Source organism: Mytilus galloprovincialis, chromosome 14 (assembly GCF_965363235.1).
Source record: "Mytilus galloprovincialis chromosome 14, xbMytGall1.hap1.1, whole genome shotgun sequence".
In the NCBI taxonomy this organism is placed as follows: Eukaryota; Metazoa; Mollusca; class Bivalvia; order Mytilida; family Mytilidae; genus Mytilus; species Mytilus galloprovincialis.
In genome coordinates, this window is record NC_134851.1 from 40,682,951 (window position 1) to 40,971,308 (window position 288,358).

General features: G+C 31.5%; 1 protein-coding gene and 2 long non-coding RNA genes across 6 annotated transcripts; 1 reads left to right on the top strand and 2 right to left on the bottom strand.

Annotated features, from left to right (window-relative positions):
• Window positions 1–16,789: 16,789 nt before the first annotated feature.
• LOC143058261 (uncharacterized) lies at window positions 16,790–19,555 on the bottom strand. The gene is made up of 3 exons (XR_012972972.1): window positions 19,483–19,555; window positions 18,563–18,647; window positions 16,790–17,177 (listed from the first exon to the last, which is right to left on the bottom strand). It is a non-coding gene; the product is annotated as an uncharacterized LOC143058261 (long non-coding RNA).
• A 3,493-nt stretch (window positions 19,556–23,048) lies between these two features.
• Window positions 23,049–26,552, top strand: LOC143058236 (uncharacterized). Its single transcript, XR_012972958.1, has 3 exons — window positions 23,049–23,139; window positions 24,727–24,811; window positions 26,154–26,552. It is a non-coding gene; the product is annotated as an uncharacterized LOC143058236 (long non-coding RNA).
• Window positions 26,553–85,048: 58,496 nt separating this feature from the next.
• LOC143059226 (cardioacceleratory peptide receptor-like) lies at window positions 85,049–233,931 on the bottom strand. Of its 4 annotated transcripts, none has more exons than XM_076232703.1 (11): window positions 233,707–233,931; window positions 159,126–159,196; window positions 120,853–121,599; window positions 105,367–105,499; window positions 101,439–101,542; window positions 96,958–97,051; window positions 93,295–93,419; window positions 91,342–91,501; window positions 90,173–90,292; window positions 89,342–89,522; window positions 85,049–86,321 (listed from the first exon to the last, which is right to left on the bottom strand). In XM_076232703.1, the coding sequence occupies exons 3-11, from the start codon at window positions 120,961–120,963 to the stop codon at window positions 86,078–86,080; spliced, it is 1,272 nt and encodes a 423-aa protein (XP_076088818.1). In that variant the 5' UTR covers window positions 120,964–121,599; window positions 159,126–159,196; window positions 233,707–233,931; the 3' UTR covers window positions 85,049–86,077. The 4 variants fall into 4 exon arrangements, with proteins under 4 accessions (XP_076088818.1, XP_076088819.1, XP_076088821.1 ...); XM_076232704.1 differs by lacking the exon at window positions 233,707–233,931 and adding an exon at window positions 212,827–212,871; XM_076232706.1 differs by lacking the exon at window positions 159,126–159,196.
• Window positions 233,932–288,358: the final 54,427 nt, after the last annotated feature.

Below are 288,358 nucleotides of genomic sequence, written 5' to 3' on the forward strand. Positions count from 1 at the left end.
TTTCCGACTGCATTATGTTAAAGGCACCTTTTCCTTTAAATATTTAAAAAGAAGAAACTGCATTCCATTCATTGTACATTTTTGTTCCTAGTTAATCAATTATCAAAAAACGCTCAAATATTAATTCGGGCAAAAAAAAGATTTTTTTTTTCTACAAGAAAACTTGACATATACATCACATTTAAGTCCCATGTGCAAATTTGGCACTAAAAATATTTTGACTAAGAATGGACTTTGAAATTATGTTTTATTCATACTAGCTTTTTACTAAAATGAAACATTGTATGCAAAAAAAGTAAAACGTAGCTGTTTTCTTCCTTTGTAATAAACATCAAGCAGGGAAAATTTTTAACTGGTTTTTATCTGACATTTGAAAAGACATATTTCCTTTTTGCTCTTATAGATTCGTTAGAGTGTTGATCAAATTAATCTACATAAACTACCATGATTGAAAAAAAATGTTTTTTTTTAATCTCGTCGCTTACAATATGTTTATATGAAACATTACACTAATTACGAAAAAGAAATAGATGAAATATTGCGAACTATTTTTCTTATATCTATATTAGTGTTTGTCATATACAGGTTAAGGGATTGTTGACTTTTATCTAAACTAACTCATCAGTATGACGATATCATTTAATACAACCGTGAAAAAAATAAACATTTCGTTTTGTAGCTTCCAAATACTGTACTTATTATTATTGTCAACTTGGACAAAAAACTCTTGAGTTGTATATTGATCTTGATCCTAGTGAGAAACATTCCACAATAGACTTTGATTAATCGTGAACTCAGATATATTACGCATAACCAGTTCATCATGTTTATGTACAAACAAACATATAACATTTTCCGGAAATATCTCTGAAATTTGTTTTTGAATTGATATATCAACTATTCCTTGCATTTTTTTTTTTATTAGGTAAAGTTAAGTAACAATTATTGTGTGATTGATAGTAAATTCAATCAACTAGTTATACAAATGCAATGACAAGGATAACAAAAACATCAGTATTTCTACCGTTCATAATTTTTCTTAGCACATGTCATTGTAAATTATTTGAACTGCTGACACTTCTAGATAACATAATTTCAACACGGCTTTAATTTTGGTTTTGTTCGTGTTATAAAGTCTTAATCTTCTTTGCCTTGAGTTTCTGCGATTATATTTGTCATCGTTGCTTATCTTGTCGTGGTTCATATATTTGAACATGATGTTGTGTGTTGTAAAACCTGTTTTTTTACACTACAACTTGCTCAGAGTCTGAAAAGAACATATTTAGTTCTCGACCAGAAAGGCAGAGGACAGATGATACTGGACAGTTAATTACAGTTAAGTTTTGTCGATATAATGTCGAGTCTATTCAAGTAAAATATGTGCTCGACCGGTACGAGCACAAAATATGATCTTTTCATACTCAGACCAGTTTGAAGTGATAGTATGACATTCCCATAGTTTTGTAATATTGGTATTATTCTATGCAAAAAAACTATTAAAACAAACTTGTCAACGTGTTATTAAATGGGATCAAAAGTTAAAGTTGTGTAAAAATACAGTATAGCAATCATGTGTATTATGCTACTTCTGTATTTCTGTATTCATGTTCTTCTCTTTTGCTAATGTGCTTTGTCTGTGTGCCTGTTTGTGTATCTTTCTAGCATGTGACGTGGCTTTGAACTTATACATCCCGTGATTTTGTTATAGTGTAATGGTAAATGTTTGTTTATATAAAAAATTATCTATTTTTTATTGTAGTAATTGAGATTGTAACACAATGTTGACTGCTGTACTCCTTTTTTTTTTTACATTTTTACCTATTGAGTCTGTTTGTTTTGTGCATACATTGTTATACAATATATAGTAATTTTATAATACTGTCAAACAAGTGAGAAGGTTAGCAAGCTATATCACCGGGTTTAATTCACCATTCCTACAAAAGGAATTATCAGTAGATACCAATTTAAAGTAAACATACAATAACTAAAAGTGTTACTTAACATAACAGTTAATACATGTTAAGTCAACAGTAGTTTATCGATGCACAAATCAATAAAGAAATTGTACGTATATCAAAATTACACAAGCTTTGATGTCATATTTCAATATTTTGATATCAAAATGTCAACTGAATACAGTAATTTTAAGTTTAAAAGACACTTACATCTCCCTGTTTGCATCGTTAATTAGACATATATAATTGATACACATGCAGATTATTAAACGACAATACATGTATATCAGATACCACTTAATTGAAAAATATATATCTGTAAAAACTTTGGTCGAAATTGCATTGTTGTAGCAAGCTGTCATATTCTCGATGGAAATTATTATTAATAATTCAAACAAGCATTGATTCTAATACTAATGATATCAACTTGTTTCTCCTTAAACATAAGTTCATATCAATCGACATTCCTTTAGTTTGGAGATGCAAAATTTATTAAATAACTACCAGAGTAGAAGAAGGAAATATGAAAGTAATATCAATTTATGTATTTTTGGATCCCTTTATAGCTTGCTGTTCGGTGAGAGGCCAGACTCAGTGTTGAAAGTTGTACTTTCAAAAGACCTATAATGGTTTACTTTTACAAATTTTTATTTGACTGGATAATGTCTTTTTGGAACTCATTCTATATTCATTAATTTCTTATATCGATGTAAACTTTCTGTTTTTTTCCCTAACTAACTAACACAATATTAAAGGCATTCTTCGCAACCCAAACCGATAGTCTAACTTTATGGAAACAATAGTTTACCGAGATTTAAATTTCATTCGTCTATTTAGAAGAAACAAACCAAGGCAATTACGAATTAGTGCATTCAAGTTCAAGTACATGATTAGTATACTAGATACTTGGGGTATGCCATGACATTTTTATCAAAGGAAAGCTGCAAAACAAGGAAATGCTAATCAAATAAACGTTATATACCACATTAAAATATACTTTAGATTAAATGTTATTTTTTTAAACTTACGTCAGATTCACTGCAATGATTAAAAATGTAATGACACTTTAGATTAAGCTTTAATTAGATTCTAAAATTTCAAAAACACATCAAATTTTAAATCAAATCTTGCACATAATTAAAATAAGATTGCTACATCGACTGACGCATACGTAAATACATTTCTGGAAATATTTGTCGATCTCACAAGAAGGACATGATTTAGATATTAGATGTATTTAAATGTTTTCCATTCTTAAAGAAAACGAACCAGAAATATTTTTTTATGTAAAGTAAAAACGTGTTATACAAAATAAATGGGATTTTTCTTATTGATTAAAGCTATATATTTTGTACAGTATTATTCCTATCGCACTCAACATAACCATGACAACAACAACAACTGAAAACGGCTGGATATAAATTATTGCAGCAGAAATCCAACCTCCATAATTATCAAAAAAGACATCTAGAGGTCAGTCATGCCCTCTCTCACTATGGACATCATTTCAACCAGGAATATCGTCTAGGTTATTACAGTAAAACAAACACGAATGCTTTTTTAACTTTCGAGTTTAAGTTCAAATATAAACAAAAAATATTTAGATATATTTCAACCGAACTGGATATTATTGCTCTGCCCATTAAAATCATTGTAGGGAAAATAAAAAAAAATAATAAATGCATTAAATAAATAATCCATGTGAAACACTATCCGTCTAAACAACGCGTAGCAATACATAGCTGCATAATGTCCTGGTAAATGATTTCAGAAAAAAAAAAACAGTATTTTCAAAGAGCTGAAATACAAACAATTCCTTAATGAAAAAAAAATACTCAGAACTTTGAACTTGCCTTTAACAAACACTTCTCATATTTTGTGTTGATAAACGTGGTTGAACAATTCCTTAATAAAAAACTTTGAACTTGCCTTTAACAAACACTTCTCATTTTGTTTGGATAAACGTGCTCTATCTAATTGAAAGGTTACATTCTCAATTTTCATGTTGGGTCGTAATATGTGAGGAATAACCTTATCTACTATGATATTTATAGATTACCGATATATTACATTTATTAAACCATTTATTTCATTTTATCCTGCAATTGGGTGTTCTACTATACAGATACAGCCCTACAGATATCGCTATGCTGTATCTGTATACTTTACAGATATCGCTTTAAAGCTCTGCACACTGCCGGACTGAGTATTGTATGAACCTGCGTGACCTCAGAATGTGTATTGTAGTCACATTCCAATGACGTATTAATTGCGAATTAACGAATACTTTTATACGTTCTGTTTGTTTTCAAACATTTCTTTAGAGCAATAAGAATCACACCAATTTTCTGATAACATATACACATGAGCAGCAGTCTTTTCTACGATGACAATTATTGATTTCAAAGCTTGAATGTGTATCATTCTGTTACAAAAACAACCATGTCAATTTCAGCATGCATGTTTAGTGAATATCGGGTCTGAAGCGTATGACAACTCGTACACTCCTGTTTTTAATTTGACAATGTTTTGTTATTTTTTTTTACTGTTGAAATAAGTTGTTATGTTAAAATAGATATTCATTCACCTTGAACGATGTATTATTGTTGAACATTCGTAATTCTTTTTTGCGAACCCGCCTTAAGTTGAATGTGTGATTATTGTATCTTTACTTCTACACGGGCCTTTAGGGATTTCAAATAAAAAATAATGCAAAACATGGGTTTTTGTGTCTTTCAAAACACAAATAATATACAGAACTATTTGCAGGATAATGACAATAACTGTTTAGTGTCTTTACATATCAGCTGTATTTGTACTCGGCTCGAAACAAATGTAATAGCTCGCTAAAAGCTCGCATACACCATGTTTCCTAGCCTTGTAAAAAAAGCTGATATTTAAAGACACTAAACAGTTTTTGTTTATATATATTTTGGTAAAGCAACCAACAATCAATCAATCAATATTTTGATGATACAACTTATTCTAAAATTAAGTTATGTTCAAGCCAACTTATTTCTGTTTCGAAACTTTCGAATAATTCTAAATAAACATTAGTTTGTTACGGCTTTGAATATGTACAAAAATAATCACCCAGCTTTCATCATGTTTAATGTCAATCGAGTTTAAAGCGTCAACATGTGATAACGAACAACTCATTGGAAAGAGGATATGGAGATTGGTTGTATGAGATATTCACGCATCGTTGTAAATTTAATAAAATTTGATGCCTCTGTCATACAACTGAGAGGTTTAGCGCTATAAAACCAGGTTTAATACACATTCTACATTTGAAAATGCCTGTACCAAGTCTGGAAAATTACAGTTTTTGTCCATTCGTTTGATGTGTTTTATTATTTGATTTTGGCATTTGATTAAGGACTTTTTGCTTTGAATTTTTTCCCCACCTTTTCTGAATTACTAAAACTAAAAAAATGAATATTCTATAGCTATAGATATAGATATTTCATAAAAAAGCACTAAATGATTTTTTGTTTAGGCATAATATTGCTTATATATAAACTTTGTTCATATGTTTATCTATAAAATAGGCCATTGATTTTCTTACATTGATAGGAAATCGTTTCAAGTAACAATAGAAGTTAACCTGAATAAACAGTTATTCAAAACATTTCGAATGTGTTTCCCAATATCTTTATCTTCTTTAAAGCATACACTCTTTAAAATAAACTGTCAAAAGATCTTGATATTTTGATAGATGTTTGGTCTTCATTAAACTACGTCTTTTAAATGTATATTGCAAAAAAAGTGTGTCCCAAACAAATAGTCTGACACATTTTGTGGGGTTTTATTATACGCTATTTCGACAATACCTACCAAAAGCAGGCGTTTTGACACAGAGGATAAGACCAGACCAGTAGTCATCACTCGTATATCGGGAACAATTTAAGTAACCTTCTTCTGAGATTTACGGAAACCGCATGTTGATAATTTGTTTTTATTCAATGGGTTCGGAAAGGATAAATTTGCCACATAAACAGCAAATTACATGTATCGCTCATGAAAAATGTAAGATATAGCCAAGAACAGTGAAATTTTATTCTTAAAGTAATTTACACCCTTCAAGCGTTTTTGGTAAATTTAACTTTATTGACATTAACCTGAACGACCCCAAAACTGAACTATATCAACGAATTTTAATAGTAATTTAAGTATGTGTTCAAAATAAACCTGAATCGTTCTTTTTTTTTAATTAGAGAGACAAAGTTTACCCATGTCCATACCGCATCAATCAAGTAAGAAGATTCAAAATAACAAGCTTATAATTGAACGCTCATTTTCTCTAAACCAAATTCACCACTGACGCTCCAGTTAAATAGATATGAGGCCAAATCAAGTAGGAAATTCGACAAATCAATGTAACAAAAAAAAAAAAAACCAGAGTGAATCACATGAACACTAACACATGTAAAAAGAGCGAGACTGAGGACGTCGACAGGATGAGCGTTTCCAGCTATACAAGCGACAAGCAAAACGCGGATTAACAGTATACAAAAAAGTAACAATTGGGAATACACTTAACTATTGTTGATCATTTTTTCAATGTAACTTGCCTAATCCGACACTGGAGTATTTAAAACATCCTGCTTTAACTTACACATTTTCTAGTCTCAAAATATTCATTTCCATGCAGAAAAAAACATGAGTATTCTGACACTCTGTTTAATCCCACTTTTGTTTCCGGTCCCCAAGTGTGTCGGATTACACAAGTTACATTGTATATAGGATCTCGTAAACACGTTGCTATTACGTTAAAACAACGACGCATCGTCATAGTCAACCAATTGAATTAAAGAGGATCTGTTTTACTCGTTCTTCTCGTAACAGTTTCGATAGTTTTTGTGTAAGCATTTGTGTATAAGGAGTACACCATTAATAATAAGCGGGTATAGTTAAAACACGCAAGCGCGTTTAATATAAATTTAGGTGTGTAAATGCCATTATATGGCGTAACGAATTTGTACTTGCTAATAAATAAATAGATTAAGATTTGATATTTCTCATAAGTTTTATTTTTAACGTTTTCATATAAGTTCAAAATTGCAAAGATTATTGTTGACTATTAAAAGATAGATTAAACAATACAACTTAGAATAAATTTATGATTGACACAGCTGATGTCTAGTGGGAACTGCAATATCTAGGCAGGTAAAACATGAGCACGAAATCTCTTGTGCATAACTTTTCAATCATCAAATGTTATCAAATGTATATATATATATATATATATATATATATATATATATATATATATATATATATATATATATATATATATATATATATATATATATAATATGTTTTTTTTTATATAGACTAGACCGTTGGTTTTCCTGGCTGTTGTATAAATCTTTAAAACATTAGAGACATTTATTAGAAAACGTGTTTTTTTAAGATTATCTGTCTATTTATTTACTGAAGAATGATCCCTCAATATGCCTTGCTCATCACACATATTTAAAGAAAAGAAAAAAAACTAAATTATATGTTTCAAATCGAGTTTTTTCTTAAATATATCAAAATCAAATGATAATCATGAAAAAGAGTTGTTTATCATGTTAATTTACAAATTATACAACTTTAGTTCGTTGCCATGTTTCATCACAAGGTCGTAGATTTAATAATAGCCATAGTTTAATAAGATAATAATTAACAATTTATCTTTCACATTAATTTAACCACTGTGTCTGCCTCTTTTTGCATCAGTCTACAGAATGAGTATTAAGGAGTTTGCGATTGCTAACAAGACATTTTTATTATTTTCGATATATATATATATATATATATATATATATATATCAAATCGATTTTCTCAGAGTACATCGTGTCAAGGATATTGGTGACTCCTTGATTCGTTAATCTAAAGTTTCATTTGAAGTAAATGCCTACGGCGACCTTAGTTTTGACCACAGAAGAGCTCAACAAGTTTAGTGTAACTTTGATTTGATTAGTAGAATATCGATTACAAAATAAATATACAAACATCAAATCATAAAACGGTAAAAATAATTAATTTGATTTCAAAAATACTGAAATATTTTTTTTCTAAAATTAGTATTATAACTTTTTAACGGCCGAAATGGAAAAAAGTTAATTGTCAAAGAATAAAAAAAATATGGGAAGTGTTGAATAAATTGCTGAAATTCATTATATTCATGAATATGTCTTGAGAACGGGAGACAAATCTTACACATGTATTGCGAGTTAGTTATGTGTGAGTTTAAATCTATCAGGACATGTAATTAAAACAGCTCTTGTGCAATTATGTTGTTTACTTTCGGTTGTTAGAAGGATACAGGGGCATCTACAAAAAATGTACAATTTTGATTTAACTAAGTATTAAATAAAGAAATTTCAATTAGAAAAAGATAGAAAAATCCGAACATGAAAATATACCATTAAACCTGACAACCCTTTGAACAAAGGAACTGGAGAGTTTTAGAATAACTAGTGTTATCATTAAGATGAAAGGGTTGAAATAAATTGAATTGGAAAGATTTTATTTAATAATGAAGTTATAGATAAAGGCAATAGTAGTATACCACTGTTCGAAAGTCATAAAGAGAAACCAAAGCTGGCTTACAAACTAAAACTGAGGTAAACACATCAACTATTAGAGGAAAACAACAACACAAGAGAGTGTTTTTTTTTTTCAAATAAAAACGTCAATATAGTCAAGATATGCTCTGCAAATTCACCCAGGACAAATTAGAAATAACATCTTGATTTCAATTATTCATTAATAGTTGTATATATATATATGACTATCTGTCCCTAAATCCGGTTGTGATTTACTGGAAATGAACTATACATACTAGGACAAATCATTATAATTAATATGCATAGGAATAAGGGAATACTTGAAGTGCAATTATACATATATCAAGAATTATTTGTGCATCAGAAACAAATAGTATAAATGTTTCTCGTATATGTTTTTTTTTTTTATAAATAGATTATACCATTGGTTCTTTTGTTTGAATGGTTTAACACGTCTAGTAATTTTGTTTGGCTTTTATAGCTTGCTGCCGGTGTGAGCCAATGCTGTTAAAAACGTAATTTGACCTTCAATGGTTTACCTTTACAAATTGTGACTTGGATAAAGAGTAAACTTATTGGCAATCATACCACATCTTAAGGATGTTAGCTTGTCATGTTTTGGGATTTTTGTCAGATGTTCGGAATCCTATGTTTTAATCCATTTGAATGGCTTAAAAAAGTTTCCCATTGACCCCCATTTTTCTTTTTATAAATCTTTTACATGTATAATTGTTAGCCATTTGTAAAAGTCTAATAAAATCCTTTTATTTTTAATAGTTTTTGGGCACTTAAACATGTCAATGAAAAAGCTACGAAAAATCAAGAGAGAACAATTTCACGCCAAAATTTAAATGTCTAATATCTCGAAAACAAGCACATTGACATATATTTTGTTTTTGCACTTTTGGCAAATTTAATAATCTCCCATCAATATATACTGGTGTAATGAAAAGCTTGTCATGTTTTAAGATTTTTGACAGATTTTTTTAATCCTCTAGTTTTATCCATTTGAATGCCTTAACAGTAATTGCCCATTGACCCCCATTTTTCTTTTATAAATCTTTATTAATTTTTCATGTATAAAAATAAGCCACCCGTAAAAAGTCTTATAACATCTTTGTTATTTTCTAATAGTTTTTGAGAACTTAACATTTCAATGGCTTATATCTCGAAAACAAGCATATTGACCTATATTTATTTTTAGCGTTTTTGGTTTCTTTGTTAATACCCTATCAATATATACTAGTGTTATGGAAAGCTTGTTATTTTGAAACTGAGAAACTCCTTAAGACATCGTAACTGTTAATCTATTCGTTATTTTAGACAATAAATATGTTCCTACTGGCCTGTGTCGAGGAATGATAGGCCAACATGACGAAAGAACTTAAATTGAATTAAAGAAAGTACAATAGATATGTCATAAAGTTGAAGGCAAGAAATTGAAGTAAGGTTTCACTTCCCGCTCACAAAGTGAACTACAGCCATGTCAAATATGTTATATTTTTTTATTCATCCCCTTATGATCATATACCTCTTTACATGTATTGGTATACGAACATTAATGACCATCGGTCTTTTATGGGCTAATCAGAGATCAGTAAATTCAGTATTGCAAATTGGAACCAACCAACGTCTTGAGTATTATGCGTATTGATAAAATCATAAACGTTCAACTTATGTATATGTTATTACCTATATTTATATATTTAAGAAGATGCGGTATGGGTGCCAATGAGTTGTTAGCTCTTCATTCAAGTCCGAGTTTGTAAAGTCAAAGTCAAATTACGGGTTTTAACACGGAGCCTTGATTCACACAGAACACCAAGCTATAAAGGACCCAAAAACATTGACTAGACGTATAAAACCACGAAACAGAAGAATCAACGGTCTAATCTATATGAAAAGAAACGAGATACGAGAAATATTTATGAACCACAATAACAAACAGTAACAACTTAGCGTCAGGTTTATTACTCAGAACAGTTGCAAATAAATGCAGTTGGTTTAAACGTTTTAATAGGAACCAATGTTCACCCTTACATGAAACAATAGTGTAACATCACAACATAGAAAGACACACTATTAAATATGAAGTGAAATTTTTGTACTATTTAAGAATGTTTGCCAATCTCAAAAAAGTTGGATATTGTTTATAAATAAATTCTGATCATACTCAGTGCATTCATGAGTAGCAAGACATAATAATGCTTTTGCTGTTATCAGTAAACATTTTCAATATATAATTCACTATAACCTTTAAATCGTTTTACTTTATCAATTTTACTCTGTTTTTTTTTAATTTTTTTTATTGTTTTTTAAATGGAATTTACTGTTATATAATGTTTGTATATTCGTTGGACACTGATAGACATAATTCCTATCATATACTTATTTTCTTTTTTTCTTAGTGTCCTTGAACTCCGTTTGTGATTTGATGGGGATTGTCCTTGGAAATAATGTTTTAAATAAGTAAGTAACACATCTCCTTTAATCCCGAAAGGGAGTGTACGTGGATTTCAATGTATCCTCGCAGCTCTCGAGGGGTGCACCGAATACAGGAAGACTCCAGTACATTCAGTTAATCAGCAATAGCTTGTGTCCGAATAAAAATGTTAAATTCAAATGACAACAATAGTTAAGCACAATAACTACACAATGTTGTTCGCACACATTTTGAATGCAAGCCTGTCCTCTTTTTATTAAATATATTGATACCTAACAACATTTCAATAGTTTTTGGTACATCAGGCAGACTCTAACAACATTTTTTTTTTGCTTCATCAACCACAACTTACTATTTTTGCACTTTATTATGTAAATCTATATAACCGCATTATTATTCAGACATATTTTCATATCCGGATGTAATGTATAATATAAATGACCCCAATATTGGAACATAACATGAATACATTATTATTTTTCGAATCAATTTAGATTGTCAGAATTTCCTCTTTTTGTTCAAAATATTGTCTCGCAACAAAATTGTGACACCTCAGGCTGACTCCTATAACAAAATTTTTAACTGCATTAACTAAAAAATTAACATATTTGTGCACTTTTTGAAAAAGATTTATTCAGCCGTATGTAAAATCAGCAGTAGTTTTATGTCAGGGTTGAATGTATAATACAAAAGTCAGCAATATTGGAACACAATAACTTACAAATTTTGTCCGAATAAATTTAGAGTATCAGCTTGTCCTACTTTTGTTCTATATACATGCGTATATTGATACGTTACAATAAATGCAAAATATTTTTAGCATCAATTAAGATTATTAGCAGTTAATCCCTGTATTCATTATATTGAACCGTCACTAAAGTTCATAGTTCATCGTAGTTCATAATGGGGTGTACAACAAAACTATTTGACCGCGTCACTCAACACTGACATGTCTGATATCGTTTGAACTTTAAAATGAAAAGTATAAAAATTTCACTTCTGGGAAAAGTTTACTGTAAGTATATTATGTTAATTGATTTTGTTTGTTGCTTAACTTCAATAGGCAGCTGTTTTGTTCATGTGCACAACGGGCATATTTTTCGGACGTCCCATACTATATTAGTATATCATTTATAATCGATAAAGGCAAATCGGATGAAATTGACGAGATTGTTCATAAAAATTCAACACTTTATGTATACGGACATTTTACAAGTTTCGTTAGATTATCCATTTTTAGATGTGACTCGGACGTTCCCTTGTAACCCTCTCACGATGGTTATATATCTCAAATTGATCGATTCGCTCGTGTATGTAACATTGTTTAAGTTTTTAACCAGAGAAATGTGTGTGTTACTGAAAATTATACAAGGGTTTTCGATATCTCAAACTACATTTTGTAGTCAACACTTTTACTAAATTGTATCATCGGTATAAGGGCATCATTCGTAAATATTGCTCTACATGAAGACTTCTTATACGTTCAGGTATTTCATATCCAATTTTTATGGAAATATTCTTTATAAACCACAAAAATGTCAGTATTCACCTCAGCAGCTAACAACACATTTAAACAGACTTATTAAGAAGGGATATAATTACGAAACTGTTTGTAGGTCATTAAAGGTTGCATATTTTGGGGTTTATATCCACTTATAGAGTCTTTGCATCTGAACTAAACATATTTATTTCAAAACCAGTTTTTGGCATGACACGGGTTATGTTTTTCTCATATATGTTATAATGGTATGATACGAAACCCTAACGGGAAGGATTGTGCCTGATATACATTTGATAAAGACATAATCTTTCAATCAGTTTAATTGCAGTCTGGAGCTGGCATGTCTGTTAACTGCTAGTAGTCTGTTGTTATTTATGTATTATTGTCATTTTGTTTATTTTCTTTAGTTACATCTTCTGACATCAAGATCTAACATTGTTGGGTTGATGTTTAGACGAGTTGTATATACATTATGTACACAGCCATGTATCACCATCATTGATGGCGATCCGATGGATACATCTGTTGTAGGGTTGTCACTGACTCAGACGTACTTATGAATATAATTATTTTCTGTGACTGTATCTTACATTAATTTGTAGGATCCTTTACTATAGATAATTTAGCTGATCTGTAACAATAACATCTTCATGCCTTATATATCATGTACTGTAGTACGCCGCTAGATTAAAACTGACGTGGAAAGGTAACATATGGCCACCGAAAGCTCTTTTTTTTGAGAGCCCAGGTGGTCGTGTGGTCTAGCGGGACGGCTGCAGTGCAGGCGATTTGGTGTCACGATATCACAGTAGCATGGGTTCGAATCCCGGCGAGGGAAAAAGCAAATTTACAGATCTAACATTGTTGGGTTGATGTTTAGACGAGTTGTATATATATATATATCGTGTGGTCTAGCGGGACGGCTACAGAGCAGGCGATTTGGTGTCACGATATCTCAGTGGCATGGGTTCTAATCCCGGCGAGGGAAGAACAAAAAAATTGCGAAAGCAAATTTACAGATCTAACATTGTTGGGTTGATGTTTAAGACGAGTTGTATATATATATGCAGGACTCTGAACCGCGATGGTACTCCGAACCGCGATGGTCACACTGAGATGAGATGGTTTTACGCTGAAGTACGTTTTTGATCACGCCGAAGTGCGATGGTGTTATTGTGACGCTATCTTGTTGATAGCTACGCCGAAGTGCGATTGTGGTAACGCTGAAGTGCGATGGTCTACACAAACCTCATTTGCTAAGCTTTTCTTGTCGATGTATAAGTCAATGTAAAATAGAGAGTGAAATGGGGATTGTGTCAAAGAAACAACAACTCGACTATAGAGTAGAACAAAACAACCGAAGGTAATCAAAGGGTGGGTCTTCAACACAGTGAAAAAAGCCTACAATTGGAGACGGACTTCAGCTGGTCAATAAACTAAAAGTGTACTAGTTCATTGAAAATGAACGTCATACTAAATTCCTAATCATAAAAATGAACTTAAATAAAACACAAAAAACAAGACCTACAAAGGCCAGAGGCTTCTGAATTTACACAGGCTCAAAAAGGCGACGGGTTTAAACATGCTTAGTGAAAAATCAACCCCGTTCCCCTATACCTCTAGTCAATGTAGATTGAACAAAACAAAACAACAATAATACACACAGTAAACCTTAGTTTAAAAGAAGTTAGTGTCCGATGTCAGAATAGGTAACAAAATTAAGTAATTGTATAAGCAAAATTACATTGATAAACTAAATTAAAAAAGGACTACTAGCAGTTACTGACATGATACGGGTCTTATAATATTTTAATACAACGTGAAACGGGGGAGTATTTTTGGGTGGATAGGGGAAATCTACAAAAGGTTCTGTTTAATGTTCGATGGTGAATAACATTCTCTCAATACATTCGGGTCTGCAGACGAACTTTCTTCATTAAAGTGATTATACACGAGGCACTCATGAGAGAAACAACGTATAGGCCTAGATAAAATGATGATGTCCACATGTACGAGCTCTCATTTAGCATATAACTGAATTAAGGACAGCCATAAACAATTATCATGGATATAAATTAAAAAAAAATATATGAAAAAATCTACTTATAATGATACATGAAAGTCTGTAGAAAGGAGGTTTAACTAGCGATCATGCGTCAAATAGACAATCGCACTTCAGCGTAAGACTATCGCACTTCGGCGTAGACCATCGCACTTCAGCGTGACCATCGCACTTCAGCGTCCCCATCGCACCTCCGAGTCCTACATATTAATATATGTTTAAGTGCCAGCTGAAAAAAAAAGTAAAATCACAAAAATACTGAACTCAGAGGAAAATCAATTCGGAAAGTCCATAATCACATGGCAAAATCAAATAACAAAACGCATCAAAAACGAATGGACAAGAACTGTCATATTCCTGAAGGACTTCTCCGGGTGCAGGAATTTCTTGCTACATTGAAGACCTGTTGGTGACCTTCTGCTTTTGTCTGTTCTATGGTCGGGTTGTCTCTTTGACACAATCCCAATTTACATTCTCAATTTTATTTGTTTTAATGTGTATAATATCAATCTATAAATGGTCTAACGAGTAAAGAAATTTGCTGTACCGGGGGAAAATAACAATGCGATTATTGTTGACATAATAAAAGCTCAGTTTAAAAGAAAAATCTTAAACACCGTTATCTGTCATAAGCAGACTTGTCTACAGGTCTGGTCTGGAGCAGACTTATGAACAGGACTGCAGCTGTCCAAAAATGCAGACCTTAGGTGTGGTCTACTAACGACGAAATTAACTTGTTTGTCTGCTTTAAATTTCTAAAGTTAATTGGAAAGCAGTCAACATGTCTGCTTTAAGTTAACTTTTGTACAGGTTAGGACTGCATCCAACACGAAACATATGTGGTCCATTCGTTTAATGTGTCTAAGCTTTAAAATTTGCCTTTTGATTGAAGACTTTCCGTTTAAAATCTTACTCGAAATTCAGTATTTTTTTCGATTTTATGTTTTAATACTAATCAAGTTTTTTATCACATGATCTTGTTATCGTAATGAATCTTAATATTGTATATCCACCTTGGTGGTATGCAACTTTCAATTAATTAATCGATTTGTAAAATGTTTAAAATCTGAAGGTTGTATAGGTCGTTCGTTTGTATCATTAACGTATACCCCATATCTTAATTCAATCCGTCAAAGGTATATTTATTGATCCCAATTACAAAATACACCTTAAAGTTTTAAATTTTGAAAAATATGATTTGATTGAAAGCGTCGAAAAAAGAAGAGTTCCTGACTCAAAAAATTAAAATAACTCCCTCCCCCTTGATGAATTAATTTATTGTAGGTTGCACAACGTTAAGTGGCAAATATTTCATGTATATTCAGGACGATCCTCCCTTTTAAGTTAAAAGGTTTCTCCCTAATATTTCTAAGTTTTCACATTTTAGATCACTGACAGGATGAGAGGGTAAAGCAGACAGGATATTAATTCGAGAAAAAAATCCCTTGCCAATTCTTGCTAAGTAACTTGCTTTTAAAAAAACGAACGCAACAGTGACGGGCATTTAATTAGATGTTCAACCATTAATTAAAATAATCAAATGAATTAAATAAATAAATTATTTAATTAAATGTTCGTACGTGGAACAGGCTATACGACGTTCAAGTCAGTGGAAGCCAATGGAAACATACCAAACAAATCAACCAGACTGTAGTACTTTGTGTGGGTTGCGCAGAGATTGATTGAATGTTGATTGATTTTCGTCCAGTGACAAATATTCATGCATTTTCAGGACAAGGATCAGTAGTGGATTAACAGATTAATATCGTATTTAAAAAAGTTAAAATCAAACTGGCCTTATTATTTGATTTTCTTCAGAAGTGCATACTAAAATAACATCGTCTGCCCCCTCCCCCCAAAAAAAACCCAACAAAAACAAAACACATTCACCTTTCCTATCCTATAACCACAATCAATTATATCAGAAAATGATTATTAAAAATTTGTATTATTTTTAGTGAACAAGTAACGCGTAAGATACTTGGTTGACATCACTCAAACCGAATTTTATCTGTTTCCTAGATAATCAATGTTTTGACACAGTCCCCAAGTTTAAAGTCTAATTTGTCAACCTCAGCGTCGAGAATATTCCTTTTCGTAACATGTATAATAATGCATACATCGAATAAACTTTTCATTTCATGTATAAGGTATGCACAAGTCTAAGCAAGACTTTGAATGCGTTTGTTATCTTACTACTTGAAAAAAAAGTATGACAATATCAAAATGGAAAACTTTATTCAAAAGCATTGACTGCTTAGATGTTGTAGCTCAACTTATATATCTAGGGTATCCGAACTGCGCTGAAAGTGTTATAAACACTAAACAGTCCCGACCCACTGTTCATTTGTACAGTAATTAGGTCATCTTGTGCCAGATTAACGTTGATGGTTTGGGATGCCATATCATAATTCGTGTTAGCAAATAGCCACACCAAAATCACCCCATTCCTCCTTAAAGTAAGGTGAGAGGATAGAGGGGGGCATGACATCATGGACACAGATAATGAGTAAACACCAGCTGTTGGAACTGTAAAAGTACCGGCGCCATCATATTCGGTTGTTGGTGCTGCATTATCAACGATTACGTTGTACGGGACTATATTTCCTACACCAACTGTTGTGCAACCTAAAGGTAATGTCGCTGTAAATGCAGCTGAAATAAGATTTAAAATAAATTTTTAAAAAATGTATAATATACACATACACATACATTAACCTCTATATAGTTCTCAGAATAAAAAGGTCCTACTGAATCTGTATCATACTTTATCCTGCGGTCATTTGTGTATTGTTATTTTAATGTTCACTGTAAAAAAATCCTAATACTTGTATTTTTACTGTATGTGTTCTGTTCGTACAAATGCATATTTTGTATTGGATTCAAGTCAAATCACCCGCTCCTGCCAAACGATTCCAATTGATGTTGAATGATACAAGTCTTAATATTAAATATTAATCTTTTATATCAATATATATTTATATAAAAAAATTATATAAATGCACAGTAATACTTGAAACACAAAATTCCAACCAGGAATTGTCACTGAAATGAAAGACGTTTTATGCCGTTATGAAATCTGGAATACATTACAGCTGTAATTTCTATACACTTATAATTACTTTAAAATGCACAGCGTTGATGTATACTAAACTTCAAACGGATAAAACGGCTTTCAGTTCAGTGACAATGTCTGCAAGAATTTTGTGTTCAAACTTCTAATTTTGCATTCGAAATGAAGATAACAAGAAAAGATCTGTAAATTAAGGAGTTAAAACTCTTTCTTTTATAGTTTATAAGATATCAAAACTACTATTTAGTGTCGTTTTAAGTTATTTAAATTAAAAGATGTTAAGTAACATTTTAAAACCGAAAAAAATATGTAATCATAATATTGGTCAATGCATCATGTGTTATATAGATTGGTAATACTGACATTCAAATTTCAGTTTTAGAATATGGTCTTCGTTTAGATATGCAATGTACGTAAATTTGTCATTCAAAAGTGTAACAAAATACTTGTATTCCCTTGAAAATCGAATACCTATTGAAAAGTTTATAATAAGAAACATGGACAAAAAGAAAAATCACAAAAATACTGAATTCTGAGGAAATTTCAAGACGGAAAGTCCCTTGTCAAATGCTAAAATAAATCAAACGAATGAAGAACAACTGTGATACTCAGATTTATCATATGTGATTATGCGACCGATGCAAGCAAGCACCTGGAATACATGTAAGTTAAATTGGTATAGGGTTGACCAAATCAAAATTAAACAAGTATGGTTTAATAAAAAATGGTCTAAGTAAACTTTGTGCGGAATTTGTTTTTATAATGCTTGGTGGCTGATAAGTATAAAGTTAACCTTTTTGGCAGTCATAAACATAGTTCAATGAAGAACAGTCTGTATGTTAAGTTCATGATTGTGTTCTTTTTAGTAAGATTTATCATTATAAATTTCTCGAAACACTATTCGCTTTCAATACATACATGTTCGTATATTTTGGTAACTTAAAACGTTATTAATATAAAATCTTACCAGAACTTGCACGACACATCAACACAAACAAAATGCCTGTTAAAATAGGTGTCATTATGATTTCCTTGACAGTTGACAAGCGTATCTGCAAGAAAGAAAATTACAATTAAGCGACAGACGGTTTCGGACGCATAGAGTTTTTTTTATACATTTATAATAAAATTATTTTGCACACTATCACGAAATACAAATATCGTTGGTAAGAAAGCACTTGATATTTATTAAGGCGATGCGTTTCTTTTACTTATATTTTATTATATATGTCAAATTCTAACACATCTTATGACTGCTTCTATGATGTTTTTTGCGATCTGTTGACAAAAGATGTATTACTTTCATATTGCTGTTTCATCTCGTTGTCAGCGTAACTGCACACTTTTAATATACTGACATTCCAAACCAATTTTAAAGTTGATAAAGGAAAGAGCAAAAGGATGAAAATATTAACTATTCGCAGCAATAAACAAAATAGCGATTTTCTTAACCCTTAAATCATCTACATAGACTGCAATCTGCAAACTTTGGCAAAGTTTATATAAATCCAATGGTACAAACACCATATGGATTTAACTAGGTGCAGTTTATGAACATTGAAATATACCGCTAATGAGTGTAAAAATAATATCTTATGTCAACACTTTGCTTAAGACAACCAATATATAAAAAAAGATATAATATATATGAAATAAATATCAAAAGAAAATACTTTGAATGAATAATTATAGATAGTAACATGTGACAAAATCGATGAAATTGGTAGGTAATTATCTTTCACTGAAATTAAGTATGATAAAAAAAAAAATTGAAAACAAAATATCGCGATGATACAAAATGTAAAGGAAACACAAAAAAAAATTGTAAAACGATCCTCTTTTCCAAGCTCGTAAATAATGTAGAAAATATCTAATATCAACACTTACCTTTGTTAATAATGTATGAAATGCGCAGTTTTCTCTATAACTCTACAACTCTGAAGTTGAAGAAGGAATGTGGATATATGTTAAAGGGAACACCAGTTTATATACCCTAAATCATTGTCATTATTATTCATTTTTTCTAACACATCAAACGAATAAAAAAGTATCCAAATGTATGCAATATAAAAAGATAATGGAAATTTTATTGTATAGGAAGCGATTTAAGATGTTTATCTGTAAAATTTCTTTACTTCTAAAATAAGTGAAAAGCATTGCTTTACACCAGAAGATGTAATCATGAAACATGGAAATGCAAAAACGGACATTTAAAGTGCCAGATGTAATAACATGAAGTATATGTGTATTTTAAAATAGAGAAGAGTAATAAAGATTGCTATCTTGCTTGGCACTGTTTGTATTTATTACGTAATAAGATGTGTCCATGTAAGGTTTGACAGCGGGTGGTATATACTCAATTATATATATCTGACAATAATTTTCAGCTTTACGGCAATTCAGTGTGCATTGGGAAAAAATGTATTTAGAGGGCTATATAGCATTCCGTCAAAGCGTAAAGAAATAATTTTCTCTCACTCAAAGACTGATGATTTATATACTGAAAGTTGTAAGAAAAAGAGTTTAAGGATGCCTGCTTGTCATGATTTGAAATTTTTGTCAGATTTTCGGGATCCTCTGGTTTTATCCATTTAAATGCTTTAAAAAAAATTCCCCATGAACCCCTATTTTTTCTTTTGACACATTTTTTACATGTATAATTATAAGCCATTTGTTAAAGTCTTATAAAATTTTATTTATTTTTTAATTGTATTTGAGACCTTTAACCAGTGTTAACTGGTCAATGATAAAGCTATCGAAAAGCAAGAGAGAACATTTTCCCCGCCAAAATTCCAGTGGATGATATCTCGAAAACAAGCACATGGACCCCTATATTTCTTTTTGCTTTTTTTATTCCTCAATCTATTCCCTTTCAATACATACTAGTTTTATGAAAAGTTATTTATTTTGAAACTGAGCAGCAAACATCCTTAATGTCTTACATTAATTATAGCGAATGGGTTTTGTCTGCTAATACATGTACGTTAATAAAAAAAAAAAAAACTTTCTTGACATTCCATAAATTGTTAGACTCGCTTTACAGAGACGACAAATAATTCTAACAAATGTTCGTTTCATAAATTAACATGTCATGTCACTTGATAAGATTTCTGCTTCCATTTGACAATTTTACATACTGTAAAAGATCGAGCTGTATGTGTTTTAAAAACAAAAACAGTCTACTCAATTAAATGTGTCAAAGTGACAACAACCCGACAACAGAGAAGAAGACAACCAAAAACCATCAATTGGTCTTCAATGTAATGGGAAACTCCCACACCCGGAAGCGTTCTTCAACTGGCCCCTTAACAAAAATGTATACTAGTTTTTTGATAATGGACGTCATACTTAGCTCTTAAATACACACAAAAAACTAAACTTAAAAAAAAATACAAGACTAACAAATGCCAGAGGTTCCTGACTTGGGACCGTTGCAAAAATGCGGCAGGGTTAAACTAGTTTTTTGATATCGTGATCCTCCCCTAGCAATGGTAGAAAGAACAAACACACAGCAATACGCACAGTAAACCTCAGGTCAACAGAAGTCAGAGAGTCCTATGTATTAAAAGGTAGTATAAGAAACTAAACAAAATGACAATGATACCTTAATTAATAAGGGCTACTAGCAGTTATTGACATACCAGCTCAAGACATATTTGAACAGATTAAAACATTATGTCTTCATCATGTGAATATCAAGTACAAACCTCCCGTCCATGTCAACGCACATTAGTTAAGATTAAACCGCATCAATTCCCCAAACCAACAATTGTGCATACGTATTTGGATGACATTTTCTAGTACAAGCTTATAAGATTAGCAATCTAACTAGTAACCACACGATAAAACTTCGTACTATGTCAACACATTTTCTGACCCTCAAACAAAGAAACTGCCACATAAACTGCCACATAAAAACTTTTTTTTTAATTTATGTATTGATTATCATGTTGTTTCGTTTTAATTATCGTTATTAATGAATAGAATCATATTCAATACAGTGTGGTTGTGGCTATTGATTGACGACCTAAATTATACCATTGACTGGGACAGATTATGTGAACGTTTGTCTGTAACGACCACTGCTCACTACTTACTTATTATTGAATTTAAACTGTGGGGTCACAAAAGGTATTAACGCCTTTAATAATAAAATAACTGGAAAAAATAATCAGGAATAACCTTTATGTTTTGATTTATATTATCGATATAAATCAAAACATCGTGCCATTCCTGATTCGTTTTTCGAATTACTTCATTTAGATGTTGGGAACCTTTGGTGACCCCACAGTTTAAGTGCCTTTAACAAGTACACAGCGAGCAGTGGTCGTTACAGACACACGTTCACATAATCTGTCCCAGTCAATGGAATAATTTCGTCAATCAATGGTCACAACTACACTGTTTTGAATATGATTCTAAGTATTTACTTTCCATGCAGCTGACACTTTGAAACGATAATTCTTCAGTGTTCAGGTTTTCAGAGTAATATTTTTCGTTTCAAGTCACAATGCAACCTACTGTCTAGACATCTTGTATTACACCCTGTTTTTTATTTGGTAGTGTGTTTGTTTGAGAATCATCAAATATGTTGACATAATTCCGGTGCAGCATATCAGACTCAGGTTTTACTTTTAACAGTTCAGAATAATAAGTTATATCGGTAGAAAAACTCTAAATCCTGAAATACCTTTTCCTTAATGTAGATATCACTATGTTAGATAATCTACCATTTTACTTAGTGTAGTTTGTAGTGCTACGTCTTTGTTTGTTATATTAACTTTTTTCAAAACATGTGAGTTTTTGAAGCCATTCGTTTTATATCACTATGTTTCCTGTTTATCATGTTTTATGAGTATGAAATTTGTCTTCAATGTATCTGCCGTTGCTTTTGTTTAGCAAATCACAATAAAAATTCATCAATCAGATGATAGGAAACTTGCTTGATTCTAATATTGCCAAATTTTGCAATTACATTTAAGAAAGAGATTTCATGGCTATTTTTTATAAAACAAATGTTCTTATTACTCTTGAGATTATTCGATGAATTATTTTCTAATAGAAGATATAGGTGCACCTTGTATGAAACTCAATACAATATTTATCTTTAAATAGAGAAAACATTACCATAGAGTCAAACAGTGCAAATTAAGATGACAATAATTATTACCCCTTCTCTATTTTTAAATGTACATTCATGTTATTACATCTGACACTTTAAATGTCCATTTATGCATTTCCATGTTTCATGATTACATCTTCTGGTGTAAAGCAATGCTTTTCACTTGTTTTTGAAGTAAAGAAATATTACAGATAAACATCTTAAATCGCTTCCTATACATTAAAATTTCCATTATCTTTTTATATTGCATACATTTGGATACTCTTTTTATTCGTTTGATGTGTTGAAAATATGAATAATAATGACAATGATTTAGGGTATACAAACTGTTGTTCCTTTTAAAATTTATCCACATTCCTTCTTCAACTTCAGAGTCGAAGAGTTGTAGAGAAAAAGGCGCATTCCATACATTATTGACAAAGGTAAGTGATGAGGTTAAATATTTTCTTCATTATTTACGAGCAAAATGAAATACGTAAAATAGAAAACAAAATCGTTTTACTATTCTGTTTTTGTTTCCTTTTTACATTTTGTATCATTGCGCTATTTTGTTTTCAAAAATTCTTTTATCATACATAAGTTCATTGAAAGATTATACCTACCAATTTCATTGATTTGGTAACATTTTTCTATCTATAATTATTCATTCGAAGTATTTTCTTTTTATATATATTTCATATATATTATATCTTTTTTTTTATATTAGTTGTCTCAAGCAAAGTATCAAAGCTCCTGTATTGACATGAAATATTATTTTTTTCGCTCATAAGCGGTATATTTTATGTTAATAAACCACACTTTGTTTTCAAATCCATATGGTGTTTGTACCCTTTGGGTCATATTGACTTTTCCAGATTTGGCACAGCTCTTTGAAAGGTTTAGTTTTTAATGCTCTTTATCTTCGTCAATGATTTTGTCTTGCACTGATGAGTCTTGTACAGTGATGACACATGCATTGTGTATTATAAGCCTTGTATAGTGATGACGCATGCGTTGTGTATTATAAGTCTTGTATAGTGATGACGCATGCGTTGTGTATCATAAGCCTTTTATCTTCGATGAGTGTTACACATAACCAATTGAAATAAAAAAAAAAGGAAAGGGATGAGTGTTTCCACAATTCAATCACAGTCGATGTAGATGATTATACGATTAAGATAAGTCGCAATTTTGTGTATTGCTGCAAAAAGCTTACATTTCAACTGTTTGCTTTGTCCTTTATCAACTTTAAAATTTGTTTAGAATGCTAATATAGTTAAGGTGGTACCTAACATTACAGGGAGATAACTCTGTAAAGTCAGCTAAACGTTTTAATTACATTGTGTTGTAAAAGGAACATTAAGCTTCTCAATGATCAAACTTGGTGTTTGTCAAACTGCTATATAACCAGTGTATTTTTTCTGACAAAACTGTTGGTTCAAAATTTTTGAAATTTTGAAATTTTTGTTAGAGGGTCAAAGTAAATACTTTGACAAAATTTTATGAAAATTAAACGAGCCAAATTAATTTTGGTGAAAGTGTTGGGTACCACTTTAAGTTATGCAGTTACGCTGGATATATCTGTAATGAAATAATACAGCAATATGAATATAAAACATATTTTTTCAACAGGCAGCAATATTAATTATGGAAGCAGTCCTAAAATGTGTTAGAATTGGACATATCTAATAAAATATAATTAAGTAAAACTCATGGCCTCACTAAATACAGAATTCTTTGTATTTCTTAATATTGTTTTACATGATTTTATTGTAAACAAAACGTGATGCGTCCTAAACCGTTCTGGTGGTAGCTTCACTTAGAAGTTTGAATAGTTGACATTTCATTAACGTTTGTTACGCTGTTTAATATAATCGAGAGTTTGATTTGGTTAGGTCTTGCGGACTTCCCATTTTTGAGTTCGGAATCTTTGTTTATTTTCTTTGACTGAATCATTTAAATGCATGTTTGAACATATTCGTGTACGATGTTTTCCATACGTCATTTATTCATAATTTTCTTTCTTGCAGATACCTTTATCAACTGGCAAGGCAATCACAATGTCACCTATTTTAACAGGCATCTTGTTTGTGTTGATGTGTGGTGCAAGTACTGGTAAGATTTTATGTTAATCACGATTTTAAGTTACCAAAATGTACATATATGTATTTATCGATAGCAAAAAAGTGTTTTAGGAAAGTAATGATGAATAAATCACATTATCATGAACTTAAAAAGCAGAATGTTGTTCAAAGTGCTATACCACTATCCCAGGTTAGGGGAGGGTTAGAATCCCGCCATCATGTTTAACTTCGCCACATTATGTATCTACAACTTCAGGAGCCTGTAATTCAGTGGTTGTCGTATGTTTATATGTTACATATTTGTTTTGTGTTCATTTTTTTTAAATAATAAAGCTGTTAGTTTTCTCATTTAAATTGTTTTGCATTGTCAGTTCGGGGACGTTTATAGCTGACCATGCGGTATGGGCTTTGCTCATTATTGAAGGCCTTAAGGTGACCTATAGTTGTTCATTTCTGTGTCATTTTGTTATCTTGTGGAGAGTTGTCTCATTGGCAATCGTACCACATCTTCTTTTTTATATTCATAGGACTATATCAATCGCTACCGACAAATCAAAGAGACGTAAAAACAACCCTGCACAAAGTTAACTTCGACCATCTTTGATTAAACCATACTTGTAAACTTTTGGCTTGGGCAATCCTATACCAATAATACTTATTCAGTATAACCAATCAATACATATACAGTGAAATCTGACTAAACCGAATCATGTATAAACCGAAAACCTAAATAAACTAAACATGTTCTTAACCACCGTCATATCAAATAGCATGCGATGTTAACTTGATAAAACGGAACATCGGTTGAAACCGAACAAAATTCCCGAAGAGGTTTGGTTTGAACAGGTTCTACTGTATTACTGCATGATTGATTTACTAATTTAATGATTACATAAGTTTGTCAACTTTAAGACGTTACTTTTAAATTACTGAAACCAGACTAATAATAGTAGTTTTTATATCTCATAAACTATAACGACAATAATAATGTTTTATTAATAACAGATTTTAAATGGAATCAAACTTCTTTTATTTAAGTTACAATTTCTGTTCAGAATTTTGTGTTTAAAGTTTTACCATGCATTTATGAAAAGAAACTAAGATTACTAGAATAGATTTTTATTATAAAGATTTGTATCATTGACATCAATTGGAATCGTTTGACAGAAGCAATATGCCTTTTTTTCCGAACAAAACACAGCAGTAAAAAATCAAGAATCCGGATTTGTTGTAAAGTGAAGTTACAATCGAAAGCTGACCACAGGATGAAGTGTCATACAGATTCAGTAGAAACTTTTCTGAAGAACTATATAAGCGTTTATGTATGTATATACTATACATTTTTTTAATATTTATTTTCAATATCATTTCAGCTCATTTTACAGCGACATTACCTACAAATACCGTACAAGTGGGTGTAGGAAATGTAGTCCGATACAGTGTAGTCGTTGATAATCCATGAAATGAATATGATGCCACGACCGGTACCTTTACAGTTCCAACAACTGGTGTTTACTCATTATCTGTGTCCATGATGTCAGGCCTTCTATCCTCCCACCTTACTCTAAGGAAGACTGGGCAGATTTTGGTGTGGCTATACACTGGAAAGAATTATGATATGGCATCCCAAACTATCAATGTTCAACTTACAGCCGGCAACCTAATTACTGTACAAATGAACTCTGGAGCGTATAACACTTTTAGCGCAGCTTTGATACCCATACGCTAAAGATATTTATGGCCCGAAAATATCAGCAGTGAAAGCTATTGAATAAAGTTAAGCATGTTGATACTGTCATTTTTTTTTATCAAGTAATAAGAAAACAAACGCATTCAAAGTGTTGGTTTGCTTGCGTCTACTTTGTGCACGAAACAAAGGGTTTATTCATTGTATTTGCTTTTAGAATAATGCAATGCATTGTGTCATGACTGCAAAGTTAGGCTAACTATATACATACATAAGTTTAATTTATTAAGATATAGAGTATACGTTATTGAGACAAACACACGACATACCTAACTTACATTATGTATGTATGTTCCTGTCCCAAGTCAGGAGCCTGTTATTCAGTGATTTTCGTTTGTTTATGTGTTACATATTTGTTTTTCCTTCATTTTTTTTTTAAAACAAATAAGGCCGTTAGTTTTCTCGTCTGAAATTTTGTATATTGTCATTTTGGGTCCTTTCATAGCTGACTATGTGGTATGGGCCTCTATTTGATCGGGTTGTTGATTCTTTGAAATATTCCTCATTTTCATTCTCAGTTTCATAGCTAAGACAAAACCACAACAGATAGATTTAATGGTTACTAAGGCGACCCCCTTAAGAAAGTTTGCTGATGACTTAAAATTAAATGACATGCAAATAGATTACAGCCGATTGCATTGAGTGTGTAGGGAAAGGTAGAAACATTGGTTGCCCTGCTTGCTACATGTAGCTGAACCGTGAAGCCATTATTAGGTAAGGTAAACCTCCCTTCTTTGAGAGTAGACTAGTCCGACAGATAACCAATCTATCTGTCGGTAGTACTAGACTACTTTGAAAGAAGGGAAGTGTACCTTACCTAAAATTGACTTCACGGTTCAGCTAACAAGAAAGCTAACCAATGATTCTACCTCTCTCTACACACTCAATGTAATCGGCTGTAATAGTTCGTTTCACGTTCAAATTCCGTATTTGCTATTAGTCATATATAGATTTAAGAAGATGTGGTAAAAGTGCCAATGATTTAAATCTCCATCCAATTCACAAGTTACAGTAAACCATTAAAGGTCAAATTACGGGTTTTAACACGGAGCCTTGGCTCACACCGAACAATAAGCACTAGAGGACACAAAAACTGACTAGATGTGTAACGCCATTCAACTAGGAAAAAAATCGGTCTAATCTATATAAGAAACGAGATACGAGAAACATTTATGAACCACATCAACAAAAGCCAACAACAGAACGTCAGGTTTCTGAATAAGAACAAGTGCTAATAAATGCCGCAGGTTTAAACGTTTTAAAGGAACCGATCTTCAACCTTATATACACAATAGTGTAACATCACAACATAGAAAAAGACAAGCTTTAAAATATCAATTGAAATGGCTGTACTTTTTAAGAATCTTTGCAAATCTTCAAAAGTAGTTGGAGATTTATATATAATTTTCCAATCATGCTTAGAACAGTGAAACCGGACTAAACCGAATCATGTCATATCCGTCATATCAAATCATGTGCATTGTGACCGTGATAAAACCGAACATCGACCAAAACCGAACACAATTGTAAGTCCCGAAGAGGTTCGGTTTAAAGAGGTTCCACTGTACATTCCTCAATAGCAAGACAGAATGAGTTTTTCACTGTAATCAGTGAACATTTTCAATAAAAAAAATTTCGATAACCTTCTACTTATTTTACTCCAGTATGTCTCTTTTGATTAATTTTGATATCGTGTTTTTAAATTTTAATAATGAACATTTATGTATATATATATTTATATATAGAGTCTATAAGAATCTACCAACCAGTAAACGTAATAGGTATTAGATCATCAAAGTTGACAATACTACACAAACAGGAAAAATTATATGAGTCTAAAAGATTGTGTAACAATACCGATAAATAGATGGAAAACAAAACACGCAAAAGTGTTGAATATCATCGCACAAAGATGGAAAAACTGAACAGATGATATAAATTATACAATAATTTCAAATATTTCGGCTCAACAAATGACCTTCATCAGTGTTTAAAGTTTTAACAATACTGACATATAATGTATAAGGTGTAAACATAGATCAGTAATAATACAGGTAAGTTTTGGTCGATTGATTTTAATCCAAAATCCTGAATATAATAATATAAATATTAGACTGTAAATTTAATTATTTCTTTCTATTTATTCCCTCTGGATGGAGGACACCCAGTTCTTTTATCCAAAACCTCTCCCGATTCTCTCTTTGCCTATGTTGCCATGTACAATCCTGTTCGATCACAAGGATCTTCGTGTGATCAAAATTTTTCAGATTGTGATCTGGTAACCTGAAGTGTTGGCTGACAGGAATGTACGGTTTTTGTGTGAGGTCACTCCTGTCGCAATTCAGGCGTTTGTGAAATGGCTGCATAGATTCACCAACATATTGGAGACCACATATAGGACACTCAAGAACGTAAATCACGTTTGAGCTTTTGCAGTCGACATTGCAGAAGATCTTGTATGTCTTTTCTATGGTCTTACTGTGAAATGTTGATGAATGTTGTAATTGGTTGCAACATTTGCAGCGCTTATCCCCACAAGGCTGGCAATTACCTACAGTATGGTTAGGTTTGGAAAGGTCAGCACGGACAAGCATATTTCTCAGGTTGTTAGGTTGTTTGAAGGCAATCATGGGAGCCTCAGGAAAGATTTTGGATAACTTTGGATTAGAACACATGCTACTGAGATATCGTGATACCAAATCGCCTGCACTGTAGCCGTCTCGCTAGACCACACGACCACCTGGGCTTCACAAAAATAAAGCTTTCGGTGGCCGTGGGTTACCTTTCCTCGTCAGTTTTAATCTAGCGTCGTATTACAGTACATGATATAGAAGGCATAGAGATGTTATTGTTACAGACCAGCTCAATTATCTATGGTAAAGGATCCTACAAATTAATGTAAGATACAGTCACAGAAAATAATTATATTTATAAGTACGCACTGACTCAGACGTACTTCTCGTGTATTGTGTCTTATTTATAAACAATGAGAAAGGAAATGGGCAAATTGCAGCCGAATTCCACCAATGGGTCTGCAACAAAGCGAGAAACATTGTCACAAGACGTCATACTACACTCAAACACATATATATGAAAAAAACATACAAAACTAACAAAGGCCACAGGCATACATAAAGACTTTTTAAAGGGAAGGGGTCCATAATTATATCTGCCAAACACTAGACGTAAATTAAAAAAAAACATACAAGACTAGCAAAGGCCGGAAACATACGGAATTTGACGAGACTGTCATCAAAGTGAGAGGGTTAGCGTTATAAAACTAGGTTTAATCCACCATTTTCTACATTTGAAAATGCCTGTACCAAGTCAGGAATATGACAGTTCTTGTCCATTCGTTTTTGATGCGTTTTGTTATTTGATTTTGCCATGTGATTATGGACTTTCCAAATTGATTTTCCTCTAAGTTCAGTATTTTTGTGATCTTACTTTTTATACACATACACTTGTTAAACCGTAGGGGTCCACTTATCTGCCAAAATTTGTTGAAAATATCGGTTGCATTTCATGTTTACGGTAAATTTAATATGATCAACTATATAATGTATATATTATACACACAGAAGTACGATCATACACAGTTATAGACATACATAAGACTTAGTGTGTGTGTGCCTTGCAGATGTTCTCGATTTCTTAGTTTTGATAAAGTTTGAATGATCATGAACTTTTAAATCATATCAATTCTTAAAAATAGAATTTACTGTTGTATAATGTTTATATACTCGTTGAAAACTGATAGACATATTTCTTTGCATATGGCTATTTTCATTTTTACTCTGAAGGATTTGCCAAATTAAGGATGTTTGCTTGTCATGTTTTGGAATTTTTGTCAGATTTTTGTAATCCTTTGAATTTATCTATTTAAATGTCTTAAAAAAATTTGCCCATGGACCCCGTTTTTCTTTTTATAAATCTTTTACATGTATAATTACAAGCCATTCGTACGAGTCTTTTAAAATTATATTATTTTTTAATAGTTTTTGGGAACTTAAACTGGTCAATGATCAAGCCATGAAAATTCAAGAGAAAACATTTTCCCGCCAAAATTCCTATGGGTAATATCTCGAAAACAAGCTCATTCATACCTAAATTTTTTTTTGCCTTTTTGATTCCTCTATGAACTCCCTTACAATACATAGTAGTTTTATGGAAAGTTATTTATTTTGAAACTGAGCAGCAAACTTTCTTAAAGTAGTCGGCTTAGTAACCATTAAATCTAGCTGTCGTGGTTTTTGTCTTAGATATGAAGCTAAGATTGGAAATGAGGAATATTTCAAAGAAAAAACAACCCGATCAAAGAGCAGATAACAGCTGAATGCCACCAAAGGGTCATCAACACAACGGGAAAATCCCGCTACTACATGTGACCCCTAGCTGGCAAATGAATAGAAATGAGTACTTGTTCATTATAAATGAACGCCATACTAAACTCACAAACATACAGTCATGTATATATGAACTAAAATTAAAAATCATACAATACTTTATATCTCAGTTTGTCTGATCGCTCCAACTGTTCCGGTGGTCATCGCAGAGTACTCCGGCTTCCTCCATCATAACGACCAGATGTATTGATGTCCTAGCACCCCCTTGTATTTTGGTGTGGATTTTTCTGGTAAATATTGGTGTAAAAACGTTTGAGACACATCTCTATTAATCTCGAAAGGGAGTGTACACGAATTGCAATGTATCATGGCAGCTTTTGAGGGGTGCTCGGAATAACTAAGGAATTTACATGTACATACAGTAAATCAGCAAAATGTTTAAATATATGTAATACAAATGACAATGATATTGGAATAAAATAACTACAAATTTTGACTGCATACATTTAGAGTGCCAGCATGTCCTTTTTTTAAGCAGTATATTGATACCTAATGATATTTCGGCAGTTGTTGTACATTAGGCTGACTCGTGCAACAAAATCATTTGACTACGTTAACCAAAACTGACTGTATTTGCACTTTATTATGTAAATATATAAGCCACATTATTATTTAGATATACTAATATATCAGGATGTAATGGATATTACAAATGACAGCTATTTCGGAACAAAATATGAATACAGAATTTAATCCGAATCAGTTTAGATTGTCAGAATGTCCTCTTTTTATTCAAAATAATGTCTCTCCACAAAATTTCAGTAGTTTTGATACCTCAGGCCGATTCTTATAACAAAATTGTTTGACCGCATCAACCAAAACAGACCATATTTGCACATTTAAAAAAAATATTTAGCCACATGGAAAAAAATAAGCAATAGTTTTTATGTCAGAATTGAATTTTCAATATTAAAGCCAGCAATATTGAAACACAATAACTTCAAAGTTTTGTCCGCATATATTAAGAGTGTCAATTTCCTTTTGTTCAATATATATGGGTATGTTGATACGTTACAGAATTTCATCAGTTTTATACCTCGGGAATATTGGGAAGCAATAATGCTAAATTTTTCAGCATCAATTAAGATTGTCATTATGTAATCCCTGTATTCATAATATTGAACCGTCACTAAAGCTGGTTGTTCAAAATGGTGCATATAACACAACTATTTTTGCTGATGTCAGATAACAGTGTTAAAGACTTTCATATTATACCCGGTCTGTTATTGTGTATACAATAGTCGCAGTGCTTTTTATTCCCAAGTATAGCAAATTTCTTCACTCGTTAAACCGTTTTAAAAATATTATACACATTAAATAAAACTTTCATTCATTTCATATTCCTATTTAAATTCAAAATGGCTATAAAATTAGACACTTGTTTTCATATACAGCTATCATAAAAGAAAGAATTCTTTTACAATAAGAAGGCGGATTGAAAAGTTTTTAAACGCATTCGAAGAATATTTTTATACCATCGGATATCAACATCATACATGTCATAGTCGACGCCTCTACCTCAATTTAACTGTATGCATTATTTACCTTGCTTGTGTCGGATTTACGATCTTGTTTCGACAAATATATTCTTACAAAAATTGTACAGAGTCCGAATTCATGATATAAAAAAGAAGATGTGGGATGAATGCAATGAGACAACTATCCACAAAAGACCAAAATGACACAGAAATTAACAACTTTAGGTAACCGTATGGCCTTTAACAATGAACAATGCCCGTACCACATAGCCAGCTATGTAAGGACCGACATGACACTGTTCAAAAATTCAGACGAGAAAACGAACGGCCTTATTTGATTTAAAAAATGAACGAAAAACAAATATGTAACACATAAACAAACGATAACCACTGAATTACAGGCTCCTGACTTGGGATGAAACATACATACATAATGTAAGTTATATATGTCGTGTGTTTGTCTCAATAACATACAAATTATACTCTATATCTTACGTGTGTATATAGTTATCCCAATTTTCCAGTCACGACACAATGCATTGCATTATTCTTAAAAAAGCATACATCGAATAAACTCTTTTATTCGTGCACAAAGTAGACACTAGCAAACCACTTTGAATGTGTTTGTTTTCTTATAACTTGATAAAAATAATGACAATATCATTATGCTAAACTTTTTCAAAAGTTTTCACTGCTTATATATTTGGGCCAAACGTATATCTTTAGGGTATCAAAGCTGCGCTGAAAGTGTTATAAACACTAAACAGGCTCGACCCAGAGTTTATTTGTACAGTAATTAGGTCACCGCCTGTCAGTTGAACGTTGATAGTTTGGGATGCCATATCATAATTCTGTCCAGTGTATAGCCGCACCAAAATCTGTCCTTTCCTCCTTAGAGTAAGGTGAGCGGTTAGAGTGGACACATCATGGACACAGACAGTGCGTAAACACCACCAGCTGCTGGAACTGTATAGATACCGGTGCTGGCAACATACTCATTATTTAGATGACCAACGATTACACTGTATCGGACTACATTTCCTACACCCACTTGTACGGTATTTGCAGGTAGTATTGCTGTAAAATGAGCTGAACGATTCCAATTGATATCAATGATACAAATCTTTACTATAAAAATTAGTACTAGTTACCTCGGTTTTTTTCATAAATGCATAGTAAAACTTTATACATAAAATTCTGACCAGAAATTGTAACATAAATAAAAGACGTTTTAGTCCATTTGGAATCTGTTATCAATAATACATTATTATTTTGTTTGTTATAGTGTCAAAACTACTCTATTTAAGGTTGTTTTAGTACTTTGAAAGTAACATCGTAAAGTCGACAAAATTAACATTATCATTATATTTAGTATATCCATCATGCAGGACTACAGTGAAACCTGTTTAAATGGAACCTCTTCATTGCTCTTCGGGACTTAAAATTGTGTTCAGTTTTGACCGATATTCGGTTTGATAAGGTTAACAACGCATACTATTTAATATGACTGTGCTTAAGAACTTGTTTGGTTTAATAAAATTTTCGGTTTATGCAGGATTTCACTGTATATTTATTGAAAAAATTTAAAAATCATGTAATCATTTTATAGTAAATCCGTCATGCGGTACTATATTTATTGATTGGTTATGACATATACACTACAGTTTGAGAATATGGTCTTCGTTTAAATATGCAATGTACGTTAATTTTTCATTTTTCAATAATAAAATGTAACACATAAACAAACGACAACCACTAAATTAAAGGCTCCTGACGTTGGACATACATAATGTGGCGGGGTTAAACGTGTTAGCGGGATTCTAACTCTCCCCTTACCTTGAATTACACCTATTACGTTCTGGTAAACGCTTTTTTGACACAGATTAAAACAAAACGCATCAGTGATATACACTTTGAAAATTAAGAAAATTATAAGTTTTAGCTTTCTAAAAAGCTCCGAACTACTTCGCTTTTTCAAGGTAATATCCATTGGATGCTGAATATGAACTGAAGGTAATATATGTGCATCGGGTTGTTGATTTAGTATTGGAGATGTAGTATTTTTATATATTGATTGATATAAAAATGTTATATAAATATTTAGTTTTTTGTTCTACTTAAAGAGTGTGCGTTATACATCCATTCTTTTTATATTTTGTTCACTTTATAATTACTTATTGAAAATTAAAATATTTTCAAATATATAGACACGATTCTCAAGGTGTGTCACTCTGGATGTGTGCCTAGATTGACAAAAGTCATAAAATACATTTAATGCATTTTTGAAAAAAATTGTACAGGAACATTTTTTAGCAAACAAATCGTGCATATTGCAGATTAGCAATGCAAATAAAGACGTATTAATGATTGATATTTCAATTTTCAATTTCAGTGTGTAGTATATGCATAATAAAACGACCATGAATTAATAACATTTGATCTGAAATGTAATACACTTGGTTTATTTTCCGGCATCTGATGGCTTAATATCCTCAGAAGAGAACAGTTTGTAATTCTTTATCTCATGAAGCAAACAAACAGAATTTATATGTGACAAGTAATTATTTCAAGATGGCGTGTATATCGACTGAAACTAAAAGCTCTGCCCTGTTATTCGAAGCAAAAAGAAAGCTACATGTAAAAAAACAAAATGCAACCTAATTTCTTTACGGAAAATGTGAACGGAAAATAAGTTGATATAAAAAAAGAAGACGTGGTATTATTGCCAATGAGCCAACTCTCCTGAAGAGACCAATATGTCACAGAAATTAACAACTTTAAGTCACCGTACGACCTTCAACAATGAGCAAAGCCCATACCGCATAATCAACAATAAAAGGCCCCGAAAAGATTATGTAAAACAATTCAAACGAGAGCACTAACGGCCTTATTTATGTAATGGTCTCATTCATCTGCACCAAGCGGGTCATTTCATAGGTCGTCATATCTTGCATACATAATCATAACATATGGTTTTGGAAGGCGCCAAATTACATTTATGAATTAAAGACTTTTGACAAGGTCAACACATTATATATGCGTCTATTCAGAATATATTGACCGAGGACGAAGATATTTTCCCGCCACCTCTTATCTTGTATTTGTTTTTTTTTTAATTAGCAGGGAGTTTTGGCAGAACTGAGTCCCGAGCCTCTCTTAATCAAACTGCATATAGAACCAACAAACGCAGCTCCATTATTTTCAAAAATTCTGTTTCCGCCACTGGTCATCGAATGAGAAAACAAAAAGAGAAAAAAAATTATAGGTCCGTGCGTTTGTTTATCTTATGATACCTTAATAAACAACTTCTCTATTCACTTTACATCGGATGACCGTGAGGGCATTCATGTGTATTGCTGTCGCCTAAATTTCCATTACGTAACCTTCGTTTTGAGATTGTAACCGATCTATAAACATGATAATAATAAATACGCAGACATTATCGAGTGCAAAATTACATTACTTATCACTTGTTCTTAATTCATTTCAAATGGATACTCCTAAAAATATATTTTTTTGAACATGAATTAATGATATGAAAATGTCGTTAAACTCGTTAGAAACATAAATAAAGTAAAACATTCTTAATATTTATACACACGTACAGAAAAAAGTGTGTTACCGCATGCGAAAGAATATCACAATAACGTTTGCAATCTCCCATGCAGAGTTATCTGTCTTTGCTCCCTCTCTCTGGGAGGGACATTGAATATTTTGCTGGAAAATATGAATGCCCACTCAAATTCAATCTATGATGCACTATGCACTTGCACAGCACTATAATTAATATAGTGCAATAGAATGATATACAAATGGATAAAAATTATATATACAAGTAACTGTAATTTACAAATATTAACATAATGTATATAAAAAAAACAGAATTTACTGATTTGTATCACTTCTACGATGAGGTTGAATTTATCATCCAAGCACAGAAAAAATATATATCTGTACTTAAACGTCACTTTCAGGTAAAGAGATGTGATTTTGGTTTTCTAAGACAAGTGCTTGTGACCGTCCACAAGAACTTGCGGTCATCCGCTGTTCAGTACTCCAGTACTTTCATTAATATCTTTAACATAAATATGTTTTCAAAAATTAATTAAACATAACAAGGGTTTTATATTTTTTACAAATGTCTTATCTTGATTCATTTTGAGAACTCAAATCATATCAATGACATACTGCACATTTAAATATTTTTGAAAACTGGGAGTTAGCTGGCAATTGTTTCATGGTGCTTTAAACGGATGAACAAGAGGGTTCCAAAATTCCGACAATACAAAACATGACAAGTAAACTTTCTTAATTTATAATCAGTAGCAGGAAAGTTACAGAAGAATTTAAGCCTTCCCTTTCGTGTTAAAGTCTGTCACAGTTTTCTTTTCGTTATATAGTTGATTTTTTTAAAGACTTTTGACTAAATATGTTACGTCGATTTCAACGTGAACAAGATTGCATCAATTCAAGATTGTTTCCGCAGTTTGAGGATAATTTGTATTGAATTATATGAACTTCATGCCTCGCTAGCTATTAATAAAAAACCGTCTCGCTTTAACAGTAGCCGAGAAAAGGGGATATATCTAAAAATGGCAATATTTAACGGAAACTGTCAAAAAATATTTAAGAATGATAACATTTAGATCCAAAAGAATATATTTGTATGGAATTTTATCTTTTTAAAATAAGATTTCTCAAAATAATGATGTGCAGCAAATCCCTTTTATGAACATTTGGCTTAATTGTGTATTTAGCTGTATTTATCGAACTATTCGCGTTCGTAACTAAACGCATTGAAGCTTACCGTTTATACCGTATATCCTGCAATAATATTCATTGAATTTATGACTCTCCATTCGGAAAATAGGTTGATGTTTCTAATTTATACGACGATATTTGTTTAAATATTGAACAAAAAGGTTAAATTCATATCAACAACTGTGGAATAATGTATTGATTATAAATGTACTTTGTCTGTAAACGTGAAATTTATTTGTACGAGCTTCAGAAACAGGACGAAAAGCAAGACTTACCGAATTTTCTCCTGTTTCGCAGCGACTAATACATTTATATTTCTGACAATGTACATATATTGTTTACAATTTACACCTTTACAATTATTGAAACGCGGACTCGGAGAAAACCCCAAAATGACCTATTACCCAGAAAGAAATATCCATATTACCGATTGATCAACATGGAAGCGGGTAGCAGGAAAATTTATTTGTACATGTACAAACAAAGCAAAAAAAAAAATGTGTTGTTTACTCGTTATTTGTATACAATAACTAGCTAATTGCAGGATAAAAGTGAATTACTTAACTGTAGCCATTTTTTTTTAAACTGGTGAAAAATTAAATGGGGTAGAAAAAAAATTAGATTAGATGACTATGCGGTATGGGTTTTTTGTTAAAGGCCATAAGAAGATCTATTGTTATTTATTTCTTTTTCATTTGGTCTCTCTTGGAGAATTGTCTCATTGGCATTCATACCACATCTTTTTTATAGATAGTCAGATTTTTCTGAAATTCAAAGGGAAAATTATGTTATGATGACCATTTTAGCAACGAAATTATTTATATATTCTTATAGACAACAAAATAAACGATATGCATATCACTTATAAAAAAAAATAAAAGAAGAAAATAATTACAATTTTCTAGAATATGTATTTTTTTGTATAGTTCTTGATGACACGGTTCGGAAAGTTACCGGACCAAATACGGATAAATGAAAGTCATTATCTGGAGTTTCAAGTTGCGGGATTTAATTTCGAGTATGGCCAGTGAAGGTGAAACAAGGCTGATAACCCTTTCATTCAGAAAAAAAATATGTGTATGCGTCATTTTTGTAGATGACAGGATAATGCAGTTTTTAATACGAAAAAAATAGGTTTTGTTTTAGAAATTGCAGCTTTTTTGTTACACCTTTCTACCTGTCTGATCCAAAATCGGATCAAATTTTTCCAACATCCCTGTTAGTTAAAAAAAAATGTCAGATAAGAGGGGCAGGTCACCTGACCACCCCTTTTTAGGACACCCACCCGTCTCAACACGCCTTGTCAGGGACGGAGGAAATAATAAGTCTTAGGAAGGTTATTCAGAATAATATTCACAACTGTTGAAGGAAATGAACGAAAATAAATTCTTGAACATTTTGCAGGATTCCTTAGCTGCTACATGAATCGTGGGAGACGTCATTACATGTGTAGCATTAATCTAGTTCACGTTTTTCGCTAGATGAAAACCCTACTGGGAGGGTAATAAGAAATCATCCTGGTCTCTTGTGAAGAGTTGTCACATTGGCATTCGTACCACATCTTCCTTTTTATATCGTATTGTTCCTTTCGGATGCACCTCTTGAAAACTATAGTCGTGTCTGCATATTTGTTACAATTTTCAACAAGTAAAGTGAACAAATATTCAAAGCATGTATGCATAATGCACACTCGTAAAGTAGAGCAAAACAATTTCCCATAAAACTAGATACATTGTATGTATATAGCATTTTTACACCAATCAAAATCATAATTAATATAAAAATCCACAGTTTGTTAAAAAGGTCAAACTTTTAATTTTCTTCATTTTCAAAATGCATATCATTGATGCGTTTTGTTTTAATCTGTGTCAAAAAAGCGTTTTCCAGAACGTAATAGGTGTTTGCACATAACGTAATAGGTGTTTGGACATAACGTAATAGGTGTTTGCACATAACGTAATAGATGTATGGACATAATGTAATAGGCATTTGCACATAACTTACATGGTGTTTGTACATAATGTAAGCGGTATTTGCACAAAACGTAATAGTGTTTGCACATAATGATGTAGTTTTTATACATAACTTAATAGGTATTTGCACATAACGTAATAGGTGTTTGCACATAAGGTAAACGATGTCTGCACACAGGGTGAACGATTTTTGCACAAAAGGTAAACGAGGTTTGCACAAAACGTATTAGTTTTTTGCACATAATGTAAAAGACATTTGCACATGACGTAATGAATGCTCATAGAGAGTATCAATTGTTCGGCAAAACGCATATGAATTATACAATGATGTATTGTGTTTTTCACTGGAGATACATATGTATAAACACAACAAAACGCCAAAAGACAATACTATCATGAGATTTACATAGAACAAAGGTGTATCAAAACAAAACTTTTAGAACATTTGACATATCAATAACACTTGAGACAGGACGCAATTATTAACTGACTTACGTAAAAGAAGAATAGACACAGCATATATAAAATATGAGAGAGGTAAAATGTAAAGGTGGTTGATTATAAAGTTTCGAAGTATTCACAGAATATATAGTAGTTACAGCATAATGTAATGCATATTTTACACAACAAAGTTTAGCAATGACATATCATACAATTGTTTGACCAAACAAATTACTAATTTTACATAACAAAGAGATGCCGTGTCAGGAAATAAAGGCATCTGCACATAACATAAAGAAGAAATGACAGGACATAAAGGCAAATCGCCAAACACATCGGAAAGGCTACGTTGCTTGTTTTCATATTGTGTATGACCGTCTTTTAAGATGTGAACTTGTGATATTGGTATTACCAATATTTTAACACATTAATTAACTAATATAGAAAGACGAATTTGTGTTTTATAATCAAATTGTGTAGACTATAAAATTCAGCAAAAATATAATTTCTGGTATTTGATAAATTTGTAAATAAGTATAACATTTTTATACACTTATTCATTGTCATTCAGAAATTTTTAAGAACTAATTGAATGAAATTAAATGAATCTTATTAATTTATAAAACCTTATCCCTTGTTTTCCTTAATAAAATACCCGATACCAAATAAGACATAACGATTGAAATATCTGATGCCACATATCAAAAGTGATTGTTGTATTACATCATTATGTCTAAGAGTCGCAAATCTGGATCAATCTGGTATAACCTCAAATAGCTCATGTAGCTATACCACGTTTACGTATAGCATATTATAAAGTACTTGATGTGTACATCCGTCTTTGTATTAGTTGTTTCTGATCATTTCGTTCGTTCCGTTATTATTTTGTTTTGGCATTTTCTTTAAACAGCTCTTTCAAAATAAATTACCGACACCCATCGGAGAGTTTTTAGGTAAAATGGTGTTTCATAATGTATTTTGATCAGAAAGTGCTTGATGATTCCAATTGCAATCAGGACTCTACGAAAGGTCGTCGGCATCCTATATTCATGAACTCTTTATGACGTTTGATCTGAATTAGGTTAAGATTGGTAATTACAGTTTATTCTGTCTAAGCGGACACTTTAGTATTCAAACATCCAGCTTTAACCGACACACTTGCATGGTGCTAAACAATGCATATCCTTGCAGAAAAAATCTAAGTATTCCGATACCCTGCCTAATCCGACGTTTTTTTAAGTTCCCCAGTGTGTCGGATAACATAGATTACATTGGATATGATTTGACTTTCATAGATTGTCTGTTTAAAAATTAGTAAACTATCAAGATACTAAGTTTACATCAGATATATGCCTTTCTTATATAGATCATTTAGAGCTTTACGTTTGTTTTGTTTCTTATACATTCGTGGCTTTTTTTTTTAATATACTTGATGTACGAGTTTAACGTTCCTGATGAAGGTTAATCAGAAAAGCTCTTTGAACGCAAAAAATGTTTTTTTTTTTAGTTTTGGTAGAATTTAAAAAATCTTTACTCTTATATATATTGTTTCGTCAAAGTTAGAATATTGTCGTAGATTGAGAAGAATGTCTTTAATTTTATGTTAGTAAGGAAAAAACAGGAAGTTTAAGTTGTTTCATGTAATGTGTCCGTTTTTATTCTGTAGTTAGTCACCACTTCTGTTTTATCATGTGTATCAATTATATATTCATTTTATAAAATTTACAGTTTATTCCAATTGATAAGGATGTTCTTATCCCAGGCAGAAAACCTTAGCCGTACGGGTCATAACTTGTTGAAACTTTTGATCTTCAGTGCCCTTCAACTTTGTACTTGTTTTGACATTCAAATTGTTTTCATCAGAGCGTCACTGGTTAGTCTTGTGTGGACGAAACGCACGTCTGAAGTATTAAATTTAAAACATGATACCTTTTGTTAGCTATTATTCGTGTGTTTCTCTGTCCTATTTTATCCCATTTATTTGTATTGTAATCCTGTAATGTAATGTTGTCATTTTAATGTTATATTCAATATTACCATTATAGCGGGAGGTTTGGCATGCCATAAAACCAGGTTCAACCCACCATTTTCTTAAAATGTCCTGTACCAAGCCGGGAAAATGGCCTTTGTTATATTATAGTTCGTTTATGTGTGTGTTACATTTTAATGTTGTGTTTTTGTTGTGTCGTAGTTTTCCTCTTACAAAATGTCTTTTATTTGATGCGTTCCCTCAGTTTTAGTTTGTAACAAGGATTTTTTTTTCTCAATTGATTTATGAATCTCGAACAGCGGTATGCTACTGTTGCCTTTATTTACATTGATATTAGAAAGGGGTGTAATGAGAGCTTAAAAGACGACTATACAACCAAGTCAATATGTCTAAAAGTAAAAAATTATAGGTCAAAGTACGACCTTCAACACGGAGCCTGAGCTCTCACCGACCAGCAAGCTATTTATGGGATACAAAATACATGAATTGATATTACTTTCATATTTCCTTATTCTGCTCCTGGTAGTATATTGATAACTTTTTACATCTACAAACTAAAGGAATGTCGGATGATATGAATTTATGTTTTAAAGAGAAACAAGCTGATACCATTAGTATTAGAATCAATGCTCGTTTGAATTATTAATAAGAATTTGTTTTCTGCATCAGCATGTATTAACTACGAGAATATGACAGCTTGCTACAACAAGGCAATTCCGTCCAAATTTTTGACAGATATATTTTTTTCAATTAAGTGGTGTCTGCTATATTGTCGTTTCATAATCTGCATGTGTACCAATTTATACATGTCCAATAAATCATGCATAAGGGGAGATGTAAGTGTCTTTTGAAATTATAACTACTGAATTAAGTTGACATTTTGATATCAAAATAATGAATTATTACATAAAAGCTTGTGTAATTTTGATATAAGTACAATTTCCCTTATTTGTGTTCTTTATTGATTTTTGCATCGACAACCTACTGTTGACTTAACATGTACTAACTGTTATCTTTGTAAGTTAACACTTTCAATAAGTGTATGTATACTTTAAATTGGTATCTATTGATAATTCCATTTGTAGAAAATGGTGGATTAAACCTGGTTTTATAGCTAGCTAAACCTCTCACTTGTATGACTGTAGTATACAATTCCTATATATTGACAACGATGTATGCACAAAACAAACAGAACCAATAGGTAAAAATGTAAAAATAGGAGTACAGCAGTCAACATTGTGTTACAATCTTAATCACTGCAATAAAATACAGAAATATAAACAAACACTTAGCAGGACACTATAAGACAATGACGGGATGTATTAGTTCAGATCAACTTCACATGCTACAAAGAAACACAAAAGGCACACAGACGAAACACGTTAGTAAAAAAGAAAAACACAAACACAGAAATAGAGAAATAAAATAATACACACATGATTTCTCTACTATATTTTTACACAATTTGGACTCTTCATCCCATTTAGTATCACATTGACAAGTTTGCTTTTTTTTATTTATTTTGCACTGAATGATATTAATATTTCAAATCTATTGGACTGTCATATTAATAATTCAAACTGCTCTGAGTCTGAAAACACCATATGTTATGCTCGACTAGTAAGGCTTGAACAGTAACACTCGACATTATCTCGACAAAACGAAACTGTACTTAACTGTCTAGTCAAGTATAATATGTGCTCTACCTTTCTGGTCGAGAACAAAATATGTTCTTTTCAGACTTTGAGCAGTTTGTAGTGAAAATAAACAGGCTGAACAACATAAAACATCTTGTTTTAATATATAAACCACAACAAGATAAGCAACGATGCAAATATAATCGCAGAAACCCATTGAAAAGAAGATTCAGATTTTATAACACGAACCAAACCAAAATTAAATTTGTTTTGAAATTATATTATAATATCCAGAAATGTAAGCAGTTCAAATAATTTACAATGACATGTGTGCGAAGAAAAAATGTTGAACAGTAGAAAAACTGAAATTATTTTTATCCTTGTCATTGTTTTTGTATAACTAGTTGATTAAATGTATTATCAAATCACGCAATAATTGTTAAGTTATGTAACACTAACAAAATACAACACAATGATTAGTAACATAACTATCCAAAGATTTTTGTTGTGATCTTTCAGTAAATGAGCTCGGTTGTACTCATCTACACTTAATGTTATTGTACTAAAAGTATTATATCTGAGGTCATGATTAATTAGAGTCTATTATGACATTTTTCACACTTGGAAGAATATCAACACGCAACTGATGAGTTGTATGTCCAAGTTAACAATACTAGTAAGTTCAGTACTAGGTAGCTACAAAACGAAAGGTGTTAATTTTTTCACGGTTACATTACATGATATAGCCATACTAATGCGTTCTTTTACATAAAAGTTGGCAATCCTTTAACCGGTATATGACCGTAAGACAAAAAAACTATACAGTTATCGAAAAAATGTTTCTCAATACTTCATCTATTTCCTTTTCGTAATTAGTGTATTGTTTCATACCTCTGAGAAATAAACATATCGTATGCGACGAGATATTTTTTTTTTTCAATCATGATCATATTTTATGTAGATTAGTTTGATCAACAATTTACGGAAACTATCAGAGCAAAAATGAAATATGTCTTTTCAAATGTCAGATAAAACCAGTTGAAAATTTACCCTGCTTGATGTTTATAACAAAAGAGGGATGAAAGATACCAGAGGGACAGTCAAACTCACAAATCGAAAATAAACTGACAACGTCATGGCTAAAAATTGAAAAAGACAAACAGACAATCAATAGCACACATGACACAACATAGAAAACTACAGAATAAACAACACGAACCCCACCAAAAACTAGGGGTGATCTCAGGTGCTCCAGAAGGATAAGCAGATTCTGTTCTACATGTGGCACCCGTCGTCTTGCTTATGTGATAACAAATCCGGTATATAGGAAGGAAACAACTTAGTTATACAATGTTTCATTTTAGTAAATAACTAGTAGAAATCATGAATAAAACACAATTTCAAATGGGATTTTAATAAGTCCATACTATTCAAAATATTTTCTAATGCTAGATTTGCAAATGGGACTTAAATGTTCTGTATATGGCAAGTTTTATTTTGCCCGAGTTAATAATTGACCGTTTTTTAGTAATTGACTAGAGCATGTCATATGTTAAAAAAACTTTTTTTTGGAAAGTGTTTTGTTTCAAAGTAGAAAAACCGTAAACGACATAAAATTTCAACTGCATTTAAATTTCGTACAGCTATTTCTTATTTACTGATTTGGAATGGACTACTTAACAAGAATACTAATGCAACACAATCAAATCAAATCATATTTGAACTCTCTTCCGTAACAGCAGTTTCAATATTAAGGTTAAATGATTCTACTGTACTTAATATTGTTAATATTGATTTGCATCTAGTAAATTTATCAGAAATAGACACTACAACATGCCTTAAACAAAATTATAATATGCAAGTTAAAACCATGTAACAGTTAAATTGGTCTTGCGAAATCAAATACAAATATACGCAACTATTATTATTACACTATGAAATTAGCACTCTGCTCGTGTTATAAAGAATTCATCCAAATTAAAGCAAATTTGATTTTTCAGGATCCTTCGACAATGAAGTTTATCTTACCCAAGTAATAATGATATAGGACAAGCATATAACTAGTAGGACCAGTCACAAGCATAGGATCTTGTTCAAACTTAGACTTTGTGGCATATAATGTATCCCTGGTGAAATAACTTGTCAGTAAAGAAACCAAAAATCAAAAATTAAAACTTTGATTTGAGCACTGATATGTAAAACAGTGTAGCAGTTTATTTTGCACAAGTAAAAACATAATTATTAAGCAAAAGCAACAAACATTTGTTTTAACATATTAAAATAAAACAATACGGAATACAAACAACTACTTTTAATATAATCAATGTTTTCTTCGGTTTAAATCCAAAGACGATTATCTTAAATAAATATATAAGTTTGTCGTAGATAATTATTTCGATACTTTATATCACTAGATTAGAAGAAAACATATTTGACATTACTTAATGGACTTTCTCAATCATATCAAAGGTCGAAACCTAATTAGTTTTTAAGACAAAAATCTCGTTAGTCTTGAAACCGCATATAATCAATTTCTATCAGACTATTGACACGGAATTTGTTTTTATTGATCATACGCCTACACAAAGTGAAAAATCAAAATAAATTTAATGATTTGAAAACTCACTATAATCGTGTGCCAATCTTGACCTGCTTTTCAGTTTAATTTATGTGTAATCAAGGAGTTCAAATTTTACCAGTCCGACAAAAACCTTTTTTTGGAAACCCGCCCATAATACAGCAGAGCAGTTATCGATAATCTGACAGATAGAACTCGATGAAAGGATTTAATTTTCAGACTTTTCAGATGATAATTAGAAAAAAAATACCGTGTAATACTAAAATTCATTCCATAGAGTGGGTGGATATTCTGAAATTTTTAGAATCGTCAAACAGTTAGATGTTTCCTATGAGATCTAGTAATTGCATACACTGACCACTTGATCATATTAAAGTTCAATTCAATAATGCAAATTATTCTTCATAGTACAAAAGATCAAATTTTATGACAAAAAGGATCGTCCTCATTAAGTTTAACACAAAAAAGAGATATCATCATCCAATAATAGACGTTCAATCTGATCTGAAAATTGCCTAGTGTATGGTTCACACTCGTTATTATTAAGTTTCTTATCATTGACAAATAAAACATTATTTCATTACACAGAAGGACAATTAAAAGCTTCGAAATTTGAAGACAAACGAATGGTTGATTTTGAGGAATTCATTTTGTCAACCATTCACTTCGCAGGGCTTAGTAATATTATCACTTTATTGACAAGTCAGTCGATCCCTAAACATGATAAAGGAGAGGAAATATGATAGTTATACGAGATGCATTATAGAACAACAACTACCAAAGATAACAAGCTCCTTACATGGTATAGGCACGTAAGAAAAGAATAAGGGGAGTATAAAAATTAGTTTCAGCGCTCCATACTCTACTAACCCTGTCGATAATGTAATAGCAACGCGTCAATCAGACTGTGATAAAAAACTGAAAAAAAATACAGTTGTTGTCCATTCGCTCGAAGTGTTTTGATTTTGCCATTTGATAAGTGACTTTCCGTTTTGAATTTTCCTCGGAGTTCAGTTTTTTGTGATTTTACTTTCTACTGTACTTTATTATGTGTCTGTTTGTCTTTTTTTCATTTTACGCCATGGCGTTGTCAGTTTATTTTCGATCTATGAGTTTGACTGTCCCTCTGGTATCTTTCGCTTCTGTTCTTTTAGCAAGATTCAAAACGATATAAGATCTTAATTTATCATATTGATTGCTGTACTTCAATTACTTCGTATAGTCAATGTCGTGATAATTCAATATCGTAAATAGACAAGTAAATAAAGTACGGTTCTATTCTAACTTATCCAATTAACTCACGTGTGCCTTCGTGAAACTGAAGGACCCGAATAGATTTGAAGACAAACAAGTTCTTTGACATGATATTGTTTAAAAAAAGTATTACGAATTAATTAAACTGGATCTCTTCTATAATCTGTTACAACTGAAAAAAAACATAAGTTTATTAGTACTATACACGCTTTCTGATGGATGTAACTGAATGACACAGTTGCTCTATTAAATGATTAAAATCCAAATCGAGAAACTGTATTTTGATAGTTGAAATTCGAGTAAAATATGAATAGGAAGCATTTCAAAAGATATTGCTTATAGTTCCAAACGTTCACAATGTAATTTTGAAATTTCGACTTCAAAACAAATCGATGCTTATGTCTGCTCGTGTTTTTGTAATGTGGCAATTTTTTGTATTGTTGTCTTTCATTTTTGATAATGTGCTTTGTATATAAATATAAAAAAGAAGATTTTGTATGATGGCCAATGATAAAACTCTCCACAAGAGTCCAAACGACAAAGAAATTAACATTTATAGGTCAGCGTAAAGCCTTCAACAATGAACAAAGCGCATACCGCATAGTCGGCTATAAAATGCCCTTAAATGACAATGTAAAACATTTCAAACGAGAAAACTATATAACTTTTTAAGTTTTTTTCTTACATATTTATTTTATAGTGATTCAGATAATAATACAAAGTTGGCTGCTGTACCAATATTTTTTTTACATTTGTACCCTTTATGCCTGTTTGTTTTGTTCACACATCGTGGTCAATATACAAGAATTGTATGTGACTGTCTTACAAGTGAAATGTTTAGCTAGCTATAAAACCAGGTTAAAATGCCTGTACCAAGTCAGGAATATAACAGTTGTTATCCATTCGTTTAACGTGTTTCACCTGTTCTATTTGTTACGCACTTTCGATATGAATCCTCGGAATTCGGTACTTTTATTATTTAACTATTTATCAATTGAAGAAACGTGCACCTGGTGCAGTACAAATCATACTTATTTTTCTGGCTCCATATTTTAAATATAACTTTTGGCACAAGACGTAAATTACAGACTTATTTTCAGTCCTGTAATGAGTTTTTGGTATTTCCAGACAAACAATCGTTTTTCAAATCTATTAATTACCGTATGTGTTTGTTTCTCAATTGGTTTGATCTGAGCGTCACTGATGAGTCTAATGTAGACGTTAACTTTCGTCCCCGAGGGTATCAACAATCCAATAGGATCCCAGTGTTGACATGAATATCAATTAAAAAGTAATTTTTATAAATTAACTGTTTGCAAAAGTATAAATTATTCGAAATTCTAAGTATTTTCTTATCCCAGGTATAGATTACATTAGCCGTATTTGACACATTTTTTTTTGAAATTTTGGATCCTCAGTGCTCTCAAACTTTAAACAGTTTCTGGCTTTCAACTGTTTTGATTTGAGCATCACTGATGAATCTTGTGCAGACGAAAAGCACGGACGGCGTATCAAATTATAAGTATGGTACCTTTGATAACAATTTTACTATATTTAATGGATTCTCCAGTAGCGTGCGTATAAGTAGACGAAATGTATATGGAATATTAATTCATAAGGAAAAAACTGGTTAACGTTATGTTATCAATTTCTGGGACTCTAATATAATGCAAAGAAGGAAAATCTACGATATGAAATTATTTACATCTCATGTTTTTATATATTAATCGTTATATATATAGTTTTCCGGTTTCTATCTATCAACTAACTATGAGATATATTTTGAATGATATAAGAAATATTTTGACAAGTTGCATATTGTGTAGACCGATATAGATACCGGGTTTATCTCCTGAGATGGAGATGCTAAGTTTGCTACTTAGAACACCAGTTTTACAGGCGGATATTTGATGGTTAATTTGATATACATGTATTTGTTGTCCGTTTTATATTCTCCAATAACCGCTTCAGATACTGGATTTATCGAGGTACTAAGTTAACCCCTTGATATACATGATACTAGATTGATGGAAGTACTAATTTAACCCCTTGATATACATGATACTGGTTTGATAGAGGCACTAAGTTAACCACTTGATATACGTGATATACTAGGTGGACCGCTTGCAAACTTAATACACAACTTGAAATAGTTCGTTGACTTCTAGATATACTTTTGTCTTCAGATACAAGATTGCCCTTAAGCTTTCTAGATTAACCATGTTTGCGTTTTTATATTAGGTAGACAGTTTGATATATTAGGTGGCCATGGACGACTTGTAATGCATTTCACACTGGTTGTGAATCTAGGTTAACTGCTTGTTATTTTAGTTAGGTTGACCACTTGTTGTACTATGTACACTGTTTGAGGTACTATGACAATAATTTGAAGTAGTTATAAGACCATTTGGAATATTAGTTTCACCACCTGAGATTGAATGGTTAGAAGATAATGTTTATCGTTAATGATAATACAAATGTAGGTTGGTTGTTTCAGATATAATGTGACTACTGGAGATGTTAAATTGTCTTTTTAAGATACTGCTGTAGACATTTGCTTGGTAATCTCCAATTTGATTGCTTTAGATATTGGCATGCTAGCTGAACATTTTCAGTTGAACATATATTTTTGAGATAAAAAAATACTATGACGGCTATATCAGAAACAACAGTGACCACTTGAAAAGCCGACCGTGGTAGGTACTTTCCAGATCTGATTGAGATATGAGGTCGACCATTGAAAACATTGACTTCAAAAGATATAAATGTATGGTTGTCGTTTAAGATACAAAAAAGACGACAAAAAAGAGCATATTTGAAACATACAATTGTACTTTACTTTTAATCACTTTTCTTATCATTCTACTGATAGCCAAAATTTAATTATCTAGGAAATATAAAAACAAATCGTGTAAACACGGACTTTAGTCGTATACAGACATGATAGATTCGGAGATGAAAACAATTCTAATACATGACACTTTTAATTTTGAAATATCCGATTTCCTTGGTTTAATTGTTTTAAAGAATAGGAAAACACAATTAGAATTGAAGACATTAAAATCCTTTTATTTGCGCATTGGAAAATGAATAACATATGTGAAAGTTGGATTATAGATATAATTAAAAGATAGCAGTCAGTATACTCATGTTCGTGACTTCTAGACATACTTTTGTCTTCAGATGCAAGATTGCCTTCATGCTTTCTAGATTAATTATGTTTGCGTTTTTACATTAGGTAGTAGACAGTTTGATATATTAGGTGGCCATTGACGACTTGTAATGCTTTACACACTTGTTGTTAATCTAAGTTAACCGATTGTTATACTAGTTAGATTGACCACTTGTTATACTGTGTACACTGTTTGAGGTACTATGACAATAATTTGAAGTACTTATAAGACCATTTGGAATATTAGTTTCACCACCTGAGATAGATTAACGTAATTGAATGGTTATAAGATAATGTTTATCGTTTATGATAATACAAATGTAGGTTGGTTGTTTCAGATATAATGTGACTACTGGAGATGTCAAATTGTCCTTTTAAGATACTGCTGTAGAAATCTGCTGGATTAGTTAATTTTTTTTAGTTTAAACATATTTATTTATAGTGGATTGGGAAACAAGTTTTGTATTAATCCCTTTCCACTTTGCGGGAGTGCGAGTGCTGCCTTGTAGCGGCATCAGCCTGCTCTTTTTCGAAATCTACAAGGGTGTCTTTAACGTGCAAGAGATATGGCTCTCTCTTAACACGGGTCAGCCATTTATCGTCCCCCTTCCGACGGACTATCATCGTTTCCTCAAGACCATACTCGCAAATGGTGTCAAGGGAGAGCCGAAAATTCAGTCCCTGAAATTTTCATCCCAGACGGGAATCGAACCAGGAACCTTTGTGTTAGTAGTCCGATGCACCAACCACTATACCACGGCTGGAGAATCTTCATTTTGATTGCTTGAGATACTAGCATGGCTAGCTTAACAACTTCAGTTGAACATAGATATTTGAGATAAAAAAATGATCATTTTAAATACTATGACGTCTATATCAGAAACTACATTGACCACTTGAAAAGTCGACAGTTGTAGATACGTTACAGAACTGATTGAGATATTAGGTAGACCATTGAGAACATTGACTTCCAAAGATATATGGTTGTCGTTTAAGATACCAAATAGACGACAAAAACAAGAGCATATTTGAAACATACTGTTGTACCTTACTTTTCTTATCATTCTACTGATAGCCAAAATTTAATTATTTGAGAAATATGAAATCAAATCGTGCTAAAACAATACTTAGTCGTATTTAGATATTGAGATGAAAAACAATTCTTATACTTGACACTTTTAATTTTGAATTATCCGATTTCCTTGGTTCAAAAATAGGAAAACACAATTATAATTGAAGACATTAAAATTCTTTTAATTTCGATTTGGTAAATGAATAACACATGGAAAAGTTGGATTTTAGATATAATTAAAAGTAAGCAGCCAGTATACTCATGTTCGTGTCATTTTATATTATACATGAATGTTCAAAAATAAGTCGCGCATAATATATGACAAAGTATATGTTTTATCTGTTTTAGAAAAAAAGAAAGAAAAAACTAAACATAAATAGTGCAATGTTTTCTGTAATTAATAATATGTGCACGAAAAAGGGCAAGGGCGCTTTAAATAAAATAAATAAATAATACATAATAAAACTATTTAGATACATAGATGATATGTACTTTTTTCATTTTGACAGACAAATATCGTTATATAATTTTAAGATAGGTATAATCCTTGCCGGGTCTGATACATAGCTCTTTTTTCTTTTCACCATGGATACGTTAAACTAGAATGCCTTTTTGTTATAGGATACTAAAACTGTTGTTATTGTAACCTTCAATATTTTTATAAGTTGGTCATATGTTTGCAAATTAGCCATAGAATTAATAAAAACCTCAAACCGCATTGTATAAATCTATAACATTTTGAGTTTGCAACAGATTAAAGGTCTTTCTGATAATAACCTCTATTTAAAATTGAGCCTACTTCTTTAATGAAACTCATATGGGTTCTTAGTTACCATCATTTGCTAAAGAAGATAGAACACAATCAAAGGGGCATACATAAGAAAAAACACACTGAAACGTTTGTGCTCCCCCTTTTCTAAAATGTTCTAAAGTATTAAGTTAAATTCATTTCTGTATCACACAAGCGGTTAAAACGCTTAAAGAAACAAATATTTCCAAACTCATTACTCAATCAAAAAGTTATTTCTCTAAACCTATGCCTTGTTATCCAAATTTTTAGAAACAAACGTAAAGCTCCAATCATTGTCATTATGGTTACAATATATTTGTGTCATCATGGTTACAATATATATGGGTCGTCAAATACATTTCGTATACAATCTTTCAAAACCATACAAATCTTTCGTATTCAGCCTTTAGTTTTCTATTTTGTATTTGTTTGTTTACTTTTCTTTGTCTTTAGATCGTTTTCTTCTTTTTATTTCCCTGCACGTTATTTTGACTTATGAGTTTGAATGTCCCTTTGGTATATTTCGCTTTTCTTTTCCATTCATGGAAGAATTATTTTTTTTTTATTAATTGTTGTCATATTGTAATTGTTCAGTACAAAGCGAAATATTTCATAATACGGTAAATCGTTGACATTTTTAAAGTTCATTTAATTTAAAATTGATTACAACCCATCCCAAAAGACCTATATACAATTTAATAGAAATTAGTAGTGTTTCCAAGAACAGATCGCTATTTGATATTGTACTGCCCACCATTTCAGAGTTTCAAAAAGTACAAATGTTATTGAAATTTAAACTCTGGCATAGTTACATATAATTACACCGCACGCTTGATTAATGAAATATGTCGGACCCATACAATAAGAATGCTTGTCTGAACTAAAATATAATTGGTCCTACTGAAAACAAAAGATTTATTAGGAAGGATTGATTTACCGGATTGAGAATTAGATCTAAAAATGTTATAACAATGTACTTATGTAGCAATAACGTAACAAAGGCTCTCTACGACCCCGTTGTATAATTTAGATGTAACGACCTCTTGTATTGTTTTATCGGTTATGTTGTAAAACTGCTGACAATTTTGAGATAAATAAAAATGACTTTTTCGGAGAAAAATATATCATAAAATTGATAGGTGAGTAGTTGTGGTGACATTTATTAGGAAATATATATAGTATGATTTTCAGAATTGATACATCGTGAGTTCATATACCTAATTAAAAAGAGAAAAATAAAACATGTTGGGTGTGAAGATATAACTGATAGTTATATAACTGAGCAACATACTATATTAAGTATTTCTAACAAGAGGCGAATCACAGGACGTTGGTCTGGTACAAGAAGAGAAAGAATCAGTGTTCAAAGGTGGCGAAACCACAGGTCGAATAAAAATACTATAGACAAAACATAAAAAAAAAAACGAATTGACACTCCAAAGTTAACAAAAGACAAACACAATTCATACCAATTGAAACAAGTCAACTATGAACTGGAAAGGAACCACAAGCAAATGTTGAAGGAGAATGCCAGTTATGTTTATGGAATGCCAGAGCTGCCTTATGATGACAATAACCATATCATTAAGGGTAGATATATATTATGAAGCAAATGTTCTATACTATAACGACATTTGTCTATAATACTCTGTCAATATGATATTTCACAAGATATATTTATATACTTTCAAGACATTTGACTATAAAACTCTGTCAATATGCTATCTCACCAAGATATATTTATATACTATAAAGACATTTGACATTAATACTCTGTCAATATGCTTTATTACTAAGATATATTTATTTATCATATGTTAAGTAGTAAATACAGTAGTTTTGCATATTTGATAAATAGCCTGCTGTTTAATCAATATCGCGCAACTTTGATGCGCACCCTTTATCGCATACCCTTTATCACATCCCTACTCTTTATCACATACCCTTTATCACACCCCTACTTTTTTTTTACATAAAGTCAGTTTTGTTTTTTTTTTTTTGCTTAAGAAAAATTTTCCTCAAAATAGGTCAATTTTTTGAATGACGTCACTGTTTGGTATGTGACGTCGTGAACGTCAAGTTTTCATATTGTATGCGACGTCACGAACGTTAAGTTGGTATATTTTTTGGCACACTAAATGCAACTATGAAAAATACAAAACAAGCTAATAAATACAATAATAAACAAAATATTTTTGAAAACAACAGCACGCTAATTGTAAGGTAACCCAGGTGCTTCGGATAAATAATTGAGCAGTTCTTTTAAGGCCTTTGAAACAAGACAAAAGTAGAACTATCTATGTACTAGAAGACTATTTGATTACAGTTATAAGACCCTTTCATCATACTATAAGACCATTTCATTATACATAAGACGAATCTATAAGTAGCGGCAAAAATTCCCCGCGAAATTCATCAGCAACACCAATTGTAATATTAAAAAAAGGCCGTGAAGGAGATCGTTTTGCGGACCTTAGGGAATCGGTTTCAAGATCAATGAATTTGTCGCCTCTTAGACTAATGTTGCATTTGCCCTCATAGATGCGGAGTTGAAAAGACTTGGTGTCGACACAAAAGGCGACATATACTGGTTGGTAACCTAACAAATAAACAATCAACAACTAGATAACATACAAGACAAAAACAAATAGATGGTCTTTATTCAAATTTTAAAGTCTTTTCAACCCCCCATCTCTGATTCCCAAAGGTCTGCAAAACGATTCCCTTCACGGCCTTTTTTTAATTATTACAATTTATGTTGCTGATGAATTTCATGGGGAATTTCGCCACTATTTATAGATTCGTCTTTTGGTATGATGAAGTTGTCTTATGGTAAGACGAAATTGTCTTGTGGTATGATGAAATGGTCTTGTGGTATGATGAAATGGTCTTATAGTGTAAACAAATAGTCAACTGATTTATAGATGACACCTCGTGATATAGGAATTGTTAGCTTGATATTAAAATATGTCTTTATAAGATAGTTATATGACATAATAGTATGACAAAATTGTTCAATGTTATATCGAGATGATTATATAAATTGATAAAGGAAATGGGGAATGTGTCAAAGCGACAAAAACCCGACCATAGAGCAGACAACAGCCGAAGGCCACCAATGGGTCTTCAATGTAGCGAGAAACTCCCGCAACCGTAGGCGTCCTTCAGCTGGCCCTTAACAAATATGTATACTAGTACAGTGATAATGGACGTCATACTAAACTCCGAATTATACACAAGAAACTAAAATTAAAAATCATACAAGACTAACAAGGACCAGAGGCTCCTGACTTGGGACAGGCGCAAAATTGCAGCGTGGTTAAACATGTTTATGAGATTGCAACCCTCACCCTTTACCTCTAGCCAATGTAGAAAAGTAAACGCATATCAATACGCACATTAAAATTCAGTTCAAGAGAAGTACGAGTCCGATGTCAGAAGATGTAACAAAAGAAAATAAATAAAATGACAATAATACATAAATAACAACAGACTACTAGCAGTTAACTCACCTGCCCGTTCCAGATATTAATTAAACTGATTGAAAGATTATTTCTTCATCATATGAATATCAGGCATCCACAATTCCTCCCGTTAGGAGGTTTAGTATCATACTATCATAAAATGTATGAAAAGAACACAACCCGTGTCATGCCAACAACTGTTTAAATAAATGTGTTTGTTTCGATGCATAGATCCTATAAATGAATCAATATCAAAGCCAAAATATGCAATCTTTAATGACCTGACAACAGTATCGTAAGTATATCCCTTATTAATAAGTCTGTTTAAAGGTTGTGTAAACTTTTGAGGTGTATACTGACATTTTGTGCTTTGTAAAGAATATTACCATAAAAGATTGGATGGGAAATACCTGAACGTATAAGATGTCTGCATGTTGAGTTATATTTACGAATTATTTTCTTATACCGATGATAAAAATTAGTACATGTTTTGACTAGTTTGTGATATCAAAAACCATGGTGTAATAATTTTTCAGTAATACATAAATTCCTCTCGCTAAAATCTAATGCGTTGTTACATACACAAGCGAATCGTACAAGTTGAGATATATAAACACCATAAGATGGTGACAAAGGAACATCACTATCTAAAAATGGATAATTAACGATAGGAAATGAAAAATCATCTCTTTAATCATGAAATTTTGTATTAGGCTTCCCGTTAATGATATATATATCAAGATCGAGAAAAGGGCAGTGGTCATTGTTAGTATTAGCTTTATTTAAAGTAAGTTCAATAGGATAAATTTCTTTAGTATACATACTGAAGTCGTCATTATTGAGAGCCAATATATCATCCAAATATCTAAAAGTATTGTTAAAATTTTGTACCAAATGTTGTTTCGATGGGTCTAATTTTAGTCATAAATTGTAACTCATAACCATACAAAAACAGGTCCGTAATAAGTGGTGTACAGTAAGTCAGTAACTACAATCCCCTTCCCTTTCATGAATCTGACCTACCGAATTAGACTAGTTACCGGATTTGTTATCACATAAGCATTATGACGGGTGCCACATGTGGAGCAGGATCTGCTTACCCTTCCGGAGCACCTGAGATCACCCCTAGTTTTTTGATGGGGTTCGTGTTGTTTATTCTTTAGTTTTCTATGTTGTGTCACGTGTGCTGTTGTTTGTTTATCTTTTTTCATTTTTAGCCATGGCGTTGTCAGTTTGTTTTAGATTTATGAGTTTGATTGTCCCTTTGGTATCTTTCGTCCCTCTTTTAGTCCCCATTCGAATTCTAATAAGTTGACAATATACAGAATCTCCAAAGCCAACAAAGATGTTATCAAGTAAACATTCAAACGCATATATAGTATCAAAGCATGTCCAATTGACATAGTTCTTTTGTTTATTGTTACTAAAAAATGCCATAAAGGAGTTTGAACATATGTACTCGCATTCTGACTTTTTAAATGCCAAGTTATTTAGGGATGTGATTTTGTTCTTAAAAGGAATATGAGGCAAAGTAGTATATAGGGTGGAAAAATCAAGACTTTGAACAGATTTAAAATCACCAATATATGCATGCAATTTATCAAGTACTTCCAACGAGTTTTTGACACTGCAAAAGTAGTTAATTCCACTATTTTCAAATGCTTTATTTGAACAATTTATTATCAGGTTTTTTTATTGTATCAAGTGTACTAGTATGTAGAATAGACAATTTAGTAGTGAAACAATGGCTTGAAGATGAAATAAATCTATATTTGTAAGATTTTTTGTGTAGCTTCGGAAGCCAGTACATAGTTGGGACTTTCATTGTATTTGGTTCTGCTTGTAAAGAAGTAGCTAAAAGTTTGTGTTTGTTACATATAGCGTTTTCTGTAAATGAAGTCAGATGGAATGTTGGTGAATTCGTGATTTCCTTTTGCAGAACCTCAATATAAAATTTACGTCAAACAATAATGATATTATTGGCAGCTTTTTCAGCCGGGACAGAAACAAATTCCTTGGCTAGTTCTTTAAGTTTATGTTTGAAACGCGAAATACGGGTTTTATGGATGTTGTTAAGAGTAAAATGTTCTATAAAATGTTGTATTCGAATATCATCTATCTCCATTACTAAATTAAAGAAAGGGTTCAAAGATTTTTTGTCAGCTTTTTCCCGTTTTACCCATTTCAAACATATAGTATGCAAATTTATTGTTATAATATACTGAGGTGACAAAATAGTATGAAAAAGTGGCTTAATGATATATGAAGATGTCTTTACAGTATAAAATGTATCTAAATGACATATCATTATCACATAATAGTTAAGTTAAATGACAAATCAGTATGAAAATGTAGCTCCATCTTATATCAAGATGTCTGTATAGTATAAGATATAACCTTCTTAACAAAGTACGATATAAGTAGAACCAAGAACATTCGTTTTCATTTTATCTTATTTTTAACAAAAAAGGTCTAAATAGACAGTTTGTTCTGATATTCTTCCTTCGTTTATCATTGAAGTTATATGACTATGTTAGATTGCGACTCACTTATTTGTTAAGTGAGGTAACCAAGTTTATGTCTGTAAACACAGATTTTCACTGAAAAGAATACCACTCTTAAAGCAGAGCATATGACTAGTTATAAATTAAAAAAAAAAACCAAAAAAGGCTTAAACAAAAGCATCATACACGAATCAGTGTATCAACATATATTTTGATTCGTTCATATATCTTTACTATAATTTTACTTGTACCAATTAACACTTAAAAGGACATGTGAAACTGTGCAAAATGTAACAACAAACAAAACTTAAACCAAGCAAATAAGATAATATAGCAAACTACGTACAAATACTGCTATGATTAAATGGTTATTGTAACTATCACTTCTTTAAAAAAAAATCGAGATTCGAATTAATGTACCGACCGATACAAACAATGTAATAATGAAATGACACTATAACTTCTCAAGACGTCTATTGTATTTGATCAATGCAATGCATGTACTTTATATAGTTTAATTCTTCTTAGATGGTTTTATAGTAGATCCATTTCAAGGCACACTGCATGATATGTATCATAAATCATATTAAATTGGGATGATTCACTGCAAAAGCTGTTTATTCATATCTCATTATCTTCGTAGATGTTGTTTTCTTAGGTTTTGAGCTATTGTTTAAATATATATATATTTTTATTTATGTACAGTTTATTGTATTGTATTATTTAAACCTCTATTTATATTTGTCTAACAATAAACAGGGTAAAGTTTCTAAAACTTACATGACCCAATAACCAACTAACATTGCTGTCTAATAATAAAATATTCCGTAATCATTTAAGATGAAATAAACAAACCCTTTTGGACTGGTTGGTCCTTAATACTCTTCAAGTTTTTACCCATTTTTGGTGGGTTAACTTGTTTATATCGAGCGTCAATGGTGAGGATTTTTCGAAGATATGCACATTAAGCGTACTCACATATACGACATTTACCTTTAATGATATATTTTTATAGCAAAAAAGTGGAGGTGACATAAGAAACAAATTAAGGCGTTTTTACATGGTTGCACACATTTAATTTTTCCATAACATGTGATCAGTGTTTTTTTTTAAAGTGGTACATTTTGTGTTTTAGAATACATAAGTGTTTACAGCAAATACTTTCTTCTTTTATTTGAAAATATAAATATATATATCTGAGGAATTCCACAAGTAGAATTAAAGAACAAAATATCTAAATCTAAAACTGAAATGAAAATAAGGCAAATGTTTTGGCGTATATTTGTCATAGGTAGCACGAAAAATACAACGTCCGGGGAAACATGTTCTAACATTCCGTAGCACACATGGAGGTCTCAGTCTGCAGTTTGATTTGAAGACTGTTTTGTCTTCTTAACGGTTTTATTTAGTCAAACTTTGTCACAACATATCACATGCCTTCAAAACACGGCCTATCCTGATAATAAAAGATGCCGAGTTAAATTGTTTTATTTGATGTATAAAATTAGGGATAAATAAAGAAAATATTCAGATATGTATTTATTTTTTATGAACTATTCTTTTCTTTATATTCATTTTTTTTCAGAATTTTAAAAGTGAACCACTTTTAAACATCAATCAGTCATATCGGAATTATCTAATTAGATTTTTGTTTTTACTTATAAAACATCATATACACAAAAGTATACATATAATTATTGACGCTAAATATCTAAGTGCTTTTTACGAAGATAATAATTATAGTGCTTGATTTTGCAATTGATCTCAGTAACTGATTTTCATTTTAAATACGTTTTTGTCACTCTGAAGAACGGTTTAAACAACTACTGTCGTTTAATTTTGATAAAGGTAAACTTTATAAATAAACTCATCATAGATACCAGGATTAAATTTTGTATAGTAGATTGAAATAAAGCTAATGTCAAATTCGCTATCATGCCTCAGCATGTTCAGTGAATATCAATTTTAAACCTTGTGTCCTAATCAAAATACGTGTATTTTCACACGAAGATATTGTTTTAAATTAACATTTAACGCACTGAGCGTCGTGTGCCTCCCACAATCCAAAGTTTGTGATGTTCACTTCTCTTAACGTTACTGTCAGGTTAATATTAATTTTATATGTTTTCTGTATACATGTAGTCTAAATTGCTTTTTTAAGACGATAACTATTTAAATAAAACAACAAAATATGGTTGATGGAGTCGTATGCATACAACTTTAATAATGGCTTACTGGACACTAGCAACAGCTTATTTTATACTGCCTAGTAAATGAGTGTATCGATTCCTTGTTTGTCTTTTTTCAGTTGCAAACATTTCATATTATTTCAAAATCATAAGCAATCAGACAATACACTACGTTTCACAATTATTAAATGAAGAATGAGAATACAAAAATGTCACTGCCTATAATAGAAATATTTAACACAATCTGTGTTTTTTGTGTGGAGCAGGTTGATGAAATTGGAGCCGAAATTAATATATATGAATAAAACTGCCAGTATGTGTATTTTATTTACATTTTTAATAATAATTTTGTAATAAATGAAGAACAAACCTTTCAATTACTTTCAAAGGCTTGAAAAAACAAGAGTTTCTACATCAGGTATGTATTTATGCATACACGTGATGTTCCAACTTTGGTGACCGCTACCATTGAAACGAGTATGTATGCAAATTTTAAGAATAAATCAATGGTGAAAGAAAAATTGCTATACGTATCTGTAGGGATCCACCTTAAATCTTTTTTCAGCTGCAGTTACAGCGACATTACCTTTAGGTAGCACAACAGTGGGTGTAGGAAATGGAGTCAAATACAGCGAAATCCTTGAGAATACTCATGAATATCTCGACGGTTCTTTTGCTGCTTCAACATCTGGTGTTTACTCATTGTCGGTGTCCATGATGACAGGCCTTCTATCCTCCAACCTTACTCTAAGGACGAATGGGTTGATCTTGGTGTGGCTTTGCGCTAACAAGAATTATGGTATGGCGTGACAAACTATCAACGTTAATCTGGCAGTTAATGACCTAATTACTGTACAAATGAACAGCGGGTCGAGCCTGTATAGTGTTGATAACACGTTCAGCGCAGTTAGGATACCATAAACTTCATAGTAAAAAGTTGTACAGTTTTAGCCGTAAAAGAAATTTCCAAAAATGCAACCTATATTGGGCAAAAAAGAGAACATACAGAATTTCACAAAATCTGCTTTATCGCAAAGATTTTTCATGACATTAACTCAAATATGAAGGTTTAAAAATATTTCTAGGTTTTTCCTAAACCCCCGGTCGGCTTAGTTTGCCGAGTATTAAATCACATGTTAACTTGTCGTGCAAAAGGTGTATTGGTAGTTCCTAAATAGAAGTCTGCTCTTATTTGCCCTATGGTTTGGAACAACACACAAAATACATTTTAAGATTTTATTACAGTATTGTTGAATTTGATCGTCCTAAACATATCTGTTTATCTAGTTCAGATAGAGACAATGTTTTCGCTTAATTCCCATTCATCAGTAACGTCCCTGGTTTTATACTTGATTGTTTATCGTAGTAGGTAACATTCCTTTGTGCGGTTCAATGCTCAATTTTACTATCGGGTGTAAACTTTTACTACAAGGTAAAATACACGTATCGAAATAGGTAACTACTACGGAATGTTTGGTTTATTAAAAACGGTGGCAATATTTTAATTATTAATAAAAGTGTATTCGATGCATGTTTTATCCCAGGCATAGATTACCTTAGCTGTATTTGGCACAACTTTTTGGACTTTTGGATCATCAATGCTCTTCAATTTTGTACTTGTTTGGCTTTATAGATATTTTGATATGAGCGTCACTGATGAGTCTTATTTAGACGAAACGCGCGTCTGGCGTACTAAATTATAATCCTGGTACCTTTGATAACTATTTACACAACTGGGTCGATGCCACTGCTGTTGGACTTTTCGTCCACGAGAGTATCACCAGCCCAGTAGTCAATATTTCGGTGTTGACATGAATTTCAATAATGTGGTTATTTTTATAAATTTCCTGTTTACAAAACTTTGAATTTTTCGAAAAACTAAGGATTTTCTTATCCCAGGCATAGATTAGCTTAGCCGTATTTGGCACAACGTTTTGGACTTTTGGATCATCAATGCTCTTCAATTTTGTACTTGTTTGGCTTTATAAATATTTTGATATGAGCGTCACTGATGAGTCTTATGTAGACGAAACGCGCGTCTTGCGTACTAAATTATAATCCTGGTACCTTTGATAACTATTTACACCACTGGGTCGATGCCACTGCTGGTGGACGTTTCATCCCCGAGGGTATCACCAGCCCAGTAGTCAACATTTCGGTGTTGACATGAATTTCAATAATGTGGTCATTTTTATAAATTTCCTGTTTACAAAACTTTGAATTTTTCGAAAAACTAAGGATTTTCTTATCCCAGGCATAGATTACCTTAGCCGTATTTGGCACAACTATTTGGACATTTGGATCATCAATGCTCTTCAATTTTGTACTTGTTTGGCTTTATAAATATTTTGATATGAGCGTCACTGATGAGTCTTATGTAGACGAAACGCGCATCTGGCGTGCTAAATTATAATCCTGGTACCTTTGATAACTATTATTAGTATATTGTAATGCATTGTATTATGCATTCAAAATTGGGATAAATATATATACCTAAGACGTATTGAATTACGAAAAGGGATATACGTTAATGAGACAACCAAACGACAAATACAACTTACAGATTTTAAATATTTTACAAATGAAATAATTAATAAAAAGTTACATATCACCAAGATGGAAATACAACATTAAGATTCATTACGATACGAGCTAATGTGATATGAAAATGCCTTTGTTAGTATAAAGAAGTACAATCATCAAAAAAATACTGAACTCCGAGAACAAAGTTAAACAGAAAGTCCCAAATCAAACGGCAAAACAAAAAGCTCAGACACATAAAACGAATAGACCCGATATGTTTTGTCGTATTTTTTTAAGCAGTTTCAAATGGTCCAAATTGGGCAACAACAAACTATGCCTCTTTTGGGGAGATATATAATATTCCTAGATATTAATTATGTTTAAGTACTGGTTCCCAGATATGATCTCTATGTTTCATATAGTAGAACATAACTAAGGAACGTTACCAGTAAATAAGCATATGCATTTTGGTCTAATTTAAATCTATGGGAACTCTTAAGTCAAGGTTAGGGTTGTAAAGAACTTTAGTATAAGTTTAACTCTTGGAAGTTCGGGGCATATAAGTGTTAAAAATAGGTCGCAAAGGCCTATATTTTGACCTTTGATTATAATATCAGTGCATATAAAGTTTCCATTCTACGATTTAGTTTTTTTTTTAAACTTCATAGTAAAAGTGGTACAGTTTTAGCCGTAAAAGGATTTCCTATGGGAAAATGCATTTTGTAGAAATTTACAGAAATGCAACCTATATTGGGTAAAAAAGAGAACAAACAAAATTTCACAAAATCTGCTTTATCGCAAAGATTTTTCATGAAATTAACTCAAATATGAAGGTTTAAAAATATTTCTAGGTTTTTCCTGAGCCCCCGGTCGGCTTAGTTTGCTGAGTATTAAATCACATGTTATTTTGTCGTACAAAAGGTGTATTGGTTGTTCCTAAATAGAAGTATGTCTTATTTGCCCTATGGTTTGAACAACACACAAAATACATTTAAAGATTTTATTACAGTATTGTTGAATTTGATCGTCCTAAACATTTCTTTTAATATGGTTCAGATAGAGACAATGTTTTTGCTGAACTTCCATTCATCAGTAACGTCCTTGGCTTTAAACTTGATTGTTTATCGCAGTAGGTCACATTCCTTTGTACGGTTCAATGCACAATTTTACTATCGGGTGTAAATTTTTACTACAAGGCAAAAATACACGTATCGAAATAGGTAACTACTACTGAATGTTTGGTTTATTAAAAACAGTGGCATCATTTTTTAAACTCAATTTTACTTATGCTTTTAGTACTGAAATCAACAATAATCATGAACAGGTTTTTCTATACAAAAATTTTAATAAAACTTTATTTTCTTGAAAATTTTAAAAGTAAAATTTAGATTTTTCTAAATCAAGCTATTGGTTTCTTATTATTTATGTTATTTCATGTGTCTGTTGGTCATGTGTTTATTTATTTATTTGTACATAGAAATTATTCTTTTGTTTTCAATTAGTGCTATTGAATTGTAAGAATGGTTTGGACATATAAACTTGTTCAATTTTCTTAGTTTCTGCTTCTTTTTGAAGATTTTTCAACGAATGTATATCTTCTGAAATGTGCAGATTTTTCACATTTTTAGATATTGTTTTGAAACAAAATCATAAAGAAATGCTTAGGAAAAACAGTTTTCTTAATAGCAAAATTAGAAAAACAAAACATTTGATTGAAGAAAGGGAGATAATTCTTCCTTGATGAAAATTCTGATGTGATTATCCCTTAATGTATGAAAAAGTCAGAGAGAATTATATGTAATAAAATTAACGGTACCAATTTTCTTGCACCAGATGCGCATTTCGACAATACATGTCTCTTCAGTGATGCTCGTGGCCAAAATATTTGAAATTTAAAGCTTATATAAAAGATGAAGAGCTATAATCCAAAAAGGTCAAAAAGGTATAGCCAAATCCTTGAAAGGTGTAAATTATGTTGACAAATTTGTTATAATTGTTAATATTAGATATTATAATACCAAGCAGTAGTTGGTTACTTTTCCAAATCATAATATGTGGTATTTGTCGTATTACTTATGTCATGTGATGAAGTTAATGTTGTGATAAATGGTTGTGTAGTAAATAAACTGTTTTGGATGTACCATAGGATAGGTCTGCCTCCACATGATTAACGCGTCAATGACGAGATAACCTCTTTGAAAACAAATGTGTACAGAAAGTTGTTAGTAGATTAAAATGTTTGAAAGTACATGTATATAAATTTATATTCAAGTTTTTATCAGTATTTCAAAAACAAACTTGAATATTGATTCTTGTGATCAGTTAGAAATGTTAATCAAAATGGTAATGATCAATAATACTATTATAACTTTGACCAGTCAATATTGAATAATGTTACATACTTTAAAACTTGTTTTAGAAAATATATTATCATGATGGTCTAAATATTTCCTCATGTGGACTTTAATTCTATGGTACAAATGAAATGAGTTTATGGTTTTGTATGTGTTTTGTGACTAACTATACTCTCTTGAACTATAACATCTATGATGTATTTCACAACAATCTATATTAGTTGTTCTACTTAGTTTTTTTGTGCTGACTGAAAACTTAAGGTCCTTAGTTGACTTACTATCATTTAAACTGCCTAAAAAATGGTTATGTGTTTAATGGTTTAAGACTCATATATCTTATTTCTCCATTTTCTTTACAATGACTTTTTGGTTAATAGTCATGTCCCTGGTTAAATTGTCATAGCTTCATCTGAATTAATTTTCTTACATATTTAAACTCTTTTAGTGTCCAAACCATCCCCTTACTAATCTTTCTATAGTTTTAATTTGCCCTGTGAAAGGATGTTTCCCTTTATTAGTTTTGATGCAGCATTTATAGATGATTCCCTAACAATGAACACACTATATTATCTTAAGCATCAACCAATATAGATTGTGGTTACATAATTGTGTCTGCAGGTAAACGTTGCTAGATGTTTCATGTTTCATATCTTGTCATATCGTTTCCACACGCTTACATATGTAAACATTATTAGTTCAAATTATAGCTTTAAAGGATGGAGATGTACCTTTTGCAGTTTTAATTTGAGAAGCACCTTGTGCAGTTTATAATTGAGATGCACCTTGTGCAGTATGTAATTGAGAATCACCCTGCGCAGTTTATAATTTTATAACTGAGAAGCACTTTGTGCAGTTTATAATTAAGATGCACCTTGTGCAGTATATAATTGAGAAGCACATTGGGCAGTTCATAGTTTTAATATTGAGATGCACCTTGTGCAGTTTATAATTGATATGCACATTGTACAGTTTGTAATTGCGAAGCACCTTGTGCAGTTTATAATTAAGAGGTACCTTGTGGAGTTAATAATTGAGAAGCACCTTGTGAAGTTTATAATTTTATAATTGAGATGCATCTTGTGTAGTTTGTAATTGCGAAGCACCTTGTGCAGTTGATAATTGAGAAGCACAATGTGCGGTTAAAGTACAAAAAATGCACCTTGTGCGATTGAAGAATAAAAATGCACCTTGTACGGTTTAACAGCAACAATGCACCTTGTGTGGTTTTTAAAAATGAAATATGCACCTTGTGCTTTTGTATAAGATGCACTTTGCATGATTGTTATGTTATAGTGATATATTTATATTTATTATTTAAGTAAGTTGTGCTTAGTTTTATTTATGTTTATTTATCACATGAAAGTGTAACATGGAGGGACATTTCTCAGTTTGCGAATTCAAATCAACAGTTTACTGGATATGAAAAGGAATTTTCAATATTGTAAGAAGCAGTAAAGCAATTTCAACAAATAAAAAGTCTGATGTGTATCAAAAGAAAATAAAGAATGGTGTATAACATATAAAGTTATTCCGTTGCCCTCAAGTGTATCATCCGTTGCAATTTATATTAGTGGCCTTTTGCAGCAATCTTAGTCAGTTTGATCAGCTCATTCCTATAGCATAAAGTGGTATCATGATTTAAGATTAGTGTAGAATCCATGTAGAGACACGCCTATTCATATGATGATTGAAGGAGGTAAGAGAGTATATAGTAAACCAGTTTTGAAAAAGAGCCAATTACAGCAGATCATTTACAGAAGATAGTGGACAAAATTGGTACTGATCGTGCTCATTTGCCGAATGTTATAATTTGTGCAATGATGTTAGTTGGTTATGCAGGATTTTTACGCTACAGTGAGATCGCAAATTTACAGATGTGTAATATAAAAAAAAAAATGATACTTATGTTTCTTTGAATAATAAATCTGATGTATATAAAAGGGTAATAATGTAAAAATTTCTAAAACTATTTTGCCTACCTGTCCAGTAGTCTGGTTAGTGACATACATTAATTAAGCTAAACTGTCTTGGATTCTAATGAATATGTTTTTCGTTCTGTTAGATTTTTTAAGTCAGTAAATTCTTATAAGTTAGCAGAGGTTAATCGGCCTTTATCTTATGCTAGAGCAAGGGAATTACTTTTGGGCACATTAATTTCATTTGGTCTTGATTGTAAACATTTTTGTCTTCATAGTTTGCGCAGTGGTAGTGCCACTGCCGCTGCAAGAAATGGGGTTTCTGATCGTTTAATTGAAGAACATGGAAGGTGGCGTACCGATTTTGTTAAAGATGGTTATATCAAAGATTGTGTTAAAAAGCTAACGGTTTCGTCAAATCTTGGTATAAAAGGAGTTAAAGACATTTAATCTTTTCATGATACTATTCAGCTCAATTATACTATACAATTAGTAGTTTCCCTTTGTCTCGAGGTTATAGCGAGAGCACACCTTCATTGTGTCGTTTGTTCTTTGTTTAGGCCATAGAATATAATTACTTAATATTCGGACGAACGTAGTGAGGGAGAATATAAATAGAATTCAGTTCGTTGCACGTTCATGAAGATTCATGACATGTGACAATTCGTTTGCACTTAAAAATCCGTGCGGTCATCTTTCTGACCATCGACTCTCGCTATAACCTAAGAGGAGACACGTGTATTCACGGATAATTTAAGGTAGATTCCGACACTAAGGGAGAAAACAAGGTTTTACTGATGTAAAACTGATTCCCTGTTATAATCTTAGGATATATCGCCTTTATATCTGGGTCACAGTAACAGTTCCGTTGTCGCCTGTCGATAACATGTGTAAACAACTTACAACTTACAGCTGATCGGACGGAACAGATGGAGGTTTATTATAAAGGATAAATTCTTGCGTTCTTTTATCATGAAGAATATGAATAGCTTCAACTTATAATATCATAAGATATGAGTTTTTGTGAGTTGAAGAAATTCGGCGTCCGGTACTGAGACAGTGACCTTTCTTTTGACAAAACCTGGAAAGAAAGTCGGCGGTAAGCTCTGGCTCACCACCTAGCGCATAATCTGTCTGTTAAGATGTATGACTGTCCTCTGTGGATACTATCTGCGAACGGAAATACGACCTTGGACCAGGAGTAGAAGCCTGTGGAACACTTTGTACATACATTATCGTAGTAGCTGTTATATTTGTACTGATTTGTTTTATACAAATTGTTAGCCTGAATATTTCTAAAACGCCTAAACTAAATTTATTTCAAGTTATGTGCAATTTTAAGCAATAATTTTGTATGCCTCATATAATTTCTTTTACCTGCAGTTAATTTCTGCTGCAATGCGTGTATTGAATCTATTTCGTCAGGTCAATGTAATCTACAGAGATCAAGATATTAACAATTTTTCAATGAGTAAAACTATATCTGTCATTTGACATTATCAACTTCAATCAGTAAAAACTTTGAATTGAAAACCATGTTTACATAGTACAGTCAGACGTCTTCTGCTAGGGCAAATCCTCGTCGAATTTGCACTTTTTCGAATTCGTCTTCTAAAGTTAATTATAGATAACGGTTTGATTGATAGAAGTAATATTTCACGTTTTTGATATTCTACAAAATCTTCCATTTCTTAGTTTTTAGATAGATTCTATGTATAAGTCTTTTATTCCCATATTTGATGTAGAAGTCACGATGTATCCTCAGTCGAGAATGTAAATATAATTAATTATATTGTGGTATTTCTACTAGCCCTAGACACAATAATTATGATACAAAGATGTATTACAATTAAGGCAAAACGTAAAACATTATTTCTAGGTATGCTAAACCAGACTTGTACATACAGTGAACTATATTTGGGAAGGTTTTGATATGACTGATCATCAGAGACTCAACTGAAAATGTGCATTTTTAAAGTTAAGGGTGTCTTAAGGGAAGCTGGCTTATCATGTTTTGTATTTTTTTGTCAGATTTTCGGAATCCTCTGGTTTTATCCATTTGGAGGCCTTGAACAAATTTGCCCGTTGACCCCCATTTTTGTTGTTGTAAATCTTGTACATGTATAATGATAAGCCATCTGTAAAAGTCTTATAAAATTGTAATTACTTTTGAACAGTTTTTGAGAACTTCAACGTGTCAATGATAAAGCTATGAAAAGTCAAGAGAGAATATTTTCCGCCAAAATTTCAATGGCTAATATCTCGAAAACAAGCACGATGACCTATATATATATTTTTTGTTTGCTCTTTGATTTTCTTTATTAGTTCCCTATCAATTAAACTATTGTTTTGAAAAATCAATAAGTTTGAAACTGAGAAGCGAACTCCCTTAAATTCAGTGGCATAGCTTAAGATGCAGTCAGTTTTGACCTTATTCAACAGTACAAAATCACTACTTCAACGAAATATTCCTAACCCGTTTTAATCAATATATTCTCCTCCATACTTTAACGCAATATTCCTAACCCATTTTTAATTATTATGTTATCCGCCGTCCTTAAACGCAATATTCTTAAAACATTTGTAATTATTTAGTTTTTCGCCATACTTTAACGAAATATTCCTAACCCATTTTTAATTATTATATTCTCCGCCATACTTTTTCGCAATATTCATAGCCAATGTTTTACTGTCTTATAAAAAAGTAGATGTGGTATGATTGACAATGAGAAAAACCTCCACGTGAAACCAAATGACCAAAAAAACTTTAGGTCACCGAACGCATCAACAATGAGACATGTATTCTTCTTACTATTGTAAGTATAATAAATAGACCAAAGTAGAGAAAGTTTGGACATGAAAATTAAGAAGAAATACATTACTAACACCATATGTCTCCAAAAAAGAACAACTCATATGATTCGGAAACAAGCTGGTGAATCATATTAATATAAAAAAAAAGCGAAACACATCGTATAGCAATGCAAATGTATACTCGGTAAACAGTCATATTAAGGAAGTAGAAACATACGGGTTTAATTTTGTAGTCATCTGTTAGAGCTTAAAAAATAAAAGATATGGGATCCGACTAAATAAAACACGTCAGTCAATTTTTGTAATATTTTTTTTCATTATTCTAGGCATATATTGAAGATTGCTTATTTTGTTTTAGCTTTGAGCTTCAAATTAGAATTGTGTTAGTATGTATTTATCAACCTCTGTTTGATTTGTGAAGCCTATGGCGAATTTATCATTAATTGATCGTGAATGTTAGTATGTTGCTTTGCAATAAAAGTTATGTTTATCTTTAAGCTAAGTACCATGTACATAAATCGTCTGGCGTACTAAATTATAATCCTGGCACCTTTAAAAACTATTCCAACCGCGTCGTCTATTCGAAAACATTAGAAAAGCTGTTTCATTTTAGCGTGAATTGAATTGATGTATATGATTTTTCCTTAAGCAGTGTGTCGGTGATTTGATTTGTAATAAGGATGTACTTGAGGTGAGGTATTGGAATTTGTGTCAAATGTTCGGACTCCTTTGTGTTTTTACAATACAATGTAAAATAGTATGCCCCATAACACCCATTTATTCTTTCGCATGACACTTAATAGCTCATAAAAGGTCATATACCAAAATTTTAGAAAATTCTTGATTTTCTTTCTTTTGTTTTTAGACCAAAATGATACAATGCAAATATAAGGTAAAAGTCCAAGTCAGCCTTTTCCCGCCATATTTTAAGTCTCAGTTATCTCGAAAAGAAGGTCCATGACCTATCAATATTTTTAGCTTATCTTTATCCTTAATTGATACTCTACCAGCTTATAGTATCAATTTTAATTTCTTAATTTCTTAATTTTTACCTAACTTCCCCTAAGTACATCCTTAAACTATAAGATGAGATTTGTTATCACTTCTCTTGGGACACATACATTTCCACTAGTAGTCTTGTTTTGAACATTTTTGTCATTGAAGTAATGTCGGTCAAGTTTTAGATCAAACAGAAAGACAAAATTAGAATGAAAAAGGAAAATTGGAAGTTATTATTGGCCATTCTCGGAGGGGAATGTAAACAAACAATAAACATTTGTTTACCTGAACATAATACTAAGTTAAACGTTACTAACTGCTAATTAAGATTTGTTGATGGCTAACTTTGATCGTGTCTGTAATAAATAAATCCAGAGATGAGCTTTAGTTGTATACTATTAATAAAGTTTGGTTTTACTTTTCAAACCTAACCTCGTAAGACATTGTCAATGTGTTTCTCAATTGTTTAGCGTCGAGGTTACTATCGGCCTTCCGGAACAAAATACAAAACATTAACACTTAAACAAGCACACGATACTATCTGTTTTTAAGGTTTTTTTTGTGTGTTTTAAATGAAGTTTATTATCTATATGTACATACTTTTATAAAGAGTCCTGACAAGCAATTGTTGGCGCCTTGAAATTATTCGTTGTTGGCACTCTCCGTAACACGAAAACAAATATCCTTAAGCTAGTTCATGTTATTGAATAGAACTGGAACTTGTTTGTCAATACAGTTGTCGTGTTGTCTATTTTTTAAGAGTTAACATTTAGTACAAATTTCTTATTAGATTATGACAAACTGCAAATGTAATATGTCCTACTAACCTAAAAAGACTTGTATTTATATTCAAGCATATTATCTTGTAGATAAATCGCTTAAGTCTCGTTATTATGAAAATCGAGAAATAAAAACATGATTCTAGCGTGCATTGTGTTAATGAATAGATTTCCCTTAAAGCATTGTCAGTGAATTGGTTAGTATCAAATCCAACGATAACATTCAAGATAAGTTCTCCTAGGACTCATAGTTTACAACTAAAGTTTCTAACTTTAATATTTGAATTCATATGAAAAAAAAAGAAGATGTATTAGAATGCTAATGAGACAACTCTCCACAAGAGACCAAATAACACAGAACTTAACACCTATAGATCAGCTTATAGCCTTCAACAATGAGTTTTGTATTCTTCTGACTTACTATTGTAAGTATAATAAATAGGACAAAGTTGAGAAAGTGTGGAAAGGAAAATTATAACGAAATACCATATTTCTTCACTAAAGTATCAGAGCGCAATCAATTTGGTCCGTAAACCGAGCCGTAAACAAGCTGTTAAATTATGTTAATCCATTGTCTATGGTTATAAAGCGCCGTTGATTTGAGAACATCGGAAAAGATGTAACTTTTAAGCATGAATTATAAAGATGAATATGATCTTTCCTAAAGCAGTATGTCTGTGACTTAATTTGTATCAAATTCAACGATGATATTCCGGATCTCTTTTCTTGGGACCCATAAATTTCCATTAGTAGTTTTGCTTTGAACATTTTTGTTATTGAAGTAATGCTCTTCAAATTTGAGATCAAATAGAACGACAAAATTAGAATGAAAAACGGATATTGGAAGTTATTATTTGCCATTATCTGAGGGGAATGTAAACAAACAATAAACACTTGTATATCAGATCATAATACTAAGTTAAACGATTTGTTACTAACTGCTAATTAAGAGTAAGAGATTTGTTGGTAGATTACTTTGATCGTTCAGATTATACAATGTAGATAAATCCAGAGATGACCTTATGATGTATAATATTACTAAAGTTATGCTTTTTGTTTTGTCAAGACCAAACCCATAGGACATTGTCAACGGTTTTGCTTAATTACTTTGTTTGCGTTGAATTTAATACCAGCTTTCCGAACACAATAAAACACATAAACACATAAATAAGCAGACGATACTATCTGTTTTTATGTGTTTTTTTTTTGTGTTTTAAATGAAGTTAATTATCTATAGCTATAGGTACATGATAGAGTCCTAACACGCAAACTTTAGCCCCGGGTAATTATCTGTTCTGATCCAATCGCCGTAACACGGTGAAAATTAAAGCACCGTTGTGTATCCTTAAGCTGTTTCTGTGTTGTTGCATATATAACTGGAAATTACTGCAAATGTGAGTATGTCCCACTAAAGTAAAGACAGTTGTATTTATCTTCAAGCATATTATCTTGTAGATTAATCGCAATAGTCTCGTCATTATAAACATCGATAAATGAAAATGATTTTAGCGTGCTTTGTTTTATTGATTAAATTTTTCTTAAAGCATTGTCAGTGAATTGGTTTGTTTCAAATTCAATGATAACAATAAAGATAAGTTCTCCTAGGACTCATAGTTTACAATAAAGGTTTCTAACTTATATACTTGAAGTCATATGAAAAAAAGATGTATTAGATTGCCAATGCAACTCTGCACAAGAAACTAAATGACACATGTATTAACACATATAGATCACCTTACGGTCTCAACAATGAGTTTCATTGCTCTTCAATTTTGTACTTTATTTGGCTTTTTTACTTGTTTTGGATTCGAGCGTCACTGATGAGTCTTTTGTAGACAAAACGCGCGTCTGGCGAATATATAAAATTTAGTCCTGGTATCTTTGAATTGTGTGGACATGAAAATTATAACAAAATACCATATTTCTTTACAAAAGTATCAGAGCATAACCAATTTGATCCGTAAACAAGCTGTTAACTCATAATAATCCATTGCAAACGAATATGTTGAACTATGTATAATTATATGCATATGATACCAGTCCAAACAATTTTCATGTCAACAACGGATTTAAAAGGCTATTCTATAATTATTGGGAAAACAAACGACATGACATAACACATTATCGAATGGAGACCACACCAGAAACAGAAGAATATAACAATGAAGGTTTGACTTTACATCGTATAGCAATGCAAATGTATACTCGATAAACAATCATATTGAGGAATTAGTAACATATTGTTTTTGTTGTATTCTGTTAAAAATAAAAGATATGAGATACGACAAAATGAAACACTTCCGGTTATTTTCGTGATATTTTTTTCTATTCTTCTAGGCAAATATTGAAGAGTGCTAAATTTTGTGTTAGCCTTGAGCTTCAAATTAAAATTGTGTTTGTATCAATTTCTCATCCTCAGTTTAATTTTGTGAAGCTTATGGCAAATATATCATTTCGGTACTGTTGGTGTCATTATATACCACTGTCATTAGAATTATGTTAATCTTTAAGTACACATATTCTAGTAGCTTCGTCGATTTGAATACATTAGAAAAGCTGTTTCATTTAGCGTGAAATATATTGATGAATATGATTTTTCCTAAAGCAGTGTCACGGCGATTTGATTTGTATTAAATTCTACGATGACATGCCGGATCATTTCTCTTCGGACCCATAAATTTCCACTAGAAATCTTTTTTTAAACATTTTTATCATTGAAGTAATGTCATTCAAATTTAAGATCAAATAGAAACACAATCTTTAATGACAAATGTTTAATTTTGTATAAGTTTTGACCTTTTAATTACTAAATGTGTTTGAATAATTTTCTCACCCTCTGTTTAATTTGTGAAACCTATGGCGAATTTATCATTAATTGACTGTGAATGTGATTATGTCCCTTTGCAATAAGAGTTATGTTTATCTTTAAGCTACGTATCATGTTCATAGATTCCAGTAGCGTCGTTGATTTAAGAGCATTGGCAGACTTTTTCGAAATAGCGTGAATTAAATTGATTAATATGACTTTTCATAAAGCAGTGTTTCGGTGATTTTATTTGTATTAAATTCTAAGATGACATTGCGGGTCACTTCTCTTGGGACCCATAAATTTCCCCTAATAGTCTTGTTTTAAACATTTTTGTCATTGAAGAAATGTCGTTCAAGTTTTCGATCAAACAGAAAGACAAAATTAGAATGAAAAAATGAAATTGGAAGTTATTATTGGCCATTATTATTCTCGGAGGGGAATGTAAACAAACAATAAACACTTTTTTACTAATTTGTTACTAGCTGTTGATTAAGAGGAAGAAAAAATTTGTTGATGGCTTACTGTGATCGTTCCTGTAAAAGATGATCATAGATAGATTCAGAGATGAGATCAAGTTGTATACTATTTATAAAGTTTTGTCTATATATTTCAAACCTAACACCGAACGAAATTGTCAATGTTTTTCTGAATTGTTTTGCGTCAAGTTTAGTATCAGCCTTCCTGAACAAAATACAAAAACATTAACACATAAACAAGCACACGGTACTATCTGTTTTTCAGTTTGTTTTTGTAATGTTTTAAATGAAGTTAATTATCTATATGTACATAATTTTATCAAGAGTCCTAACAAGCAAACTTTGGTGCCGTGCAATTATCTGTTCTAATTGATCTTTTATCACGATAAAAATTAAAGCACTATTGTGTATCCTTAAGCTATTTCTTGTTTCTTGTTATTGCATAGATAACATGAATTTGTTTGTCAATACAGTTGTAATGTTGCTTAAAGACTGTCTATTCGGTTTTTTTTCTTTCGGTTTTTTAATATTATATATTTAGTACAAATTTCTCATTAAATAAATATTACACGCTAGAATTGGTCTCTAACTTGCTATATTTGGATAGCTGGAACATCGTTGTTGTCATCGGTTCTGCTGTCCAATCAGATAAAGGTATGGAAATCAGTCATTATGACAAACTGCGAATGTGAGTATGTCCCACTAAACTAAAAACAAGAACACGTTACTACCTATTATTTCACGGTTTTTTTTTCGTGTTCTTAAAGAAGTCATGTATCTATATATACATATTCCTATATCTATTTCATTTTATCAAGAGTTCTAACAAACAAATTTTGGCGCCATGTAATTATCTGTTCTGTTCAATCTCTGTAATACGACGAAAATTAAAGCACCATTGTGTATCCTTAAGCTGTTTCTAATTATTGAATATATAACCGAAACTTGTTTGTCAATACAACTGTTATGTCACTGTCTATTTAGTTTGTTTTTCTTTTTTTTTTAGAGTATTCATTAAGAACACATTTCTCATTAAATAAATATTACACGCTATAATTGGTCTCAAACTTGCTACATTCGGATCACTGTATCATCCTTGTTGTCATTGGCTCTGCTGTCCAATCAGAAAAAAAGGCCTGGAAATCAGGCCTTATGACAAACTGCAACTTTGATCATTTCCTACTAAACCAAGAATTGTATATATCTTTAAGCATATTATCTTGTAGATTAATCGCAATTGTCTGGTCATTATCAAAATTGAGAAATAAAAATGATTGTAGCGTGCCTTGTATTAATGAATGTGATTTTCCTTAAAGCATTGTTAGTGATTTGGTTTGTATCAAATTCAACGACAAATTTCAAGATAGGTTCTCCTAGGACTCGTAGTTTAGAATATAAGTTTCTACTGATATCTTATAGTGTATTGCTCTATGTTGTGATGTTATACTATTGTTTTAGAAAAGGGAGAAGATTTGGTACCAAAACTTAAAACGGTTGATACCGCTGCAAATGTTTGCATCAGTCTTAAGTCAGGAAACTGATGTACAGTGGTTGTCCTCTGTTTATGTAGTTCATACGTGTTTTTCGTTTTTCATGCACCAATAGATTAGACCATTAGTTTTCCCGTTTGAATGTTTTTACAGTAGTAATTTGTTGGGGCCATTCATAGTATGTTGTTCGGTGTGAGCCAAGGCTCCATGTTGAAGGCCATATATTGACCTAAATTTGTTTAATTTTGATAAATTATTACTTGGCCTGGATAGTTGTTTCATTGGCACTCATACCACATCTTCCGATATATATTTCTATACTTAAAGTCATACAAAAAAGAAGATGTATAATGATTGCCAATGAGAGAATTCTCCAGTGGACACCAAAATGACACAGAAATTAAACAACTATAGACCACATTACGGTTTTCAACAATGCGACATAGTTCATTTATGTTTTAGATCTAATAGAAAGACTAGGATGACAAACGGCAGTTGGAAGTTAATAACCGCTTATTAGAAGGGAACGTAATTATACTATCAACAAATAATTACCACATCATAATAACATGTTACTTCTGTTAAACGCAAGTAAAGTAAAAGACTATAAACATGATAAAGAAAGGAAGGTTTCAATTTCACTCGTTCAAAATTGTTCTTATACAGTGAAACCTGTTTAAACCGAACCTCTTTGGGACTTAAGATTTTATTCGATGTTGGCCAATGTTCGGTTTTATCAGGTTCACAACGCATATGAATTATTATGACGGTGCTACGAACATGTTTGGTTTATACATGTTTTCAGTTAATATAGGATTCGGTTTAGTCAGGTTTCACTGTATTCGTTTGTTGTTTCTTTTCTATTTGCTTTTTTGAGGATGTATCTTCTCAACTATCTTGTTTCTTGTACATTTTTGAATATCAAATATTTAAATATAAACGTTCCTCAGATATGTTAATCCAGAAATAAGTGTTTTGGGGCAAATAAATTCATTAAAGGATAACAATTGTTCAACATCACAACATAGAAAGACAAACTATAAAAAATCAATAAAAAATGGTGTTATTCATTCAAAATACACATTCACACAAGTGAACATACACTGAACGAATAAATGTGATCTATACTGATACAATATAAATACAAATTCGATAAAATAAGGGGTTAACAAGTAGAGGTTACAAAAGTATACCGCTCTGAGATGTTAAACAATTTATAAAAAACAACAATTACTTTGAACAAAAAACCGCCTAAAACAAAAATATACACAGGTAAATGAAAATAGTTTTGTAGTTAGGAATACCGTTAAAATTGAGAACGAAATATTTGATTTTTTCAAAATCAATTATTCTCTTGTTACATTGTTATACAGTACGTGAAAATTAAAGCACCATCGTTTAGCTTTTATATTTATCTGGTTACTGAATCAGTTCCGGTAGCTCGTTAGTCAATACATTATTTCTGTCAAACATATACTATCCATTTAATAAAGTTTGATTTTAAAAGCATAATTCTGATTCAAATTTATATTAACTGAATGTCACACTCCAGCTTTCTTCTCTCACTATCGGATCCAAACAGACAAAGATAGGAAACCAGAATATACGGATAACGCGATAGTAGTATACCGTTGTTCAAAGACATAATTCCATGGAGAAAAAAAAATGTAGTGACTAGATTTTATTTCTGAAGTTTTTTTCTCCACTGAATTAACGCGTTTAATTACTATATACAAATGATATTTTTTGTTTTTAGTTTTAAGCTTCAAATATTAATTGTGTCTCCTTTACTTTCCCATATTTAATTTGTGATGCCAATTTAGATACCTAGAAAAGCGATTCGGACATATAAAATTATTAAACGTGCTGTTTTTAATTTTCTACTGTATGATATGATATGTTTTGCTTTGTTTTTAGCTTCAGATATTAACTTTTCTTTACTTTCCCATCTCCAGGTTGATTTGTGATATTTATTCATGTATATAGTGACTGCAGATGTTATAAGCTATTCTACTGTGTCGTTACTTGTACAGAATCGGTTTTCAAATATTTGACTTTGACCGTTCTTAATGAAGGTAAATGCTGAAACGCGCCTTCGATGCATGAATTTATTGAACGTGTTGTTTTCAAATTTTTTACTATATGCAATGATATATTTTTGATTTGTTATTAGCTTGATATATTAATTGTGTTTGCTTTACCTTCCCATCTGTAGTTTAGTTTGTGATCCCAATAGAGAAGTATTCATTTAGAAACTGCAGATGTGATAATATTACTGAATATCCCACTGCAAGAGAGATAATGACCTTTTAGCTTAGTGTCATGTAAATTGATCGAACATAGAGAGAACTACAGTGAAACCTGATTAAACCGAATCATGTATAATCCGAAAACCTGTATAAATAAAACATGTTCGTAGCACCGTCATATCAAATCATGTGCGTTGTGAAATTGATAAAAAGCAACCATTGGTCAAACCGAACAATATCTTAAGTCCCGAAGAGGTTCGGTTTAAACAGGTGTCACTGTATATTAATTACGCGAGAATTGTAAAGTAAGCGATTTTATATCATAATAACAGTTTGTTACTGATTTTTTGGTAAAAGTAAGGACGCTTTTGGAATTGTTCATGGCTATCTATTTAACATTGTAAATTAAGCAACAAATTGAGCACATTATCAATTTTGCGTGAATTGTAAAGTCAGTGATTTTATATGTATTAAATGAAACGATGAAATTAAGGGTCGGTTCTATTAGGAACCACATTTTTCAACTAATGATTATTTTTTTAGTTTCTAAATTTGACTTAAAGGGAAACTTCGCAAAAAAATCAAAAATTGATATTATGTTCATTCTGTATAAAAATGCTCAAATTCATAGATATTAAAGTTTTATTCCGCTAGATAAGCGATCACCATCGATTTTAAATTTAGAGTATCAATTCTCTGCGATCCGCCATTTTGTCTTCTTTCCCGATTAATAAAAACGATATGTCTATAAACCACAAAGAAACAAAACTACAGTAACCGATGTAGTCGTAATTGCGTGTCGATATCTTGTCAATCGTACGGTTGTTTTATCCGACTAACTAACTTGATACGAAAAATATTCTTACTTTTTTTAAATTACCATGGTCTGTTGTTTTTAAACTGTTGATATTGGAATTAGGTGAAAAGTCAAAGTTGAAATCATAAATAAGTGTTCCGTGAAAATTGTTTTCGAAAATCTAATTTGTTCATAATTCTTTAAAGTAATAAACAAATATATTTTGATCTTCCCTCATCTGATCACCAGCATGGCTAAAGGTATTACTTCCAAAGGTATTGTGAGGGGTGTGAGGTGACACGTCCAGGTATTCAAGCGATTTCCTGTCGGGCTTGCAAGTTCATGCATCGTTTCACTTCTGCAGGTATTGATCAGTGTACACGGCTGATAACTTATAACAGAGACATATAATTATATGTCTCTGCTTATAACTTATAACTTTCCATTTTGAACTATCAGATGAATAATATACAACTCTGTCTTACTTGTCATTACTAAACTCATACGCTTGTTTATAAATAACATTTCTGGTGTAAAGAATATAATTCATAAACATATAAATAATACCCAAAAAATAAGATTTGATGAAATTAAAATCTATTTAAATATTTTTTCCAAGGGTGAATTTGGGGAAATGTAATATATAGTCATTGTCAATAGTGAAGGACAGATTGGAACAGACCAGAAATATTGATTTAAAAAAATGTACGCACTTGCCGACGATTCGTTTATACGACTGGATAGAAAGTTACGGAACTATAGCGCAATTTAAAATATATACATGTATACATTGAACATAAGAAAAAAACATATATTTTGAATAAATAGGGGTAAAAGTGTTGTAAATAGACTAGTCCACGTATGCCAACAGTATGTAATCATCGAATGTCGATAGACTATTGTATACCAGAAGAAGAAGAGAACCAATTTGATTTAAATACAGGTCGATGTATAACTTTTGCTTTGGTTCATTGAAGCTGTGGACCTAGTAAAATCACAGATTTATATTTCAATAAGATTGTTCTCGAACAAAGGAAGTAATTCGTCATCACAATTGTTATATATGCCACTGGACGAACACTAATTATCCCCAGGGAATGTGAATATTTTGCTGGGAAACTTTTGAGTATCAAAGTTTCAAATTAATTTCGGGATTTATTTTCTTTCTTGGTATTCAATAACAGAAAAAAGAATAAATTACTTGTTCGCTAAATAGGAGTATTCTTGTCAGATAAAAGACTTTTAGTTATATTTAAAAAATAGGGAAATATGACATTAAATTGGTTCTGTCTTTTTTTTAAACATCGTTAAAAAGATGTGTGTCTAAGGTGAACGCCACAAGAACCCTGTAATACTAGTACGAGAGTATAGCATGTAAACATTCCTTCTCAATAATATGGTTGTATTGGAAATCTTTTCATACAGATTGACAACTCATTGTCCGATATGCATGTAATATTTGCCACATGACGCCCATAGTTCTTTCTACCATCATCATCTTATTCTGTGATATTGCTGTAAACATCGATGGTTCACACCCAAACAAAATGGGAGTAATGGACCTTCAGAGCTTCTCCGTGTTATACACTTGTGAAATATATAGACGAAATTTGTGTATTGAAATGAATCTACATCTCACAAACAGGATTTTCAAATAACGATTGTGAGTAATCACCTTACAAACCAATATAAACGTATGGCAAGATATAACCATGAAGGAATTTAGTTTTTGTCAGACGCAAGAACTCATCACTATATATATCATAAACGTATACGTATATATATGCATACAGTTTCAAATATTAAGAACAAGCGGTCGATGTCGATAGTCTGTTTTCTAACTGTTCAGAGTTAGACATGTCACTTGTTCATTCTTGGAAGCCTTCATATTCCCCGTCTAACGATGTGAACTCTTTCTGATTGTGTTGACTATAAATGCTTGTATGGTAATTCTGTCGTTTATCTGTACAAGCGGTTGCATTTCCTCTCCTTTCCCAACAAACAAACGAACGAAACGCCACTAGTCTGATTTCTCTGGAGCTCATCCTCAATGGCTCTTATACGTCAGGAAACTTACATGTATACTAATAATGATTGTTTCAAGAACAACGATGTACGGACGAACTATTATAAATTCGTCAATATCAGTTATACATGACTAAAATATAACTTTTATTACAACTACTGTATTACTTATTTGGATTAATGACGGCTATCATGTTCAACATTGCACAAATATTATCATAGAATTTAAAAAAAAATCCTCAAAAATCCTCAAAAGAAATAATGCCTTAGCTTAGATAATTGATATTCTTTTCACAAAAAGTTCGTGTAAATGATTGTCAAATGAATTTAATTATGTAAGAATAAAATGTTAAAAAGAAACTAAAAAAAATCATGCATGTTGTATGTTGTATTTTTTTGTCAATTAAAAACTTTAAAATTGCAATAGTTTTATTAGCATTTAAACACAGCCAGATTTGAATACAAGTTAAGAAATTCCGGTAAAGTCAATGATATCAAACAGATGTACAATGGTATATCAAATTGGGTAATATTGCATTTAGTTTTTATAAAAGATTAAAACTACTATTTTTTGCTTCATATTTGAATCTTTACGCCAATTGCCGCTAAGAAAGTAATCAAAAATTGTTTCCTTTTATTTTTATACACTTTCGGAATTACGAATCTGAATTTTATTTTCAATTAATTTACACAATTTAATTATTGTATCTTTATTCTCATCGTGTATTTAATCTTAGTGTATTAACATCGTGACAGCATACTCTTTCTAATCCTTTCTGTTTATCCTTTCCAAATAACAACATTTATACCTGTGTACGCTTGAACTCACACCTGCGGCTAACTAGCTACAAGGTAAACGAATTGATCTCAAGCCGAGAAATATACAGTGACCTTTACAAAATAATATACACACTCTGCTCACACATTAGTTGCATTGAAATGATTATCAAAACAATAACGGTAAATAGAACTGAAATATTTTCAGTTCAATATCAGTAAAAATGTTCAATAAATATTTTATGAAAAAAATCTCAACAATAATTAATTAAATTTATTCAAAAACATTTACTAGAGATAATTTTATAGGAGTTTAATTCAATCAATACAAAACGGTATATGCATATTCATTTTCGTTCATTCTTATATTGTGGTTAATAACTTCGACCATTCGTCAGCTGTGCGCTTTTAATTACGTATATTGTCGATAAGTTATAAGAGTTAAACAGATTTTATTTTTTCCCAGAATTCAATAAATCGGGCTAATACGTCACGACCCACTCGAGAATTCAACCAAAAAAGTTACAAATACTTGATTTTCTCCGTTATTAGAAGGAATATAAATTTAAAACTTTGCAAATGTGTTTTTTATGTTAAGATGAACATAATTAGATGATAAGTAAAAAATCGCGGAATTTCCCTTTAATGCACATTGCAAATTGCGATATTCTAGATATTCTAGAACGACTGAATTGGATAGGCAAAAGTCAATTGACATGTTGACCGTTTTTGTGAATGGAACGTATTTAAAGATTACATTTTTTTTCAAATTATAATAATAGATAACATTAACTGACTATTTGTTAAAAGTTGAAAGTTATATATGTACTTTGAAGCATACTCTAATTCATCAAACAAAGCTAAAACATACTAGCGCGCAAAGTTCATGTAAAAAACGTAAAATTATATCATCTTAGACTTGATATAGACAAGGATGAGCTAAATTATTTGCACTTTACACATTGTGAACATAAAGAAAATGTTTAATATACTTTAATGACGTAAAAATGTCATTAATTGATAAATGATGATACGATATTGCCCCCAAGCCTCGTTATGAAAAAAAAACTGATTTTCTCTACGGTAATTACTTTTTCGATCTGAATTCAATTATAGACATACAAACTTAGTTAGAAGAACAAAATAATTGATGGAATATCGAAACATCGTGGTACATGTTATGTTGATAAATGAATTACAATATAAAGATAAAAGATACAGAAACGAATTGTCTAACTGAGGATTAAAAGAGAGGCGTAAGACAATAACGGGAGTTCCAAACCGTATAGGTCGAATATATTTACAAAGGCATCACAAATAACGATAAACGGCAGAAATACAAACAACAGTCTAAAAAACTCTTTACAAACATTAATGACCGAGCAACTCTTTGCCAAACAAAAAACAGGTGGTAATATGTGGTGCGCCGGAGCAGTTAGCGTATATATGTATACATGTGGCAACATAAGTTGACTGTCGGCATATAAATTAAAATCTTTCTACTTGACTTGTTTTGCGCTTCTACGATGCGTGATATGTTATATTAACCTTCTAGAAAAGAATGACAAGTAGTTTCCCATAACTCTCGTTTAAGTATGGGTTATAACATTAAAATAATAGATATAGCGAGATTTGAACCAAACTCTCGTGTACATATTAATAGGATAGTGAGGTGTCGATTGACAGTTTTGTTTGATTTTTTGATTTTCTGTGTTTTAACACCATATTTTTAAGCATCGCTTTTTGGCTGTTTCGTGGCGGCCAGTTTTTATTTGTGAAGGAAGTCGGAGTGACCAGAGACACCACCGACCTTCGATAGGAAAACTGGCAATGTTAGTCAATTAAAATTGGAGTCGAGTGTACCCACACGAGCGTGGTTCGACCTCACAAACTCAGTGATGACAGTAGTACCTACTTAAACCACTCGGAAACCAAGGCCCCGATTGACCATATGCATGTTTGACCTAAATGATTCCTTTCCATCACTTATATGTCATACATAACAATATTTTGTTTGAAATCTTATATGTCGGTCATATAACTTACCTCCTATTAAGGTATGTGTTCTTAAAAGTTTTGGGTTCCAGCGTTTTTAATGATGAAAGTAAATCAATCGCTCCTGAACCACCTAATTGATAGGTTTTTTTCATCCTGTACTCGAGTTTTTTAAGACACATATAAATAAAGATATGCAAGTTCTTTATGTTTTTCCAAGAATTAAATGAACGGTTTTTGTCGAATAAACATTTTTTTGTCATTTTCGACCAATTTTAGTTTCTTTTACGTACATTATGACATTATGGTGTGTTGTACTATTAAATCATTGTCTTGTTTGGTTGGTCATCCATTTTTCAATGTCGGTACAATGATCGGCTGCTGATTGAATACTGTGTTGTTCATAATTACATATTCCAAAGTTAGATGCGACTTGCAATATCTCGTTCTGCATTGTTTGCAATGATAGTATACACAAAAATAATTTGAGCTTCAAAAATGCCACACAAATGTCCTACCACATCATTGGCTTCAATTCTTAAGAATCTAATGAAATGGGATCATGATGACCTATAAAATGATGTAGTTTTAGCTGTATATTGATATTACCTGATTGGATGTGAAATCGATAACTTCTTTATGACTGCGGAAATTTCTAATTTATTAAGGGAAACATATATCTGTATGCTTCCTATTATTCTATCGAATTACCCTTTATGAAGGATAAATAGTCTACAATTACATCATTATCCTTAGATTATGACTTAAGTTCGTAAACTTGTCTGTGATTTGCCATTAGTAAAATGAAGATAGTTTGATAGTAATTTTATTATACATCATTTAACTTCCTTTGATAGGCAGAAATAACAAAATAACAAGCAAGAACGTAAGTATTATATCTGTGAACAAGTATTCCTTTGTTTTATATACTTCAACATTGAAATTTCTGAAGACTATATACAAGTGCATACATGATTTTACAATCACCCCCAGTTTTTGATGTGGTTCGTGTTGCTTATTTTTAGTCTATGTTATGTCTTATGTACTATTATTTGTTTGTTTGTCTTTTTCTATTTGAGTCATGACGTTGTTTATTTCGATCTATGAGTTTGACTGTACCTGTGGTATCTTTCAAGACTCTTTATAATATAATCTTATTTTAACCCGCACTATTGCAAGAGGTTGCGAAGTGAATGTCCGAAATCAGGACAATGCACTTCACTGGCTATTTGTTGTTGTTTATCATATTTATTGGTAACAGTTTTGTTGTTTTGATAAAAATATGAATAGCATTTTAAGTACTCAAAGCGTTTTTTAATACTAGTATACATAACGTGTTTTTATGATTAGGTGTTTGTGGCTGGGTTTTTTTAATTTTGATGGGTTATTTTTTTAAGGTATATATCAGTACTGTGTACAGATTGTCCTCCTTAATAGACGTGTACCCCCTTTATTGTCTTGTTCATGTAACAACCAACTTAAACATCAATTAGTTTTAAACATAATAAATATTCATCGTTTTCGGTTAAAGTACATTTTATATTGTTAGTTGGCGCTCAAAAAGATTTTAAAATACCCTATTAATCGCTAGTCATTTCTGTAAACAGACCACTCAATGTTTCGAGATTTGACTACATCTTATTTTTACCAGGTAAATCTTTGTTTATTGTTTCATTGCTAGTTAGACAAATTGCAACACGTGTTCATCATTATTTCTTTCAGTCATTCCCGCTATACAATGTCTTGATCACATGAGTATTTTTAAATGGAAATCGGTTCTTTAATAACCTCTGTAAAATATGTGAAAGGTTTGTCCTTTTTGTGCACAAATGGAATAATTTATTCGTTTAGTTTCTTATAATTGCTGGGTTTTTTTTTGTCAGGCAAAACACTAGCTATAAGGTCACATGTTTCCATTTGAAAACTTTCCCCTTGGCTATAAATAGATCTGCTAGGTGAAATAATCTGACGTCGAAATGTATACGTGTTGTCCGTTACCATTGTAGAATGATCAGATGGCATTTTAGTTTGGTCAGCACAAAAAGGAAATATATCACATATGACTTTTACTGCTTTGAATCGTCTGAAATATACAAAACAAATGAGATACAATTATCAGCTTGTAGCATAAATTGTTAGTAAACAGAAAAAAAAAGTTAGTTGCGTTTGACTTCAAATTTAAATACTTTAAAATGACAAAAAGAGGTGCAATTTTCAAATACGAATAGCGAGCTCCACAGGAAATTCAAATCGGGAATTCTTTTATATCATGTCAAAATCAATTGATCAAACAAATCGAACAAACGAAAAACAACTCATATTTCTGAATTGATACTGGCATTCTTTGTGTATCAAAAGAAAACATATTGGATGATTGGTCGTCAATAACGCTATTATATTATTTCACAAGTGAACATATGAGATGGAAAATGATAAATGATTTGTTAGTACTAAACTGAATTAGGTTCTTTTATTCAAGAAACACATGTCTTCTGCATGGACATTGATAAAGATTTGATTTCATTTATAGTTGTCAGATAATAATACACAAATGTGCAATTATCATCATGTGTAACGATAGTGTTGTCCCAATAACCCACTAGAAATACACATTACTTGTCAATATAGTTTGTAATGAAGTCATGCATGATTGAATTATCTTATGGTATAATTGTTCTACTTGAATTTTTATCAAAACAGGAAGGTATGAAATACAGTGAAACCTGTTTAAACCGAAACTCTTCGGGACCTTGTTCGGTTTTGGCCGATGTTCGGTTTTATCAGGTTCAAAACGCATACAATTTGATTTGACGGTGCTCAAAACATGTTTGGTTTATTCAGATTTTCGGTTTATGCAGGATTCGGTTAAGCCAGGTTCCACTGTAATAAATTAGATGGCCCGATAGTATGTAGTTATAAGGTTAACCGGATATGCAATACTAAGTTTTGTTTTTACTTTTTACTGACCCTACAATTTTTTCTATATTTATCGTAAGTCATTTATTTCTTTATTCATTTTGGTTTTGTACGCCATTTTTAAGCACCGCTGTTGAATATTTCGTAACGTCCAATTTTTATTGGAGGAGCAAGCCGGAGTGCCCTGAGAAGACCACCGATCTTCAATAGGAAAACTGACAATCCTAGTCAATTAAGATTGGAATCGAGTGCACCTGCATAAGCGGGTTTCAAACTCGCAACCTCAGTGTTTACTGGCTATTGATTACAGTAGTAACTACTTAGACCACTCGACCTCCGAGGCCCTTTATTAATTATGTTTTATTTACTATTCACGTCAATAAAACTATTGAATTGTGTGTCCGGTTTGCTACATATATTGTTTCTTGTCACACTGAATGCAGAACTAACACTGAAATAGCTTTACATTAATTCGAATTTTAATTATATAAAAAAAGTAGAAATGAGAACATCGCCATGCACACTTGTCTTGTATCGTGCAAAAGGAAAATAAGATCAACACAACGTGTGCTTATTACCTTTTTACTGCAGTAGATAAAACAAATGAAAAAAAAAATGATGAAAGTAATTCACCCGTAAATTTTATACATGGACTAAATACACTCGTAACAGATAACAGGAGTAACTATTGGTGGCGGACGCTGGAGAAAAACCACTGACATTGTGTCATAAATAAGGCTGCATTCATTTTTTATATTGCAAATAAACATTGAGACAGACATTATGAACTAAACGACATAAAATGAGCTGCGTCAAATAGAAATCGACCTTTTGCAAACGAATATCATTACATCTGATAACCTATTTCGGGTTGAAAAAAATCTCTTCTAAAAGTCAGTAACTGTTTACAATTTTTTTGACAAGATTGTTATCAGAATCTTACAAATAGAACAAAACTCATCTTAGGCTTTTCTTTCGTAAGGTGGTACCCAACACTTTCACTAAAATTAATTTGGCTCGTTTAATTTTCATGAAATTTTTACAAAGTATTTACTTTGAACCTTTAACCAAAATATATAAATTTCAAAAATTTTGAACCAACCATCTTATCAGAAAATTTACACTGGTTATATAGCAGATTGACAAACACCAATTTTGATCATTGAGAAGCTTAATATTCCCTTTACAACACAACGTTATTAAAACGTTTGGCTGATTTTACAGAGTTATCTCCCTGTAGTGTTAGGTACCACCTTAAATGATTGTTACAAATTCAATCAAAGTCTTACACATGCAAATGAATACATGCTGTTGCATAAGGTAAATTTCTATCCGACGCAGCTCAAATTATGATAAACGTTTGTGTACTATTTTCATACATGTTAAAACACAATCTGTATGTATACATGGTATACAAATAAAACGTTGTGATATGATTGCCAATGAGACAATTCTCTACCAGAGACCAATATGACGCTAAAGCTAGAAACTGAAGGACACCATACGTTTTTCGAAAATGAGCTGAACCAATACCTCATAGTGCTGTATTGCGCAATAAGGAGGATGTGCTGTTTACTGAAATTTACAAATACCTTGGGTATGTATCTCAACTCAATAGTGACATATTCCGTTATTAATGACCTTCAGATACCAGTATAGTCGCCTAATTATTATTTTATCGATTATGTCATAATTCCGATTATGATATTTAAACTTGATATATGGTCATGTAGCGGATGCTTCGTGCAAAACACCTCGTCTCTATACTTTCATTCCCAATTTTTGTTGCATTTATGTGTCCTTCGTAATCGATTTACGAGGTTTTAACAATGATAACTACTTTCTCCTTAAGTTAGTATATAACACTACTGGGAGATAAATCTATAAAAGTCAGCTGAACGATTAATCACGTTCTGTTGTTAAAGAAATATCAATGTTCTCAATGATCAAAATAAGTGTTTGTCAAATTGCTAAGTATCTAACAACTGTTTCTGAAAATGTCTTTGGTTCATTTTTTTCCGTTTTTTTTTTATTCAAAGGCTCAAAGTAAATATTTTGTCAAAATGTTATAAAAAATTAAACGAGCCAAATTAATTTGATTCAGGGTGTTTGATACCGCCTTAATTAGCATTGATAGGCAAAGATTTGATAAGAAATTGAAAAACTAATTATAGAAAATAAACATACCTAAGTTGTCGGCAAATTCTTGTGCTAAATACTCCATAAATAACAGGATTTATTGCACTATTTAGTGGTGCCAGACTCTGAACAAATACTGTTATCAGCATATTTGTGTGGTTTAACTTGATATGTCCATAAACTTGGAGTAAATTCCACAAAAAGTAGGGACTCCAGCACATAATGAATACTAAAAAAATATACATATTCATAGTTATTAGAATATTGCTGTATTCAAAATAAAGGTCGACAGGTAAGATACATTTTTACTTTATGTCTAATCAATTCATATCCTCAATAAATGATGGCATTCGCTTATTACGTTTCTTATAAGGTTATTAACGTCTTTTAAAAATAGGATTTTGACATTTTTTTAAAACATTTTCCATTGGCTTTTTATTACATTTTATCAAAATAATTTTACTTTATTTCACTTCACACAACATATACAATTTGTGTTCCAATAAGCAATAAGGTTAGTAAAGCAAATAAAGGTCAACGGTATGAAATTTCTTCTCCTCAACGTATTCCAAACTCTATAACTAATTGTTGTCAATACAATTATAATCTCAATACCAAACAACCAACCAGAAGTAGTTTTTGTCATACAATAATTTCAAAACGGTGTGTTTATCACATGAAACAAATGGTGTCGCACCGAAATGCATCAGGAGTAATATTTATAAATTGCATTGGATATTGCTTTCCTTATATAATATCAAATGTCATTTTTATTGTTCGGATTATAGCTTGTGGATACAAACAGTGCCGCACCGTTAAAATTTGTTGTATGGTGATAATTAAAGGTAGAATATATAAATTGCATTAACATATGTTTACCTAAAATAATAACAAAAGTCATTTTTATTGTTCGGATTTTAGCTTGTGGAATTATTCCTCTGGAACTGGCTCTAGAATCATGTTGAACACTAGAAACTTTCTTTCGTTGATTTTTTAATTCTGTAAAAGACAAATCAGTCAAAAAAAATGAAAACAATACAGCATATGTTATAGATGCCAATAGATTTTGTTTTAGTTTCTAATGATATCGTATAAACGATCAAACTCGAGAAAGATGGTGACAGAAAATCGTAATCAAGAAAACTTATCGTTGGGATAATATCTCAAACATACGAGACTGATAAAAAGTACAATTAAGGTAATGCGCATCGAGCTTATCACTTTTACCTGAACTTGGCCACTGTTCAATATATTTTTTCTTAATTTCACTAAAACAAATCCCGTTATATTTTTTTTAAACAGGTAGATATTGTATTGTTGCAATTGGTTCACGGGACAACGATGCTAGTATAGGTCACCTAAAGAGTTCAGAATGAATACAATCCATTATAGAAAGTTAACCTGAAAATACCATGGCATCAACAAATATGACACAGACCAAACGAAAAACTTGCCCCTAATTCACCGCAGCTACTGTTCTTTTGTTAGATTTGTTTTGTGTATATCCATCAGACGAGTTAGCCGTTTCCCACTGATTTATAGTTCGTATGTTGTATTGTGACACTACTGTCCCATGTTAGGGAAGGAGTGAGCTCTCATTGTCTAGTTCCATCCCACTACATTCTGAATGTGCCTGTCCCAATTCAGAAGCCTGTAATTCAGTGGTTGTCGTTGGTGTATGTCTGCCAATTTTATTATTTTGCACTTTGTTTTGTTATTCTAGTAAATTATGCCCCGAGTTTGCTTAATTGAGTCGTTTCATATGTTCATGCTGGTGGAGTTTTTTTGCCGACTAAACTGTTTGTTTTCCTTCTCCTTGTTGAAAGACTTAGAACTGCCTATAATTCATAACCTGAACTTTGGTGGATAGTTGTCTCATTGTCAATCATACTACACCACCTTACTTTTATATAACACGTCTTATTTTTTTTTTAAATTTTGTTAGAAATTACACATGTCACAGCTTACATAATTGTCTTTTGTCCTGTATTTGTCACCATGATTTTATTTTACGACATAACTTCCCCCTTTTGTTGTGTAATTCATACCTGGTCTATAATAAAGTGGTTTCCTTTCATGCTTCCTTTTCATCGTCGCCATCAATGCCGAATTTTTGCTGACGATGATATATACCATTATACCATAACAAAAAGCTATAATAATTGCTGGAATAATGAACACGGCAAAGGCAATAATGGTTACATATATCTAAAAAAGCAAAAAAGATATAATAAGTACAGGACTAATTAACACGGTTAGAGCAATAATGGTTACATAAATATGAAAAGTGTTACTTATTAACAAATCAGTAACAGACATTTCAAACATATGTAACACATAGTTATTCATGTTATTTGCCAATTATCTTGTATATGTATGAACGTCATTAGCAACGTGCAGTTTATTGTATACAAAACAGTAAGATTAATGATTTTCATATTCTAAAACAAAATGAGAAGAACGCCACCCAAAATAAGTGAATAATGTATGTTTTTGCTCATTAAAACATAATAACTAATGAACATCAGATATTGTTATTTTAAAGGTAACAATGTCTATTACTTCTGCCAAGTTGCCACGTGTTATGTTAGTTTTTTTCAGCCGATTTATATCTTCCTTGACTGGGTTATACTGTGAAACCTGTTTGAACCGAACGTCTCCGGGACTTAAGATAGTGTTTGGTTTTGGGTGGTGTTCGATTTTATCAGGTTCACAACGCATACAACTTGATATGACGGTGCTAAAAACATGTTTGATTTATATAGGTTTTCGGTTTATGCAGCATTCGGTTGAGTCAGGTCTCGCTGTATCTTTTTAATAATCATTATTGGCTGTTTGTTCTCAGTTCCTTAAATGACGTCAAATATTATTGCTCACTTTTAAATTTGTAATTGTTACGTCATCTGCAAGATCGGCCATGTACAATGACGTCAAATCGGAAGATTAAATGTTTTAAGATACAGCTTGCCTCAAAGTCATGAGACTATTAAATGCACCACAGAATATCGAACAAGGCGATATCCCCATTCATGACATTTACATTAATATTCTTCAAACAGCTCAAAGGGATAAATATCGAAGTATGGCTTTCAATTTTTCTATGCTGTTTGTGCCATATAAGAAGGAAACAAGGCAAAGCACACGCATATCAATAGCCTTTATTTGGAGAATATGTTATACAGTGAAACATGGCTGAACCGAACCCTGCATAAACCGAAAACATGTATAAACTAAAATTTGTTCTTAAGCACCGTCATATCAAATTGTATGCTTTGTGAACATTATACAACCGAACATCGGCCAAAACAGAACAAATTCTTAAGTCCCAAAGGGGTTCGGTCTTAACAGGTTTCACCGTACGTACATTGATTATTGTGCAATCTCACAGTTCAAGTGCATACATTTCCTCAGCTATCACCTCATAATATTTGATTGGGTTTTGTGTTGCTTATACCTTAGTTTTGATTTAGTGTTTTGTAGACTCTTGTTTTTGTTTGCTTCGTTTTTTGTTTTTTGTTTTTTTTGTTTTTTGCTATGTTTATTTCCGAATTGTATTGCAATACAACTATGCCGTTTTTGACAGTCGCAATTGCAATAAATAAAATCAATAGAAATCAATAGCTTTGTAGGACAAAAGTTTACTAAAAGAGGAACGAAAGATACCAAAAGAGGGACGAAAGATACCAAAGGGACAGTCAAACTCATCAATCGAAAATAAACTGACAACGCCATGGCTAAAAATGAAAAAGACAAACAGACAAACAATAGTACACATGACACAACATAGAAAACTAAAGAATAAGCAACACGAACCCCACAAAAAACTAGGGGTGATCTCAGGTGTTCTGGAAGGGTAAGCAGATCCTGATCCACATATGGCACCCGTTATGATAGGTGTGCACAAGTCTCGTAATCATTATCTGGTCAATTCACATTTCAATTTACAATTGTTGGCAAATTTATAATGCAAAAGTATTGTAATCATAATTCCATTAACTTACCTTCCAATGTACAATTGATGGTAAATTTATCATGCATTGATCTGTCTTAAATAAAACAGCGGCAGGAATGGAGAATACTGCTGCAATCAGCCAAGCTGTGGCTACAAGTATCCTATTTCTAGCTTCTATAAAAAAAATAAAAAAAATGTGATATACTAGTAATTGCCAATGAGACAACTCTCCACATGAGACTAAATGACATAATAAAATACAGTAGAATAGTTATCAAAGGTACCAGGATTATAATTTAGTTCGCCAGACGCAAGTTTCGTCTACATAAGACTCATCAGTGACCCTCATATCAAAATATTGATAAAGTCAAACAAGTAAAAGGTTGAACAGCATTCAGAATAAATAGAACATTAATATAATTGGATATGCAGACAGATCTCTTCCAAGCAAAAAAAAAAACATAACTGTAAAATTATAAAAGCATACAACACGGGGTTACATTAAACTGCATCCACACATCACGTGTAACAGTCCCTGCAGTAAATATAAAAAGATGTGGTTTTATGGCCAATGAGACAACTCTTCACAAGAGATTAAAATGACATAATAAAATACAGTAGAAGAAATAAAAAATTAATACAATTGAATATGTAGACAGCTCTCTTACAGTTTTTGTTGATTCGTTTTTGATGCGTTTTGTTATTTGATTTTGCCATGTGATTATGAACTTTCCAAATTGATTTTCTTCTAAGTTCAGTATTTTTGTTATTTCACTTTTTACAAGCAAAAAACCATAACGGAAAAAATTATAAGGGCATACACTACAAGTATGGGGACACATTATACTGTAATATGAGTAACATTATACTGTAATATGAGTAACAGTCTCTGTAATATGAGTAACATTATACTGTAATATGAGTAACAGTCTCTGTAATATGAGTAACATTATACTGTAATATGAGTAACAGTCTCTGTATTGAATGAAAAAGATGTGATTTGATTGCAAATTAGACAACTCTCCATCAAAGGCCAAACGACACAGAATAAAAGTACAAGATAGAAAACACTTATAATTGATTAAAAATGCCTTTAAAAATATTTATCAAAATCTAAATCATTAGATTGACTTTTATAAGTTGCAGCTACTGAATTTTAAACAGTGCACTCTAATTATTTACGAAGGAATTAGTTTATGAGTGAAAAATCCATTCAGAAATGATAGTAAATGATATCGACATAACAATTGAATTTAATGTTTTGTTACTGTATAGGAATACAAATTTATTTTATGCTTTAAATTATCAAAATCAGAATCAATATTAGAACCTATAAAAACACAAGCAATGATCTCACTTTAGTGTTAAATTGATGTTCGTCAAGTTTATTCAAGTAGTAGTACTCAGTGTTTGATCTCAAATTTGAAGATACTGAGAGGTCAAACAGTCGTTTGAAATACTGTTAGTCAAAAGAACTTATCCAACGATCTACTGTTAATTTTCTGTTGATAAAATAAAACTTTAAATATGAATAGCTAAGCAAGATTATGAAATGTTTGAATTTGCAACTTCTTTATTGATTAGCCCTTCACTATGTTTTAGTTTGAATGCCACTGACAATTTTATGAAGTTATCGAAACTAAAACGCGCAAAAGATTTATTTTAATAAGAACGTCTCTTTATAGATATCTTTAACACAAAAGAAATTAAGGATTTTGATCTTTTTCAGGTTGTGGAGTAGGGGTAAAATGACGAAAGTCAAAACAAAAGACGACGCCTGAAGTGGCACAACATCAAGGAAGAGAAAACACTAGAATCTGAATAAAAAGCAATGTAAGTTTTTTATTTATATCCCCTTTTACAATTTCAAAATTAATGTGGTACTCTTTTTTGAATGTTACAAGTTCTAGTAGACATTTAATCAACATGTCGAATCATCAGTCGTTTATTAAATTGTCTGACTTTTTCCTGTTGAAATGTAGTTATAAACATGTGCAAAGTGTTGATTCAAACATTTTTGTCATGGACTTTCAATCGTGGTCAACAAACAAAATTAAGTTGTTTCGTTAGTTAAGGGATTGATCACATGTAATCAACTTTCATGTACTTCAATGAGCGTTGATATCAGACATTGTGATGATTGCAATTGTACTTCGTTTAGGATTGCAATAACGGAAAACATTGTCTCATTTGCAATCATTCAACATGTACTTATTTTTTAAATGTATAGAAAAAAAGTAAAATAACAGAAATACCGAACTCTGATGAAAGTTCATAATGAAAAGTTCCTTATCAAATGGTAAAATCAAACACATCAACGTATAGGAAAAAGTAAAATCACAAAAATACTGAACTCAGAGGAAAATCAATTCGGAAAATCAATTCGGAAAGTCCATAATCACATGGAAACAACAGTCATATGCAAAACTACATGTAGGAACAGGCATTTTAGTATGTATCAATTGGTGCATTAAACCTGGTTTTATAGCTAGGAAATATTTTGATTCAGAGCAATTTAGAACTTCACCTACTGTGGCGATACCTGTTTATTGTTTTGTATGCTTGAAAGGACAATCATGACTCAAAACATACAATGTTATGAAAAAGAGACCAACACTACTGTGGGTTCATTATTATTCGTTAGACACCAATTTTCGTGGGTTTCGTGGGAACAGGTGAACCAAGATTTCAAATGTTCAACGAATATCATATTTTCATTATGCTTTGTACAAGGAGATTGGCTAAAGCAAGAAATCAAATGTCCACGAATATGCAAGCTTTCAGCAATTCAGAAAAATTGATACTCACGAAAATAAATGAATTCACAGTAGTAGAAAACAAAACTTCCTCACAAAAAAGCATTTGTCTCTGCATATTGGGATTAGGTGAAAAAATAAATTACAAGTACTTCAAAGAGAACCATTTTCAAGAAATCGCCAGAATAATGAAATTATTTAACCATGTTTTTAGCTATTGGCACTATGAGTATATTTCATTTATAATACGGTCCTGAGGGGCCTCGGTGACCGAATGGTATAAGCAATAACTAGCTAATTAACACCAATGTTGTGAGCTCGAACCCCGCTCGTATGGTGCACTCAACTCTAATCGTAATTGACTAGGATTATCAGTCTCCGTATCAAATGTTTGTGGTTTTCTTCGAGAACTCCCTATTCCTGCACTAATATAAACTGGCCGCTTTGAAATAGTCAAAAAGCGGTGATAAACAGCGGCGTTAAACACACAAAATATCTAACAAAAATATAAGGTCCTGAGAGGTAGACTCAGAAACAATATGAATGGAAGAACAGTATACTGTTATAAATCGATGTAATTGTATACGGTATGTTTGTGTTGTTGGTGTGTCCGTTGATTCGCAATACTGTCAATTCCTTGGGATAAAAATATATGTTACTCGACCAAAGTCTACATAATGATAACATGTCAATTTGCAATGTCAATCGAATTGAAAGGGGACACTCGTGAGAGAACAAATATTGGATTAAATCTGATTTAACAACATCGAGATGTCAACCTGTAATACAGTGGAATTAAAGCTACGGAAACTTAGAAATTGTTATATTCATGTTAAGTAACATCTAAATTAGATATCAACACCGAGACGTCCATTTGTAATACAAAGAAATTAAAGCTAAGGAATCTTAGAAACTGTTATATTCATGTAAAAAGAAAACTAAATTGGTTATCTTACTACTTGTGGAAAATCCTAATGGTCTAGCTATGGCATCTAATCTATCAATACTTAACGCTACAAGGACGAAAGTTGATCCATATGTGACAAGGCACTGGAAGAAAGAAAACTGTATTATTGACAAATATACACTAACAGTAAACAAATTGATTGAACACGGAAATTAGCTATCTGTATTTGCATTATTACCCGAGTTGCGACAGTGTTGAGGCCGACAAACAATATGATAAATTACATCCGATCGTCCGACCGTCAATATTTCCGTTTCCGGACAAAGTCTCTTGAGCCTATATATAATAATCTTTACCCAACTTGGTCTTGGTCATTGCAGTACATTTTTCACAGGAGAAACAATGATTTATTATCACTGATTAATAACCCGTAGAGCTTTGTAGAACAGATTTGGAAAATGTTAAACTATGATCATTATCGTTAATAGCCTTTTGTGACCAATTACGATAACTCTTGTGAACTGACGAGATATGCTTTCTTCAGTCACGTGGTTTATAATGAGATAACAAGACGTTAATACCTGTATATGCCTACGTGTGTTTCACATGTCGATCCTGATAAAAACCGATTGATTGTCGCAAATGATTAAAAATCTGTTCAAAATTATTAATACTACCACACTTAAAAGAATGAGTGACGAAACAGGTATTTTGGTAACAGTAGAGTAAAAACTGTTAACCTGTTGAATCTGTAGCTAAACAGCCTTCTCTCATTCCCATCTCACGATTTTAGATGGACGGGTTTTTTTTTTTTTTGTCGCCTGTTTTGTTTGTTTTATCATGTTTATTGAAGTTCATTTTAATTCGATGCATGGCATTCGGATATACATGTTTCGTGAGCTATACAAGTTTTGTTTTACTATAAATTTACTTTAACATTTCTACTCTTTATATTACTTCGTCAAATTTTAATTATTGAGGGAAGATTTCCCAATTATATAAATTTGAGACATGATTTGTAAAAAATCAAAAATTCATGACACTAAACAGAACATTCACTGCATCATTTTGTATGGAAATATTGTATACATTTTGTCTCAAACAAGACATAATACTATTATAGCAAATGCAAAGTTCAGTCCAGTGTACTCCGTGCTACTTAAGTCCGGTTTGTTCGTTGGCTTCCGTCAGCTCGAACATCCTAGAAGTACTAAATATTCAGTTCATTACTCACTATTGTGTGTATAACATAAAGGTTTCGCACTGTGCATGTCTTTTAAAGAAAAACTACAAAAGTTTAGACGATTGAAGTCAGGTAACTGTAGTTCTTATGATATAATACGGATGTTGCATTTGGAGGAGAATTCCCTTACCCGTCCGAAGCACTTGCGATAAACCAGGTTTTTTGTTAGGATTTGTTTTGCTCAGTGTTTAGTTTTTTTATTTTGTGTTTTGTGTCCAAATAATTGTCTTCTGGTCTTTTACCTTTATCAGTTTATGTTCAGGTATTTTGTTAGGATAATTTTTATTGGAAACCGAAATAAAAGTGAACTTTTATCAATCAATGCAAATTATAAAGAACTGTAAAACATTGTGCAACGTTTTGTGAAAACCAAGCGCAAATGAAAACGAAATTGAATAATTTTAACATGTTTAATTAGAAAATCACTTTCAAGCTGTTATTTCAAAACATTGTCAGTGTTATTTCAAAACATTGTCAGGGATATTAAGCGAAGTAGCTTTTCGTCATGTCTTTGACATTCTGTATTGACAATACAAATCGGAATAATCATCATCCCCATGTTAGGTTTATTTATTAAAATGATGTAAAATGCAGTTTGAAGTGAATTCAGAAAACTGTGGTGCATATGTTCAATGGTGACGTTCTTTTCAAAACACAAGGCAAATCAGATGATTATCTGAAGACACAAAGGGTTAAAGAGGCAAGTAAAATTACAAAATAGGTAAAACAAGGTAAAAAGAACACACTGGTTAGATGAAAAAGAAAGACAAGCTATACCAAACCAAAAATTTCAATAGAATACAATGAGTCTATCGTATCGGTTATGATCTCCTGCTGTTCTACCCTGAAAACATGTGTTGTAAAAATCATGTAAACACAATAAATCTACAAAAGAACTGTAATGAAAATCTGTTGTTTAAAAGTTTCGATTATCCTTAGCATGGCATTGCCAGTCATTTTCAATGTAAAAATGTCTACTTTAAACTGATAAAAAAGAAATTATGCATTGCAGCTGAGAAATGTCAAATTGGAATTGATAAATTTTCGGTTGGAACGTAGCATTTTTTAAGTGAGAGCTCAGAGGTATCGTGTTGGAACGCAGAACTCTCACAACCTTTCTAGGCAGAAATTTAAAAAAAGTTGGGTTTTTTTGTTCTATCGTTTGCATCATTTAATTGCTAAGCGAAAGATTATCGTCTCACCATTGATATATTAAATTACTGTATTACTTGCATGACCTCACGATTCGAAGGAATCGTAGAAATTTAATAAAGTTATGTGATCAGACATTTTCTTATGCGACTATTAACGAAGTCTTGCTATGATTATAATTAAGGGTAAACAGTCGCAGATCGTTGCTTATGATATAAAAATGGATAAAAAATGTTACACCGTTTAAATCGGAAGGTATCACTGCGTTAGAATAATTTCAAAGAAATATAATTAATTTCAAATAATAAAATTCAATTTTTCGCTCAGTTGCAGTGACCTGTAGAAATTAATGTGTTCAAGATATTAAAAACATGACAAATTTTCTTTAATAAACTTTAACATTTTCTTTAATGTTAAGAATCAGACACATTTTACGACGATTTCAGTTAACACAGAAAATAATAACTTTTCGATTTACGATGTGTTAACGAGAAAACAATGTTTTATAATCACGTGAAGATGACAATTAACGCAACCTTGATTAAGTCATGATCAGATGAATGTTTCAATCAAGATGTATTTGCAGCGATGTAATCTAAATTGAACAGAATAATTTTCTTTCTTTAATCGCGAAATAATGTCAATTGCACTAAATGTTTTACATTTTATTGTAGTATTTAATGATCCAAGGGAAACATGCATTTTCTCAAATTAAAATTGTACTTGTTCATTATAATAATTTCATGTTTAGTCATTGCTTTCTCACTTCAACAGTAATACTTATGCAATATCTTTAATCTCTAGTACTGTGATTTTATAGGCAGAATTATTCAGCGTATCGATAAGAGTTTTCCTCCTGGATTAATAGCCTGAGGATTTTTTTTTTTTTCGATTTTTCATCTATGAAATTAGGTTAAATCTAATTTGCAGACCATATGTATTAAGATATGATCAAAACATAAAAATATGCTTAAGCATAAATTATATTATATCAGAAATATATTTAGGAAATACAAGCCATCGCAACAACTGGGATAAATATATACTCTGTAGGTAGGCGATATTGTAAAAGTTCTACTTAGATATGGAACGTTTACAAATGGGAAGTTGAAATAATATCTTTTATTTTTGTGTCGTTAAGTTTGGTTTTCAAATGACCCTCATTGGAAATTGCTAGACGTAAGTAGAGATATGAAGCAGGTTTCTAATATTATTAAAATTAGTTGCAAATTCTAAGTTTTTCGTCCTTTACTGATTGGTAGTTGTTTTCTCAATCCATGTTGTTTTCGAAATGTTTCGCAACGTGTGGGTAGACGTTGTCATCCAAAAACTCATATATTAGAGTACGAGTGTAGATAAATAAAGGCAACAGTAGTATACCGCTGTTCAAAACTCATAAATCAATTGAGAACAAAAACAAAATCCGGGTTACAAACTAGAATTGAGGGAAACGCATCAAATTCAAGAGGAGAACAATGACAAGACTGAAACACAAAAATGAAATGTAACACACACAGAAACGAACTATAATATACCAATGGCCATTTTCCTTACTCCATAGCACTCTTACTACGCAGTAAGTTTCGTTCTATTTTGAGGTTATGTGATTCATTTAAATTTTGATTTTAACCTTGATTAGAATATTATTTACTGATTGACAGGATGATCATCGCTAAATTACTGTAGCCTTTCTAAAATTATCACTTTTTTGGTAAAATGAAAATCTTAAAGAGAACAATTTCGATGAATTCCGACGGCATGTCTAACCATTTTGAAAATATCGTCTATTCCTCTGAAATGTTTAGAAATATTCCATCAATCATAACATGCAAGTTTTTTTTTTCTTTATTAATGAGAATTTTGTCTACACATTTCAATTTCGAATAGTAGGTTAACGTTTCTGTCACATAAATTTTATCTTGGTGCAAAAGAAATACAATATAAAATTGAGAATGGAAATGGGGAATATCTCAAAGAGACAACAACTCGACCAAAGAGCAAACAACAGGCGAGAGACACCAATGGGTCTTTAACGCAGCGAGAAAATCCCGCAGCCGGAATTAAAAAAAAAATACAAGACTTACAAAGGTCAGAGTATTAAATCTTGATCATCAAACTAATTGTCGACATCTTACCTGTGAAAATTTAACAATTTTGCAAAGTACTTCGCCTCCATAAAACTGTCCAGCCAGTCGCCATATTAAATCAGGCATTAAACTCACTAATCCGACCAACAAATCTGAAAAGAGGATACGGTACCAAGTAATGTTTAAGTAAATAATAAACCTATGTAAACATAAATCAGTGATTCGATGAAACCCTTTCATCTTTGAAAACAAAAGGTTATTCCTGTTTCAAGGTTATTCAAGTTTCAAGGTCATTTCTAGTTTCATTTCATTCTTTTTTCCTTGATTATAAAAAAAAAAACATATCTATATATTTATAAACAAGTGAAGTAGCAATAAAACCATTTTGTTTCAGTCATCTCGAAAGTTTTTTTTTTTTGTAAAAAAGACCAAATAAAGTACGAAGTTGAAAAGCATTGTGGACCAAAATTCCTAACATTTTTGCCAAATATAGCTACGGTAATCTATTCCTGGGATAGAAGCCTTAGTATTTCAAAAAATCAAAAGTTTGTAAGCAGTTAATAAATAAATATGACCATATCAATCATAATTCATGTCAACACAGAGTGCTGACCACTGGGCTGGTGATACCCCCCGGGGAATTAAAACTCATCACAGATACCAGGATTACATTTTGTATTTACGCCAGACGCTCGTTTCATCTACAAAAAACGTGACGCTCGATTTCAAAAAAAGTTATAAGACCAAATAAAATACGACGTTGAAGAGCATTGAGGACCAAAATCTTTGCCAAATACAGCTAAGGTAATATATTATTGAGGTAGAAAAGCCTTATTATTTTACAAATTCAAATGTTTTGTAAAATGGGAGAGTAACTAAACGATACAAAAGACGTAGAAACAGTGGATCTGAATTTATCAATTTTACGACATTTAAATCAATCACTGAAAACAGAGTACTTCAATTAAGAGTACATCTTTTTACCTTCATTCAGTCCAGGTTGTGATTCAGTGCGATCTAATAAGAGTTAGCTATATATTCAATAATTTTCTCCGATATCTTTTATCGTGATGGTCAGCATAGACTTCAATTGTACATTTATCAATTGACCATAGTAACAAAAGATTCGAATCTATGATGAAATATAGATCCAATTGATATTATGTGTAGACAGTTTTATATCGTATCAACCATATAATTAATCGGTGTTTTGACCGCAAAAGGCAAACATTAGTTTTGGCTTTGTTGACAACTCAAGAATGATGAATTGTTATCGGCGCGTTGCACAAACATGAAAATTACATTTAACATCAGATAATTACGTACCAGCGCGTTGATAATATGTGTTATGATGCAACATATTGTTACTGTATAAAAACAATAGAGAGTATTGACAAAAAGATTAAATTAAATATACATAGAAAAATATGAATGGAATATCTATACACGACGCAACATGTGTAAGAGTAATAAATTGATAAATTAGTTTTTTAAGTTGATTCGTGATATTTTTTCAATGTTAAAGATACACTATCTGGTGTCATAATCAATTTGCCGTTATTTATTAGTTAACATGATATTGCTACTTGTATAATTACATAACAACTTAATTCTATTGATCTGAAGAATAAAAGGTTATGATATTATTTTGCGATAATTGGTTATCTAAACATTTCGTTTCTTTTTATCGGTTAAAACTCACCGTTCCCAAAGAAAATTAGTGTTATTTGTCTATGAAGGAGCCCAAGATTATACAATTATCATGAATACAAACATTCAAACATCCAAAAAATTCTACTCTAAACGCGCATCCTTGAATTTAGTTTGATGTTCTACTAGTAATTCCATTTGGATATTTTTCTATATTTGAATTATTGGTTTAATTATTCTATAATTAATTACAACTTTGATTACACTATAAATGATCGATTCTTATTCACCATTTCTGGTCTATAATTGTACCTCTAGTAAATGAATAAAAATGTGATTGGTTAAATACCGCCTAGTGGTGATTCAAAGTTTTAAATGATTTGAAATGGTCATTGTATAAAACAGAATATATCTTATATAATTCAAAACCCCTATTCAAGAAAATATAATAATGAATACAAACAACTTGATTTCTTGCACAGCAAAATGTTGGCACTAATTGTTTAACTGCTTAACCGAATTATTTTAACGTTCAACACAATCCGCCGTGTTGTTGACTGCATTATTTTTACAGTTATTGTTAACCATGCAGAATTTACTGTCCCGGAAGGAGTTTTTGACATTTTATGAATATGTTTTGAAAGATTACAAACTTAATTAAATCTACTCAATTGTATGCCTTTTCACCAGCGACGTGTCCTCACTTTTTTATTGATTTAAAATCGTACACTGTAAATTATATTTTAAAACTAGTGACTTCATCGTTGAAAACTTCCTTTATACCAAAATACATTTTTGAATTTTTGTAATCAATTTTTTGTTATGAATATTCGAATCTATGTTACCGTAAAAAATCTTGATGCAGCCATTGTTTGATTTATTTATTTTTTTTTTCTAATTCTGCATGTATAAAATAAGATTACATTAAAAAAGGAATAAACATTTAGTTAAGAAATGAAAAACAATAATTTCTCTGACGTTGTATATTTACTAAAATTGTGTAACAAAGAACATGATGAACTTAAAGACACTGTTGCGTTTCAACACGTAGAAGGAGATACAGTGTCTTGCATTTTTCTATTTTATTTTCTGATTGAAAAGGTCTATGGTCAATAATATAAAAAGAATAAATAAGATTTTAATTGGCGAAAAATAATCAACTCGTGACGCAGTTCAGTGATTTGACGTTTTACAATTGTTTGGACACTCGTAAAATATTTTTCTATTTTTGAAATTCTATAATTATCTACAAATTGGATAAAAAAAAACTAGAATAGATGATCATTGACCGTTTCTGGTCAATTTGTTTCTGCTTGAAAAAACAACAATCAATCAATCAACAAAAACAACTATTTATAAAAATAGACATCATTATTTCCGGTCAGTTTGATGTATTTTGTCACGCATCACTGAACACTAAATGGAGAATGTAATCGGTATAATGTATTGAAACAAAGATATAACTAGTTGTGTCAGTTGTGTTAAATCACTCGTGTTTATTCGAATATTTGTTGGAAAACCTATTAAGAAGAAATATATACATGGGAGAATAAGCAGGCATGCTGGCATTGATACAAAAATGTACAATGAACAATACTACATTGTATATGAATTACAATAACCTACAATTCAAATGAGTTCTTAATAGTCCCATGTTATCGTTGTAGCAATCGGGTTGTATTGACAATTCCAAATTATCATATCAATGAAGTTTAGTTAAACCCCTAGTTTTTGGTGGGGAACGTGTTGTTTATTCTTTAGTTTTCTATGGTGTGTCGTCTGTGCTGTTGTTTGTTTGTCGTTTTCATTTTTAGCCATGGTGTTGTCAGTTTGTTTCAGATTTATGAGTTTGACTGTCCCTTTGGTATCTTTTGTCCCTTTTTTAGATACAGTTAATTTTCGACTAAGACGAAAGGAAAACATTTGTGAAGTGCAACCAACAATTTGAGACGTCAAAATGTGTTTGTAATAAACATACTGTCATAAATTTGTTTTACCAAAAAATGTTTGCTGTAAGTAAACAATGGAGTAATTGCAGAATCGGTCGATGGCTTTAAAATAAAAACAGGAATTTTAAAGTTTTGAAACAAAAAAAGTCTTGCCACATATTTCTAGTAAATTCTACAAATATTCCTACTCATTAGAGGAATAACTATTAGAACACTATCGAAAAAAAATTGATGAAGAAACATCGTATCAAAAATTAACAAAAAATCGTAACTACTCGGTGATCCTCGCTACGAATAAAACAATGTAATTGTTAGCCTAGCGAAAATTGTCGAGTATCTACGATTGTTGACGGCTGTTAACGATTAAAAATACTGACCTGCAATAGCTAAATGCATGATGAAGAAGGTCATTCTGGATCTAGTTTTAGCTACAGCCACTGCTACAAGAACTATGGAGTTACCAATAGTTGTAACCACTAGCAAAAATATCAAGAATGCTAACTGTTCTTCCTAAAAATTAGAAAGTGACAAATTTCAAAATAAGACTAATTAAGATATTTAGATTTCTATGATCGTAGATGAAAGAGTTGAATAAATCGGAAAAAGAAACCTGCTCCCCTTAAGTAAAAAATACACACACACGCGCGCGCGCGCGCGAGCGAACCCGGAAGGCTAAGTGAGCTTAAAGGAAATAATTCACAAATATTAACGACGATCCACCGGAAACAATAAATCTAGCGAACAGATTTCACCCTGAAAACCGCTTATCTCAATTACTTCATTGTAAAAATTAAGTACTTTCATTCAAAACAAAGCAAGTCAATGGGAAACAAACTATATTGTTGAAAACGATACCTTAAAACAAATTTCATAATTTTGACTAATTGATGTATATAGCATGACATGATTTAGGTTTATCCAGTTGATTGCTGAATTAAATTGTTTTCCAAAAGTTGATTGATTTAAACGGGAATTTTGTATAAAACAGAATAGCTTCCAGGATTCATAATTCCTATTCAACTTGATCAAGCCATGGTAACGATTGACAATTGGATTAAAGGGTATTTGCCTTTAACATCGACAATTAAAAAGGCTGTAAATGGATACTGCTTAACCCAATAGTTTAAACTGTACAAGAAAAAAGTATGCTTCCGTCTTATATATGTTTACTGTGCATCATTCTTACAGCAATTTGATATGAATTGTCCCGAAAGGATTTTATCCATTTATTACGTTGTGAAATATTGCAAACTTGATTAAATTTTCTTAAATTTTTGTCTTTTTACCAGCAACGTGTTTTTCAGATTTACATTGGTTAGATATCTGTTTTTGCCATGTGTGATTACCATTTTCAAACGTTTGCATTGTAAAAAGTTTGGAAAAGAAATAAACATTCATAATCGAATCAGGAGTGAAACATACTACTTTGTAGATTTCAAGCATAAAAACGTCAACAATGATCAATTGTGATGTGTGGTATAGATTTCCGGGTTTTCTACAAATAACAACCACTGATTAGAGAAAAAAGTAAAATTACAAAAATACTGAACTCCGAAGAAAATTCTAAATAGAAAGTCCCTAATCTAATAGCAAAATCAAATGATAAAACACATCAAACGAATGGACAAAAACTGTCATATTTCTGACTTGGTGCAGGCATTTTCAAATGAGGAAAATGTAGAAAATGGTGGATTGAACCTAGCCTTTTAGTGCTAAACCTCTCATTTGTACGACAGTCGCCTTAAACTCCATTACACTGACATCGATGCGTGAACAAAGTGTCACGAAAAAGCCTTGCAGTGGGACAAATGATGATAGTTTGATATCCATTCGTTTGATTTTGTCATTTGGTTAGGGACTTTCCGTTTGAGCTCGTTATTTTTGTTATCTTACTTTTTGATAAAAAAAATGTACAAAACAAACAGACAAAATTAACTCGTCATTGCTATTTAAAAACAGGTGTAAACATACTATAAAACAAACTATACACCATGCATAAGTAAAACGAATAACAATTCATAAACAAATCTACAATTATAACATGCCCTACGGAGAAGGTATGATAAGAAGTCGTTTTTGGCCCTTGATTGCGAATATCAAACAGTTTTATATATCTTAATATCATGGACATGGATATTAAGATTGATATCGAGTATTTCTTAACTGAAAAAGAAATTTATTCTAAAAGATGTTTAAACATAGATAGTTATGAAAAGAACATTTTATGGATTAGGAATTAGCACATATTCAATTTTGCCAAACCGCTATGCGTAAAATGGAAATTCCATCTCAAATATTAGATGCCCAGCTTGTTTGTGACGTCACAGTGAAATCATATGTGACTTTTATAAATATAATTTTCCAGATTATATCATGTTATTTACTTATTGATAAAACCAATTTCATTTCAAATTTATTCTAAATTTAAAGGAATTGTAGAATGATCAAATTTCCACGTTACGAGTATATTTCTATATAGCACGAGCTTGCGCGGGATCAAATTCACCAAAAGTCAAGTATCAACGCCTCAATTGTCTAGCAAAGCTAGCATTTGACTGATGACGTCACAAATTTTGAGTTTTATTTGTCTTAGGTTCATATGATAACATGTTATTGCACGTACACGTTTGGTTGCGTTATGTTTGAAATATGATGTTGTTATACAGTGAAACCTGATTAAACCGAATCCTGTATAAACGAAACATGTGTGTAGCACCGTCTTACCAAGTCATGTGCATTGTGAACCTGATGAAACCGAACATCAGCCAAACCCGAACAAAAGCTTAAGTCCCGAAGAGGTTCGGTTTAAACATTTTTCACTGTACAATAAAAAATATTGATACTCAATATTGTTATTCAAGTTCTATTTCTTACAAAAAAAAATGATCAGAAATCTTCTTCAATTTATGAGCTCTTTCACCAAGCCCTTCGGTTATTTTGATAATTCTATATGTGTTTGTCTAGTGAAATTCATTTGAGTACGGTGTTTCCTTTCTTTATCTTCCTTAGTTGGTCAATTAACAATGAAGTATAATATAGTTAGAAAAAAGAGCTTAAAGAAAATCCGTAATTATATTTGGTATCTCAAATAAACAACGTAATTATTCCTTAATTTGCAAAATATTTTCTATGTGCGGAGGCAAGCATTTTTTATGAATTGAAGCTATGGTTTCGTTGCTTTCAATAAGTTTAAATTATGTCTGAAGCAAAGTAATCAACAAGAATTAAGAAGATCAAAATTCTGTTTTTTTTTTTTTATTCTGGGTATAGAACGACAAGTAGAAAAATGACAATCCTTATAAAAGGACATGTTAGTACAAGATCAGAGAAGGAAAATTTTCGTAGTATTCTTCATCGACTCAGCTATTAGCAGAGTCTAGGTGATTACTAAAGCAAGTATTTCTCCTTTTGGCGTAATGTATCTGGTTTTCTTTTGTTGTTTTTTTTTTTGCATTGGACTAATGGAAAGAATTTGTAATTTTTGTAATTTTGTTTTCCCTTTCGTTAATGACTTGTTTTATTAGTAGACACTATTCGACACTCTCCGATACTATTAAAAGTAAACAGAGACACAAAAATACTTGGATCAAAATACAAGAACACACGACGGGTTCCCCATATGGCGCAAAATCTGTGTACGCTTCCAGAGCACCCTGTTTTTGATGGGTTCTTGTGTATTTTTTCGTTTTCATTGTAGTGTACGTTTTAGCTACTGCAGTTTGTCTTTTTCGTTTTTAGCCATGGCGTTGTCATTTTGTTTTCGATTTATGTATTTGAATTTTCTTTGATATCATTATCGTCTCAATAACCTTTAAAAAAACAAGCAAGAAACATGAGAAATATTACAAGGGAAACAGTGTAATAAATTACTTTAAAATACAAATACGTAGTTGTGTAAAATGAGAGACTCATGCAAATCCAAATCTTGTAAGCCGAGGACGTTGAAGTATTCTAAAACATAAGGAGTTTATGACCAGAAGTGACCTTAAAAGAATAGCAGGTCGACTGTATCTACTGTTATGCTTCAACTCTTAATTTATCAACGAAAACTTAAGAAAGATAGTACATGTAAAACACGCGTCTGGCGTATCCACATATAAGCCTGGTACCATTGATTACAATAAATACTAACGTTGTCACTTGTTTTCTTATCCATGAATTAAATTGATGCACTTATTTATTTATCTGTTTCTAAATAAGATATTGTTTACTGATGTTGACTACTGACTGCTGAAACCGTCATGGTCTTTTATCAACAGTAATATTATATATTGCTGTGTGTAATTTGATCATATATTCATTGTATTTATATACCATTTTTTCATTCATTTGATTATAAGTTTTACCAAAAGTGGATGGTTGTTGTGGTTTGTATAATTAATATGATAAGACAGGATGACTGAAATAATATATTCGATAGATTTGCATAATTTCTCAAATCAATTTGTGATAGATAAATTGAAAGCAAGGGTACTTAGATGCAATTGTTCGTCTAACGATATAGTGAAATTGAATACTAAATACCGACAAGTCTTTCATTAATTTTATTCCTTCATATATATGGTTATTTTTTTGTATAAAATAAATCTCAGTGCCATTTTTGACAAGAAGAGTGAACAGATGACACTCAAACTGACAGGAACCATTGAAAATGAAGCCTTGTAACATAATATCATTACCAAGCCCGGAATGACTTGGTAATAAAATCCGAAACATGTCACTTTGGGATATGTAATTTAATTTTTTAGATGTATGGAATTAATGGATATTTGATTTACATACACTCATGTCATCCTGGACGTCATTTGACAAATACAGACATTGACTCTGACATAATAAGTCACTATGGCATAGCAATCAGTTGATCTTGTATATGAAGATGATTGTTAATATTCAAACACAATACGTGTAACGTTTAACTTGAACGTGTTACATTAAATCTTGAACGTATATATAAACGTTGGAACTTCAACGTATGACGTTGGAACTTGTACCAAGTCAGGAATATGGCAGTTGTTATCCATTGTTTAAACTAATTGAGCTTTTGATTTTGCAATTTGATTATGGACTTTTCTTTTTAAATTTTCCGCGGAGTTTTTTTTTTTTTCTTTTTACCTGAACGTGTAATAGATAACTTGAACGTATTTTTTTGTTATACAACCGTCTTAAACAGTAGGGGTTTTTATCAAATAATTAACTGATTTCAAGGCGAAACCTGTCAGGCTTAAAAACCTTCATTTGCTTAAGAGACGTTAAACACTCTAAACTACTGTTTTGAGAAAGAAAAACACAAAAGTCATAGGATGTGCCAACTTCTCGCGAATTGAATTCACAACGGGTTATTTGAATTGTTAAGTCTGCAAGTAGTTACTAAAGTTCAAAACACCACAGATTCCTCTGCCTACTATGCATACCAAACCCAGAATGATTAAGTAATAAATTCCGATACTTGTCACTTTGGGATATGTAATTTAATTTTTTAGATGTATAGATGAATATTTGATTTTCAGCAGCGACATATAACGCTAAATACAAAATGTAGCCTTGTCGTTTTATGGAAGAATATGTTATTTCTGAAAAATCATATATGTATAGTATAGTATTTAGACTCTTATATATGAAAGTTCTAGTAGGTTTCATCGGACTTCAATTATGCATTTCAAAATAGTACCGATTCAAAGAAATTGACAGTTCCACTTGTCTGATAAAAACGTACTTTATCTTATCGTTTTGTTGACATTTTCTCCCTTACTAATCAAGCAATTATAATTGTCATGTGAGATCGTAATTTTGTGACATTGATATTGACCGAGCTCGAAGTGCAAAGTTGATATTTGACAGATCGGGGAACCTAATATCAAAATCAAGCATAGGCTATCACTATTATATTTTTGAAAGACGTTTACAAAGCAATCTTCATGATGTGGGTAAATATTTTTTAATAACATGCAATAACATCCATGCAAGTCGGTTTCAAGAAAACAAAGTTTACGACTAAGATTGTTGGTAAATCATGAACAATTCTGTATTCTTACATTCAATCTAAGTTGTAATTTTTATTTTATTTATTTTATTTTTTTCATTATTTTAACAATTTGTGTGAAACTGGCTCCTGATCTCTAATTCTGCTAAAATGTCAAACTCTTACAAACGATTATAAGAACTGATCTGCATCGGATAGAAGTCGACCTTATGCAAGTGCATGTATATATTTACATGCACACCGATATGATTTTGATTGATTGTGGAACAATCAGTTTTTAAAAGGATAAATTTTGGTCTATTGTGAAAGATTCGTACATCAACCCAATTTTCAAACATTTATAAACTCTGCATAAAAATTTGATTTTTTGATTTTTTTCAACCCGAAGTAAATAATCCAAAGTATTGATATGCATTTGTGTAAAGTCGATTTCTATCCGACGCAGCTCAAATATCAGGTACATTGTAATATCATATGGCATATAAACCACATCCCTAATATAAGGTTTGGTGTTCATCAAAAGTAGAGGCAACTACATGTATCTTACCGATGTTCAAAACTCATTATCCATAAAGAAGAAATGATTTACAGTTTTACGAAACAAAAACGATTGCATCGAAAAGACATGTATTTAAATTGTGTCATATAACCATGACGTAACTGTTGTGCCTAAAAAATCAATATGTTATTGTTTTGTTTCGTGTTTTGGTTGTGGTCTCATCAGGACGAAACTCTTAACACTTTTTATTCATATATTCAAGGCTTATTAGCGTTATCCGAATCAAATTACTGTAGATTAAATACATCATGCTTTTTCGTCCTTCAATCAGTCGCAATCAATGGTCAAGGGAACTTTCCATTAATTAGGGCTGATAAAAATATCTTAACTTTATATGAACCTAAAGGACAGTGGCAAACTAAATATCAATGTAATTATTAAAAGCTCCCATGGCTTTTTTCTAACCTATTAAATGTATTACATTCGTGTAGTGCAAGTAAAAGTCCAAATAGGTCACGACATCAATTATTTAAATGGAACATTTATATATACATTTGTAACACTCATTTGGTAAAATATATAGAACTGTTTAGTCTCGTTTCCTTGCATGGAATCCTTATGAGTATGACGTTAATCATTTTGATAGCTTTATTTTCAAATGTCGTATCACACTAAAGCAAGCCGTTAGCACATAAAATTGAGAATAGAAACGGGCAATGTGTCAAAGAGACAAGTTGAATAACCGAACCAAAGAGTAAAAAACTGTCCAAGGCCACCAATGGGTCTTCATTATAGTGAGAAAATCCCACATCCAAGGTAGGCTTCAGCTGGCCCCTGAACCAAAAATGTTAACTAGCTTAGCTAAAATGGACGTCACATTGAACTCAGAAATATATGAACCAACATTTGATAAAAACAAACAAGACTTACCAGAACCAGAGCGAAAAAGTGACGGAATAAAACATATTTTGTGAGATATCAACCTTCCTACTTTATCTCTAGGTAATGTAGAATAAACAAACGCACAGCAAAATTTGCAATATGTTTACGCACATATTTCGTCGTGTGATTGAACACCAAAGATAATAACATTGTACTAATTCAATACTGGTTCGATTCCCATGATAAGATATATTTTGTATCAACGGTAAAAAGTCGACATCAATGAACTTTACTGGGAATAGGAAATGGTCGTCCCTTGACTTCTCTCTTTCCGGTAGTAAAGGCTTTGCTTATGAAGGGGTACTTTTTCAGTATAGATGTTTAAAAACGGAGCAACACCCGGTAAGATTGAGGATTTTTAAATATAATGTTACGTGTAGTGGAAGTGTCGGACCCAGTGCAAGACAAGCAACCTTTGAAACAACTAGTCGAAGCTATAGCAAGGCAAAATTTCTGCCACTATCAACAATACCCACATTTGCCAGTGGCAATGCTAATGTTTCGCCGGCCGAAATGTTTAATTTATCTGGGAAAATCTACTTATTGTATCGATTATTAAATAAACTATGTCAGTGTATGCATAAAATATTTGCCACTGAACCTCAAACAATCAAGAAAAGTCCACAGTGAAAAGTAACTTTTACTTTGTAGGTTTTTTACCGATGATTCGACTTCCAGTGCTGTATTTAAATTGGGTGTACTTGTATTCACATTATGTGTACTTAGTATTCAAGTTGTGTGTACATAGTTTTTCAAATTAATGCCACAATGTGTTGAAAAAAAAAACGATACTATACAACAGACGTGTCTGGTATACATGAAACAAACTGTTTTTTTTTTTTTTTTTGTAAAAAGCTGACCTTGGGTAAACAATTAAATAAAAATGAGTGAATGATGATTTAAAAGCATGATTGTCAAAACGAAGAAAACTAAAAGCAAAAACAAAACCTGTTATATTAGAACGTGTTCCCATTCTGCCAATTATAAGTCTTAACTTTGTTATCGGTATCAATTGATTCCGTGAATCTTAATTTCATTTTTTATCTTGACATCACAGCACTAAATCCAATTTGATTCGTGTTGCCAGTCAAAAATGATTCTAGGATTCTTCTCTGGTCGGTCAAATACAAGCGTTAGATTTAATTGTAAATCTTTGGGTTTAAAAAAAACATGAATCAAACACATCATTATATAATTCAAAAAAATATCCAGAAAGTTTAATTCTTACTTCTGTTTCTTTTGTTCACACATTGTTTTCAATATAATGGAAAAAAGTAAAATAATAAAAATACTGAACTCCGAGGAAAATTCAAAAGGGAAAGTCCCTAATCAAATGGCAAAATCAAATGATAAAACACATCAAATGAATAGACAACAACTGTCATATTCTTAACTTGAAACAGACATTCTCAAATTTAGAAAATGGTGGATTGCACCTAGTTATACAATGTATACATTTGTAGCGCTAAACCTGTAACTTGCATGACAGTCGCATAAAATTCCAATACGCCGTTGTAATAAAACTGAGATGTTTAGCTAGCTATAAAACCAGGTTTTACTACCACTTTATAAGGATATGCCTGTTCCTTGTCAGGAGTGTGACAGTTGTTTTCAAATTGTGTAATGCGTTTGAGCTTTTGATTTTTCCATTAAGGGACTTTCCATATTGAAATTTCCTTTGCCTTCGGTATATATATTTTTTTTGTTATGTACTAAAATAACTAAATCCTCATAGATACCAATATTACAATAATTTGTACGATAGACACGCGTTTCGACTACAAATGACTCAGCAAAGGAGATTGTTTGATGTGTCCCAATTTTTTTTCCAGATATCTTTATCTTTAGTTTCTTTGCAACGTATAAAAAGCTTTCATTACGTTTTGTTCAAAGAGTGATGCAGATGTCCAGCAAAAAAAAAAAAAAAACAAACAGAAAAAAACTCGTTGCATATAGAACCTGTTTAGAACACTAGAAAATTGACCTTGAACTGAAAAGTATGTTAGTGATATGTGTCTATATGTTATCATGGCAGCTTATAAATGCACTTCCGCGACTGTAAAATCATCTTGCAAATCAAAAGTAATTAAATAATGTTTCACACTTGGTTTTAATATGAAGACAATAAAACTCATTAAAAACATTTTTATCTTTCGAAGCAAATGGTAAAATAATCAATTTGATCATGCAGAAGTAAATTGGAACATTTTGCATCAACTTACTTCATTCAATAATGGCGTTTATAATTAGTTTACTTTTGGCAATAACTATCTGTTACGGTTTATGCCATTCGCTGTGTCTCAATCTCAAGGACTATCATGGGTAAATTCATTGTTCGTATCCCAACCCAAAACGACACATACTGTTACGTCGATGTTCTAATAAAAGATGCTTTACATGTAACATTTCCTAAGTTTTTGTGTGCGCTTTTGAAATTGTTTCCAATATTTCAGATAATGCATTAAATTATGAAACAGTGATTTTTTACTTTTATAAAATAATCAACTCATCCAGAAGCGAATTGGAAATTGATGATCGATTGTGTAATATTCAAGATTGTCAGATTTTGACTGAGTTGGAATTCGCACGGTGGTTAACGTACATGTTTGCATTGCGAACGACGCCAACCCTGTCGTTGCACCCATGTATCGATATGTTATCATGATAATTCTGAAATGCACTTCCGTGACTGTAAAATCATATTGCAAATCAAAAGTAATAAAATTATATTTCACACTTGGTTTTGATATGAAGACAATGAAACTCATTAAGAACATTTTTATCTTTCGAAGCTAATGGTCAAATAATCAATTCAATTCATGCAGAAGAAAATTGGAAAATCCTGCATCAACTTACTGCATCCATTTCTAGCATTTCAAATTAGTTTACTTTTGATAAGAAATATTTGTTACGGTGCATAATAAACTCATCATAGATTCCAGGACTAAATTTTATATATACGCCAGACGCGCGTTTCGTCTACAAAAGACTCATCAGTGACGCTTGAATCCAAAAAAGTTGAAAAAAGCCAAATAAAGTACGAAGTTGAAGAGCATTGAGATCCAAAATTCCATGTCATTCGCTGTTCCTTAACCTATAAGACTATGGGTAATTTCATTGGTCGTACGCCAGCCCAAGATGTAAAATAACGTTACGTCAATGTTTGAATATTCATTAGTTTGATTTGAGGACATTATTATTTTAACAAATCACAAGTTTTGGTGTACGCATTTGGAAATACTTCCGGTAATGCATTAGATCCGGAAACGATTTCTTACTTAGTTTAATCTTAAATTTTATTTATCGCTTTGAAAATACATGAAATATATGCCACTGGACGTTATGTCACGGATTATGTTCTTCTCATATATGACGCAACGTCAGATATTTCTATAAAGTGTAACGGAAAAATAACGTTGAATTAGAAACGCGAACTATCAAGTTTTTCCTGCTTTCCTTGTTGGGTAAATGCAAAGTATAGTAAAAATGCCGAGATATTCCATTCCCATATGATTTTATAATTTACAAAATGTACATGTATGATATTGCATTTTACTTCTAGTCTGCATTATATAAACAACCCGAATATGTTTTTATTCAAGCAGTGGAATAAGACACAATAAAATGGCTTATAGTTATGACACTAAAGTTTTCTTAACTTTTTGATCGTCTTATAAATGTGTATTTTTGTAATATGTGCATTATTTTGTTTTGCTGAAAGTAGGACATTTACATTAAGTGCATGGAGGAAGGAACCCACGAATGCAGTTCATGCCGTCCCATATTACGCTTGTGGCGACGTCAAATTATATTAACGGACAACCTTGCAAGACATTTTCATTTATCCTCAATTTTTATAGGTAACCCTGTAATCTTAATACAATTTGGTGTAACAATTTCAACTTTTAAAGTACTTTGTATCGGTATAGTAATCAAAGCCGAAAAGTAATCTCCATGGAATAAAAATCTCTGTTTTTTTGGCAGTATAAGTTTTGTGAAGGCAAGAAAGTTTACTTCGGACATTACCGCAAGACATTGCAAACCTATTGTAGCTCAATTCATTCATAAATTTGAACTTTTGTAGCTTACACTTAGTACAAAACGATCGTGCTTACAATTTAAAAAATTAAATGTCTAAATCTTATTTTCTTAACTGAAATGTTCCAAGTTTTCAAACTAAATTTTCCCTGGGACAGTCATTTATACATATTCTTTTCAAAGTGTCTATGCTAATTTTATGATGAGATGGCCATGTAAACCAGTACTGAAATATATCACGTCATAGAACCTTCCTGCAAAAATTCGAAGAGTTACGTGAACATTTCGCGAATTGTTCGAGTTAATGTTTCGAGGTTGTTACATGGGACAACGCCAAGTGAACGTTTTCTTTCTGATAATCTGTGCCTTCCGAAGCCTACGAATATTATATTTTTATTCTTTCTTTATCATAATGTGAAAATTTAAGAAACAATCTTTATTTTCATATATAATTCAGCATTTCTAAGAAAATTTCCTTATCAAATATTTACTTAGCGCTATTTTTCGTGGTAGTAGCAATATCTAACGTTGCGTCAAATGTTATGATGGTATGATACTAGACCCCTAACGGGAAGGATTGTGCCTGATATTCATATTATGAAGACATAATCTTTCAATCAGTATAATTGAAGTCTAAAGCTCGCATGTAAGGAAACTGCTAGTAGTCTGTTGTTATTTGTGTATTATTGTCATTCTGTTTATTTATTTTTCTTTGGTTACATCTTCTAACATCAGACTCGGACCTCGCTTGAACTGAACTTTAAAGTGCTTATTGTTATGCGTTTACTTTTCTACAATGGATAGAGGTATAGGGGGGGGGGGGGGGGGGGGGGTTGAGATCATAAACATGTTTAACCCCGCCGAATTTTTGCGCCTGTCCCAAGTCAGGAGCCTTCGGCCTTTGTTAGTCTTGTATTACTTTTAATTTTAGTTTCTTGTGTACAATTTGGAGTTTAGTATGCCGTTCATTATCACTGAACTAGTATATATATTTGTTTATGGGGCCAGCTGAAAGACGCCTCCGGGTGCGTGAATTTCTCGCTGCATTGAAGACCTGTTGGTGACCTTCTGCTGTTGTTTGTCTCTTTGACACATTCCCCATTTCCATTCTCAATTTTATTAAGCAACCACTAATCAATCAATAAATCAATTGTTATTATAGATATTAACATTATTACGGTAGTTCGTAATTAATCATCAATTAAAACCATTTCCAGTTATGTTCCCGTAAAATTTTGACAGCACAATAAAAAAAGTTCAGACGCCGCGAGACAAAAGTGACTGTCTGACGTAAATAGTCTCGCAAAATCTCGAGTCAAGTTCTACCGTTTCAGTTTTCAAAAAGTTGATAAGGTCTAGTATACCCTTTTACAACATTGGATTAAATTTTTTGAATTTACGGCTGGCAATGTGAACCAAATATGAAGATCTTTGCTTTTAGATAGGTGTGTATTTTCTTAATCTCTCTTCTAGTAATAATTTTTTTTTTTCTTCAATAACGAGTATTGAGTTGTCTCATTGGGGATCATACCACATCGTCTTTTTTAGATTAAATATTGAGCTCCATGAGTTTGCTATTATAGTGATTCCAAGTTAAAAATAGAAAAAAAGTTATCATGCGAGATAGAGTCGTAATTTGCTTGTAAAAATTAAAACATTCTGTATAATCTTTTCGAAAGTCTACATCGAAAGTTGGTGTGTGTGAATAATGTATTTATGCTGAATTGTTGACCATTGGTGTTGTTTTCACTTTTGTTTACAAACAATGTATCGCAAAAAGTACTATAAATTCTTTTTATACGGCACAGTTTAAAAAAAAAGGTAAATTTCCTGAATTCGTTTCTTTAACTGGATAAAAAAATCCGTTATTTTTTAGAACCTAAAAAGACTTATTACTGTACTAAATAAGTTTTGTTTTAAACAATTTTAAAATAAAATATACTTATAAAATCCTATTCTTAACGTATTATGTTGGCAATATACGATTTTTTTTTTTTATAAAAAATTGTAAATCTAATCGTGTTTGCTTTCAATGCATTTTTACGTAAATGCATACTACTACTTAACCATTGTTTTCATTGTTGCGAAAAAAACACGACTGGATATGTTGCAAAAAAGAAAATTCACTATCTAAATTCTGATATCCTTATTCGTTTGGAACATTTTCCTGAAATCGCAAAAGTAAATGTGACATTTTTGTCCATCGTTCAAAGTTGCAATAAATTATTATTTCATGCAAACACTGTAAGAATCTTTTGTAAATTCATATCCTTAAATTACACATCGTGTTTACAAAGAAAATTTCTTTGCTGAAAATTTTCGGAAAAATAAGCTTTGAGCAATCGTTATTAATTGTTCGGGGTTTACATGTTCAGAAACACGACGTGTGAGACCATCAAAGTACGCATGTATGAAGCTTATAAAACGATTTAAAATTCTTTAAGACAGATAGCCTTGAACGTAAAAGAGTGAATAGAAAACTAGCCTTACTTCTTACAATTAACGTTGAATTATAAAACCTAAGCTTTCAATGTTGCGCAGCAACTGATAAAGTTTAGCGCACATCATGTCAAGCAATTCAATTCTTTGTAAATTATTGATATTCTTAAAATGATTTAAATGACACAACTCATTTGTTTCTTTCAGATCAAAATACCACAAAAGTTAATTAATTTGAGATATTTTGTTGGCGTGAAATAACTTTTATATTCATGCCTTTTTGCCAATCTGTCTCGTTAACGTTTCACTAATAATTAGCTCCCCTATCAACAGTCACGTGACAATAATCATGTACAGTCAAGGGAATTTGATCTTCAATTTACATGTAAATCAAACATTTAAGGTTATATTAACGTCTGCTGATGACACCAGGTCAATACAAAATAATAGTGATTAAACAAGATTCGTATACGTTGATGATATGGTCAACGTTAATGAAATAATAGAAAAAAGGACGGGATGTCGCGTGCAGATCAGCTGGTCTTATAGAATCACGTGCCAGATGCAAGTGGGATTTTTATCAGTTGATGTTTATGATATGATAGAATAAAAATGAGACATCAATACATGTCATTGATGTAGCAATCTAACGACACAAATAACCAAATACATTTTTACGTGAAACTCACGTAAAAAACTTTCACATTAATATCATGTTAATTTTTTCACTCGAATTTCACGTGAACTTAACCAAAAATAATATGATATTTTTCATTTTTCTAATCAAATTTGAACATTTTAAATTGAAAAATTTAGACTATTTGAATACTTTTTTGAATTCCACGTGATTTTTTTTTACATTAGATTCACGTAAAACTCACGTAAAATCAGTTCACGCGAGACTGAGTATCATGTACCTGTACAAGATCTAGATTGTTTGAGGTGAGATTCACATGCGATTTACATGAATCTAAACTCACGTGAGATTCACATGCGATTTACATAAATCTAAACTCACATGAGATTCACATGCGATTTACATGAATCTAAACTCACGTGACATTCACGTTTCTAAATTTCCACGTGTAGTATTTTTACGTCCAGTTACAAATATTTCATGCAAATCAGAACGACTGTTGCACTATAGTCTGGTTATGACTTGATATGAATGCAAGTCTATCTATAGAGTAACTAATATACATATAAGAAAATATGTGGTATCATTGCCAATGAGACAATTCTTGACTAGAAACCAAGTGATGTAAAAAGTTAGCATATAGGTCACCGTAGATTTATATAAAAAAACAATTAAAAGGTCCTTAATCATCGGTATAGTAAGAACAGGTTCCTTTTTTCGTTCCTTTCTTCATTGAACACTATTATTTTATGTATATAAATTAGTCCTCATTCTTAAATTCTTAAACATGCAATTTAGAAAGAAATATAATTACAACTGTGTTTGAGGCACCAAAGTTTATTAGTACGTACGGTTGTCAAGCTGTTGCACCGAATAAACCAATTTGTGATTAAATATAACAATTTTACTCGGTGGTTCCAAAGTAATTCTAAAGCTACTGCGAGTAATACATGTAATGCATGAAAAAAATCGTTATACTTTTATTTAAAATATCTGCTTAAATTAAATGTTTTTTTTTAATTGGATTTTTTTTATTAAAACGGAGACGGATTATATGAACAGGAGAATAAAAATCTTATACAAAGATATATAGGCAAAATCATTGAAAAAGCAAAATGTAGCGAAAAGTAAATCAACAGACTGCAGTACATGTAAACTAAGGGTTTTGCTATTAAATAACAAAACCAATGCCTAGGGCGTTCTTGTGTGCTCCGTAAGGATATGTAGATCTTGCTCAATATGTGGCACCCTTTCCTAAAACGTAAATAAATTCGACAGGGATTTTATATATATTTCCAAACTTATATGCTTACAATTTAACTTACCATCAATGGATGACCACGGTTGTGGTCAGTATGTTCAGTGCCGTTTGTTCCATTGTCCGGCATCACTGTCGTATGACCAAATTCCTCTGGTATGATAGTGGACAAGTTCATATTGAGCAAATTTGTTAAATTCCGCTTATAAATTTACTCCATTTAAATTAAATGTGAAAACTTAGTTTTAACTTTCTTTTTTTCAATTTTTGAAGTTGCAATACTTTATGTTTGTTTCCTTGTGGCTGGTGTTAAAGTGTTGTTCCACTTCCCTCGGTGTTAAAAATTTTGTTCCACTTCCGTCGGTGTTAGAAATTTTGTGCCACTTCCGTCGTTGTTAAAAGTTTTGTTCTATTTCCGTTGGTGTTAAAAGTTTTGTTCCACTTCCGTCGGTGTTAAACGTTTTGTTCCACTTCCGTCGGTGTTAAACGTTTTGTTCCACTTCAGTCGGTGTTAAATGTTTTGTTCCATTTCCGTCGCTGTTAGAAGTTGTGTTAAAACTTTTGGTCCACTTCCGTCGGTGTTAAAAGTGTTGTTCCACTTCCGTCGGTGTTTAAAATATTGTTCCACTATCGTCGGTGTTAAAACTTTCGTTCCACTTCCGTCGGTGTTAAAAATTTTGTTCCACTTCCGTCAAGTAAAGCTGCGATTGTTAAATCTCTGTCAACTGCATCTGTCGTTTAATCTAACTCCTACTTCAATTGGATATTTAATGCTCGAATGAGGAAATTACAAGAAATCTTCTCACGGCTTTGTCTAAAAAATAATTAATTAATCAAACGTCAACACATATTATTTCACTAAAAAAAATGAAGAAATAAAAAAATCTTTTTTTATCTAAAATGTTTTTCTAATAACACACAGATATCGTATATTTTGATAACATTAAAATAAATTCCACTTGATTCTATAGCTTACAATGATACGATGCCTATCATTGAATAGTATCACTTCAGAAAGTCCTTCCCAACTTTATATCTCTCGCCAGAGAGCAACATGATAAATTGATTGGGGCAGAAAAATGATTTCTTTAAAAATCGATATCACATTAGCTAATAAGTTTAGTGCGATAATATTTACTCTGCTGATATACAACCTATCGCTTAATAGTCAGTTGTTAATAATTATCATACATATTAATCGTGGTCTTTGGGTCGCCCTTAATTATAATACTAATTATAATCTATAATATTTCATATTTAGATTAATTTATTGTATTTTTTCATTGGCAACACGATTATTAAAACACACTATAATTATTTAGAGAAAAACGACTTACCAATTAACGCATTCTACAGATGTGCAGGTTGCCCTTAATAATTATAAATAATCACATTCTTGTTAAATATTTCATCATCCTAAACATACATGTGATATTTGCCACTGGACGCTAAGCAACCAACAATCAATCAATCAATGATCTATAATATTTCATATTTTGAACGTTTCAGGTGTTTTTCAAATTAAACACAACTAGTAAAACACGCTGTTATTTTAAGAAAAATGCTTACCAATATATCGAGTTCTTCAGGTGCCCTTAAATATTATTATAATCAGCATCAAATAAAATCTAACATTTTATTGTATTCTTCATTGGCAAATCAATTAGAGAAACACGTTTATTTTTGCGATGTGGGCAGATAAACCGTGGACATGTAACAAAAGATGTACAGAAAATAGCATACAAAAATTAATAAAACCAGACCATTTGAAAAGAAAACGGCTTAAGTATAAAGATATTATATCAGCAATTAAGGATAAGACAGTTCTATCTTTTTCATATATAATTTAAGCGGATTGTAAATGTATTTTAATTTTAACAAATAACGTTATGCTAGAAGTAGTTGAATGTACCCAAAACAAAATCCCACTTTTTTTCATAAAACCTGCTTATCACTTTTTTAACGTTAAATCTGAGATATAATAATTGGTACATGTACAAAACGTATAATTAATAGTCTGGCTTAAATATTGGATCGTATGCTAATTATCTGGTACATGTAGATAAAATATGTCTACTGTTACAATACAAGATCCTTCAAGCTCAACGTGAATTATAATTATTTTACGTGACGAGTTAAAGTGAAAGAATGTCAACATTACAAGTGTGTTTTTCAAATTGTAAACACTTGAAACATTGAAAGACTATTTGTTTTACTATGATTCTTGATATCAGAGGTGAATTAAGAGGACCGAGGGGGCCTGCCCCACATTCTAGGAAAAAATTGGTTGCTTAATATAAGGAATCACTGAGGCCAGACAGGAGCAGAACCCCCTCCTTCAAAATATCTGAATCCACCACTGGATATCATGACTTAAGAATGAAAACATATAATTTGAAATTATATGATAAGTGTCTTCGTGGAATGCTTTTCTTTGTTTAAATAAATACATTCCTCGAATGTCAACAAAATGTATTAATTTTAAAAGTGATGCTGTTTTAGTTTATGGGCGATGTTTAAGTACATTTTGTAAACTAAACAATATGAAATTAGTATCAATCCTTCAAATTTGCAAAAATAAAATTTATGTTTTTCTTACACAAAAATTTGATTGATTTCTATGTGAAATACATTGCAAAAGGAAAATGAAATGTTAATTTTATATTTTAACCAAAAAATTATAATTTTTTTTCTGAAATAAAAAAAAAAATGAAAATAATATATTGGAGATCATGTTTTTGTGAAATAAAAATAGAAATGAAAACAATGTATAGGAAGATCAAAGAACGTATACAACCAAGGAATAAAGCATATGATCAAATGTTTCTATGCACCAGCAATGATTTGTTCAAGGATGATCGGATTGATCCTGGAGTAATAATTTGTTGTTAGAAGAAAAACAATGTATTTGCATTGATTCTTCTTGTAACACAATCCCTTACATGAAACATCTTGCAATTTATGAATTAATCAATTTTTAATAAAAATGAACTTCCGTGTGAACTTTGACGGTCAACTTGACATTTATTGATAGACAGTTATACTGGCTGTTGTCAACAAATGGAGAGAAATTCAGGTTAACGTCAAAACATTCGTTAAAAAATAGAAAATACAAAATAACACTTACGAAATGTGTTCGAAGCGCTTTTCTGGATTTACCTTCATCTAGAACGATCCAAGCCAAATATTTGAAAATCAAGGATGTTAAAGAAGCGCAATATTTGAAGACCTAAATGAGCATTTCCGCTTTGTGGATTAGATTTATTTTCATACCATAAAACGGGATGCTAAAATATAAATAACAGAAACAATAGGTTGAAATATTAAAGATAAGGAAAAAATAGAATAAAAATTTAAAAATACACAAATTAAAAGAACAGACAGAACCTCATATAGTAGCTTGAAATGTTCACCCTTTAAAAAATCACAAGTTGTTCTCTTCTGGTTACAATGAAGTAATTATTTAAATAGATGACAAAGGGAGCCTTTTTTATCCTTCATTTTCACTATCAAAGATCCATTTAAAAACATTTCAAATTCTGAATTATCAACACCTTTGGATGTAATTGAAACTGAAAAACACATATGGTGCCGCAGCATGTTTGAAAAAAAATCGGCTTTCTTTAAGGGTACTCAACAATTCCGGAATTTTCGAAACAGTATAAATGAAGAACACCCCTGGCTAAATTTGGCACCGAAAATGTTGCACGTTACAGAGAGTTTTCTCTAAATTGTCCCTATTTCTACACCAATGACCCACACTAATTTCTCACTATTTTAACTTTGATTTCTAATTATATGTTCTAGAGTAGCAGAAAATAGAGTTACTTCTTCCTATTATCATGGATGTGAAATCTATAGGTGTTTTGTGGTTAAACATGTTTTGCAGACACAGATACTATCATACAAGTGCATATTTACTGACTTTACATAGTACTTTCGATAAAGCGCATAGCTTTTGTATATTTATGTTTATTTTAGATTGCGAGTTTGTATTTTTACTAATAGCAAACACCGATAATCACTATAAACAATATGTTTACGTCTTAAATTGTTATAAATAGTTTTAAGAAGTATATTTCTATTTGTCCTGTACCTGACCTTTCTAATATATACAGATAACATGAAGCGATATTCGTATAATAGAACATAGGTTTATAGACAGTCTTCTGGTCAAGATGATTTTCGTTCGAGTGATCGGCACTGTTATATAACAAATTACTGTTTACGTTCAGTTCAATTTGGTGTTCTCATTGCGGTCCGCGTTTAAATTTTGATTTCATTCATAAACATATTTAACAGTTTGGAAGTAAATCCGACGAACATTGAAAAAAGAAGTTATATATTCGCAGAGCCTCGCATTAATTTCCATCATTTCTAAAATTCGTACATCAAATAATAATGTTATATGTTCGTTCTACATTTATGTACAAACAATATACATGTATACTTTGAATCTGTATAGATTTTTTTGTTTATGCAACTTAATATTATTCATTTACAATTTGACGTTAATTTTCCTATTTTGAAATAACATCATCTTTAACTTAAGATTATCATGTATGTAAGTAATCATAGATAAAACATCTACATGAAATGAATACTTTAAATCTGCATAATATTACAGATACATAAACCGAATGGTAATCGTTACAGTCACCTGTTTTCCAATGAAGTAAATTAAAAGATCATTATTTTTGTAATATAGAATATGCTATAATCTAGTATGCAGTATGTTACCCGAATTAAAACATTGATGGTAAAACGCCATCTCTTTCTTTCAAAACACTTAGATGATAACTAAGGCCAAATAAAAAAGTATGTGTGGTTCCAGTTATATCTGAAAAAAAAGTTAGGGTAGGTAGGTAGGGATTTTTTTTATTTTATGTTTTTTTTTTACATTGAGTCTATGGGAGCAACATTCTGACTTTAACAGTGCTTAATGAAAAAAGACAATAAAATCTTTAGGATAGGCTAATTTTGAGGCGAAAAAGTAGGAAAGGTAGGGTTACTGGAACCACACATATATTCTTATTTGGCCTAACAGCGGTGTTTTGGGTAATTTTACAAGTATTAAAACCTGTAATGCACCTGACTTATTTGCTGCAGACAGTTATAGTTCATGTAGAACACAAAGATAATGCCAAGGAGTCAATCTTAGTTCATACGTTAAAGATAATCACATACATGTAACAAAGCCAAAACATAAAATTTTTTAAGAGATTCTTTAGCAAATGCAATATTTATGTTCTTCAACTCTGTCTAAGCAGACGTATGTTTTCCGCATCTTTGTAGCGCATTTCTCTGTCAATTATGTAAACAATAATCACCTACATATGTACATGTTGTGTTATGCTTTAGTTCGTAATTGATTGACACTTTCACAATTATTATGAATTCATTGACAATATACCAATATTGAGGATCTTGATTTCGTGTGGACCGGCGCAGGAAGCTAAATATCAAGGAGCTCGATTTCGCGTGGCCCGGTGGAAAAAGTCCAATATCGAGCAGCTTGATTTTGCGTGGCCCGGCGGCAGAAATGCAATAGCGACGAGCTTTGTAAACAGAACTATATTGCCGCCAAAGTACCAATAGAACACATTTCAGTTAAGTACAGACATACTTATGTACTTGTTTGCTTTACTGTTACAACGAATACCCCTTCAACAACATTGTTTTCACAGATGATTTTATAAAAGGGAAACTAGTTCGCAGAAAAATCAGACAACAAATAGCCAATGAAGAAAAAAATCGAAAACAATAAACATCAGACTACAAAAACACCACTCAGTAAACTTAAAGACTGTGCAACACGTATCCAATCAAATACTTGCGGCGGACAAGGGTGTTACGGACCAATGGCACAATTTGTCCTTCACCATTGTTCACTAACGACAATGATATATTTTCTTTGCATATCGCTTTTTTGATAAGGTCATGAACTTTCAGAGGTATTCTAATTCGTGTAAAACCAATCATCAGATATTGGATTTATACAAATGTAGCACATCATTTAACCGAAACTGACATCTGGTAAAATCACCTTCTATGTTTCTCTGTCAAGATAATGAAATATTAATAAGTAATATTTCCTGAAGTTGTGATATTCAGTACTATTCTGACAATCAAAAGTCGTACAATATATACAGAGTCAAATCGGTCAAAGCAATGCATTTTTTCCGGAAAATAAATTCTGTAGTAATCCTGTTGTAAAGACATATTGAATGTAAATCTTAACAATTTATTAGTATTTACTGAACAATCTTCCTGTTTTGGTCAGTAAAACTTACTCTATAGGGGTGTCCTGTCAAATGCCGTAGACATTGTATAATTCATTATAACAGCAATAGCAATGGTGCAATAAATTAGATTTTAGAACAAAAAAATCTAAAAAAAAAAAAAATCGTGCAATTGAGTTAAAAATGTCTATGTAGCGTTGTGTTAATCGGACAGCATATATAGTTCTTCGCTTACACATTAACGATAAGATTTTTTAAAAATATATATATTTCTTGAAAGTACATACAATTCTCGGGAAATATCGAATATTTAAAAATAAGAAGAGGAAGCATATGCCAATGAGGCCACTATTCACCAGAAACGTAATGATGTAGAAGTTAGGGAGCTACCATAGGATAAAAAAATGGTGCTCTGTGCGTCCGTTTGTTGTTCGTCCGTCCGTTCGTTCGTCCGTCTGTCCCGCTTCAGGTTAAAGTTTTTGGTCGAGGTAGTTTTTGATGAAGTTGAAGTCCAATCAACTTGAAACTTAGTACTCATGTTCCTTATGATATGATCTTTCTAATTTTAATGCCAAATTAGAGCCCACTGAACATACAAAATGATATTGTGGAATGGGCATCAGTGTACTAGGGACGCATTCTTGTTATTAATTGTTTATCCTGACTACTGACTATTTTGTTTGCAAAGTTGCTCATTCTGTTTTATCATCAAACCACCTGTCTTGCCTTTTCTCAAGTTTCACCTAAGCACGCCCCCCCCCCCCCCCCCCCCCCCCCCCCCTATAAAACAAATGTTAGCTCCTTTCCTGACGTTCTACCTATGAACGTTATTGTTACTTCAACAATATACATAAGTGATCGGATGCACGCGATATTCACCTCTATTGATGAATAGTATCCGGTAACAGCATCGCCATAATCTTCGATTAGCATTTAGCCCCCACCGCAAAGAAATAATGAATACAAATTACTTCAAGAGGGAATTAGTGCGAGACAAATATCGGGAGGGTTTAGTATGTTCTGATATTTAATTAAAGTATATTAATCGTATGAAAGATTTAGATTAATACATCAAAGAGAATACCATATCTTACGTAATGAAGGTTAGTGTGCGTGCTTCAAGAAGTAAACACCCTTTTAGTTAGTTTATGGTGAAAATTATATATATTGTCTCACTTAAGAATTGCATTTTTCTTTTTGTAAAGTTAGTGGGGTGTAAAAGCTGTTGACCTAAGTACATTCTGTATTCCGCGATTATTCTAAAAATGTGCGCATGGTCAGCGCTTTTACAATTAAATTGAGAATGGAAATGGGAATGTGTCAAAGAGACAACAGCCCTATAAAATGACTAAAAGAAGCCTTCATTACTTTTCTTAGTTGACATTCATTTTGCACTATATTGTGGAAGCTCGTGTCATCATGAATGTTACATTTCAAATTAAAATTAACGATTATAAATAAATAGGACGTCAAAGTAATGTTTCTTAGCAACTATTATATGACAAGGAGGTGTGCAAATATCTATCAGATTGCACATGAAGCGGATTTAAGAATTTAATGATTGATTGATTGATTGATTGTTGGTTACTTAACGTCCAGTGGCAAATATTTCATGCATATTTAATCAGGAGGAGAACAAGTTGACAATAAATACAATAGGTAAGTTGATACGATAGAGGCCATCTAAGATGATGGTCGGGGAAATTTGGACTGCCACTGGAAAATGAGGGTATCTTGGATAGGAACAGAAATTTTGCCTTGCAACAGGCTACCTCCGGACCCCTCAAAAGAGTTGTTCTAAGGGTTCTTAGCGTGCAAAGAGCGTGGCACTCTCTTTTCACGAGGCATCGGATTTAACGTCCCCCTTCTGACCGGACGTGACTGTGAACTTGATACATCCCGCACAGCCAAACGGACGCCCCACTTCGGCACGCGTTTTACTGCCGGTCGGGAGAAGACCAAATTACCATATTTCTATACCCCAGTCACCCTTTGAGGGGTTAAGAATTTATAAAGGGTCTCCTCTTCGTGTGGCCTTCAACTATTAAAAAAAACCTGCTAGCTTATCAACATTGGAAATGTGATCGGTAGGTTGGGATGAGTCATAACGGCATGCATATAACACCACGTGCCACGTACGTGAAGTACGTGGTTTCGAAGATCGAATATATGACAACGCCATTAATGTCATACTAGTACGACCTCGATCCAAATAGTGCAGCGGCGAAATCTGAAAAGACGCTTAGTTAAGGAGTTTAATGCACCCAAAGAACACACACCTGAATTTTTTTTAAATGAAAGAATACATGTTAAACTTGTATTTTAAACATGCCGTAAGAAAGTCGTATGGTCGAATTTCCGTAAAAATGGCTTTTTAGAGCGTTATGTAGTGTATAAAAAAAATTCACTGATACACTAAAATGTTAATTATTATTACGAATTACAATATTACGGCTATTGTTTAAATTGATAATGTAAGAATATATCACTGACGATAAAAATAGTCAATAATTGTTTTAAAAATATTTACCATTAACATTTTAAAAACCGTTTTACTTCAGTAGTTGTGATTAACACGATTTTCACCGGTTTCCGTTAATAACAGGATAATTATAAAACACTTCATTTGTGTTTATTTGGCATAAATGTACACTTCGATATTTACTTTATACAAAACAACTTTCGTTTGTAACATTTCTTATTCGATTAACAATATTTTTTTAATTTGAATAGAACACCTCAATCTGTTACACATTTATTTAATTCCGGAATTACGGTCCGGGACGTTTATTTTTGTTTAATCCTCACTCTGTTCAGTTTTATCACTGTACAAGCCAAATGTCGATTAGCATTTCACATTGAAATTGTTTGATTAATATCAGTTTTAGGGTTTATATTTGTCTTTACACTAGTTTTATATTTGCTTTGTTGTTGATTTCATTGTTTTTTTTTGTTATTTTTAATACCCAGAGTGGTAATATATTGGTTTTTTTTATCATTGTTTACATTGTGTTAAGTAATCGCTTCAAAATTATTCCGGATCTGTTGTGAAAATTTTCCGGATAATGTCACAGTTCGGTAGTCCTTTAAAACTTACCCCAACAAGTGCAAAGAGAGGGAAATCTTCCTTAGATTGGCAGGAATGCATAATTTGTCAGCTGAAAAGCCCGGAAAAGTTATATATTTTCACTGACAAGGGCAAAGTTAGTTTTATGGAAGCTACTAAACTACGGAAAGATGAGATCTATTTGAAGATTGTAGAAGAGTTGTCTTCTATTAATCAATTTTTTTCGGAAAATATTGATGTTAAATACCATAGATTTTGTTGTAAATCTTACACCAGTAAGCAGAATCTATCTTGTTATAAACAAGATTTTATGGAAACGGAGGAGAATATAGGTGGTGCTTGCATTTTTTCACCTGCTGCAAGCACATCTAGAATCACAACTCGATCAGAGTGGTATTCTTATATCTTTTGTAAGAACAAAACTTACAAAAAAAGATGCTAAATTGTACAAAGTGGAATCAGAAGACAGAATTAAGAATATACTTGAGGCAGCTAGAATTAATTCGGATCATGAAATTGAGTCAACGGTTTTACATGAAAATTTTACTGAAAATGCCCTTTATCATTCGGCCTGTATAACTAAATATCTACTGAAAACACCCCAAAAAGTAAAAGCAGAATCTTCTGACCACGATACTGCATTTGTGAAGTTGGTATCAGAAATTAATTCAGACCTGATGGTAAATCATAAGGCTTTTATGATGTCCAACTTGCTTGAGAAATTTCGTTTCTTGCTTCCACAGGACTATGCCGACAAATACACAACATATAAATTGCAAAATAGGTTAATGAATTATTACGGCGATTCAATTGTCATACAACCACAACAAGGACATGGTAAATCAAATATCATGTTCAGCAGCTCTATATCTATCGCCTTCGGTGACGCAATCAAAGCTGCAAGTCAGCTAAAATCTGAACTCAAAATAGCACAGTAAGATTTGGAAATTGGAAGTTCCAAAAATACAACAAGTGAAGAACAGATTTTACACACCGCTGCCAATATTTTAAGGCGTGATATACATAGCCTTGATTTAAACAATGATTATTACCCAACACCTTCCGAATGTTCTCTGCCGTTGTCAATTCAATCAATGCCCCCAAACCTGACCAAATTATTTGTTGGTTAATAGATGAAAAGTCTTTTCTGGCCGTATTAAACCAAAATCATACTACCGTAGAAAATGAGTACTAATGTTATTACTCCATATCAAATTGGTCTTGCGTTACAATTGTATCACGAATTTGGATCAAAACAATTAGTTGAAACATTAAATGCTCATGGGTTTTGCAGTTCGTATGATGAGGTTAGGCGTTACCTAACAAGCTTATCGAGTCATGAAATTGATAGGATCAAAAAATGGCGTGTATGTTCTAAACGGTATTGTACCGCTGTCTTCCAATGGTTGTCTTATCCAGGAAGGATCAGATAAAAGAGGGACGAAAGATACCAAAGGGACAGTCAAACTCATAAATCTAAAACAAACTGACAACGCCATGGCTAAAAATGGAAAAGACAAACGAACAACAGCACACACGACACAACATAGAAAACTAAAGAATAAACAACACGAACCCCACTAAAAAACTAGGGGTGATCTCAGGTGCTCCGGAAGGGTAAGCAGATCCTGAACCACATGCAGCACCCGTCGTGTTGCATATGTGATAACAAAGATGGTAAATAGTCTAATTCGGTAGGTCACATTCAGGAAAGGGAAGGGGATTGTAGTTACGACGTAAGGAACATATTCGACAATGACATAAACACGGAAACGGTGGATGGCAAGGATACTTTCCATTCTATGGCTAGAGCTGTTTTCCAACTGCAGATTGAAATGACAGATGCAAGCGCTGTTAACATGCTGAACAGGTTAAAGTTAAACGAGGACAGGAAAAATCTCTACCAGTCGATGAGCAGACAATGTCTTTGATAAACTGTGTACCATTCAACAAGCCAAAAGAGCGTCCTGAGCCTCCCCGTCGTGAGAATGTATATAGTGATATAATATCTTGTTCAGAAAGATGTGAAGCTTCTTTAGACTCCGTTTGGGTTTTGCCGCGACTTCTGTTCAGAGAAGTAATTAAATTTCCAATGGAACTTCAAGAACAAATTACAAGCAATCCCCTTCTGGACTGGGTTTAATGGCCTAGTCTCGGAATCCCTTCCTTGTCGGGGACTTGTTACATATGCACCAGTTGTTGATTCGAAGCCAAGCGATATGTCAACCTTTGATACAACAATGAAGAAATGTATGGACATGTCAAAAGAAGTAGGACAGGACTTTTCAATACAGACGTTTAATCAACAACTTTACGCAGTATCACAGCAAGTGAAATGGTCAATGCCGGAAGTTTTCAATCCCATATTTTGAGGCTTGGTGGATTTCATACACGTTCTTGTTTTATAGCTTGTATTGGCAAATTGTGGGCAGATGGAGGTCTTCTGGATCTTATGGTTGATTCTGGTGTTTATGCTGGATGCACTTAGGGAAAGATGCTCTTAGGGAAACAGTTTAACCAATCAGTTCGAGTTTTAACACTCGCATATGAAGCATTACGATCGTTATGGTTTGCTTCGTTTTTCAAATGGTGTATGGAAAATGATGGTATTGATGCAATACCAAAGGATGTATGGGTGATGCTGTCCAAATGTCAAGCAAAGTTTTCAGATGAATCGGAATCTTACAAAGATGTACTTAACGAGTTAACGATTCTGTATACCACCTATGTATTACCATTAACAGTTAGATTCAGGAACCGAGGACATCTTGAGTCCCGGACATTTATGTACTGGGATATGTTCCTGAACGCGGTTGAAGTAATGCTCCAAAACATTCGTGCAGAACAGGAGGGTTTGTGGTCATTGCATTTACATACTACTACTGATATGCTGCCATACTTCTTCATAACCAACAGAACAAATTACTCCAGATGGACCCCGGTTTATATTCTTGATATGCTTGATATCCCTCATAAAGTTCAATCAGCATTTGATTCTGGTGAATTTGCAATTCACCAAAAAAAGGGAACTTTTAACGGCATTTGGAGTGACATGGCCACTATGAAAGACTATAAAGGGCATGATGGGATTATTGGATTAACCCCAAAAAATCTCCTTTGATTAGATGGACATTAACGAGACATGTTCTCGGTCATTTCGGTTCAGAAATGCGTGATAGAGCTGGTTTATCCATAGAGAGTGATTTATCTCACGAGGAAATGAAACCAGCAGCAATGACACCAGATAACCAACAGGTTAGTGATTTGATAGATCATATCATTAACAAAATGACAGATCCTTTTGATGTTACCTTACATCCAGTTCCTCTCATAAACATTTCAACTGGGATGCACGCATCTAAAGAAGTTCAAGATTCTTTATTGAATTCTATTAATGAGGGCACACAAAGGGTTAAATCTTTTGTTGATGGTTCTTTGTCGAATGGGCAGTCTCGAAGTTTCTATAACCCGATATCAAGATATAACCTAAAGACTTTCGAGGATATGACGAAAAAAACTAAACTAAAGTGTCGTTCTGGTGACACAGTTAATGTGCATATCAACCAAGAGTTAGTTTTTAGGCGTGCCTTGGCTTTGGCAAATTGTCGAGAGGATGTAACAGTTAAAAAAGTCCAATCCAATTGGCCCAATCCCAACATCCATGTTCCATGACGATGGTACAATGCGCAAGCCTTGCAAGGCAGATTTAGCTCACATACTGGAACAGGATGTAGTAGTCTGTCAAATCCTTCCAATATTCGATATATCCCGAACCACCCATATAAGAGATGGCATGGCATTATTGCAATCTATCAATGCAAAAAGGTTTAAAACATTTGGTGAATTGGCTTTAGCTTTGTCCGCAATCAGGTTGCTTGCTTTCAATATGCTTCAGTGGTTGCTGACATTTTTGATAGATATGACATTCAAAATTCCATTAAAAGCTCTGAACGGGAACGTCGATCAAAGTCATTTTTCAATCCAAAAGTGTTTCAAGTAATCGAAGGAAGAATCATTCCAGACTGGAAAAAATTTCTTAGTTCAGGTGAAAACAAGCAGTCACTTATAAAGTTTCTTGGTGAATTCACTTTGCAATATATGAAAGAAAATAGTTGTCTAATGGATGGACAAAAATTGCATCTTGCTTCATCATTTCCCAATCCAGAAATAGTGAAAATAATAAGTCCCAAAGGTATATCAGATTGCAGTGAATTGTCAAGTAGTACACAAGAAGAGGCAGATACATGTATTATTCTGCATGCATTGAATGCTGTCAAACTGTACAGGGAAAACGATGTAAACGGTCGCATTATTGTAAAGTCTCCGGATACGGACGTGCTAGTACTTTTAATACATTTCCCACAGATGACTCATATATCTGAATTGTGGTTTCAAACAGGAATGATCACTAGCATTAAGGATTTTCGGCGTTACATTCCTGTTCATGAGCTGTGTGGGTCGTTAAATTTTGTTTTGTGTAAAATCCTACCAGCTGCACACGCTATTACAGGATGTGATACTACATCGTCTTTATTTGGCATAGGCAAGAAATCCATGCTAAAGGCACTAAAAGAAACGCCTGTTCATTTCAATGACTTGTCCCAGATATCTTTATTAGATATAGAAGATTCGGTAGCTGTCAGTCGAAAACTCGTAACTAGGCTTTATGATCCTAAAGGAAAGTCCAAACGCTGCCATAATAATCTGAACAGTTTCCGGGTGAAACTAGCCACATGTAAAGATTCTAGCTTGGTCCGACTCCCTCCTTGTGAAGCATCTTTCAAACACCACGTCCTTAGGACTTCTTTCCAAATCAAAATCTGGATGACTGCACATATCGCCAAGTCTGCTATTGGATCGCCTCTACAGTTTGGTTGGAAAGAAGGAAAGTGTGGTCTTGAACCTGTCTTGTTTGAAGGTCAAATGTCATCCGACTTCCTTCAAGATTTGGTGTGCACATGCAAAGGAAAATCAGTTTGCAGTAAAAGTTGTGTGTGTTTTGAACAGAATTTGTCCTGTACTGAACTGTGTCAATGTCAAGCATCAGACCTTTGTTAAAAACATCAATACACACCTGGCAGATATAGATGATGATGATGATGATGATGCTTGATTACATGACCTATCTACGTCTTAATTATGCTAATTCATATATAAACTTGTTTTGCTTTTAGTTTTTGTCCACTTTTTCTGTTGATTTAATATACGATTAGTTTACTTTGACACTGAAGCTATTTCCGTTTATTATGATAGGACGATCGGGCATTCTTATGTTAAAAAACGTCAAAAAAACGTTGGTATGATGCTAACATATTTTATAAACCTTATATGAATACATTTTGATTGTACAACAAAAATATTAATGACAGCTTTTGTCTTCCAAAAAAATGTAAAAAAATTACTGAAATAACCATCATGACCATTGAAACTGAAATCAATGAAATTAACTTTTATCCCCCTTTACCTGACTTTAAAATTTTTGTATAGTAGCAAGTCGTCTTAAGACTTCATTTTTATGGGAAAAAAATATTACCAAAGTTCAAGGTCATCCTCGTATGGAAACTAAATGAAGTCATAAATAAACAAAATGTATCATATAACGAAAAACGTCAATTTTAACGTTACAAATGACGTATTTAGAAAAAGAAATGGTATGCCCAACAGGCTCCATATATGTTGAATGAAATATTGTCCCCTGATTGTTTAATATGTTTTAAGTTCCTAAGTTTAGCCCAAAATAGACAGTAAAGACAACATTTTGTAATATTCAATTGTTGACCTTTGACCTCAATTATGCAAAATTCCGACCACTTCTCATGCTTACGGCATCATTAATATTAAAGTCAACAATTTTATCTTTTCAATGATATATAATTTAGCTGTGTGTTCGGTGGGTGCATTAAAAAATTTTTTTTTTTATTCTACCGCTGGTCTAAAATTTATCCTCTAATAGGCATACGATTTGTTCCACGGATGTGTTCTTAACCTTAGAACATTACATAAACTTGTAGATTCATTTATAGTCGTTGGTACCAATTTTCGTGGATTGCAGAAACCTTGTATTTTCGTCGATATGTGATTTCTTGGTTCTGCTAATGTCTGGATAAAACTTTATAGAAATTTGTACTTCGCTGAATATCCCACGAAACTCGGAATCCAACGAATACTAATGAATCCGCAGTAGATAAACTTTATGTTTTGAATAATTTGATTGCAAGGAGTCACGTATTACGAGGTTTACATCATGTTACATGTGTGTGGATTGATCACGGAGTCAAAATGAATTAAAGTGTGGAATATATATATCATGTTCCATGTATGTGGACTGTTTAAGATGGCTTTATTCCACATGTCCTATGTCATATTAACATTAAATACAATTGTAATAAATGCTCCAAGGGGCAAGTTTCTTTTAAGTATGAGGTCTATTATTCATTTCCTGTCTTGATTTCCCAGCACTTCATACCGGACGGCCTCTATTAAGGATCTACCTGTTCATTAAGTTGTTAACTCGTTTCCATCCTGAAAATGCATGAAATATTTGCCACAAGACTTCAATCAACCAACAATCTATCAATCAAATTAGACTAGGGAGGATTTAGAGCTTGCCATTTTTTAAAGACACCCATCCTGTCTACTACTGATGATCGTTACACTATGCTGACATATTTCTTTTTTACTGCGCTGATGTATTTTTAATCTTGTGTTTTTTTATCTATTAGTAATTAATTGCTGTCTCATATACCTTACACCTTTTATTTATATTCATTATTCATATGATACATCGATTAAAAACTATATAATCAGATGTTTTTATATCTATTTTTTGTAAACTAATATTCTTTTGTCATGGCGCCAGATTGTTATCGTTGTCATAAGGGACGACATCAAAAGTTCAATGAAGGATAAAAAACTTAATTCACATAGTTTTTTTCACTAACCCCCCACCCCCCTCTTAACTTAATTTGGGAAAACTTGATTGACTCATATGGATATATGTAAAAATCAATGTCGGATAACCAAATCTTGGAGCTGTTCAACCCCCCCCCACCCCCAAACTATTTGAATTAAGTTTTTTATCTTACATTGATCTTTTGATGTCGTCCCTAAGGGACTACAATAATCGACACCAGTAAAGTATGTCGTAATAGCTCGCATGGCGTGCAACAATTTTTTTTTTTTTTTTGCACTTAATTTCATCAAATAGGATTATTATTATTTTTTTTATCACTTTCGTGCAAGTCAGGCCATGGACAGAATTATTTAGTCGTTATACTTAGCTGCTCTTGCATTCCGGAATCGATTTTGCTCTATTGTGTACCCTACTTAAGTCCATGTATCTGACCAGTGTGATGACCAGTGTGATTTTACAAAACACACAGTATCTGCTGAACATACTTCCCCGAACTGAGGGATGAACCAGGTGTAGAAAAATATGAAATTATTCTACAAACAGATGAAAACGTTTTTTTTTTTCTTTCTATTTTTGTATTCACTGCATGATAAAAGACTTAAAGGACTTGTGGCCTTTAAAGATTGCAAGAAAGTAAACGGTCATGATACACATTCAAATTCATTTTTGAATAGTATATTTACAGTACTTTTAGTATTTAAAATTTTGGGTAGTGCTAGAAAGTGTTGAAAATTCTAAAAAGGCTATCATAATCCCTTATGGGCCAGAAAATACATTCGTGCCAGCTACAATGGCTGCATTATTCCGAGAGTCTAGGTCAAGAATAGTGAATGACTTATTTAGGTAAGTCGTCTGTTTTCAGGTTTGATTGGCATGAAAAGATATAATTCAGCCAGTCAGATTAAAAAAAATCACCACATACAATAATAATATGAAAAAACCATGTATATCTATAACAATATATTATACTCTATTCTCATGTTACCGACTTTTGACAACATAGTTTATATTCTTCTCTCAGACTCTGGTAGAACATCCGGGTACTCGGACATATTAATTGTATATAATGTTATGTTTGTCACAGATCATGTTTTTGATTGATATGGCAATACAATTATTTGATTTTATTTGAATTAATCGGAAAACATTAAACGTTACCCAAAGAGTGCATATAATGCAGACATTTGCGAAATAATCCAAACGTTTTGGTTTCAATTATTCTTTAAGTTTTGTATGTGTAATGATCTAGAACTTAATTAGATTTGCATTTTACATTTATGATGAAATTTCAAATAAGTGTTTTGTAAATGTTGGTATTTGCATGTCTATCTTTTTTTCTTTTTTTTTTTTGCAGTTGTGGTTAAGTTAAAAGAATGACCATGGGTACAAGGCCAAATTATTAAGTTAAATATGCATAGGAATACATGAAAACTTGCAGTGCAATTATACACAAAAAGAATGAATTTTGTATCAGCAACTTATCTAAATTTATAGCAAGTTATAATGTAATTAAAACTGTTTGAAATTGTTGAATAATTATGTATTTTATTTATAAACGAATATTTTGTAATTGTTTTATTACAAAAATCCAATATCTAAGGCTTGTTTAAAGCTGCCGATATCCGAATTTAATTATATTGCATGTGCACGGACTCCTGTCAACAAATCAATCAGTCATATATACTATTACATTTGTACTTGTAACACATGATGGCTTCGATTTTATTTTTAATTATATTTACATTTCCTTGTAATTAAGTCCTTTAGACAGAAAACGTTTATAACGATGTGAACACAATGCATGCATGTATCAGTATCTCGTGTTGTATTTAAAGTGTCATTTTCTATATAATACTAATCAATTTGTCCCCTGTGACTTTAACAAGCTCTCATTTCCTTTAATTCAAAAATCCCAAAGTATAATCAAACATCAGAACTTCAAAATCACATAGCAAAACACCCGCAAAAGCTTTTTTATTAACCAATGTAATTGATTTTAAACGGTATTATTGCTTTATTATACATGTACAAGTATTGGCCTTTCAAGTGGTTAATCAGGTTTTATTCGGAGCAGATCGTGAAACTTGAATGAATCTTATACATAGCATACCTGTCAACCTGTGACGATGAAAATGCAGGTCATGACCTGCATTGAAGAATGAAATCTCAGGTCATAACGCGTACGAACATTTTTACAAGCTGAATTTCAATAATTAGGGGACATTTTTTTCTAATTTAAAAAAGTTTCCAAAACATGTTCACTTCATTAATCATTATTTCATTGCACTTTGAAAAGCTTTTCATAACTTTGTGACTCTTTCTCCTCTTCTTTGGTTAGTGCTATTATTGACATTTCTACATTGTACTCTATGAATAGTATTTCGCCCTCACGTTGTGACTTGCTTTTTGTTAAATATTTATAGACTGTTGTGATGGCTATTGAGTCTTTGCTGATCAACTATTCCACTTACTAATTGTAATTAGAATATTGTAAAATAAAGTTAAACAGTTAAAGGAAGTATAGATAAAAAAAATAATTTTCAACTTTATTTTTATAATTGTATTAAGGTATGAATTAAATGAAAAGTTATATTTCAATATGTATTTAAATTCTATTTGTAGTAGATTTGATCTTTTTTACCCCAAAAAAAACGTAAATATAAGGAACAATTTTGAATGGTGACAAAAAAGGGGAAGTAACTCAGTTGAAAAATGTTTGTAAAACGTGACGACAGTGAAATTTATTAACGACCTAAAGCTAAGGTAATTAGTGTTAATTAACAGTGTGCTTGACACCAAAGCTGTCAAGTGAAGCCATGCACTTGATGGGTCACTTAATTTGACAGTTTACACAGGTAGCTGAACTGCTATTGATGGAAGAATTACGAATTTGCCGGTATTTCAAAGAAAAATCACTTACTATGAAATCATTCTCTAGGCATAGAAATCTAGGAGAAAACGGGTCATTTTCGGAATTCCCGGGTTATTCAGTGACCCGGCGGGTGTCCCGGGTGATCCCTCAGAATTGTGAAAATCTCGGGTCACACCCGCAAAATACGGGTCAGTTGACAGGTATGACATAGTCATTTGCAATATTTTGAAAATGAAGTTAAAAACATGAATACCATACGTAGTTGATACATTTGTCTTTTAAAATTCAACTGACATATAAGGATCGTAATGGTGCAATGTGGATAAATCTATCGGTTTCCAAGAGCAAAATTGGCAGCGCGTCATCCCTACAATGGCTTCCATTTCTACGATTGTGAAAATGTACTGGCGTAATGGGGAGATAATTTTGACGAAGTAGAATGCTGACTGAAGTTGGATGATGAAAATGCATATTTTCGAAAAATTAAAAATTTTTGTGTGTGATTACTAGGGTTTATAGTCTTCAACCACTAAACAAATCTAGTCTGCCCTTCCACGAAATATTTAATTAGAATTTTTTTTAAATGTTTATGAATTTTCGAAATTTCCACCTGACAATCGATCAGACAATAGTTTTAAGTTGAATCAATGCAAACAAGATCTTTAACTGATACTCATTAGATAGTTCATACATTTGTGTTTTAAAATACAACTGACATTTAAGGATCGTAATGGTGCAATGTGGATAAATTTATCGGTTTCCAAGAGCAAAATTGGCAGTGCGTCATCCTTACAATGGCTTCCATTTCTACGATTGTAAAAATGAACTGTCGTAATGGGGAGATAATTTTTACGAAGTAGAATCCTGACTGTATAGCTTGTTGCTCGGTGTGAATTATGGCTCCGTATTGAAGGCAGTACATTGACCTATGATTGTTTACTGTTTACACATTGTGACATGGATTGAGAGTTGTCTCATTGTAACTCATACCACATCTTTTTATTTATATACAGCCTCTTATTCTACCTGTTTTTAAGCCTTTTACAAAGAAATACTAGTAGAATATTTTGAGACTAAGCATATTATTGCGTGAAGCGCTGCGAGTTCACTCAGTATGTATTGGACGACCTCTGAAGTCTTTTAGAACACCGGAAGTCTTTCCAAAATACATCTAATCTTTTTTTAAGGTCAGTTGCGTAATAGGTAATTAACTGATGTAATGAACGAGCACGTGTTAATCGACATTTAATGATATCCTACATCAGTTGTTAATCAATTAGAGATGCAGGAATACAAGTTTTTTGAAATAGCTGTTTATATTGGAGAATAGATTTTAAGTGATTACCGTCAATGGAGAATGTGTTTTTATAATTTTAAAATCTATCTGTGTCAGCTAGTCTAAGATTTTAGCGAAATCAAAATAGAGAGCAGTCCATTTAAACAGCTATCAACATTCTATGTCCAAGACAGATGCATATACATGTAGTATAAAAATGATATCTACAATTTCACTTCGCCGGTAAATTAAAATGACATTGGTTGGGGTACTTTTTCTCTTTGTTCCAAGACGAATATGTTTAGGAAAAAATATAAATTCTTTACTGTCAACAAAAGTAAAAACAAAAACAAGATCAAAATACGGCAATGAAAGACAACCGGTTACATAAGATTGCATATATCCTACTCATTTGAACTATTGTGGATCATTTTTTAATTGACAATCCAACCACATCTCCTAATTTTCTTTATCCAAAAAATAATGCCAGTTAACCCTGGAAATTTAGACGAAATTTAAGAGGCACCTTTTGGATGTGTTAAATCGAGTCCGATAGGCGATTGCAAAAACATGGTTTTTTTTTTTTATTTTAATTTTGTACTAGACATGAACTATACTGCATTGTCCCTTTTATTCATGCTCCCTGGGCTTTTGTCTGATACGAAAAGTAGTGGGATATCCATTCAATAATATACGAACTTAATAAAATCTAGGATCAAAAAGTTTAATGAAATTTATAATATTGTCCCCTGTTTTAATTCAATAAAAAACAAATTGGATGTTATATTTTTTTGTGAAGAATGTGAAATATTACTATTCATTGGTAACAGTATAAGTGAAATGTATAATAAGAGAAACACTTATGATATCTTTACACGTATATGAACTGTGAAAGATTCATGACTAATATTATAATTTGAAATAATAACTTTATAGAGGAAACATATTGTCAACAATAGTATTGTAATGAATAGAGATATTTTTTTTAATTTTCTTTAATGCTACATGTTTGTATTGTTTTCTGTCTATCGTTTTGTTATCCATGTTTTTTTCTTATTTAGTAACAATTCATTTTTATTGATTTTAGACTAAAACAATTCTTATTCACAACCGTATAAAATAATTCATTTTATTTTTGCGTATTTACAATAAAACAAGCTAGAAATGAAAATTTAGATTTGATCGACCAAGTATATAGTTGTGGTTTCAACCTATTAAAATTCACTTTAAAATTTGGCAGGGGTTTGTTTTCTGTTGTACAATTAGATTGAAGTCAAACATATCTTAAGTATGATGACCAAACCATATAAACTAATTTGATTAATTTTATAGAAAAAAAGAGGTCCAAACAAATACAGCGGGTTTCAACGTTTTAGGAACCAAGTGAACCTTCACCCTTACCTGTAACAATAGTGTTAAATCACAACATAGAAAGATACATTATAAAACACCAATAGAAATGGGTTAACTCGATCAAAAGACGTGTCAACACAATCAAGATAATATACACTAAACGGATCTATGACACAATATACAGTATTAATTTTTTTTTTTAATTATTTACTGTAATTAGTTATGGTGGTTACTATGTTTGATGGGAATTGAGGAACCACGTTGTTTCACTTTATATTGAACATAACGATCCTGTCAAAATATTTAATTAGCAATTGCGTAGAGGTATCGTTGTTGGTTTTTAAGTAAATTGACATTATTATGTAACTACAAAGCTGTAGCAGAAAGATGCCAACCTTTTTTTATAACTATGGTATGGTGTGGCGCTCAATTAATTTTACATTTGTTTCCCGTTTTCAAATTGAAGACCCTTTACAAAGAGATGGAGCGGAGATAAATTGTTGAAAAAACAGTCTTTTAACAAGAATATTTTGCCCCACATTGAACAGCAGTTACATACACCTTATCGCTAATCCCGGCTGACCAGGCCGCTTGAACTTTTGACGCACACCACAATCACTTTTCCATTGTGGCGTCAGATATTTTGCTTTATGACGTCAAAATTCAACGGGAACTTGTGTGATTTCCAGTAATGGCGGACAAATAGTGAAAAGATGTATTGACAATCAAATGTCAGTTTTTATATATTATAGAATGGTTCCCTCTGTATTAGTTTGTAACCGGTATTTGTGTTTGTTTAATGGAAAAATAGCTTTTGAACAGCGGTATACTACTGTTGACTTTATCAAATCAATAAAAATAAGGTACTATAACAACCACGGATCTTTATTTAACAATCATTGGATCCTCCGTATCAAACAGGCATTTGGGTTCACGATTGCATTTCTTTTTTAAAAGAAAGCAACTTGTTCTTTATATTTGATTTGACTTATGTAAGTGTAAATGGACTCCCATTCGTCAAAGATAATAGATCAGAACATGGTTAGTACATTGATCAGTTGGATCAAGTTACTTTTGTGTAAGAAAGACATCTCTGTGCGTTTAATAAGCCATGTGTGTGCTGTCAATCAAACTGAAGTTATATTTCAAAGACAGTCACAAAATTTCACAATACAATCATTGTAAAAGTAGCAGGTGGGTGGTAATGATTTTTTCGGACAACTTGTATGTAATTCCAGTTTACGTGTTCTCGTGCTTGAAGCTTATTCAACACTTTTTTCTGCATATAAGTAAAAATGCAGCGTTCACGCTTTTTTTTTCATTCATCGTGAAATATCCATTTTATTTTCCGTCATCCGTGCAATATCAATACCCTCCCTAAAAAAAACCCCAAAAAACGAGTTTCATCACTCTTCAATGAAGAATTTGAGTAGTGAGTTAAAGTCACACCCGTGGAATAAATACTTACACAACTGCAGACGACATTATACATGTAGCATACCTTACTTTATTATTAGGCAAATATTCGAATGAATTACAAAAGCATATGAAAAGACTTGCTACTTGAGAAACGAAGTAGAAATCTGCTTATACCAGGAAAATGCACGCACCCATAATCAGGCATCATACAGAATTGCAACATCAATATAAAAAAGTAAAATAACAAAAATAGTGAACTCCAGGAATATTCAAATTGGAAAGATCTTTATCAAGTGGCACAATCAAAAACAAACACATCAAAAGAATGGCTATCAACTGTCATATTATCAACTTGGTACAGGCATTCCTTTCTGTCGAAAAAAGTGGATTTAACTTGTGTTTAAAGCTATAAATACGTATTCATGTGAACTTCCTTTTGACCCATAATCTAGAGATTGGTTGTGCATAATTATATTAGTCGTGTTCAGTCATTAAAAGGAGGGGGGAATGTCAACAACAAACAAAGGTAAATAAAATCGTTGACTGATTAGATCCACGAAAAATCATTCTTTTACAGGTAAAAACGATGGTAAACTTATTTTTTAACCTTAACATGCAATCCAACAGACCTAGAAAAATCAAATTGCACGTGGTCGCTATCTTTTTACAATGTATATTCATATTTATGTTTATATCGGGTATGTGACCGTCTGCAATCTTCGGAGGTTATCTCGATGATTAATTATATGGCGTATAAATTAAATACAAACACAGTCTGATATATTTTATCGAGTACATGCATTGTTTTTAAGACTTTTTGTAATTTGGATATACGCTAAAGTATATTTTGAATCAAATATGAGAATATGAGTCATGAATTTGACAGCAAATGCCCCTTAAAACTTAAGGAAAGTGATATTGATAACAATTATCATTCTGCTTGGAGACTTTCTTCAATGCTATAATTAATTAGATGTATGACCATAACAAACCTGTAAACATACTATAATATTACACGTTACCATCCAACGTATGACAGACTGTAAAAAAGCACGAGGATCTGGACGGGGGTCCCTCATTTCTGTAATATCATATGTTATTATGTAGTTTTTTTCTAAATTCTTTATTGTTTTCCCTTGTTCTCCTTTCTTTATATGTTAACACTCGATTAGTCTCTATTCTTTATTTCCCCCATATTTTGTTCTGTATTCTTAATTGTTTCGTCCCATTTTCCTAAAGTATTGGCCCATTATGTTCTTTTCTGTTAAACCCATTCGGACCCTCATGCATTGTATGTTTCAAAGTCAAGATAATGAAAGGTTAATATGTAATAACCATGATAACTATCGGAGGCGTGATCTTCGGAAGCTGTCTGGAATTCACAATTATTCCTCGAGTGGGATGAAAATTTACATTTCTGTAAGAAGCTATCAAGGACAAATCTGTATTATTTATTAGTGAATCTTCTGATGCCGGAGAAGCTGTAGTAATATTTCAAAGACCGTCTCAAAATTTCAAATTAATTTCTAAACGAGAATTAGAAGCGAGTAATAATGAGATTTTACCACGTGTTGGTAATGTTCTGTTCACGTGTTTTGTCCTTAAGCCCAAATTTAATGTGTTTTGTGCAAGTTGGTAAGCATTCAACGTTTATGCCATTTTTTTGTTTTTGTTTGATTTATTTTCTATATGTTTTGTTTGTTCGTGGTGAAATTGCCAATTACTATCACAACGGTCCATGCACGTGCATGTACAAATGTACCCGGATCAAAGTTGCTTCCTTGGATCATTTCTTCCAGCAGATTTTCCTGCGGTCTGTTTTGTTACGGCCATTGTGATAAATACTCTAACAAACTATCTTGAATTTTGAAAAAAAAAGCTTGCCTGATGATAGACAATTATTTTTTTTCTTCAAATTTTCAAACAGCAATAAAACTACTGGTGTTAAGTTTTTAAAACAAACCTTAAGGGTATCTTCGAATTCTGAAAACTTTGAGATAGTCCCTCTTTTTACAAATGTGTGATTAAATATTTTTTTTATTTTCACATTAGTTTCGATCAACACATGCCCGAAGTTATGCAAGTTAACATTTTTTGAAACTTTGAGATGGACCAATGATTTACTAATTTTCGAAAAAGCATGAGTAAGCGTCAACCACCAAAAAGGGCGGTATTGAGTTCAGGGTCAAAATCAGTAGTATCATTCTCAATTGAGGAAACATTGGTTGAGTCCTTTGATTTTACCTCACGATATCTTGCACAAGTACGGAAATTAATTTCAAAAATTATTGCAGCATTAAAATACCATTGGGAAAGTAAGAACACAACAACTTTCATTTAGTGCAGGATGAGATAAGAAAGGTAAATATAAGATATGACTTTTATGCACGTTTCATAGACATACTTAATATCTTAAATTGAAACATGCATAACATATTGACTTAATGGTATATGTAAATAATAATAAAGAAAAGATCATACAATTGCATGAGTAATATTTGTATGCTTTTATATTGAACAATGTATGTGTTGTCCATGTAGGCTACAATAGGAGCGTTGTTAGCGATACAGACAGTATCTTGTTAGAAAACAGAAAATTGTTATCGGAGAGACAGAAAAAAATATGAGTCATTCTTTATAATTTAACTCTAAATTCAATTTCTAAAGAGTAAATCATGAAAAAAACATGTGTGATTACCACACGGTCACATGACAAAATTATGTTTACCAGTTGTGTACAAAATCTTTCAGCCAATCAGAAGACGTGTTACATCAAATCCTAACATATAAGCTCGAGATAGGAAATTCGTGTTTTTATGAATGATACAAAACATATTTTTGTTTAACTGAGTACATTGCATAAAATATCAACATATATTTCTTAAAGAGTTATGCCCCTTGGAAACATATTGATTTTATAGAAATAACATCGTTAGCGTTCTCATTTGTAAATTATATTTAAGATTTTTATGAGACTTGTTGTAGATTTATATCAGCAATGTATTCGAAGAGTTCGAAAATCAGACTCGATCACTAATTTTCTTAACAATATTTGGATTGCGTTAGGTGTAATACCACCGAATCACAGTACGTCACCACCGATTGCATACGAAAAAGGATTGAAAACATATTTCCTTGAATTTACAGTTTTAGAAAATTTATCCTTCATTTCATTGCAGTAAAATACTTTTGGTGTATAAGCATAAATCTTGGATGTTTCAGAGCAACAGTATTTTTTGTTTTGTGTTGCTATAGAATATTTTGGAAACTTTGGTTACCATGGTTACATGGTTATTAAAAGCTTGTACACAGGTAAAATAGAGGTGAAAATTTGATTGGTTAACGTCATTTTTATATTAAATGACATGTTGTGTGAAATTTTGTCCATAGTACTGGACGGATATAAACTTTACTCATGCCAAGTATTTTTTTATTTGAAATAAAGATAGATTCTACACAATTTTTTGAAAAAGTGCACAAATTCACAAAGAAAATATGGGAAAAACAAATGGTGGTATTGCACCTTTACTCTGTAGTTGTAGGAAACTAGATAAAGAAAAGACATAAATTATCCTTCTTTGTAGTTCTTTGAACAACGCTAGTACTTAAATTTAGTGTTTAGTGAAAAACAACACACAACAATAAAGGGAGTGATACATGCATCAGTAAGATAGTAATCAATATATTCCAGTGGGAGGCAAGTTGTATTAGCTTGAAAAGATACTCTAGATTGAACATGTTGAGATAGATACAGAATCGTGTAAAACTTAAGTACTTGTACAAATTTGGCGTCAAACACATAGGAGGAGACAAAGTTTATATATTTACATGTGTTTTTATAAAAGATAACACGTGGGATATAATTATACATGAACTATGATTTGTACTTGATCGACTCTAGCAGATCCTTCAAATCAAAGCATCTAAAAGTACAAACCTGAAGTAAGACATGTTTAATTTCCTGTTAGATCGTCAGCTGTCCATTTAAAAAAAATTCTGGTTTAGTGGTAACAAGCAAAATACAAGTGCAGAACAGAAATTGTTGAAGGATTTTGTCGTTAATCAATGGATAACGTTAATCTTTGTAATTTGTTAGAAGTGAACCTTACACTCTTCGCCTATCAATGCTATGTCTGTCATTCACTTACATAATGACTTGTTCTGTTTCTTGCATTCATAAATCTGTCAATTGATTTAGTGAACTGAAATATACCAACTAATCAGGCTGTTTGTTTTATCGTTACTTCTTTTTTTAGTTAACAGTATAATATCTTTCAATGAAGCTCAGTATGATAGATTTTAAGTCTCTATCCAACCCATAGAAGAGGGGAGAATCTCAATGCCGATACCTTAATCAAAAGAAATTAATTTACTCATTAGCTATAAATGGTAGGTGGTTGATTCTTATCTTTGAACAACTGCTTAGGTATAAAAATAAATCCATTTACGAGTATGGTCTTGTGGAAACGATGATAGTCCGTCGGAAGGGGACGATAAATAGCTGACCCGAGAGAGCCATATCTCTTGCACGTTAAAGACACCCTTGTAGATTTCGAAAAAGAGCAGGCTAATGCCGCTACAAGGCAGCACTCGCACCCGCAAAGTGGAAAGGGATTAATATAAGTTGCAAAACTTGTTTCCCAATCCACTATAAATAAATATGTTTAAACTAAAAATAAATCGTGAATGTTATAAAAATATTGCAAAACTAAATTACCTTTAAGGAGACAGGAAAATAAGTATTTATGAAAAACGATACACTAGAATATAAATAAATCTAGAATAATTTGAAAACAAAGCACAATACTAAACATAATAAAACAAGATTAGAGAAAATGCTTATTTCAAGATTTTGAGTAGCCGGACTTGAATCCTCGAGGGACCACTAAAATCTGTAACTCAACCTCTCAATGACATATTACTCATCTCACTGTCACGACATGCGCGAAAGCGTAAAAGACACGGATCGATAACGGTATCCGAATTTGGATATTTTTCACAAATTGACGTTTTCTTTGAAAAAAAAGACAAACGTAGGAAGAACAAAACACTACAAGTATGCGTCATGTCACAAATATTTCCAGCTGGCTATCTTTTTTTGGATTCAGAAGAGATGCAGCTTAATGAAATCTGTCTTTTCCTGTTTGTAGTATAGATATTTGAATTACTTTAATATGGAGTTGTAAGGACCCAACTAATCAAAAGAGTCAAATATAATCTTTCTGTCTGTTATACAGCTAAGAGATTAGCCTTACAGACTATCGCGTGTGATGCGGGGGATCTAAGAAAGCTAATATTATATATTATCATAGAAAAATTTAGTAAACAATTTGTCAAATTGACTGCTGAGTGGGGATTTGAAAATAATAATGCAGGATACAACTTAATGAAAACCACAAAAACGAAAACAAAAATGCGAGGTTAATAGAAAAACAAATTATCGTCTTTGTAGATCTTTCAACAATGATAGTACTTAAAGTTAGTGTTTACTGAAATAATAGTTATCAAGGTACCAGTATTATGATTTAGTACGCCAGACGCGCGTTTCGTCTACATAAGACTCATCAGTGACGCTCATATCAAAATAGTTATAAACCAAACAAATACAAAGTTAAAGAGCATTGAGGATCGAAAATTACAGAAAGTTGTGCCAAATACGGCTAAGGTTATTTATGCATGGGATAAAAAAATCCTTAGTTTTTCGAAAAATTCAAAGTTTTGTAAACAGGAAATTTATAAAAACGACCACATTATTGATATTCATGTCAACACCGAAATGCTGACTACTGGGCTGGTGATACCCTCGGGGATGAAACGTCCACCAGCAAAGGCATCGACCCAGTGGTGTAATTAGTTATCAAAGGTACCAGGATTATGATTTAGTACGCCAGACGCGCGTTTCGTCTACATAAGACTCATCAGTGACGCTCATATCAAAATAGTTATAAACAAAACAAATACAAAGTTGAAGAGCATTGAGGATCGAAAATTCCAAAAAGTTGTGCCAAATAGGGCTAAGGTTATCTATGCCTGGGATAAGAAAATCCTTAGTTTTTCGAAAAATTCAAAGTTTTGTAAACAGGAAATTTATAAAAATGACCACATTATTGATACTCATGTCAACACCGAAATGCTAACTACTTGGCTGGTGATACCCTCGGGAACGAAACGTTCACCAGCAGAGGCATCGACCCAGTGGTGTAAATAGTTATCATACAACAATAAAGGGACTGATACATGTATCAGTAAGATGTTGAAATAGATACAGAGTCATGTTAAACTTAAGTAATTGTTCAAATATGGCGTCAAACAATAAGGAGGAAACAAAGATTGAAAATTTACAGGTGTATTTATAAAAGATAATCTTTAAATGGGATATACTTACACATGAACTTAGATTATTACTTAAACAGATCCTTCAAATCAAAGCATCTAAAAGTACAAATCTGAAGTAAGAAATGTTTAATTTCCTGTTAGATCGTCAGCTGTCCATTTCAGAAGATTCCTGGTTCAATGGTAACAAGTAAAATATCGTAAAATATAGGTAGAGAACAGAAATTGTTAAAGCGTTATGTCATTTATTTCGTGAATAACATTAATCTACAGTGGAGATCACTTCTAACCTCTCATTAAATCTGTCAGAATCTGTCAGAAGAACTGTTCTAGGACAGTACGTAGAACTGTCAGCCTGACACCTTTTAGTCAGTTCTAGCTAGAACAGTTCTAACCTAGAACTGATTTGGTCAGTTCTACCTAGAACTGATTTGGACAGTTCTACCTAGAACTGATTTGGTCAGTTCTACCTAGAACTGATTTGGACAGTTCTACCTAGAACTGATCCTGACAGTTCTATCCTAGAACAGTTTTAGACAATTCTACCTAGAACTGACCAAATCTTTGGTCAGTTTTACTTCTAGAACAGTTCTACGGCTAGAATTGATTTATAAATTCTACAACTAGAATTGATTTATAAATCCTACGGCTAAAATTGATTTATAAATTCTACGACTAGAATTGATTTATAAGTTTTAAGAACTCTTTGTCTTAATATAAAAGCTTCGGCAAAATAGCGATTAATATTATAATTTTGTTTTGCTATTTTGCCGGTTTTATTTCAGATTTTTCGTCGGCAAGAGAACATGTTTAACCCCGCAATATTTTGCATGTATGTGACTGTTCCAAGTCAGGAGCCTGTTATTCAGTGATTTTCTTTTGTTGATGTGTTACATAAATTATTTGTTTCTCTTTCATTTTTTTGACATAAATTAGGCAATTAATATTGGGGGGGGGGGGGGGGGATTATTATTTCAATTGTTTTTATTTCAATTTGTCATTCCGGGAGTCAGGATGGCTCGTTTTACATAACAAAATTATCTGACCTCAATGTCATACCTTGTTTCCCAATCCACCATGGCGGATCCAGCAATTTTAAAAAGGGGGTTCCCAACCCAGGAAAAAAAAGGGGGTGTTCCAACTATATGTCCTCATTCAAATGCATTGATCGTCCCAAAAAAAGGGGGTCCAACCCCGACCCCCCCCCTCTGGATCCGCCAATGATCCACTATTATAAATAAATATGTTTTTAAATTAAACTTAAACTGACCATATTTGATTTGATCAAATAAATCTATATACATTTAGCTGCACACTGCAGTAATTCAGTTATATTTTTTGGCAAGGATACCAATTATATTGGAAAACATTAATGATTTAAAAATTTTATTTGCACTCAATTTATAGTACTAGCATGTCCTCTTTTTATTCAAAATATTGAATCGTAAACAAATGTGATATCTGTTTAAGAGTAGTTTTCATACCTCGGACTGACCTGTTAAACAAAAATCTTTTGACCGCATCAATCTAAACTGACCTTATTTGCTCTTTCTTTCTGCAAATCTATAAAGCTGCACAGTAATTCAGTTATAATTTTAGATCAAGAGGGACTGTAATATACAAGTTACAGCAATATTGGAAAACAATGACCTCAAAATTTTGTTCGCATGAATTTATAGTGCCAGCATGTCCTCTTTTTTTTTCAAGTTATTGAATCATAAAAACAAATATCAGTAGTTTTCATTCTTCAGACTGAGTCGTGTAATAAAATCTTTTGACCGCATCAACCAAAACTGACCATATTTGCTTTTTTTTATGCAAGTCTATATAGCTGCACAGTACTTCAGTTATAATTTTAGGTCAAGAGGGACTGTAGTATATAAATAACTGCAATATTGGAAATCAACGACCACAAAAAAAAATTAGCATCGATTGAGAGTGCCAGCATTTCCTATTTTTATTCAAAATATCGCATCAGAAACAAACATCAGTAGTTTTCATACCTCAGACTGACTCATGTAACAAAATTATTTGTTTGCATCAATTAAAACTGATCACATTTGACAGCATCAACCAAAATTGACCATATACGACTGCATCAGTCAAAACTGACCATATTTGCTCTTTGTTATGTAACTCTTATAGTTGCAAAGTAAATCTGTAATATTGTTATGTAAAGATGGATTGTTTAATGCAAATGATAGAAATATTGGAACACAATGCTACCTAATTTCTTTTGCATCAATTTAGATGTCAGTGTGTCCTCTTTTTATTCAAAATATTGCATCATAAACAAATATCAGTAGTTTTCATACCTAAGACTGACTGGTATAACAAAATTATTTGTCCGCATCAACCAAAACTGATCATATGTGACAGCATCAACCAAAACTGACCATATTTACACTTTATTATGTAAAATCTTAATATATAGATACTTATATAGTTGATAGTAAATCACTTATAAAATTGAGAAAGGAAATGGAGAATGTGTCAAAGCAACAACAACCCAACCATAGAGCAGACAACAACCGATCACGATGGATTGTATAATTCAAATGACAGCATGTCCTCTTTTTATTCAAAACATTAAATTCTTAACAAATTTCAGTAGTTTCGATATATCAGACTGAGTCGTTTTAATAACAAAATTATTTGACTGCATCAACCAAAAACTAAACATATATACACTTTTTCGTGTAAATGTATATGGCCTCATTGTAAACCAATAATATTTCTATGTCAGGACAGATATTGTATGATAAAGATGACACCAAATTTTGTCCACATCAATTTAGCGAGCCATTATTTCCTCTTTGTATCGATAATATTAATATTTAAGGAATGACTGTAATATTTTTTCTGTCTATGAAGAAATAACATAAAAAATTTGGTGCACACTGAATAACGCACGTAGTGGGTTTTTTCAACAGTGTGCACCACATTTTTTATGTTATTTCGAATAGACAGAAAAAATATTACAGTCATTTCTTATAATTTAATTATAAATTCTATTTTAAACCGTAGAAAACCATGAAAAAACGTTGATGACGTCACGGTCACATGACTAAATTATGTCTATGAGCTCATAACAAAATAACGTTAGCCAATCAGAAGACGCGTTACATCCAAAATTAAATTATATACAAATAAGCAGAATGATATAATCTGCCCTCATTCGATCAAAAATGTTATTGATATCGTTAATAACAGATTATTAACTTAACCATATTATTCAAAGTGTTTTGACGATTTTCACAGTGTTGACATTTTTGTTTATTAAACTCAAGAAGTTTAATTCCATGACGAAGCAAATTAAAGGCAAATTTCTATTATAAATAATAGAGTTATACTTCTGTCAGACAGAGTTATTTGTCAAAAATATCTTCAGGATTATATTTGTTTAATTAGTAGATTCATAACAATTTTGATATTCGAATTCAAAGGGATTTTTCATATCATCTCTAAGTCCTAACGTTGTTGAAAGTTCATATATAAAAGAGAAGAAAAAAAGAGTTTAATCTACTTAACCATATTATACAGAATAAATCTATGTCTTGTAAACGTTTTAAGTGGTATCACATAAAATCGTTTAAAGCGTTTATACTAAGATTAATTATTTTCAAAGACATAAAAAAGAAAGAAAAATATTTAAAAACTTCACAAACTTCATCAGAAAAGAATTTTACCGAACATCATTAGAAAGAATGTTGCAATTCTGTAAAGTGTTCAGCTGTTTAATCATATTTCCTTAATACATTTTTACTATCAAATAGGTTGGGCGAGTATTGAAAGTCTGCTGGATAATTATAACATGTGACTATTGTGCATGAAATATGTGCCACTGGACGTACAACAAACAACAGAAAAAATCATTTAACCTTTTTCCAGCATATCTATTTGTAATACCGCAGTCCCGCTAGGCCACGAGCGCACTACGATCTGTGAAAAAAATGCAAATTTTAACGATCGTAGTGCAATCGTGTAGTACGCAGTAAGGTCGTATCACGGTCGTGGAGACGTCTTCAAGATCGTGATGAGCATGACCAACTTTGAACAAGTTGAAAACAATCGTTGTGTGGTCGTGGCGAAATCAGGTCGTAGTAAACGCGTAGTGAGAGTGCACTAAGAATGTTGCAATTTTATAGAAAGTGTTCCGCTGTTTATTCATATTTCTTAAATACATTTTGACTAACAATGAAATATGGTAGGCGAGTATTAAAAGTCTGTTGGTGCGTTATAACTAATATAGTTACAATTTGGAGTTTAGTATGGTGTTCATTATCACTGAACCAGTATATATTTGTTAAGGGGCCAGCTGAAGGACGCCTCCGGGTGCGAGAATTTCTCGTTGCATTGAAGACCTGCTGGTGACCTTCTGCTGTTGTCTCTATGGTCGGGTTGTTGTCTTTTTGGCACATTCCCCATTTCCATTCTCAATTTTATAATCGAATATAAATATACTTCCAAAGAAAACTCTCATTTGAGAACTGTGTAAAGTTGGTAAGATTCAAACAAGCTACCCGTTTGCAATAAATGTATAGAATGAGGATTTATTATTAATAAAATTGTGTTCTCTCCATTCAGATTACTACCCAAGCCTCTTAAAAATATGTACTTCACTATATTGAATTGAAAATTTAATGACTTTCTATTTGAGAACTGTGTAAAGTTGGTAATATTCAAACAAGCTACCCGTTTGCAATAAATGTATAGAATGAAGATTTTTTATTAATAAAATTATGTTCTCTCCATTCAGATTACTACCCAAGCATCTTAAAAATATATACTCACTATATTGAATTGAAAATTCAATGACTTTCTATCAAAGAATCTTTATCATATTCTGAGATTTAAAAATATGACTGGAAGTTTCACACTTATATGTCATTATTTTTTATCTTTCAATTTAAATATACCTATATACTATACTATATATATATATTTTCTTGTTAAATTATAATCTTTTCTGATGCACAAATCAGTCTTAATTTATATATAATTGCACTTCAAGCATTCCATTATTCCTATGCATATTTATTATAATGATTTGGCCTTGTATGTATGTTTATTTTATCATCTTTGAGTGACATACAATCAAAATGAATGACAGACAACAAATATACAAAAGTTAATGAATAATTGAAATCAAGATATTTGCGTAATATCGCAACTTATTTCGCAAAGGTTTGCATTATTATGCAAAGGTTTCTGTTATATCGCAAATGTTTGCGTTATAACGCCGAGTTAGATAGGAAGACAAAATTGTGTGGCGCTAAAACACTCCTGTAGAAATACATGTATCCTATATTATTTATTTTTTCTTTATACATGTAACTGTCCTCTAGATCTTTTATTATGTGCGTATGTTTGATATCCTAAATACTAGAAACTATTTTCAAATCTTTTATATACATGTGACTATTGTTCATGAGTGCCACTGGATGTAAAGCAAACAACAGAAAAATCCATTTTTTTTTCTACAATTATTTGTTTTGTTTAACCTTAAGTTAGTGCATTGATAACCAGCTGATAAGTAAGAAATGTACGGGTGAATAATCCACAGAGTGCGATTGATTTTCATTTTTACTTGTAAATATGACTTCTATCATCTCAATGAAAACTTTTTTCCAATCTAATTTACAAATTTATCAGAACGAATGTGTTCCAATTTACATCATAACACTGCGCTAAAAAAGACATTGCGCATGTAAGATATAACCAGAAATTTATCACGAGGAGGCTCAAAAACTTATCAAAGATATCAAGCTAATGATCAGTCTCCGTACAGCTCTAGTTTCCATTCTGTAATACTCAGTACACTACAATACAATGGCATATCATATATTTAGTGTAGTGACATGAAGTAAGTACATAACGGATGTGAGCTCTGCGCCGGAGTTTGGCTAATGATGTGATACGGGAGACATGTGTTTGGTCTACACCAGTGGCGCACTTATAAAAACATTGTGGAAACTGATAATTTTCATCCCCACCATCCCCATCTTTGAAATATCTGTACAAAGCCTAGTTGCACCTGGTAATACGGTTACTACAAAAATAGCGACAACTTGAATATCGGTTAATCATATTGGTGTACAAAAACCTAATTTTCTCATTATGATTTTTCATCAAAATTAAGCGTCAAACGACATTTTCTTTTTTGTTTGTTTCATATTAATGAACTCTATCATAACTTCGTTATAGTAAAGCATAGTAGATCTAATTTGTCAGGATAGCAAATGATTTTGTCTGGGCTTCTTTAAAACAAGGCGGCTTTATTGAATTATTTTGTCTCTGGAAACCGTCAAATCGAATGACAGACATTCTATAAATAGAAGTGAGAGCAGGAATTGCGTGCCATATCAAAACTAATTAAAATCAATTTGGGAAGTGAAACAAATGTTGTATGAGTTAATTTTACGAAGACATTGTATTTTTATAGGGTTTAGTGTACAAACTATGAATGGCTCTCGTTATGAATAAAGAGGTCCCAAATTCAAATTATTACAATTGCATAGTAGAAAATAAGTCATTTATTAGTAAGACCATTTCGGCTCTATAGAGTTTTTCCACTGTTTCGGTTCTTATACATCCTACATATACATTTTCAAGTATTCGGATTTGAGAGTTCTTTAGGATGGTTAACAAAGTTAAGCGCTTCAGACGCATACAATTTTTTAAGTGATGTTATTATTCATTAAATGATTTGACAACAAGATTGGAACTACCTTATGTAAAATTGAAAAATGTGTCTGATTCGATAACTCTGCATATAGTTAACTACATCGTTGTATTTTGCAATTTGATTTCAAGGAAACTGTTAACAAATCTTTTTGGGGGTGACGTCAGAATTTACCATAGATGACATCCCAAAAACTACAACTCGGAAGCAAAACAGAAAAATATCATTTCTTAAAGAAAAATGACGGAAAGAAAAACGTTTCTTCACAAGAAGATGACATACAACAAGATCAGAATTTATTTTACTTGTGTGAATTTGAAAAATATATCTGAGTCGATGACTTTGAATATGGTTAAACATTTTGCAATTGGATTTCAATGACACAATACTTAAATTAAAAAATACAAGTCGGAAGCAAAACAGAAACAAATTATTGTGATAAAACAAATTTGACAAAAAGACATTTAATTAAAATGAGAACACAGAAAACTACAGAACAGCGGGAACTCAGCAGTCCTCAATATGCTTTATTGAGGTTTATTTCAATTACAAATATATGTTTTAACGATTTGAACTCGTTCACTTTTATAACGAAGATGAGGAGAAATCAGAGCAATCTAAATAAAGAATAACCTTTTATTGGGTTTTTTAATCAATACAATTTGTCATTTTATCTGTAGAGAATAGCTGGTATACAAATGTACCTGATTAAGAATAGCACTGAAAATGTTGAAATATGAAGAAAATGTACATCAAATACTAGTACACAGTGTTTGAAATTTCGTTTAAAGTTCATCAGACAATACAAAGACCAGTAAATAGATATATAGTAATAAAGCTTTAATGTCCTCCTGTTTTCTTATGAATAAGGTATCCTAAGTTTTGGTATAACCCACAGTTGCATATAATACTTATATCATTTAAGTATCTACAAAATTAATACATTTCTACAATGGCTTACTTTTACAAATTGTGACTTGGTTGGAAATGTATTTGCACTCATGCATGAACCACATCATCTTATTTCTATTGAATGTGATTTGTTCCTTAGAATTTTTTTGATAAGATTAGCTTTCGAGAATCCATGCGGACAAAACTACTTTCGGAACATCTGTAAAATATATGTCGATTTCACTTTGATATATCCATGCACGAAACACAGGAATGGACTACTTGGGTTCAAAGAACAAATGAATAAAGTAGAAATGAAAAGAAAAATGACAAATATTTTAGTTGAGGATTATAGATGAAAGTAAAGTACAAAACGCAGGTGATTCAAGAAATAAGAAACGGACGAAACATGGATGCAACTACATTTACTATTACTTAGGCTTTTTAGTTAATAATATGCCTTGTTACATGGACCTTTGCCTTTTCAATGCATATATCGTAATGGAATTTGTTTGCTCTTTACATTGCCACTTCTCAAAAGTACAGTTATCAAAGGTACTCGGATTATAATTTGAAACGCCAAACGAACGTTTCGTCTAATAAGACTCATCAAGTTGCGTTCAGATCAAAATAGATAGAAAGTCAAACAAGTACAAAGTTGAAGAGCATTGTTGACCCAAAATTCCCAAGAAGTGCCAAATACGGCTAAGGTGATCTATGCCTTGGAAAAGAAAATAGTTGGTATTTAGAATAATTCATACTTTTGCAAACAGTAAATTTATAAAAAATGACAATATACTAGTTATTGATATTCATGTACTACTGTGCTGGTGATACATTGTACCTTCGGGGATGAAACTTCCAACAGCAGTGGCATCGACCTAGTGGTGTAAATAGTTATCAAATGTATCATGCTTATAAGTTGGTACAGCTGTCATTAGAGTAGGACAGATAAAGGAAAAGTAAATAATACATTAACCCCCTCTTTTCCCAAAAAGATACAAAATACATCATTCAGGGTATTCTGATACAGACTTAATATTCCTGTTCTGATTTGCGTTTTTAAGGATCAAACACATTTACATTAATTCATGCGCGCAGTTTATGATTACATTTTCTACATTTGAACGCACGTATTTTACAGGTTACCAAAAACTGCGCGCAAATTTTTCGATTTTTACGCGCAAATATGTTGGTAATGCGCACAAATGTGATTCGCCGCATGAAGAATATGTAAGTTATTCGTTAGATTAAATAATAATGCAAGACACAGACTCATTTAATGTTACCTTAAAATTACTGCCAGCAGTTAATTAGTTTTAATCAATCTTTTACTATACAGTGTCACATTCAACCACATCTGAAATAATAATAAGATATATTGGGTAAATTCAGTTCGGTTAGTAATTTAATTGTAATTTTCAAAATTGCACCGAAAAGACTGATAATTTGTTTATTTCTTATAAATTTTAAAGACACAACATACATTGTGTTTACTACTAATCAGTATAAAGCTACCATAAAATATCAAGCAAGACATGTATTTTCATAAACTGATATAATAATCTTCCTTAATTCATTTAAGCGAATTTAAAGAAATCTTGTAGGAATATTTATTGAAAAAATATGGACACAACGGGAGCAATTCAATCCATAGCACATAAATAATTAAAATACGTGGTAATTAAATATACTCCATGTAGTGCGAATTTTATTTCATACATAACAACCTTGTTGAGAACTCGTTTAATCTTTTTTTTGAAAAGATTTCTAATCTTCAATTTGGAGGAGAATAAGTGGAGTTTTCTATTATCAGATGAAGTGGGAAATTAAATTATGTTTGATCAAGACCGTACCTAAAATGCTTAAGAAGCAGATAAAAATGAAGATGCTGAATAGACTGGATTAATTTGAAAGACGATATTTTCTTGTAAATAAAGAAGAAAAACTCATCAATAGATAAATAAATTAAATAAATGAAATAAGAGAAAAACTTAATTATTATTTCGCCTCGTGATCAGACTTTTACATATAATTACATCAAAGGGTGGGAGTAAAACGTGTCCGACCAGTGATAGCATTGCAAAAGAGTGAAACTGCGGAAAATACAAGACTTAAAGGAATTTAACGTATCTTTTTTTATAACTTGCAGCTTTATATTGTGTCAAACCAATTTAATGACAAGCAAAGCCTCGACTTTTTTAATTTTTAATTTTCTTTAAAACATATTTTCCCAAGACAAAAATAATATGCACATAAAACAGTTTTTACATTTCAGGAAACAAAAGTGAACTGTTTACTTTATCATACTATATCAACGAGCCTTGGTGGACAAGTGGTCTCAGAAGTTCGCCTGCAGTGATAGTTATAGCCTGACCATTGTGAACGGTCGTGACATTGTGCGTTCGAATTGGATTCTATTTGTCATGACCAGTTTTTCTGTCGCTGGTCAGTGGTATTCATCCGGCAGTCCAGCTTCCTCCATTACCAACATTCGGTCTATCTGTCTATTTGTCCTTTTAAACGTGATTTATTCTAAAAATAGTTTGGTAGTTAATTTTCTTGTTATGAATAATGCGTTAGCTTTCTTTTAGGTAGCAGTCATTTTTTGATTTAATAGAGGGGGTATGTTATTTTCAGTCATTCAACGTTTGTAATCTAATTATTGTTTTCCTCAAAATTTATCACTATAAGGTATTTGGAAAATTTGGATTGAGATTTATTTTTGTTATCTGCTTGACCACAATATTTTTTCCCATCAAACTTGGAATTAAAATACTTTTTAGGAAAAAACTTAACCCCTCTCAACTTTGTAGTTAAATGGTCGTTCAATAATACTAACACAAAAGCAGTATTATGCATTCATTCTCCGATATATTTATTCTAATGAGGGGGGTATGAGGGGTCCTAATTCTGAAATCCCGAGATCCCGAATTGAAATAAATTTAAATTCCGACATTCCGATATTCGAAAAAAGAATTCCCGGATTCTGAAAGGGGTAATCCCGAAATTTCGAGCTTAAAAACACCCGATCTCGGAGTCCCGATAAAAGTCCTATCCCCATTCTTATATTTTGCAAATAAAAACTACAGAAATTTAGTACAATCGGGTTAATGTAGATTTCGAAAAAGAGAAGGCTAATTCCGCCACAAGGCATCACTAGCACCCGCAAAGTGAAAAGGGATTAATATAATGCAAATCTTGTTTCCTAATCCACTATAAATAAATATGTTTAAACTAATGAATAAATTCCAAACGTTGTAAAAGTTTGGAAGAAATCCATGGTTCTGTGTATAAAAATATTTACTTGATTTATTAGAAATAAACACATTGATTGATTTGTAGTTAATTAACCATTTAACATGAAAGCTCGTCTGTTACAGAATCTATAAATATTTTATTGTTAACGATAGAAGTATTTGCAAATTCCTTTTGAATTTGAACCACATATTAACACTGTAAAGCAATTTAAATTTAAGTACTTATCTTTTAATTCAGTCTTTAAAAGCTTGAAAGCTGATTGAAATTATACGTCTTCATCAATTTTAAAGAATTGATTTTTTTTTTATTACCGATCAGTTAACACGATGTAAGTATGATCTATTCTTTTACCAGGAGAGTAATTACTTTGAGGTTTTACATCCGGGTCTTTGGTAGATTTATACCGAAACAAAATTAAATGTAGGATCCAATCGGCAATCTTCAAGTGAATCCGCTACTTTCCGTTTGATTTGTGACGAATGGTGTAGGATGGTAAAAGCAACAAAAACCATGTGTTATTAATATATATCTTTATAATTACCCCTGCTTTCATTTGTTTTTGATGTTTATGTGTTGTTAACTTTCATGTTACATACTTCTCCATGTCTTTGATATAGCTATACCGACAATTTAAAGTCATTAGGCGTAAAATCAGCACACACAAAAACCATGCATTTGTACTAAAAATATGTCTTAACAATTACATCAGTATGCCTAGTTTTCGTTAATCGAACACGTGCATAATATAATTCCCTATGCATTTGCAAATAACTACATTACATTGTAGTTTGATTGCTAATAAAATTACATGATGAATTTAATTTTGAGCACCTGTTGAGCATTAACCATTTTTTACGAACGATTTTCACTAAAATAGATGTTGAGCAAACTTGGAAATACACAATTCAATTACCATATTATCATACACATTGTGAATTATGCAATAATTGAAATCATTTAGCAAACAAACCGATCGTGCGATGGTTGCATACTCAGTCTATGTCGACAAAACTCCTATCATCATAGCAAGCAAACATTTAAAAGTTATCCTAGTGATGATTTAATTTTAAAAAATAAGGGGAAAATGTATTGCAGCATGTAGTTTTATGGATTCTGTTGATTTGATTTGAATTGGAATACTTTGATTGTTTTGCTTTTAAAATTTTGATAAATGTCCAACCATATTAAGTTAATAATACAACTGATCGCTTTTTGGAGATACACATGTATGTTCTTCTCGAACCGATAATCTGGGCCGAATATCATGAATATGTTTTGACATCATACAACAATCATTTTCCTTTGTATTGTCAGATAATTTGTGAGGTCAACATTTTACGGGAACTTTTGCGATGTCCAGTAATGGAGAACAGATAGCGATTAGCGAGAATCGTTAAAACATGCTCATATCCTTAAGAATAAGTAACACGAAGAATAGTATTTGTTTATGTTCTGATTATCTTCTTCAAAGTTTTAATTCGAATTCGAGCTCTTTTTTCCAAAGTTATGACGTTTTCTCTGCATTTAACATCTGATTCTTTTTATGTTTTCAATAATGAATATGATAGGACACTTTTAACTATGGATTCCGGGTTCATATGTTGTTAATTTAAAGAAGGAAATCACATGCAATACCGCCTACAGCACGCTCTTTTCTCATCGTCAAAGCGTTTAAAATGCATAAATTTGAAGAAAAAGAAATATTGGTGATTAACGAAATTGTTTTTAATTTGTAAATTGTTTAGATGCATGGATCTTTGAAATCGGAATTAAGTTGATTTTATTTTGGTATAAAATCGTATAAATAACTTTAATCCGGTTTGAAATAATTCAGTCTTTGAAAAACGAAAACGTAGCCAAAAATATAAGAATTTCAAAATACTTGTGATAATCTATTTTTTGATAATTTATTAACGTTTAAATGCATATATCTTTGAAATCCAAACAATATTAATTTTATTTCAGTTTAATTAAATCAAAAACACAAGTCACGACACAACCCATCAGGATTTTAAGACGAATTAGCGGATGCAGTTGGAGTGTCTGGAAACTGATAAAGCGATTGATTTTCTACTGATTACTTCCAAGCAACAATTACAATTATGAATTGTTGATGTAAAAATGTATTATTTTTTCAAGTGTGAATACTTGAAAGATCCCGACAACCATTCCAATGATCAAAGATCTAGGTTAAGATATTTCATTAAAGATGTTTCGTGGGTAGATTATCATCTTATTTCGGATTATATAAGCAACCTGGTTGATTCCAATTAAATATAAATCCAATAGGGATAGACATACTTTTTTTATTCACAAGAACTGCAAAGTTCTGTTAAAATGTGGTATTATTTCTTTCTACTGCCTATGTAATATGTTCAAAAAGAACTATAACTTAGACGTTTATATATTGTTATAAACTAAACGAATTCTTTCTTCTTGTCTTAATTTGAGTTTACAGTTATTCGCAATTTTGAGGCAGTTAAGATATAATAGCTCACAATATTGGCTATAACAAACATTCCACTCTGTGTCGTATTTTTATTTGTATCAATTTGATGAATTAATCCTTTTTTAACTTATTTTGATAGTTCGTTCTTATGTTTTACATTAATACCACTGTCCAAGGTTAGGGGAGATTTCAGATCCCACTTATATGTTTAAACCCGCCACATTCTATTTGTATGTGCCTGTCTTAAGTCAGTTGCATGTAATTCAGTGGTTGTCGTTTATTGGAGTGTTACATATTTGTTTTTTCGTTCATTTATTGTACATAAATTAGGCCATTAGTTTGTTTTTGTTACATATGTCATTGCGGGTTCTTTTATAGCTGAATATGCGGTATGAGTACGGTGTCCTATAATTGTTAATTTCTGTGTCATTTTGGTCTTTTGTTGAGAAGTGTCTCATTGGCAATCATACCACTTCTTCTGGTTTTTGTTATATAGGCAAGAGTTTTTTAGTATTTTTTAATATTTTTTAATATATAATATCTTTTGTCATCCTGGATTGGCATAAGTGTTACAGTGTATAACTAATGATCTAAATTTTACACAAATTTCAAGTCGGTCAATCGAAATATCTGTATATAATTTATAATGTTCATGTTTTACAATATTTGACTGATACTTCCTGTTGGAAATACCATTACAACCTCATCTACATCACATTTTGAGTAAAGAAAGCCATAAGAGAATGCTGATCCTGCATTACTCAAAAAGAGTGGATTGGGAAAATATATTAAGCTAAAAAGATTTCAACAGAAAATTTTTAATCAATATGAACACCACACAAAACTAAGATTAAAGTTAATATTGTTTTAATTTATTAACTTGAAATCTAAAAGACAATCGGAACCCTCGTCTTCACCATTTCTTAAGTATTGAAGATTATTGTCGATCAGTATATGACATGTAAGTATGATTTATTCTTTACCAGCAGATTAAGTACGTGTAATCATATCGAAACAAACTGAAGTGTTTGATCTTTATAGCAAAAACAGTAAAACAACATGGAAATCAATAAGCAAATAATATAAGAAATAAGGAGATATATGCTTTGCTTTTTTGTGTTTGCGTGAGGGGGTAAACCCGGTATATGGGAGACAACTCTTACACGTGTATTGAAAGTCATTAGTGCGTGTTAACATAGCAGTCAATTAAACACTGATCAATCATTTATGTTGTTTACATTTGGCTGTGAGAATGTTGCAGACAGATCCAGTAAGCCGTACTTGTTTGACATCACTAAACATTAAACTAAATAAAAACATCTTTTTTTTTAAATGATGTGGATGAAAATGTAAAAATTACATTCATACATGCAATGCTTAAAAAAACAACAATGTTAATGAACTGAGTCTGATGAGTTCTAGATCAACTAAACTGACTAAAGGACATTGTGGCATTTGTTAGAAAAAAATCTTGGAAGATTTGGGTAATTCAATGTATACATATGAATTAAATAATGAAGTTATACGGTTGTAATTCTAAGTCATTGACACAAAGTTTGTTTCTTTGTTTTTTGTAATTCTAGAAGATATGATCTGAACATCAATCTTAGTACAAACTTATGATAATAGATAATCTATATTAACACAAAGATAGTACTTAGATATTGACAGACTCACAAAACAATGAATTATGATAGCGTCTGCTATTGATGACAGGGGCATTTTGTAGTCTTGGGAGAGAAAAAAATAGTTGTGATAAAAAATCATGTCAACTCGCCCCATAGATACTCGCCCCATATTAAATATTATTGTTTTCCTTGTAAAACTTAATACAATTATTATTGGGACAGTCCTCTTTTGACTATAACACATAAAAAGAATATGAAAAACAGTCTGTAGGAGGTTTTGTAGGGGGAAAATGAATTGTGTCCCTAAATTCTACGTTTTTCGTGTGCCTTGTTATTATAGATTATTAACCAATAAATGTTTGTACAATTTTTTTCAGGAATTAAACGACAATTTTTTTTTTCTGGCTAAACTTGAAACAAAAATGTGTTATCTGAGCTGGCCAGACTTTTCACCGTATCAGTTATCAATCAAATCACCATTTTTTTTTTTACATTCTGGCTATTTTTATTACCATGATATTTCAGATAACCTATGACACCGTGTAGAACGCCACATGCGGGGTGTCGGCTATGTTTGACATGGGGTGGCAATTTTGAAGCGACGAAAAAGTAAGAAGGTAAGTTCAAGCATCAAAATTTCTTATTTCTAGAACTCTCCGTACCATATAATGTATTGCACGGAAGGAACCGCAACATAATCTATTTCCTGAAAGCAGAAGCAGTCGTTTTCAGTGCTCAGTTTTCTCAAACACCTCGCCCTAGTTTCCGTGTTGCAGATTTTGAGGCTTTATATGCAAATTTTGGTATAAAAAACTACTTTACACAGCCATCCCCCGTATCATTTATATAGAATTGTATTCCTCTCGTTGACTTATACCAAATACCAGTTTCTTAGTTAAAATTAATTGGTTTTAAAACTGTTATTCATCAAAATATAAAGTGTCGCTCGGGGTGTCAGATTTTGCGTCGCAAGGGGTAGAGGCTTGTCATAAAAAAATACATATTTGCTTGTAAATTAGTCTTCATATGATACATTTTATTTCAAACACATCTACTTTACCATGACAAAACAAGGATTTTTCATTTTGCCTGTTTTTGGTCTAATAAAATATATGCTTTTGATTTCATTCACATCTACTTTACCATGACAAAATAAGGGTTTTTCATTTTCCCTGTTTTTGGTCTTATAAAACATGTGCTTTTGATTTCATTCATAGTAAAAAAAAATGGCTTAAAATATTTAGTTTTCAAGCTGGTAAACGATTTCTTTTCCTTTTCAGTCACTATCATGGTAAAAAAAGTCAAGGCTATGGCTCAATAAACCAAAACATCACAAAATAGTCCTCAATATAAAAGAGGGACGAAAGATACCAAAGGGACAGTCAAACTCATAAATCTAAAACAAACTGACAACGCCATGGCTAAAAATGAAAAAGAAAAACAGAAAAACAATAGTACATATGACACAACATAGAAAACTAAAGAATAAACAACACGAACCCCACCAAAAACTAGGGGTGATCTCAGAAGCTCCGGAAGGGTAAGCAGATCCTGCTCCACATGTGGCACCCGTCGTGTGGCTTATGTGATTACAAATCCGGTAAATAGTCTAATTCGGTAGGTCACATTCATGAAAGGGAAGGGGATTGTAGTTACGACGTAAGGAACATATCCGATATCATTTGTGAAACGGTTATTCCATAACGGTCAACCAACTCGTGATGGCGTCCGTAAAATTTACGAAGGGATGATTTCAACTTCACCATTTGGAACTCTTGGTTTAATAGCTTCCTTGTGACCAGTAACCCTCTATCAAGAAAATCATGATAGGAAATGCAAGCACGGGAATATCGTATCAATTGGGAGATATATACCCCGTATGCAGGTGCTGCTGGAATGTTCGGCTACTTAGAAATGGAAAGTTCACAATTGGAAAGCTGAAATCATCTCTTTTGTCGTAAAGTTTTGTTTTCAACCGACCCTCATTGTCAATTTCTAGATGTAAGTCAAGATATGAAGCCGACTTAACTGTATCTGTAGTATCCTTTATCTCCAATTCGATGGGATAGATGCGTTCCACATAGTCACCAATTTTGAATTGTTTAGTGAAAGAACGTCATCTATATAGCGGAAAGTAGAGTTAAGGATATTGCTACCTTCTTATCTTTCTTTCTAAGAAGTTCCTGCATGAAGTCAGCCTCATAATAATAAAGAAACAAGTCGGCAAGTAGAGTGGCACAGTTTGTTCCCATTGGGATGCCGAAAGTCTGTTGAAAAACACGTCCTCCGAACGTTACAAATATGTTGTCAATCAAGAAATCAAGCATCTTGATAATATCAGTTTCAGAGAATTTTTTGTTTGAATCAGAGTGATTCTTTACAAAGTATGATGTATCCTTCCCTAAGACAAGATACTTGTATCTACGTTGGCCATCCTTTTTTATGAAGCAAAGTAATACCAACTCTTTCAATTTGTCTTTTAGTTTGGAATGTGGAATACTTGTGTAAAGAGTAGAAAAGTCAAATGTTTTAATACTGTTACAAGATGAACGAGAGTTAGATTGTATGTACTCTAAAAGATCTTTTGAATTTTTAAGTATCCACATCTGATTCACGCCACCTCTAGAATAGGCAGTTTCATAATAACTTTGAAGCCCGTCTTTGATTGCTGATAAATTAGATGTTAATAATTTAGAAAGAGGTTTCGTGGAGCACTTGGAAGACCCATCAATATACCGTTGTTTGTAAGGAAACTTATGTAATTTAGGTATCCAATACAGTGATGGAAGATCCAGTTCTTCATCTTTGGTTGAAATACCAAAGGAACAAAGAACAGACCTATGATTATCCAAGATTTCCTCTTGGTAAGTGTCGTGAGGGTATATGAAATTATTGGTACAGACTGGTCTTTGAAATAAGGAGGTATTTTCGATTGAACTAATTTATGATGAAGGATATTGCCTAGGTTGACGCCATCGAGACATTTGTTGGCAAAGGAAAGATTTAGAAAAGATCTTTTCTCTTTTTCATCTTTTCCAATGCGAACTGGCTTGAAAAGTCTGTGACTTGCAATATCCGAAATTATAGCTTGAAGTTTGTATTGGTTTGAATGAGGGTTTGTAACAGTTGATTCCAAACATAAATTGATCAGAGAATGAAGTTTTGAAAGGGGTAATGAATAAAGTATCGTGCGAATGTGATGAATACCTAACGGCTTTTGTATGAATGGCAGCAAGTCATTAATAGAGACATCATGCAGAGAAGGTGATGTATAATGACGATGACCATGACTGCGTCTACGTCGAGGAGTCGAGTTGAAAATATTCATCACATTCATCGAGTTACACGAAGGACTAGATAGAATACCTATACCATCAATTTTGTCATTGCAGCCATACGGTGTTGCAGTTCCCAATTGTCTAATCCAGTAGTCTTCTTTTTGTCTACGGAGAGTCGTTGAAAGATCAGGATTGTTAGAGCTATGGTATATCTTTTCGATAATGCGAACTGTCATAGAAACGATGGAATGATCGGGCTGATTGAAATTCTGGTATAGAATGTCGTTAGCATTGAGGTTAATGTCTGATCTATGACCGCACATACGTTTGTTTAGCTTTCCTTTCGTTTCACCGACATATACCAATCCGCAAAGGTTGCACTCTAATCCGTAGACGACATTTATCGATTTATAATTCAGATCATCGTAACTTCTGGTAAAATATGACTTCTTGGTCAAATTGCTAGTGAATTCAGCATCTGCAATTAAAATAGCACAAGTTTTGCAGCCCTTTGTCTCTGCCCGAAGCCTCCACCAGCCAAAATGCTTCATAGTTCATCAGCAGGTTCATCTAAAAAGCACTCGTGCACGCCGCAAAAATCCATTACTCCTAAAAGAATTAGAACACTCTCTCCAATGAAACACTCACCGGCATCTTTTTCAGCGAATGACAACACAACTTCAAGTAATCCTGAAGACGATGATACTACAATTGTCATTAAGAAAACAACGACTTGTACACAATATACAACGGAACAGGTTTACAAGAAAAAATGATTCAAGACAGTTATTTCGTTCGTAATCGCCCAGCTAGAACTATCCGTTTTCTGTTACACATCTATCATATCATATCTACTTTGAAGGTCTACTCTGACTATATACATATCTCTAAACGAACCGGAATTGAATAAAATTTGAAGAATTTGATGTAACCTGTGTTTTTCTGTTACATTTATGTTCTTATTTTTGTAGGTGTGTTTGAATTAAAAAGTATCAGATAGAGATCGATTTATAAGAAAATGTATTCTTTTTTTTATGACAAGCCTCTACCCCTTGCGACGCAAAATCTGACACCCCGGGCGACACTTTATATTTTGATGAATAGCAGTTTTAAAACCAATTAATTTTAACTAAGAAACTGGTATTTGGTATAAGTCAATGAGAGGAATACAATTCTATATAAATGATACGGGGGATGGCTGTGTAAAGTAGTTTTTTATACCGAAATTTGCATATAAAGCCCCAAAATCTGCAACACGGAAAACTAGGGCGAGGTGTTTGAGAAAACTGAGCACTGAAAACGACTGCTTCTGCTTTCAGGAAATAGATTATGTTGCGGTTCCTTCCGTGCAATACATTATATGGTACGGAGAGTTCTAGAAATAAGAAATTTTGATGCTTGAACTTACCTTCTTACTTTTTCGTCGCTTCAAAATTGCCACCCCATGTCAAACATAGCCGACACCCCGCAAGTGGCGTTCTACACGGTGTATGAAATATGTTTCTTCGATGTAAATTTACAGTCAGGGGTAATTCTTATGGCAACATGTGCAAAAACACTCAATGATGATTACCTACTAGTGTTTTGATCGTTTTTAGGGTACCCCAAAATTGATCATATTCAATATGCCCTAAACAAAAAACGAAAAAGTGAGTTTCCTTAAGACTTTGACAGATGATTCATGGACCCCTATCTTTTCAATGATGTAAATATAAGAAAAATTAAAAGAGAGAAAACTTTTGGTGTTACCAAGGCCTACCCCTTTAATATCTGTCTTTATAATTACCCCTGCTTTTTTTTTTTGGCTTTTTTCTCCGCCATTAATATTAATGCTACCTACTTCCCGATGTCTCTGATATATCTATACCGGAAGGGTAAAGAGTTTGATAGTAATGTCAACAAAACAAAATGTGTGCTCTCAACAATTAATCTACTTTGTTTTGTTTTCACTGTTGTTTTTGTGATACTTCCCTATTTCTTTCATATATGTATACCGAAAAGTTAAAGTGTTTGATTGTAAAACCAACGCACAAAAACATGCTAGTGTACTAATAGTTAACAAAGGTACAAAGATTATAATTTAGTTATCCAGACTGGCGTTTCGTCTACATATGACTCATCAGCGACGCTCATATCAAAATAGTTAAAATCTGTCTAATATATCATAAAATATTTAATACCCACAGTTTGCTTTTTTCCGTTGTTGAACGCATAGTTGCATATATCCCTATGTATATTGTGTTAAATATTTACAATAGTTAAACTGCTAAAAAGCTATTGATGCATCTTAACCGTATAAAAATTACATAAGGCTCACATGCGTTTTGATCAAAAAGTCTATTATCTTTACATATTATATCATCAAAAGTAATTATTGAACATGCACATAATATTCTTTTTTTTTGTAGTTGTTTAATCATTGCAAAATGAAGGGTAACAGCATGAAAGTAATAAATTGACAAAGCAAATTAAGATAAAAGAAAAAGAGGCTGTTACATGTAACATATGAAGAATATAGAATATTTGGATATTAACATTTTAGGAATAGAGAGTAATGGAGTATTGAAAATATAAATTAAGGACAAACAATATTAAGAAAATGGAAATATTGGTGATTAACGATTTTTTAAACTTAATCGTTTAGATGGATCGATCTTTCAAATTTGAATTAAGTTGATTTTTTACAGAATATTTGGATATTAAGATATAAGAAATAGAGAGTACTAGGCTATTGAAAATATCAATTAAGGACGAACTTAGTGAGGTTGGGGAATTTTTGTCAAATGTTCGGACTCCTTGCGTTTTATCCCCAATTATACAGGGTAAAATAGGTTGCACAAAAACTCACCCTTTTCTTTTATATACACGTAATACTTAAATAGCTCATAAACATTCATTTACCAAAATTTAAGCAGATTCTTAATTTCTTTTCTTTCGATTTGAGACCAAAATAATACCAATGCAATTGAGGTAAAATTCCGGGTCAGCCTTTTTCCCGCCATTTTTTTAAAATTGAATATCTCGAGAAAAATCTCAATAATCTGTCAATATTTTACGGTTATTTCATTGTTTTGAATACGTATCAATTTTATAATCTGGTTTTTTAAATTTTTTAAGTAAATCCTTAAGCATCGAGAACAATTTTCTGAAAATATTTAGCAATAAATAAACAAGGAACCACTTAATAAAAGAATGATGTATAAACACATTCTCTTTAACTAAATACGTAGCATCACTGTTAAGTTTTACATTCGTTTGCACTGTGTTATAGAATTCTTGAATCTTCTTTAATACATAATAGCAGTAAGAAATAATCTTACGGTTTAACATAACAAGCCATCGTAAAATTTGGAAGACATCCATGATTATGTGTATAAACGATTTATTAGATTTATTCGAAATAAACATATAGTCATGTGATTGATTTGTTGGTAATTAACCATTTAACATGAAAGCCATTCTATTTAATAATTCATAAATCATTCTTTGCAAATTCTTTTTGAACAGGAAATAAATATTAACACCGTAAAATAGTTTAATGAAATTAATTATCTTCTTCTTTTTTAAAACTTGAAAGCTTAGAGATGATTGCGTCATATCTGAAGATTTGTTTTTCATTGTCGGTAAGTAAACACGAGGTCAGTAGCCTTCGAACCTTTTGTACGTACAGGTCTTTGATACAACTAAACCGACACAAATTTATAAAATTTACGAGAAAACCATTGTGGTTCTAAAAACCTGTATATATAGAAATTCTCGTTTTGTTTAATTTGTTGTTGTTGTTTCTTTTCCATTCATCATGTCATTGGAAAAGTTAGATGTTTAATCGTATCAGGAACAGAAAACCAATTCTGTTCTTGATAGCAGTCCATATAAAAACCTTTGTTTTTTTTTTCCTTTTTCTCCTTTTGCTTTAAATTTATATTTGTGTGTTGTGTGTGCATGTCTTTGGAGAAGAGTAAGGGGGGGGGGGGGGGGGGTTTGTGGTCGTTGAAGAAATTCTGCCGAAAAGGTTATATATTTGATCATAATTATTATAGCAATAAAACACAATGTCTATTATATATTATATAATTTCCTCTGCTTTGTTCCAATATTTTGTTGCTGTTTATTGTTCTTTTGCATACTTCTCTGTATGTCTTTGATATAGTTCAGCCAATAAAATTAAAAAAAGAAAAACATGAGTGTGCACTAAATAGCTGTCTAAAATGTAATATAACATATAATTTTTGCTTTTTTGTTTTTGTTGTTGATCGTATAGTTGCATATACCCTATGTATTTTTATCAAATATTTGCAACGCTTGAATTGCTAATAAAATCTCTTAATAAATCTAAACCAAGTAACTAAAAAAAGGTTAGATCAAAAAGTTGATTATCTTTCAGATTTATATCATCAGTAGTTATACGTTATATTTTTTTAATGCAATTGCCTGATCTTATTAATAGCAGATTGTTAATTTGAATAGTATATTCACTTAACAAATTAAAACCTAATAAAACAAACGAATGAAGAATAAAGAATAACTGAGTAAATAAAATACATAAAGAACCGACAAAAGTTATGAGAAAATACTATAAAGAATATCAATTATAGAGATGTGATTTTTAATCTGAATATGAGCACCAATTCGACATATCAATATTTTTTACGCACAATTTTCTATAAAATAATGTTGAGCCAACTTTGTTATATACAAGTTAATATATTAGGCAACAGTAGTGTACCAGTGTTCAAAGTAATAAATGGATTGAAGTAAAACAAATCCGGTTTAACGAAAAATAGAGGGAAACACATAAACTATTAGAGGAACAACAAAATAAAATTACTGCATGAACATAAACATTTAATATCATGCACTTTAGAAATCATGAAAGTACATCCAGTGCATAGTCCTAGTGGTGATTTAAATCTAGCAAAAAAGAATAAAACATAATGCTATGGCATGCAGTTCAATATGGTTTATGTTAATTCCCAATTGAATTGTATTTTTTTTTTTTTTTTTAATATTTATGCTTCTTAAACTGTGCTACATATATAGGAATACAAAAATGTCAAACTATAACCATTTTAGGGGATATTTTTTTTTTAAATACTGTAATCCGGTTTGGGAGAATCAGCATTGCCATAACGTACAGATTAAAAAATAGAAAATGTTCATAAAAACGAGTTTTTTCGTTACATGTTATTTGTAAACTGTTGTGATGCAGTCTTTTGTCTTTGAAATTTGAAGGGAGAAAGTTATTGAATTGAATGCTATCCAGTATAGGAAAACCAGCATTGCAAATGCGTAGAAGAACAGATTTCATTCACTTTTCTGTCAATATTTTCAAGCAAAACTTTAATAAATTTCGGTTTAATGTAATCAAAAACATAGGTCACGACAAAAACCCATCTGCTTTTAAGACAAATTGACGGATGCAGTTGAAGTGTCTGCATGCTGTTAAAATATTGATTTTCTACTGATTATAGTCAAACAATAATTAAAATTATGAAATTTTCATGTAAAAATGGATTACTTGTTCAAGTGCGAATACTTAAAAGTGCCCATAACCCATACATTGAGTAACAATATATATATATATATATATATATATATATATATATATATATATATATATACTTTTGTTGATCACAAGACCTGCAACGTAATGCTTACAAGTGGTATCATTTCTTACAATCGTAATCCTTATGTAATAAGTTCAAAATCAACATTCACTAGTCTATATATTTTTTATAGAACTATTTGAATTCTTTATTCTTGTCTTAAAGTGAGTTTACACTAACTCCAAATGTTGAGGTAGTTAAGATATAATAACTAGTAGTATGGACCATTACAAACATTCTAGACTATATTTGTTTTTACCTTAATGACTATTTATTAACCAATTAAGTACATTATTAGTACATAATGACTGTTTATTAAAAATTACATATTTTCTGTTATGGCCCTATTTTTTTCTGTAATGGCCCTGTTTTTCTGTAATGGCACTGTTTTTCTTTAATGGCCCTGTATTAGTGCCCAGTTTGTCTGTATTAAGCCCAGTTAGGGTTTTTAATAAAGTTAATAAAATTAAGTTGTAAAGAGTATAATACCTTTTTGTATTTTATTTTATTTAGTAATCAGCAACCAACATTAAAGAACCATATAAAGGGATCACTGTTCATTCTGGTTTTCAACACATAACTTCTTTCAACTTAATATCTTGGATATTTGGTATATTTAAAAGCTTTATCATGGTGAAGTAAAATATTGTATTTTCAAACTAAACTGTCATTAAAAGAGTAAGAGGGTACATCAAGTTGGCAGCGACACATACACTTTTGTTCAGTTGGTTAATAAATGTATTAAGAAATGTTCTTTTTTTTTATAATGGCCCTGTTATATGTCCTCGGTCAGTAACAATGACCTCGGATGGCTGTAATGACCCTCGGCGTTGCTTCGGGCCATTACATACTTCCTCGACCATTATGACAGACCTTGGACATATTACATGGCCATTATAAAAACACCCGTTCATTAATACTATAATTATGTCTAGTGTCATCCTAGATTGGAATAATTGTTATAGTCTATAATCAGGTTTGATAATTACAGATCTTAATTTTATACGGTAATCAATTATAATTGAAATCATTGACTGAAGATTATCAGAAGACGCAAATATTTGTTTTCTTCAAAATCTTTGACTTGTCTACATTGAAAACAGCACACAGCTGATCGAACAGACCTCTTATAAAGTCTAAGTTAATACAAAAGAGGGACGAAAGATACCAAAGGGACATTCACACTCATAAATCGAAAATAAACTGACAACGCCATGGCTAAAAATGAAAATGACAAACAGACACACAATAGTTCACATGACACAATATAGAAAACTAAAGAATAAACAACACGAACCCCACCAAAAACTAATACAACTGTTATGAAATTTTTTCTAAATATTTCATACTGTTCGATCAAAATGTATGTACATGAATATGATTTTTAATAAATAAAGGAAGATGTGGTGTGGGTGCCAATGAGACAACTCTCCATCCAAATAACAATTTAAAAACAAGTAAACCGTTATAGGTTAATGTCCGGCCTTCAACACGGAGCCTTTGCTCACACCGAACAACAAGCTATAAAGGGCCCCAAAATTACTAGACGTGTAAAACCATTCAAGTTCATGTTTTCCAACATTTGAAATATTAAATAAAATTGTATTGGTACACCGTGTTAGTAAATACCAATAGAATCATCACATATAGATCAACGAACAGAAAATGATCATTAGAGTAGACAGATACTGCTGCACTAAAAAAACTTAATTGGAGAAAATATATATTCAACTTCTAGTATTAAGATTTCTTCAAGTATCTTGAAATCAATATCAACACCGTAAAAAGCTAAAATTGAAGTTGTTATTTTCTAATTTATAAGCTTGTAATCTTAAAGACAATGGGAACAACATGTCTTTGCCATTTCGTATGAAAAAAAGATTTATCATTTTCGATCAGTAAATATATTGGGCCATTCCAGGTAATTTCTGACTGGTGGGGATGGATGAGAAGATTTTTTTTATAGGTATCAGAAAAAAAATCATGAAAAACTACCCATCAGATCTACAAATTAAGACCTATCAGATGTAGAGTGTCTGTTCATATAGGTGAATGAACTTTCATTTTGCTAAGGGTTATAGTTTTTTCTTTTTTTTTTTTTTTTTTGTCGTTTTCGTTTTTGTTGTTTCTTTGTTTGTTTTTGCTGATTAACGTCATCTTGCATACTGCCCTATGCTTATATTTATACTGAAATATTTGGTCAGATTATCAACCAAAACACATGTATTCTAGATATACAGATATATGTCTATTATATAATTTCCTTTGCTTTGTGTTCATATTACTATTGCCTTAATCGTCTTGTCGCGTATATCTTGGATATATCTATACAGAAAAGTTAAAAAAAGTTTGATCGTAATGTCAACAAAACAACCACGTGTGTTGCTAGTCTATGATATAGTATGCAGAAAATTTAAAGTGTTTGATCGTAAAATCATCACACAAAAAAAACATGCATGTACACAAAATATATGTCTAATATTTACCATGATAGTTTGCTTTGTTTTCGCTGATAATCCCATAGTTTCCATATTTCCTAATGTATTTTCAAATCACAAAAATACTTAAACTAATAATACAAGCTCTTAATGAATCTCAACAATGAAGGAACTACAAAAGGTTTAGATGCTTTTGATTATAGAGTACATTATCGTGAATTATTGCATCATAAGAAGTTTTGGATTGAAGGTGAACTTCATTTTCTTTATTGTTTTATTGCCTGATGGATATGTGAACCTTGATCTTGTTTGTGCAAGATTTTAGATTTTTAGTATTATACATCAACATTATGATTTTAAACAATTTTGGTAACACAAAAACAAGATATATGATAACAAATGAGATAACTCTCCACCAGAGATCAAATGACTTGAAATTGATAAAAGGTCACCATACGGCCTTCAATAATAATCCAAACACATACTGCAAAGAACCGCATAGTTCGTATTCTGGACTTAGGCATAAAGACAGAGGATAGATTCAATATGACAAAAGAAAACAAAACAAAAAAAAAACCTTCAACGAATGAACACTACAATTTGTGATGCTGTGGAAGGGATTTACCGCATATGAAATAAAATGCAAAACAAAATAAATAATAGAGAAAAAAAGAAATAGCAAAAAAAAAAAAGAATTATGAGTAAACGCTAAAACGAATAGAGAAAGAAATATAGAATAGAACTATGAAGATCCATCAATCCCCTATCATCTTATTTTATAAAGACGCTTAACAATATGTATGCTAGAAGAAAGATAGGAGGATGCTTGCATTGAGCATTTAACTATTTTGTACAGACGATTTACACTAAAAATATATTGAGCAAATATAGAAATATTCAAATAATCACCACATTTCCATCAACATGTTCAAATATGTAATTTAGCAATTATAAAAGTATATCCAGCATCCTAATGGTGATTTAAATTTTATAATAAAGAAGAACAATCATGCTGCAGTATGCAGTCCTATATAGAATATGTTAATACTCAATTGAATTTGAATATTCTAAAATGTTTGCGTCTACAACTGTGTTAAAAAATTGAAAACAATACTTTTAATAATTTCATGCGTTCTTTCAGCAGCAACACGCAAAGCCTAACATTCGTAATCCGAGGATGTATAAGTACCGCAACCGTTTAAGAGCTATATGTAAAAAAAACCCTTAAATTGATAGGCAAATTCCTATAAAGTCAACTTAGCCTGAAGGAGTTGAAACCTTAGTTTCTTAATCATTTTAACATTAATAAAGTTTTTTTAATCATGTCAGTACCGAATTACTGACTACTGGGCTAATTGTACCCTCGGGAACTGATAGTCCATCTGCAGAGGTATCGACCTAGTTATGTAAAAGTTCAAAAGAACACGTTTAAATATATCTTTATCTTACAAGATATCAAACCATACCTTATCAATGTATTAACAGGTTCGGAATGAGAATAATAAAGATAATCTTGAAAACATTTTTATATCATTGACAAAAATATTTCAAGAATAATTGTAGTATTTCATTCATTTCTTTAAAGAAGGTTTTGGTTTTTATTTGACTTTGGAAATTGATTGTCCGTTAAGTATCTCCTGCCTTCCTTTGGCCAAAATGTGCTTGCTTTGCATGAAGCAGGCAAATATGTTTTATTACCGAGTTTTCAGTGATTGCTCGGGAAATTTGAAGAATGGATTCCGGTTTAAGATTTTTATTTAAAGACAGAAATCACATATTATACCTCTAACAACATATGATAATACACTGTTTTTAACATCATCAAACTTGTTTAGATGCATTGATCTTTGAAATCTAAATTATATTGATTTTTGAGAGGAAACTTGTCTGCACCAGATGCGCATTAAATGTTATCCTGATGGACAAAATCAGCATTGCAAATGCGTTTCAAAAAGATTACATTCTCTTTTCTTTCAACTATTTTCAAGCAAAACTTTATAAATTTCAATTTATTAAATCAAAAACACAGGTCACGACAAAAATCCATCTGCTTTTAAGACGAATTGACGGAGGCAATTGGAGTGTCTGGAAACAACTAAAGCAATTGATTTTCAAATGATTATCTTCAAACAATAATTACAATTATGAAATTTTCTGGTAAAAAATATTGTTGTTCAAGTGTGAATACTTAAAAGTTCCCAAACCAATTCATTGATCAAAGGTACTAGATTGAAAGATTTCATAAAGGATGTTTTGTGGGTGATTTACCATAACATTTATGGTTATATTCGCAGCATTAAAATACCAATTAGAAAAACAATAGGGATAAATATATTTAATAATCAACACAGAACATAAATACAATGTGAATTTTATAAATAACATCAAAAGACGTGATACATAAGCTATGCTCACTAGTAGTATTTAGTATATCTGTGTTTTCAACAATTTTGTAATAAAAACGTACTATAACAATAATTCAAAGATTGTTATAGACATTAGTCTTTGATTGACGATGTTTTTTATTTGTTCTAAGTGGCTCTGAACTGGCTGTCAGTACCTGTGAGTACTCTCAGATCTGTATTTAGCGGTTTTTTGTTGTTGTTAGGATATACAAATATCTGGCCACGTCCACTCTGTGTTTTATTATATGTTTTTTCTACCTGAATCCTTCTGATGAGTTAAGCATTTTTGAAATGATTTTTATAGTTCGTTCTCGTGTTGTAATGTAACACCACTGTCCCATGTTAGGGAAGGGTTGGGATCCCGCTAGAATGTGTAAACCTGCCACATTCTAGTATGTGTCTGTCCCAAGTCAGGAACCCGTATTTCAATGGTTGTCGTTTTTTGATGTATTACATATTTGTTTTTTGTTCTTTTTTTGTTCTTTAATTTGACCGTTGAATTGTTATATATTTTGTCTTATCAGGGCCTTTTAAAGCTGACTATGCGGTGTGGGTTCTGCTCATTGTTGAAGGCCGTACAGTGACCTATAGTTGTGAATGTGTGTGTCATTTGTTCTCTTGTGAAGAGTTGTCTTATTTACAATCGTACCACATCTTCTTTTTTATATTAAATACATTCTTTCTACGTGTCTCAGAAAAAACTTAATTTGATTTACATTAGTTACAACTATGTTAAAAGGCAATTGTGTTTTAGCATCTTATTTTTTTTTCTCTCTCGCTATAACAGATGTTCTAGTAGTTTTTTTCCTGATGAGTATATTATGTCTACACATCTGAACTTTACATTATAATCAATTATTATAATTATTAAGTTAATCAGAAGCCGTTAAACATTTTAAAAGATACTGATCTAAGACAAATTTCATCAACAAAAAGTCCATGAAGTTTGAAACAAATCTCTGATACATGCATGGTCATTGCTTTCTAATACTTCGTATACTCATTTATTCACATGCATCTATTACCTTACCCTTGAAAATACTACAACACTCGTATAATTGAATGTTACACCATCACATACAAAAGAACAATAATGCTAAATATACATAATAGACATCAAAAGCTTACAAAGCGAAAATAAAACGAAATACAACGAAACGACAAACTGAAAAGCTGTCTATATTTAATAACCCCACTGTCCTTTGTTTTTCGTTTTTAATCGTCTTGTTGAATAATCCCTATGTATTTTATAGACTAAATTGTAGGTTCAAAATATCAACAGCAAATCAATTGTGTACTAAATAGCATTGTATAGATAATTACCTGTGCGGGATTCACGCTGTTTATCGTATTGTTGCATACTTGTCTATGTTATTGATATAATTATAACCAAAAATTCATGCATATTTTCCTATGTATTTGGAACTCACTTAAATACTTAAACTATGAATTAAACACTTGATAGCTCTAAACTTTGTAAGTACTGCTAAGGGTTCAAATGCTTTTCATTAGATAATACATTATCTTCAATTATTATGTAATCGGTATTTTGAGATTGTAGGTGAATATTTTTTTCTTTTTAAAATGTAATTCCCTGTATACTTATTACAGTTTGTAAAGATTGATTTGTTAGTGCCATAGTTTAAATTTTATTAGTACATCAACAATAGTTGAATTGTTATGCAACCGATTTTTAGAATTAGCTATTTGTTACGCACTATTTTCACTAAAAATAATTGTAAAGATGAGTGCAACTTGAAATATGCAATGCAATCACTGCAACGTTCTGAACATTGTAAAATATGCAATTTATAAATCATAAAATTATATCCAGCATACACACATTAAGCAGAAAATCTCAGGAGTAATATAAATTTGAAAACAAAGACGAATAAATAATGCTACAACATGTAGTTCTATAATTTGTTGATTTCCATGTTGATGGGAACATTAAAAATTTTGCTGCTAAAACCTTGATTAGAAACTAGCAACCATAATATATCAATTTGTCTCCGATGCAAGAACGGAAACAATGAAAACATTCTTATCACATGTACATTGTATAATCCCGTAATTCATAAGCTAAGATTTATGTGGTCTTAAAATTTGGTATCGGTTTCTTTTTGAATTTTGAATTTGCTTTTCCTATGGTATCTTCGGCCTTTTCTTTAAGTCGACATATGCTCTGCATTAATTTAACATATGGATCATTTTATGAGCAAGTTTTATATTACGAACACACATACTAATTTAAAAAAAAAACAGAAATAATCGCCTACAGTATTCGACACAACAACCCCATATCATAAAGCGTTTGAATAGCATAAATTTGAAGACAATAGAAATATTGGTGATGTACCTTTTTTGAATTAACATTTTGTAAACTGTTTTGATGTATGGGAATTGGAATCTAAATAAAGTAGATATTGATGAAAACAAGTTTACATTATTTTAATCCCGTTAATGGAGAATCGCCATTGCATAAATGTAGCTGAAGAGATAAGAAAAATAGAATTATTGGTGATAATCGCTTCTTTTGTTTGTTAATTTGTAATTGTGTTCATGCATAAATATTTGCAATTTAAATCATTTTTTTAAAACAGCGTTTACATTAAAAGAAATTCGGTTCAGAAAATCAGCAGTGCAAATGCGTCGCAAAACAAATTTCATTCACTTTTATATTCAATATTTTCAAGTCAAAAACTTAAAAAAAAATATCAGTTTAATTAAATCAAAAACACAAGTCACGTCAAAAAACCCGTATGCATTTTAATACAAATTATCAGGTTCGGTTGGATTGTCTGGATACTGATAAAAATATGGATTTTCTCCTGATTATCTTTAAGCAATAATTACAATTATGAAATTTTCATGTAAAAATTGGTTATTTGTTCAAGTGTGAATACTTAAAAGTTCCAGAAAACTAAACAATGATCAAAGTTCTAGGTTGAGAGATGTCATTTAAGATGTTTCGTGGGTAGATTTTATTCCACATTTCTGATTGCATTCGCAGCATGATTAATCCCAATTATAATTATTATAACAATAGGGGTATATATATATATTATAATTTAGATGAAAATGAAAAACTATACTTATGCTCACAAAAGTATAAAGTTTATCTGTATTTTCGACAATTTTCTAACAAAAAAATAATTTAAGGTCACGTAGCAATTAATGGACTATGCCACAGATTTCAGTAAAATTGTGTATACAACTCTGGATGGATAAATTTCAACTGAATATTGAAAAAAATGCGTTTGTCTCATTTATCATTTGAAATATAACTGATTGAATTCTTACAAAATGGGTAAACATTTGTATAGAACGTACACACGAGTTTATTGATTGTAAAGAACTTAATACATTCTTTTTACGTGTATCATGAAATCTCAATTATAGTTTACTTTTATTACAACTAGTATGGCAGTTGAGTTCTAGCATCTAACTGTTTATCGCTAGTACAGACATTCAAGTAGGTTTTTTTCTGTTCTGATGAATATATTTTGACTAATTTCCATTGGATAGCTTTATTTGTTGTAGTCTATAATTGCAAATCTAATTTTGACATGGTCATTAATTGTTTAATTATTAAGGTAATCAGAAGCTGTTGAATATATTAAAAGATACAGATCTAAGACGAATATTATAAAACAAATAGTCCACGAAGATAGAAACAAATCTTTGATACATGTTCTGTATGATCATTGCTTATTAATATTTTGTATACAAACTAATTCACACGTATCTGTTTCACTATCCTTGAAAATACAACTGAAATCTTATAATTCATGGATAAACCATTACACATAGAACGAAGAACGATGGTGCAGAATTAACACAACAGACCTTCAAAATTTACAATACGAAAATAAAACGAAAGACGCCAAAACGACGAACTGAATAGCTGTCTAAATTTAATATCACAAGTTTCCTCTTTTTTCAAAATATTCTTGTTGTATGCTTCCCTTTGTATTTGATAAATTAAGATGTACATTTAGGACCAAATTATCAACAGCAAATTATTTGTGCACTAAATAACAGTCTACATATAACTACATTTGCTGTAATCCCGCTGATAGTCGCCTTGTTGCAAACTTTCCTATGTTTTTAAAATAATTATACCGAAACATTAAGGTATTTGATCGAAATATCAACAACAAATGATGTGTTCTAAATATCTGTCTAGATAATTAACTTCTTTTTTGTTGCATATTTCCCTATGTATTTTAAACTCACTTAAATACATAAACTAATAATAAAAGCTCTTAACCCTGTTAGAAAAGCAAAAGGTTTGCATGCTTTTAATTACAGAGTACATTATCCTAAATTATTATATAATATATATTTTTGGATTGAAGATGAACATTTCATTTGTTAATGTGTAATTGCCTGCAGGGTATGTAAACATTGTACAGCTTGATAATATTATTGCCAAATGGAATAGTTTATAGCAAAACCCGTATTGCAAATTCGTAGAAGAACAAAAATTCACTTTTCTTTCCAATAGTTTCAAACAAAACTTCAATAAATTTCAGTTTAATTAAATCAAAAACACAGGTCACGATAAGACGATTTGACGGATGCAGTCGGAGTGTCTGGATACTGATAAACCTAATGATTTTCTAGAAACTTTCTTCAAGCGATGATTAACATTAATAAATTTTGAAGTGTGAATACTTAAAAGTTCCCAAATCGATCCAGTGATCAAAGTTCTATATAGAGAGATTTCATTCAGGATGTCTCGTAAATGAATTATCATATTTCTGATTTATTCGCATCATGGTATATCCCAATTATATAAAAACAATATGGATAGATATATTTTAAAATAAAGATCAGAAGAACTGCAATATACGTTATACTCACAAACAGTATCAAGTAAATCTGTTTTCTCGAAAATTTGCTAACAAAACTTTATTTTTCAGCTGTTAATCCACGTATTGCATACTTTCATATGTCTTTGATATAATTTAATCGACAAATTGTTATGTATGATCCTAATAAAAACAACAAAAAATGTGTGCTGAATATCTGTTAATATAATATATATATTGTTTGGGTTTTCTTCTGTTGTTTTATTTGCTAAAATATCTTAACTAATAATAAAAGCTCTTAATGATTCTTAACTTTGTAAGAACTACATGCTTCAGAATATAGAGTCTATTATTTTCAATAATTTAATCATTGGTAGTTTTAAATTGAAGGGAAAAAAATCTTTTTATGTACAATGATGTAATAGCCTGAAGGGTTTGTAAAGTTACATTGTGTTAACCTCATGTTTTTGATTGTAATTGTACATCAACATTTTGAGTTTAATCAATGTTATTAATACAAAAATAAGAAGATTTGTTACGATCAATGTCATGAGAATTCTTCAAAAGAAATCAAATGAAGTATATAGTATTACTCTAATAAATCATCGTACGACATTTATGTATGAACAAAACTTATACTACATAGTCTATCTACTGTATTTGCGTAAACAGGCAAATAAAACAATAAATTATAGCTAACATGTGACTGGGTTACAGAGGGAACGGTGAGATTACAGATAGACATCGGATCAATTTACCAAGATACCTTTTATGTTAATGTTCTCCCCTTGTATTACAGGAGTAGACATGCTTTAGTTGTACCCCGAATAATGACAGTCGTTCTATTACGAAGATTTCCTACTAATCTGCGATTGATACACTTACTTCGATAGGGTAATCTGCAAGAGGGCACAACATTATGGGACTTATATTGGTTGTTGAAGACTACACATGAGTATAAAACGTCATCATACATGCATTCTTAAATGATTGATTTTATATACTAGTCAACTCCATTTAGATACTGCAAACACTATTTACTTTCGTGACAATGGTGAATTATAATGTAACAATTGGAAAATGTGCATTTATGCACTTAATGCATTTTCAATTTTACACTCATTAACCCAAATGGCAACTTCTATACTCATTGTTATTTGAGCAAATTTCTTTACCCGTCAACCATAATATTTACATTATCAAGCATTCACCCCTAGAATGTACTTTTATATCACTTAAGCATGTAGTAGAGTACTTTTGTATGCTAATTCCAATCAAGACGTTACGTATTCGTCATCCTGGGATAGTAACAACCAAACCTTCTAACACTTTGTACTTTTACAAGTATACTTTGTCTAGTCCGTAGTATATTATATAATACCATTTGTGGATCCAGAATTGTTTAAAACCTGATCGGAAGGTCATAAAAAAAATAAAAATATCCAATAGCTTTGTACTTTTTTGGAACATTCATAATTTATTTGTGCGAAGAATTAAAAACAGGAAGAAATCCGTTGTACTTCCTGTTTTTAATTCTCGTACATACGATAACTTGTTGACCCCAAATTTATTTTTGACGTAAGGAAGTTATTGATGTGGGAATTTGTAATAATATCAGACCTAGAAATTTGTCATACATTCCGTATTATAACAAAGATATGCTAAAATGATCAGATATGCTGACTTAATATGAACAGCAACAAAACACGCGGGTTTTTTTTCCTGCATTTGTTTCATGCATCAAAAGTTTTTAATCGCGCATGATATTAATTATACCGACAAAATCGATATACTTAATTGCAGTCTTATTAAAAACTTTGATGACATTTGTAACCAACATTTAAATGCACATAATATTGTTGAAATTTAAAAAAAAATGTTTCTAAATAAGACTTTCTAGTTCAAAAATCATACTTAAAAGCTGTATCTTTAGTTGCACATGAAAATACAAGTTGCGGTAGTCTCTGGGCCTCAGTTCCAGTGAGTGTTTCAAGAATAAATTTGTTGGAAGATGGGTTAGTTATTCATGTTATCTACAACAGTATAATTTAATAAAAAGAATGTATACTGTACTCTTTTTTTTATGTTATTGGCATTTTAGGTAAAAATGTAATACATACATAACACTGAACTAAAAACAACTGTCATACAAGTGCAATGTTAAGCTAGCTATTTAATCAAGTTTAACATGTTTATATATAGATAAACTATCAATTTTATTTATAAAAATGCTTGTTCTCAGCACGATACAGGATAATTAGGTCATTAACCTCAAATTCATTGGTTGGTGTAGTCTGACATACATATTTTTTGTTAATGGTTTTTTTAACATTTGATATATCAGGACGATTAAATTACACTTCAGAATGTCAGTGCCTTTGTCTAGAGAGACAACTTTCCTCGAGAGCTTGAACTCTATTGGATATTGTAGGACCTTTAACAATAATCAGGACCAATACAACATAGTCAGCTTTAATGGATTACAAAATGACAAAATGTAAAACTAATCAAACGACAAGGCTTGGTATATGAATAAAACAACGACGAAACCAAAATGTGATACGATGTTTACTATACGATATGTGCTTTTTCATTGTTATAGGGTTCAAAGTGACCTAAAGATGATATGTTCAAATCATTTGGTCTCTGTTGGTTAGCTTTCTCATTTACAATCATTCAACATCTCTTTTCGAATCAAGATATTATAAGAATATGTGCCAAAACCTGCAATTTTATTCTTAAAAGACGCAGAGAAGTTTTATATTGTAAATAATAATTGAATACTTTTGTTGTATAATTTTACCATTCAGGTTTAATATTTATTATGTACATCTACATATTGTTTTAGTTGATTATCGTCTCTTGTAAATCTGTACAGGCTGTCTTATGTATACAAAATGTGTCTTTTATAAATGTGTTGTGTAGTTTTATACATAAGGTGAGACGTAAATAAAAAAAATATTGAATTGAATCTCTTTATACTTTATCTTTAATCCCTCATATCATTGATGTTCACACGCTATTAGAATGAAAGCATTTGATATAAAATTTCATTTTAATCTCGTTGAAAGAATTTTACAAATGTTTCTTTATAACTATCTTGATATTATTTAAGTGTATATTTGGGAATTGTTTGAAAATGTTATTAAACGATTTAAGCAGTATTAGATTAATGTTGTTTCTAACAGATTTGCTGTGGAAAGAAAACCAATTAGATTTGTAGTATTACAATGTCTAGACCAATAATTAAAATATTAATATTTAATCAAAATCTAACAAACACAAAGATTGTACCTGGGACACAATATAACGAATATTTGATCTCAGGGCTCTCGGTCATAAAACTTTACTCAGTACTCCAATTACAAAATAAGTACTCGAAACACAAAATCCAGTATTTTGATTGGTTGATTCTTGAGTCTGAGTACAAAAATCATGCTCAAAAGTTTTATGACCGCAAGGCCAGGCTGTACTTTTATCTTTCCATAGCAGATCATTTGCTCTTGAGTCCTCATTCATATTAATTTTGAAATAATATTGATAAACATAAGGATAATCTATCATGTTAAAGATTCGTATTTAAATCAGATTGAAATTTGAATTAAAAGTTTAATAACCTGCACTATAACAACCATTTTGTGACTTTCAATTGCTAGATAGCTACTCGCGTAATCGCTGGTAACTGATCTCGTGCGGCTGCACTAGACACTATAGAAAGATATGTATGAACAAGAAGCGTCCTGCGATATAATATGTTGTGATACACTAAGTAGTGAACTTTCATTGATATAAGCGCGGATGTCAAATTGTATGAATTATAGTTTCATTTTGAAGAAGTTGTAAGCTTAGAGCGTAAATCATCTAACATTTTTCAATATGATGTAGCGTGGAACGCATATAGGAGTTAAAATGCATACATACATTCTAGTGAATCTAGAAATGTCGCGGCGTTTTAAAATGAATTATTATACGTTTTGCGTTCTCAAACCTAGGTATTTTGATACAAGATCTAGATCTTTGATTAGGGATTTACCTCACAAACACGCATTAACTTGACTGCATGTAGTACACTCTAAAGTACATCGTGATTGCAGAATTGAGTCGTCCTGAATATGCATGAAATATTTGCCACTGGACGTTAAGCAACCAACAATCAATCAATCAGTCAAAATTGAGTTTCTTTTTTATGAGTTATAATTTCTATTGTAAAACATTTAAGACAAATGTCTGACATTTCTTATGAAGAACAAAGCAATGCGTAATTGATGAAGGTGTAGATGGAGATCTATAGAAATAGACTGATGAACAAAAATATGCAGAAGAGATAAAAATGGAATAACAAAATTAAAAAATAGAGATGAAAGAGTTGCTTAAACATAAAGAATATAAAATGATAATGGGAAAACATATAATGAATAAAGAAAAAATGTCACAAAATTAAAAATAAATATGTTTAAGGAATCCCCGGGGATCAAGACACTCACTAATAAAATCAATGTCATAATCTTGACACTTTCAAACAAATGTTGTGTTTGAACTTCTGATCAGTTTAAGTTAAAACCTTTCAAACTACCAATCTTATCTAATTATTTACAGCACTTATTTCTTAAGACAAGCAAGCTGTGCAATTATATCTCCAAATTAATGAAATTAAAAAGTCGATTAAGTTAATACACGAAAAGAAATATTAACGTATAATCTAAGAAAACTGTTAGCTTAATCAGTCGAAACAAACCAACTCTGTTTTACGCATTTAGACTTTCGAGGTCATTTCTGATATATCTTTGAAGATTTTAAATCAAGATAATCGAACAACAAATTGCTAATATGTTTTGTGGATCTGGTAATTCTCAATAATTGGACAATTTGGACAGAATGCATTTTTACAAAAACTCCCAGGCGATTAACTGTAACTTTTCCCCTTTAAGCGACCTATTAGCAATCTTTTTCACAGAATTTAACTCAACAGGATGACGTTATTTTTGTCAATTATATATAAACAGGTTAACGTGGGCAATTAGAAACAACATTATATGACGTCTTCTGATTTCAGTTTTATAGCACTAAACACTTTTAAAAAATTAGATATATTAACTTAAAAAATTGCATTGATTTAGTAGAACAATACAAACTGTATCGGAAAGTAGCGGTTGGAAACGTTTATTATACTTAACAAGCTCTGAGCAAACCCTAAAGTAGCCGGTGTCTAAAAGTCGACATTTTAAATAAACTATGCTGTTTTCAAAGTTTTAACTGCGTACCGTTTAATTGATATTTGCAGTACGTTTATTATACTTAACGAGCTCTGAGCAAACCCTAAAGTAGCCGGTGTCTATAGTCGACATTTTAAATAAACTATGCTGTTTTCAAGGTTTTAACTGCGTACCATTAAATTGATGTTTGCAGTACGTTGCTTTAGCGCAAAAAATCTATATCGCGACAAGTCCTGTGTAACATTTGGATAAGGATTTGTTGCTAAATCTTCGAGTATTCACACAATATTTAGCCACTGAGGTACATTTTGATATATTGAATAAACTGTAGTAACAACATGAAATTTCCTATCAAAAATATTTTTAAAAAAAAGGCGAAATAAATTTGGAAACAAATTCATCTGTTTTCCCACTATCATCACTAATTAGATTAACTCATCATAGAAACCAGATTTGCATTTTTGTATTTGCGTTAGACGCGCGTTTGTTTTCAAAAGACTCACCAGTGACGCTCGAATCTAGAAATGTTAAAGATGCCATAAAAAAATACGAAGTGGTAAAAAAATCATTAAAGTTGTTCCAAATACAGCTAAGGTAATCTATTACTAACTTAAAAACATTTTTCCGAAAGTTCAAAATTTAGTTAACAGTTAATTTATAATTATGACCATATCAATGCAAATTCATGTCAACACGACTACTGAGCTGATGATGTAAACCTCCACCAGCAGTGGCATCAACACAGCGGTTGTAAATAAACTGAACTCAGAAACAAGGGTTATAATTTTAAAAATATAATAGTGATGCGCGTTTGTTTTTTTTTTTTTTCATTTTTAATCCTGTATCCACCTGATGTTTTGTCTATTTCTTTTTATAAAACATTTATATGTTAAATTGACTAATTCTTTGTAACTATTTTGAAAGGCTATTCTTACGAACTTTTTTCAACTCAGTTTAACATATTAAGTAAGCTCCGTGTGACAGTGACCGTTCCCCTTCATGTATATCAACTGAAATGTTAAAAACAAAATTGTAAATTTGAAGTTTACTACTAGATGTTTGATTGTATGTGATTTAATTCGTACAGGGGACTAGCTTCAAAATTGTCTAGAAACAGTGTTTTAATGCGACTCTTATTTTCATCATAAAATGTCGGCCTATCAAAAAGTGACATTTCTAAGATAAAGTTCTAAATCATGACTTCAAATGTATACAGTTGCAACTAATTAAAAAAATAACATGTATAAAAGAAGAGAACTCAAAACAAACGATAAGGGAAATTTCCAATCTAAAAATTTTCATCTCTTGCAAATCATGCAGATGATAAAAACAGATATCGTGAACGAGTTGTTAAGACATTATCAAAAATACACCATAACGCCAGATCAAACAAAAACATTAAATATTTTTAAACAATAGAGACGTATCAATAGCATTTGTCAATCTTCAGATTTTCCTGATTGTAAACAAGTTCTGAATAAATTTTTACACAGACTTCTAAAGACTGCATTTGCAAATAACTTTGCAATCTTTTTGTTGAACGACGCATAATAAACATCGCTTCCTTATAATTTACATCTAAATGGTGACGTTCAGACAATTGACTTAACGGGCAAAAGCATGGAATTATATCAAATGACAAAATTTGACAGCTAAGAAGTACAACATTGAAAAACATCACGTAAACATGATAAACACAAATTACATTGTACGAAAATTGCGAACAGTCTTTCTAATCAATACATGTAAGAAAGGAATAACTTTTCATTTCGTTATTGCACGGGGAAGTCTAAAGTGGTGAAATCGGACGTTGAACCCGTCTCGGTAGATTTAAAATGAATCGTTTATTAATCAAAAATCAATTACTGAAAGAAAGAAATTCAAAACTTTTTGAAATTGTCATTTTGTTACTGCACGAGGAAATCTTAACTGATGAAACCGGATGTTTATCAGTCTCTGTATATAAAAGGTAGATTGTTTAATTTCAATGTTTGTACCACACGCCCTTCATTAAATTTTACGAAATTAAATAATTTAGAAATTGTCACTTCTTTATTGGTAAAGGAAGTCTCAAAAGAAGAAACCGGATGTTGACCTGTCTCTGTAGATAAAAGACTAATTGTTTCATTTAAATGCTTCTTCCACACGTCCTTTGCTCAAATAAATCGTAATTTAATTTTGATTCATTAAAAAGGTGAGATTAATCAGTTTTACTTCCTGGAAATGTAATTTTGCTCAAATAAATTATCCCTGATGATGGACAGGTCAATTTCCCAATTCTAACTCTATACCCGTAGGTCACGTGATCTCGACATTTGACTGATGAATCGTTCAATTATTTTGTTTTTAAATTTGTTGTCCATGCAATAAGATACTTATCACTTGAAGTTTAGACTTCATTATCATGTACGGTTAGAAAATATGTACTTTTTCTACTAATGAAATGGATCCTAAATAGAAATTTCCAAAGTGCTGGTAATTGCATAGAGGTCTGTCTGGCCTTTATCTTAAAGCGTACAAAATAGTTTATTAAAACAAAAATATTTCTGCATTCCGTATGACTCCCAAAATGTCAATTATAATTGTCTAAAAAAATAACAAAGACAATATTGTGTTATTACATACTCGAAAGTGTATTAAACAATGAACTTAATTAGCTTGTTTGATAATGGTTCCAAACAATTTGTATTAACTCTAAAAAGAAGAAAAAAAATATGAAACGTTTTTTTATTACAGGAAAAATATACGAATGTGTACAAAAACAATTAAATTGATTGGTTTGCTCCTGTCATCTTTATAAACTCTATATAGTGAAACCTGACTAAACCGAATCCTGTATAAACCGAAAACCTGTATAAACCAAACATGTTCGTAAGCACCGTCATATCAAATCATGTGCGTTGTGAACCTTATAAAACCGAACATCAGCCAAAACCGAACAAAATCTTAAGTCCCGAAGAGGTTCGGTTTATACAGGTTTAACAGTATAACAATGAGTTTTACAGCAGATATACCGTAAATTTGTACTGAACATTAATTTGATTACCTTAATTGCTATTGTTGGACTATAAAACGTATATACACTCTATAAAAGAACACATTTAACAAATTGTTTTACTGCAGATGTACATTTTTTGTACTTGAATATGTCCAGACAACAATACAGTTATTTTAATTGTTCGATGAGTAAATCATTAATCATATTTCCCATGTTAACCATATTGTATATTGAAAGAGTAACGATAACAACCATGTATACCAGAAATAAAATCGTGTATGCAAGACACGTGTTTCATTGACAAAAGACTCATCGGTGATGCTCAAACTAAAATTTGTTTTAAAAAAGGCAAATAAAGAACGTTGGTAACCTAAGTTACGAAAATTTTGCCAAATTCTACTCTTGAGATTGAAAATCTTTATGAATTAAAAAAAAACATTAACATTAGATATTTAATTATGATTCATGATAGGTCATGTCAACACAGTAGTGTTTACTATAACGTCTTCATAGATACCAGAATTAAAATTTCGCATTAACGCCAGACGCGCGTTTCGTCTACAAAAGACTCGTCAGTGACGCTCGAATAAAAAAAAAATATTTAAAAGACCAAATAGAGTACAAAGTTGAAGAGCATTGAGGACCAACCAAAATCCTAAATGTTTTGCCATATACAGCTAAGGTAATCTACTCCTGGGGTAGAGAAGCCTTAGTGTTTCAAAAATTCAAAGTTTAGTTTACAGTTAATTTATAATTATGAACATATCAATGTCAACGGGAAATAAATGTCCACCAACAGTGGCATCGACCCAGTGGTTGCAAATAAACTCATCATTAATACCAGGATTAAAATTTTATATTTACGCCAGACGCGCGTTTCGTCTACAAAAGACTCATCAGTGACGCTCGAATCAAAAAATATTCAAAAGACCAAATAGAATACAAAGTTGAGACTACTAAGTTACAATAATATTGCTATTCAATTTACAAATGGTATGCTCAACAAAGAGATTTTTGTTTCTACACATTGCAACACAGTCGGATAACGAATTACAGAGTGAAATCGGAGATTCTATGCGAAGTGCATTTCTTCTTGGCATGAAAATAACGCATCACCATCATGATCACAGAAAAAAAAAGTGATAAACACTTATTATAACATTATGAAAGTGGACCTACCATCCGATGGGTTTTTGTTTCGGATTGTTTTCAGATTTCGTTCTAGACATTAACAACTAACTATACCGTATAAATTTTGCTCATTGTTAGAGATTTTATTGTTGCTTGCTTACACCTCATTTGGATTTGTTTGGTAATTGTCTCATTGGAATCATACCATATCTCTATAGTTTCTACAGAACACACTGACATATTGAACGAGAGAATGAAATACGGTGACCTACAAATTGAATGACAGTTTGAACCAGATGTTCGATACTGAAATCATCTCCTCTTACTACGAATGAACAACTCATCATGTAATCCCAAAGTTATATGACAAAACCGGCAAAAATGACAAACGACTGTAGTATGTTGAAATACTTGACACAATATACCGATTAAACGAGTTGTGTTTTCATCTCCTTACGAAAACTCATCCATTCAGTTGATTTTACTTATAAAGACTATGAAACTGTTGCGTTGTTTTTGATTTTTTAGAATATAAATTAATTCGTGATACTATAAAAGTTAAGCAAGGCTTCGAACATTTAAGCCATATGGTAAATAATAATGTAAACATTACAGCTGCCCAAAAATTTGAAGGAAACAATGACAATTAGGTCTAACTGAGTTGTCCGCGGGTGAGGGAGGGGATATCACTTCCTTTTTACAAAGTGATAGGACGTGTCACAAAAAGGCATATGTTTAAGCTTTACAATATGTAAAAAAGACGGATAAACTATCAGAAATGTATGATAAGTTCAATAAAATTCCTATTATTTGTTATTTGGAAACCCCTGTATTTTTTTCACAGCTGAAAATTTCGCTGTAGGTTAATCATTTTTAACACTCATTTATAACTCAATTGATTCAAAAAAGAGTTTTTATTTTTTCTAGCGGTGGATTTGGTACCCTATACAGATGTTATTCAGGCAGTGTAAATCAATTACTATATATTCAAGATACATGTACTATATTTCTCTAATTTTTGTGCAATTTTCACATGTATTGATCGGCAAATGATTGGTCAAAATTAAACAATGACGTTCAATTGTCTTGGTTAATTCTAGCATTGCTTATATGACATTTCATATAAAGAACACAACTTTCTTAAAATCTTTAAAAGGAAGGATAAAATCATCAGAGAAATAGTTATATCTCTCCATTCTCAGCATTTAAACTTTAATAAACTTAAAAACATATTAAAATTTAACTGTCTTGAATGGTGATATATCGTACCTCACTTGCCGCAGTGGTAAAATCTTTATAGCTTATGTCTGCCATGTTAATTTCAATATGTAACAACGAATCGAGAACCCAAACTATATAAGAAGTTTTTTAATTCTACTTTTGATAACATGTGAAAAAATGTTTCTGCATTAAATTTAAAACACCGTAAGTTCTTATTTCAATACAAATAAGAATTATTTAATAATTGAGGCTATATAATTGCAAATCCCAATCCAAACTTCAAAATGAAAATAAACGCATCATAGAATAAAACCATCTGTATTATGCTGAAAACTATAAGTTTTACTTCAATTCCTTCAAACATGAGCAGAAAGTGCGTGTGAATACTAATGTATACATCGTTTTCACCTTTTCCATGTGAGTTTTTTCTTTGAATTAACTCAAAAAAGTTGACCAAAAATAAACATGTCGATCAACTTCGTTGAAATCAATATGCAACAAAAATGTCAATAAGAGACACTTCTATAGCAAGGTGGGAAGATTATAAAATACAAAATGTTAACTTAATTTTCAAATGTGTTTGTTATTCATCTTTATTCACAAAACTCTGAAATTATATAACTTTATCCAAAACTTATTTTTTACAATGTTTGCGTTTTCATTGTGGGCCGTTCTTGTTTTATGTTAAAGCCTTTTTGTGCATTTAGCTTGATAAGCGTATTACGATAGAAAGCATGAATCGATGCTTCATTCACGCCGAGATTGCTATAAAATGTCTACATCCTTCAAAGAACTAATTGATTGTACAAGGCTTTTGTTTTCGTGAAATTTCCTATAAAGCAATAAGAATTAATGACAACAACTTTTGAAAAGAATTCTGATAAACAACATGATATCGTTTAGGAGGGTATTAATGAAGGGTCTTCATTTTCCTTATTCTTATTTTTGTCTTGTAAAGTTTTCTTTTCTTATGTTTTTTTCTGTCATAACTCTCTATTATGTACTTTTTTTACTTTTTTTTATACTTGTTTAGTTATCAAATGAAAAATAAATCAAGAAAAGTTACACTAAAGGTACGGATATGTCACTTGCTTATATATCTGAATTCCAGCTTCGGACATGAACAAAAACAGTGTATCATTCCCAACCCAGTTGTTTTCCAGAGCTCTAGTATTTGAAACAAAATCAGTATTTGGAATATAGAGAAGTACTGAAGCCATCAAAATGACACAACTAGTACGGCAAGACGAAGTGTTGATATCTGAATCAAGCTTCAGGAAAGAAGAATAGCAAGTGTAATTCCTACATAGCTGTTTTCGTTTACAGAAACTTTATAATTAGAAACTAAATCGGAATAACATGTATAAGAAAATGGACTTTTGCAATATGAATCAGACTAGAAGTACACCAAGGTAATATATATGTGAATAAAGCTTCGGGCATGCAGAAATAAACCTTTAATTACAATTCCAACACAGTTGTTTCCCTTAATATGATTCTAAAATAAGATACAACATCGATATGATAACAATAGACTGAAGCATTGCTATCAAAATCTTACTTATAGGTTGCATTTCTGTAAATATTGACAATGCGATTTCCCATAGGAACTCCTTTTACGGCTAAAACTGTACCACTTTTACTATGAAGTTTTGAAAATATTAATATCTAAGAATTGAAAGTTCATATGCACTACGATTTTTTTTAAGGTCAAAATATAGGGCTGTGCGGCATATTTTCAACGTTTATATGCCCTGAACTTTTCAGAGTTTAAACTAACACTAATTTCCTTAACTACCCCTACCTCGAATGAAGGGTTACCACATATTTCAATGTAAACAATATGCACATGTATATTTACTGGTAACATTCCCAAGTTATGTCTCTATGAGATGGAACACAGAGAGCATAACTGGGAACCAGTATGAAAACAAAATTATTTTTCTATGAATATTCTAAATCTCCCCAAAAGAGGCGTGGTTTGAGAAACAGCTGTATTTACAAAGCGCAACCTATAGTACGACAATGTTGTATATACCTGAATTTAAGCTGCAGGCATGAAGGAAATAGTCTATTTAGAATTCCTACACAGTTATTTCCCTTTGCAGATCACTACAATTAGAAACCGAAATTGGTAATTGGAAAATGGACTTTTATAATAAAAGACTACAGGACAAGTCTGGGATGTTTACTTTAATATACCAAACAAACAATCAGGTTTCGCAATTTACATACAAAATGACTTGCTTAATGATGCACTTTGGTATAATATAGGATGTCTATCACTTACGGCAATTTCAAATTATGCAATATTTGAAAGTAAGCAATTCGGTTTGAAGTAATATTAACAAGGGAACGATACAAAGTGAGACTTGTACTTGATATTAATCATTTTCATTTAATGTATTAACGTAAACAGGAAATTGCATCAAATAATAAACGTATAGAAACCCTGGTCCCTGTATGTAAGAAATGTTTTCTTTTTTAAAGCACAGAAAATTGTAATACTATCAAATATTTTGTATTATATAGACTTTTGCACTGCGTTCTCATAAATGACTGTAATGCTATGTTATCAGAACTAAATCATCTCTAAGTCAACTTATATCTATTTCATTATAAATAATGTGTAATATAAACTTAAGTTATACAAATATCAAACAAGAGAGTTAATTAATGCACGTACCAAATTTTTGGGCCGGAACTATGGAGGTTTTTGGTGTAAAAAAGGGCAAGCTATTATTTAATCAATCTGTATATTGCGTTGACTTAAATCCTCAATTGCCAGAACTGCTCTAATCGAATTATTAAGATAATGCTAAAAAATATAACTTATTTGTGCAATTGATGAAATCGAATATCTTTGAAGTTCAGTTGATATACTAAAATATCATTTAATTCATTTTCGAGACTTGATTTTGAAACTCGTGACTATCAGCGTTGCATCTACTGACAAAATATTTGTATTCCTCATCTCAGATAAGGAATTTAGCACAGCCTTTCACCTCATTTACTTCTTTCAATTTTAGTTTTTTTTTTTTAGAACTCTCCTGTCTATGAAGACGCATCTACTAACAAAATATTATTTCTGTACGAGTTGTATCTCAGATATGGATTCTAACGTAAACTTTAATCAGTCACTCATATATGAAGGTGACCTTATTTTTAATAGGATCCCTTGATTATTCGATACGCATCTATGAACAACATCTCATGAACTAAGACTTATTCGTCCACATATAGATGAGCTTTAACTCTGTGACAGACAGATGAAACACATTTCTATTCGGTTTTGGTGACATTCAAAAGTTATCAACAAACAATCATAAAAATATAAATATAGCTTTGTATGATATAAAACAATGTATTCTGCTCAAACCGATGCGAGGAGGGGTCAACATGAGCTTTGTATGAAGACTCAACCTCGACTAGTGTGATTACTACACAAACAATATTAAAGAATCTTCTTGCTTCATGTTGCATGGAAATATCAATTTTAGAAGCGGTATCCCAGTGCGCCACAATTGTTAATATCATAATGATATAAATCTACTTCTACCTATATGTTTTATTGGTTTGATTTCAAAAATTGAAATTGACATGGGTTTTATTCGAAGTTAATGGATTACGTAAGAAAATACATGCACCTGAAATACAAAAATATATTCGATATATGACAATCGTGCATTATGTTTTGAGAATGCACAGTTGTGATGCATACTCTTTATCGCTATTTAGTCCAATCCGGGAAAAACAGTCATTTATACAACTTCCTGTTTGGGTTAGGCCGCCGAAAATAGAGGTAATCAGTAGTGAACTGAGGGAGGAAAAACTTTAGAAAGCGATCATCAAGAAACTTTGATAGAGTATAATCCACTTTTTCGAAATTAAAATTAAAGTAAAAAAAATATTCGAGAGTTTTATCTCTATTTGATGAAAAGAAATACATGCATTCTGAAATGAAATTTGTTTCTTCTAAAACTAACAAACTAACACATATTTTTTCAATTAAATGTTTCTAGCTTTGGGAATTGTTGCTATTGTTAATGCATTATCAGAATCGATGAAGTGGAAATACTAAAAACCGATATTTATCCCCAAATGATCTTGACAGAATTACTGTCAATGGTTTTATCCGTGTTTTGACCTTATATTAATGATATCAGTGTAATTGAAACTGACTAGGTTGAATCTGTTATTTTGAAACAGCAGAAACGGATTTGTTTTAATGGTTTAACATTGATACTTTAGAATTGCTTGAACATGAAAACATATAAAAAGATACAATTAGGTTTATCTTTTTTTTAAAGCACGTGAACCCATTCTTGCTATTGATTTGTAATGTTTTGTTTCATTAATTGCATTATTCTGTTTACTCATATGGGCAATGCATTCCCATAAATGTTTCTTTTTCGGATAAATTTAATCATAATATGTTTTCAACTGATAATATTTCTGGAAAAAAAATTGAAATTAACTATATATACTAGTCAACAAAAGAAACCATACGCGACTTTGGAATAAAATTGATCAAAAAGTATTATATATAAAACAAAATGAGATAACCAATTTTAAAAAGCTTTCATTTGCAATTTATGCACATACAATTATGAAAATCAAAACCTTCGGAAAGTGACTAAATTCTGTGTAAACGATCATAGGGTGCAAATTATTTTTGCGGAAAGTTGGATAAAATATCGACACACAATATTCTAAGTACTAAATGAACTTTGAAATTTGTTTAAAAATATTCAAAATGATAATCAAGTTATGTTCATGTTGTAACTAATAGGTTACAAAATTTGTTTTTTTTTTTTTTATTTTTGGTAAAAAAAGTGTTTTTTTCTTTTAAATCTAAAAAAATAAAAAAAAAAAAACAGTTTTCGTCTGAAATCAATGTTTTATATATGAAAACAACACACTGTAAATTTGGAACCTTTCGGATAAGTTTTAAGCTTGTTACTGTTTTTTGAATTTCACTTAACACATACTGTCTATGGTAAATCAAGTGATAATGTTTACATTTTAACGATTTCTTGTGGGGTCGTGCTTTTCAAATAAACGAAGAAACTGTATCATTTTGGAAAAAAAAGAATTGATGGCAAATATTGTTTCTACTTTTAAATGAGAAATTGGCATTATTAGTTTGTTTTGTGTGTTCTTTAAAATTGTCGTTTTATTAAAATTTTGTCAAAAAATTAAATTTCGCCAAATGACGTCATAAAAGCAACATTTTTTTTTTTCAAACGGATTTATATTTCCATGCCCATTTAATATTACAATGTATTACTACCCTTAATATTGGTGCTATAAACGGAAAACTTAATCTTTAATTTGAAAAAAGTCGTGTATCGTTTCTTTTGTTGACTAGTATATAATTAATTTTCCAAGAAAAACAGAAATTCAGTGGACATTCTTTTGTAAGCGATAACCAAAATATTAGTTTCGAAGTTCAACGAATGAAAATGATTTAACTATGATTTATATTTAAATGTAAAATTTAGTTTATCAACGAGTTTTGGTGTTATTTTGGAGTCTGGGGTTGTAACTGTTCTAACAGGAAAATCATTCGCTACCGATAAAATTACAAAAAACGTACAAGTTCCATTGAAATTAAAATTGTAGCATTATCTTTAACATTGAACATTTTAACTTCAATCATATCAGAATCTTGACGGTGTTTTTTTTTTTTTTTTTTCGATTAGTAAAATTTAAAACAAAATAATTTATACTTTCAATAAAGAAGATATAGTATGATTGCCAAAAAGACAACTCTCCACACAAGAGACCACATGACACAGAAATTAAGAACTTTAGGTCCCTGTACAGACCGCAACAATTAGCAAAGCCCATACAACATAGTCAGCTATTAAAGGTCCCGCAATAACAAATGTTAACCAATTCAAACGAGACAACAAACAGCCTAATTTATGTACTAACAAAAATGAATACTCATGTACGATTTTAGAATTTGAAGAGTGTTTTTTTTTATATATATGTCATGCCTATTTGATCTTATGCATTTCGAGGACAAACTTAATTCAATAATACACATGTACACGATGAAAAACGTTAAGAACAACTAAAATAGATTCATACTTTATTTTCTTTTAAAAACAAAACATGAACTACACCGTCAACAATCAATACAAACTCAATAGTGTCAAATGTCAAATGTTATAGTTCTATGTGATATTTTAATATTTTTTGCAGTTTTTTTCGTTTACAGAATTTTAACATCATAAACAAGTACGCGGATTCGTCAACAAAAGTTTGTATTTTGACGAATAACCGTAACGTGTTTTTATATCTAATACATGTACATATTAAGATTTGTTGCACATTTCAAAGATTGGTTCAATTCATCAATTCACGTTGACAAAAACGTTTCGTTACAAAAAAAAATTAACTGATGTATCAGCAAATTTCATGCATGACATCTGAAAAAAAACACACAAATTGTTATTCCCAGTGCAATAAATACGTTAGGAAATGATAAAATTAATTTTCGAACATCAATCATTGTTACACATATACGTGACATTTTTTTCCGTTTAGAGAAATATTACAAATCATATGAGGATTCGTATGACAAATTTTTCCACAATTTCAGAATATAACGAATAGCATTTTCTTTTGTGTTATATGTAACAGATGTTAAAAAATTTAATGAGTGATACAATTCGAAAAAAAAGAAAAAAGTCAAATGGGGAAAAACCGGGTGGACACTACGCTCTTTTATGATTACGATTTGTAAGATTTTTTCATTTATTTGAATTGATCACTTAACACAATGAAAAGACAAAAACTTGCATGCAATGCAACTGCTGGGGGACGTTTCGGACCCTAGGTTCTAGCCAGCCCAGTATGCAGTACTTAAATGTTGACTCAATTAAAGGGTTATAATAAATTACTGAATGCAAAAGTATGAATTATTCGAAATACTAAGGATTTTCGTAACCTAGGCATAGATTACCTTAGTCGTAATTGGCACAACCTTTTGGAAATTTGAGTCCTAAATTCTCTTCAAATTAAAACGTGTTTCGTTTTCCAGTTTTTTTTTATCTAAGCTTCGGTGATGAGTGTTATATAGACGAAATGCGCGTCTTGCGTACCAAATTATAAGACAGAAACATTAGATAACGCATTGCAAACGATTCGCACATAATTTGCCATGATTCGTACGTCACAAAATACGGCTTGTTTATACCAGAAAAGAATAGAAAAAAATCTGAACAAATAATCTCACCTTTTACATATCAATAAGGAAGTCTCATAAATCAAATGAGATTTACAAAGACCAGAGTATCATTGATAGATCATATTTTTTTTCATTTTTTACAATGTACTATTATGTTGATGGATTGCCTAGAGACAACAGAAAGACATGTGTAGGTTTTAAATCAAATTTAGACAAATATTCCTGACTGATATTTCTCATTGCCTAAAATAGATTGATGGTATTTTTATCAATAGGGAACATGGCAGGATTGTGGTTGAAATCACTTTTCTACAGAACACCTACAAAGACGTTAGTGTTTTAAGGTCACTGAAAGGACTTCAATCATAAGTACAAACGATACAGTGTACAAACTGACCGTTGTGATACCTCTAATCAAGATTAAAAAAGGGGGATAATCAAGATTTGAAATATAGAGGCTCTGAAGTAACTGCGTCGAAACGAGTAGTGTTGTTGTGATTTTGAAGAAACCATGTGGCTTTCTGATGAAGGTTTTCACCTTTTCTGTAAATAAAGCCGTTAAAAATTTGTAAAAATAAAATAAAATAATCAAATTCCTTCTAAAAAATGTCAGAATATTAATAGAACTTTCTGCAAAAACGCTTTTAAATATACTAACAAATAAGCTACGAAATATAATACGATTAAGAAATTAAAATCTTCAAATCTTTAAATTTTACATAAATTTGTTTTTGAACATTTCAATTGAGCGTTTGTACGTACATGGAGGTCAACAATAACTGTTGCACTGAACTTAATTAAGATTAATCTGAGGTGAATACAATTCGTATAGCCTTGAAAAAATGGGTAACGAAGACTTAGTCATCTTACATATAAATGTTTTATGAAAAAGTAATAGACGATACATCATGTGCATAAAGGGGTTTAATATGAAAAAACGCCGCATCACTATACTTTTCATAAAATTGTAATCCTGGTTTCTGTGATAAGCTGATTTACAACCACTGTGTTGATGCCACTGCTGTTGGAGGTTTACATCATCAGCACAGTAGTCAGCACTTTTGTGTTGACAAGAATTATCAATGAAATGGTCAAAATTATGAATCAATTCTTCACCAAACTTAAATGCTTCTTGAATACTAAGAATGTTATACTCCATGAATAGATAACATGTTTTTTGGTGCGAAACCTTTTGGAAATTTTGGATCATTGCTTTCCAACTTTGAACTGAATGTATCCATTTTAATCTATTTCTGGTCAGTCGTCACTGATGAGTCTTTTGGAAACGACACGCAAATCTGATATATATATATAAAAAAATCTAAGTGTATTTACATTTAGGTTTCCATGTATGTTGGCGTTTGTTTTTGTTGCACTTCAATGTTTCTGTTGTTCCGTTGTTTTCTACTTGAAATTGATAATATAAATTAATACGAAAAACGTCGCTTATTTGGACCGATGAACAATATTAAAAGCAAATGTCAAATGGCATGCAATAAATTAGGCCTTCGTTATAGACTAGTAGTTCGGAGTCAAACGTGCGATTGACCCACGACTGTTGTGTGATAGTCGTTCGACAGTAACACGGGCATCCATGACATGAAAACCTGAACAATAGCAACAAACAACTCACAATTGTCGTACGACTGTCGCACGACTTTCGCAGGACAAACCCATGACAGTACAATTTCAATTTTTTTTCTATACTGTACCGATTGTGGAACCATCGTGAACATGTCGTAGCTGATGTGACCACTCGAAATATTTTTTTTACATTTTGCACGACAATGCCACGACTATTTTACAGATCTTCCACGACAAAAAATCGTACGACTAGTTGTGACCGGGGCTCAACACAAAATGTACAATACATAGTATATTTCATATGAATCACAAATATACAGGATATAGTAATTTATAACTATATATTCATTCAAATCAATCTGTAAACTTGATCTTAATTGTAAACAAAGCTTTTTCTGGACCAAAGATGAAAATAACACAATGTATATTTAACGATTTTCAATACGTTATTGTAATTGCAAAATTGACTTAAACTTTATTTATCATAAAAAACTGCATTGCTTTTGAAATACACTATTATTATTATGTAAAACTTTATATTTTAACTTTTTAAATGAATAATCTAATAGTTTAACCAAAAAAATATTTTTCGACCTTTTTTAGATCTTGTCTTAAATTTCAAATTTTCATATATATAAAAGACTATAAGAAAGGTAATAAATTGGTATTAACCCGAAAAACGTCACAGAAGAGAAGGATCATGTACAGTTTATATTAGTCCTAAAAGATTGTGATATAAATATCGATGCCAATGGTCAAATGTTTTACTTATTTTATTCTTCAATTTGATTAGCATTACATTCTAAAATCCATAGTCGCTAGCACATTCATTTTTCTAGAGATACAACTTTTGTTATAGATATAATCAAGTACGATATTATAACAACAATAAAATATATCTTCCATTACAGGAGAAGCTAACTTTGACGATGTATCAGATCTTGGCAAATTTTGTGAATATGTAAAACCTCCATTTTTTTTTTTTTTTTTTTTAATTCGAATCTTTTTGCATTTTGAACCTCTTTTTCATCTTCACTACACTTAAAAAGGTCAATTTTATTTGGACCGAGCAAATACCGTATTTGTATTTGATTTAGAAATATAGAGATGTGGTATAAAATAATGAAGGGAAATGGGATATGTGTTATATGTAAAAGGGAGAACAACCCGATAAAAGAGCCGATAACAGCCGAAGGACATCAATGTGTCTTCACCACAGCGAAAAAAAATCAGTTGGAAAATTGGACAACGGTCATCTAGAGACAAAATGATAATGTGAAAGAAAACTGCTTGTCAATAAAAGCTTTTTAGCGATAAATTAAACACATAAATTATAGCTAAAAATAAGTCCTTTCTCATGCAAAATTATGAAACAATTAAAAAACTCATGCCAAAAATAGGGTCAAACACAATCAACGACAGTTTATTAAATACAGGCTTCGGATTTGGACAGACACATGGAATATGTCATGTTGATGAGAGTGAAACTCATCCATGTCTTCATTAAACCATAGACAACAATGAAACAGCACAAGATAAGACTAAACTAACACGTTATTTGGAATTGGTTGACTTATCAGACTGGTGCGAAGACAAAATGACACAAATAAAAAATAACCAATATAAGAGTACACACAGTTTCTTGATTCTTAGTTAAGTTCTCAAGTCAATTATTACTAATAAATAAATCATACATTCTTCAAACTAAATTCATTTGTCAATCAGTAGTCTACCAATCAGTGCTTTCTAAATTGATTTGGTGTTATATGTGTAGTCACAAGTCATCCTAATTTCAAAGATAATTTGTAACCATATATATCCAATAACAAAACTTTTAAGTTTACGTAGGTGACAATAAAAGTGTATATCCTTTATTTGTAATGTCCGAAAGTGTATTGGACTTGCTTTTGGGTGTTAAACATCTTTCTATCCTTAATTAAATAATCATTTTTAAGAAACCCTCCTATTCACAGACCATCAAATTTATGTATTTATAACGTTTATTAGTCACTTATATAATTTTTCTTCAACAACCGTCGATTGTATATAATGTTAACAGTTTTCAAATTTGTACTCGTTTTTTCTTTTTTTTTTTTTTTTTGTTGATATATAAAGAATACAAATTACTAACCGCAAACATGCATAGTTAAGAATATTTAATTTCGTGTTTCATTACATTCTTTCACTTGATTTCCCAAGAGTTTATCACTGACCGACGCATATGTGTCAGGAAATGAAATTATGATAGAAGTGAAAATCAATTTATCCTCAATTTGCAAAGTATTTACAATACGCAAATTAGTAACATCGTACATTTCTATTAAACGCACAGAACTGATCGGAATATAAATATGGTGTTGCATGATACATATTTGAATTGTTCAATTGATATGTTATTATGTTGTTGATATAATGTAATAATATGCTCAAATATAAAAAAAAAAAAAGTCACTTACACAAGAGTTTTTGTTTTAAAGATCGCGATTACGGCGTTTGTTTTCAAATGTGTTGTTGAAACGTTGTCATTGAGAGCACGTGCTTACAATTCTTTAATTTCTGTAATTTCTGTGTTATGTTTGTCCCTTGTGGAGAGTTGTCTCATCGGCAATCATACCACATCTTCTTTTTTTATATGTCATAGTTGTTGTATCTAATAAACAGAACAAAAAAATGAGTATGGAAACATGGAATGAGTCAGATAGACAACAATCTAACCAAAGAGCAGAAAAAAGACCAAGGCCACTATTTGGTCCTCAACATGTCGAGAAAATTCAACATTCGGAGATAATTTTCAGCTTGCCCATAAACAGAAATGGACGTCATACTAAACATTAAAAAAAATAAAAATTTGGAGAAAAAAAAATTGTATATGACTAGCTAAGTCCAGAAACGTCTGACATGCGACAAGTCAAAAACAAAAAAATGAGGCGGTGCTAAACATGTTTTGTTATATTTCAACTCTCTAGCATATTTTAAAAAGTCTCATGATTCATTACTGCAAATGAAACTTCCAGAATATTTAGAAACATCTATGCAATGCAATTGAATGCACATTAACCAAGAAAGCATAGCCAGTTTTATGACTTTATAGAAAAGTCTGGAATATTCATATATACAGACTAAATTATATAAAACAAATTATGTTGAGACCCACAGTGGAGTAGTAAAACATTTCGTGCTCAGATTGTGTCAATAATTAGATCTATACATAGTCAGAAGAACTATACAGTACCGATAAACTATGTATCTATCAATTGCCTTCATTTCTTACGGTTGAACATCAATAGATCAATGCTTATACAATTTGTCAAACGATTCAATGGCCTTGTATAAAACTAGTGCAAATAGTGTTTATTGCTTCATTCATATTTTTTTTAGTTAACTGTGACGTCTATACTCATTGAATTAGTACACATTTTATTAAGGGGTCAACTGAAGATCGGAGTTGCGGGGTTTCTCGCTGTGTTGGAGACCAGGGTGTATTCTCATTTTACACAATCCCCATTTCCGTTCTCAATTTCATTAAATGGAGACATTTGAAGATTTTGCACCAAACGAAATTCTATTCTACAAAAAGTAAACAACATTTTAGAAAATAAAGATCATCTAAAGTAAAAGGAAGTATAGATTGAAGATATGTGAATTTGAAAATTACAAAATTTAAAATGAATTTCATGTTTTTTTTTAAATACTTCAATGGATAAGCTTCATGTGTGCTTATACTTTCTTTAAGGAAAATCCTTTATTATATCTTAACATTCATTAATGTACTGTTCTTGAAATATTTTTAGTTTGCAGTGACCTTAATCATGACACGATTTATTAGATATTCGTCAATTGGAAATTTAAAAGAAAACAAACTTTAAAGGGAGATAGTATCTAGATGATTTTGTGAATAAAATTAATAGCAAACCAAATTCTTTAACAACTGTTTTTTCAAAACTGCCACAACCTAAATATTCCACATGATTTAGGGATTTGCAACAAAACATATCTGTGATCAGAAGCATTGAATACTGTATTACTGAGAAATTAACAGATAAAAGGTTTCAAACTGCTTTTTTATTAAATGATAACCAACAACATGTGTATTAAATAAAAGTACTTCAGTTTTTAGATCGTCACTATCAGTTTATCATTTAACTATTATGTTTGACAACGCAATTAGGAGAGATAATATTACAAAAGATGTGTTGTATTGAGTCATTTCTTATCTTTGTATTCTGTCTTTTATTGCTGTTACGCACTTGACCTTTTGTACTTCTTATGGAGAACTACATAACCATGTCTTTTACACATAGATATAATCAAATAGAACAGTCATGACACCTTTCATAAAAACTCAGCAAACGCAATATAAAGGGAAAACATTGTACGAAGAAAAAGAAAATAATAATGAAGATAGTATTAACTGCTTCTTTTTTATAATTATTATTTATACACAAAATCCTTAAACAACTGTTTAAGCAAATGGTTAATGATATTAAACATAACAAAACTGACAAAACATACTTATGCATGAGGAATTTTCAACACAAAGTATTTGTTTTCAGAAGCAATAAATAATATATGAATAGGACAAAGGGTTTTAATAGTTATCAAAGGTACCAGGATTATAATTTAGTATGCCAGACGCGCTTTTCGTCTACATAAGACTCATCATTTTAAACTGCGTTTTATTGGATTATAACCAACAACATATGAAACAAATAAAAGTACTTCAGTTTTTAGATCGTCACTATCAGTTTATCATGTATCTGTTATGTTTGACAATGCAATTAGGAGAGATCATATTTCAAAAGATGTGTTTTTATTGACACATTTCTTATCTTTGTATTTTTTCTAGAATTGTTATTACGCTGTTGACCTTTTGTATGTCCACATTTAAATTACATACAAATAAACTTTACTCAAAGATAAAATCGAATAGTATTTGATGTATAAAGAATAAAAAGCGAGTATACGACCATCAACTGGGTGATACGTATTTGTGCAATATACTAAAGTCACATACAAATTTTAAATCTTTGAAACATTTTGATATCCATTTAATGCAATCGAAGGTATGATTTTCCTAATAGTTTGCTACACAATAAATATGATCAATAAATAATGAATCATAAAATTGAGAATGGAAATGGGGAATGTGCCAAAGAGACAACAACCCGACCATAGAAAAAAACAACAGCAGAAGGTCACCAACAGGTCTTCAATGTAGCGAAAAATTCCCGCACCCGGAGGCGTCCTTCAACTGGCCCCTCAACAAATATATACTAGTTCAGTGATAATGAACGCCATACTAATTTCAAAATTGTACACAAGAAACTAAAATTAAAATAATACAAGACTAACAAAGGCCAGAGGCTCCTGACTTGGGACAGGCGCAAAAATGCGGCGGGGTTAAACATGTTTGTGAGATCTCAACCCTCTCCCTATACCTCCAGTCAGTTAATTCACTAAAAGTAGTAAAAGACATCTCTAAAGTCCTGTGCCTGGTCCTTAAAACAAACTTGAAAACCCTACTGAAATACATCAAAATGAATTAGGTGCACAATTCAAACTCTAAAAAGTCGTTCGGTTGGCAATTCTTCTTTCTGACTGCATATATTACGACTGCTGTAAAAAAAAACCAACGCAATAGATATGAAAATATCTCGGTAAAACGAAAAAACCTATCCAATAGTATTGAAAGCTCCTCAGTAGCACCGGATGGTTCTGGCACGGTGGATGAAGCGAATAATATTCTAGCATACATGTTTGGGCATGGGTACATCATATTATGTTACCGTAAAGTGCCACATAGAAAATTTCGATCCACTTCCAAATGAATTTGATGTAAGACAAGAGAAATTCGTTATCTTAGCAAACGTAAGTTTGAAATGTATGCAGGTGGTGTCAAAATATTTTTTTTCATTAACTAATAAAGTTAAAGAAAGTTCAGGTATTTGACAGTTAAATCATTAATAGCATCGGAAAATGTTATTGGCCTTAATTTATTAATCCGTATCCTTCTGATATTTTTTTTATGTTTTCATGAACACTTTAGTAGAATATATAATCGTAAAATCAATTAATCAATTCGAATAATGAATGACAAACAAAATAGCAACAACAGAAACAGAAACAATGGTGTACTATATACATATAAATGATCAATCGGAAATAAGGATGTTGATTAGTCTTGTCTTCATCCGCCTAAACATTTTTTGTCTGATATTACAAATTGCATATTGTTAAGATATCACGGGATTACAATGTTCATTGTATTATGTTTACGGATGTGTATTTCCTTTATTAGTTAATTATAGATAGCTTTAAATTAAATGTTAAATTGAATATAAAGTGAAGGAGATTGTCGTAATCACTATGCAAGCTTATAAAAAATTGCCAGCTTGTGTTTTGTATAGTTTTTATCGAACAAACAAGAACATTACGTTTGTTCTATTCAATCTCTATGATGAAAAAGTCTTTAAATAGATAATGCAATCATTAATTTTGAACAATTAAGATTGAAGTAGTTAACGATATATATGCAACAGACATTTTAAAATACTCTGTCAGTCTTGAAAGTTTTAAATAATTTGTAAAACTACATATTTATCAGAAACAATTTAATTGTTCTGAAATTGTATTAAGTTACGTTCAAAATAGAAACACTTTTGCAAAAATGTTTTGTTAACCCACTGCTTATTTCTATAATTGCTATATTATTTATTTTAACGTTTTTTGATTTTATATTTGAAATATATCTTTGTCGTTTGATCTTGTCATTATAAATATAATGTGTTTTATGAACTGAGAAGAACATAAAACTCAGTTAATGTATTTGATTTCTACTTTGAACGACTTAACGTTGACCTATTCATTTAAAACAAGTAATTTTCTATCTTCAATTCATCATGTTTAACGCTTTCTGTCTCATTGGTGTAGTCAATTTTATCATCTTACTTAATCATGTATGTACGAATAACAGTTTTGAAAATTGCTTGATTATTTTACAATATCTACTGATGTTAGACTCAGAACCTTTGGAACTCATTTTCAAAGTTGTTACTACATGTTCTTCGTGATACTTTTGTATAATGATCAGGTATAATGGTGCAGTAACCTACTTAAATTAAGCACCAGAAGTGGAAAGTTACGTAGAATATTTTTTCATGAATGTGGCAGAATTCACATTTTTATTTACTTTTCCACCCACCCCGAACGCAGCAATGTGGTGTATCAGCACAAAATATAAAAAAAATAAGCAATTAAACTCAGTTTGAAAAGGCTTGGCTTATTTAAAGCTGACTGTTATGGGGGTTCAGATTACACCCGTTGCTGCATAAATAATATGGGGATATCGGTTAAGGGCAAAATCATGTTGCTCAACAATATTGATACGTCCGACTTAAAATTGTTTTTATCAAACATTCTAATAATAAGATTAAGATTTGTATAATAGATTTTGATGATTAGTGAAATAATGAAATCAAATCATACTTAAAAGCAGAGTCTGTTATACAGACAGGTAAATGTAGTTCATTTTCTCAATTAGAAAATTCAGGTTTATCAAAGGGGCATTCATTTGCTATTAAATTCATGTTCACCGATTTGACTCAAATTCTCATATTTGATTTTTTAATATACTGAAAAGTAAACCAAAGTTATAAAAAGTATAGAATAAAGTAACCTTTCGTTTGTGTATTTCAGTCTAGACGCCATATACTTAACTTTCTAATGTCTGAGAACTGCGGACGGTCACATACGCAATATAAAAATAGATTTAGATAAAAATATATAGCAAACTCGTGCAATATGATTTTGTCTATGTGTGTTTAATTTCATATTATATAAAAATATATATGTAAATCATCTTTTATACTTTGATAATAATGAGATTTATTGAATCAAACCTTTCCATCAAAATATTTACTTTTTCACTTTCTTTGTTGACATTCTTCCAATATGATAACTGAAAACGAGTTATGCATTCGTAATCCATTTCTAGCTAAGGGTTTAATTTAACGATCACATGAGTATGGATTCAATGAGTCCGAATTATTCACTTGCTTTTGAATAATGAATCATCGATGTTACTTAACTTATTTTGAAAAAAGTTGAATCATATTGACTGATAAAAGCGACTTAAATTTTCACTATTTCACTTTCATTTATGATTGAACCAAAACAAAACCTATTATATCTCTTTTAAATATATATCATAGCTAGTGTCCCTTTAAATATCATAATATAATCCTAAGTCCAATTGCTGAAATATATGTACTTCATTTTGAGATACAATGAATAAATGCAGTACCTTTTTGTTTCTTAAAAAAGACATTTTGTCATTGTGTGCAATAGCATTTCTATTGTGAACAACAGATGGTTTAAAGATTATATAATATACCAAGTTTATTATAATCTATTCAGATCCTTATGATTTTTTTTTTAAATATTGAAACCCAACGAAGCATTTAATATATTTACACCAACAAATTTAACAATTACACACGAGATAGAGCTAACCAAAATAATGTCCTTGACAGACATAAATTTCTTTTTTCAGAATCTGAAAACAGATTTGACTTTTTTCTTGTTAGGTGCTTGAATGATACGATTAAATTGGTCTGCAAGACTTAGTCTTGTTCTCGTTCAATTGTATTACATTAAGATTTAAGTAACGAAAAACTACAGCGCTTCATAATATATTTTCTATTTCATTTTCTTTTCCAAGATTAGTATTTTTTTTAGTACAATTTCTGACAACTAACGTCTATATGTCTCAATAAAAGCTGTTATCTACCTTAGATAAATACCTACTTAAACTGTTCGTTTCAATGTTCTAGATATTATAACTGAAAGTCTTTGCCCTTGTGTAGGCAATTCTTCGCCCTTGTGTAGGCAAGTATTCGCCCTTGTGTAGGCAATTTGTGTCATTGTATTTGGTTTTAAAAAAAAATTGCATTGTCGCTGTTTTAATATATATAGTTTAAATTATGATAGCTTAAGGGCATACGATACAGTTTTGATCCTGTATTAACAGTTTGCTGAAAATTTCTATATAGGCTATTTTTTGACTGATTAAATCAAATATGTAATAAAAAAATATACCTTCATGTGCTACTTTTTGAATTAAATGAGGTCGAAATTTTGTATACTTGCTCAAAATTCGGATTTATGGCCGTATTTTCCCTCTCAAAAAATAGCAATAACTTTATTGTTTTAAAAATAAACACAAATTGTTTTTTGTAATTTCTGTATTTTATAAGTATCCTAACAATTTATGCATTTTTTATTCAGAAAAAAACTCATATTTATCAAATGGTCATGAATTGAGAAAAAAAAACGTATTTTTTTGCTGTATATTTATCGACATTAAAACAATTGTTATCAATTTGGTTCACATAATCTCCCTGCAAAATGAAACAAAATGTCATTTTAAAAAATAGGGGTCCATGCACTCGTTTTCAAATTATATCAGTTTGAGTGATAAACTAAATTAGTCGAAAAATGCATCTTTTCCCGATATATCACAGTTTGACGTCGCGAAAATAACATTTTACGTTAGCAACGTCATTACCTCCCCTGTAACTGTATCGTATGCCCTTAAGTACCAATACTGCAAGAAACAGCTTGTTCGATAAAAGCCACAGTAATTCTTTGATAATAAGTAGATTCTATCATAAGAATAAACAGATGAAAAAAATCCTTCATTATTTTATATTTCCAAAGTTTGACAAATCACTAATGTTAAAACAATAAATGAACATCTTACCTCAATCTTAGCAATACTGTTAGCTGAGCAAGGAAGTCAAATACAAGTATATTATTGTCAAAACATGTTATCCTATTACTATTTTTTAAGGGCGAAATAGTGTACTATAACTAGTGCAGTACAAATGTAACACATTATCTTTTATTGTACTTATTTAATATTGCATAACATGAAATAGGGGAAAATTTTAATGCGTTTAAACTTAATTTAAGTACGAATTGCATATAATCAGATGATCGATCTGACTGTGCACCTTAATCTCGGCTTCATTTTTTTTTTTTTTTTTTTTTTTTTTGTGTTAACTTGATTTGTATTTTCTTGGTCGATTTATGATATTTGAACAACGGAAAACTATTGTAAACTAAATTTAAATGAAGTTAAGTGGGCTATTAACGACAAACCGGAGTGTGGTTTTATTATAAATATTATGTCCGCAAAACTGGTTTTTTTTTAAAATATAAAGTATAATAGAAATTAAAAACCAATTGTTTAGAATTTAAGGCCTTTCCACTCCAATTAACTTAAGGTAAGAAAATGTTTATACAAACAATATGAAATAAACCAAAATTAAGAACATGACCTTGGCATTTGACCTTAATCTAATTTTCATTTGATTGGACAAAAGTCCTCAAATCAAATGTCCCTAGGTCTTTATCACTTATGGTTTACCAGTTAAAATTACATTTCACTTAATATTTAAAATACAAAAGGGAAAATAACTGTAGTACCATAGCCATATTAGTATATTATTACTCAAACATTGCAGGTGTGTACTTAAACTATAACCAAAGTTAGTATAATAGCACGAGCTGAATGTGTTAGACTGAAATCTGCTTAGGTTTTCCGAATGATATAGGTTTGTGTTCGCTTGTCACAATTTGTTATCGATTCCTTTGTGGAGGCACGTAGACATGTTATATATGGTGAAAACGTTGTATTTACAGCACAATTATTACAAAATAGGAGGATTTGTCGAAAATGTCAAGCTATATATTCAAATTATTAATTGTCAGTGAGATAATACAACTAACTCTGTCAATAAGACAAACAGCCGTTAACAAAAGGATATTACATTACTCTTTTAGATTTATTTCTCAACGAAATATGGTTCATTTTTAAGACAAAGGATATTATTATATGACTGAATATTGGGTTTTTTCTCATTGGCTATCAGCATAGGAAATTCTCGTTCATAAAACATTATATTCACCGCGACAAAAATACAGCGTCTGTGTACCTAAATATAGATATTCCATAGCAACGTCAATAGCGTTAGATAATGGAGTCGTGCAAATTCTCGGCTTTTTTTAAATATAACTTCTGATACAATCAGAACTTTAATTTTTGATAAAAGTGCTGTTTTGTGCTTTGTCGGTTGAACTGCAAGAGTCGTGTTTGTCTTTATATAGCTCTTACATCAAATAAGTGCTGCAAACACAAAAGGACAAATTCAAAAACATGTTATTAAAAAAAACACATAAACTTTCACCAACCAGGTTTTTTTTAAAAGAAAATGAGTACTAAGACAAGAATATGGCAGTTGTTTTCAGCTTGAACCGATAATTGTTAGCGTTAATCGGGCTTTCCTTTTTTTGAATTTGTATCGGAGTTCAGTATTTGTCTCATACTTTTAAACATGGGTTAATCAGATTGATGACCAAACCAAAGAACTGCCGTAGTTAAAAAAATAAAATATACGATATTTATAGCATAGTTTTGACTTATTTTGCCTTATCTCCATAGTTCATTGTATTTCTCAGTATTCCGCAAATAGACACATCATCGCTTTGGGAACATTTATTCTGAAATAAATTCATCACATTTATAGGTATATGTGTCTTATAGGAATCCGTAGTTATATATGTTGTTTTATTTTCATAAAAAGTACTTTGGTCAACCCCTTTATATCCCAATAATATTTTCAAAATAACTTTCAATTCTTAATTATAGAACGACTTCACGATTGAAAGTCATATGTTTTAAAGGGGCACTAGCTTCAAACTATGAAAAATTAGTATTTGATTTTATTTGTTTTAATCGTTGATAAAAGTAAAACAATGAAATAATAATTAGTTTTGAGCAACCAATTTGGTTCAATGTTGTCAAAATAAGCAAAAAAAAAAACGTTGCTAATGAATAACATTGCAAGTGAATATTTCGACTTCATGTGACCTCTGATTAAAGGGAGTTCGCTACTCAATTTCAAAATAATTAACTTTTCAAAACAATAGTTTATAATGATAGGGGATTCATAAAGGAATCAAAAGTTGGAGCAAAAAAAAATATAGGTCACCGTGCTTGTTTTCCAGATATTAGCCATTGAAATTTTGGCGGAAAAATATTTTCTCTTGACTATTCACAGCTTTAAAAGGGGGGGGGGGGGTCGGGAAATTTTTTTCAATGCATTCAAATGGATAAAACCAAAAAATTCCGAAAATCTTACAAAAAATCCAAAACAGGACAAGCCAGCGTCCTGACGATTGCTCGGAAGTCTTCCTCCATTTTGGATTTTGAAGTAGCAGATAACAATTCGTTAGATCGTTAATGAAATGTGCAAATTTTGAGAGAAGTACATGAAGTATGTAATGTTTTATTTGTCATACTTGCTGCTGTCAAAAAAAAAACAAAAAAAAAAACAACATACTAGTATTTTATAAATGTTTTATCCATCTTTGTCAAATAAGAGAGATAACTCAAATAGGAGGTGGAGATAACTCAGATAAAGTAATTTTATAATAGAAAGTGTTGTGATTTTACCTAATTTAACATGTAGCAATAAAACAAGTTAGAAAAAATTGCCCTAATCATACGTTTGGACATTAATTAGTAGATTGATTGATTGTTTTTGTTAGTTAATGTTCAGTGACACATATTACATATACGTTACGTTCTAGCAACATAAAAAAGGTTCAATTAATGAGAATTTAGATATAATGGAACTGTGAAACGAATTCACGACAAAATGCAATAATAAGCTATATGCAAATAAATATGTTTAAACTAAGCTATATGCACACGTTTCTGATTTTTTTTTAAAACTGGCATACTAGTATATAAGATTTTAGGTCAAAACCTTTTTAATGTTTGAAAATATCATTGATATAATACCAAAATGTTGTATTTTTGGCCACTCGATCTAAAACTAAGTTTTGAAGATTTTTTAATTTGTTCGTAGTTGTATTACTGATGATCAACTAAAAATTAAGCTGAATTGATTATCTGTCAAATTAGTACGGACAATGCACTATCATTCAGGCTTACTTTGGAGTCAAATGGGAAAAATTCAATTACATGTATACATACATTGTACTGATCTTTCAAAAGACGATTTTCTTCCAATGGAATTTTTAAACACGTTATAAATCACTGACAAAAACGTTTATATATGTTCCAACCTTCACCCTTACCCAAAACAATAGTGTAACATCACAACATAGAAAGACACACTATAACATATCAATTCAAATGGCTTAATTCAATCAAAATACATATAAAGACAAGTGAACATACATTAAACGAATAAATTTAATATATGACACAATGTAAAAACAAAATCAATAAATGAGGGCTGGATAAATAAAGGCAACAGTAGTATACCGCTGTGATATGTTAAATAATTCAAGAAGATCAACTATAACCTTGAACAAATAAACCTTGTTGCCAAATAGAATACTGTACACAGGTAAATGAAAAAATTCTGTTGTAAGATTTACAGTATAAATGAAGAACGTAAATATGTTTTACGAAATGAATACTTTTGTTATATACCAGAAACGGAAGTGAATGGTTTCCCTTTTCCCTCCTTTGTAACACGGTTAAAAACAAATAGATTGCATAAGATACTGTTGAATAGAAATCTACGAAACCTTTTAAATAGCATTTCATCAACTTTCAATATTATCTATGACCGCATCAAGAGTTCACAAACCCATTCGTGGCTTTGGCTGTTCAAGTGTTTATAACCTATAAGATGGCCTTTAGGCTATTTCCTGATCCTTGATCGGGTTGTTGACACATTCCCGTTTCCATTTTTTAAGTTTATGTGCGGTGTGATTATATTAATTAAATCACAAATGGAAATGGAAAGGTTAAGTTATGATGTTTCAGTATATAGGTGACCTCGGCCAAAAGCATACAGCGACGGAGGTCCAGACATGGTATTAATCCTGTTAAATAAAAAAAGGGAAAGGGTAGATTTTGATATACACATAGCGTACAAACTTTTTTGTATCTCCTTTATTTCATGTATTGACTACATTAAGCTACTAAAGAGACATGATTAGAAGACAGATAGATTACAAAAGATAATTTTCCTTTGAAAATAAATCTAAGAAAGTAAAGATTTTTTAATTAGTTTGTCGACAACCATCAATGTTATTAATTAACATATCAAGAGCTGGACGTTTGTATAGGGTCATGAGACTAGTTAAACGACAAAATAACACGGAAATATCTTGTTATTTTTCAAAAATCCGTTAAGATAGCACGGTAATTCGTTAATAACAAAATACGAACAATTATATACACTAGCTTATGTTTTGTCCTTGTAGTAAATTAGAATTCTACAACAAAATGAAATTGCTGAATTATTAACTAAACATGTGTAGCTATGAAAGTAGCAATCACAATCTCAGTATAATGGATATTCATATTGTGAACTCGCTTGACAAATAAATACCCTCCAGTGAAAAACTAACTTGCATGTTAGTAGCGTGTGCGGTTGTATGTTCAGCTAATAGTAGCTAAATAGTGCTGAAATTGCGCTAAATACCAATCAAATAAGTAATCAATTAATCAATATCATATTTATTTAGGTTAATAGTATATTATCATTATTCTCAACAAACACAATGCATGACATCAGTACAGAGATAACAACATAACTTTTTACAATATGTACATAAAAGGGAGAGATGTTACAAAAGTCACTAGTCAATATTCAAACGCATCGTTTTAATAATCTGACGAGGAAGTTTCAGTGATAAAACTGTCATAGCGATTCAAAGTTATAAAGCCGTTCAAATAACGACAAGTTTAAAGAAACAGTACGGTAATATTTGATGCCTAGAGCTTATTTTCCAGTTATTTCTTTGTAAATTCAAAATGCGACGTCAACAATTTATTCTCCATAATTACTTTATTGGCGAAGGACAAAATTAAATATATAGCTGTATAGGAAAACTGGTACGTCACTGAACTAACAAACGAAGATAACAAGAACTAAGTTCTTTTTAAATATTATTTCGATTAGTATTTCCGTGTTTATTGAGGACAATCTATGAATTTACATTCTGTAATAATACCATATAAGAAGTATGAATTTTACTTTGAAAACATACAGTATACAATCGTAAAACTAACACGAAAGAACAAAGAAACTGGTATCAATATGACCTTGTTGTGCTGAGGCGACTTTAGATGTTGATGTTGAAAATAATGAATAAAATTTACAATTGTAATTCAATAAAACAAATCGTGTTTCTGTTTATTTATTTTTTTTTTCATTGTTTAAGTTGTAGACATTTTATGTCCCGATCACTCCACCTCTTTTCCCCGCCCTAACAGAAAATGATTGACTGATTTCATGACCAAAATTGAAATAGTGTCTTTGGTAAAAAAAAGTGAATTTTGAAAAAAAATGATGTATTTTAAATTTGTTTGGTTCTAAGCGACAAAAAGTATTTTCGAACACTGACCTTATAATGTTATAACATGCGTCTAGACAAGTTTCTCTTTATTAGTACATGTAAGTTACTCCTACAAAGATTGGTTTCGCTTGCAGCAAAACAAAATGTATAAGTATAAGTGCATTTTAACTTTAACTTTTAGTTTCTTGTGTACAATTTGGAGTTTAGTATGGTGTTCATTATCACTGAACTAGTATATATTTGTTTAGAGGCCAGCTGAAGGACGCCTCCGGTGCGAGAATTTCTCGTTGCAATGAAGACCTGATGGTGACTTTCTGCTGTTGTCTGCTCTATGGTCGGGTTGTTGTCTCTTTGGCACATTCCCAGTTTCCATTCTCAATTTGATTATATCAATTGTGAGAAAATAAACCGGAAGATTCGACATAAAAGTATTGTCAGTAGGTCATCGTCTGTTACCTAGTTTTTTTCTGCAAAAAAATCTTATACAAGAATTTAGAATTACAAGTTCAGCGTCCTCAATCAAAGAAAATTTGTCTGTTTCAATATAGGCAATAGCGATAAAAAAATATCAATCAATCAATATCAAATTTGAATAGATTCTCCAACTTTTCCGTATAGACAGTTGTGAATTAAGAACAGTATAGAGACATTTTGCCATACGATCTTATTCTAAATGTCACTTAGTTTTCATTCCTGGAAAACACAAAAGTTTTTATATTGCATTTATTTGTAGAAATATCACATGTTTTTATGATGGATGAGACATATATAATAACTTCGTGTAGAGATTTAAAAATTGCATTTAAAATGAAATGACAATAAGCATAGCGCCGCATTAATTTATTTTTGTTTTCCTATGTTATAATCCTTACTGTGACCACATTTTAATGTCTGTATTTTTGAAATAATATCATGATTTCTTAATTGAATATTTTACAATGATATCCTGGCATAAATATAAAATTTCAATCTATGATGAGTTTATCTTCAGGTAGTATTTTATGGCATATTGCTTTAGAACAGCATTGTAAAAATTGCTCAAAATGCATTTTGTTTAGCGTAAAATGTCTGTAAAATATGAAAAGAAGCCAAACTCGCTCTATCCTATTTTTTCAAGAAGACAAGTCTGTAATATAGCATATCAATTTAATATGGCCGTTGCAGAATTAAAATATATTTCTTTTTGTTTAGCGTAAAATGTTTGTATATATATTTATATGAACAAGGTCAATACAAGCGCGCTCTTCTCCTTTCTACGAAAAAAATCTGTAAAATACCATATCAATTCGCCGTTTCAGAATCTAATGCATCCTGGGTAATATTTTCAAAAGTGTACACCAAAACGTCGTGATTGGTTAAAAATGTCATAAACAATGGAAATTCAACCAATGACGTGACGTTATTTTCATTTTGGAGTATGAACAATGAAATTACCCATGATTCTTTAGATTCTTAAACGGCCAAGTTGGTCTTTGTGAATTTAACGTTTTTAATGTACTTTGGTTTTGTGAAACCGAAGAATTTGTATAAGCATGGCTTTGTAATGTACTCTTCAAATATGACTTACGCATATGCTTTACAAACATGCTATAAAGACCTTAAGGTGGTACCCAACACTTGAACTAAAATTAATTTGGATCGTTTAATTTTCTTAAAATTTTGACAAAGGATTTATTTTGACCCATTTACAAAAATATAAAAATTTCAAAAAATTTGAACCAACCGTTTTATCAGAAAAATTACACTGGTTATATAGCAATTTGACAAACACTTATTTTGATCATTGAGAAGCTTGATATTCCCTTAAACACAACGTAATTTAAACATTTAGCTGATTTTACAGAGTTATCTCCCTGTAGTGTTAGGTACCACCTTAAGACATAAGATAAAATGTGAAAACTTTATTTTGATTCGGCAAAAATACAAATATATAATACAAGATCTAAGGAGCTTTTGACCGAATATAAAAACATATAAATAACAGTCTAATTTGACACATTTAAAAACAATCTGTACTACAAAGTTAAATCTCACAAACATAGCATGCAATAATACAATTACATAAAAGGAAATGATTTGCAGATTTAATTCCAAATTACTGATAATATAAACGTTTCAGGTATTAGATCTTTATGAAGCACAAGCATGTGAAACTTTTGTTGTTCTTACAAGATTAAGATAGGTTATAAGTAATTAAAGTATTCTAGTGATATAAAAATACATAATTAGCATAGGATGCAACAACAGCGAGGAAAAAATAAAAAGCAGGAGTGATTTAATATACAGATATTTAGTTGTGAAAATAATCTATTGATATAACTATATTACACCTTAATGTATGTTTTATTAAGTATAGGTGTGTCAAAGAATCGTATACATGCTTAAACTGCTTTTAATTTTTTTGTTAAAAGAATAAAGTCTTCTTACATTCTTTTGCTGTTCTGCATTGATGAAAATTTATTTCTTAAGAAATTGAGAAGACGTATGAATGCATTTGTCTGACTTTTGAGCTTTCCAGCTTTTAAAGAAATGATAATTACTTTACGTTTTGACAGTTTAACAGTGTTAAAGTGTGCTTTTAATTTCAAATAACTTACGAAATATAAGGTTAGATACACAAAATCTAAAACTAAAGTGCTGTCATGCTAAGTGGTTAATAACCATCAATCATTCACGTTTATTTTAAGGAGGAAGACCTAGGTTAAAATCATCAGTACGTTTGTGTCAACCATTTTCAAAAATATATTCTAAGCTTCTAGGTTACATAGATTATTTTCAATCTGTTTCATGTAAATGTTTAAAATAAATTGATGAACTTTATTTTTACAAACGCTTAACTGATTCAAAGAGTTATCTCCCTGAACCAAGGTCTACCCCTTTAAATAGATTAATTAATAATTAATCGTCTTGCCAACACACAGGTTCAAAGTCGCCTTTAACATATTTTACATACCAACCACACATTCAGTAGTCTTCGATATATCCCTACGGTAAAGGTTCCGAACCGGACCTAGCTCATTACAATTGTTTTGTCTCGAGCTATTTCCCGCTTAAATCTTATTGGGATCCTGACCCGTCTGACTACCACAAAGGTTCACAGTTGCACCTTAACGTATTTAACATAGCAACCGGTACTCTGCGACATATCTCTACAGCAAAGTTCCGACCGGGACCTATCTCATTTGAAAGATATTGAACAAAACTTTTCCCGGCTTAATATTTTTTACCACCACCGGGGTTGAAATCTATTTGCACTAGATTTATTTTACAACAAAATAAAATGGCTTAACTATTCATCAAACATTTGTTGCTATGCACGTAGCAATTACAATCTCAGTACTACGGAATTTCATATTGTGAATTCGCAAGACGAATGCATACACTCCATCTAAAAATGCAATTGAATATAAGCAGCGTGTGTGGTTGTACTTTCAGCCATTAATTACTACGGTGAAGTTGAATGAGTAACGTTTGTAATTCATTTGATGATATAGTTTCATCGTGGTTCGGTATCAAAAAAGCCTCCTTAGACCAGTTCACTTTCTTATATGTTCATTGAAGAGACGGTGGTCGAGTGGTCAAATTAGTTAAAATACTTAATCACCTGTCTGTCAATAATAAGGTTGTTAGTTCAAATCCTGCTCTTGGTAGGTGCGCTCGACTTTAATATTATTTGAACAATCAGTTTTCCTACCAAAGATTGATGGCTTTCTCGTGTTTCAACATACAATCAAAATTGATCGCATGCATGTTCATTTAGGTTTAAATGTAATGGTATATTCGAACGTATCGTTTTAAAAATCTGACGAGGAAGTTTGAGTGATGAAATGTCACAGCCATTCAGAGTTGTAAAGCTGTTCTTCTTGCCTAAAGTAACGGTATGGTTGTATTTAATACCTGAAGCATATTCTTATTTCTTTGTAGACTAATAACATAACGTCAACCATAATTACTTTATTGACGAAAGACAAAATTGAATATCTACAAATACGTACGTCAAAATATAAAACAAAGGAAAGAAGATACAATGCCAAAACAAATATATTTTGCCAAACATTATAACGAACTTTATATTTCCTGGTTACATGTAATTAGCACAAGTCAGTATCAACTTACAAACCGCCATAATGCCATTGGGGAAGATTTCTTTTTTCTTTGGAAAACATACCGCATATAATTGTAAAACCTAACATGAAAGATCAAAGGAACTTGTCACGATATCAACAGAGTCGAATTACATGTGAATGCGCGTTTAACACCCATAATTGCACAGTCACGAGGTAACTACTCTGATATAAACAAATACACTTGAATAGCATAATCTGCAGATTTACGACATCTATTGTATTCTTAGCTAAGTAATCTTGATGTAAAGCCTCTATTTACTAAAAAAAACCAATCTTTTGCGAGTGAAAAGGTATATCTAAATAAAATATTTCAAACGTTGAAACATAAAATTTAAGAAAGTCACTTAAAAATAAGACGTGGCTGTTGAAATATAATGAATAAATTTAAATTAAAAAAAAAAATTGTTTTCCTTTTTGTTTGTTCTTGTTTTTTTTTGTTTTTTTTTTTCTGTTTATTTTTGCCTTTTAAAGTTTAAGATACAAACATTGTGTGTCCCGATTACAGCACACATACACCCTTCTCCCTGCCAAACTTCCCTCCAAAAGAAAAAGGAAATAAATTTCTAATTTCTTGACTCCATAAGCTTCACTTCCATATTTGGAGTGTGTTTACACAATTTTCTTCAAAGTATTTTTTTTTATTTGGGGGAGGGGTCTTCTAACCAACACTGACCCAATACAGCTATAATTTGTGTCTAGAGAAATCTCTTATTATTAGCAAGTAACTCAAATAATGGTCGGATTTGCTTACAGCAGTAAAACTTATATCTGTATAAGTGTATAGTATAAATCATAAGAAAATAAACCGGAAGATTCGACATAAAAGTATTGGCAGTAAGTCATCGTCTATTGAGTAGTTTGTTTTAAATAATGTTATTCCAGAAACTCGCATTACTAGTTTAGCGTCCTCCACCAAATAAAAAACTAGCCTCTACAATGTTAGTGCGAAAGTAGCGTGTAACAACAACATTTAAGAATTCATTATCTAAGTTTGAATGATTGTCCAACTTCCCAATTTAACAGTTGTAGACTAAAACAAGACCGAGACATTATGCCATGCTACATTATTCTAAAGGTTACTCAATTTAAATATTGGAAAACAATTCAATGTATGATTGACTTGAATTTGATATTAAGTTTTTAAATTGCATTTATTTGTAGAAATAAAACATGTTTATATATTGGCAGGCTCTGTAATTAGTTTTAGGATTTAAAATTGCAATTAAAATGAAATGACAATAATCATACGACATCATTTATTTCCTTCTTTGTTTTCAATTTTAAAACCACTACTGGAACCACACTTTTATATCTGTGTTTTTGATATAATATCATGATTTCTTAATTGCATATTTCACAATGATATCTTCAGGCAGTAATTTTATGACATATTTCTAAGGAACAGAATCGTAAAGTTTTAGCGTAATATATCCGTATAAATATTTTAAGAAGAGTTAAAACTGGCTCGCTTCTATCTTTTTCAGAACAGTTCTGTAATATAGCATATCAAGTTAATATGGCCTTTGTGAATACAACGTTTTCAAGTGCAGAATTCAAATTATTTCTTTGTGTTTAGCGTTAAAATCTGACTTACGCATACTTTTTATAACATGCTATAAAGACCTTCAGACAATTACATAACAGGAAATAATTAGCAGATTTAATTCCAAATTACTGATAATATAAACGTTCAAGATATTAGTCTATTTAATCACTAGCATGTGAAACTTTTATTGTTCTTACAAGGTTAAGATTTATCAAGATATTTAATAAGTAATTAAAATATTGTAGTTATATGAAAATACATAGCATAGGATGCAACAACATCGAGAAAAAAATAGAAAGCAGTGATTAAATAGACAGATATTTAGTTGTGAAATAAATCTATTGATATTGCTATCAAACACCTTAATGTATGCACTATTAGAGTCATAGGAAACGAGTGACTGGTGAAAATAAGATCAGATACACAAAACCTAAAACAAATTTAAAGTGTTTTCGTGCTAAGTTGTTAAATACCAAAAATTCATTCGCGTTTATTTCTTAATATATTAATTTAACTAGATAGACAGAACCATAGATTTACTTTAAAATTTTAAAATGTTTCTAATATACAAAAGAAGGTATTTATATGATGCGCATACATGTTTTAATAGGTTAACATACAATGGAATATTCAAACGTATCGTTTCAACAATCTGACGAGGAAGTTTAAGGAATTAAAATGTCACCGCCATTCAAAGCTGTAAAGCTGTGAACATAATAGTTTGTCTAAAGACACAGTATGGTAATATTTGATGCCTAAAGCTTATTTTCCAGTTATTTCTTTGTAGACTCAAAATATGACGTCAACAATTTATTCTCCACAATTACTTTATTGACGAAGGACAGGATTTAAAATATAGCTGTATATGAAAACTTGTACGTCAATGAATAAATAGACGAAGATAACTTATTTTGTCAAGCGTTTTTCCATTAAGTATATTCCTGTTTATCAAGTTGCTCATTAACATTCTGCAATAATTCCCTTTAAGATGAATGAACTTTATTTTAAAAACATACAGCATTATACAATCGTAATACCACTAAGAAAAAACAAAAGAACTGGTATCAATAAAGCTTTTGTTTGCTTGGGCAACTTAAAACAAACACAAATCAAACAAATGTATGATTCGTTAGGACACAGGTTTATTTATAAATAGTGTGAATGTTGAAACACAAAATTTAAGAAAAGAAGTAGAAGAAAAAATAGATGTTGGCAACTTAAAATATTTAATAGAACTTACAATTGTATTTCAATGAAAAAAAAACGTGTTCCTGTTCAGTTTTTTTATATTTTATTAAGTGATAGTCATTTAAGTCCCAATAACTCTATCCTCCTCCCCGCCTTAAAAGAAAATGAATGGCTGATTTCATGACTCCTTTATCGACACCGCCAACAGTTTCGACATTTTTTGGCATTTAGAAAAAAACTCTGTACTTTATAAATGTCTTTGATTCTAAGCGACAAAAAAAGTATTTTTGGACACTGACCTCATAATGTTATAATTTGTGACTAGAAAAGTTTCTTTTTATTGGTTCATGTAAGTAAGTCATACAAAGATTGGTTTCGCTTGCAGCCAATCAAATTGAATCAGTATAAGTGCATTATATAAATTGTAAGAAAATAAAGCAAAAGATTCGACATAAAGGTGTTGGCAGTAGGTCATCGTCTATTACGGTAATACCTAGGTTTTCTGAAAAAATAATCTTATACCAGAATTTAGCATTACAAGTTTGGCGTCCTCAAACAATAAAAAAACCTGGCTGCTTCAATATGGACAATAGCGATCTATCAATGATTCGATATCAAATTTAGATATATTCTCCAACTTTCCCGTATTGACAGTTGTTCCAGAGGAACAAAATGTTTTCCTATGTGACGTATAAATTTCTAATGTCAGTCATGCTAAGCAATGATTATGTTTTTGATTTGATAGATTCGTTTGTGTTCTTCTGTTAAATTGTTTTTTTTTTGTTTTTTTAATTGTAACAAGGTGATGAATGTTGTACCTATATTAATACTATTTTATTTATTATGTCTGTTTAGTTCACGCATCGTTGTAAATATAACGGAATTTGATGAGACTGTCGTACAAAGTGAGAGTTTTAGTCCTACAAAACCAGGTTTAATCCACCATTTTCTACCATTTGAAAATGTCTGTACCAGGTCAGGAATATGACAGTTGTTGTCCATTCGTATTTGATGTGTTTTGTCATTTGATTTGCCATGTGATTAGGCATTTTCGGATTTGATTTTCCTCTGAGTTCATTTTTTTGTGATTTTACTTTTTGTTAATTGTGAACAATATATAGAGATTTTGCCGTACGTTTTTATATTGCATTTATTGGTTGAAATAACAAATGTTTTTATGATAGATGAGAAAACATAATAACTTCGTCTAAGGATTTAAAAATTGCATTTAAAATGAAATAACAATAAGCATAGCGCCGCATTAATTTGTTTTCTATGTTAAAACCACTAATGGGACCACTCTTTAATTTCTATGATTTTGGATATAATATCATGATTTCTTAATTGAACATTTTACAATGATATCCTGCCGTAAATATAAAATTTCAATCTATGATGGGTTAATCTTCAGGTAGTAATTCAATGGCCTTTTAAAAAAAAAAATACAGCATTGTAAAGTTTGCTCAATATGCATTTTGTTTCGCGTAAAATGCTCGTAAAAATATATAAAAAAAAAGAGTCGAAACTCGACGCTTCTATCTTTTCCAGAAAACAAGTCTGTAATTTAACAGCATATCTATTTAATATGGCCTTTGCGAATACAACGTTTTTCAAATGCAGAATTCGAATAAATTTCTTTTTTGTTTGTTTGTTTTTTTTGTTTGTTTTTTTTTTTTGTTTTGGTAAAATGTTCGTAAAATATATAAAAAAAAGTCAATCTTGTTTCTAGAAAACAAGTCTGTAAAATAGCATATCAATTTTTAAAATATGGTCTTTGTGAAGTTTGCTTAATATGCATTTTGTTTAGCGTTAAATGTTTGTAAAAATATGAAAGAATCGAAACTCGCTCGCTCCTATCTTTTCCAGATAAAAAGTCTGTAATATAGCATATCAATTTAATATGGCCTTTGTGAATAAAATGTTTCTTAAGTTCAAAATTCGTATTTATTTCTTTTTGTTTAGCGTAAAATGTTCGTAGAAATATAATAAAAAAAGACCAATACTAGCTCGCTCTTCTCGTTTCTGAGACACAAATCTGTACAATAGCATATCATTTGGCCTATGTGATTTAACGTTTTTAAGTGTACTTTTCAAGTTGTATTGGTGCAAAGAAAACCGATGACGTTGTATGAGCATTGCTTTGAAATGTACTCTTAAATATGACTTAAGCATGATAATGTTTTTAACATGCTTTAAAGACCTACATGAAAAGGAGGGTGAAAAGTAGATTCAATCCCAAATTACTGATGATATACATGTCTACGTTTAAGATATTAGACTCTTTAATCACAAGCATGTGAACTTTTTGAAGCTCTTGCAAGGTTAAGATTCATCAAGAGATTTCATATGTAACTAAAGTATATCAGGATGCAACAGGACGAACAACAGCGAAAAAATAGAAAACAGCGTTGATTATATAGACAGATATTGAGAAGACTAAAAAACGTTTTCTATTGATGTTACTATCAAACACCTTAAATTATGTACTATAAAAATAGGTACATTTGTATGTCAAAGACCCGGATTAAAGCTTAAAGTGCAATTAAATCTATTGGTAAAAGATTTGCATTTTCTTACATTTTGTTTACAGTAACTGTTCGGCATTGATGAAAATTTAGTTATTTGGACATGGAGATTTCAAGCTTTTAAACAAATGCTACTTTTTTTTAATACTTAAAGAATCGATAGTTTAACAGCGTTAAAGTTTGATTTTTAATTTCTAATAACTTGCGAAATATTTCTATCTTAATTTTTTTTTTCAAATATAAGATCAGATACACAACATCACAATATAAGTGCTTTCATACTAAGGGGTAAATTACGAACAATTCATTCACTTTTATTTCTTAATAGATTAATTAAATACCATGGATTTCTTCCAGAATTTTCAAACGAATGGAATGACAAAAAACTAATTTATATTATGCGCTATGTTCAAACACTTGTATGTGAGTGGCCCGAAATAATGTGTCTTCGGTTTATATTACAATAGACCATATTACTAATCATTGCTAATTGTGTAGCATATGTAAATAATATTATTGACATATGCTACATAAGTGTATTTCACTTTGATATAGTCATGCGGGAATCCACCGGAATGGAATCTTTGGTTTTCCAAGTAAGTTGAAATTGAAAGCAATCAATAAAAAATGTCAAGGTTGAACATCTTAAGGACTTAACATTTTTCTAGAGTTTTATATGTGTTAAAAACTAGAAAGATGATCCAAAATCTAAACACAAAACGTTTATTCACTTTGTGAGTTTATCGGTCATGTTCTTACATGTATATCAATTACCTCTAGAAAAATAGTGTTTAATCTAATTAAAGGTGGTATCTAACACTACACGAAGATAACTCTGTAAAATCAGCTAAACGTTTTAATTACGTTGTGTTGTTAAGGGAATATTTAGCTTCTCAATAATCAAAATAAGTGTTTGTCAAACTGCTATATAACCAGTGTAATTTTTCTAAAACGGTTGGTTCAAATTTTTTAAAGTTTTTATATTTTTGTCAAAGGGTCAAAGTAAATACTCTGTCAAAATTTCAAGAAAATTAAACGAGCCAAATTAATTTTAGTTCATGTGTTTGGTACACCTTTAAGCATTCCTTTAAGCAATGCGGAAAATGAAGATATATATGATGGTGCGTTTGCTATGAAAGTCGATAGTGTGACGATTAAACGCATGCCGTTCTTTGACCTTTAATTGTTTAAACTTTTAAAAATTGTGACTTGGATGGAGAATTCACTCCTTGGCACTCATACCATATCTTTTTTTTTTCATATATCTATGGCTTTTACAGCAACACACAGCTGACAGTCAGAAATAAAACCATAGCAACACATCTACTTGTTAACACACGATATTCGACTGGTTTGTCTTTAAACATAAACATAAAATTTAGAACATTTCCGATCAATTAGAAATATTACACTTTCAAGGATATTGTTGTGCACAAATAGTAGAGTTAAACAAGTTGGCGGAAATGAACATTGCGGAACAGAGCTACAGGAAGAAAACGAAAAATCACCACTTTTTCTGACATTGGTACTATATCAAGCGTATAAAACGATAATTGGCTATATATCCAGGAATTTTAGAGCAAGGAAGTATGACATTTTATTTTACTTCCATGGTTTGAGCAATAACCCTATTTTCTTATTTTTTTACGCACTTCCTTGCCATTGAAATATACCTCTGAGTCTCAAATAAACCTTTCATATTTATATCCGTTTGAAAACGTTTAAGATGTTAATGAACTACATTGTTTGTAATTGATTTCAATATATATCGAACTGTCTTTATAAATATGACTTTTGTTTGTATTAAACGTAACATATCGAATATACTTTAGCATAAAGACACATTTTATTTTTACCATCGGGTATCTCGGGTTTTAAGTACATTCATTTGCATTTTGTTTGTTTTTTTACCAGGAAATTCAGGTAGTATGTTAATTTGAATATTGACATTTTGAATTGCTAGTGTGTTTATTTCCTTCATTAAGACTGAAGTATATATCTTTCATCTCTTCAAGTTTTATGCTGATGTATATATGTCTTCGTCCTTTTAACAGTAATGGACAGCACCAAATAGCATTGAAAGGTACAGATTCGCGTAGAAATAGTTTTATTACATGTATGTTCCATTAGAATTCGTAACTTTTATTGGCTGACATTAATTGCGAGACACTTATTATATCTTACTTCCGTATAAAATACTTAATCTTCGACTACACGTACTCTCTGTGACAATGATGCACTGAGAAACGAACAAAAAGCTTGATGCAAGTCTTAATTTCATTGTTATTGCATAACGTGTATTATTACAGTTGAATGCTTTTTTCGTGATTTCTTATGGCTACTTTGATCTTGCGTATATTTTACATATGAATCGAGGCGGCGCTTCCGCGCTTTATACAAATTTCGGTCGTCACCGCTTTTGCACCTCAATAGAATTATAAAAAGAATCATGCAATGATTCCTTAATAATTAAAACAAAATTATAAGTATAATACTTAGACTCTCAAATTTTAAAATATAGTTGACCTCCTTAGGATGTAACATTTAGAATAAAGTCTTAAAGGTATAGACCTAAATAGTTACAGGATAAACAAGGGTATATCCAGCCATTTTCAAAAGGGAAGGGTTCCAACCATATGTTCCCATTCAAATGCAGTGATTGTCCATAAAAAGTGGTTCCAACCGCCGCACCCCAGTCCCTGGGTCTGCCACTTATTAATGTAATGCTTTTGATATCTAGAAATCAGTTGGAAATGTTATCCATTCATAATGAAAAGGGGGTAATTTTTCACCAGAATTGTAAGTCTGATTTACTTTTCTCTAAAATTTAAATGAGTTTATCCGTTGTTTGCTGAATGCAAATACATCTATCCAACTTCAAGTAAGAAAGTCCTATTCATTTCCTTATTCTCGGGCATCTTTGCAACAATTACTTTGTTCAATGTTTAACATGCATGGCCACTTTCATTTGCACATGTTATTATTGTAAAATAAATTTATCAAAATAAATATTTCTTGAGGTAAGCGCAGGATTTTTTACATTTATACATTATAATTGTGAGATAGGTCATATGACTACATTCTGTACTTTAAGGATGTACTTACTAGGTGAAATTTTAAAAATCAAGAAACTAAAATTGATACTCCATTTTGAAAGAGCAAACTATTGATAGGTAATGGGCCTACTTTTCGAGATATTTGAGTTTTTAAAAAAAGGCGGGAAAAGACTGACTCAGACTTTTACCTTACATTTGCATTGGTTTTATTTGGGGCTCAAATCGAAAGAACAAAAATTAAGAAATTGTTTAAATTTTGGAAAATGGCCTTTTATGACCTATTGAAGACTTTTATACAGAGACAAATGGGTGTTATGGGACAAAATATTTTACCCTGCATTGATGGAAACATACCAAGGAGTCCGAACATTTTACACCAATTTCCCAAACCTTACCTAAGTACATCCTTAGACAGAATCAAAAGGTCATTATGTAAAAAAAAAATGGTAATACTAATACAGAAAACACTTGTGTTGGTATACTTTATTTTTTTTAAATGTTTTGTTACACTCTTTTGTGTCATGTCATTACCTATCAAAATATATTATCAAGACTAAAAATCAACGCTTCTTTTTGTGATAGATATTGTAAACATTTTTCCATAATTTTTGTCTTTGTAATAGTTTCACTTTTATTGTGATTGACCTTGTTGTTATGTTCTTTTTTTTATATGTACTCTCAGTATTAAATTGCACATAAACATTCGCATGCAAATTTAAATGACTTGCAAAGAAACTTAAGATTATTCACTGTGTTACCAAGAAAAAAATAATATTTAAAGGTTTTAAACTACCATTCACGACACAACAGTATCCCATTGAAATGTGTAAATCAATCTTATTTTTCAAATGCAACAAAGAAATATGTCCTGCATTATTCGTTTATAGTGTATTAATGTACGTTTTTTTAATTGAGTTAAGCCTGCAAATTGATATTTTACCGTGTGTTTTTCTATGTTGTGATGTTATGCTATTGTTTCAGAAAAAAGGGAGACGGTTTGGATCCATTAAAACGTTTAATTTCGCTGCAAATGTTTGCACATGTCCTAAGTTAAGATCTGATGTACAGTAGTTGTCGTTTGTTTATGTAATTTATACGTGTTTCTCGTTTCTCGTTTTTTTATTTTATATAGATTAGACCGTTGGTTTTCCCGTTTAAATGGTTTTACACTAGTAATTTTGGGGCCCTTTATAGCTTGTTGTTCGGTGTGAGCCAAGGCTCCGTGTTGAAAGCCGTACATTGACCTATAATGGTTTACATTTATAAATTGTTATTTGGATGGAGAGTTGTCTCATTGGCACTCACACCACATCTTCATACATCTATATCATATTAGTCCAAGTACTCCTATGACACAGTTAGAAATGTAACTCACATCATGAAAAGTAGTTGTAAATTGCTACTTTGACGAGTTTCTATTATGTGAACTAAATAACTATTCAAATAGCTTTTCTTGTTCTCACTGCAAAATACTGGTGAGACAGTTTACCATGGTAACTCTCAAATTTTTAAAGAACAAACGGATGAGTTTGATAAAATAAATAATAAGACAGCAATCAAGCAGCACAAAACAAAAATTAAAGTCGAGATTTCATTTGGGAAACTCTTTCCATGCTATTTTTACAAAAAAAAGACCAGTGTGCCTCATTACAACTCATATATTCAGATGCTCCGAATACGCGTACGTCACGTGAATTTGCATCTACTTTTTCTTATAATGGCGTTTTAACGCCACAAGCCTAGAAATGGCGGGTCACATGATTATGCATTTAATACTTTGCTGTCTATCATTTGATTGAAATACAAAGCATGTGTGCATGCTTCGCTAATAAGGAACTGACAACGCTAATCGTTCTACTTTCTACTTTATGAGAGACTTGCCGGCATTATACACACTCCAATAATTTTGAGGCAGAAACCGCTTTGACTGGACAGAACAAAATGAAGATCAAAGAAGAACAGAGTGCTTTTAGACCCTTGTAAGCAAAGCGTGTTGCCAGGACGTAGAAAGTTTTCTCTCCCGCGGTCACTCATACCCCACTGATGATCATATACATTTCAAAACAAATTGTCTTCTTGGCTTGTCTAGTAAATAATTTAATTGAATAGGGACGTAACTGAATTGTACGAGGATCTGTGTGCTGGACATGGCTTACAGAATAGCGATTAAGGGACATAGAGGGGTATACACTAACGCAACATTGGTAGAGTTTTTAAATAAATAATAATGGGATGCTAGAATATAAAGAGAATTATTAGCAAAACAATAAAGATTAGAGAAAAATTGTATACAAATGTAAATAATACAGAATAGAAGACCATACCATCTTGACTCCCTTAGGTTTGCACCTCTACAACCTAAGGGAGCTACCATTTGATTTTTATGGGGGGGCTAGGATGAAATTTGAAAAAAATAGGCAGGACAGGAGTTTTGAGTAAAAAAAAAAGGCAGGATCAGACACTTTGCAAAAAAAAAGGCAGGATGACAATTTAGGTAAAAGAAGTCAGGATAAACTAATAAAAAAAAAGGCAGGACCGAATAGAGTGAAAAATAAAAAGGCAGGACAGAGATTACAACTACAAAAAAATGCCCCCCCCCCCCCCCCCCCCCATAAAAATCAAATGGTAGCTCCCTAAAAATGAATAGCTCTTGTTTAAATCGTCATCATAAATAAAATGGTAAAACAAACTAGATAGGATTCGAAGTGTTGGCGCAATATTTGAAAACTAACACATAAGCATACTTATTCAAACTTAAAGTTAAGATTTTAAAGAAAACAAAAGACTTACAGTTTGGTCTATCTTTACACCATTCGATATCATTTCAATAGCAAAGCACAACCATTTACCTCTGCAGTCGATGAAAAATTGACAGTCGTTAAAGTTTTCGGGAATGTATCAAAATTCCAATTTAATTACCACAACATGTAAGTTTATAATTAACAGGTAGAATAATATCCCAAAACTCGAACAAAGTTTTAACTACGTATCCATTTGAAAAGTGTTTAAAAGTACAAATGTGTTCATCAGCGAAATCTAGAAAAATGATAATAGTAATGATAGGACCACTTAATATTGAATACATACGTCCCTTTAGCGTTAAAGATTATGAGAAATATTATACTATATGTATTCAAATTTAATGGAGTGTTAAGAGAACTTTTAAATACAAACTGCATTTTATATCATTATAAGTTTGGATTTCACCTTCTAATGAGATAAATATTACATAAAAGTTTTCTTTCAATAGAAAAGTAGGACGTCGTCAAAATTATTTAGATAAATACTTCAATGTATAAAGTATGTGTATTGCATATGTTATTGTTTATAATAATAATGTTTGTATGCTATATCACCTCATAGGGCCCTAAGTTGGTGAATAAAAGTATTATATTCTATTCTATTCTATTCCATATGTTTTTCGTATTAGAAATAAAAAAAAAACATGTCACTTGAATAAAATGAAAGATGAATTATCCTGCACTTCGACAAGTATACCCCAACAACCCTATAAATCCACATCATTTAAAAATATTACATGGGCTAAATGTGCAGATAAATGTCAAACTAGTTATAAAAAATGAAGAAAAGAGAATAATGTAAAGAATCGAAAATAATTTTTATAGCCTAATATAAAGAAAACAGAAAAATAACCTTAAAATTAAAGAATACATAAATAAATACTATCTAGAGCCTCCTGTGTCATGAACAAAAGTCTAATCAAGTTAAAAAAAAAAAAAAAAAAAAGACAGAAGGTACCTGCAAGTCAAATCAGACAGCTTGTATATGATGTTTAAAAGAAAAAATATTGTTATGTTTTTATCAATGGATTTATAACTGTGAGAACAAAAAATCTCAAAATAACACAGACAAGGAAGTATAGAAGCAATACATTATCATTCTATGAAAAAAAATCCATTAATGAAAAGATCCGAGAAAAACTTATTGAAATGTGATTTCATGTAATAGACAACACCGCAATTCATCTTAATCAAAGAAAACAGAATTAGAGAAAAAACGAACACAACATAGTTCCGAATGTCCTTCTAAACATAGGCGGAAGTTATTAGTTAAAAAATAATCCAATCTCATTACTCGAAAGAGATCTACAAAAACATGACAATTTAAAAGAAGAATTTTGACGAAAATACGAATAACACTTCATAGAAAACTAAAGACTGTATATAAGAAACATGAACCGAACTAAACCTCAGGGTGATCTCGAGATTTTGCTATTTTGGTACTGCATGGGGTGAACATACTTATATTGTGTTACTAGTATTGAGATTTGCAGTTATATATATCTCCCTCATGCAAATCTCTGATTTTGTGATCGGCTATACTTTTTGTACCTTTTGTGAGTTATCACTGATCAGCGTAGTTAGTGCCTGTTGTGTTGTAGAGATACATAAGTACCTTGTCACGTACTGTCTGGTTCTAGAACACAGTTATCGTCCTTGGTTTATAGGCCTTAGCGTGAACAGTGTATGACTTGGCTTGCATTTTTTAAATGTATGAAATATTAAGTTAGGGAATGAAATTGCATGTTAAAAAAAATGGGTGCTGAATCTATATATTAAGTTGTGATGTGGTTCAGTTAAAAAAGGTAAACATTAGACGTACGTCCGAAGCTGTCCAACTGAATGTTAGACCCCTTAACACAGAATTGTCAATATTTTGAGGTAGAGCTGGTAGAAGTTTCTATAATGTTGATATTATATGTCCTGATAGTAGTATACTACACTGTAAAAATCTTTTTGAGACAGGACAGGTGCGATTATTTTTTATTTGAATGTAGTGTCTAAAAGAAATTGAGTTGAGGTTGTACTGTTACATCACTGTCCCAAGTTATAGGGAGGTTAGGTGACAAAAACTAGTTTAACCCGCCTCATTCGTTATGTCCCTGTTTAAAGTCAGGAGCCTGAAATTTAGTGGTTGTCATTTGTTGCTGTATATCATATTTGTTTGGTTTTTTTTTTTTTTTTTTTGTTCTTGTTTTCTACATAGATCAGGTCGTTAGTTTGAACTGTTTTACATTTGTCCTTTTTTAACCGACTATGCAGTATGAGTTTTGCTCATTTTTGATGACCGTACAGTAACTTATGTATAGTTGGAAACTTCTATGTCATTTTGTCTCATTGGCAATCATACCGACTAGATCAACTTATTTTTATACATAAATTTTTCATTCAAGACGCCAACTTAACTTCCAAAAGAGTATACGATATTGAGACAGCAACAAAACAAAGAGAACATTTGTTTTTAAATTTGGGATGTAAAAAAAATTAGAAACTTATCTTCTTTATATTACTATTGGCCTTTATTTATCTGAGTAAAGACGTTTGGGAGGGACAAGCCGCAACAGTAACACTAACTGTTCAAGTTTGAAAGACGTTTAAGAAAGAAACATTCGGCCCTCATGTAAACAACCTGCGCTTTAGTCTGCATTTCAATTCTGTGCATGCTTTTGATTTTAATAAACAATGTCAATACACGTAACCGATAAAGTCATCATTACTATAATATATGTATATACAAAAAATATAGGTAGACATTTGCATTAACGTGCAGTAGCACACTAACCTGGTTCGCAATAGTATGCCTGTAAGACCTTTAGATTTTATCTGTTTTAATGAGAAAAAAGTAAATGTCATAGGCAAAATGTTTATATTTAATATTCGAATTCAATAGTTTTAATCAGCGTTTTAATCTTAGTGAAAAATACACTCATTGTATGTTAAAAACCGCAGAGTGCTTACATATTCTGGTCATTGGAACTCTGGTGGTACTCCATAAGGCTAAACCGTGGCGGATCGAGCGGTAAGAGGTTAGCTTTCGGAGGTTTGTGTCCCCTTTTTGTTTCACAGACTAATGCTTTTGATTAAGGACAATAGTTTGAAACCACCGTTTTACATGACTTGTATGTGTTGCCCCCCCCCCCCTTTCCCCCCAAAAAAATGTCTGGATCCTTTCCTACTTATCAGTTTCCTCATCATGTACCATCTGTCTGGATACTCAGTTGCATACATTACATAGAATTAAGGAATAACTCGACTACAAAAATGAATCTTATCTAAATATCTCTGACTCATTAAAAATAATTGGTTCTGTAACAGTTTCCTTCTAAGTAACTTTGAGGAAATATTTGGTGTACGTTTACTTCACGTGCAACTTGCTCTGGTCAACAACTTAAAGTCAGACATATGAAAAGAACGTTGATAATAAAACATAAACCGCCATTTACTTAATATGTAGTTTCCCTTTTTTTTTTAATTTGAATAAAAATGTAAGAAGAAACCCCGCCTTATGCTAAAATGAAACCATATTAAATGACGAGAAGATAAACAGCAGTACAGAAACAGAAACATTTAGCAACACATACCAACTAAACACTGGCATTGCTACGGGAGGGTAAACAAGATATATGGCATAATATGGGAATGATTAATCATATCCGGGGATAAATCTTAATTGAGGAATAATATAAAAAGCAAGCCAATATGCTAGAGTTGAGTATTCTATCCATTGTTAAAAACTAATCATGATTTTTATTTTGCCACGATTAAAAAAAATATCTAACTTTGTGCAAATAAATCGGGGCGTCTGGGTAAAATCTTTGTGTTTTGAGGATTATTTTGCTCAGTCTGTTATTATATGTGTAGTGTCTGTTGACTTTTTTTTCATTTTGCTTTTTCTTTCAAATGTTTCTGTTGCTTAATCCGTTATCATAGTGTAGTGTTTTTTTTTTATTTGTCTTTTTAGTACTTTATCTTTCCGAGGTTACTGTTGTGCTGTATGTTATTATGATTGTTGTGTTTTTGACTTTTTATTTGTCTTTCTGTCTTATCTTCCGAGGTTACTGTTGTGCTGTCTGTTATAATTATGAATGTTGTGTTTGTGGACTTTTTATTTGTCTTTTTATCTTTATCTGTCTTATCTTTCCAAAGTTACTGTTGCGCTGTCTGTTTTTTTACAAATGTATACGTGTTTTTGAATTTTGTTTAGTCTTTTTGTCTTTTTTTTCTTACTTTTTTTGTTTCTCGGTTTCTTATGATGTGTATAGACCCTTTAGTAAATTTTCATTTGTCGTTTTGTTTTTCCTTTTCATGCTTCTTTTGGACTAGAATTTACTAGTGAAAGGAAAATATCTATAATTGCTGGATATTTTTCTTCATTATTTTGTATCAATAATATATTTAGTCGTAATTGAATGCTTATCTAAGTAAAATATATCCGTAGCTTCGAGCAGTGAACCTTACATACTCCAAATAACGACAGCGCACCTTAAATGGAACCACATTGACCCAGACATGAAAAAGGATTAGTGAAAATTTAGCCAATAACAAACTGTCAATTTATAAACTTTATCATTCAACGCCAGCTTCTGAAAAAGCGGATTCATGGGGATCTAGCTGGGGTATAAAGAATATAGGAAAATGTACAAAAAGTGCAGCATAAATGATTAGAAATACAAAGAATAGATAATAAAAGACAAAATGCGCAGAATATGTGGCTAAAAATATAAAGAATAGAATAATAATGGACAAAAAGCGAGAAATATTTGGCTAAAGATATAAAGAATAGAGAATGATGAACAAAAAGCGCAGGATATGTGACTTAACATATAGAGTATAGATAATAATAGCCAAAGAGCGCAAAAATGTGGCAAAAAGATATCAAGAATATAAAAATAATGGACAAAAAGCGCAAAATATTTGACTAAAGATATAAAGAATAGAGAATGATGGATAAAAAGCGAAAAATATTTGACTAAAGATATAAAGTAAGAATAGAGATGAATGGACAAAAATAGCAGAATATATGGCTTAAGTTATAAAGAATAAAGAATGATGGACAAAAAGCGCAGAATATTTGGCTACAAATAAACAGAAAAGAGAATGATGGAAAAAAACGGAAAATATTTGGCAAAACACAAAAAGAATAGAGAATGATGGACAAAAAGCGCAAAATATGTGGCTAAAAATATAAGAAAAGGGAATAATGAATAAAGCGCAGAATATGTGGCTAAAAATATAAAGAATAGAGAAAATCGGCAAAAAGCGCAGATTACAATGTATGTGGTTAAAGAGATATATATATAAAAAAAGGAATAATGGGCAAAAAGTGCAGAATAAATGACTGAAGAAAAATAAAAAGAAAGGATAAAAATAGGCAACACATATAACATATTTTTTTTATAATGAAAAGAGAAAATAAGACAAAATTTATAAAGAAAGAGAAAAAGTACTAAAAGTACTAAATAATACAGAATTGATCGAAGGAACACCCATCCAGACCATCATTTATTTTCTTGACAAATCACATAATAAATGAAAGTGAAATCAGCCTTAAGGGTTTCCTCATTATGATAGAATTGAAAATCTGTGAGAAGAATTAAGTAAGATAAAGTCAATCGCATTTTTCAAAGAAGCTTTCCGAATGAAATTTATACGGTTTCCGAATGTATGTTATACGAGTGAGACAGATGCGTTATTTACTAATCACAGACCAATATATACATATATATAAGAATAAGAAGATGTGGTATAATAATTGTTTATTAGAGAACTCTCCAATATAGACCAAATGACATATAAGTAAACAACAGTAGTTCACCGTACGGCCTTCAACAGAATGCATTCATGTTACAGGTTTTGTTTTTTTTTCTTCTTCTTCATTTTTAACTGCCTCAATTTCGATTTTCATTCCAAAAGACTAGGTATGTTTTGGACTATAATTGCTGTTTCTACAAAAAGTTCCAAAATGATTATATATCAATTTGACTTTTAATAGTATTATCGAGTTGAGTATGCATCCGCAATTATGTAGAAAAGATTGACATTAGGAAACACCTTTTGTTTCTGAAAATAAATCTAGTATAAGGAGTATTCAATTCGATTACATGTATGTCCTTGTCTGAAAGAAACATGGGCGATACATGCTCTCTAGCCTATAATGGTTTACTTTTATAAATTATTACTTGGATGGAGAGTTGTCTCATTGGCACTCATACCACAGTCTTTCTATACATTTGTATCTATCTCTAACGAGAAGTCTACATTCTTCTTTTTATTCATTTCAAAATGAAAAAGAATGATTATCTTGCCAGTTCCGAATCGGCAATACCAGTGATTATGAATTTTTTTCAGAATTTCGGTTACTACTTTTGAAAACATAAAACAATTAATACCTTTTTTCATATTCGTTTTTTTTTTTTTTTTTTTTTGCAATAATTGTATTGAGTCTGGGGGTGGAAGTTAAAGGTCACTAAAGGTCTTCTACCGACTGGCAACAAACCCCTTGCCAACGTTGGGTATTCGTTTGGGTGTGCGTAATGTATCAAGTATGCAGCTACGACCGATCAGAATATATCCGATGCCTCGTGTTAAGGGAGTGCCACGCTCTTTGCACGTTAAGAATCCTTGCAACAACTCTTTGAGGGGTCCGTAGGTGGCCTGATGCAAGGCAAAATTTCTGTCCTGATCCGAGATATATACCCTCATCATCCCAGATGGCCACTTTTGTTACAAGACCTACCTATTGTATTTATTGTTAACTTGTTCTCGTCCTGAATATGCATGAAATATTTGCCACTGGACGTTAAGCAACCAACAATCAATTAATCAATCTTTTTTTTTCATTTTAAAGGGAAAACGAATGATTGTCTTGTCAGTTCCGAATCGGCAATACTAGTGATTATAAAATATTTTCAGAATCTCAATTATTACTTTTGAAAACATAAAACAATACCTCTTTTTTCATATTTGTTTTTTCTTTATGCAATAATTGTATTGAGACTGGGGATGGCAGTTTGGTCACTAAAGGTCTTCTACCGGCCGGCAGCAAACCCCTTGCCAAAGTTGGGCGTTTGGGGGTGCGTAATGTATCAAGTGTGCAGTCACGTCCGGTCAGAATAAGAATGTAAAATCCGATACCTCGTGTAAAGAGAGTGCCACGCTCTTAGCAAGTTAAGAACCCTTGCAAAACTCTTTGATGGGTCTGTAGATTGTCTGTTACAATGCTTTAATTCCGTCCCTATCCAATATACCCCTTATTTTCCCCATGCCGGTCTCGTCCTGAACATGCTTAAATTGTTTGCCACTGGACGTTTAGTTACCAACAATCAATCAATCATTTATATTGATTATAAAATGTACTTATCGATTAAAAAAAAAAATGAAGTAGTTATAACAAAATGTATATTGTCTTAATATCCTTAGAAGTTTTAAGAATATAAAAATTGAGAATATGTGGTTTAAGTGTCAATGAGACAATTTGTCACCAGAGACATATTGATAAATAGGATAAGCAAACATAGGTCATCGTAAGGATTTCAACAATTAAATTAGCAAAATACCGCCCTACAAACGAAAGTTGAAGGCCATGTAAAACCATTTAAAAACGAGTTAAACAACGATCTGATTTATATAGAAAAGAAACAATAAACGGAAAACAATATGACATCAACGAAAGAAAAACCAGCGAAATACAGGCAACTGACCTGGAAAAGACACGTACAAAATGTGGCGGGGTTAAACATGCATGACTGCCTTACTCGACGATCAGTTGTTATTAATGATCAGTGTAGAGCCATATACAGAAACACCAGTTTAAGTATTAGATAAAATACAAAGGTTACAAAGAAACAGGCCGGTAACAACCGTTGCCGGATAGTTTTTCTGCACGAGTAGTCAGGTCAAGGTCCGAGGCGATAGCCGAGGACCTTGACCTGACTACAAGTGCAGAAAAAACTATTCGGCTGGTTGTAACCGGCCTGTTTCTTTTGTTACTTTTGTTTTTTATCTGACTTGTACGACGTTTCAAGTAATAATACTTTAAGCAAGACTAAACATTTGCGAAACTTGGATAGCCATAAAGCAGTAAATGTAAGTTATAGTATAAACACACTTTTTTTTTTCATTTCCCTTCAACCGAGATTTTTTTTCAAGAAAAAAAAATCAGGAATCTAATAATTTGATAAAAAAAAAGAACAATTTCAAGTAAAAGATAAATGTTGTACACATTTAAGACTTTTTAAAATGCAACTTCGTAAAAAAGTAATATATTAAGGAATATTTTAGTGGTAAGTAAGATAACGTTTGATTTTTATGAATAAAACGGAAAGCGGGGAGGGGAGGGGGGGGGCTAATTCATTTTAAAATACACAGGCTGTGATCTTTATTTTTGATGAAAAAATGCAGGGGGAGCCGTTCAATCCCCCCAAATCGTAAAAAGCGCGCGTTGGTTGCCAAATACATGAATTTCATATGCAGTGGTGGGGGTCCCGGGGGTTGGAACAACCCTTTTTTTGAAGATCAATGCATTTAAATGGGGACATAAAGTTGGACCCCCCCCCCCCCCCCCCCCCCCCTGTTTTGTTCTGGATTTAGACATGGATCCGCCACTGATATAAATTCGATAACAATATAAAGGTATCAAAAGAATGAATTTCATACTTCATTAGTGAATGAAATATTTATGAAAAAAATGGATTTTGTCTTAATATTATATATATTCAGGAATGATACTTTGATTTTTTTTTAATTCATGCTCGTCTCTAGATCTGCAAGTGTTGATCGGGATTAAACACGTGTTACTATATGATCCAATCGCAGCTTACCGCCCAAAATTGATGACATAAGTTGAATGATTTTCTTCTAGATTTGCTGCTTATTTGGACGTGTATTTACATGAACACTTTTTGTTTATAGGATCAATCGTGCATTGGTGAGTTGATAGGGATTTTATCTTTTGATATTAGATTTGATTTTTATTTACTTATTTCCTGTCTTATTTTCATTGAAATGTTCACGTCAGTATTATCCTTTCTTTACTTTCAGCATTGTCCAAAATACTATTCATGTCCATATATTGAAGAAATTATTTATTGACCGAATTTTTTGCTTCATAAAGGGGGCGGTATGTTCTTTTTTGAGTATATTAACTATTTACTTTTCAATGCCATCACCCAAATGTTTTTGTTTCAATTAGCACCAGGGGCGGATCCAGTCATTTTAAAAAGGGGGTTCCAACTATATGTCCCCATTCAAATGCATTGATCGGCCAACAAAAAAAGGGGGGTCCAACCCCGACCCCTCCCCCCTTGGATCCTTCAATGAGCACTATTAACGGTATTTGGAAAATCAGGAATCATTCAAAACATTAATTTGTCATCTGCTTGACCATAATAATTTTTTTCTCATAAAATTTGGGATCAAAATATCTATTTTAGGAGAAAAACATACCCCCCCCCCCCCCACACACACACACTATTGAAGTTAAATGTCTTATCCCTTGGTGTACTGGTGTGAATAGTATTTAACTGGAAATGTTTGAAAAAAGATATTGATTCTAACGTAAACATTTTGTTCAATAAAAAGACAGGAAATAAGTCGGTGAACCAAAAAGTTCAAATCTAATTGAAAGTTAAAGTGCCCATGAACTCACTGATCATGCACGAGTGATTCTATTCACAAAAAGTGTCCGTGTAACAACTAAAAAGAGTCCGTGTATCGTCTAAAAAGAGTCCGTGTAACACCCGTTAATGTACTGTTTTTCTATAGCTCTGCGGGGGCAAAGTCGTACAACAACCTTTAATACATTTAAAATCTTTTAAATATACGTATAAATTTAAATATTTATAAAAAGTAAAAATAACTGACTTCTATACAATATATAGCCATTCAAGCAAGAATCTTTTCCATCCAGTTTACCTGTATCGTTGTGTGCAGTTAAATACCATAGTATGTACATGTATCTATAAAGCAGGTAAGTGATGCACTGTATATTATTCTTGTGTACTTTGCTATTATTCTTGTGTACTCTGCAAGAGGCGGAACATCCATGAACCAAGGGAACATTCAGTTAGGTTTTTTTTAAATGTCAATGTTTTCTGAGTGTATAAAATTTATAAACACACCACACGGCGTAATAGGTTATCCCTTTGATGTATTTAAATTTGTATACAGGTGTATTTGAAAGTACAGATATTTACTGAGAGATGAATTCTGATATATTATTGAGAGAAAAAACTCTTATTTATTATTTTCCCCTATCAAAGTATAGCCAGGACCTGTTTTCCGAGTGGTTTAGTTAGCTCTACAGTGATCACTAGCCTGTCAACTACAACAACAACCGCCCCCCCCCCCCTTTTTTTGAAAAAAAAAAATTAAAACATTAGATTTATTTACAACTTTATTATCTACAAACCATATAATCTAATGTACGGAGAAGAATGTTCAACACTGCGGTGGTGTTCATTGTCTTAAAGTCCCATTGAGCAGTGGCGGATCCAGCCATTTTAAAGGGGGTTCCAACTATATGCTCCCATTCAAATGCATTGATCGGCCAAAAAAAGGGGGGTTCCAACCCCCGGAACCCCCCCCCCCCCCTCTGGATCCGCCTCTGTTGAGGCCATTAAACATAGAGCAACAACACACAACTCACTACACGTTCTCGCAATAATAAACGGGGAAATTAATATAATTCAAAACGATTGTACATATGAAGAGAGATAACTCAAATTTTTAAGAAATTTTCAAATTATCACTTTGCTATACGAAACACGAAAATGTCGAAACCATAACCCCAAAAGTTAAGAGACTAGCACAATTTCTTTTTTAAATATTGCCTATTGAAATGATCTACTCTTTCACAAAGTTGTATCTGAAATTATGTCATCCCATGAAAATTTACATTAAATATTATCAGTGTTAGGGGATGCACTTTGCCACAAGTGGAGTTTTGAACTCATAACCTCAGTGTTTACATACAAGTGATCTCATTCGATGAACCACTAAATCGACCAAGAGACCACTGAGGTTCCTAGTCCATATCGAGAAGAGCATGAAATGGCCCAGTCTAGACAGATTTAAATAGTTGCAATATATTGTACTTTGATTCTTAAAGAGATTTTTGTCTATTGTAGATTTGGAATATGGACAAATTTCCAAACATACAGTGTTTTCATCACGAGGATAAAGCAATGGCGTGTTATTGTCCGGACTGTGTAGAAGCTTTATGTTCCGAATGTTCATATTATCATACACTTAAACTGAAACATAGACCTGTTCCGAATGTATTTATAAAGTTCATGCCAGCTTTTTTGTTATCAAAAATTAACAGATGTTTAAAACACAGTGAACATTCAGAATTCCAAACATCAAATCATGGAAACCCTTGTTGTAAACAATATGAAAACGAGGTCCACGGACACTGCAGTAAAATAAATTCGGATGGTAATGTAAAGAATATTAATTTGAAAGGGCGAATAATTTTCAAAGTGAATGCTGGAGATATAACGGGATGCGATATATCAGAAACCAGTCAGATGGTTTTTGTAGATAATAAATATGACTGTTTGGTACTCCATGAAAAAGATGGCTCGTTAAATAGAACAATTGATTTGCTAAGTAAACCGTACGATGTCGCTTATATCAACGAGAACAAAATAACAGTGACGCAAGATAGTGAAATACTAATTATCAATTTAGAAACTGACCTAACAGAACGATGGATTGACCTCGGATGGAAATGTTATGGTATAAGTCATATCAATGGTATGTTAGTCGTTACGTTGGAAGACGGCAAAGGAATACGAATTTTAGACATAGAAGGTAACACTATTCGATCAATCGACAATCACACCCAAGGTGTTACGAATGCATATCTCCATGGCGACAAGTTGTATTTTACCATTCTTCCTGATGACAATAAGGTATACTGTTCGGACGCTAATGGATATGTTTCTTGGACATTTCAACATCAACGGCTGAAAGGACCACGACAAATACGAGTAGATAAAAACGGGTTCCTTTTTGTTGTTTACGAGAGCTCGCTTACCGTTGCAGTTATTTCCCCTGACGGCAAGAACAGTAAAGTTCTACTTTGTGAACAAGATGGACTACATCTGCCAAAGGCTATTTCACATTTTAATAATAAGTTGTTAATATGCAATTCAACATCATGTACGGCACTACTGTATGACGTAGATTTTATGGAAAATCTTCCGCGCTATAACACTACTGGAATATTTTTGTTTTTATCAGTATTTTTTACGATAATATTCTTAGTTCTTTGTGTTATGATTTGGAAATAATTTAATTTTGGATGTAACGCGTCTTCTGATTGGCTGACGTTATTTTGTTATCAGCCCATAGACATAATTAAGTCATGTGACCGTGACGTCATCAACTTTTTTTGATGGTTTTCTACGGTTTAAAATGACTTAATATAATGGTGTGAGCACTGCATATAATGTTGTGAGCACTTAATATAATGTTGTGAGCACTTAATATAATGGTGTGAGCACTGCATATAATGCTGATCATTAACATAAGGCAGTCATGGCGTTCCATAGTAAAGGGTTACTTCGTGCAACGTGTTTTGCCATTTTTATTCCACGTGCAGCTGTGAAACGGGTTCGTTATTCACCGTGTTTTGTGAAATCGATAAGAGATTTAAAATTGTTCGTTCGTCGTGAAATGTCAATTCTATTTCGCGTTCTTCCGTACAGATACCCCCTTTTATGCCCCTCATTTAATTGTGTCCTTGTCTGCTAGAAACATTTCACGACGAACGAACAATTAAAAATTTCCATCATTCTCGATTCTGTATATCTTCAGCCATATATTCTGCGCTTTTTGTTTATAAATCTCTATTCTGTATGTTTTAAACCACATCCCCGCTTTTTGTCCATTATGCTCTGTTCTAAATAATTTAAGCCAAATATTCTGCGCTTTTTGTCCATCCTTCTCTTTTCTTTATATCTTCAGCCAAATATTCTGCGCGTTTTGTCCATCCTTCTCTTAATGCGCTTTTCTTTATATCTTCAGCCATATATTCTGCGCTTTTTGTTCATTATTCATTGTTCTCTATTCTTTATATTTTTAGCTACATATTCTCTGCTTTTTGTCCATTATGCTCTGTTCAAAATAATTTAAGCCACATATTCTGCGCTTTTTTACCATCATGATTGACTCTTTAAATTGTAAACCATTGATTCTGTACCTCCGTTTATCATTTTTCATTCTTTACACTCCATTCAGATCCTCATGAATCCGGTTTTTTTTAGAAGCTTTTGTTGAATATTGGTCATGACTATATGATTAATTTATTTCAGAATTGCAATTATAATTTGTTTTTACAGGTACAATTGTACTTCATAAATAAACAATTACTCTTTTTATTTATATTCGTAATGATTAAATAAAATTACTGATTACAGTTAAAATAAAATGTAGTTTCTACATAAAGTATATTCTGCCATCCCTTGTCCTTCGGTGTTTCTCGAAGACTTGTTAAGAATATTAAAATGAAAAGTTGCACATGTAGGACTGACAACTAGACAACTATCATCATGATCATTGCAATTATAATTTGTTTTTACAGTTACTGCATAAATAAATAACACTGCATGAAATGATACGTTTACAAAATTTATTCATTAATTAAATTTCTAGTTTTGAATTTAAGGTCTGATTTATGAAGAATTATTTTAGTAGTTTATGAAAATTTAATAATTTTTTTAAATTTCTTATTTTCTTAAGTTTAATTCCGATTTATGGGTTATTAAACTTGTTATTTATTTGAAAAATAATAGCAGTTTAAATTTGTTATTTAAAAGGTTTAAATCTAGTTTATCACCGTTAAATTTTTCGTTTAAATATACGTTTATTTTTTATCAAAACTACTAATATCAGACGATTTAACTGAAATTTAATTTAGATTAAATAACAAGTTTATACTGATCAATTTTTGTTCGGTAAATTTGAAATTTAATGCCAGTTTTGGTATACGTTTATTTTTTATCGAAACTACTAATATCAGACGATTTAACTGAAATTTAATTTAGATTAAATAACAAGTTTATACGGATCAATTTTTGTTCGGTAAATTTGAAATTTAATGCCAGTTTTGGTAACGTGTTTTACATTGTTTTATCGGGGCCATTTATAGCTGACTATGCGGTATGGGCTTTGCTTATTGTTGAAGGCCGTACGGTGACCTATAGTTGTTAATGTCTGTGTCATTTTGGTCTTTTATGGATAGTTGTCTCATTGGCAATCATACCACATCTTCTTTTTTATATTATGTTTCTTGTTTAATTTCAATGATGAAGTAATTCTTCTTCTTAAGGGTCAACAAGGCTTCACTACTGTCATATGAATACACGTTGTACAAAATAAAATGGAACGAAAACGTTATTAAGAAAACAAGACGACTTTACGATCGGGCTTATTATAATTGTTCAAAAGGAAGAAGAAGAAAAAAGAAAATTTCGTTGAAAAATATTAACAACTTACGTAAATCGATATTTAAATCTTGAAAATCCCCAAACCTTTAGTGATTTTCAAGTAAGTAATATAAAGGTCTTCGTCAGATTTCCATGGACGTTCTGGTTATCTTTTATCCCAATAACAGAAAATACAAAACACAACAAATAACAAGAGCTTGAATAATGGCTAAATTTCATTGATTGATTTTTATCGTCTTTTATAAGGAATAATTCAGTTATGAATAGTTTAAACTACATGTATTTATCGAAGTACATATGTACATATCAACAACACAAATAGAATATATTTTTAGAAACAAGCAGTTTTGATTATCCCCCTTATTATAAACTAAGGCAGCAACCATTTGATTTTCTGGGGGGGGGGGCTATGGTTTTTTTTGGAAAAAAAAGTTTGTTTCCAGTTTTTGGAGAAAAAAATAATTTGTTTTTGATTCTGAGAAAAAAAAATTGTTTGTTTCACCTTCAGCTGCCACTATATGTAATGCTAAAATTGAAAGAAAAAAAATTGTTTTCGACTTGTCGCGAAAAAAATTTGTCCAGAAAAAAAACCATAGCCCCCCCCCCCCCCCCCCCCCCCCCCCAGAAAATCAAATGGTTGCTGCCTAAATATATTTTGACATTTTGATATTTACGATAATCATATATATACGAAATTTACTTCTATACAGTGCACTTTGTCAGATATTTCTTAGATATAGTATTACTTTTTTGATAATATTTATGATGGGATGTAACTCTTTTTGTCAACAATCATATCTGTTTCAGAGGAAAATATTTATTTCAAAAATAAGTTATCTCCCATTACATTGGAAAAGCGTAAAGATTAAGATTATACATTTTAAAATTTGTCTTTCTTTTTAATATATTCAACACAGTTTTACAGATGGATGGATAATTCTTTAAAAAAAAACACCAAATGTGCCGCATACTAGTATAAAAGGGCACACTAAAAAAAAGTAAAAGCTGTTTTAGCGCAAATTTCACAATATTCACGAAGTAAACGGGATTTTTTTCCCAGTCGTCGTATTTGCTAACGACTCTTTCGCAAATAATGATACCCGTTTGTACAACATAAATCGCTTTTCCGTAAGTGGAAGTTATGCGGACGCATTTCATTTGCGCGCATTTTGTGATTATTTTTTTTACGTTTGCGCAATTACATTGGCGCGCATTAGTTTTTCAGAAACACTATGACAATTAAGTAAATTAAGATAATTAATTTTTGAAATGACTGTAGTTATATTGAACTTGAACATGTTCAAAAGTTGAATTTTATATTTTTCACAATTCTGTATTTTATTTGTTTCTGAAAGAAATCGAAATGATTTAAAAGCAGACCGCAATGAGGACCCCAAATTGGATGTATTTCACATAGATATAGGAAGATGTTTTTCTACAACGGAGATCTATGAACATGCACTGATACGCCTAGACTGGGAAAAGGATATCAAGGTTGGGGTAACCCACCTTTTTTATTCTGTTTTATTAAGTAAACAGCTTTTTTTCTTTTTGTTTCTATCGTAAACACAATCTAACGTTTGGGGCAGGTTACACGTGCTTACCTTTTTCTCTTATGTCCTCTGAGTCATTAAAAAAAAAGTGCAAAATGACGACCTGATTTAAAAAAAAAGAAGGGAAACAATAAATGCAGGATCTTCTTTTGGAATCATACAGTGGATATAACTTCTGATCTCTCGTTAGAACTGTCAGAATACTCTGTCATAGAGCTGTGGTAAACTCTCCTAGAACAGTTCTACCTAGAACAGTTCTACCCCAAAACTGTTCTTAGTAGAACTGTCAGAACCAGTTTTAGATATAACTGTATTAAACTGTTATAGGTAGAACTGTTTGATCTGTAAATTTACTCTCGCATTTGGTTTTGTTCTGCCCTATATATATATATATATATATATGAGTCTAAAAGATTGTGTGACAATACCGATAAATAGATGGAAAACAAAACACTAAAACGTGTTGAATATCATCGCACAAAGATGGAAAAACTGAACAGATGATATAAATTATACAATAATTGCAAATATTTCGGCTCAACAAATGGCCTTTTTCGGTGCAAAAGTTTCAACAATACTGATATATAATGTATAAGGTGTAAACATAGATCAGTAATAATACAGGTAAGTTTTGGTCGATTGATTTTAATCCAAAATCCTGAATATAATATAAACACTAGACTGTAAATTTAATTATTTCTTTCTATTGATTCCGTCTGGATGGAGGACACCCAGTGCTTTTATCCAAAACTTCTCCCGATTCTCTCTTTGCCTATTTTGCCATGTACAATCCTTTTCGATCACAAGGATCTTCATGTGATCAAAATCTTTCAGATTGTGATCAGGTTTTTCCTTGTAAAAGATAAGTATTATTTTGACATAAGTTCTTAAGATAATGTGTATGCTTTAAATTTTACACATGATTATTACGAATATGAGCAAGATGGTACTGATATTATTGTTAAAGGTAGACTCGAGAAAAATATCCAATTTTGATTTAATATTGGTGCTTATGACTACATTATTGATACTATAAAAGATGGTTATAAGAAACCATTTTATTCTAGTTCTCCGAATACGTATTTATACAAAAATTTATCGGCTTTGTATAATTCCGATTTTGTACATACAGATATTTAAGATTTATTACATAGAGGTTTAATAGTTCAGATAACCAAGCGACCTTTTGTCTTTTATCCTCTTACTGTATCAGTTTAATTTAAATTGAAGAAAAGAATGATACTTGATTTGAGACCGGTAAATAAACATTTATGGAAACAGAGCGTTACATTTGAAGATATGAGACTGGTAAACAGCACATCAATAGAATAATTCCATGTTTAAGTTTTATGTTCACCCAGCTTATCATTATTTTGACATTTTTCAACCACACACAGAGTACTGACTCAGAGGTTTTTCATGGACCAATAATGGATGTCCTATATTTTTCAAATTTGTTGTTCTACCATTTGGTTTGAGTACAGCTTGTTTTATTTTTACTAAGCCGACTAGACCGCATGTAAAGAAATGGCAATCTGAGTGCTAACAAGTTAACACTTATCTTGATGATGAATTTGGTAAAGAACAAGATCAAGAAATGTACAAGATTGTGTCTGAATAAGAAAAGCTAGACTTAGTTAGAAGTGGCTTTGTACCTAAGGCTGACAAGTCATTGTGGGAACCTACTAAACGTTTGGTTTGGCTAGGAACATTTATTGAAACAGAAAATGTTTTTTTACAAAATATCAGATGACAAAATGAATAAGATGATTCATTCTATTGATGACATTATATCTAGTTAAACTGGGCGAAAACGTGTATGTGAAAAAAGTTGCGTCTGTTGTAGGTCAGATAATATCTACATACTTGGTTATTGGAAATCTAGTTTATTAATGACTAAACATTTAACATAGACATTAAAGCATCTGCGTCTTGGTATTCTTATACTTGTTATATCAAACTTTCTAAATCTAGTATCGATCAGATACAATTCTAGAAAGTGAATTCTATATTAGTGAAGTTAACGTAAAACATTTTAGTGTTGATTAATCTTCTCATAGTATTATACACAGTGACGCTAGGGATACACGTGTAGGAGGTTATATTGTAGAAACACCACAAAACCTTGTACATGGTATATGAGTTGAATCAGAACGTAGAAATAGTTCTACTTGGACGGAATTTTCAGCAGTAAAGAAAGGAAAAATAGTTAGATAGTTTATAGATAACCAAAACGTTGTGAGCATTGTTAGCAAAGAAAGTACAAAAACTAATTTACAGAATTTAGCATTGGACATATATAGCGCATGTTTGAAGTACAATGTCAACAGTGATTAAAGTCTGGATACCTGAGACCCAAACAAAAACTTTAGCTGATTTTGTGAATCGCATCGTTGATCATAATGATTGGGGAATAATGTCCTTATACCTACCGATCATAAAATTTAGTGAATGTTTTGACTAGTTTGTGATATCGGAAACCCTAGTGTTATATTTTTTAAGTAATACATACATTTCTCTCGTTAAAATCTAAAACATTGTTACATACACGAGCGAATCGTACAAGTTGAGATAAATAAACACCGTAAGATAATGACAAGGGAACGTCACCATCTAGAAATGAATAATTAACGATAGGAAAAGAAAAAAAAATATCTCTTTTATCATAATTATTTTAGTATTAAGCTTTCCGTTCATGATATAGATATCAAGATCGAGGAAAGGGCAGTGATCATTGATAGTATTAGCTTTATTTAAAGAAAGTTCAACAGGATTATTTTCTTTAGTATACATACTGAAGTCGTCATTATTGAGAGCCAAAATATCATCCAAACATCTAATTAAAGTATTGTTAATTTTGTGTATAAGATGTTGTTTCAATGGGTCTTTGCTGAATTTTGTCGTAAATTGTGTTGCATATCTGAATTTGTTTCAGATTTTGGCATTAATGCTATAATTGGTCTGTTGATAACTAATAAACTACATGCAACAAATACAAAATTAGTTTTATGTAAAACTATTGTATATAGTCTTGTGGTATGTACTAACAAGTTTGTTTTCTGTCAATAGTTTTCTTACATTTATGATTGTATTGGCTTAATTAGTGTTAATACAGAAAGTCGTGTGTTTTTATAGGCCTATGAATATGAGATTTTTTGTCACCAACGCTGCATACCAATGTTGATGTTCCTATGGGTTTATGTTGCGAATCTAAAGCTGACAGTACCGTTAAAACTTATCATGCAGGATTTGTTCGTTGGAAAAAGTGGGCCGTTCATTACAGTATAAATGGTTGTGATATTTTACCGGCGAAATCTTTGCACGTTGAACTATATTTATCTTCATTAGTTTATAACAATCACATTCATTTTGCTAGTTCAGTTATTTCAGCATTTTATAGTATACAATGGGCACATCACATGATTGGTCAAACGTCTCCTACCTAAAATTTAAGAACACGAATGAAGAAAAGGAACCAGTTACTCTTGAGCTTCTATCTGAAATGTATAGTTCATTATTTAAGGAATATAATGTTAAGTCACAGCGTATTATTTGCGCGTGTTTACTTGCTTACTCAAGATTTTTGAGAGTGTCCGAGTTATTAAATATACGGATATTTGATATAAATTTTTAGTTTGTTAGGTTAAATATCTATATTTATTCCGAAAAGTAAAACTGATATTTATCGTGATGGCATTTCTGAAGTTATAGCCTGTATGGATTCCGATATGTGTCCAGTAAAGAAATTGAAGTTATATTTGTTGTGAGCTGATATTTCGCCGGATTCAGAAGAATATTTGTTTTAGAAATTTAACAAAAATCAAGTATCAATATGTTCTTCGGAAGGACAATAAACCCCTGTCTTATACACTTATGAGATAATTATTTATTGAAGCTTTTCAACCATTTGTGTCCGATATTTAGAAATATGGATTGAACAGTTTACGTTCTGGTGAAGCTACAACTGGCGTTAATAGAGGTATTTCCGATCGATTGTTCAAAAGACATGGTAGATGGCTTTCATGGAATTGTTTTTGAAAATTTAGGTTTATAATCTGGTATTGAATTTTTATTTTCAAAGTGAATTAAGTTTTATAAGCAAGATACACATTGTATTTCCTGTTCCTTGTAGTTCAGCATATGGCACTGTCTTGTGGATATTCAAGTTAACATTTAGTTTGATTTTATTATTCTTATGTGTATATAGTTGGGTAGTCTATGGACGTTAGTAATTGTAGAAGAAATGAAATTTTAAAGAAACTGAATTAGATTGAAACTAATTTCTTCTAATTGTCTGCCCAAAGACCGTTATTTGAATTCCCGCGCTTCATTTGATATAACCATTTAGCACGACAGGGCTGTCTCGACTAGACGTGTTTCTCAGTATTTTTTTTTTATCTTTCTCATGTGAATTTATTTGAAGTTGTATTAAATGTTTTGATTTCAGTAGTAATTATAAATTATTACACAATATTTTGTAAAATGATAGTATGTATCATAATTTGTAATCAAAATCAGCATATGGCACTGTCGTGTGGGTATTGAGCACATGGCAATGTCGTGTGGGTATTCAGCATATGACACTGTCGTGTGGGTATTGAACACATGGCACTGTCGTGTAGGTATTCAGCACATGGCACTGTCGTCTGGGTATTCACCACATGGCACTGTCGTGTGGGTATTCAGCATATAGCACTGTTGTGTAGGTATTTAGCACATGGCACTGTCGTCTGGGTATTCAGAACGTGGCACTGTCGTGCGGGTATTCAGCATATAATACTGTCGTGTGGGTATTCAGTATATAGCACTGTCGTGTGGGTATTCAGCATATAGCACTGTTGTGTTGGTAATGAGCAATGGCACTGTCGTGTGGGTATTGAGCATATAGCACTGTCGTGTGAGTATTCAGCATATAGCACTGTCGTGTGGGTATTTAATCTGAACTTTTGATATGGTTCGTATAAGTTTTATGTTGGGATGTCTATGGGCGTTAATAATTGTAGAAGTGTGCTCATCTTCATTTTTGCTACTTTTTTTGAAGCGGAACATGTATAATATGCGCTGTGAGAGCGTGGTACAACCGTAGCAAATCGCTGAAAAAGCGTAATGAGGACGTAGTGACGACGTGATTGAAACGAACAAATATTTTTTTCTATGCTGCTTTTATTGCGAGCTCACCACGATTTGAATTAATTTTAGATCATGAGGAGCGTGGTGCGATTGTAATCCAACTTGACTGGAGCTTAAAGAATAAGAGGTCCAAATTTCATACCGACAAACAAAAGCTGAAGATCTTTCATGTATTTTATATGAAAATAACAACGAACATTATGAACGTAGTATGAACGCATTCTGGTTGTAGGATGAACGTGATGAGGACGACAAGAGCGTTCTACAATCGTACTATAGTCTTTCTTGAACAGAATTGTATAAACTTAGTATATTCGCAGGGGAAGGGTGTGTTGGTTTTGGTTAGAACGTGATGGTCGTAGTACAGTTGCTGTGAGATCGTAGCGCATTCTCCTGGACTAGAATCGCGATTTTAGTCGCTACGGTGGAAGAGCGACCTTTGCAATCTAACCACGATCTTACTGCGCACTCACTTCGCTTTTACTGAGACCTGATTTCGCCACAACCGCATCATGATTGTTTTGAACATGTTCAAAATTTGTCACGCTCATCGCGATCTTGAAGACCTCACCACGACCTTACTGCGACCTAGCTGCGATCTGCTCTACGATTGTCAAATCGTTCATTTTGTTCTCAGATTGTAGTGCAATCGTGGCCTAGTGAGACTGCGGTATTAGAAGATAGTTTAGAGAAAAAAATTATTTCCGGTTTTTACATATTTAGACCCCTAGTCGAAGGTCAATAATTCGATTCGGAGAAAGGAATACTATTGCAAAAAATATAACTCAACTAGTTTCTTAATTGATTAAAAGGATTCGTATGCAATTTATTTATCACTCAGAGAAATATTCTTTTGAAATCAGGTTGCATTTTCAAATTTATTGACTAATTTTAACAAGCTTTTCATACAATTCCTAGAGAAATTAAAAACCAATTGTTCAGAGAACAATTGAAGGTTTTCCACCAGTGAGAATCTATTTTGATATGAAAATATTAAAAATGAAAATATTAAAATCTGGTTTTAATTGTCAATTTCAGCGTCAAATGACAGCTTATTGTACGCTGATTCAAAAAATATATGGTTTCTATACAAAAAGGTATAAATAAGGGAGATAATTTGTTTACTTCCGGTTCAAAGTAAGTTACCGGTATTGTTTGAAAGTTTACTTGCCACTGATTCAGAAAATATATGGTTCTTCATACTTTTAAATTAATTTAGTACAAAAAATATATACTTCCGGTTTACAAAAGGTCACTTCAGGTTGGCTTTTTGAAGCTCACATTACTTGCAACCTAATGCAAAAAGTCCCATTGCTTTATCATGTAAACATATGAGGTAAAAGCAAAGGTCAAAATCTAGAACGTTAATTTACCTACATGTATGACCTTGAGCTCAGTTTTAAGATCATAAACCAAGGACCTATAATCAAAAGATTATATGCCTCTACTTTATATTGTTCTTAAGTTATATTACCATACGACTTATATTAGATATAAAAGGGAGAAAACTTGCATCAATTGTCTACGTACCCTAACATCTAAAATTTATGTGTTAAGACATGTCGCAACTAACAATTGTGTGAAAATATCTTGTCAATATCTTATATGATTTCTGAAAATAAGAGATAATAAGCAGAAATATAAATTTTGAACATGATCTTGACCTTTGACCTAGACCTCATTTTCATTTTTTTTACCAAGAACCTCAAATCTAAACAACCTAGGTCTCTATCACTTATGAATTTTCAGTTAAAATACATTTCAAAATATCAAGTACAAAAGGGGAAATAAGTTTCATATGGATCTCTATACGGCTTCAGTCAAAATTAAACAGAACATCCTGAGGGTATAACAGGTAATTTGGAAAAAAATGAATGTGTTGGTTTCTTATACGGTTGCGAAGCCCTAGAGATAACAAGAAAAACAGTGTTCGGGGAGATAACTCTTATATCGAAAAGTATTCGGTAAAGCAGGATCAGTTTGAAAAGCATATATAAACTGTTCGACATCATATGCCAAATATCTAAGCGGCATCTTGCGAAACAAAAAATCAGCAAAGAAAAAAATTGGCGGAAGAAAAAAAAATTATCAGAGGTAAACCAAAAGGTCTTTCCACAGAAAAGTGGAAAAACCTAATTTAAAACCATTTTACAAAATGCCTCATGCCATCTTATTTTAAAAATACCTTAACTTGAAGTTCAAAACGACAAAGCAGATGCTTTGTTGAAAATTTTCACAATTTGAAAATTGGTTTTATTAAACTATTAATAATTCAAACAAACTTTTCTATTTGATTGACGAGATCTCTAACAAATATATCGTATGTTCATTTGCAAATCATCGTGATAAATGAGCTGATATTCCCAGAAGCACTACGACTCATTTATTCATGAAACATTTGGTTTTTATAATAACCCACAAATTTTTATAAAGTTATGTTAGCTTGCAATTTGTTAATAGAGAGACTTTTTGCATAATTCCAAATCAATATATTCCTGTATGTCTAGATAGTTTATTTCCCTTCAAGGAATTATTACATTCAGATAGATACCTTTAATTTAAATATTTAAATTTTACAGCAATACACAAAACTACATAATGACAGGGGATTCAGTAAGCTTAATATATATATATAAAATAGCTGCATAGTTTGTTGAAAATCGAAGTTGATTTGAAAAAGTTATCCAAAAAAAAAAGTGTACTATCTCTATTTTGTCCGAAATTGGAAATTCTAGCCTTGTTTACCTACATTGATTTAATTCTTAAATTTGACAGCAATACACCAAACTCCATAATGACCGGGGATTCAGTAAGCTTAATATATATCTAAGATAGCTGCATAGTTTGATGAAAATCCGAGTTCATTTGAGAACGTAATTAAAAAAAATAAAGTGTACTATCTCTATTTTGTCCGAAATTGCAAATACTAGACTTTTTTACCTAGATTAATTTAATTCTTGAATTTGACAGCAATACACAAAACTACATAATGACCGGGGATTCAGTAAGCTTAATATATAACTAAATAAGCTCATCATAGATTCCAGAACTTAATCTAGTATATACGTCAGACGCGCGTTTCGTCTACAAAAGACTCATCAGTGACGCTCGAATCCAAAAAAAAGTTAAAAAGGCCAAATAGAGTACGAAGTTTTAGAGCATTGAGGACCAAAATTCCTAAAAATGTTGCCAAATACAGCTAAGGTAATCTATGCCTGAGGTAGAAAAGCCTTAGTATTTCAAAAAATTCAAAAATATGTAAACAGTAAATTTATAAATATAACCATATCAATGACAATTTATGTCAGCACAAAAAGTGCTGACTACTGGGCTTGTGATACCCTCGGGGAAACAAATCTCCACCAGCAGTGGCGATAGCTGCATAGTTTGATGAAAGTTGATTTGAAAAAAATATAATGAAAATTAAAGATGTCTATCTGAATTTAATCATTTTTATTTTTACCTGTTGTAAAATTTAATTATTTTATTTCACAGCAATAAATCAGCCTACCAAATAAGCTTTAATTTTGTTATATTAATTTTTAATTTAGATAGATGGACTATACACCAGTGAAGACTAAATTTGAAGGTCAAGACTGGTTGGAACTGAGTCGAGACAGGTCGAAACAGGTTGAGCCTTGGTCGAGACCATTTCAGACTACACCTAGATCATCAAGTACTGAATCAGACTAGTTAAGTAAAGTCAAGACCTAGTCGAGAACACTTAAGTACAGTTAAGTACAGTCGAGGTAATGTCGAGACTAGTCGAGTAAAATGTGTGCTCGATTTTACTGGTCGAGCACAAAAACTGGTCAATTCAGACTCTGAGCAGTGTGTAGTGTATACAATTGCACACCTATTTAAGAAGTAATTACCACTTCAATCAACACCTTTTCAGAGTATAAAAAAAAAATTGATATTAAGACATGACTGTTTTTTCGATTTTTAGTTATTTTCAAAGAGCCAAAGAAACTAACATTAAGCAAACCAAGTCAACTGTTTAACCAAACTATTTAGATATCTGATATCATGCTTAACGTGATTGAATATTCGACAACCACGATTTAATATTGAAAGTGTGGCGTAAAACGTTGATTCAAACAATGTAGTGTATGCGTATATGAAGAGATTGGTTGGAATCGTAATGTAGAAAAACCAAACCAATTCATAATCAAATAAACCAACCCTTGACTTAACCACAAATCGTTACTCTACTGAAGCGGTATTGCTAGCTTGAATAGAACAATTGACGTCTGTGAAGGCCTTTGAAGAACAGATAAACAAACCGTTAAAAATCCCTGTTATATAACTATAACTTTATATATCATAGTCCTATGGTAGATGTCACCTAACATAAGACTATAATATTAATTTCTAGACACCAAATTAAAAATTCTATTAAAATCATATGAACAAAGAAGTTTCGAACGAGTTCCTCAAAGTAAGCATAGTAAGGTGGGTGAATATGATCAATACATACAACTAAACATATGGATTATTTTCTGATCTTGTCTTTAACCCTTACTTTTGTTTGAATTGCAATAATTTTGTTGATATTGAGAGGCTTGACGTACTTTTATGGCAACATTTTTACTGCTGATAAAGACCAATTCTTTAACGTGTTAGTATTTTATTGCATTTATTATTTTAGTGTGCGCATTTGTTGTTTAAAATAGTCGATAGTTAGTCTATGCTTCGTCCTTTGTCCTTGTTTAGCCAGGTTCTTTATGTCATAATTGCATCTGTAGTTTAAAAGGAGAGATGATGAATATGCATGCAGCTGCATTTTTTGTCAAAAAGGAGTGTCGAGGATTGTGCTTACAACATAGAAAATCTGACATTGTAAATTGAAATTTTTAGAGAGTTATATAAAAAATATGTCATTGTAATTCTACAAATTTACAGCCTATGAAATAGTAATGTATCCATGGTACAGTATGAATTGAATATTATGATTGGACTGTTTTGTAACATTAAACACCCACAGCATATGTAATGATATTTCAATTTTTCATATTCATTCAATTAGCCAATACTTTCATGTCGTAATCATTTATTAAATCTTTAATGTTCAATGTACATTTGTTTGCAATTCATTTAAGTTTGTGCTTGGAAAACATTCAGTTTGGAAACAATTTATCTCCATACGAACATTAATATCATATTGATCATAAGACGAATCTGACAATTTTTTTGCCATGATTATTTTGCATACAACTAGAGTTGACGTTTCGATAATATGTTTGTGTGTTATGTTTGCAATAGGTGTTGCACAGCTGAATGTGGTAAGACGTGACTATTTTACTACAAAAGACAGAAGAATTCTTCCCAACATTACCACAATCATTCAGCAAAAATCACGATCACTGTCAGCGTGTGCGTCTTTCTGTTCAATACATAAAGCATGCTGTGTTGCTAGCTATGATCGGAAAACAAAGCAATGCATCCTAGATAAATCCTGCTGCCCAGAAAGTGAGCAATCAGTAGATGCACTGATGTTGAAGATCCGATCAGGTAACTTTCATCCAACATTATTTCGATTTTAATTTATTATTCCCTGTTTTTCTGAAAGCGTGTTGGACAAATATACAAGTATTAATATTTTTATATCCGTATAACCCTTAAACTATTTTAATGTATTAAAAAAATGCAAAGTTATGAGGAGGACAGATTAAAAGTTGAATTCGATTAACGAATAGTTTAGCGTTATTGGACGACCATGATCATGTTTTATTAAGTTACAAACTTGGCTATTGTTTTGAAGTTTTCGAATAAAATCTTTAAAAAAAATAAATTATAATACATGTACCAGAAAACTATTCACTAAACTTGTAAAATAGTTTTACGCTGTTATATTCTAAAAACAACAAAAATAGCTTGTGACAAAGTTCGTTCTACTATATAACAAGTTGCATAAGACATAGTTATGCAATCGGAGCATCGTCGTTGAACTCGATTTGAAAGGAATTGATATAGATACTTTTTGAATTTTTTAGTTCTAGATTTTTTTTAACTGGAGGGGTTTTTCATTATTTTCTCATGTAAATGTCGTTTCTACATGCAACATGTGTACAGATCTGGTTATCCATATTGTGTCTAAACGAGAAAATAAAGGTGATAGCATTGGCATTTTCCATTTATTCATTTCCAAAACTCGTTATATGATTTTATTTACAATCATTTTGTTTGCTATGCAATTTTTGATTGTAAATCAATAGTGTTTTTTTATCCTAGTAAAATTGTAACGTTCGACTGGTGTGATCATTCTAGACTTAGCTGAGTTATCCATCGACTATATAGAACTTTGACGCCTCTATTTTTATTTAAGATTCGTATGTTTGTGACTGTCCTGTTTTTTTCACTATTTGCATTGTCTTTCATCAGAAATGACAGTTTTTGTCTTTTTCGTGTTTGCGAAAGCACTCAGGTTGGACCATAAATCTTTGCAAAACGGATTTATATTTTTGTCATATGTAATGCATAAACCTGGAAACAGTTATTTGCTTGTCCCCTAAAATGCGATTTCATTGTTATAAACGGTGAGTCTTGTCCAATAATTCATAAAGAAAAGAATGATAGTTAGTTAAGTGGTTCGTAAGGGGATAAAATATTAATACACATATACAATCTTGTTTCAAAATTTGAAGTAAATTTTTTTTGCTAGACTATTTACTACCAAGAATAAGGTATACTAAGGTCAATTGTTTTCCGGTTTATATCTAAAATCAACTATGTATTCTTTTTTAAAGACACAAGTTTGTAAGCTATCTATATTATGATGTTTAAACAGTGTCGTACAGAACGTTTTCTTTTTAATACAACTTTTCTTTTAATGTTAATTTAACTAGAAAAACAGCAAAAATAGCACATTTTGAGATTTCATCGGTGTTTATACATATGCGAAGGGTTTACTTAACCGAAATATTTTTACGTATTACACTTATCTATACTAGGATCATAAAGATAATAACGTTCAACAAATTAGGTTTGTCAAATGTGCTAACTACTGCTATGAAATCATCAAAGCCTGTGTTTTTTATTTAAAATCAAATAGCTTTATTATTGCACTCATGATTAACATGCATAATTTAGCCAATACTTACATCTAATATAGCCTAGCGAACTTTAAAATAAGGATACTACTGATACTAGAAGGACTGGTTCATACCTTGATCTTTTCCTCAATATTGACGCAGATGGACGACTTCACACGAAAATCTATGATAAACGGGACGATTCCAACGTCAAGTTCCCAATTATCAATTTCCCATTTCTCAGCAGTAACATACCCTCTGCCCCCTTCGCATGGTGTTTAAAAATCACAATTGATACGTTATTCTCGTGCTTGTTCACACTATACGGACTTTATATACAGGAGTGTGCTCCTTACACAGAAACTGCTCAAACAAAGTTATGAGGAGGACAGATTAAAATTGACACTTTGTAAATTTTATGGACACCATCACGAATTGGTTAATCCATACGATGTGTCTTTGACCAAACTAGCTAAGGACATTTTTACCACATGGTAGATTGTGGTTTGACATTACGTCGTCTAATCTTTTAATTACCGAACGTGACTTATTCCCGATTGTGACTGTTTTTCTGAGTGTGAATTCGCATTACTATAAGACGTGTTACGGTACTTATCTATCCCAAATTCATGTATTTAGTTTGATGTTATATTTGTAATTCTCATCGGATTTTGTCAAATTTGTTGACGTCTTTTCTATTATATTCATGTGTTATGATAAACAAAATTAATCATCGCCTTCATTTATTATATTTGATTTGTTCAACGTAATCTGTACGATGTTTTACGTTTGAAGTTAGATTCAAAACAAACCGGACATATATAGAATATAGTTAATTGCTATTTATAAGTATTGCAATGTGCATTGTGTTTAAATGTAATATCAGTATTTACTTCAATTATAATCTTAAATCAATCCTAATTCTATCTTATTTTTGAGATATAGTTTTTCAAATGTGACGTCATTTTTGTGTCGTTTCAGAAATTTAAATGTGACGTAATTTGTGTGCCTTTTCACCACTTCGTATGTGACGTCATTTTTATGACTTTTTGCGTTAAGGTCTGGACTAAGTCGGGTGTGTCTATTTTCTGTGTTGGTCTTTGTATTATGTATCCGGGTTTTGTTTTCTGTAATTAGTTTTAAATACTTCAGTTTATCATGTATATATTTTATATTCATTTGATAAAATTTACTGTTTGCAATAGCATAAATTGTTCTAAATAATAAGGATGTTTTTATCCCAAGCAGAAAATCCTGGCACAACTTTTTTCAACTTTTGATCATCAGTGCTGTACAACTTTGTACTTTTTTATCCTTTCGAACTTTTATATCTGGGCGTCACTGTGGTTCTTCTGTGGACGAGGCGCGTTTTTGGCGTATTTAATTTTAAATCTGATGCCTTTTGTTATCTATTATTCATGTGTTTCTTTGTCTAATACGTTCTCCTATTTATTTGTATTGTAGCCCTGTAATATTATGTTGTCATTTTAATGTTATATTTAACATTGTCATTAAAGTGCGAGGTTTGGCATGCTACAAAACCAGGTTTAATCCACCATTTTTTTTTCTTTAAAAATGTCCTGTACCAAGTCAGGAAACTGGCCATTTTTATATTATAGTTCGTTTCTGTGTGTGTAACATTTTAACGTTGTGTTTCCGTTGTGTCGTTTGTTTTCTCTTATATTTGAGTGTGAATTCACATTACTATAAGACGTGTCACGGTACTTTTCTATCCCAAATTCATGTATTTGGTTTTGATGTTATATTTGTTATTCTCATCGGATTTTGTCTATTGCTTAGTCCGTTTCTGTGTGTGTTAAATTTTAATGTTGTGTCGTTGTTCTCCTCTTATATTTAATGCGTTTCCCTCAGTTTTAGTTTGTTACCCCGATTTTGTTTTTTGTCTATATATTTACGAGTTTTGAACAGCGGTATACTACTGTTGCCTTTATTTATCTGTCGGATGGGCTCTTTTTTAAAACTGTATTTATTCTACTGTGCAACATTTTGTTGTTATAACTGTTGAGATGGTAACGTTATGTTATGAAATACAATCGATACGTTACAGATCATACAAACAAACTGGTACCTGAATATTTATAACCGTGAAAAACATCCCTCTGTTCAGTTTAAACACCTACATATTGTATTTGGCAAATGGTCTAATCTAATTAAAAACCGAGAAACGAGAAACATTTATGAACCACAACAACAAACGACAACCATTGAACATCATGGCCAAGACCTTAGACATGTGCAAACAAACCCAGCTTGCCAAGACGTTTCATAAACAAAAGTAAAATCTCAAAAACACTGATCTCCCAGAAAAATTAAAAACGGAAAGTACCTTATCTTAAATGGCATCAAAAGCTCAAACACATCAAACGATAACAACTGTCATATTCCTGACTTGGTACAGGCATTTTCTAATGTAGAAAATGGCGGATAGAACCTGGTTTTACAGCTAGCTAAACCTCTCACTTGTATTACAGTCGCATCAAATTTCTTTATATTGACAACGAAAACAAAACGTGATTAAAACAAGCATACATAATAGGTAAAATGTCAAAAATACAGCAGTAAACATTGTGATATAATCTTAATCACTAAAAAAAACAAAAAAGCAATATATGTTACATTTGTACAAAAGAAGCACAAAATGCCATATAAACCAAGCATATTAGCAAACATTTAAGACAATTTTACAAAAATTTACCATTGTACAATAACACAATAACAGGATGTATAAGTACAGAGTCACGTCATATATGTAACAAAGAAACATAAAAAGGCAAATATACAAAGCACATAGCAAAAATGAAAACAAGAATACGATATTATCATTAACAATAATAACAAAACGTACAAATACCACAAGTATCTTAATCACAACCAAAACAAACAGATATAAAACGAAGAAGCATAAAAAAGCCACACATCAAATTTAGCAACCTCATTTATTGCTCCCTTATTTTTAATCATATGTAAGTATGTCAGATCCAAACTCCTTTATTTTTGAATTTTATAGTATGTCAAATTCACCCATAATCGTTTAAAATATCTTAAGAACTAGCTATATCAACATTGAATCTAACGTAGATCGACTCGCACGTTTGACGTCAGAATCTAAACGTCACACAGGTAGCGATATTAACTGATATAGTCTGTAGTTCTTTAGGCACCAACCCTGACCATCACCTGAAACAATATCACAACACATAACTCTGTAAACTAAACTACTATTAAGTCAAAGAAGCAATATTTGTTCTATGTAATTAAATAGTTATTTTATGCATTTCAACTTTTCTTGGCCTTTTAAAAACAAAATCAATTCAAGCGTCACTGATTAGTCCATTGTAGACAAAACCCGTGTGTGGTGCCAATAAGAAATGTCAATCCTGGTATCGTTGATGAATTAATAAATAGCATTGTGTGTATTGTTTATATATAATATGGGAAAATCTACACTGCAACATTAGACTTTTATATCAACATAACGACACGAGGTATGATAACCAATTCGACAACTATCCACCGAAGTTCCCATACAGTGAACGTAAGTACTTATAGTCAATTGGACGGCCTTTCAACAAACAGAAAACCTATACCGTATAGTCAATCGTACGGCCTCTCAACAAACAGGAAACCTATACCGTATAGTCAGCTATCTAAAGCCTCGACATACAAAATATGATTCAATCCAAATAAGAAACTACCAGCCGAAATAATTTTAAACAATGTACAAAAAAAATATGACCGACATAAACAAACGGCAACCACTGACTTTAGACTCCTGACGTGAAACAGGCACATTATGAATGTATTTATAATTCTTATTTCGTACAATTTTCAAGCATAAGCACCAGTCTTCTGTCTTAAACACGTTACATTGTAGAGTTTCCGTTAAATGTATAATAGAAACAAAGCTTGTGATTACCAAAAATACAAATTTCGTTGATGAACAGAAACGATTCAAGTTTCAAATCATACATTTGTCACTGAATCGTATTTTCGATATTTATTCAAAAACCATAAAGAATTGTTTTAATTTACGTTATGTCATGTATATATATCTCTCTTCCTAAAAGTTAATTATTAAATAAATAAATTTCAGATTCACATGCATGCCCAAACGGATGGTTAAAAAACGAAAACAAATGCTACTACTTCAGCGATGCACTTCACACTTGGACAGATGCTAAGGTTAGTAATTCGTCATTTATTTAATATTATCGGACGTTGCTTGCACTATTATGACATTAAGTAATATTATATTTGGGTAAATATATAAAATATTCTATCAGTTTTTTTTTAAACGATTTGACTATTAAAATTATTAATAATTTTTGGTTTATCATCTAAAGCTTATACTTGCTAAAGGTTTAAAAAAAAAAAGATGTTGTACTATTGCCAATGATACAACTCTCCACAAAACACCAACTGACACAGAAATACCAACTATAGGTCACCGTACGGCCTTTAACAATGAACAAAACATTTGCCGCATAATACGCAATAAAAGGTACCGATATGAAATATGTGATACAATTTGAACAAAAAAACAACTACCTTTATATAATTTTATGTAGGGCCCATGTGTTCTAGTGGTCTAGCGCGTCGGAATTGCTCAAGTTGATTTGGTGCCATGATCTCTCGAAGTGTTCGAATCCAGATCAGGGAAAAACAAACATTTGCTTCCAAAAATTTACAGATCTATCATTATTGGGCTATTATTTAGACAAAGCATATGTATATATTACAGATTGCCTGCGAAGCTGAGGAAGGAATGCTTGTAGAAGTAGATTCAAAATGTGAAAACGAGTATGTGAAGATGTCAGCAAGCGAGTCAAGTATGTATATTCAATGCATTAAGATGCAAGTAAGTGAACCAGCTATAAAAGAGGGACGAAAGATACCATAGGTAGAGTCAAACTCATAGATAGAAAATAAACTGACATAGCATTGCTAGAAATAAAAAGACAAACAGACAAATAATAGTACAAAATGATGTAGATCTAAGCAACAATAGGTATCCGTACAAACGAAGAGCGAAACCAATACAGCATTAAGACAACAAAAATTCATGAAATGTTATTGTATATAATCGAGAAACCAACGGCCGTATGTATGAACAACAACAAATATGATATACAGCAACGGGCGACAGTCACTGATTTACATGCTTCTTATTTTTTAGCAATTTTGAAATCATGTTATGCTAGCACGTTTAATTTAAATAAAGGCAACAGTAGTATTCCGCTTTTCAAAAGTCATAAATCAAAATTAAGGTGAATACGATAATTCTACCTACCAGTTAAATATATATGTTTAGTAGTCTTGTCAAATAGAAAAGTTTTGTGTAACTGGTTACTCGGATCATCGTTCAACCGATTAACCGTTTAACCGGTTGTTTTAGTTGATGTTTGTAGACCTTATCTATAGTACCCTCTGTGTTTATAATACAATAGATTTTAGTTTGGCATTGTAAGGCTTGTCTGTAAGAATTCTGGCAATGTTTGTAATAACTTCCAATTAAGAAGATAAACAAACTTCTTGATCTCGTCAAATTGAAAAATGTCAGAAATCGACAGAACAGATTTAAGGGAACTATATGTTCCAGTTTTTGGCCTATGCCATTATGTCAAACAATACGAAATTTAGCTCATGTACGATTACTTCACATCAAAGTTCGGAAGTCTTTACTTTACTTTGATAGTTTGAAGATACACGAATGACGTTTTGATAATTTCTTACGTCAAAACATAAAACAGTTAACATGAGAGTAACTTGTTTTAAAAAAAAACCGACTTGAAGCTAGCATAGATTTGAGGATAATATGTATGAAGGAAAAAAGTGTTTTAGTACTGTGTTAATTTAATTTATAGCTTACTGGTTAGGTGGAACAGACGAACAAGAAGAAGGTGTTTGGATATGGTCACACAGTCAGAACGTAATCACCTTTACTGATTGGACAAATGTAGAACCAAGCAATCACAACGGCAACGAACATTGTCTTGCGTTGCGGGATTACTACGGGTATGCATGGAATGATAACCCATGTCACTTTTCAATGCGATTTATCTGTGAAAAAGGTATGTGTCTTTTGTTTCGTTACAAATGTTTATTAAATACATGTAGCAAAACAACGATCGTATGTTTTGATAAAATTTTCCAATATGATTCGAAAGTTTTACATTCATTTTAATTTATAACATTTGCAATGTTATTTTACCCCCAAAAATTTAACAAAATACGAAGGGCTTAAGCTTCTTTATTAAAACATTGGGTAAATTGAACACAAAATATGGTTTCCTTTTTTATTTAGCTAGAAATTAGGCAGATAAGTAAAGATGACCATAGATAAAACTTTCTGATTCCTTTTAACTTTATGTTTCATGTGTTATTTAATACAACGTGCATTCTATTGTTTACAATATTTTTCTTTTCTTAATTTTTCTCACTTAGCACATGGTTTTATATTTTGTTTTGTTTTATACGACCTTTAACGTTTTAAATGATATGTTCCTTTGACAAAAATAACTTATCTTCTTGCAGTTACCTAAAATAATACTTACGGAATTTACTATTGTTTGATAAACCATCATCAAACTCAGATTGTTGGATCATAAGTCTGACAAATCCAGCAATGGACGAATTGTTATATTTCTTTAGGAATATCATACATACATTTTTTTAATGTATCACTTGTTTACCTAGGTAATGTTTCTATGATTTACCACTTAAAGTGAGGTATACGTAATTGCACGCCTCTCGTGGAATTTTAGAAACAAAACTGTGCGTCGAATGTTACACGAGTTTTCTCATTTACATGAAACGGGTAATACGTAGTATTTCTATGAGTTATCACTTAAGTTGCTCTTTACAGTTGTCGTATAAAACATATTGTTATCTACCCTAGTCGCCGTCTATAAGGTTATGTCATTATTACATATCGATAATTAGCAAAGGCACGTTTTTGTACTGTTTCAATATTTCGAACTCAAATTCAAAACTCCAGAATCCCAATTATGTTTATAGCGCATGCACATGTTGAAAAAAATATGTGAGCCAAAGGGAAATCATACTAACGAATCGATCCCGTTTGAATACCTGAAGATCGTTATATAATTGTATTTATTATATTACTTGCAATGTATAAGTTATCAAAGGTACCAGGATTATAATTTAGTACGCCAGACGCGCGTTTCGTCTACATAAGACTCATGAGTGACGCTCATATCAAAATATTTATAAAGCCAAACAAGTAAATTGTTGAAGAGCATTGAAGATCCAAAATTCAAAAAAGTTGTGCCAAATACGGCTAAGGTAATCTATGCCTGGGATAAGAAAATCCTTAGTGTTTCGAAAAATTCAAAGTTTTGTAAACAGGAAATTTAGAAAAATGACCACATTATTGATATTCATGTCAACACCGGAGTGTTGACTACAGGGCTGGTGATACTCTCGGGGACGAAACGTCCACCAGCAGTGGCATCGACCCAGTGGTGTAAAAGTTATCAAAGGTACCAGGATTATAATCTAGTACGCCAGACGCGCGTTTCGTCTACATAAGACTCATCAGTGACGCTCATATCAAAACATTTATAAAGCCAAACAAGTAAAAAGTTAAAGAGCGTTTAGGATCCAAAATTCCAAAAAGTTGTGCCAAATACGGCTAAGGTAATCTATGCCTGAGATAAGAAAATCCTTAGTGTTTCGAAAAAAAAGTTTTGTAAACAGGAAATTTAGAAAAATGACCACATAATTGATATTCATGTCAACACCGGAGTGTATAACCGTGGTTCCCTAGTTAAATACAAAGTGAAATAAACTATGTCATTTCACTCATCTGACGTCATTCAACAACATGAGCAATAGGTGTTGTCAAGACGTCATCGATGACGTCGCATCAAAGCAACTGTGAATACTAAAACTTCCATTGTTAATGTAATTAAAAGAATAGCTAATTTTCTGTATTTGAATTCTTTGATTACATTTGGATTAGTTATTCAATGGGTAACTTTTAGAATTATGTAATCTGCTCTCTGGTGGGATTGTTGTCTTTCACATGTTCCCCATTTCAATTCTCAATTATACATGTTTCTCTTACAGATTTATTTAATTAAGTTGGAGAATAAAGAAAGATATGGAAGACAAATTTCGCGGAATGCATGCACGCCTCTGCTTCAACAATTTTCCAATATATGAAGAGTTAATTTGTCTTACACATAATTGTAAAAAACTTTCATGCTAGATCCTTTTTTGTTGCTTTTTTTTACTTGTTTAGAGTCTTGTATTGTTATATATTTAATGATAACTAAATCACTCAATATAACTATTGGTGTATAGAAAACAGTTTACCTAGATAGGCTACTTATTTAAAAAACAAATTAAAAAAAACTTTTAAAATATGTTTATCCGGTTTTTTTAAATCTTATTAACATCAATTTTAACTATTATATTACAAAATAAACATGCCATTGATTTGCTATCAACTGATCTGGAATTTCGATTTAAGAATTAAGGGCAGTGATTATCCGCTTGATAAGTGATATGTGTGATGACTGATTTGACAAACAAATTGTGATTGGACTAAAGGAGAGTGTTTTGTGGTATTTAGTGATTTTAATAAGATAAATATGAAAAACTAAGTTGATTGATTGCCGTGATTATAATTGATGATTATTTTTAATTTGTAAAAATCAACGTTGGTCTTCATTCATACATATTTAAATTTGCATTTGGCCAATCACAGTAAAAGATTGCTTATCCATACTTTTTGTTTTGTTTAAAGCTCAAAATCAAACAGAACACATATCGTGTATGCTGCTTTATATTTTATTTTTAATTGTTGTGATAAATGTTTAATTGATAATCTAGATACATATTTTGTTGATTTGCTGTATATACACCTATGACCACCACCTATAAAATTGAATGCGGTATTAGAAACTAAATGTAATATCTTTTAATTGATAATTCAAATTGCAAACAATTTTTGATCAAAACAGGAATTTTCAAAACTCTTCGTGTTTGTTATATTTGCCATGTGTTTACTTAAACGACTTGTAAAGGGAAAAAAAAGCAGACCTACCAGATTTTAAACAAATATCTAGTTTAATGCTTACTCTTCACGAGTGACCAAATGACTCAGAAATTAACAATTGTATGTCACCTTCCGGCATTCTAAAGTGAGTAGAGCCCATAACACATAGTCAGAGCTCCCTATATAATTGTTCTAAAATACAACTATAAATATATAAATGTGAATACATATTTGTGTCTAGTTGGTTTGAGATGATGATGCATACTTTTATTTTTTTAAGTGCGATAACATGCAAGTGACGCTATTCTAAAAGAATTGTTTTATTTCTTAAGGACATCAACAAATGTAATAAGAATATAATCATTTAACACAATACCGTTTTTAAAAGACCAAGGACAGTTTTCATATTTATTCTGTTTGTATATTTGAATTAAACCATTTACGTAGAATATCATTTAGATTTTTTTATATCAGGATTAAAGTTTGTTATTAATTATTAGTATTTGTATCATTCTTCGCATCACATTTAAATGTTTGAGGTATTTTGCTGATAGCATTGAGGCATATTGAGTTACCATGGCGACAGCCTTCCAATAGGATGATATTATAGTTCTAATATGTCAATTCCTAAGTACAATTAACAATTTGTACACTTAAAGGTGAATTGTACACGGTTTATTTTTTTCTGTTCGTGAACAAATATATATTGTCTACCTTGTAAACTTTGTAAGCTTAAAAATCAGAAGCGTAGCCGTGATATAAGTGCTATGTTAAATACCGAAAAATGTCAAATGGGCAAGATTCAAAATAGAAATATATTCAGGTCGCCATTACACATGATTTGTCCGTAATGAGGGGGAAATCTTGCAGATTAATTATCAGTTTGAATTATTTTTATCGAACCCACTTTCTGAGGATTTCGGCAAAATTGACATTTAAAACATGATTATTTCATCCTTTCATTTTGTAAATGGTTAACTGTTAATGATCTTAAATAGATTAACTCAACATATAAGTAGGAAGTTTACCAGAAATCCTTTACTTTGAATTCAAGACGGTAAAAGGCATATAGAAATATTAAGTGTATATAATTCTTATAAATAATCTACAACTGATATACAAAGAATCAATTTTATAAAAAAGGACAAAAGTACGAGTAAAATACCTCATATTTTGCAATATCTGTAATAGTGTTTTTTCATGTACTACATGTACATATCATGATTAAAGCTTTGCTGTGTGTATCCTGTGTGTTCTTTGTTGTAAAATAAAATATTTCATTCATTAAACTTGTGTTCATTGTTGTTGTTTTATTTATAAGTTGATATTGATATTAAAAGACCTTTGAATAAACATAAATGTCGAGAACCGCGAGCTTGAAGATTTACAGGATCTAAACAGCCTGTTTTGTCAGGATGTTTTTTAGTAACAATCTTAACTGATCACAAAACACAAACAAAAACTACTTATGTTTGGACCAAACAGTAAATCAAAACAAGTTCAAGTGTGCGTATGAAATCAGTACTTTAATTTCGTTGTATACGATACGATTCTCTGCAAATACATTAATTATAAATCATAAATAACAGTGAAACTAAATTCCGTTAACCATAAAAATAATAAAATATACAGAAACCTGTTTTCTGATAAAAGTACAAAGTTTGCACAAATAATTAAATCAATATATTTCATTACGGAACATTGTTACAATTATTGCTAAAGAAATGAATGATAAAGTCGGATTAAATATATGCTTACCGATTATGCTCTCTTATAAAAATCATCTTGTGTGTCCAAATGAAATCCAAATAATAAACGGCCGTAAACAAATTGAAATTACATTCATAGGAAAACATAACTTCATTAAGACGGACGGCAAATACAGCAAATATATTTAGAGCCGTAAACGTCAATAATTACATAGAAAAAATAGCTTTTACAAAAAGCTTACCTATAGACTAAATAGTGGAGCCAAGTGACCATTTACATGTATACACTATTAGTGCTTATATATAAATGTATCTTCTACCAAATATTCAAAATAAGAATATAAATAAATATAACTCTTACACTCCTCACCATGAAATTCTACAATTTCATAAAAAAAATGTTAACACACACAAACAAAATAATATATACAATCTATAAATCTGAACCTTCTAGTAAACATAGTTTTGTTATTGGTCTTACTAATTCTGATTTGTGAGTTTTGACAACACAGCTGCGTACATGCCCATCTCGACCCACTTTAACCTCGGTAACTCTGCCCAACGGCAATTGTCCTCTTTGCACATTAACCCCAGCTACTATTACGATATCGCCTTTTCATAAATCAGGGTTCGATCTTTGTCATTTTGGGTGCATCTGCAATGTTGGAAGATACTCGCGAATCCATCTTATCCAGAACTAGTTTGCGAGATATTGGATCTGTTTCCACCATCGTCTAGCATAAATATCTGTCTTTTTGAAGATACCACCAGGAATACAGGAATTTGACTTCATTAATAGTAACATATTTGGTGTGAGTAAAGATGGGTCGTTGGGATCATCGCTCACTGGCGTAATAGGTCTGTCATTCAAATTTTTTTCAACCTCAGCCATCAAAGTTAAAAGCTGTTCATCATTTAGAAGCTGATTTTTTACTAACGCTCTCAAAATTTTACGAGTGGACCGAATTAAACGCTCCCATGAACCACCCATGTGACTTGCTAAAGGTGGATTAAAATGCCATTCAATCTCCTATTGTAACTTGTGTCTTTCAATTTTTGATTGGTTCCATTCTTTAATTGATTTACGTAGTTCACTGTCTCCGCTTACAAGATTAGTTCCATTGTCGCTGTACATCTTTTTTGGATCACCTCGTAGGCTTATAAAGCGTTGAAAAGCGGATAAAATCGACTCCATGGTTAAGGTGTGGGCTACTACTACAAAATATACTAGAAGAACTGCTCTGGTTGTGAAACATGTAAAAAGGCAACCATGTCTTTTTACGTGTGATTAACTTAACCAAACCGGGTCCAAAATAGTCGATTCTGACAAATGTAAACGGGAGTTGTCAGCAGTCATCTGTTCATCAAGCAGAGGTGCCATTTGTTGTACGCAGATTGGACGGTGTTGACGTTTACATGGAATATAGCATCCGATTACTTCTTAACAAGACTATGTCCTTTTAAAATCCAGTATTTCCTACGTGTTGCTGCAAGCACCTGTTGTTTTCCTACGTGACCCTGATTTTTGTGATAGAAACGAACAGTTAACGAAGTAACATGATTATCTGGTAGGATTATGGGGTATTCATCAACGTTTGAGGTACTTAATCGTCCTTTTGCTCGGATAAGCTCATTATCGAGTACAGGATTAAGAGAAGCGATACGGCTGTCTTTTTTTCACGGGCGTATCCTTCTTCAGTTTTATTATTTCGCCTTTGAAGCAAGATGATTGTACATTGACTAATATTATATTGGTAGCAATGTTCAGTTCTGACAAAGTGAGATCACCAGTTCTGCACTGAATTTGATGATTAAGGCATCATTATCTGCAATAAAATTGAACCTAATCAACCACGCCGTTCCTCGTAGTAGTTTTGTCCAGTCGGGGAAATGGTTTTTTAGATAATCAGTGGTGTTGTTTGTCATAGCATGGATCGCCACCTCATTCTTAAGTACGGTGTCATTTTCAGTACCTTCTTGTAGCCCGTTGCGTAAGTCTTGTGGCCAGTATCTTGAATCTTCCAAGAGAAAGTTCGGACCATTGAACCATATATTAAGTTTCTTACTATGACAAGCGTCAATACCTCTTGATGCTATGTCCGCGGGATTCGAAGGTGAATCAACGTGACGCCATTGACCTAGACTATTTGTATTGTGAATTATGCTTAATCTTTTAGCTACAAATGTTTTAAATCGTCGTCATGTATTTCTAATGTAGCCCAACACTATAGTTGAGTCTGTCCAGAAGGTAACGTTATCAATCTTTATTTCAAGTTCATCATTCAGGATTTGATATAAGCGGCATGCAGTGACAGCTCTTGATAATTCAAGTCTTGGTATTGACATTTGTTTAATACGTGCTAGTCGTGCCTTTCCTATGACTAAAGAGCAAGTAATTTTGTCATTTCCATCAACTAGTCTCAGATAGGCACACTCTCCCTAACCAAGTTCTGATTCATCGCTGAAAAAGTGCAATTGGGTGTTCTTAATGTGTTGAAATTGTTGTGGTCGAAAACAGCGATGCACGGACAAACTTTCAATACAGGGTAGGTTCGTTAACTAATTTTTCCATTCGTCACAGTAGTATTGTGGAATTTGCTCATCCCATCCAAGCTTCAATCTGCATAAGGTCTGTACAATGGCTTTTTCATGCAGTGTAACTGGTGACACAAGGCAAAGCGGATCAAATATTGAACTTACAATTGCATGGTTGTTGCAGCCTGTAGCTCAATGCCAAAATGGGCATGGCCATAGAGGGCGCTCGCAGCATGAATCAGAATTTTGAAATTCCCGTATAGGGCACTTGTTAATTTGCTGTCGACAAGAAAGCAGGTGTTATGCAAATTCGTTAAACTGGTCCAGGGAGACTTGTAGTAATTAGGGGATTATTTCACTCGGCCCTTGCTCTGGGCTTGATAAGTTCTACAATTTGCAGGTTTGAAAAATTTGGTTAGTGGTAACGGTTGGGTCTACAGATGGCTAGTTCTGGGACCTCCTCCACCTCATCTTATAGAGGGGAGGCCTACTCCTGCCAACAGGTGAGACACTAATTACTGGAGCATTGGTAATACGAGTGTTTTCCCCGGTCACTCCTCATGGTAGGTGGTGGTGTAACCGCGTTTAACTACCAGAGGTTTTATGACGCTATGTCAACATAGGTCAGCTGATAGCCATTGTGTATAGGTAATCGGTAGTCACCGTGGCGCCTCAACAAAATATTATAAAATACTCTGTAGCCAAAGTAATGCCACAAAGTAAAAATGTATATTCTAGTCATGAAAATGTAAATACAAGTTCGTGTAATAAAATGTATGTTTAATTCAAAGGATTGTTTTTGTATTAGTTGTAAAAGTTATAAATGAAAAACAGAGGATGGAACTCTACACAAAAGAGTATAATATACAGAAAGTCTGTATCATTTTAATTTTGATATTTGTGAATTACTGTAAAACAACAGATAAAGAGAAACAACTCTAGATTTATTTTTAATCACATTATGATTAAAGGAAGGACTTCAACATAGTATAGAAATACGTCAACAACTCTTGATCGTTGTTTTTCATCTCCTTGTTATTCGTTCAGTATTGATATAGGGTCTTCTTCTATGAGTATTGCAATTAATATACAGTGCATTAATTACTTCTCAATCATAATAAAATATAAAGAAACATTTTTTTCTGATAAAAGTACAAAGTTTGCACAAATGATTAAACAATATATTTCATTTACGGAACATTGTTACAATTCTTACTAAAGAAATGAATGATAAAGTCGGATTATAAATAGGCTTACCGATTATGCTCTCTCATAAAAATCATCTTGTGTGTCCAAATGAAATCCAAATAATAAACTTCCGTAAACAAATTGTAATAGGATTTATAAAAAAACATAACGAGTTGCTATTTTATGGGTTACCTGAGGTAACCATGTCATAACAAAATACTTAGTAGATACTTTGCTAGTATATGCATTTATGCTGTATTAAACCACTTTCTGTTTTTGTTATGTAGTAATTCATTGAAATTATATTGTTTTTGTGATGTATATGTAAAGGTGATCTGAATTAACTTGAGTTAAATAGGTTGTATTTGCTGTTATTGTTTGGGTTACCGCAGGTTACCCTGTTATGAAAGAATTTGTAGTACATACTTTGCTAGTGTATACATTTATATTTTAATAACACAATTTCTTAATTTAGAATGTAGGACTTCATAGATTTGTATTGTTTATGTGATGTAGATATAAAGTTACCTCAGTTGACTTGAGTTTAATGGTTGTATTTGTTGCTATAATTGGGGTTACCTCAGGTAACCCTGTCATGAATGAATACTTCAGATCATTAATTGAACTTTTATAAAAAAAAAAGTTTATAATTTTACCAGCCATCCCCACTCTACACGTACATACGAAATGAATGATCGGTGAATACAAATAATAAAATCATTTGGGAAGTTTGTTGACATCTTTGGTATTTGGTCACATTAAAATTTGGTATTAAGATCTATCTAAATAAGAACTATATTTTCTTGCGTATTTAATCAATGGCGCATTATCACGATTACCTCAGGGCACCGATTACCTCAGGGCATACAGCAGCGGACCTAACTGCCACCTGCCTATAAATATCCGTTAATTATATATGGCGCGCCAGCTTAATAAAATAAAGTCTGTTCCGATAAAATAAACGAAAAGTGTAACGTCGTCTAAAAATTACCGTTTTGTTTGACAGGACGCAAAATTCATTTATTGTACATCAATAAATATAATACCATGTAAAAATTCTTTAAATGTTACTTTATTTTTGCATATAATTTCTTTCTTTCTCAACCCAGTAATTCTATTTGCAATTGCGATAACAAGTGGCAATACAAAATTAAAAATTGTGTGACGGCAGATCATAAAATTACGACGTTACTTAAGCGGATGAGTGCCCTTTAAAAACGATGATTTTTATTTGATTATTTTTAAAATATAGTTCACCATTGTATTTATTTTCAACCGGTACAAATACAAAAGAGCAGGCATTGTTTTCAAACACACAAACTTGTGTAGGGCCTATATGGATACTTTAACCAGAAATATTATTTAATTCATAACGTATTCTGTAATCAGAACGGTTTTGAGATTATTTGTTTGCATAGGCATTTTTTTAAAGAATGTACAATGAATGTTTAATTTCTATGTTTTGCATAGTCTGAGTCGTTGGATTTCTGTCGTATTTATGTATAACATTATCTCCTTTTATTCAAAACCAAATTAATGGCTTGAGTATTTATATATTTATATATGAGACGGGACGCAAGGACCAAGAACCACAACCATTAGAAAATAAGATTCCGAGAAGATGTTCAACATGTTCCATAGGCAATCAATGCTTGTGGAAGATTATTTGAATAATTGATTACTTGATTGTTGTTTTCCTGTCTATGTCCAGTGATAAATATTTATAATGTAAGTGGACGAAAAAAAGTACAAATTTTAATACACAGATAAAAAACGGTATGAGGGATTGAGCAAGATGAAGGGCGAAAAATTTGAAAACCCATCGGAGAATAAGGGTTACCTGGATACAGATATAAAGTAATCCTGAAAACAGGCCACATACGGTCCCCTCACAGCAAGTTTTTTTAACGTAAAAAGAAGCTTTGCGCTCTCTCAAAAAAATATTTGAATGTCTTTAATCTAAGTAGACGTGGCTGGTTCATCATTTACACATTCAAAACGCAGACAGACACCCAATTCTTTTTGAAAATTTTGTGTTATCTGAAGTAATCGTTTGGTTCATAAAGGAATCTACAAAGCATATATCTGTAAAGTATGAGAGTTAAATTCAATTCAAAATATGCATTCTCGCTGTTAATCATCTTCGACGTAAAATGAGTCGTCGAGTTAGACATATTCAATACATTTAGATTATATATTTCTAATAAATTGTAATATAGTGCAGTATGTTGGTAATACACAGTAATTATTTCCTCGTTACGATCGTCTGAACACAAAACTTACATAGATGGAACTAATGAATAAGCCTCGAAGACAATAGTACACAAAACATCTTTATTTCTAATATCATAAGGCAAATAATGTATGATAACTAAGAATTATGCGTATATCAATTTTTGTATGAAAGTGTGTGTCTTGTCTAAAAATTCACAAAGAAAACATCAATAATTAGTTGAGTGGTTCGTAGGGGAAAAAATATTAATTTCAGCTATCCGTTTTTTTTTTTTTTTTAAATATATTTTGTTTAAACTGTCATTATTTACTGTACAATATTGTGTTGACATCGACCGTTAACAAGATTCCGTTATATTATGAAATACAATCGATACGTTACAGATCATACAAACAAACTGGTACCAAATTACATATAACCACGAAAAACATGACGCTATTCAGTCGAAACACCGACATCTTGTCATCGGGCAATACATGTGTGATGATGACCTAAAACGTATGTAATGTCTATTTCGGCCGTTCGACTTCAGGACTCTGTAAGAACAATTTTCGTGGAAAAAGCATGTCTCTATTCCTATGACAGTACTCTAGAGATAAAAGAGGATGTGGTATGACTGTCAATGAAAGAAATTATCCATCAAAGTCCCAATTTGTAAAGTAAAAGAGGGACGAAAGATACTAAAGGGAAAGTCAAACCATTATAGGTCAAAGTACGGCCCCGAATACGGAGCTGTGACTCACAGTGACCGCGAGCTACAAAGGGCCAAACACTGGACTAGTATTAAATCATTTATTCGGAAAAACATGGGTCTAATCTAAATAAAAAATGTGTAAGTGGTCCGCGAACCCCAGTGTCTCGCCTACTTAGTCACAAGCTCAACAAAAACGAGGAAAACATTATCAAAAAAATTCCAACAGATACTATCTTTTGATTGTATGAAGCTTCTTTCTAAGTTTGGTAAAATCACGGATGATTTTAAATTTGATAAATGTTTAAAAAACAAATGGGCAGACTATCTGTAATGTTGAGGAAGAAAAGCTAAGTCAATGTATAAGATACTAGCTTCTGATCATAAACAAACTTCTGTCCAAGTTTGTTACAGATCCAGAATAGTTTATGAAAGTTATTCAAATTTAGTAATAATCATGATAATATAACCACAGAGTGAACTGGCAGAAAGTTATTAAAATTTCAAAAACTTCAACTACAGAGTGAATAGTTGTAGACGCAGCCGCTGCCGACGACAGAATGTAAATCGATTCATACAACATATGAATCAATTCAAATCAGAATCTAGCAACCAAATTAATATAAAACAATATACAGGAAATATATATAACCGACATAAACCAATGAAAACTACTGAAGTTCAGGTACCTGACTTGGGGCAGGCAAATAATGAATGTGTCGATATTTCTTATTTTGCACATTTCTTAAACATTCCCCAAAGTCTTTTGTCTAAACATGTGATAACTTTGAAATGTTTCTGCAAAATGTATTATAGATAAAAAGTTGTTGATTACCAGATAACGAATTTTGGAATTTTGTTTAAGAACACAAACACTTCAAAATTCAAATCATGCATTTGACACTGAATCGTATTCTCGATATTCATTCAGAAACCGTTAATAATTGTTTGCATTTACATTATTTTATATGCATATCTCTTTCTAATCGCTAATTATTTAATAAACAAATTTCAGTTTCACTTCCATGCTCAAACAGATGGTTAAAAAAAGAAAACAAATGCTACTACTTCAGCGATGAACTTAACACTTGGATGCTAAGGTTGGTAATTCGTCATTTATATCATATTATCGGCCGTTGCTTGCACTATTATGACATTAACTAATATTCTATTTGGGTAAATAGACAAGCTATTTTATCATTTTTTTTTTTAAATTTGATTATTAAAATTATTGATAATTTTTAGTATATCATCTGAAGCTTATTCTTGCTTGAGATTTAAAAATTAAAAAAAAATGTCGTACTATTGCCAATGAGACAACTTTCCACAAGAGACCAAATGACATAGAAATTACCAACAAGGTCACTGTACGGCTTTTAACAAATAACAGATTTATTGCCGCATAATAAGCTATAAAAGTCCACGAATTGACATATATAAAAAACTCTTTAAACGAAAAAAAGTATATATATATATATATATATATATATATGTATGTATGTATGTATAAGTACGTCTGAGCCAGTGACACCTCTACCACAAATTTATCCATTTGATCACCAGCAGTGATGGTGATTCAACATGTACAACTGCTGTCTACATTTTCATATACAACTCGTCTAAACATCAACTCAACAATGTTAGATCTGTAAATTTGTTTTCGCAAATTTTTGTTCTTCCCTCGCCGGGATTCGAACCCATGCTACTGTGATATCGTGACACCAAATCGCCTGCACTGTAGCCGTCCCGCTAGACAACACGACACCTGGACTTCATGTTTAGAGGAGTTGTATATTTAGCGAAAGCAAATTTACAGATCTAACATTGTTGGGTTGATGTTTAGACGAGTTGTATATACATGTACATAATGTACACAGCCATGTATCACCATCACTGCTGGTGATCCGATGGATAAATCTGTTGTAGAGTTATATATATATATATATATATATATAATAACAAGAACAAAAAATTTGCGAAAGCAAATTTACAGATCTAACATTATTGGGTTGATGTTTAGACGAGTTGTATATACAGAATGTACACAGTCATGTATCACCATCACTGCTGGTGATCCGATAGATACATCTGTTGTAAAATTGTCACTGGTTCAGACGTACTTGTAAATATAATTATTTCTGTGACTGTATCTTACATTAATTTGTAGGATCCTTCACTAAATATATAGATAATTTAGCTGATCTGTAAAAATAATATCTTCATGCCTTTTATAGCATGTACTGTAGTACGATGCTAGATTAAAACTAGCGAGGAAAGGTAACACCCGGCCAGAGAAAGCTTCATTTTAATGAAGCCCATGTGTTCGTGTGATCTAGCGCCGGTTACAGTGCAGGCTATTTGGTGCCACGATATCTCAGTAGCATGGGTTCGCTGGGATTCGAACCCATGCTACTGACATATCGTGGCACCCAATCGCCTGCACTGTAGCCGTCCCGCTAGACCACACGACCACCTGGGCTTCACAATAATAAAGCTTTCAGCGGCCGTGTGTTACCTTTCCTCGTCAGTTTTAATCTAGCGGCGTACTACAGTACATGGTATATGAGGCATGGAGATGTTATTGTTACAGATCAGCTCAATTATCTATATTAAAGGATCCAAAATAATGTACACAGCCATTTATCACCATCGTTGCTGGTGATCCAATGGATAAATCTGTTGTAGAGTTGTCACTGACTCAGACGTACTTATATATCTGTAACAATAACATCTCTATGCCTTATATATCATGTACTGTAGTACGCCGCTAGATTAAAACGGACGAAGAAAGGTAACACACGGCCACCGAAAGCTTTATTATTGTGAAGCCCAGGTGGTCGTGTGGTCTAGCGGGACGGCTGCAGTGCAGGCGATTTGGTGTCACGATATCTCAGTAGCATGGGTTCGAATCTCGGCGAGGGAAGAACAAAAAATTTGCAAAAGCAAATTTACAGATCTAACATTGTTAGGTTGATGTTTAGACGAGTTGTATATATGTATATATTTATATATACCACTCGACCACCTTGGCTTCACAATATGTATACATTATTATTAATAAGACTTACTTACATTTAAGATAAAGAGTTCTTAATACTGTTCTATGTATAGAACTGACTAAATCAAATCTAGCCAATTTAGAATCGATTCTATGTGAAAGTTTGATATCAGAAGTTGATATGGAAAAAGAAATATATTAAAATATTTATAAGTATACTTTAATTTATTCTATGTCAACTGCAAAGGGATTATGTTGTATTGCAATTTTAATTGTTTTGCACAGTAGCAAATATTACACACTTTTAAAAAGAGAATGACATAGGTACAGATATTGTCAAGCATTAATGGGCAGGCTGGAAAAGAAGAAATTGATAAACACATTGTACTGTTATGGGGGAGAAAGGGGGATAGTCATTTGGGGTGTAATTAATATTTTTCGTTTATCTTTTGATAAAATTGATTTTGACAAGGGCGTGCGCGACGTTGAAATGACACCAAAAGCTACACCATGTTATTTATCAAATGACATATTTACCTCAGTTTTTGTAGAAATGGAATTTGGCAATATGCCTTTATTGACTTACATAGGAACACATATTTAAGATATCTTTAGAAATGCCAAAAAAAAGGAATTAAAGAGTCCAAATAAATGGTCAGCTGCGGAATGACACATTAATGTGTTGTTCAAACGGTTTATTCTTAAATGCCAAATCCTTTGATCTACCGACAATTTACCTGTAAAATTATGTTGGCGTTCAAGGAATAGGTGCAAGTAGTTATTACAACAAAAAGGAATGCTTATCAAATTAAACAGATCGGTAAATACAGGTAGCTGAAACAAGTTCATGTTTTTCAAGTTTTTGAAAATCATGTGTTGCTGTTACTGCATTTGTACTTTAAATAAATATGGATTTGTTATCTTAAAATGAAACAAAGTCAACATGTGCATATTGTCATAAAATCCAGTTTGCTCAAATTCTCTTTGGACTTCAAAGTTTATTTTTCAACATTTATATAGTTGTGTGTGCTGTACACATAATTATTCTCCCATATTACTTGATGGAATTTTTTGAAATTTTGTATCTCATGTTAGTTAATTTACTATGTTTTATTTTCTTCAGTTTTTTCAGATATTTTTCTTGTTTTTAATATTTCTCCCTTTTTGTCGAGCCTGCAACTTTTGTCGCAAAAGCGATACATAGCCATCCTACATTCCGTCGTAGTTGGCTGCGGCCTCCACAAATATTCATTCTGTGGTAAAAGGTTTAAAAATGATAAAAACTTTCTCAAACTGTCATTGATTTCTGCCAAACTTGGATAGAACCTTGTTTATGATCAAAAGCTAGTATCTAGTTCCGTAGAACCTTTTAGAATTTTCTATAGTAGGGTTTCATAGAATAACATTGTGAAGGTGATTCGTTATGGTCACAAATCATCAGAATTCTTGTTACCTTATTTTATGGATTTTCTTTAAACCTTGTAACGTTTCCAGCTTGGAAATTATCAAATTTACTTATAGATTAATTAATTCTGATGATTTTTAAAGTTAAGCAAATTGTTCAATTGAAATCTTCGTATAGTTTATATTAACTTATAAAATATTCAAAATGAACAATGATGAAATGGAATTGAATAAATCTTTAAAATTCTTCTTTTATTTTTAGAGAGATATCTGTATTCAACTAAAATTTCTTTGATATATCTAATAAGTCTTATGTAAATAAACACTTCCATTCCCAAATTATCTTTTAGTAAAAGAAAGCAAGGAATTGTCAAAACGTTTTAATTTTATTTATTTATTTAAAATTCATAATACATGTAATAATTTTAACCTTAAAATCTACCATTTTTCTTATCAAAAAGTAATAAAATGTAGCAATTTTATCAAGTTCACTAATTATTTTATACTTTTAAAAACATTTAGATAGTGCTAAAACACCTATTGTTATTATATAAACATCTACTGAAATATGTTTGTTGGCATTCAAGAAATAGGTCACATATAAAATGTTGGCATTCGAGGAAGACACCGTTCAAACACTTGCAAAAAATGTTACAGTAGATTGCCTTTCAAATACAGGTTTCTTGTCAGCAAGTCTTCATTTTGCACCTATTCCAGATTTTCTTGTTTAGGGTCAAGGGTGTCTATCAAAATTATAATCAGGAGAAATTGAATGCAACTTTGGACCTGAAACCTTTGCTAAAGACATCAAGGGAGAACTTTTTTCCCAAGAAAACAAAATATTCAAGAAGATGAATTACCGTAAGCCAAAAAGAAATTGTCACGCAGAAAAATCCCAAGGACTCCGCAGTTTAAGTAAAATAAATGGTAGCTAAAATCCCAAAACTACTTTACTCCAAAGTATGTTTAAGTTCAATCAATATCTAAAATTTAAAATGAATAAAAAATGAATCCATAGATCAAGGACAATATTTTTGTTTAGCCCTCCCCCTTTTTCCAAGATCTGTTAGTTTTTGTTTTCTATTAATTACAGCTGCGTATTACACTTGGAATTGATAGTGAAAGGGAATTGAAAGTTTGTTTGATCATTTAAAAAACTAGACAGGCAGGGCAATGCATACCCCGTGCCTACTTAAGAGTTAATTTTTACGCACGAAAATGATAAGAATATATATATTAGATCCTTTGTCGATGCTGGAATAATTGTTTATGGTACATCTTTGTTTTTTCCTGAATTCACTTCAACAATAGTTTTAAAAAATAGGAAGTCATTAAGTTAATGAGAAATTTATCTAGATTTTTTTTACCATACATTTTATATCGTATGTTTTTTTTTTAGATTAAGAAATACAAGGAATAGAAAATAAAGTTGAGGACTAAAATCCTTTCAGATAAATGCAGGGAAGGTTGTATATCGTAGTAAAATAAATATTCGTTTTTTCATTATCAATCTTGTATTTTTTTCTTATTATAAATTTTATCTGGACTATTATACTATTAGTATAAGACCCTGTTTACACTGGCAACGAAACTGAATTGATCTTTATTTGAATCGATCTTAAAAAGACAAGGGCCGCGTTCACCCCAGTTCGCATTTACATTGCACAAGCGAGATCGATCTTATTTAATCCAGTGCGTTTACACTACAGCATAAAAAGAACCGGTCTGACTTTTATTTTCCTATCTAAATATAACAAACACCTGAAAAAAGATCGATCGCGGTCGATCTAAGCGTTTACACAAAAAGAAAGATCGATTCAAATATGATCGATTTTTTAAAACCACCCCTAGAGGTAGACTTTTTAAGTCCGATTGAAGATCGATCTTACCCGTTTACACTGGACCAAAGATTGATCTTATTTGTCAGTGTAAACGGGATCTAATAGTCCCAGATTTTTTTTCAAAATCATCATATTTTTGACCAGAGAGAGCAGAAAATACAATGAAACATGTGGAAGGACAGGGACATACCAATTATACAAAACAATTTCTGATAAAAACAGTTTATCATTAAGAGGTTTACTTAGTCAACATACATCTGGTTACAAGAGAAAGTGTGACCACAAAGTTTATATATGTAACAGATTACTGATAACATGCTGAGATAAACTGTAAATTATGTGTAAAATCAGGGCTTAAATTATGACTTAGAGTGAAATAAAAAGTTCAATGAAAATCTTTATTCTCCCTGCAACATTGTTTTCTTTCACCAATTTCACACAAACCATGGAAGTATTATATTGACAATATAATACTTCCATGCACAAACCTACATCAATCTATCCTCTAAACTATCTAGTAAATAGTTTTCAAATAAGATATTATCTTAGATATTCTTTTTAAAATATAGAAAGTGTTAGTAGAAAACAAAGATTTTTAAACTGGTCTTTTATTCCTGACTTTTATTTTCTGTTTTGTCATGCATGCACTGGCGGATTTAGAAATTTTCATAAGGGGGAGGATCACTGACTGCCGAAGAGGGGTCCGCTGCAATCATGCCTCGGCAAATCCCGGTTTGACCATTCAATTTTTGTTTCACCAAAAATTGGGGGGGGGGGGGCTGCCACCTTAAAAAAAACCTCTAAATCCGCCTCTGGGCCATGCATGTGTCTATTTTCTTAAGCACGAAGTATAAAACAACGTGATTCTGTCACCTGTAAAATTAAAGTCTCTGTGTTCAGGGTAAAATCAAATTTTCAGGGACCTGATTCTTTGCTTTCTGTCTTATCATGTTTTATCATAACATACCGAAGGCTGTTGGTGATCTTCGTTTGAATTGTCTAACAATTTATTACATTGTCTGGCTTTTGCTCATTGTTGAAGGCCATCTATCAACTTGTTTGTTTAATTTACCGTCGTTTGGTCTTTGGCAGATATTTGTGGTATTTGAAAATAAACAATATATTTCTTATTTCTATATTTTAGCCATCCTTCAATTATGAAATATTATGGGTGCTCGATGAAATACGAAAAGTATCAAAAACACGACATGAACATTATATTAAAGATTGCAAAAAACTTAGTATTCAATTTTGGCCTACCCTGGCATATATCATATATGAACCGCACTGAAGTACGTCCATTATTCATAGTTCACTATTCAATATTAAAAAATGAATGATGAATAATGAAATGGTTTATGTTTCATTATTCAATTCGAAGCGGTGAATAGTGAAATAAATATAAAAAAATTTGACTGTGACACTATAGCTATATTTTGATTCACAATGACAATAAGAGGGTTTACGGAGGACCTAAATGCCACAACATGCGTTAAAATGAGGAAATATAAAAAAGAAGATGTGGTATGATTGCCAATGAGAAAAATATCCACAAAAGACCAAAATGACACAGACATTAACAACTATAGGTCACCGTACGGCCTCCAACAATAAGCAAAGCCCATACCGCATAGTCAGCTATTTAAGGCCCCGATAAGACATTGTAAAACAATTCAAACGAGAAAACTAACGGCCTTATTTATGTAAAATAATGAACGAAAAACAAATATGTAACACATAAACAAACGACAACCACTAAATTACAGGCTCCTGACTTGGGACAGACACATACATGTACATAAATAATGTGACGGGGTCAAACATGTTAGCCAATTTTGAATAATGAAATGGATATTTTGAATAATGGAATGGACTGCTATGACCCTTCAGCCCCTAATTACAGATATATATATTATACCTCAATCGAAAGCTTATTAAAAGAGGAACAAAAGGTATGTAGTCAATATGTTCCGCAACGGATATTACAGGAGTAACCAAGGACTTAAATATCGAATTACGCGTGAACATTGAGAAATAGCCAATTTTAAATAATGAAATGGATATTTTGAATAATGGAATGGACTGGCAGGACCCTTCAGCCCCTAATAACAGATATATATTATACCTCGATCGACAGCTTATTAAGAGTGTTTCTCGTTTATCGTTTTTTTTTTATATAGATCAGACCTGGACCGTTGGTTTTTCCCGTTTGAATGGTTTTACACCAGTAATTTTTTATCGACCTTTATATTTTGTTGTTGGGTGTGAGCATAGGCCCCGTGTTGAAGACCGTATCTTGACCTATAATGGTTTACTTTTATAAATTGTGACTTGGATGCAGAGTTGTCTCATTGGCACTCATACCACATCTTCCTATCTATGTGGATATCTTTCATAGAGTCTTGTAGCGATCATTTGTACTCGTGCATGTGCATGGTTAAGTATAGGAATCAAAAGGCGATCGAGTTTGGTAGAGTCGAATATAGGTCAGGTTTGGATTTATTAATGGTGGCAGTAGTCAGCCAGTGATCAAGAAGTATTGTTCCAGTAAATCTAGAAAACAGATAAAACGCAGATTAATGGCATTGAGCTCCAAGCGTCGGATATATTTATTTATCAAGTAAAAGTCAATCTTATCAAGTACTGACCAGTAAAACATGTAGGACAGAAAGTCACTAGACAAAAAGTCACGGAAAAAAAGTCACTTGGCAAAATAGTCACAATTTAGTTCTGAGGTTAGTTTTCTTTTGAAAAAGAAAACACTTATTAAAAAAACTAAATAGGGAATGTGTGCATGGGCCATATGCAGATAATCCCCCCGCTTGC

Bases quoted from the DNA above. Each gene is read 5' to 3' on its own strand.
- LOC143059226 (XM_076232706.1), bottom strand. From the start codon at position 120,963: ATGAACTTGTCCACTATCATACCAGAGGAATTTGGTCATACGACAGTG. The intron at 105,500-120,852 runs GTAAGTTAAATT...TCTAATTTTTAG, and splicing joins ACCGTGGTCATCCATTGATG to GAAGAACAGTTAGCATTCTT. The intron at 97,052-101,438 runs GTAAGATGTCGA...TCTTTCTTCCAG, and splicing joins AAATTGTTAAATTTTCACAG to TGCCTTGTCACATATGGATC.